Below are 265,388 nucleotides of genomic sequence, written 5' to 3' on the forward strand. Positions count from 1 at the left end.
AATCATTATCTTCTTTCTTAAGTGTTCTGGATGTCTAGATATAGGCTCAGCAGCAACTGGCTTGAGAGCAGCCCTGAAGAAAAGGACCTGGGGGTGCTGGTGCTTGAGAAGCTCAACATGAGCCACAAAGGTGTATTTGCAGCTCAGAAAGCAAATCACATCCTGGGCTGCATCAACAGAAGCATAGCCAGCAGTTTGAAGAAGGTGATTCTCCCCTTCTGCTCCGCTCCGGTGAGACCCCACCTGGAGCACTGCATCCAGCTCTGGAGCCCCTATTACAGGAGAGATCTGGACATACTGGAGCGTGTCCAGAGAAGGGCCACAAGGATGATCAGAGGGCTGGAGCACCTCTCCTATGAGGACAGACTGAGGGAGTTGGGGCTGTTCAGTCTGAAGAAGAGAAGGCTCTGAGGAGATTCAATTGTGGCCTTCCAGTATCTTAAGGGAGTCTACAAGAAAGCTGGGGAGGGACTTTTTAGGGTGTCAGGTAATGATAGGACTAGGGGGGAATGGAAAAAAAGTAGAAATGGGTAGATTCAGATTGGATATTAGGAAGAAGTTCTTCCCCATGAGAGTGGGGAGATGCTGGAACAGGTTGCCCAGGGAGGTGGTAGAAGGCTCATCCCTAGACGTTTTTGAGGCCAGGCTGGATGGGGCTCTGAGCAGCCTGATCTAGTGTCAGGTGTCCCTGCCCATGGCAGGAGGGGTGGAACTAGCTGATCCTTAAGGTCCCTTCCAAGCCTAACAATTCTATGATTCTATAATACAGGAAATAAAGCAAGATCCAGGCATCTTGAAGAAGAGTACACCATAGAAAATTTAGTCTCTGGTACCTAAATACCAGAATATAAGCCAATAAATGTAGTTAAAACCTGGAAATTAATTTTCCCAGGGATTTTTAGCTGCATCCAAGAGGAATTGGAAGTAACAGGAACTAGAAGCAATAATATGAGAGGATTCAACTTAGCTTAACACTGAAATATGAAAAAAGTGCTTCAGCTGCTGAGAGTAGCACTACCCATTGCTCCAGTCCTCTCTCCTTTCCTCTGGCCTTTAGCTACAAGTACTCTGATTTTAAGTCAAATGGTAAATACTGTATCTGTACATGCTTTGTCCCTTTTCTTTCAGCAGGGTAGGGAGGTATAAGGGGAACAGGAGGGAACTGGGAGTATTGTAGTTCAAACATAATGCCGAAATATCATGAAATCAAGCTTCACCAGCACTGGTATTAATATTAAAGGGGAGGCAGATGGATGGGGACAAACCCCTTGCCTGTTGCAGGACATGTCCATGTAGATTCCTGGGGTTTTATTTTTTACCTTGGTTATGCATAGTTTTATTTTTCTTGTAGATCCCCTGGTACAAATCAAGTATACACCTTGCAGTTGCAATGGCAGCTACTCTGTTACATTCCAAGCACCTTATGCACTTAATTCCTTATACACAGTAGAGCCAATTTAAATTTACTTGCTCTAATAAAGAGCTTTGTGACTCTTTCTTTCTCTCTACACTGAGACAACATCACCCTAAATTGACAAATTAGCCACATGAGAGTATTTAGAATGATTTAGGTTGGAAAAGACCTTTAAGATCATTGAGTCCAACTGTAATGCTAACAGTGCTAAGTCCACCACTAAACCGTGTCCCCAAGTACCACATCTACACATACTTTAAGTGCCTCCAGGGATGATGATTCCCACCACACCTCTGGGCAGCCTGTTCCAATGTTTGATCACCCTTTCAGTAAAGAAATCTTTCCTTAATATTCGATCTAAACCTCCCCTACTGCAACCTCAGGCCATTTCCTCTTCTCCTATCATTTGTTATTCAAGAGAAGAGACCAATATCCACCTCACTAAAACCTCCTTTCAGGTAGTTGTAGAGAGCAATAGGGTCTCCCCTCAGCCTCCTTCAAGCTACACAACCAAGTTCCCTCAGCTGCTCCTCATAAGACTTGTTTTCTACGCCCTTCACCAACTTTGTTGCTCTTCTTTGGACATGCCCCAGAACCTCAATGTCTTTCTTGTAGTGAGGGACCCAAAACTGAACACAAGATTCAAAGTGCAGTCTCACCAGTGCCACAGGGGGAAATCACTTCCTGACTCCTGTTGGCCTTGCTATTGCTGATAGAAGTCAGGATGCTGTTTGCCTTCTTGGCTGGCTCATGTTCAGTCAGCTGTCAACCAACTTTCCCAGATTCTTTTCCACTAGGCAGCTTCCCAGCCACATCTCCCCAAGCCTGTAGCATTGCATGAAGTTGTTATGATCCAAATGCAGGACTCAGCATTTGGAGCTCATGAACCTCATAACATTGGCCTTGGCCCATCGATCCAGCCTGTTCAGATACCTCTGTAGAGCCTTCCTACCCTCAGTCAGTTCAACAGCTTGGTGTCATCTGCAAATTTACTGAGTGTACACTGGATCCACTCATCCAGATCATTGGTAAAGATATTAAACAGAGCTAGCTCAAATACCAAGACTGGAAAACACCAGCTGTGACTGATTGCCAACTGTATTTCATTCCATTCACCACCATGCTTTGGGCTCAGCCATGCAGCCAGTTTTTCACCCAGCAAAGGGTAGGCTTGTCCAAGCCATGAGTTTCTCCCACAGAAAGCTTGTGGGAAATAGTACTAAAGGCTTTACCAAAGGTGAACAATATCTATAGACTTTACCTTATTCCCTAAGTAGGACATCTTGTCATAGGACATTCATCTATTAACAGAACAGCCATTTATTATTATTCATCATTTGTTATTGTGCACATTCCACCTACCTGTGAAAGGTGTCATACCAACAGGTGCAGTCCTGCAGCATCATGCAATGCACGACAATTTGCCCCTGCCCACTTTCATGCTCTCTGTATCATCCACGGTGTTGGCAGTTATACTGGGGGGGTAGGGGGTGGAGAAGAAAGGAAAGCACGGAAGGAAAGGAAGGAAGGAAAGGTAGGAAGGAAGGAAGGGAGGAAGGGAGGAAAGGAGGAAGGGAGGAAGGGAGGAAAGGAGGAAGGGAGGAAAGGAGGAAGGGAGGAAAGGAGGAAGGGAGGAAGGGAGAAAGAAAGAGAAAGAAAGAGAGAAAGAAAGAGAGAAAGAAAGAGAGAAAGGAGAAAGAAAGAAAGAGAGAAAGAAAGAGAGAAAGAAAGAGAGAAAGAGAGAAAGAGAGAAAGAGAGAGAGAGAGAGAGAGAAAGAGAGAAAGAGAGAAAGAGAGAAAGAGAGAAAGAGAGAAAGAAAGAAAGAAAGAAAGAAAGAGAGAAAGAAAGAAAGAGAGAAAGAAAGAAAGAAAGAAAGAAAGAAAGAAAGAAAGAAAGAAAGAAAGAAAGAAAGAAAGAAAGAAAGAAAGAAAGAAAGAAAGAAAGAAAGAAAGAAAGAAAGAAAGAAAGAAAGAAAGAAAGAAAGAAAGAAAGAAAGAAAGAAAGAAAGAAAGAAAGAAAGAAAGAAAGCAAGCAAACACATACCTGCATGGACCAGAGTTTTACAGACAAAGTTATGTAGCAATTAAAATGTATTTTGAAATTCCTGAAGTGGTAAAATGCACAAATCTACAGGGAATTCAGGAGTCACTGGAAGGAATAAGGCAGGGAAGAAGAACTCCCTCAGCTAAACATAATCAAAGGCTTTCATATTAAATGTACAGGTGCTATGTTGCACCCACAGAGATTCAGAACGGTGAATATAAGGTTTTACCTCCCTGGGTTCTAAAACAGGAAAAAACCTAAACCCCAAGCTCAACTGTGAAAATAGAGAGTCCATTAAAGAGATTCTCACAGTAGGGCACAATAGGCCTCCTATTTAGCAGCTCACAGCTAAGTGGTTTGCAAACTGTATAGTTATCAAGTAAATGATAGATGAAGGAAATTAAAATAGTAATTTCAGTTCTCTATTCAATTGGCCTTGCTCTATTTTATTTCACAAGAGAAAGTTACCTACAAAATGTTTAGATATCAAGGATGCTGGCCTTGAAACTCCTCTCACCTGCTTTACGCTGGTGTCTCTTGCATTCAGGAGTTCTTTTGAAATATAAATACTTCCACTTCTTCATGTATAGCTTCGCTTATTTGTGTCACCAAATCCTCTGATTTCTAAAGCAGAGAGATATGGTGCTATTGGTCATCCCACATGTACTCTGCGTTATTGTTTCCACCTGTATTCTGTGTCCTTCTTCTTGTCTTCATAAGCATTTCAGTACATGTCAGGACACAACTAAACACAGCATTTCAACTGTAGATGCATTAACATCATGCTAACACTACTGCTTTTTGTTTGCACTGTCTCACAATAGCATCATAGAATCGTAGAATCGTAGAATGGTCCAGGCTGTAGGGGACCCCCAAAGGTCACCCAGTTCAACCTCCCCGCAGTCAGCAGGGACATCTTCAACTAGATCAGGTTGCCCAGAGCCTCACCGAGCCTCACCTTGAATATCTCCAAGGAAGGAGCTTCCACCACCTCCCAGGGCAACCTGATCCAGTGTTCCACCACTCTCATAGTGAAGAACTTCTTTCTGATATACAATCTAAATCTGCACTTCTCTAGTTTGAAGCCATTGTTCCTTGTCCTGTCACTGCAGGTCTTTGTAAACAGTCTCTCTCCATCCTTCCTGTAGGCCCCCTTCAGTTACTGGAAGGCTGCTGTTGGGTCTCCCCAAAACCTCCTCTTCTCCAGGCTGAACAACTCCAGGTCCCTCAGCCTGTCCCCATAGCAGAGGTGCTCTGACCCCCTGATCATTTTCGTGGCCTTCTTCTGGACCTCCTCCAACAGTTCCATGTCATTCATTTCACTATTTTGTTTTGCTAAAACCAGCCCATGCTTCCATCTGCAACTGCACATTTATTTTTGTTGTCATTAAATTCCACTTAGTCCTAAACTTGCTGACTTCTAAAGATCTAATCCCCAGTTTTAGAATTAGAATTAACCAGGTTGGAAAAGACCTTTGAGATCATCAAGTCCAACCTATCACCCAACACCGTCTAATCAACTAAACCATGGCACCAAGTGCCCCATCCAGTCTCTTCCTAAACACCTCCAGTGATGGTGACCTTACCACTACCCTGCTGATTTGATTTCCTGTGCCATATATATGACCTTACTCTTGCTGGTATTTCATGTTACATCAGATGCAATTTTTCACAGTCATACACTTTCTAAGACTTCATATTTTTGCTGGTTTTGTACAGTAAATGTGCTGATCTCCTGCTCATAACTCTGTTTTCTTTGTGGTTAGTTCACTGTCCTAGACTAGTATGTTTTCTCATGTGTGCAGCAGCCTCCACTGTGAAATTGCTTGCCTGTTGCATACTTATACAGGGCTGCCACAGGTCTCAGACCAGTCACTTGCTGAGGGACATAGCATTACAAGAGATAGGGGCCTGAATCATAGCTATCCTCAACTCCTTTGCTCCAACTTTGCCCAGCCCATTTCGACCACTTCCAGGCTTTGCCAGCTGAATGTAAAACACTGTGAAGAGACAGTGGGTGGGCAAACACACTGATGGAAGAAAAGTAGCTTCATATATGATTCTCTATCATGGATATCACAGGTCTAAAGAAGCATTTGAACACATGTATACTGCTAACAATACAATTTCTGAAAGTTATTTCTCTGTCTTCTCTTTCCTCCCTCCTTTAAAGTGTAAATTCTGTACAGTATTTTCTATGGGCATGAGTTGGTAACTAAATACCAACTGAGACAGTGCTTGTTGTCACAGCAGTCAGTGCTCCCCTCTGCCAGCATCCCAGCACCACAGCCCAAGCAGCTGCTCAGCTGGACACAGAGCAGGCCAGCTGGAGGATGCCCGCCTCTGGAATGTGGATCGCCAGCATTGCACAGCTCTCGCTTGGGTTCAGTTGCTTTGCAGCACTGCCCAAGTGCAGCTTAAACCAGGAGAATTCCGTTTAGGACCAAACTAGCTTTGTCAGAGACTAGTAAACTGGTAGTCACCATCTTACCTGAAGTAGGGAAATTCTTATTTTTTATACTACCTTTTCTTTTTCCTTCTTCTTACCAGTGTGGTTTTTTATGCTGTCTGTGAAATGACACAAACTTTCCAGAGTTTTCTTCTTCAAACAGAAGCAAATTTCTGCCACCTTACTCAGCATTTTCCTTGTGTATAGGTTATGGTTCAGATTAAAACTGAACCAAAATACCTTAAAACATGCAAAGCACTGGGTGGCAAAAGGAAAACAAGTTTACCTTAACCCATCCTTTATCACTCTTGGCAGACGGTACCAGTTCAACTGGCATTTTGGATTCACTGACTGATTTCTTTCAGAACAATCACTGACTGTGATTTTTAAACACCTGGGGGTTTTCATTGTTTCTTTGCAAATAGGTATGCCTGCTCCACACTAAAACACATTAGCCTGGTTTTAGAGCTTTTCCCCCATTTTTTTTTCCCACAAACACTGTTCTGTTGAAAATGGAGTCCTAGGGCACTGGCTCTCTGCGTGTCTTTGTAAATTGACTCTGCTTTTTGTTGTTGATGTTGTTGTGTGCCCTTCCTCTTCCCTCTGTCTTCTTCATATTTCTATGGCTAGAAGACAAAACTGAGCTGGTTATTGAGACAGTATCATTTATTTGTGTTCTTTAAGCAGGCTGCAGCAGAGCCAGAAGATAATGGGCACCTCATTTATTCAGGCTTTGAATGATCATATTTAATTCCCAGTGACAGCTGTCTTCACCACATTAGCATTGCAAATCAGCTCTGTTTTGTAATGGCCTTCTATTGAACATGATTCAATTATGTGTGGTCCGTAGCGAGGCAGGATACGGTCTTAGTATCTATAGCAATATTTCTGCAAGCTGCTGCTCTTTACACTGCTCACATTTAAGCTGTCTGTTTACCACAATGCTTTCCTTGAACTGCGCTGAACTCCCTTCATTTTTCGGCTAAATAAAGAAGAATGAACATCATTTGGGAAAAAAACCTGTTATCTGGTCAGACATATTACACACCCCACCTCCCTTTACACATGCCTGGAATCAGGAAACACTTGTTAAAATAAACGTTGTTATACTTAAAACATTTATATTACAAAAGTCATTAAAGTGGATTTAAGTGACTCTACAGCGTTCGGTGGTACTAAGTACTACAGCTCAGTGTTCCCTTGAATTGAAATTGTAACAGCACACCAACCAACTGCATTTTCTCTAAGTGTCGCAGTTTTCCAGGGAAAGGGCAACAAGGTCTAACATTTATAAAGCAAGCTAAAAATCACAAGATTCAAAAAAAATACAGTTTCAAAAGGTTTCAGGAGCCCTATTTAGTGTGAAATGGCTAAATCCTATATACCATGTGTTCCACTTCTTTCTCCATCTTGGGCTGGCACGTGCAGGTGACATTTCAAACTAAGCCAGATTACAAACCGTAGCTTAATAAATGTGTGCATTTGTTACAATGCAAAACCCTTTCCAAATCTGATTCCACATGTAAGGAAAGTTCCCCTAATGTGCCTGGCAGCCTCAAAAAGAAAAGTTTCCTCTGCACAGATCCAGCAAATATATGCTTCGGTCTAGCAAAGGCAAAGCACAAACCTTACTCTTTTCTCCAGGATTTCCACCTCTGTGATAAATACATTAAGCTTTTGCTGCAATCTCATTATATATATACTAATCCTCCGGCCCCAAGGCTTTCTTCACATCCTTCATCTTGGTGACGAAGATTACTTATAGCAGAAACACATTATCTACTCCACAAACTGAAGTGCTGGGCCATCATTCTAAAGCATAGAATCATAGAATGGTTTGGGTTGAAGGGACCTCCAAAGGCCATCTAGTCCAACTCCCCTGCAGTAAGCAGAGACATCCTCCATCAGATCGGGTTGCCCAGAGCCCTTCTGAGCCTGAGTATGTCCATGGATGGGTCCTCAACTACCTTCCAGGGCAACCTGTTGCAGTGTTCCACCACCCTCATGGCAAAGAACTTCCTCAAAACGCCCAACCTAAATCTACTCTTCTCTAATTTCAAACCACTGCCCCTCATTCTATCACTACAGGCCTTTGTAAACAGTCCCTTTCCAGCCTTCTTGTAGGCTCCCTTCAGCTACTAGAAAGCTTCTATTAGGTCTACTCTCAGTCTTATCTTCCCTAGCTGAACAAAGGTTTTTTTAATTGTACACTAACCATGAATTGCTTAAAGACAGTCTCTAGATACTGATAAAAGAGAAGTTGCAGTGTCCCTTCTGCAGGATCCCCAGGCTGAGGCTGGTCCTGGGCTGAAGTCAAAGGCCACTGCAATCTGCCTCAGGTGGACTGCAAGTTCACAGACACTCATGATAGCAACATCTCTTCTTCTGAGGCTGCTGCATTGGATACTGCTGTGCATTATTGGGTTCTTTCTTTTCTTCTCTTTTCATTTTTCTTTTTTTTTTCATTTTTTTAAGCCTTTATTCACACCTCTTCTCTCCACTGTCTCCCCTGACAAGAGTCTGTTGTCATTGAGAATCTTGCACATGTCCAGAGAAGGGCAATGAGGCTGGTGAGAGGCCTTGAGCACAAGCCCTACGAGGAGAGGCTGAGGGAGATGGGGTTGCTTAGCCTGAAGAAAAGGAGGATCAGGGGAAACATTATTGCTCTCTACAACTCCCTGAAGGGAGGTTGTAGACAGGCGGGGGTTGGTCTCTTCTGCCAGGCAACCATGACTAGAACATGAGGACACAGTCTCAAACTGTGCCAGGGAAAGTTTAGACTCAAGGTGAGGAGAAAGCTCTTCACAGAGAGCGTTGTTAGCCATTAGAATGTGTTGCCCAGGGAGGTGGTAGAGTCACCAACCCTGGAGGTGTTCAAAAAGGGATTGGATGTGGCACTTGAAGCCATGGTTTAGTAGTCATGAGGTCTTGGGTGACAGGTTGGACTTGATGATCTTTGAGGTCTTTTCCAACCTTATTGATTCTATGATTCTATGATTCTTCACTTAGTTGATGAGATTTTTACCACATTTTTGAAACAGAGCTTGTGTGAAAATAATGACTGCTCCATCATTTCATTGCATTTTTTAAGGCAAGACTCAATTGTTTTTAATGGATCCATCAAACTGTACATTCACCTACTTTGGTAACAAACTGGAATTTATGGAAGCAGTTTTATGGGTTGTTATCATACAATGATAGAATGGTTTGGGTTGGAAGGGACCTTAAAGATCATCTGTTTCCAACCCTTCTGCCATGGGCAGGGACCACTTCCAATAGACCAGGTTGCTCAAGGCCCCATCCAACCTGGCCCTGAACACATCCAGAGATAAGTCATCCACAACTTCCCTGGGCAACCTGTTTCAGTATCTCACCACCCTCACTGTAAAGAAATTCTTTCTGATATCCAGTCTAAATCCAGTCTTCCAGCTTAAAGCCATTGTTCATCATTCTATCACAACAAGCCCTAGTAAAAGGTCCCTTCGCAGCTTTCCTGTAGAACTCCTTCAGGTACTGGAAGGCCTCCATAAGGTCTCTCCGAGCCATCTCTTCTCTAGACTGAGTAGCCCAAACTCTCACAGCCTGTCCTCACAGGTCAGGTACTCCAGCACTTCGATCATCACAGCCCTCCTCTGACCCCGCTCCAACAGTTTGATGTCCTCCTTTTGTTCGGGCTCCCAGAATTTGATGCAGTATTCCAGGTGGAGTCTCACAAAAGGAGAGAATCACCTCAGCTGACTTGCTGGTCACGCTTCTTTTGATGCAGCCCAGAACATGGTTGGCCTTCTGGGATGCAAGCACACATTGCTGGCTCATGTTACCAGCCAACATCCCCAAGTCTTTCTCATGAATATCATGGAAAAAAAGTACATGTGTGCAAGCAAACACCTGCACATGTTATTCTTGCATATGGTCCTTCATGAAGCTGCTCCATGAGACTGAATCTCAATGCAACGGTCTACTGAGGATCAGTTCATTTAGCAGAATCTCAGTCCAAATAAGTCCTCAGACATATTTGTGGATCTAGTGCTCATCAGTTCAAGTGCTCCATGAAAAAATCAAGCTATGCCTTTTAAAGAAAAGCTGTGCTAATGTTTTAAAAGTCAATGTATCAATCATATCCAAATTCAGTCTGTTCTGCTCAGATAGCCAGAAAAGGAAGGTCTCTCTATTTTTCTCTAAGGTACTTGAATCCTTTGGCTGAATAAAAACAGTCTACAAAGCAAATGGAATAATATGGATAATGGGGAAGAAAACAGTCTCTAAAGTATGTTATTAGAGTCACATTCTCTGAACCTTTCACAGAAAATCAGAAGTTTTGTAGAAGTTTGTTCAAAGGGAGTCGTTCAGTTCTCTTTCATATGATATTCTTACAATTTTTTGGTGATAATGCCTTGAAGGATTTAAATTAAAAGTATCTTTCTTAGGAGAAACCAACCTCAGAGGTCAAAGTTCAAGTATGAATAACAAAACAAGGAAAAAGCAACAGGAAAGCAATGCACCAAAAGCTCTACAGGGAAGAGCAAAGTGAAAGGCTTTAGAAAACAAAGGAGAGAAACAATATCTTATCTATGCCACTTAGCTTCTTTCTTGCATTGAAAAAAAAAAATGAAGAAAAATTCATTTTTGGTAAAATATGAGTTTCTGACATGCTTAGTAAACAATTCAGCTGTGAAAAGCATTAAGTAAAGTAGCACGTATTAGAATATGTCCCTTTTTCATCACAGTCTTTTACACCTCAGGAAAATGGCACTGAGACTGAAAAAGAAAAGCAGGTATGATATCTACACTGCAGCAGCAGCTGGTAGGGCTCTTGGTGGAGCATAATCACAGGATTTTTGAGGCTGGAATAGACCTCTGAGATCATCAAGTCCAGCCTATGGACCTAACACCACACATCAACTAGACCATGTCACTAAACTGCCACTTCCAATCTTTCCTTAAACAACCCCAGGGACCACAACTCTACCACTTCCCTGAGCAGTCCATTCCAGTGACTAATTACCCTTTCCATGAGGAAGTGCTTCCTAACATCCAACCTAAACCTCCCCTGGCATAGCTTCAGACCATGTCCTCTCATTCTGTCACAAGTTGCCTGGGAGAAGAGCTCAACTCCCATCTTACTCCAGCTTCCCTTCAGGTAGTTACAGACTGTGATAAGGTCCCCCTCTTCTCCAGGCTAAACAACTCCAGCTCCCTCAGCCTCTCCTCATGAGGCTTTCCCTCCACTCCCTTCACCAGTCTCCTCGCTCTCCTCTGTCATGCCATGGCAGTCTCTCACTCTGGTCATACTACCTGGCCCTGCTAGATGGCTCTTGGGTCCATGTTTTGCAATGCTGCCCTTCATACAAGAAATTCTTGACTGTTGTTTTACCCCTAGGGAAACAAAGTCTATGTTAAGACAGCATCTCTCACCTGATTTCCCACACAGATCATTATTATTATTAACCCTATGAACAACTCCTATATATAGGTTTCCTGAAGACCAGCAGTCAGCATTAGAAAGGGAAAGACAGGGTAGTCCTTGCTGCTCCAGAGGAGGACAGATGGCCTCTGCAACTACCCTCACAGCTGGCAGAAGTGCACTGGCAGGAGTTTGGCATACATCACTTTAGGCACCCACATTACTGCTTCCTTTTGACCACCCAATGACATGGGGGGGAGGGATTGGAGTGGAAACAGTGCTGCAATAGTGAGCACAGGGAAAACTCTAACCAATAGTAAGCCAGGCTTCATTGATTTTTATCACTCAGGAACAGCCTTTATATTCTGAAACAAGTAATCTCTTTTCATATGAAAACTGCACAAACAAAACTAACATCACCTTCTGAGGATGCATTGCTGTTATGTAAGACTGGTCATGTTTACAGCCAATTATCACAGAAAACCAGGCAATTTCTTTCTATATTGCTGTATGTAATGGATACTAATGACAACTTCCTCCACCTGTCATGCAATTTGGTGTAATTAATGTAATTTGTTCTAGTAATTGTAAGAAGGTCAGAACCAGGGTTCATGAAATATGAATCACTTCCACATCCCATTTCAATATTTATCACCCATTCTGTGCTATCCATAGATACCATTAATATACAAATAATTTGACTGAGGAACAATAAAGATTTCCACAAAATAAGAGAAACCTTTCACAGAAGTAGTGGAATGTAAATCCTGTAACATTTCCTCATTCTTCAGCCAAAGGCACATGTTCTGTAGCATTCACACATTGCAGGCCACCACTTCAAAGTCTCCTAGAGGTGACTGCCTTCCAAAATCATTACTTATCAACTCCTTGCTGTAGCACTTTTAAGTTGTTTATGCTGCTTGCCTCTGCCCCAGATGACTTACATTGCAAGTGCAGAGGAAATTAATGCAGACAGATCAGTGGGGGAAGTAAAACAACCAGCATTGCTCAGCTCGATCTCAGGAGACTGTGCTCATGCTGTCTCATGTATTAGTCATAGTTAAGAACATTAAGCAGGGATTTGGAGGATAATGAAATAGTTTGGGACTGCTTATAAGGACATTCCACTTTCTCAGCCTAGGGGGAGATACAAGAATACCACAGGGTAAAACCCACACATGTCTGCCTAGAACTTCATCAAGTAGATGAGGAAAGCTGGGCTTGTGGGCTAACTGAAGGTTGGTGTTCCCCTTTAGTTTTGCAGATAGGGAGGGCATACCAGAAAGTCGTTCAAACTATTCATTTTGGACAAAATAAGACAAGAGACGGGTTTATGAGGCAACAGCCTAGAAAAGGTCATCAAGCTCATGTTTTCACAGGTAGATATACAGAGACGTGCAGTTAAGAACAAAGTCCACATGGAACCACTATTAAAAATGTTAAGAAAGGTGAATCAGACAAATTCTCCAAGGGAATCCTCCTCAGAGCAGTCAGAAGTAGGAAAGAAGAGTACACAATGGGAGCAAAAAAAAGGATAGGAGGAAATACACATGTCACAGCCAACAAGTCCGAGGGATAAGGATGGAATATTTCTTCAGTAAATTTACCTAAAGAGAGGATGCAGTGACAGAATAAAATAGCAGTCAAGTGTAGATCCTAAAACTGGATGAAGGGGATCAAGGGTAGAACTTGAAGACAGAAATGGAAGCAAATTTCAACCCAGAGAAGGGCCATGAGGATGATCAGAGGGCTGGAGCACCTCTCCTATGAGGACAGACTGAGGGAGTAGGGGCTGTTTAGTCTGGAGAAGAGAAGGCTCTGAGGAGACCTTATTGTGGCCTTTCAGTATCTGAAGGGGGCCTAAAAGAAAGCTGGGGAGGGACTTCTTAGGATGTCAGGTAATGATAGGACTAGGGGGAATGGAACAAAACTAGAAATAGGTAGATTCAGATTGGAAGTTAGGAAGAAATTCTTCACCATGAGGGTGGTGAGACACTGGAACAGGTTGTCCATGGAGGTGGTGGAAGCCTCCTCCCTGGAGGTGTTTAAGGCCAGGCTGGATGTGGCTCTGAGCAACCTGATCTAGCGTGAGGTGTTCCTGCCCATGGCAGGGGCGTCAGAACTAACTGATCCTTGAGGTCCCTTCCAACCTTAACAATTCTATGATTCTATGAGATCAGAAACATGACATTAAAAGGAAGGAAGAAGTAGGTGAGAAGAAAGGTCTCATCATTTTAGAACAGAAATCTAAAACATGTTTTTGTTGTGAGGAGAGAGTGTGAAGCTATGGGCGATGTTTGGGGAGGGTACAAATGTGGTCACCAGGTAGCGCACAAAGTAGGATGTAAGACTCACTAGCATAGGCCAACAACTAGAAAAGGCAGAGAGGAGGAGGAAGAAAAAGTCACATCACATTTTGTAGAAGCCAAATATGGGAAGAATAGGGGATGAATCCACTATGGTGAAATAGCTGGAGCAGTCAGTGTGGGATTCAGGCAGCAGTCAGGGGCAGACTGCAGAGCTGCTTGGCCACAGCTGCATTATATACTGAGGCAGTACATGCCCTCAGGTCTTCCTGGTACAGCATGAGGGACTTGCCCTTGCTGTTGTCTTGCACACTTATTTTCTCTTCATGTGAGTATGGCCTTTCCTGGTCTTCTAGTTCTATATTCTTTATGCTTGAAACCTTTAACAGGGTATTCATAGAATCACAGAATTATTCAAAAAGACTTCTAAGATCATCAAGTTCATCTGTCGACCTGACACCACCATGGCCATTACATTGTTCTCAAAGTGCCGCATCCACACATTTTTTAACACCTCCAGGGTTGGTGATTCACAGAATCACACAGAATCACCAAGGTTGGAAGAGACCTCAAAGATCATCAAGTCCAACCTGTCACCACAGACCTCATGACTAAACCATGGCACCAAGTGCCACGTCCAATCCCTTAAGTAAAGAAGTTTTTCCTAATATCCAATCTAAACCTCCCCTAGCCCTATTTCAGGCCATTTCCTCTTGTCCTACCACCTGATACTAGGGAAAAAAGACCAAGCCGAATCTCACTACAACCTCCTTTTAGGTAGCTGTAGAGAGCAATAAGGTCTCCACCCAGTCCTCTCTTCCCCAGACTAAACAATCCCAGTTCCTCATAAGACTTGCTCTCCAAGCCTTTCACCATCTTTGTTGCCCTTCTCTGGACACACTCTAGCAACTCAATGTCCTTTTTGTAGTGAGGGACCCAAAACTGAACACAGTACTCAAGGTTGGATGTTAGGGAAAAGTTCTATACAGAGAGAGTGATTGCACGTTGGAATGGGCTGCCTGGGGAGGTGGTGGAGTCGCCATCACTGGAGGTTTTCAGGAGAAGACTTGATGGGGTGCTTGGTGCCGTGGGTTAGTTGTTTAGGTGGTGTTGGATTGGTTGATGGGTTGGACGCGATGATCTTGAAGTCCTCTTCCAACCTGGTTTATTCTATGTATTCTATGTATTTTATGTTTGGCCTCACCAGTGCTGAGTACAGGGGCATGATCACTTTGCTACTTGTGCTGGCTATACTATTCCTGGTAGGTCAGTGGGCTGTTGGTCTTCTTGGACACCTGAGCACATTGCTGTGTGTTCAGCTGGGCGTCCACAAACACCCTCAGGTCGTTTTCTGCCAGACAACTTTCCAGTCAGTCTGCACCTAGCCTGCAGCATTGCATGGAGTTGCTGTGACCCAAGTGCAGGACCCAGCACTTGGGATTGTTAAACTTCAGACGGCTGACCTTGTCCCATTTTGTTAATATGCTTAAATATATAAAGGATATTGCAAGGAAGCATCAGCACTTCAAAAGGCTTAGCAATGCTAACTACTGAGAGCAACAGAGGCAGTATGGGTAAGGTGGAATTAAATGGCTAGTTTTTAAACTGACAAAAAAGTGCTTGATTTCTTAGATATACAACTCCTAGAAGTTTTCTTTGCCAAGAGGTGCCACTGTTAAAAATACACTGTTGTAAAATACCAGAGCATGCCACCTCCCTTCCAGACTACAAGTCAATCACATAATCAAACACTGAATTAAAACTTCCAGTAAAACTGTAAAATTCCACTAAACCATGGAATTAATTATTAACCTCCAGAGGATTTCACACCTTGAGTACTGTGTCCAGTTCTGGGCCCCTCAATTAAAGAAGGATATTGAGACACTTGAACATGTCCAGAGAAGGGCAATGAGGATGGTGAGAGGTCTTGAGCACAAGCCCTATGAGGAGAGGCTGAGGGAGCTGGGGTTGTTTAGCCCGGAGAAAGAGAAGGCTCAAGGGAGACCTTATTGCTCTTTACAATTACCTGAAAGGAGGTTGTAGCCAGGTGGGGGCTGGTCTCTTCTGCCAGGCAGCCAGCACCAGAACAAGAGGACACAGTCTCAAGCTGTGCCAGGGGAAGTTTAGGCTCGAGGTGAGGAGAAAGTTCTTCACAGAGAGAGTGATTGGCTATTGGAATGGGCTGCCCAGGGAGGTGGTGGAGTCACCATCCCTGGAGGTGTTCAAAAAAGGATTGGACATGGCACTTGAAGCTATGGCTTAGTTAGTCATGAGTTGGTGGGTGATGGGTTGGACTGGATGATCTCTGAGGTCTTTTCCAACCTTATTGATTCTATGATTCTATGTTAATTCCTAAACTGTAGAGGAGCATACTTTGTAAAATTAGTTTCTAATGGCAAAATGCCAGTAAACCATAGCAGGTCATAGGAGCTAGAAAAATAAGCAGTCAGACCACAATCTTGCTAGGATAAGAGCAGTCAAGTGGTTGTTTATTGTTCACTAAGTTCCTTTTGTTGTTAAATAATTTCATATGGAAAATGTGTTAACATTAAATGACAATATGCACTAATAAGCCCTTTAAAAGCAGCCTGCAACCAGGTATATGTTTAGTTAGAATTTAATTTTTCTTCATCCAAACCTTAAATAGTCATTCTCTGGATAACAACTAGGAGCAAAGCCATGTAAAAGATTATAAAACTCTTGTTTCACAAGATGAGCAGAAAAGCAGACTTCCTGTTTCCCCATTCTGTTCCATAGTACAGTTTTGCTGGAACACAATTTTATTTTCTCTTACATTCTTTTCTCTCCTATAAATCTTCTGTACTTGATGTGTGGTAACTCACAATCACCATTTTTAATAGGCCTTTAAGGGTGCTATAGATAGAACAAAGAGGAGCTATTCTGAGAGCCAATTCCCTGACTTTTCTATGGACAAAGAAGTCAGATTAGCAACTTGCCATTGGAATAGAAGATCTCCAGGATTTTCTCAGTTTGGTTCAAATTAACAGTTGCCAACCACAGCAAGAAGATTGGAGCTGAGAAGTTAAATGGGATAAAACACATATCAAACTACTTGTGAAGAGCAAAAGGCCAATCAAATAGAATCATAGAATGGTCCAGGCTGGAAGAGACCTCCAAAGGTCATCTAGTCTGACCTCCCCACAGTCAGCAGGGACACCCTCAACTAGACCAGATTGCCCAGGGCCTCATTGAGCTTATCTGATTTCAATACAGTTAAATAAACAAAACATGGTATTATTAATACACCAAAGCAGTCCTCTCACTAAGACTTGCTGGTTGTCAGACTCCTAAACACCATGGCCACTTAGGGCTCAGCAGCAATGCTGGGGATAAAAATCAGAGGTGAGTGCTCTGAAACTGAAGCGTGTAGCTCCGCAGCTAAAGGAAACTCCACATCAATTCAGAGCCCAGCAGAACATGTGAAACAAACAGGAACAATTTTTTAATGCACTTAAAGACATTCAAAGAAAGATAACCTATTTTCATTTTTAAATGCCAGGCAATACAGGTTCCAACACCTAACCTTTTCTGCTATAACTGGTCACCTCAAAGTTGCTGGTATTGCTAGAGTGGTTTTTATTCTTCCTACACCTCTTTTTACCACTTCCTCTGATGAGACATCCCAACTCCAAGTGAACACATTAGGACAATGTTTCTTAATTTGAACACATTAGAACAATGTTTCTTAATTTTATCTCCAAAACTATTACAAAAACACTTTGCAGCAGACCACTGCATTTGTGATTTCCAACTGCATACTCATGCACCACCCACAGGCAAGCAAGTAAATAAACCCTAAATAATTAGTTATTCTAATTATTTTTTTTCATTAAAACTATTTTGGTAAAGCCATACACTAAACCACTCTGGAATAAACAAATAACCTTCAAGAGAGTTGTTAGCCATTGGAATGGGCTGCCCAGGGAGGTAGTAGAGTCACCGTCCCTGGAGGTGTTCAAGAGGGGATTGGACATGGCACTTGGTGCCATGGTCTAGTAAGCATGAGGTCTTGGGTGACAGGTTGGACTTGATGATCTTTGAGGTCTTTTCCAACCTTGTTGATTCTATGATTCTATGGTTTGAAAGGCTGACAATACAACTGGGTGGATTGCCACTGAGCTGTTTTAAACTTAATGACAGTCTGCAAGTGTCCAGCTTGGGGCAGTTCTGTGCATCCTAACGTGGTGCTCTACCACCTGAATCCAAGAGTCGATTAAGGAACGCTCCTGATTTTATTTTCAGGGGAAATTTCCTCTTTCTTATAAGACAGTGCCTTAATGCTACATATTTATATTCATTTAACTTGTTAAAACAACTTCCAAATTGTTTTATCAACCTTAAATGCAAAGCCACTTACAAACATGCCGAGGTTTATTAACCTGCAATATAACAGTATGAGCAAATAGAGCAAATAGAGTCTTGGGTGTTTTATTCAAAATTGCAGAATAACAGCAGGAACTAAATCTTGCCCTTTTCACCCTTCATTCTCTCTCCACTAGCCCACAGACATCAAAGCTGCACCTGCACTGGGTCATTTTTTGAGTATTCATACTTTAGCATAAATGGAGATCGCAGTTCTGTTCTTGTTTCATCCAATTGTCATTCCAAGACTTGAAAAAGCGAGTTCAGAACATTTCTGCAAATGACTGTTTGGTTCTACCAGCTTCAAACATACATCAAATGTAATCAGAAAACGGTTGGTAGTGACCATGATACATCAAGCATGTCAGTGGATGAGAACTTACTTGCAAAAGTTCAAGGTAGCAACCCGGATATCTGTATTCAAATTGTATCTCAATTTTTGACCAAAATTCTTTAAATTTGGGCACTGGAGCACATGCAACAAACCTGAGCCCCACTCAGGGACAAAGTGATAAGGGTTCTTTGAGTCTGACCAAGTCCCAAAGGTTGGGATGCTCAAAAAAATGCTCAAAATAGTGCTTCTTTTACACCACAGGCTTACAATGTGACAGGATCGTTCAGCCCATTGCCATTATACAGTATATCCAACACTGCATATATCCACCACCACACAGCACATTCAGCTGGCCCAGCCTGACACGCCAGGCATGCTACTCTTGCAGCTGGAGCCCACCCAGACTCCTCTGAAAGCTGAGCTCAGTGTATACATCATCGCATGAAGCCAGCACTGAGTTTAACGTCACCAGACCCCTTGTGCTGGGAATAACTGGCAGTACAAGCCCCAGCTCCATTAGGAAGCTGCTTGAGTACCTTGGCAGCTGTTCAGACAGGCTCCTGCATTCTTCAGTTCGCAGAAGTGAATATTCCTGGTAATACAATAGTACCTGCCTAAAAATTTTACATAAATAGGAGAACACTTGATTCTGGATAGTTCATCTCAGCATTGCAGTTGCTGATGGCAACATTAATAGTCAGCCTTTCCATTTTCTGTCATTACTCATCTCACAAACTCTAAGGGTTTGACTCTGCCTCAGATATTTAGGGCTTGGTTTGATTTGGTTTGGTTTTTTGCACAGTACTCACAACAAGTAGAGCAAATGTAAAGCATACCTTGCTCAGCTTTGCAATCAGGAGAATCTCCTTTCTTGTCCTCAGAAAAAGGGGGGAGGAAAAGCCCACTAACGTTTCACAGACCTTCCATGTGCTGATCCCAGAGCTGTGGTTTTATTCACATTGGGCCTTGACAGAAAAAGGATCATTGTAACATTACCTTTGCAGACCATGAAGACACTGGCGTTCTCCGACCTGGCTGGTTTCTGTTCCCACAGAAACCACATATTTAGCAGGGGCCGCCCTTGAAATGAATGGAAGACTCTGCATTCACAGAGTAATAAAGGACCACAACCACCTGGATTACTGTTCTTCTGGTACTGTTTTATAAACACAAAGATATTGAAAATACTGAATCATTTCTTCCTTCCCTATTTTTCACTTCACCAAAGCCAGACTGCAGAGAAACTGAATTCACATCCCTGGCTAGATGGTGGAGATGTATCTCTCTCAGTTATCTTTTACCCACATTGTGCTTATTGTTTTGAGCTTCAAGCTTTTAGTCCTTATTCTCAACAACATTGCAAATGTTTGTATAACATTAAACATATGATAAATACCTTAAAATAATCATCTGATGGAAGGTTTGGACTGGATTATTATTGAAAGATTAGCGATTCTGAAGTGCTCAGTTATACGACATTTGATCATGCAACCCCAATGAATCCTGGCTGGCTTTTATCCTGGGAATAGGCCAGGACAAAGGAGAGCAGAAACAGAGCTTAACATATTTAGCATTGAATAAATCATATTTCCCATGCTGTTTTCCATAAAAAAAAGACATACTAGATCAAACTAAAAGATTTTTCTCAGCCAGTGGCCAGCAGCTGATGTTTAGGGAAAAAAAAAAGAACATACAAGAGAGGGAAAGTAGAGTGGCAGTTGCCAGCTACTCCTGTTTAAATTCATCCATCTTGTGTTTAACAGCTCTTCATAGTCTTTCCTTTATAAAATTGTTTAATCATTTTTTGAACTTTTTTTTTTGGTAATTTTGGCATCCCATGAAAATTAATCTCACAATGTAATATTTTTATGCAGGAAAGGGCTTTCTTTTGTTTGTTTTAAACCTCATTCCTAATAGTTTCCTTGGGTACCCTGCAGTGAGTAATCATTCCCTATTCAGTTTCTTCATGTCATTCATAATTTTATATTCCTTTATCACACTTGCCTTTTATTGTTTCTTTGCCAAGCTGAAGAGTACTGCTACAATTTTATCTCTCCCACAGAAGCTCTCCCACACATTTAACCTTTCCCTCTGCTCTTCTCCTTGCCTTTCCGAGGTCTATTTGCTTCCACATTTTCATAAGCCCTTCACTACCTGCCTATCTCATCAATATAAGTGTAAACAAGCTTTCTGTGTGTCATTATTATTATTATTACTATTACTACTACTATTATTATATTATTATTATCATTTCCCCAATACTTCCTAATATTCTGTTTGTCTTTTTATTGCTGCTGAGAACTGGGCTGATGTCTTTAAGGGATTAATCAGAAGAGTTTCAAGACCTTCTTTGCTAATTTAGAGTCCATCAGTCTGAGCTTCATCATTAAAACTGTTGGGTTTTTTCCCCTCAGGAGGATTACTTTGCATTAATTTGGTCTTTGTTCACCCAATTGGTCCACACAGTAAAATTCTTCCATGACTCATTATAGTAAGGTGTGGCTATCCTGAGCAATTTCATTTCAGGCAAAAATTGTCTACTTGTACACTTTCTTTTCTAGATCAGTTAATCTGTCACATATCAGACAGCTCCATTTATTCCCCTACCAAACATCTTGAGAAAGGATTAACTTTTTTCCTGCCCTTCCCCTCCCCCCCCCCCCCCTTTAAATTTATTGTACATTCAGGAAGAAACTTATTCCATATTCCACATCAGTTAATTTTTGTTAGCCATTGGTGAGATGCCTGCTAAATATCCAAGTTGTACTGATTCTTCTCTATTACAACATTAAAGCACTGCAGCACACTAATTCTGATCTTTATTATTATTTCAGCCATACACAGTAATGAACTTCAGTCTCATACCCTACAGGATCTTTAAAACACTTGGCTTCACATCTGTCAGTAGAAATACATCATTTAGGTGATGGGTTTGGTTTGTTTGGGGTTTTCTGCTAAAATCTTATTTTACTCGAAGATTTCTTTCACTTTGTCAGAACTACGGAGTCAAGCTTTCTAATTTTGCATTTTAAATGCTACTATTAGTTGTAATAATGCTTTTAGTGAACTACTTAAGGCTAAAGAACATTTTTTGGCCTGTTTCATAATGGTTTAACGTTACCTTGCCAGAATCACAGAATGTTAGAGGTTAGAAGGGACCTCCAGAGATCATCACGTCCAATGCCCCCTGCCAAAGCAGAATCACCATGGGCAGGTCACACAGGAATGCATCTAAGCAGGTTTTGAAAGTCTCCAGAGAAAGAGACTCCACAAACCTAGCTCTAGGTAGCCTGTTCCAGTGCTCCTCCACCCTCACTGTAAAGAAGTTTCTCTTCATGTTGAGGTGGAACCTCCTGTGTTCTCGCTTGTACCCATTGCTCCTTGTCCTGTCACTGGGCATTGCTGACAGGACAAGGAGCAATGGGTACAAGCGAGAACACAGGAGGTTCCACCTCAACATGAGGAGATTTGCTATTTTCCAATTTGGATAGAAGCTCCACAGAGAAAGCTGTCTCTGGTAGCTTTAGTCTCCTGCAAGGATTTTACTCTTTGAGCTGCCCCTCTTAATGTCTTTTGAGAAAGGTTTTTCATTTGTATGTACTTTCTTGGTTTACTTGACATTATAGTGGGGAGAAAGGCCAGAAGTGGTGTGTTTTCTGCCCCCAGTGAGAGTGAATTGTGGCCAGTATTGCAGAGCAGGTCATTGCTCCATGATTTTGGAAAAGATCTGCAAGGATGAAAATTAATTTTCTTTTCATTATGAATTTCATATAATCTGCTGCTGGATTAAAATAACAGCCTTAAGAATTGTGACCACTGATGGACGCGCATACTGCATGGCATGGAGATTTTGATTGGCGTGGAGATTTTGATTAGCATGTAGATTTTGGCATGGGGATTTTGATTAGCATCAAAATCTATTTCAAATCACTGCCATTAAGCAAAGAAGTGGAACAAAACCTCTGCTGTCTTGGATTGGGTTTGAAATATTATATTACAATCATAATCTATTGTGTTGGGCATACTGCAGGGCATGCAGATTTTGATTAGCATGGAGATTTTGGCATGGAGATTTTGATTAACAGCAAAATCTAATATAATCTAGATTTTTATTAACACCAAATTTTTTATCACCATCAAAATCTAATTTATATCACTGCCATTAAGAGGTGGAATTAAACCTCTGCTGTCTTGGACTGGGTTTGAAATATTATTATATTACAATCATAATCTATTGTGTAGGGCATACTGTGTGGCATGGAGATTTTGATTAGCAGGGAGATTTTGGCATGGAGATTTTGACTAGCATCACAATCTAGCATAATCTAGATTTTTATTAACATCAAAATCTAATTTAAATCACTGCCATTAAGTAAAGAAGTGGAACAAAACCTCTGCTGTCTTGGATGGAGTTTGAAACACGCTGTCTTGGATGGGGTTTGAAGTATTATACCACAATCATCTCAATCTATTGTGTTGAGCATACTGCATGGCATGGAGATTTTGATTAACGTGGAGATTTTGATTGGCATGGAGATTTTGACTAACATCAAAATTCAATATAATCTAGTTTAAATATACTCCAAATCACTAATCTAGTTATAATCTAATTCAGATCACTGTCATTAAGTGAAGAAGTGGAACAAAACCTCTGCTGTCTTGGATTGAGTTTGAAATACTATATTACAATCATCTTAACCTATTGTGTTGGGCATACTGCATGGCATGGAGGTTTTGATTAGCATGGAGATTTTGATTAGCATGTGAATTTTGGCATGGAGATTTTGACTAACATCAAAATTTAATATAATCTAGTTTAACAATAATCTCATTTAAATCAGTAATCTAGTTGTTATATAATATAATTTAGATCACTGCCATTAAGTAAAGAAGGGGAACAAAACTTGGATTGGGTTTGAAATATTACATTAGAATAGAACAGAATAGAATAGAATAGAATAGACCAGACCAGGTTGGAAGAGATCATCATGTCCAACCTATCATCCAACACTACCCAATCAACTAAACCATGCAACCAAGCATCCTGTCAAGCCTCGCCCTGAACACCCCCAGCGACGGCGACCCCACCACCTCCTTTACAATCACCTTAATCTATTATGTTGGGCTTTTTGCTGCCATTGCTTTCAAAAACAATTACTCAGTTTGTGATATGACTAAGCCTGCCTTTTTCAGGAAATAGCAGAACCTTTCACCTGGGCTAAAGATTAGACACTGCATTTTATCACTGAATTTCAATACGTAAAATCTTGCAAAGAACAAGAGATTGTTGCTATGATTTCAGCATTCTCTGTTTTCCAGGCTACTGACATGAAGAGGGGGAAAAAAAAGAGGAAAGAGTTCATTGCTATTTGCATCACCAAAGATGAAAAAGGCAAAAAGGGATAATTGCTGTTTTCTACTGAAGAGCTTAAAAAAAATTCTTCCTAAAAACAAGTAAGATTTCTGCATGTTGCTAACAACATGACTGACCTCACAGAAATTATTTCAATTTGCCAGAAATTTGTTCTCATTCTTTGCATACAGTGTGAAAAATTCAGTGCTCTTCAGTGCCAGCAGGAGCAGGGAGGTCATTCTGCCCCTGTACTGGATAGGCCACACCTTGAGTACATAGAATACATAGAATAAACCAGGTTGGAAGAGACCTTCAAGATCATCGTGTCCAACCCATCAACCAATCCAACCCACCTAAACAACTAAACCATGGCACCAAGCACCCCATCAAGTCTCCTCCTGAACACCTCCAAAGCCCTATGAGGAGAGGCTGAGGGAGCTGGGGTTGCTTAGCCTGGAGAAGAGGAGGCTCAGGGCAGACCTTGTTACTGCCTACAACTACCTGAAGGGAGGTTGCAGCCAGGTGGGAGTTGGTCTCTTCTCCCAGGCAAGCAGCACCAGAACAAGAGGACACAGTCTCAAGCTGCACCAGGGGAGGTTTAGGATGGATGTTAGCAAGAAGTTCTTCACAGAAAGAGTGATTGGCCATTGGAATGGGCTGCCCAGGGAGGTGGTAGAGTCACTATCATTGGAGGTGTTTAAGGAGAGACTGGATGGAGTGCTTGGTGCCATGGTTTAGTTGATTAGATGGTGTTGGGTGATAGGTTGGACTTGATGATCTCGAAGGTCTCTTCCAACCTGGTTAATTCAATTCTATTCTATTCTATTCTATTCTATTCTATTCTATTCTATTCTATTCTATTCTATTCTATTCCATTCTATCCTATTCTATTCTATCCTATTCTATTCAATCCTATTCTATTCAAAGGGCAACACAAACGAAAATGAATTACTGAACCAACGTTTCCTCCTTGTGGCAGTAATTGCCAGGTTATCCTGGTCATAATCATCCTTAATGGAAGAGTATATTTGGTTGATCACACTAAATTTCTATTTACATAAAGTGCTAAACACCACCAATCTTCTCTGGACCTGTTTTACCAATGACTGTGACAGACCCTAAGTTATTTGAAAACACTGCCTCACAAAAGCCATTTATCGGTAGATTTGCAGCAAAGCAAAGACCAGAGAAGAAAACTAATTCAAAATCAGCGTTTTAACAAGAGGGCTAAGAGTTTCCAAAATCTCAGTTTTATATAAACCTTGACAAGTATTTTTCAGACATTTTCAATGACTGGGAGTTGCTGCAACATGAGTGAATGCCAGCAAATGACTCAGGTGGCCAGAACCAGAGTCTTCAAATCACCTACATCACAATCAAATTGGTTCAGGGATACAGACAGTGCTTTACATATTTTTTTTAACTCTACCCCTTTTGTCAACCACAACCTTTGTTCTTTCTCCCCAGCTTAGTGAACTCCCCCAAAATAAGAAGGGAATGAAAATAAGCCTTGTTCACTTTACCCAGATATGAATTCACTAAGGCCACCTCGGCACAGTGAGAAATTGTTAGTGGGTGGGAGAAGAGATGCGTATAAGTAAACATGCATTGAGTGGTCTAAAAAAACCACAACCCTCTGCTGTGAAGCAAATTTTGAACAGAATTCAAGGATGAATAAAGGTGACTAAAGACTATGTTAGGGGTTCTTACTTTCTTAAGTGACTATGAAACTAGCAACAATTTCCAAGACCGCCTGAAATTTAAATGATAGGAACTGAAGAATGGCAGCGCCACTGCCAAGAGGAATTTTCCATCCCGTAATTACAGGGATTGCAACCAAAGCCCCTTTCTGTGCACTTCATGCTGGAAAAGCAATATTTTTCTTTCAAACACACTTAAAATATAATAAAATACTGCACACAACCATCTTAGCCAAGAGCTCTAGAGAAATCAAGTTTTGACAATCTAAATTATAAGCAAGCATCCGCAAATCTATGCACGTGCAGCCCTGGGACCAGTTTTAACCACATGCAAATACCTTTTTGCAACAAACTTTTAATAAATGAAAACAAAAAAATATTTTCTCTTTTTCCCCCCTCTATTCTTCAGAACTGTTTTTTCCCCTCTTTACCCTTTGTCCTGTTAATTTTTTTCCCAATAATTTTTAGCTTACTTTTCATCTGCTTGCATTTCCGTGAGTACTCTTTCGTTCACCTCCCTGACTTGCCTCCTGTTTCTACCCTCCATTGATTTTATTTCTTTCCATTCAAACAACAGTGCTGCCTGGGACATAACCTCTGTCTAAACCAACCCCAACTAGTTTACACCCATTGCTTTCATAAGAGGGTGCTCAGGGTATAAATGCCTTTTTTCCTGGTGCCTCAATGTCCATCGTACCCAAGCACAGTCTAGATCACGGCATGGTCTGAAAACAATAAGAGAAAACTTAACAGCTTAGGGATCTTTATGGCTTTTTACAGTTCCCACAGTAGATAGCTTACTGTGTTACCCTTTTCTAATTCCTGGGTTTTCATACAGGACAGGAGAACAAAATAGAATAGAATAGAATAGAATAGAATAGAATAGAATAGAATAGAATAGAATAGAATAGAACAGAACAGAACAGAACAGAACAGAATTAACCAGGCTGGAAGAGACCTTTGAGATCATCATTTGTTTTGTTCAATAGTATGTTGTGAAAATCATAAAATAAAGCTGGCTGTCTTTTTCCTTCAAGTGATGCTGCTTAGCTCCTCCTCCCATCTCTGCTATGCTGGACTACTCACCTGTAACACAAGTACTTCTCAGGCACAGCAACCAGGAAAATGCGGGGCCAGGAAGGGAGTCAGGAAACTCTATTTATCTTGCAGACTCTATTTTGCAATTTCAGTTTTGAGGAATTTGTTGACATTAATAAAACCATGACCTCTGATGAGCATTAAGCCCTGTTAACATCAGTGAAAAGCTTGAAAACACAATTCTCAGAGCACTTGGCACAAATACAAAGCCAGGTTCCAGTTGAGACAGAAGCCAGATAAGTTCTCCAGGTATCAGCCTGCAGGATTTTTTCATACCAACATCATGAGCTTTTCAAGGACAGCACTCTGCCCTAGCACTCTGGCATGTCTCACAGTATAACAAACAGGATGTGCAGATGAAGAGCCCTGAAGAGATCTTTTCTTGCTACAAAACATTAGAGTGAAAGTTTTTTGTTGCTGAATGTACATCTATTCACAGAAGCTAACAGGTGTTTGCTGCGTCTTCTGCAATTTATGCAATTCAATTATGAAAAAAAAACCCAAAACCTATTCATGAGGAAAGGAGGCTTCACAGAGGCTTAACAGAGTGCTAGCAAGGCATTCATGAAGCCTTCTCAATCATATTCTGCCAATTCTTTACCAAAAGCTTGGGCTGATACAACTCCTGAATCTAAGAAGTAGAGGAGCTTGATGTGGTAGGTTAAGGGAAATCAGGAGTTAATTGGTATAACCAGTCATTCTCCTCAACATGAGGAGAAGCTTCTTTATAGTGACGGTGACTGAGCACTGGAACAGGCTGCCCAGAAAGGTTGTGGAGTCTCCTTCTCTGGAGACTTTCAAAACCCACCTGGATGCATTCCTCTGTGGACTACTCTAAGTGATCCTGCTTTGGCAGGGGGATAGGACTCAATGATCTCTTGAGGTCCCTTCCCACCTTTAATGTACTGTGGCATTGTGAACCACAAAGAAAGTCCTCCAAAGGCTAGAGAGAGTCCCAGGGGGGTGGGCAGTCCATTCCACGACAGAAAAGAATAGAATAAACCAGGTTGGAAGAGACCTTCAAGATCATCATGTCCAACCTATCATCCAACACCGCCTAATCAACTAAACCATGCAACCAAGCATCCTGTCAAGCCTCGTCCTGAACACCCCCAGCAATATTATAATATGTTATTCTATTCCATTTTCTGGTATCTCACTATTTAAGGAGGGTGTGCAGCTGATATCTCTCCTCTCTTCAGCTCTCCGTTTGGGACGTGCATGTCTTATCTCATGTGGGGAAGACGGCTTTGGCGGACAGGGAAATTTGAGCTACATCGCAATGTATTTTGTCTGGTAGGCCCAGGTGAAGGACTGAGCCTAGTTCATGAATGTATTCCTTCTACCTTCTCCTTCAGCTTGGACAAGATGAGACTAAGAGGTGACCTCATGAATGTTTATAAGTACTTAAAGGGAGAGTGCCAAGAGGATGGAGTTAGGCTCTACTTGGTGATGCCCCATGACAGAACAAGAGGCAGTGGGTAGAAGTTGAGGCATAGGAAGTTCCATGAAAACATGAGGAAAAAATTCTTCCCTGTGAAGGTGACAGAACACTGGAACAGGCTGCCCAGGGGGGCTGTGGAGTCTCCATCTCTGGAGATATTTAAGACCCACCTGGATGTGTTCCTGTGTGATCTGCTCTAGGTGCCCCTGCTCTGGCAGGGAGGTTGGACTGGATGATCTCTCAAGGTCCTTTCAAGCCCCTGACATTCTGTGATTCTGTGATGCCTAAATACCTTTTGTATATATTTGTAAATACAATTTCCATTTAAACATCCAATCAGTGCAGAGCATCTTTAATTTTACTCCTTGAAAAAGGGGGTAAAATAACAGAACAAGAGTACATAGTCTCAAGCTGTGCATGGGGAGGTTTAGGCTGGATGTTAGGAAGAAATTCTTCACAAAAAGAGAGATTGGCCATTGGAATGGGCTGCTTGGGGAGGTGGTGGAGTCACCATCACTGGAAGTGTTTAAGAAGAGACTGGATGGGGTGCTTGGTGCCATGGCTTAGTTGGATAATAGGTTGGACTTGATGATCTTGAAGGTCTTTTTCAACCTGGTTAATTCTATTCTATTCTATTCTATTCTGCTCTATTCTGTTCTCTCTCCCTTTGCCCTGGGCATCTCACAACTCAAAACTGGAACACTTGAGAAACTCTGGATTTGCATTTAAGTAAAAGTGTTTCTCTTGGCCAAAAAGGAAGGGGGGGTGGAAATTGCTAGATCAAGAAACACATTAAAATATTGGAGGGTTTGGACTGAAATTAACAGAACAGTACAGTTGTCAGTTTATATAATATTTTAATATTATATAAATTATAATAATATATATTTTAATATTTTTTGTTTTTAAAGAATTAATGAAATTCCTGCAAGGCTGAATGAAATTCCTGAAAGGCTGAATGAAATTCCTGTTAGAACTCTTTAGAAGTGTTTTATCTAATAACAAAAATGACAATGAATTCTGCTGGGAATCTCTTCATTGTTGTCATTTACTGTTAAGTTATCCAAGGCATCCATAAAAATAGGATAACTCATTATTTTTTTACTGGAATTGCAACCTTCATAAACATCAAAGTTGCAGCTAATTCCTTAAACAGCAAATGCCTTAACAAGGTTGGTTGTTAGACATTTGGGGGATAGGTATGGAGAGCCTCCTTGAACAAATTGCTTCCTTTTTTTTCTGACTGTTTCTTGTTTAGATTATTAGATGGACACTGACTCCCTTATTGTGGCCAACTATGTCCTCTCTTCATTCTTCTTCACATTTATCTAGCCTGTTTGGCGTAAAATCACCAATCCTGTACAAGTTAGGGCAACACTGTGCACTGCATGGCCTTCCTTCATTGCATTAAGGGCAACGAGGCTGGTGAGAAGCTTTGAGCACAAGCCCTACAAGGAGAGGCTGAGGGAGCTGGGGCTGTCACATAACAGTGTTGCTGAACACGGTTGGATGGGAGGTACCTGTCCTCATCTACAAAGACAGGTGAAGTCCACCACCTGTGATAAAGACAGTGAGATATTTCTTCTGAAACACACTCTTGTAGAACTTTTATGATAACAGAAAATGTTCTGAGATGCCCAAGCTGAAGCACAATTAGTGGCTGAATATTTCCAAAACTATTAAATACAGGGACACTCTTTTTTCCATTATAGTTTGCCTTACAGCAGGTCTCCTGCACCAAACCAGAATTTTGCAAGGAGATTGAGAAGTGAATTTTGCTCATATCATCTGTTTCTCACAGACACTGAAAAGTGAACCAAAAACCCAATCAGTGACCAGACTCAGCAAATGCCAAAATTGTAGGAAAATGAAGTTAATGAGATTTCAGACAATGTGCCTGTTGCAGAGAAGAGGGCTGTGTAGGGGCAGTTGACTAATGCATGATCTAAGCAGCACCACTCATCGCTCTGATTACATTACTAATCTGTCTGCTGAAGTCGGTAAGGAGAGCCCTGCCTCTCAAGACCTCACCTGAAAAGCTTAACACCATTGCTCATCATTACTAAGCTACAAGTCTTCAACAACTTCAGCCTTCCTGTATCCACAGCTGTGAAAGAGTCACAAATCTTTCCAACAGAAGGCTTTCAGCGCCAACATGTGTAACCTACTGCAGAACTACCAGGTGGAACAGAGGGGTTTGAGCAATGGAAATGACCAGCAGCTGTGCAAAAGTGGACTTAATGTCACCAAAGTAACAAGCTCCCCTCAAAAGCCTTTCTTTTTTTTTGCATTCCAAGGACAGTTCATATCACATTTAAAGGCTATAAAATTGCTCAAAGCATTTCTCAGGATTCTCTGGGATGGGATCTCACCTCCTTGCTGTACCTCAAAGTGCAGGAAACTTCTACAGTCTTTCTTCATACTTGTACAGCTCAGTGGAAACAAAGATGGAATTATAAGTAAAGGGTATCCCCAAAGCAAATAAAACTTAGGATCTGAGTGAGTTTCCCAGTTTGAAGCCAAGATACAGGACTGACAGACCAGGGGTTTTTACTGCCACTACTGATTCCCATTGCCTCCTACATAAAGAAGACACAGTCTCAAGCTGTGCCAGGGGAGGTTTAGGCTGGATATTAGGAAGAAATTCTTCACAGAAAGAGTGATTGGCCACTAGAATGGGCTGCCCAGGGAGGTGGTGGAGTCACCATCACTGGAGGTGTTTAAGAAGAGACTGGATGGGGTGCTTGGTGCCATGGTTTAGTTGATTAGATGGTGTTGGGTGATAGGTTGGACTTGATGATCTCGAAGCTCCTTTCCAACCTGGTTAATTCAATTCTATTCTATTCTATTCTATTCTATTCTATTCTATTCTATTCCATTCCATTCCATTCCATTCCATTCCATTCCATTCCATTTTACCATATTTACATCAACAGATTTGCCAGCACAACCAATACTAATCTACCATGATGTTATCATTTCAAATAGAATAAACCCAAGCGCAGATGTACAGAGCAAATTATTTCAAAGTGCTTTGAGTAATACTCTTTTTTTTTTCCCCTAAAGCAGCGTTATTTTTACCAACTTCTAGTAAACAAGACCACAGCCTGGAAATGGTGTTGTAGTCTTCTCTGGATTTAATCTGAATTCAAATGCAGGAATAAATAAGATGCATCTTTGAAAAGAACCTTTCAAACCATACTGCTGCTCTTACGTCTCACAGTTAATTCATTAATGAAGGCATTGCCACAAAAAAAAAACAACCCACCCAACTAAGGGCCAGAAAGTGGAGTAGGGCACAGAAGAAAATGAGATTGAGCTTTATTTTCATTATAATCTCTATACAGCTAAAAGCAAATAAGAATTTGTTGAGGTTGAGATTCTTTCTTCTTTTTTTTTTCTGAAGGACAATTTCCATCTCAATTAAAAAAAATAACCCCACCAAACATTAAAAATTCAAGGGTAGAGCAGCAAATGGGTGGTGTTTTTCCAACATGCTGTTTTCATTACATTAATCCTCTGTTGTGGTGGTTGGGTTTTTTGGGGTCAGATAGATATTTGACTATTACTGCTATGTAGATACACACATTTTAGGAAATTGCACACTGTTGGCTTCTGCTGCTGATTTCTCTTCCCCTTCTTTAAGCTGATAAATGCAAAAGTGTATATGTGCTTGGTGACACTCCCAATATATAAATGCAGAATTTCACCAAAGGCATGCCCTTTCCCAATACTCCTTTTTTTTTTTTTTTTTTTGTCCCTTTTTGGTTTGCATTTAACAAAATAACTGCAAATGTCAGGTATTAGAAGGGTTGAAACAACCTTTTCTATTTTGTTGTCTTTAGAACCCCCATCTTTTATTCATGACTTCTCTCTTGGTGCTGGAAGGGAGGCTGTGTTGCTATAGCAATGCCCTGCATATCCTTGTGGATAGCTTACAGTTTCACTTTTTTTAAACAACAAAGAGCCATTGATACTACATGTTGCCAAAGGTTACAAAAGTTGAATTCTAAAATGGAAATATTTCTTCTGTAGGACTGCACAGGATGCATGCCATGCAAATTCAAAGCTTCAAGTAAACATATGGCTCTTTGTGAATACAGATGAATCTGGTATCATATTGTTTGGCTTCAATATATTATTCAGAGGAAAAGTATTTAAAATGTACTCATTATCTACTGTTTTCAAGAGATAAATGTTCAAATATGTACAACCTACTCTTACACCTTTCTGACCTGTGGAAGAAATGAAACCTTTCCACACACTTTAACAGTTCTGGATAATAAAATGCAATCTTGTATTCCAATTATGATTTAATGGTAAATACGCTTCCAATGTCAGGGAACAGTCACCTTATAGAAGCTTCCCTGCCCACAATGGATATTAAATATAGTTGAGTGTCCTTCAAGACTTCTCAAGTATGGTTTTTTGTTCCTACCCTAATTGATTTCTCTTCTGTTAGATTTGAGTCCCACGGATAGATGTTTACGTAGTACAGATTCAATAATGGTTCAACAATTTAAATCAAATAAAGAGTTAGAGGGAAAAAAAAATTAGGGTTACAGCCATCAAAAAGAAATTTCTCCTGGTGATTCAGCAGGCAGCACCAAGATCAAACAGATCTCAGAACAGATCAAAGAACATAAGGTGGGCAAAACACCTCCCATCACTACAACAGAACAAGAAACTGGAGAAGAAATTCAGACTTTTCCGCCCTCAAAGTGCAACACAGGTGGGACAAACACCTCTTGTGCTGGGTTCACAGGATCACAGGATGTTAGGGGTTGGAAGGGACCTCTGGAGATCATCTACACCAGCCCCACTGCCAGAGCAGGCCCATAGAATCTAGCACAGGTTGCACAGGAATGCACCCAGATGAGACTTGACAGTCTCCAGAGGTACTCACTACCTCACTCCCACTGCACTGACACGAGGACCAAAGTCATTTCAGGAGGTGTTTCAATAGAGTGAATTCTTTTGGCACTGCTGCCGGGCAGTCATGAGGGCCAGGTTCAAACTCTTGTTCACTAAAACACTTAGAATACATATACATAGAATACATAGAATAAACCAGGTTGGAAGACACCTTCAAGATCATCGCGTCCAACCCATCAACCAATCCAACACCACCTAAACAACTAACCCACAGCACCAAGCACCCCATCAAGTCTTCTCCTGAAAACCTCCAATGGCAGCGACTCCACCACCTCCCCAGGCAGCCCATTCCAATGTGCAATCACTCTTTCTGTATAGAACTTTTTTCCTAACATCCAACCTGAACCTCCCCTGGCTCAGCCGGAGACTGTGTCCTCTTGTTCTGGTGCTGGCTGCCTGGGAGAAGAGACCAACGTCCATCTGTCTACAACCTACCTTCAGGTAGTTGTAGAGAGTAATAAGGTCACCCCTGAGTCTCCTCTTCTCCAGGCTAAGCAACCCCAGCTCCCTCAGCTTCTCCTCGTAGGGCTTATGTTCCAAACCCCTCACCAACTTTGTTGCTCTTCTCTGGACTTGTTCCAGCAAGTCAGCATCCTTCCTAAACTGAGGGGCCCAGAACTGGACACTTAGACCTACCCTGCCTCTCTCCCCTTTCCACAGAAACCTGGCACATGAAGGCCACTGCTCAACAGCAGCAGTGCCACATGAAGCCATTCCTGGACCTTGAAGGCTAACTCCAGCCCACTCCTTCCTAACAGCTGCACTGATTCAAGTCTACTGGGGCCAGGCAGGAGGTGCGCTCAAGAAAATAGCTGTCCTTGTCCTTCTACTCAGAAACTCTTTTTTGTTTTCACTAGATTTACAAACCCACAAGCAAGTTGCTAAAAGGACTACAGGGGCAGAGTGCAACCAGGGAAAGAAGGGAAAATTCATCCTGACCTGGGCCATCTGGGTTCTGGACAGTCAGTCTCTACTATCAAGATGAGAGTAGGACACATGGGCTTAAACAGACCTTGTTTAACTGGAAAAGAAGGGGAGGAGGTAGGGGGAAAGCACCACATACCAACCATTTACAACAGGCAACACCACCACCTTGGCAGAGTAGTTAGCACTTGTCCTGATTCTGTCCTCTTCCAAATGCTCCAGACCTCGTGCTCCTGCTGAGGATGTGGTCTGCTGAGGTTTCTCTGCCACACCACCTTTCCCAGCAGTCCTGAGCAGCAGTGATAGGCAAAATCCATTCAGGGTCTCTGTTCCAAAGGAACTGTGGCACTTTGTTCTTCATCCCCTCAAACCTGCAACCAGAGAATTTGAGCACGTTGGCTCCCTTGTCTCACAAAAGAGTTAGGCTGCTTGAGTGTCTCCCAATTTAATCACAACAGTTTGGTTCTCCACAGTCTTACAGCACTGTTTTACAGCTTGGAAACTCCTTGGAAACTTGAAGAAGCTGTCAAGAGACAAGTTGCATTTCCCTAGACTACCAATCTATTTCAGCCATCACTTTCCAAAAGAGGCCCTCAGAGGAACAGGAGAGAGCTCTGAACTTGGGGCTCCAGAGAATCATTGATCTTTGTCCTTTCCTTTACACCAACAGTTAGGCATGTAGGCAATATTATCACAAACAAAAGACTAGGATGAACATATAGTGCACCACAACATCCCCTCACATTCTCCAAACCACCACAGAGGAGTTTGTGAATAAAATTCATCAGCTCTCTTTTCTTACATGATGAGAGAGCCACAAAACTTGCTAGAAGTTCCTCACTGCAGCCCTGCAAGGGCACTCGTTGTGAACTCATCCTCCCACCAGAAATGGTCTGCACAAAGGGTCTTTACACTGCCTGTAAGAAACCAGGAGAGATGGGAGAACAAGCCCAGTTGCTCTCCCTCAGCTATCTCTGTACCACTGCCTTCACGCCCATGCAACACCAGTGAGCGTGGCAGGGACTGCCAGTATGGGGATAGCAGAACCCAGAATCCATTCTGTCTGTAAATCCCATTTACCTCTGTGGCACTTCTGTCAGCCTGTTTCTGAAGGATTTTGACATCATTATGTGTGTGATACCACCAGCTCAGGAGTGCTGTACACAGTCATGCTGCACACAGGCATCCTGTTGACCTAGGATCAAGGACACCCAAAGCAAACCTCCTTTTGGAAGCCCATCCCAAGTCCATGTTGGAGCCTGGATTTTGGCTGTTTGTTGATTGTGACTGGTGGGTAATTTGGAATTCAGGCATGGACATACCTGGTGCAAAAACACTCTGAACTCTCCACTGAAACATGAAACTCCAGTTCCTTGAAGACTCCTTTGAATAGTTTAGGGCAGTTTTCCCAAGCTCAAAGCTGTGGGCATCCTGGGCTGGCTTACGTTGCACCAGTTTCCTCTATCAATTGTCCCTCACAGGAGTCTGGGTACCAGGGCTTTCAGCAAGGTCTGTCACTTTGGCTTCTCAGTAGGAGACATGGTGGCATGGCATGGAAGGCAACCAAACCTCTGCTTAAAATAAATCTCTCTGTCTGGTATGAGGTGTGAAAAATTAAATACAACTAACAGACCGTGCACAGGCAGCTGCCCCAAACTATCCTGTGTGGCTTTTAATGGCTTACACCTCCCAAACTGGGGCCAAGCTGTGGCTGTGAGCTGGAGCCAAGATGACCCCAAACTAGCCAGGTTAGCAAAGGCTCAGGTTGGAAAAACCTTGCAACTACCATGCTTGCATGCCTCAATATTTATGCTCACTTTCTGGAGCTGTCCTTACTGGCTGCCTGCTTGCCACAACCAGCATTTGTGGGTTACACAAAGCAGCAGTTTGAGGGGATGGGGAAATTAAGCTTTGTGGATTTGTTTGGAAAAGTAGTTGTCTTTGACCACCAATTTCCACTGTGACTGAACCTGGTATCATGAACTTTTTTCAAGGAGAGACACCTACCTACTGCCCACAAACTACCTGCAACACTAGCTGTCACCTGCCCCTCTTCCCAAACTCTCTCCAGCCCTATGTTCATGCTTCTCTCTCTGATAGCCTAGTTTTTGACCCCATACACGTCCCCCTTCTCTGACATGTTCTACAAACATGTTCTTTACCATATATCTGTTTAAAGGGAAAAGATAATCCTATTGAAAATAACAGATTGGAGAATAAGTGTAGGGATTTGAGCACTCCTGAGATATGGTACAGTATCAGAGTATAACTAAGGTTGGAAGAGACCCCAAGGATTATTGAGTCCAACCTGTCTCCACAGACCTCATGACTAGACCATGGCCCCAAGTGTCATGTCCAATCTCCTCTTAAACACCTCCAGGGACGGTGACTCCACCACCTCCCTGGGCAGCACATTCCAATGACGAATGACTCTCTCTGTGAAGAACTTTCTCCTCACTTCGAGTCTAAACCTCCCCTGGCACAGCTTGAGACTGTGTCCCCAGTAGTAGAAGGGCTAAGTGTCATGCAGAAGCTATGTTAACCAGTGTTACTAATAGTCTTTCCTGGTTTACCTGTGAGGGCAACATGAGCTTTGTCTGGTCTCCTAGATTATGCATTTTAAATTAAGCACTTCAGTGTTGATGGCCATGAAAATTAAGGCCATACTCAACCATGTCACACTGTTCACCTAAATTAGATGTTTTCTCTTGAATTCCAAAGGTTTAACAAAATGCTGTGTGAACAATCACTGTCTTCCAGTTGATCACAATGATGGTGTCTTATGTCCCTCTCTCATACTTCTGACAACAGCAATTAATAAGCAGTGTGTCCTTCACTAACTTAAGAAAACCATCTAAGGTTGGACTAGATGATCCTTGAGGTCCCTTCCAACCTGGTATTCTATCACCCAAGACTATCCAACACTCCAGGGAAGTCCACAGCAACACTCCAGGTCTAGAAATGATTAATCAGGTTTCAGCATTTTCATTTCCATTTTCTTTGGACTATTTTATGTATTTATATATATATGTGCATATATATATACATATATATATATACACACACACTTTAGACCACACCACAGTCACTAGTAAGGCAAAGCAAACAGCTCATTCAGAATCAGTTTGGAAAATTAAGCCTCTATTTGTATACCTCTTACCTGATACTCACACACACTTTTAAACTGGTATGTAGGATTTGGGTTAAAGCCAACATTTCAGAGAGTTCCAGAAACCTGAAATAAAAGACTGCAGTAGTGCTTCAGCACTGACAAGAACAGTGGCACTCAGGGTTCAGCCTTTCCCTATGCAATTCTGAGCACAACTTTAAAACTAAGACTTACCTTGCCACAAAAGCAGTCCCTTAAAGAAGTCTCCAAAGAACCCATCTGATGCACAGAGCACCTGATGCTCCGGTCATTCCAGCTGGAGCAGCCTTGCTTCATATTAAGAAATAAACAATCCAATACTCAGGAACAGAGACTGAAAGATAGGTCTCCCAGGAGTGCTAATCTCTCCTAAGCTCTATAAATAGTTAAAATACTTTGTAAAACACACACAAAATGCAACATTTACCAGGGCAAAAATTTCTATTCTAAAATTCACATTTTTGGCTTCCTTGTTAAAAGGTTTTTACTGGGGTGCAAGAGAGCTGGGTTGCAACCTGAATCAAAACCTGAGGAGATCTGAATGCAGGTTTAAGGGCAACAAAGCTGATGAGGGGGGTTGGAACACAAGGAGAAGCCAAGGGAGCTGGGGTTGCTTAGCCTGGAGAAGAGGAGGCTCAGGGCAGACTTTATTGCTCTCTACAACTACCTGAAGGGAGGTTGTAGCCAGGTGGGGGTTGGTCTCTTCTCCCAGGCAACCAGCACCAGAACAAGAGGACACAGTCTCAAGCTGCACCAGGGGAGGTTTAGGCTGGATGCGAGGAAGAAGTTCTTCACAGAAAGAGTGATTGGCCATTGGAATGGGCTGCCCAGGGAGGTGGTGGAGTCACCACCACTGGAGGTGTTTAGGAAGAGACTGGATGGGGTGTTTGGTGCCATGGTTTAGTTGATTAGATGGTTTTGGGTGATAGGTTGGGCTCAATGATCTCAAAGGTCTCTTCCAACCTGGTTAATTCTATTCTATTCTACATTCTTGGTGGGAGTCTTGGTTACCAATTGCAAATAGATTCAGCTTTCTCCTTGCTTGTCCTGTGAATGTTCCCTAGCACCTTAAAATTTGTTTTCTACCAAAACCAATTAATCAAATTCCACTTGAATTTACCACTTTTTTTTTCCCTTTCTTTTAAAACTTTCTCTTGAAAAAGGCATCCTGTTGGGCACATAGATGATCAATGAAATTAAAGAGGGCTTTCACATGTGTTTATTTTCAGCTTTGAGAATCACAGTTAATAACTGAAGAAACATCTGTTAGCTACAAAGAGAGTGCTGTTTACTACTCTATAGCAGGATGTTTTACCAGAGAATCTATTGAAGGATGAAGGGAAATTCTCTTCCTTACTCTGTTGTCATTTCCAGTTATAGTACATGCTTGAAGACAGCTGATAACAAAACAGACAAAAATAATTCTGACTTAAATTAGCCCCTGGATTCTTCCTTATTCCTTGCACAATTCTAGGTTACTGATAACACCACAAGAACAAATGTATGTTGTAAATGCCACAGACCCATTTGATTAAAAGACATGAAGATGACTTGATGGGGTGCTTGGTGCTGTGGGTTAGTTGTTTAGGTGGTGTTGGATTGGTTGATGGGTAGGACGCAATGATCTTGAAGGTCTCTTCCAACCTGGTTTATTCTATGTATTCTATGTGGTTCAGCACCAGATTTGGTAGAGTGAGAAAATGGTTGGACTTGATGATCTTCAAGGTCTTTTCCCACTGAAAGGATTCTATGATTCTAACTAGGTTTATGAAGTGTCAAGCAGATAAGCTGCTCCTCTGAGATTCCAGTAACGTGTGCACAAGAGCTCCCATAACACCCAATACAGAAACCACTTGGCAAGAAAAAGAAGGGGGGAAAAAAAGAGGGCTCTTTCCAAAGGACTGCTTTTCCATGCCAGAATTATTGATGGCAACAAGTGGGAAGGAAGCAGGAGGGAAATTACCCAGAATCATTTTTGATCAATGGAATTTTATCAATTTTTATACCGGAGGGCAACCCCAGGAGAAAAGATCATAACAGAAGAATTAAACTCTCTGAGCACACATAAAGCATAACATAGTCTTATAATCAGGGGACAAAAATAAGTATAAGGTACTTATTGTAGGAAGCCTGATGAAATCAAACCTAAGTTTTCTGAAGACAGTGTTCTAGAAGCAATTATTCTTCTAAGATGATGTGTGAAGTGGCTGTTACATCCAGACACAGGAGGTGGTAGTGTGCTGCCCCCCAGAGACTGCATTTATTGCTTCTCTCAACCCTCTAATACATTAGGCAAAATCTTGTGTCCCAGCTTTACCCTAGGCCTAAGCAGCTCAGATCCAGCTACCTTTGAGCTGTTGTAGGCTTCGGTAGCCATACGAGAGAAACTAATCCTTTCCTTTACTGCCGCAGCTGAAACCTGATTCTAAAGGCACAGATAGTTGCAGTGCCTTCTGTTTTTTGTCCTTGTCTGCCTTAAGCTGCCAATTTACCTGTAGCCATAAAAATAAATTTGGATATTTACTGTTTGGTCATACAGAATCATGTGCCTCTGTACCACTTGCTTATGTTTGTGTTTAAAGAAAATCGTATTAGAGATTTTACTGCATTTTAGCTTAGCAGCCATCAAATTGTACCAAGGTGAGGAAGACTTCCCACAAAGCCTCTCTAGCTTCCTGAGGTCTTTAAAAATACAGTGAAATATCACAATTGCAGTGACACCAAAAGGTATATTCAAAACCATGGAGGATTGTGTGATATAGGAAGTCACACCTTGAGTACTGTGTCCAGTTCTGGGCCACCACAGTTTAGGAAAGATGTTGACTTGATGGAATGTGTCCAGAGAAGGGCAACAAAGCTGAGGAGGGGTTTGGAGCACAAGCCCTATGAGGAGAGGCTGAGGGAGCTGGGGTTGTTTAGCCTGTAGAAGAGGAGGCTCAGGGCAGACCTTATTGCTCTCTACAACTACCTGAATGGAGGTTGTAGTCAGGTGGGGGTTGGTCTCTTCTGCCAGGCAGCCAGCACCAGAACAAGTGGACACAGACTCAAGCTGCACCAGGGGACATTTAGGCTGGATGTTAGGAAGAAATTCTTCATAGAAAGAGTGATTGGCCATTGGAATGGGCTGCCATCGAGGTGGTGGAGTCACCATCACTGGAGGTGTTTAGGAAGAGACTGGATGAGGTGCTTACTGCCATGATTTAGTTGATTAAATAGTTTTGGGTGATAGGTTGGACTCGATCTCGAAGATCTCTTCCAACCTGGTTTATTCTATTCTATTCTATTCTATTCTTGCATTTTAAAAAACAGGCCTAAGAAGTAAGACCTCTGGGCTCCAACACTCACAGCTAACTAGCTGGCTCTCTCTTGCCGGCTCTCTCTTGCCAGCCACTCTACATATATTTGGGGGTTCATTAAATCGCTCCCATCTTCTCTGAACAAATCAGTCTCAAGAATCTTCTCCCTCCTGCTCCTCTGTTTCCCATGATTTTAGTCCCCTTTTTCCCCTCATCTTTTTAACCAACTTGAGCATTCCCAAAGGATTTCTTTCTGCATCATGTGTTTTCTCCATAGAATTCTCTCATAATATTGTCAATTTCAACTGTATGTTTCGGAATCCTGAAGCCACAGTCTTTTCTAAATGAATGTGTGGAGTTGAGATGACCACAGTATTTTTCAACTAATTCTTACCTTTTTAGCACACTCTCTCCATCTTTACATCCACACACCTCCTGTTTTCTCTCTGAGGTCTCCACTTTGTCTTCCTTTTGGTACACAAAACTGAACAGAAGCTTTGGTTGAGAGTATTTGCTGTAAGGTATTTTAATGTCAGGGAAAGGAAATCACTTATTTCTGGTTTGTCTTTCATTTTCTATCAAAATACAAATTTGCTATTTACAAGAGGCTGAGAACTTGTCATATTGTCATCTGCTACTGAAAACTCACATGTTTTTTTGAGGATAGAAGTGATTAGAGAAGGCAGGGTTAGATCTGTGGGAGACAGACCACAAAGCAAATACATATCTCCTGGGTACCAGATAGCTCAGGCCAAAGGCAGCTTCCTGAAGCAAATGGGAAATGAGTTGCAGGAAATATAACATAAAGCTGCATATACATCATTCTCATCCAAAATTTTGAGGGACATTTTCACAATGTTGAAAGCAAAGATCCACAGAGATAAATAAGAGAGGCACATCCCCAGCAAATATGCAAATTTAACAAGAGAGCTCACAACACCAACTTGGCATTCAGGATGTTTCTCACAGCTCTTCTGTCGATCTTCCTGGAAAACCATAACCTCTTGCAAGAACAATTTCAGAGACAGGGCACAAAGGTGGGAGGACAGAGGTAGCCTTGCATACCATCCCTATTCCAAGACAGCCAGTGGCTTTCAAGCCACTGATCCAAATCAAGCCACCTTAGCTGTAGCCTAGTAAAACATTCAGGGATTACAACTACCTCTGGCCTTTTTTTTTTCTCTCCTCAGCTGTGAGAAGAAAAGCTCTCACTACCCAGTGTCTGACTGCCTTAACAGAGTAGTTTTCATGATTGCAAACAGCAGCTGTTAGTTCCAGCAGCTGTAAGTTAGAAATAAAACGAAAAAAATAGAAGCATGTATTTTGTAATCACTGGCAAAATGCAATGAAAATCCCCTTTCAACCAAAGGAGATTTTAATAATGAACATGCTTGTTATTTAGGAGAGTGACAGCAAAATATCTGCCATTTCCCTTCTTGAATTCTCCGGTCTTTGGTCAATGTTGTAACCAGGTTGTTAACTTTATCAAAACAATAGACACAAATAATCAGATGAGAGAAGTTTAATGCTACACTTAGCTGCTGCTGACATTTCATGCACTGTATAGGTGGACAACATACACGAGGGTCATGTGTACGTTTATAAGCAGTCTGCAGTGATACTATACTGACTGCAGGCTTAAAGGGAATGCAAATCCCACTGAGTATAGCAAGAGCTGTGCCGAGTCCTCAGAGTGGCAGTGCCAACGCAGTTCCAGCACCCAGGTGATGGGCGCAGGGTGCAGCCCTGGCGGGAGCAGCGCCCCCGTTGTGGTAGGCATCCCCTTTTCAGTGGAGTAATCAAACAGGTTTGACTGGTCACTGTCTGTCTTTGTCCAGCGCTGACCTACAGGTTGCGCTGAGGGACATCTTTGTCTCACTTTTCTTTGGTCACCGAGTTCATGGAGCTCAATGGGCCGCGGCTGGCAGTCCATTAACTGGGGTTCTCAGCCCAGCCCCAGGCCACCCAGGAGCCCTGCTGCATGTTCTCACTGAATGGCTTCACTGGTGGCCCATTCAAATGCGCTAATGTCAGAAAAAAGAGTTGAATGAAGGAGCCAATGTACACCATTGCTCAGGCAAGTGACTGCAGCCTCCAACAAAGCCTCCCCTGTGGCGATGTTAAGCAGAGTTATCAATAGTGCTAAGGCAGAGCAAGAACTAATGTTCCAATCATGTCATCAACAGGTGGCACAGATGCAGCCACTTCAATACAGAAATCAGGGGGCAACATTTCCTGGTAATTCTATCCTCTTTCCAGCGCTAACCTACAGAAAAAAATGTGCAGATGTCATGTGGCTTTCTTGTAGTGTGTCAGACCCCCTTGAACTGAGCTCCAAAGGACTTTTTTGTCTCCTGTTTCTTTTACTGCTCACACCAACTATAGGCAACGTTAAAGTCTCATTTGGCAAGAAGCAGAAAACTTTGGGTTTTTACTGTACACAAAAAATAATTTCCTTTCATTTTCTGGGCTACATGAATGAACCTTGAAAGCAAGAAAGGAAGCTGGTTTGGTATTCACAAGAGTACAGGACACACTATTACACCGGTTCCTTAATTCTCAGAGAGCACATTAAGGTTATTTTGATTACTTCAACAAATGAAATTAAATTAAAATATGGTTGAACTCATATCCACCATGAACATCTTTTCTCCTCACTGGAGTACAATGTCCCCCCTAATGTTTTGGAGTAAAAAAACCACAAAGCACAATAAAACCAGGGCTCAATTCTGAATGCAGCGTCTATAGAGAGTGAATCTGCAAAGCAGGTCTGAGGCAAAGACCTGCCAGGATTTCTGCTCTAACTACTGTCTCATAACCCTGGCAATGGATTTCCATTGCTGTTCTCACAGGAGGTGGGAAATGTGTGGCAGAAGGGAAGCAACCATCTTCACAAAAATGTGTTACTTCTGAACAAGAACAGGCATCTTCCTCTGTCAAGCCTGGAGATTTGCATTCATTTTCAAATGGTTCATATGATGCAGAAGGGGAGAAAACAAAAGCCACCAAAGAAAATTCCACTGCTGGGGGAAATTCCAGCACTTAAGCAGGCTGAGATAGGACCCCTTCCAAAGGTGGTTCCCGCAATTACAGGCAATTACTCAGGACAGGCCACAGGTCGTGCGCACAGACCACTCACCGGAAAGCTTTCCTCAACTCCATAACTAACCCGAAACCAAACCCCACAACTGCTGAGTGACACAAAGAAATAGAAGAAACCACACCGATGTTCCAGGACTTTATGCTACAGGGAATTTGTTAAATACAATTCCCACATTATTTTAGGAAGAGAATTGAGCACCACACCACATAGGCAAGGGGAAAAATTCCCTAGCAGTCCAACCTGAGGGGAAAAATACCCTCTCAGGCACTTGTTTGAATCCCCTGCTTCGCAGCAGGGAGCACCTTCAGCTTTATATGGACAGGAGAGAAACTGTGGGCTAGAAACATGAATGAAGCAATAGTCAGTCTTGCACAAGCAACAGATTTAACATTCCTCCACTTCAAAATCCACTCTAATGACAGAATTGATACAGAAAGCTAAGATTAATGAATCACAGGTGGAGTGTTTTCCACTGGCACCACCTGGACTGGTACATATTTACTGTCAGAAAGTGGGGGGGTGGGGTTTTTTTTGCCTAGGTGCTGTAACTTGTTGTAAAATCCATTGCTGTAACTATAGAGTTCCTGATGTCAATACAAATCCTGAAGTAAGATTTTAGTTTACCTGTTTGTTTCATGGTCTGCATATGATTTGCATTATTTATTGAAGGGTTCATTACTCATGGATAATTAAACTAAAGCATAAAATATTGGGATATACAGGTTCAAATAGTCATGTAAACTGTGGGACATATGATTACTTATTGAAAGTGATTACTTCTTAAAAGCAACAGGACAGAGCCACTGGGAAAGAAAAAAAAAAAAGAGGGAAAGAAAAGGGAAAAGGAAGAAAAGGGAAAAGGAAGAAAAGGGAAAAGGAAGAAAAGGGAAAAGGAAGAAAAAGAAAAAAAAAAAGAAGAAAAGAAGAAAAGAAAAAAGAAGAAAAGAAAAAAAGAAGAAAAGAAAAAAGAAGAAAAGAAAAAAAGAAGAAAAGAAAAAAAGAAGAAAAGAAAAAAAGAAGAAAAGGGGGAAAAAGAAGAAGAAAAGTAAAAAAAGAAGAAAAGGGGGGGAAAAAAGAAAAGAGAATTAAAAAAAGAAGAAAAGAGAATTAAAAAAGAAGAAAAGAGAATAAAAAAGAAGAAAAGGGGAAAAAAAGACGAAAAGGGGAAAAAAAGAAGAAAAGGGGGAAAAAAGAAGAAAAGGGGGAAAAAAGAAGAAAAGGGGGAAAAAAGAAGAAAAGGGGGAAAAAAGAAGAAAAAGGGGAAAAAAGAAGAAAAGGGGAAAAAAGAAGAAAAGGGGGAAAAAAGAAGAAAAGGGGAAAAAAGAAGAAAAGGGAAAAAAAGAAGAAAAGGGGGAAATAGACGAAAAGGGAAAAAAGAAGAAAAGGGAAAAAAAGAAGAAAAGGGAAAAAAAGAAGAAAAGGGAAAAAAAGAAGAAAAGGGAAAAAAAGAAGAAAAGGGAAAAAAAGAAGAAAAGGGAAAAAAAGAAGAAAAGGGAAAAAAAGAAGAAAAGGGAAAAAAAGAAGAAAAGGGAAAAAAAGAAGAAAAGGGAAAAAAAGAAGAAAAGGGGAAAAAAGAAGAAAAGGGGAAAAAAGAAGAAAAGGGGAAAAAAGAAGAAAAGGGGAAAAAAGAAGAAAAGGGGAAAAAAGAAGAAAAGGGGAAAAAAGAAGAAAAGGGGAAAAAAGAAGAAAAGGGGAAAAAAGAAGAAAAGGGGAAAAAGAAGAAAAGGGAAAAAAAAGGAAAAAAAAGAAGAAAAGAGAATAAAAAAGAAGAAAAGGGGGGAAAAAAGAAGAAAAGGGGGAAAAAAAGAAGAAAAGGGGAAAAAAAGAAGAAAACGGGGAAAAAAAGAAGAAAAGGGGAAAAAAAGAACAAAAGGGGGAAAAAAAGAAGAAAAGGGGGAAAAAAAGAAGAAAAGGGGGAAAAAAGAAAAGGGGGAAAAAAGAAGAAAAGGGGGAAAAAAGAAGAAAAGGAAAAAGAAAAGGGGGGGGAAGGGAAAAAAGAAGAAAAGGAAAAAAGAAGCATTCTGCTTTAAATTCTACAAACATGTAGAGAAATTGCCATACAAGACAAATGAGCTCTTTATAGACACCTACCCATTTTCCATGTCCCTTTCCATGAAACTTCATGTATGTTTTCTTTCTCTAGGCTTTTGAAAGACAGAAGAAAATGCAAAGGATACCCTGATACAAGAAACATTTTCCCTAGTACCTAATTTTCCACATCACATCCAGCAGATGAAAGTGCCAGAAACTTTAACAGACATTTTACTAAGAGCTCTAACCTGCAGACTTCAGGAACCCTTTTAGCTGTGTTCATCTTGATTAAACATGTAATAAGTTTCATTGTGGTTGGAACTTACCAGAGGTGTGTTCTGCAGAATAAAGCAACATGCTTTTTGTTCTTCATGTTTTCACCTTTAAATGCTGCTCTACATTTTCTAAAGGATATCCTAAAACATTCTACCAGAATAACAAGAAGAGAATTATTTTTTTTCCACATTAATTGGCCTCAAGGAAAACTGCTTTTACTTAACATAAAATCACCTGCTTTTCATTATTTCTTCTTTTTACTCTGTATGGCTATGACCATAAAAGCTCAGCAGATCTCTGTGGAACTTTAAATTGCAGCATGGGAAAGAAATTCCTTCTGCTGAAGTTAACAGCTTGAATTTTTGATGCCTTTATAAATGTGCACAAACCCACCATCTGCCAAGATCTCACACATGGCCTTCTCCTTCCATGTCTCCAGTTCTCCACTTCTAAGAGCTGCTCTTTCATGTGGCTGCCCAGCATGGCTGGCAGACATCGGAACACGTGTCCTCCTGTGGGAAGAGGTGGTTTTCTGATAGCGTTGGAAGACTATAGGGAAGATTTGCCTTTGCTTGAATTAGAGAAAGCTATGTTTTGTCTTTGACTTTGAGGGTAATGTAGACACCTTGCAACTGAAGGAGAGAAACTAGGCAGAATTTGGTTGGATGTGTTAAAATAGTGTTTTGTTATTTTGACCTCTGGTAGGCCTTAATTACACACATGCCAGTAGAAAACGACCAATTGAGATGTAACACATGTGCCTTCTGATAGACTGTATGACTTTGCTGTATAACATAATAAATGTCTTTGCCTGCTTATATCTGGTCCTGAAAGCTATGTGTGGTGGGTTAAGGCAAATATAACATCTATATGAAATCCATATTATTACATCTTCTCCCAGAGGAATGAGCCATAGGCTTTGGTACCCACCTGGCACAGCAGCTACTTACAGAACTTTTGGTCTTAAAGTACGTGTGCAAAGTGGCTTCTAGGATAACATTTATATGAAGAATTCCTGCCTGTTTACACTCAGAGGATTAATTAATTTTACTAAAGCAGGCTTTGGCTAAATCATTTTTTCCCCTTCACTTCTTAATATACTTATATGCAAATACTGGTTGGTGTTGTGAAAGAGATGGTGAAAAAAAGACCAAGATTTCTTTCTCTTTGTTGTAATGAAAAAGCAAAGAATATCTGTCTTTAAAATATTACACCTGGCTTAAAAATGGCTCCATTTCAAATGGGAAGTAGCAGCTTCAGTTCTCCGTAGTGGGATGTTTATCACTGTGTAATAAAAGTTCTGTGCCTTACAAATTCTGTAATAGGTAGGTCAACCACTTAATTTCATGTCATTCCTATAATCATACACAGCGCTTAAGCTTCACATAGATCACAGATGTTGTCACTTCAAAGCAGATCAGAACAAAAGCAGTAAGAGAAAAGGTTTCCTTTCTTTAATGCAAGTGGCTTCTTTTTAAAGAGGTGCTTTTTAAAAGCCTTCATATCACATTAAGAAAGTTGCATTATGGCTACCTGAATTAATTGCCTTTACAATTGTCTAATCGTTTAAAAATTAAACTCAAAGAGATTGCTCATACATTCCAAATGACAATGACTCTCTCCACTAAAACAAACACCATTAGAGCATTTGCAGGGAGACCTTCCATGTGGCTGTTTTCGCAGGCAGTCAGCAGCATGCTGTAAGGATTCGCAGGGACCCCACCTGTTATGGGTGCTGATGAGACAGTAACCCGTGCCCCAGAATCTGACAAGGCAATACTCCTGCTTTACTGCAACGTCTGCATTCACTGGGAGGGGGAGGGGAATCTCAACCAACAAACAGAAAAAAAACAGCTGTAAACCATTTGTCTCCAACTTTACAGTGTCTGGAGCACAGAAGGTTTTGGCATTGCGAGAAGTGGGCATGCTGCAGACTGGGAAGGATCTGCAGTTTTGTCATCTGCACAGACCAGGGCAGCTTTCCTGTCAAAACAGGGCTGAGCACATTCTTGACTGTTCTGTAATGCAAAGACATGAACAACAACAAACCAAAAAAGCCAACAAAACCAAACAACAACTACTAACAAAAACAAAACCAAACCAACCCATGGATAACTTGTAGGGAAAATGCATTTGGATTTCTATCATTCACAAACACTGCTCACGCTCAACAATGGGACCTTATTGTGGCTTTCCAGTAACTTAAGGGGGCCTACAAGAAAGCAGGTGAGGGACTTTAGAGGATGTCAGGTAGTGATAGGATTAGGAGGAGTAGAGCAAAACTAGGAGTGGGTAGATTCAGATTAGAGGGTAATGAGATACTGGAACAGGTTGCCTGGGGAGGTGGTAGAAGCCCCATCCTTGGATGTTTTTAAGACCAGGCTGGATGTGATTCTGACCAACCTGATCTAGTGTGAGATGTCCCTGCCCATGACAGGAGGGTTGGAACTGGGTAGTCTTTGAGATCACTTCCACCTCAGACAATTCTGTGATTTTAAATGGCCATAAATCTCAGAATTAGAATTAACCAGGTTGGAAGAGACCTTCGAGATCATCGAGTCCAACCTATCATCCAACACTATCTAATCAACTAGACCGTGGCACCAAGCACCCCATCCAGTCTCTTCCTACAGGAAAGATGACCAGAGTGGGGTTTCCATCTATTTAGATAATTCTGAAACTGTAGCCAGCAAATACTGTTTTCAGTTATTTCATGCCACCTACTCTGTTCTGCAAGAAATCAATCTGGGAGTGAATGTCAGTTCTTCCAGCAGTGCTAGAAGAAAGCAAGCATTGCCAGTTTGCCTTAGTTTGGTAAACCACTGTCCTAGTTTCCAGCCACAGAAGGGGAGAGCTTTCACTGCTGCTGTAATCTACCAACTGTTCACTTAAAACCAGAGACTGGGAGAACCCCACAAGGATGAAAATTCAGACCAACATCTGGTAACAAAGGTCCTTGACTAAACCTGTAGAGAAGCCCTCCCCACCTTCTTTCTTCCACTCCCATGCAATGGTCTATAAAAATATCCTTCACCAAGTGGGCAGGGAAACAACAAGTAAAGGGAAGGAAACACTGTGGCCATGGCATGCTTTTTGCATACAGTATGATGCTCTTTTCTTTTAACTGCCCTTCATCTTAAGGCATTCTTCAACTTCTATGCTATCCTCCCCTCCAGCATGTAAAATTTCTTCCAGCATTTCATCCTCTAGTGCTTGGCAGTGTCAGGTTTGGAGGTGTCATTACCTTTTTTTCCCTTACTTGGTGAGGATCTCCTTTTCTGCCTCTTCACCCTCCAGGACAGGAACACAGACACGCTCTCATCATCTCTCTTCTTGCAAAGTGCAGCAGTAGCCTCTGCTTTTAAGAGCAATGAATTTGAATCAAACCTCCTTTTTGTTGTTGTTGGTTTGGTTTTTCATGGGTTTAGTTGTTGATGTTGTTTTGCCCTAACCACTTGATAGCACAGGATAGAGAAAGGAGAGAAAGCAGGACTTTGAGTACTAGCTAAAATGCTGGGATATTGTCATGGAATCATAAAAATGCTGGGCTGAAATACATTTCAAGAGATCTAGATCAGCAAGGTGCATTAAGGAAGAAATGTCTCTGCTGACAGTACTAACAGTGGGCTGTTAATACTACCATTCCAGCTCTGCAACTTTCTGCTAGGTTATGTATCTGTCATTCACTCCTTTCTCCCCCCCTCCTCCTTTAAATAACACACAGTTTGTGTCTGTCACTCAAGCAGAGAATCAGACTAACTCTTATCTTGAGACAAGGCATTGGCTTCAGTGTCATGTCCCCCCTGTAATGTGTTCTGATGGGATTTGGAGACAACATTTCTCAAGGAATTTCTTCCCATAAGTCACTTGCAGAAGAGAAAAGTCAAGTTAAAAAAAGTAGTTGCTCTTGCTAAGCCCATTGAATTGCAGTTGTGGCTGGGCTGAAAGGAAAGCAGCTGCTTGGCAGCAAACTAGAGTGAAAATTAATAGGAGGCTAAGGCAAAAGAAAGACTTGGGGTTTGCTCACCTCCATCAAATTGTTGAGATTTAGAAGGGCATCCTTTGATCTGTTCCAGGCTAATTACCATTCTGGGTTTGACTGTTTACCACATTAGTTGCCCTTCACAGAAAAAAAAAAAATGCAACTATTGTAATAAAAAAAAAAAATCTGTAATGAAAATTTAAATGAAAATGCAGCATCTGACAAGCAAAACATAACAAAAGTCAGCCAGCAGAATACCTGTGTCACGTACCTGTGTTTTGTAGCTGAGCAACAGCACGGGCACTGGCTGCTAAAATGAAAGCGGTGTAAAAAAGGAAACTCACGTGTCTAAGAATAGCAGGGATCAGTACACACAGAAATTTGTGATGAATATGTTTCTCTGGAATATTACCAAAGTTCTAGGATTGGCTGATTTAAGCATGGTTGTGGTGGTTTGAAAGGAAAAAGCTCTGCTTTCCCTCCCCCACTGAGAAAGAAACCGCGGCTAAAACCCAGTCGGAGAAATGAGAGTATATTTTACAAGGAAACAGATTGTATGTAACACAACAAATACAGGTATTTTACAATATATACAGAAATATACAGCAAATAAACACAGTCAGAAACCAGACCCCCAACAGAGGAGGCTTCCCCCTGTGCCCCCTTCACCCCCTTACCTCCCTTCTTCCCCAAAGAGGTAGAAGAAGAGAAAAGAGGGGGGTTAGCACAGCAGACAGAGGCCTATGCACAGGGAGTTAGTTAGTTAGTGTCTTATCTTAGTTGGCCAGAGGCCCAGAAGCAGTCCAGCTGAAAGGGACAGCGAAGAAAGGAAGACTGAGAGAAAGTTCCAGCAGCGCTGGGACTAACAATCTCACCTCCCACCTTACTTGGCCAATGAAATTCGTTTAGAATACTGTGACCGTTTGAGGCTGTGCCTGTAAGAAAGGGGCACACTGGCTAAATGTTTATAAAATATTTTGGTATTCTAAACGAATTTCATTGGCCAAGTAAGGTGGGAGGTGAGATTGTTAGACTCAGGGGAGCTGGGACTTTCTCTCAGTCTTCCTTTCTTCGCTGTTCCTTTCGGCTGGATCTGCTTCTGGGCTTCTTGCCAAGAGATAAGAACCAACTAACTCTCTATGCATAGGCCTCTGTCTGCTGTGCTAACCCCTCTTTTCTCTTCTTCTACCTCTTTGGGGGAGAAGGGAGGTGGGGGGGGAGGGTGAAGCGGGCACAGGGGGAAGCCCCCTCTGTTGGGGGTGTGGTTTCTGGTTAAATACATAGAATAGAATACATAGAATAAACCAGGTTGGAAGAGACCTTCAAGATCATCGTGTCCAACCCATCAACCAATCCAACACCACCCAAACAACTAACCCACGGCACCAAGCACCCCATCAAGTCTTCTCCTGAACACCTCCAGTGATGGTGACTCCACCACCTCCCCAGGCAGCCCATTCCAATGGGCAATCACTCTTTCTGTATAGAACTTCTTCCTAGCATCTAGCCTGAACCTTCCCTGGCGCAGGTTGAGTTTATTTGCTGTATATTTCTGTATATATTGTAAAATACCTGTATTTGTTGTGTTATATATAATCTATTTCCCTGTAAAATATACTCTCATTTCTCTGACTGAGTTTTAGCTGTGGTCTCTTTCTCAGTGGGGGAGGGAAAGCAGAGCCTTTCCTTTCAAACCACCACAAATACCAAAATATTTTATAGACATTTAGCCAGTGTGCCCCTTCCTTAAAGGCACAGCCTCAAACAGTCACAATGGTCCTTCGATTTTGCTGGATTATAGTAAGCCCATTGTATTGCAAGAACATTGTTAGAACAGTACTGCCTTTCATTTCATAAGCTCATAGCAGCTGAAGATGAGGGACATGTTAACTGTAAATGGATGCATCAGCTCACATAACAATCAAAGACTATTCTTCTGGGAGTACATAATTCTGCTCAGAGCTTGAGATAATATAGCTAGAATCATAGAATCAATACGTTTGGAAAAGACCTCAGAGATCACCAAGTCCGACCTGTCACCCAACACCTCATGGCTAACTAAACCATTGCTCCAAGTGCCACATCCAAACCCTTCTTGAGCCCAACAAAGTATCTTTTTGCAAAGGGAAAGCAAATAGAAAAGTTTCCCTGACACAGGTGGCAAAACCCAACCAACAACAAAACAACCCAACCAAACAAATGAAAAACCTAAACAAACAAAAAACCAACCCAAAACATTCCTTCATGAAAAAGTCTCATTTCCAGTCCAGGCAGATTTCATGGTTTCTTAGCTGGCTCCTAGAGGCAACTGGGTATTTGGGCTCCATATCAAATAGAGTTTCTCAGTACTCAAGCTCTGGCCAAGGGCATAGCCCAAAGATCATTTCCTGCCTGCTGGAAAACAAGGAGAATTTTCAGACACTGTCCACCTTCTTCTTGCATTTTCAAGATGTGATGTTAACAAGGAGGATGAAACAGACATGATATTTATTGCTTAAACAGTTTACTTCAAAAAATATATATACACAGAGGCACATTTGCAACATTTGTCTCCTTTTTTTTTCAGTAAGAAGAATGCCAACAAAAAGGAAACACTGCTGCTCTTCAGTATCTCATTATATCTGCCATCATTCCATCTCTTTGCAGAGCTTCTTTAGGGAAAGAATGCTCTTTTCTAACCACATATCTGTTGATATTATCACAGTTATTACTAAATTAATGAGGTTTTGTGGTTTTTTTTTCACTGTGAGGGTCACAGAGCACTGGAACAGGCTCCCCAGAGAGGCTGTGGAGTCTTCTCTGGAGACTTTCAAGACCCATCTGGATGCATTCCTGTGTGACCTGTGCTAGCTTCTATGATCCTACTCTGGCAGAGGATTTGGACTTGATGATCTTCAGTGGTCCCTTCCAACCCCTAACATCCTGTGATCCTGTGATCTTTTGCTGGAGAGACCAGAGCCAGGCACAGATTGCAACAACCCTGTCTGGGTCAGGGTTACCCCTTTACCCATACTGTGATTTATGAACAGCGTGGTTACTGTGCCACAAGAAGCCTGGGGAAACGATGGCACATTTAGCAGGGATCCAGCTGAAAGCAGCATGGCACCAGCAGGCTCCTGTCACAGGCATTAACCAGGACAGAGCTCTGCTGCCCCACTGGAGCTGGGCACCATGCCATTCCACATCTGTCACAGCATCTACTAGTACATCTGTACCGAATTCAGATGGCAGGGTAAAACTCACTGTTCCCACAGTATCTCAAGGCAGGCTCATGTCTCAGCAGTATGATTGTTTGGGATTAAACTTACAATTAACATATAGAGCATTATAGAAGTTATTAACAAAGACCCCAAAGAAACAAAACCCTTTCCCTGGCTTTGGTTTGCTTGCTCATTATTTTTGATATTGAATACATGTATCTAGCTTAGTTTCCTAAGGATTTAAGACTTACTGAACTGTATCACCTGCTTGTCCACCAGTCCTTGAACTCTAAAAACTTCTGAACTTTATCAGCCTTAATTACACCCAACAAGGCTACCCAGTGTGTGAGAATTGTACTTGGTAGAGAATGGCTTAGATTGCTCTTCCCTGTGATGGGAGGCAGAGGAGATCTGAAGATTGAGGTTTAAGGTGATCCTTGCTTCTCTTCCACCACCTACAACATAGAATAATTTTGGTTGGAAAAGACCTCCAAGATCAAGTCCAACTGTCAAACTAACACCACTATGGCCATTAAATCATGTCCTGAAGTGCCACGTCTATACATTTTTGAACACCTCCAGGGATGGTGACTTCAACACCTTCCTGGGCAGCCTGTTCCAACACCTGACCACTCTTGCAGGAAAGACAGTTTTCTGAATATCCAATTAAACCTCCACTGACACAACTTGAGGCCATTTCCCCCCCTACCTCCATCTCTTCTTGTTGAAGCACCAGGAATGCTTCTGCTACCCAGTCCTGGTTGGGGCATTGTATGCTCAGGGCCAGGAAAAGTGGCTGCTCACCCATGTTGGAATCACTCCTTCCAAGGCAGAGACACCAGATCCCAAAAGCTGGCAATGCTCACAATTTTTCCAAGTTGTTGTCACCAAATGTGATGGCTAACAAAATCTGCTTAGGGATGTTGGCAAGGCTAAAATTTGAGATCATGATATTAGCCTGAGCACAACATCACAGGATGTCAGGGGTTGGAAGGGACCCAAAGAAATCATCAAGTCCAACCCCCTTGCCAGAGCAGGACCATACAATCCAGCTCAGGTCAACAGGAATGCATCCAGATGAGCTTTGAAAGTCCCCAGAGAAGGAGACTCCACAACCTCTCTGGGCAGCCTGTTCCAGTGCTCTGTGACCCATACAGTAAAGAAGTTCCCCCTTGTGTTGAGGTGGAACCTCCTGTGATGCAGCTTGCATCCATTGCTCCTTGTCCTATCACAGGGAGCAAGTGAGAAGTGTCCCCTCCCTCCTGACACCCAGCCCTCAGATAGTTCTAAACATTTATTAAGTCCCCTTTCAGTCTTCTCTTTTTCAGACTAAAAAGCCCCAAGTCCCTCAGCCTGTCCTCACAGGGCAGTACTCCAGTCCCCTAATCATCCTCGTAACCCTCTGCTGGACCCTCTCCCTTGTCCCTCTTAAACTAGGGAGCCCAAAACTGTATGCAGTACTCGAGGTCTCACCAGGGCACAGTAGAGGGGGAGGAGACCCTCCCTTAATCTGCTGGATGCACTCTTCCTAATACACCCCAGGGTCCCATTGGCCTCCTTGGCCACCAGGGCACATTGCTGTCCCATGGATAACTTGTAATCCATCAGGACTCCCAGGTCCCTCTCCACGGGGCTGCTCTCTAGCAAATCACCTCCCAGCCTGTACTGGTGCAGTTTATTATTCCTCCCCAGGCGCAGGACTCTGCACTTGTCCTTTCTGAACCTCATTTGGTTCCTCTGTGCCCAGCTCTCCACACTGTCCAAGTCTCACTGGATATTAGGTATCAGGAGATAATCCTTGCTGTGATGGCCTCCTTCACAAAATAAAATGCAAGAGGGATACGGTTAGTCCTCTGTAACTTGAATGATCAAGTGCAATAATAAAGCAACCCATATCCTGAGTCCTACATGGCCATGAACACATTTTTAATCTATATCATTCCAAACAATACTGGGCTATTTATAACCCAGGAAAGAGGGAGGGAAACCCAACAACAATCAAAACCATACCAAACAACAACAAAACAAAGCAAACAAAAGCCCACAGAGAGGATTACTTCAAATGAGAAACAGCTTTCTCTGAGCTGCACATGAAATTTCAATGATGGAGCCCAATTCAGATGAAGCCAGATTAACAACAGTTCATTTGTAGGCAAGTTGGAATTGGCTGACTACTGCCTAATCATTAGGAACATTTATATGCATCTCAAACTATTTAAAAGAGAGACATTGGAAGAAATAAATTAAAAAAAAAAAAAATAAAACCAACAAAAACCCCCAACAAAACAACAGGAAAAATAAAAGGGGGGGGGGGGGGGAAGAGGGAACCACCATGCAACAACCATCACCAAAATCCCAAACTGCGTTTCAGCCCAAAAAGCTTTCCTTTGCTTTCTATTTAGAGATGTAATGAATATTCCAGTCACACAAGCAGCAAGCTCACACAATCAGGGAATAGAATAAATAGAATAGAATAGAATAGAATAGACCAGACCAGGTTGGAAAAGAGCTTCGAGATCATCAAGTCCAACCTATCACCCAACACCGTCTAATCAACTAAACCATGGCACCAAGCACCCCATCCAGTCTCTTCCTAAACGCCTCCAGTGATGGTGACTCCACCACCTCCCTGGGCAGCCCATTCCAATGGCAAATCACTTTATCTATGAAGAAGGATGTAGCAACCGCTTGCTGGAGGACTGAAAGGCAGGGAGATCTGAAATTCATTCCTGTCCCAGAAAATGTCTGTCTCCTGGTGAGACACTGGAACAGGTTGCCCAGGTAGAAGCCCCATCCCTGGAGGTTTTTAAGATCAGCGACCTGATCTAATGTGAGGCGTCCCTGCCCATGGCAGGGGGGTTGGAACTGAGTGATCTTTGAGGTCCCTTCCAACCCTGACAATTCCAGGATATATTTTTTTTTTAATTCAGTATTTTTCTCTCTCCTTTCCCCCTCTGTTTTCACACATTTTACCTCTGCATCAGATCTGTCTCTGGGTGTCCCCTTCCAACATTTTCTGCTGTTTGCTTCCACCTGGAGGTGCAGAACCCTGGGAATAAGTGTTCTAAATCAAGGCTGGCAATGAGCTCAGCAGGACTGTAGAAAAGGAAAACCACATTCATTCCACAGAGAAGCCTAGCAAGCAAGTGTAGATGTACTGCAGAACGTACATCCAAGGTAAACATTGTCTGCATAGGGCTGATTCTGCTATTTTAGCAATGCTTTGTCATAATCATCTGAACCTGACATCATACGCTTTCCTTCACTCTGGCCAATAAAGATAAGAAACATACCATCATTCTACATATAATCTTGTGTTTGGTGGAGGGGTGTGTATGGGATAAAATACAAAGCCAACCAATGAAGAGATCCTTCCAAGGAAATGTCAGTGTCAGTTTACAAATAGCAGAATCACAGAAACATTCAGGTTGGAAAAGATCCTCCGGATCACCAAGCCCAACCAATAACCCTGCTCTACAAGGTTCACCCCTAAACCATATCCCCAAGCACCACATCCAAACCACCTTTAAACACGTCCAGGGTTGGTGAGTCAACCACCTCCCTGGGCAGCCCGTTCCAACCAGAACGTGGTCATCTTCAGAGGTAAGCTAACAAAGCGAAGTAACAATCACTGCTACATTTAAGTGGTGAAATTTTATGATACAAGAAGGAAAAGGAAAATCAGGAGGACTCGAGTTAAACTTCAAACGGAAATAGCGCTGCAAGAGAAACCTCTAAGTGCCCTCTTCTGGCAGCTCGTACTAAGTGACAGCTCATTTGAAACGCCTCCTAACCCTGCAGCACTTACTCTCCAATTGAAGGAAAGTTCTGTTGACACACATTTTGTGTTATGAAATTGTCTTTAGTAGCTACAGGGCAAGGGCATGAAACTATTAATATACTTACATAGAAAAGAAACATTGATCTCATCTGTTATTTTAAAGCATGTGCAATTAAACAGCTCAGAGTCAGAAAATAATGTGGGTGTTTTCGTCTCAAAAGCATGTACTTAAGACTTATATCCATTTTAATCATATCATTAGTATCCCATTTGTAACAGTATTGATGCAAATCCTCCCTTGCATTACTTACTGCTTATTATTATTGATATTCCTTTTTGTAGATTCACCTCAGGAAACAAAACGTTTTTGCTTTAACTTAACCAAGCACACACACACACACACACAAATGCAGCAGGTGAAAACTGCATTAGAGAAATCAACCTGCAGCCTCTGTTTATTTCCTGGTTTGGAGTTGCAGTATAAAAACATTCATTCGTTGTCTGACCTTTCCCAAGTACTTTCATCAGTGTAAGAGTTGTAATATATTTCATTTTGTTTAATTACATATTTTGTTTCTATAGCAACTGGAAAACATCTAATCCATTTCTGTCCCTTCCTAAGCCTTTACATAGCAATTTTCTTTCACCATACAGTAGCAAAAGATAATCCTTCTTTAGAACTCTGGGCACTATCTGCTCTTTCCAAATATCCCTTAATTATCATGCATTAGGATTAAACTCAGTTGTAGTACTGCTGCAACTAAAAGAAATCGATTGGAAAAAAAAAACCCACACAAAACAAATAACACTACAAAAAAAAACCCTAGTAAGATCTAGAGAGAAAATTCTGTAACTCCGGTTAAGTAACTTCAGCATAAATTTACTGCCACCTGCAGGCTTTCAGCGACATGGGTCTGCGGAGCACAAGACCTGGGTACTCCCACCACATCCCAGATGTCCACGCCAGGAAAGCACTATTCTTACTTGTGCCAACCAATTCAGATTGATTTTGCTTACAGGAATCACAGAATCACAGAGTGTCAGGGGCCAGAAGGGACCTTGAAAGATCATCCCCTGCCAGAGCAGGATCACCTATACCAGATCACACAGGAATGAGTCCAGGTGGGTTTTGAGTATCTCCAGAGAAGATGAATAGAATAGAATAAACCAGGTTGGAAGAGACCTTTGAGATCATCGAGTCCAAGCTATCACCCAACACTATCTAATCAACTAAGCCATGGTACCAAGCACCCCACCCAGTCTCTTCTTAAACACCTCCAGTGGTGGTGACTCCACCACCTCCCTTGGCAGCCCATTCCAATGGTCAGTCCCTCTCTCTATGAAGAACTTCTTCCTAACATCCAGCCTAAACCTCCCCTGGTGCAGCTTGAGACTGTGTCCTCTTGTTCTGGTGCTGGTTGCCTGGGAGAAGAGACCAAGCTCCACCTGGCTACAACCTCCCTTCAGGTAGTTGTAGAGAGCAGTAAGGTCTCCCCTGAGCTTCCTCTTCTCCAGGCTAAGCAACCCCAACTCCCTCAGCCTCTCCTCACAGGGCTGTGCTCCAAACCCCTCCCCAGCTTTGTTGCCCTTCTCTGGACACGTTCCAGCAAGTCAACATCTTTCCTAAACTGAGGGGCCCAGAACTGGACACAGGACTCAAGGTGTGGCTTAACCAGTGCTGAGTACAGGGGCAGAATGACCTCCCTGCTCCTGCTGGCCACACTATTCCTGATACAGGCCAGGATGCCATTGGCCTTCTTGGCCACCTGGGCACACTGCAGGTTCATGTTCAGCCTACTATCAACCAGTACCCCCAGGTCCCTTTCTGCCTGGCCACTCTCCAGCCACTCTGACCCCAGCCTGTAGCACTGCATGGGGTTGCTGTGGCCAATGCGTAGAACCTGGCACTTAGATGTATTGAATCTCATGCCATTGGACTCTGCCCATCAATATTCCACTCTAGGGATCTAGGAAAAGGAGGGTCCACGAATTTTGCCCTGCTCAAAGAAATAATGCAGCCTGGATTGATTTGTGTTGCCCTATCCTAGCTTGCTTCTGTCTATGGAGACAGTGGTGATTTCTGTGCAAACTGACAGGCAAAAAAAACCAACCCATCAAGGATACAAGTTCCACCAATGCTATCCACCTCTTAAACACTGGATGCTTTCTGCATTTTCCTATTGTTCACACCACTATCTTCAAAAACACAACCTAGATCTTTAAGCAATTTAGCAAGTCAGCTCTTGGAGCAAGTCATGCCTGCAGTTAAAACATCTGAAAACACTAGTTTAGAAGAATTTGGTGATTACTTCATTAAAGGGACCTGTGTCCTGTAAGTTTATATTCTTTCATACACACAATCTGTACTGGAAGAGTAATATTGGCACTTTTACAGCTTGGACGTGCCAAACACAGTTTACCTACAAAGCCTTTTTCCAACTCATTGCCACATGAAACAATCCTCGCTTCCAAAGCCATGCAGTATTTTTTTCCTGTCAGAAGCTGCTTCTGCCAATGCCCAGGGTAACTACAGCTAAGTTACCCCTCTTACCATTCTGGATTTTTTCAAATGCTGGTGTTTGGCATATACTTCATCACATAATTTATTCTGTTTACTCCCCTCCAAACTTTATTCTGGAAGTTCTTCAACATAGCATCCAGCACTGCATCTAACTTTGGGACCTCTGCCCACTAGTGAATCTCTCGTCTCAGTTTCAACCTTCAGACTCTTCGTACATCATCAGGGACAACATTTCTAGCACTGAGGCCTACAGGAACCAGCACACTGAAGCAGGCCACAGCTCAGCACATCACTTTCCACCTTTCCAGTCTGGCAGTTGCAGAAAGAAACCACCCAGAAAGAAGTCTTAAACACTGGAAGTCACAATTGTTCCATCACGATGAGACTTTCCATACAGAGAAATAAGAGCATACACAATGCCATGCAAGCACAATTAGGCTGGCATTTGCAGGAAATATCAGGTTACTGAATGCATGCTGTGCTCTTGATTAAATTGTAGACTGCAAATCCCATGGTGATTTACTGCAGATGTACCATGCAGCTGACCTACACATATGCTGCAGGAACACCAAAGTATTTCCAGACAGCAGGCAGTTGCTGTGCTACCTGGAAGAAGACATCACTGAGAGCATCCTGATCACAGGATCTCTGAAGGACCTCAGGTGTCTGAGGGAAGATATTTGCTACTTGGTCTGAATTCCAATTTGTGATAGTTTTAGGCTGTGCCTTTAAGATTTTCCACAGATCTTGAACGGAAAGCAGTAACATGTAAATAAATCTGTTGGGTGTAAAAAGGAAAATAAAGATAAGTCTAAACAACCCCACTGGAGATATAATAGACTTCAACTCTCTCTTTTCAGCTTCCTTGCTCTAGCAGATACTAACTGAGCTTCTGCTGGCTGCTGCTGACCTTGAATGTGTTCTTCTTGTGGCTGAGTGTCTAACAACAACTTCTCTGCTTTTTCTCTTGTCCCTTTTGTGTCCAAAAGAGGTAAGGAGGGGAGCAGGGTGGGGAGGAGCTGTCGCAGCTCCCCTGGCATTTGGCCAGAGAGGGTTTTTGTGCTGTTTATTAATTGTAAATCCCTGTAAATGTTCTATTTTTGCACATATTCATTGCATTTCATTGTAGATTGTAGTTTTAGTTTGTAAATACAGCTTTCATTTGCTTCCAACTGGGCTGGGCTGGCAAATGTAACGTTGGAGGGAATTTTCAACCCACCACACAATTATAACCCTGAACCAAGATGGGCCTTAGGAAAAAACAACCAACCACCAAACAAAATGCCCTTAGATCAGAGCTTACTTGGCCATTTGTAAAAGGGTATTTGGAGAGGGACATCATCTGCAGGAGAAAGTATGTCCCATTTAGCTACCACAAGGAATAATGAAGGCTCCAAACAAACCTGATATGGATTTTGAACATTTTCTCCCTCGTCCTCAAAAGGAGCAGCTCTTCCCACAGCAACAACTGAAGTTCTCCAGGAGACTGCAAGCAGTATCAGTACTTCCCTCTTCTGGTAAAAGCCAAAACCTATTTTTGTTCCCTTGAAATAAAAAAAAAAACCCAAACCAACCCCACCAAAGTAAACCCCCACCCAGAACGAAGTGCCCCTGTTGGTGAAAGACAGCATAGGTTTGCCCAATGAGTAAAAACGTTAGTACTTAAAACTGCCACTTTCCACTTGATGGGGATAGTGAGCTAATTATGCTGCCCTTGGCTTACAAACATCAAGCAGGATGTCCCACGGACTAGGAACAGCCAATGTTTATACTTTTTAAAACAAGCACAGCAGGACAAAGTGTCAAAAATCCAAGCGTTCTTGTCGAGTTTCAGAGCTACTTGTTACAAAATAACCTCAGCTAAACTCTGTATGGCACTTAAACATTAAGTGTTGGGTTGTCAGGCTCAATCAACTGTATTGCAAGGAAATATACCTGATACTTCATTATGGGAAAGATGTGCAGAGCAGTTTGCTCTGTGTGACTGGCAAAAAACCAAACTGCACTCCTCTGAAACGTAACTACAGGCACAGAAGCCTCTTCTATACACGTGTGGAAAGCTGTCTTTTGCCACTCAGTGCCTGCAACTCCTCATTTACTTCCCTTTTCACATATTGTATCTCAAGAAATAAATAGCATGCCAAATACCAGCACTTTACAGATTTTGTAGGTTAAACCAAAGCTACTGAGGCTTAAAAAAGCTTTTTTGCAGCAGCGCAAAAGACAAACCAGATGGACAACAGGCTAACAACATCTGTATTTCAAAGGAATAAAATCTGTTGGAAGACTTGCATTTTATGATGGAGTAAGTAAATCATCAACTGTTCTGAGATCAATTATTATATAGCAAGTACCAGATATGATTTGTTTGGACATTAGCTACTTAACCAATTATAAAAAGAAGAGACCAACCTCATACCTTTCCAATTGCATACACAGAAGTGACCACATGTAAAAAGGAGAACCATAGCTCAGTTTCTTGGAACAGGCAGACCCCTTTTGGTTGATTACTGACCCATAAAGCTCTGCTTACCTGTCACGTTGATATGACTTGTGCTACTCTACAGCAAGCAGCCACTCTCACCAAGTGCTGGAGTATGTCCAGAGAAGGGCCACAAGGATGATTAGAGGGCTGGAGCACCTCTCCTATGAGGACAGACTGAGAATTGGGGCTGTTCAGTCTGGAAAAGAAAAGGCTCTAAGGAGACCTTATTGTGGCCTTCCAGTATCTGAAGGAGGCCTACAAGAAAGCTGGGGAGGGACTTTTTAGGGTGTCAGGTAATGATAGGACTAGGGGAAATGGAGCAAAACTAGCAATGGGTAGATTCAGACTGGATGTTAGGAAGAAGTTCTTCCCCATGAGGGTGGTGAGACACTGGAACAGGTTGCCCAGGGAGGTGGCAGAAGCCTCCTCCCTGGAGGTTTTTAAGGCCAGGCTGGATGTGGCTCTGAGCAACCTGATCTAGTGTGAGGTGTCCCTGCCCATGGCAGAGGGGTTGGAACTAAGATAATCCTTGAGGTCCCTTCCAACCCTAACAATTCCATGACTCTAAGTGTCAGTCCAAATGACTGGACTGTACTAAGCAAATTTGTGCACCCAATGAGGTTGAGTTAGACACAGCTTTAGAAATAATCAGTTCCAGCTAGAGAAGTGCAGAATACTGGAGAGGAAAGGGGTGAACCAGGTACCCAGGGTACCCAGCACACCCTAAATACACATGATATTAACGCACATCAATAATTGAGAATCTTGACAGTGCTTACATTTGATTTATAAACAGCACAGAAAACTGTTCCCATAAAGAAAAACATTAATTGTAAAACCAAGCAAAATTTATACATACAGGCTCTCAAAATTCCAAAGGAAAAATAAAAAAAAGTGGAAGTCAAAGGTCTTTTACAAGATTTAGGCCTTCTGAAAACTTTAAATAGATTTCATAGAATCAACAAGGATGGAAAAGACCTGAGAGATCATCAGGTCCAACCTGTCACCCAAGACCTCATGACTACTAAACCATGGCACCAAATGCCACATCCAGTCCCCTCTAGAACACCTCCAGGGATGGTGACTCCACCACCTCCCTGGGCAGCACATTCCCATGGCTAACAACTCTCTCTGTGAAGAACTTTCTCCTCACCTCCAGCCTAAACCTCCCCTGGTGCAGCTTGAGACTGTGTCCTCTTGTTCTGGTGCTGGTTGCCTGGGAGGAGAGACCAACCCCCTCCTGTCTACAACCTCCCTTCAGGTAGTTGTAGAGAGCAATAAGGTCTCCCCTGAGCCTCCTCTTCTCCAGGCTAAACAACCCCAGCTCCTTCAGGTCTTGTGCTCGAGGTCACTCCCCAGCCTCCTTGCCCTTCTCTGGACACGTTCAAGAGTCTCAATGTCCTTCTTCAATTGAGGGGCCCAGAACTGGACACAGCACTCAATTTCCTTAGTGTATCAGCCTTTCCAACAAGACCAGAAATCCCAAGAGTAAACTCAACATTAAAAAAATGTTTAAAAGAAGAGCTGTCCACTACCACAGATCATTTATTTATAGACTAAGTTTAAAAAATACAATATTTTATTACAAAATGTTTATCAAACAACTGTATACATACAGTTCATATTGTTAAAAGCCAACATGTCAATCGATAGCTTATGTACATTTGCTTAATCCTGTCATACAACTGTAGAAAAGCATCGCTCGGCAGAAACTGATTTGGCATTTGGAAAGCAGTTACTGCCCTGCACTGGAAGAGACAGTTAATACAGGCATAAAACAATTATATGTTACAATAAAAATACTCCTTTGCAAATGGATGCTTTCCTCCTCCAAGAAGAATCATTGTAGAGTGGAGTTTAAAGTGCACATAACCCATCCATTACCAACTCTCCATCGACCCCATCTATCGCTCTCGATGCTCTGAGCACACCACAGCAACGTCAAAAAGATTTAAGACTTTTTCCTCCCTGGCTGAAACGGGTAAGAGAAACTCAAGTTTTCTAAGCTGCATGAAAATAATCCTGGTGGACCGTAAGATGAAATGTGGAAAGCAGTGTTTGGTGAGGAAAAAAAACCCCAAAAAGTCAGTCTCAATTTTCTGTTATATGATTTCAGGGGAAATATTTTCTTCTTTTTTTTTGAAAGACAAACCAGCAAAAGACTCAGAGTGTTCCATACAACTGTGGACCAAACAAGCAGAGCATGCAACAGTATTTACATAACCATCCCCATCATCTTTTGTGAGCTACATTTAACACAGCTTGGAGCAAGACTCTACTTTATGCACACATTTTGCTGGCAATCTGAGGATGTTCACGTAGTAGAGGATCCTAAGCTACAGAAGTGCTCCTCAAAACATGTAGCTCAAAATAGTGGGTTTGCCTCATTACAAGCAGTACAGTAAACCCTACAAAATATAACACAGTCAGTATTAGCAGAGCTGTTGAGGGCAATAATTTTAATACATGGGTTCACTTTGGATAGAAGAATGCTTATGCATGTTACAATCTATTCAAAAGCAACAGCTGAACAGGCTAAATTTACATCCACAAGAGAAACGTGACATGTTCACTGAAAACAAAGTGAGTTGCTGGTAATTATGGTTTTCATTTTTATCACACCAACTGGTCACCAATGGAGAAAAAAATATATATCATTTCCTCCCATTTTATAAATATGAGAAGTTCTGAGCCATTATACTTGAAGAGTATACTTCATATCTTAGGCACTGGACCCAGTCTACAGGTGAAATGCCCGTCAACATGATTTTACATCCTCAGGTTTCTGCAGGCCATCCATATGAAGCTTTACATACAGCACTACAAATACACACCAGATACTGTTGTAAATTTAAAAGGAATACAAAACACTTAAATACAGCTTTCACCCCATGGCACATCAAGCATGGCAATACCACTTGCTTCACATCTGGTTAGCAACGGTCAGTTGTGGTTATGCTTTATTGAATATTTTCCTTTCTGTAGCTGAGAAATATACAGCTTGGACTTGCTTCCATCTGGTCTTTTAAACCAAACTTCATCATGGTTAATTGTTGTAATTATGGCACTACAGAAAACGAGAGAAGGGTCAGGGAAAGAAAAACAAAGAGGAATTTAAAAACCTTATCAGCTCATAAATAACCTCTAAACTGCAGCTGTATTTCCACAAGAGTAAATGAAAACATGTCAAGAGATGCTGGCTCCACTGTAACAGAGTTCATTGCTATCTGCAAGAGCCTTTAGTGAAAGCAGCTCATTTTTTAGCCATCTCTCTATTTTTTTTTCCCCTCCTATGAGGATACCCTCAACTTGTACAAATATATTAGTTGTTTAAAAGAACAGTAGTCCCTCAAAGAAAACTACAATAGACTATCCATGGTGGAAAACACACTCTGAAATTATTCTGAATACAAAGTATCTGAAAAGAAGTTAAACAGATTGAAGCCCAAGATTTAAAAAGCAGGAAAAAAACCCACAATATTCAACTGTCAGTTGTTATAGTGAGACAATAAGAAATAAAGTCAAAGCCTGACTTACTAAATCATTCTCACATGAACCCTGTTTTTATGTTCCTTGTGGTAAATTTGAATACAAATAGTGACTGCAACACCCACCTTATACCCTCTAGGGAAAAAATAAAGTAGAATTGAAGACAGAAAGAAATACTTACAACCAAAGATTACAATTAATGGAAGAAAGATTTCCCACATGCTAAGTGTGACAAAACTCCCTCCAGGAAAAGCTGCTGAAATCTTGAAAGGCTGGGGACCTGCTGCTAAGCATCAGCTTTGGGCTTTTGTCAGACACTAAGATCTTTCTATGGCCCAGTAAAACCACTATGTCTATGTCAGATACTAAGATCTTTCTATGGCCCAGTAAAACCACTATGTCTATGTCAGATACTAAGATCTTTCTATGGCCCAGTAAAACCACTATGTTCGGCTAAACTAATTCAGAACTCTTTACAAGTCAGAAAGAATATAGAGTTTACTAAAATGTCTTCCTATTTCAGCCTTGGATAAACACCAAAAGCATCAAATCTTCTTCCCTTTGTGTGGTGAACATAAGAAACAGCCAGTTTATAGTAAACTACTGCTTTATGAGGGTAAAGTTAATTTTCCTGGGTAGCTGTGCATATTTAATTAACACTGTGCTTAGATTGATTTGCCCCACTCTGTAAAAGGTAAGATATACATTTCATTTTCAGTATTATTTTAAACATACACACCTTTTAAAATTTACAAGTATTCTCCATGCAGACAAAATACATATAGCTATCTGAGACATTCAATCATATTTGCCCTATACTATTTAGGCTGTTCCCAGGTAGAGCCTTTGTTAAGAGAAGGAAATAATGTAAAAAGAGTTCAAGTTCTATTCTTTCAGAGCATTAATCAGCTGAAAACAAAGCTTATCTTTAATGGCATAAAGTATTTTTCCATAATTGTGTATTTTACAGTGGGCCAACAGATCAAATTCTTAAAATAACAAAATCCCAAGTTACTAAAAGAAAAACAACTCATTCAAAAGCTGCTCAGAAACTAGTACGAGCTTAAATTGTTAGTGAGATCCTACCTTGACAAACACCTCATTACTTCATTGAAGTCCAGGCTTTACTGGCCTCTTTCACAAGTCCAGCATTCAACCAGATCTGACAATGGCTGTCTTCCAAAGTGAACTAACACATGTTACTGAGGTGGCAGTACTTCCAAGCAAACCTTATTCTTCAATGCCATCATCCTAACTGCTGCTTAGCATGAACATATAGAGCTTCATGAAATGGATAATCTTTACCTTGTAGGACATTCATCTTTCTTATCAATGCATATTGTCTGTCCACGTCCATACCACTCTCCATCATAATAAAGTCTTCCTTCTTCAGATCTAGCACTGTGTAGATGCTTTTCTAGTTTGACAGGTGCTAAAATGATCAATCACAGTAATTTAATAGTCTTGGCACAAGTCTGTTAGATGCTTAAATACACTTTCATCAAGTTTTTTTTACATTGAATACACTTTTTTCCACTATCTAAAGTAGCCTCTCTTAACAATTACAAGGATTACTGGAAAGCAAGAAAATTTGAAGCAAGATACATTTGCCAGTCATATAAATTAAGTTATATTTCCATTTTCATACAGGAGAGTTACTACTCCTTTCCTATAGCTCTGCTTTTTAGGGTTGCAGCAAATGTGAGCATCCTTTAGATTTACCCTATTTAGGGTAGACCCTAGGAAAGACCCTATAAGGAAAGAGCCTAATTAGGTCCACATGCTCTCAGATTCCTGCCTCATCTTGCATAAACACTATCACAGCTTGCTAGTATTAATTGGTGTAATCCACTTTTGGAATTCTAGATATTTGTTGATCATTTTCTACAGTCTGGGCATCAACACAATCATCAGCAATCGAGTTACAAGTACCAGCACTTGAGAGAGAGAGGAAAACAAAAGCTACAACTCACACCTCACCTCACCCTCCATCACTACAGCAAGGCTAAAATAAATATGATCTGCCTGGAAGCTGTTTGTGCCACTGTGCACAGCAGTCCTGTCTTATGAAACCACATAAAGTTTACTTACGTTCTGGCTTTACTCTGTGTGGCCCCAGCGTAGCCATTGCCTTGAAACACAAAAGAAAATTAAGTTAGTCATTGTCCTGTTTACTTAACTGCCAGCTTTAATTATGAAGTTATGTGCAGTGCAGTCAGGACTTTTAATCTCTGCATGATTTGAGTGGAATCACAAAAAAAAAGCAGCAATAACATAGCTTGAAGCAGCAATAACATAGCTTGTACTGGAATGATTAGCTGACTACTGAACAAAAAAAATCTGATTAGATCAGGTAACAAATACATTTTTAAAGAGACAAAAGGACTGGACAAGAATCCAGGCAAAACCCAGAGCCTCCTTTCATCTTACCTTCCTTATTGTTGTCCAGTCTTCAAGTATATCCAGGTCTTGTAACATATAAACTATATAGGGACGTGGAAAAGTTAGGGAAAGCTCTTTAAACAATAATAGTAACAACACTCTAATGTTTCAGAAATACATTAGCAGCTCTATTCTGCCAATCTTTTGCACAAACAATACCTATGTTTTTCATTTAATTTCACTTCACATACCTACATGAAAAGAAAGCTCAGGAAAAATAAATACATCTTTGAATTATGCAACCTAGAAGCACACTTCATAAACTTCATTAAAGGAGATAATGGTGTGTAGTCACACTGTAGACCAACATGATGTGGTCACACTGTAGTACAACAGGATAAGATAAACACTTGTGAAAAGCATTCCAAAAATCCTTAGTTGCAATACCACAGATTACAATTAAAATCCAATGCAATTTCAATATACCACTGCAAATTAGAATAGAATTAACCAGGTTGGAAAAGGCCTTTGAGACCATCGAGTCCAACCTATCATCCAACATCATCTAATCAACTAAACTGCGGCACCAAGCACCCCATCCAGTCTCTTCCTAAACACCTCCAATGATGGTGACTCCACCACCTCCCTGGGCAGCCCATTCCAATGGCCAATCACTCCTTCTATGAAGATCATCTTCCTAACATCCAGCCTAAACCTCTCCTGGCACAGTTTGAGACTGTGTCCTCTTGTTCTGGTGCTGGTTGCCTGGAAGAAGAGACCAGCCCCCACCAGGTTACAACCTCCCTTCAGGTAGTTGTAGACAGCAATGAGGTCTCCCCTGAGCCTCCTCTTCTCCAGGGTAAGCAATCCCAGCTCCCTCAGCCTCTCCTCACAGGGCTTGTGCTCCAAATCAACACTGACACAAGTACCACATTCTACAAAATAAATATTTTTTAGTATTCTCCATCATATTTCAAGAGGAAAGCCTAGACAGCACCAGATCTTCAAATATCTAAAAAATAGGAAGTCAAAAGGCAAAGCACCTTTCTGGTGAACTAGAAAGTAAAAAAAATTGTGTGTTAGAGGAATGCATGAACTTCAAAACTAAACAGCACAGCCATTCCATTACAATGGCCTTTTGTTCTTATGTTGTTTCTCAGAAAGGAAATGGGGAGAAACAACTCTTTTCCTGAAGTGCTATAAGAAAATGTTTGAAAAACCACATCTCCTAAAAGGGGATCTGAGAGCTTTAACATACATGTATTTGAAATGTTAAGAATCTGTAGCCATTTCCAGGTGTTTTCCTCTAAATAGGAAAGAATTATAAATCAGAAGCTGTGTAAAATTTGTAGGCTTTTGGTGTACACAGAGCTGTACAAACTAACAAGTTCACAAATGTTTTAAAAACAGAAGCAGAAAGAGCAAATTAATTCACTTAACTGAAACGATTTTCAGACTTATGAACTGCCTGAAGTTGCTGGGGTTTTAAACTTAACACTACGTTAGTGGGTTTTGTTTGGGATGTATTCTGAAATGGCAAGGCAGCTCATAATTTACAGGATCTGATGGGATTTATATGGACATCCTGAATGACAGAGCTAAAGAAAATACACTTTCATACAACCTGGCACTGAAATTGCTAAAAGGTCTTAAACTAGTAAGGCCACTTATACCTGCATTACAGAGCCACAGAATAGTAAAGTTGGAAGGGACCTCCAGAAATGATCTAGGCTACAAGAAGGTCTCCTTGGAGCCTTCTCTTCTCCAGACCGAACAGCCCTAACTCTCTCAGTCTGTCCTCATAGGACAGGTGCTCCAGCCCTCTAATCATCCTCATGGCCCTTCTCTGGAGACACTCCAGCAGATGCAGGACCTTGCATGTTACAAAACTTTCTGAAAGTAGCAGGATTTTTTGCAGCAGCTTAGCAATAAAGGTGGCCTTCATACCATACAATGTCAATACTTAGAAGCTGGTCTTTTTCAGGTAGTCTTCATGATTCTGGCAATTTATAAGTCATCACATGTATATCTTATAAAAACATTAGGCTGGAGAGAGGAGTAGAGAGAACACTCAGTTTGAAAAGGCATCTCCTTTCTCTGGGGAAAGGTGATACCATCTCTCAGGTGTTACACCTTAAAAAGTTTCAGCTGCATGCTTGTCCACAGCTATGAAGAAATCATCAATGCAAAATTCTTATCTAATATCCTCACTCTACAGGAAGCCCTAAACCCACAAACACCTCTCCCAGCCAACTCAATTCTTAGAATTTAAAACTTTCAATCAAACAAGGTTATAAAGTTTATGGAATCATTAAGAAGTAATAGGTTGAGGTAAAGATCTGCCAGTAGGAGAAGCAAAGCTATACAGGACAAGTTCCACAAGTCAGGTCACACTTTGCAAACATAACACCAATCCATTTGTTGCTTTTTCTTTGTAGCTCTATTTTTTTAAAGAGTCAGAAAAATACACTTTTAGGAATATTGTCTATATGAAGCTGCTGGTTAGATAACAGAGTCTTAATTTCAATTTTCCTAAGGGTGTGTGCCAATATGATTTCTCTAATCTGAATTAGAGTAACATCTGCCATGCAGAATTCAGTTTTGAGAATGCACTACCACTTCAGGGTTTTATTAATTAAATAGCTAGCTATAAGAAACAGCAGACACTACTGAAAAGGACAATGATTTCAAGAAAAGGATATCTGATACAACAACAGGTTTCTTCTTATCTGGACTGAATGGATCCTTCCTTTTCTTCCTGGACTGTAGCTCATCATTCCATAATTCTGAAAAGGCACAATAAGAACATGCTATGAACCAGAAACATTAATGTGTTTAGCTCCTTTTATAGAAAGAAATCATTGTCTGAAACCGAAAAATAATGCATTTCCTAGTGAAAGGCTGTTTGGATCAGAATTAAGGTGTTACATGATTCTGTAGTTGGATCAATACTCTCAAAACACACAAGGGACGCTAACAACTACTAGACCAAAGTTTGTCTTAAGCGTCAGTTCAATGCCTGCCCAAAGTCTACAGCTGAGCAGCATTCTACTGGATAACCTGTAATTCACCAGATATTCTATGTGCACAATCAACTAATCAGCAGCTACCAGAAAAATTAAAAGCAAGGAAAACAAACCAAAAAAAGGCAACACCAAACAAATTAACAATTAAAATCCCAGCATCTTGGAACTTCCACGCACCTGAGGTAATGTCAATGCTATGCCTGTCTTCTTCAAGTCTTCTGATCTTCTCTTCTAGTTCACTTTGCACAGTGTCATACAACAGAAGCTTTTCACTCTAAAAAAAACCCAAGAAATTAAAACATTTTTACACAACTAAGTTCTATCATCTCAATATACAACAATTGAAAGGCTCACCAGAAGGCAAGTAAGAGCAGCTTTAGGTAAAATTTCTTCAAAGACATAAAGCATATGACACTTCCCTCTACCCTCTCTCACAGCATGAGATCCTAGCTCCTAAAGACAGCATGCTCACTTGACCTAAGTATAAATATAGTTATCAAATATCAGTAGCAAGAAAAAATAAGTATATAAAAGCATGCTGCTAGATCTTCAGAATAACTCTTCGTATTTTCACACACCCACAGAGCTTTCCTGTCAAATAACAAATATTTTATTCCCAATGAGCAACTGTGAAGCAGCGACCACTATGCCATCTTTCATTGCAAAGCAGAAAAGCTTATGTTTTCATGGAAAGCTTTTTATTAAGCTGCCTCCAATATTAGCAAACCTGCAGCCATTCATAGGAAATTATCATGTCACCGTGGTGTTTATAATTGTTTTCCTAGTTCTGAATAATACCCACATAAGAATCTGCTGAGCACATAAAATATTCTAGAGTGTTGTGAAAACAAAACTTTCTACCTTAAAGCAGTGAGAAACACTTTTAAAGCAGTGCTTTAGAAAAGTTCACCCTTTTAAAACACGATTTCTGACCCACATTAACATAATGCTTTCAATGTTAGGTGTATCATTAGCATTTTTGACACAAAAACACACTCCGATGTAAAAATGTCTACATTTTGTGCAGGAGACACTCTCTTCCATCTCTGTTTCAGAATGAGAATATCAACTTTGTAGTAAACTTCTCTGGAGTACAGTCCACACATAGGTCTGATACTACAATCATACAGCAGCTGTATGAATCAGTTACCCTGTTGAAGGCAGCATCAAAATCCACTAAACTCTCTACACCAGTAACCTAGAATTAAGCTAATTTCCAAGCTTCAAGGAATTAAGCTGATTTCCAAGGTTGTGGATATCCTAAACACAAGTAGGAAATACAGCTGATTTTTACACTTGAAAGATCATTGGACAACATCCTTAACAGCTCTGGAAAAGAGGACTTAGACCAACTCACTGACGAAACAACTTAAGCAGCACGAGTCACTGGGTTGAGTTATTTGCTACTATGTCCTCTGCCAGCAGCTGCAGTCCCTAGAGACAAGTCAGCAGATGTCTGCATCTCAATGGTTCCTGCCCACAGCACATAACTCCAACAGAAACTTACTTTCACCACTGTACAAGCCAGTGTGCTGGAGTGAAGCAAAACAGTTGAGGCCACAGATAAAGCACCCTGTTCTACTAAATGGCTGCCATGTTTACCATTCCCTTCAAGTTGCAAAGTATTCAAATTCCAGGTTCTCCATTTTCATATATTTATCAACCCCCCTAATTATAAAAGAAGTTTCTCAGTGGAACTGAAAATGCAGAAGCCTACTACATATATCTGAAATGCCAAATGAGCATTGTCTGTTCTGAGACCATATTTAAATTCCATTTTAAAATAAACTGGTGATTGTGTTTAGACATCTGTTTTACTTCAAGCACTTGGTGACAAATAAGCTGTGAAAAACTGTTACAGGCATCAGAGGCAGTCTTACTGAACGGTTACATTCCATTGCAACAGTGAGTCTACGAGCAGCACTGCTGACTTTAAAGAGCTTTTTCCCCCAAGAGACCCTCACTGGAGGGTGAATATTTGAACTCTGAGGGTGTCACAGTAGATACATAATAGCAAAACACAGAATGAGGACCACCTTAAAGAGCAATAATATATAGACAAAGCAAACCATTCAACCATGGGTGAGAAATCCTGCAAGTTTCACAGGATCCTGTCCAACCTCAGCAGTATTCACAGGAGCAGACAGTCAGTAGCCCTTTGCTACACTTTGATCTTTCTCAAGGCATCAAGAAAATGGAACAATATTTTTTTTTTAATGTACACTTGCATATTCTTGCTTATTGGTGTAGTTGGAGGCACAGACTTCAGGAATGTGGTAACCTGCTCAGAAGAAAACACCTCTGAGCAGCTGTCATGAGGGCGGAGGAGCACTATAATGCAAATCTCAGGACCTAAGCAGCTGTGCTACAGCACTAGACATATATGTACTTAAGTACTTGTACTACAGCATCCAGTGTTTACATGTATAAACCAGAAAGTTTATGTTCAAGGAGAGAAAATTATTTTTCCTGTAACTGCTTTTGAAATGATAACTCTATCACTAATTATCCCAGGCATCTAAAAATTATTGTAATTATTATTATCATTATTATTATACATGATATATAATTGCAGCAACAACAATAGCAATATAATAACAATAATAAATCTTTGGCTAAAACTATGACAGATTTTATTTACTTCTCCTTGTAATCTTTTGATAAGAAAAGTTAAAAAAAATGGTGGGGTAACCTATTAATAAGAACCTGTTAATGAAAAATAAAGAAGCCTCATTTGTCCTTATATGGAAAGCTAAATTAGTATCGATTTTTATATGCTGTGAATAACCTCTTAGGTGGGCTTAAATATCACATGGTAATTGCATTCAAATAGCAACTAACAGCAATAATGAAAACATGCACTGGACTTGGAAAGCATGACAGCCAGTAAAGCTGGAGCTTAGCTATCCATGTGAAAGAGCTGGCACAACCTCACAGTGCTGTCGAGAGGCTTGAATTTCACATTCATACTTGTTCTTCACAGACTCCAGACAGAGCTCTCTGTAGATACCTGAAATCAGACAAATTGCAGCAGCATTACTATCATTATCTAATTTCAGAATTCACTGTTGAGATGGCTTGAAAGTCCCAAAGCATGGACACACTGGAAAATACAGATATATTATACTAGGCATTTACAGTGACTGGCTGCTTTATGGAGTAAAAATGCAAACAAGTAATCCCTCAGTGCTGAAGGTCTGAGGAAAAACAAAAGCTATTTTAACTTTATTCCCTGTCAATCAACAAACTACACAAGTGGACATACTAATTTTACAAAACAGATTTTTGTATTTCTGAGAAAACATCACAAATATCCTCCCAAGTCTTCTGACTAGTAACAATTATTACTGGTTTTGAGTAATTCTGTACGTAAAACACAGCCAGCCTTTAAGTAAAACATAAAATAGCTGTATTTCTATTGTGATGTTATCAGGCAACCTGTGTCAAGAGATAAGCAACTTACTCATTTTAACTTGAAAACTATTTTGCATTTAAAACTATGCCACAGTATATAGACTGGAGTAGACTAGGTTGGAAGAGACCTTTGAGATTATCACCTCCAATCCATCATCCAACACCATCTAATCAACTAAACCTCCTAAACACCTCCAGTGATGGTGACTGCACCACCTCCCTGGGCAGCCCATTCCAGTGGCCAATCACTCTCTCTATGAAGAATTTCTTCCTAACATCCAGCCTAAACCTCCCCTGGCACAGCTTGAGACTGTGTCCTCTTGTTCTGGTGCTGGTTGCCTGGGAGAAGAGACCAGACCCCACCTGTCTATAACCTCCCTTCAGGTAGTTGTAGACAGCAGGTCTCTATTTCTAGCTTTAAAACACCCTCCTTTAGCAATACTAACGAAATAAGTAAGTTTGACCTTTAAATGCATAACAAGTTTACACTGTTGAAACAGCAATCTTCATTTTACCTGCCACCTTGGTTCGGATTTGCATATTTTCTTGTAAAGCTGCCAGCGGCTCTAAATATTCAGGTGCTTTTCCAGCTATGACCTCCTGTAGCTTCGCATCCACTTGGCTTAACCTTTCTTTGTAAAGTCTTAAAATAATACAAATTGACAAAAAAAAAGAATTATTTTAAAGCAAAGACAAGTTAGAAGAAATGTTTTTAAAAGACCCATTCTGCACCTCTTGCTTGATGTCACAGAACACCCACTAAAGCAAAGTTAGGATTTGTTACCATGTTGATGTTTCCAAGACATATTTTTCTTTTGGAACAATATTTCTCATGTCTGCTAAACCTCCTTGCTGGAAAACACATGCAAACAATCAGAATTGTAGAAAGTAAAGACAAAATGAAATGTATCTCCATCTCTAAGGAAAAAGGAAAAAAAGTGTGCATGGTTGATAACAGGATTAAGGCAGAGAAGGAGGCGAGTGAACGTGGAAGAGGGCAGGAGAGGGTGCTAGAATCCGTAAGAGCAATATGGCTTACATCATGGGAGGGAAAAACCTTTTGTGGTTAGAAACACCCATCCACTTTCATGCTCACATATCTGCTCCCACTCTACCACAAACCAAGGAAAAAGAGAGGTAGGCTCCCTCTGAGCACCCCTCATTTCATGCCCTGTGAAAATCCACATATTTCATACTATCACAAATACCACAGGATAATTTCTAACAGGCATCTTCCATTCCTGCCGAAAGGATGTGTAGTTACAGTCTTTTTACTTTTTCTAAAACTACTTGCTTCATAAACATTGAAATATTTGTAATTGATAGTACATTAAATTCTTCAGAATGCAAGCAGACTTCTTGTCTACCAGTAAATGTCAATGTCAATAAACCTCCCTACACATATCAATCACAATAAACCTCCCTACAATCCTCCTTCCATCATTCTAATGCATCTTCCCTAGCATTCCCACCACCACAGTTTTCCCAGCCCCTACAAATACCCCAGTGTCTACATGTCTTCCTCCTCATACACCATAGCCTTTCCACCTTCCAGGCACCATTCACATTTCCATAAACCCTTCAAAATAGGTTTCCCTTCTCCCAAGAACACCCTCCTTCACATTCACTCCTTAAAAGGTTTTTTCCCCCACAAACTGTTTTCAGTCATCCAAGCTGCCCAATAGACAGAAGAGTAGGACTGAACTCTAAAGTTGGTCATCTTCCAAATGCCAAACCAATCATTATTGACAGGCTCCAACACTCATCAGTTGGCTCCACTTCCCAGGTTGCACCATGCTACACACAAGCAACAACAGGATAGTCTTCTCTAGACACTGCAGCAAGTAATTGCTTGTTGGGCAACTCTTTCCAGAGCCTATTAGAGAGGCAGAGCTAGCTGTATGCCTCAGTTCTATAGCAGAAAGGACTATCTCACAACATAGACACACACCTGAAATGTAATGACATCTGATGAGATTTTCAGTTAAAATACATGCCCAAGAATAGGCAAAGTCTCAAAGTTTCATTTGTCAGGGATCTGGTTAAGTTAGTTGCCAAATTACCACCAATTTAAATTAGAACAGATGCAACTAGCTTATCTGGGAACATGTGCAAAAAGCCAACTTAAAATATATACAAAAGACTGGCTCTAGTACAAATGAAATTCATTTTCAAATAGCTGTGGCTACTCATTGTATTTATTCTACCTCAGTAGGTCCTTACTACTGATGCAGATACCATGGCAAACTACAGACAGAGAGACAAAATTCTTTTCCCTTTTTTTAGTATTGGTATCTGGCTTGCAGTAACTCTAAGAAACATTACTTGGTACCAACCTTAAAAACTGCTGTGATAATCTGAAAAAAAAACCAAACAAAAAACCCTAGCTTCTTACTTGGCAAAGACAGTGCTTGGGTCTGTTCCACACACATAAAAGGATGAGGAAGATCTTGGGTAAAAAAATTCCACAAAAGTCACAATCCCTTGGTTCTGCTGATTTTGATGCAGCAGCAGACCCACACTGGCCTTTCACAGCAACATCACATCAAAACCATTCTTAGAGCAAAACTGAAAATAAATACATACATTAAAGTATTCTGGAACAATCATTCTTCTCCAAAAGCAGCATCCAGATATGTGAAAGACAAGAAACACCAGCTGCACACAGTATTCTCATAGAAGGGATCCTCAAATGAAGCACTTACTGATCTTTCAGGTCTGTAAATTGCTTTTCAAGATTGGACATCTCATCTAAACACTCCATTCTTCTTCTTTCACAGTCCTCATCATCCATTTCTAGATGGGGGGGGGGGGGAAGAAAAAAAAGGCTTTGTTAAGCATATTTAGAAGTTAAGACAAGTTCTAAACCTGCTTTATAGAAGGTATTTGTCCAGGAATTAGCTCTCTACAGTCATGGTTCAACTGCCCAATTATCAACCAGCTTCCTCCTACACCAGCTACAGAAAGCAGCATTCAAGTCTTCATCCTTACTGTTTCGCAAAAGAGTAAGGTAATTTGCAAAGGTGAAGTGGTGAAAGGAGTAGCTTCAGGGCCAGCATAGCTACTAGGATCAAATAGGATTTGATCAAGTCAGATCTTCCACTCAGGCCTCTCAATGTGTGAAGTCTTCTGCACACAGCTTCTTCCTGAAACTATCACAAGTTTTTTAGATGAAAAAATGCACTAGACCTCTCTGCCTGGATGTGAAAACCAGCAGGCAGTGCAGCAGTTCTAATCTGCATTACAGTGGTCCCTGTGATCCCAAATCAAAGATATATTACAGTTAGTACAAGCAAAAAAAAACCCAAAACACAGTGTGTATAAAGATTTAAAACATGATATAACCTCAAGTATTGGAAAGTAGAGTGAGAAAATTTAAAGACAAAACCTCAAAACCTTTCTGCTGAATGCTTAGGACACTGGGGAGGGTGGGGGAAGAGAGTATCAGACAGCTAAGAGATACTAATTTATATTAAGTTATTTTTCTCGAAGTAAAACAGATTGTGGATTACAGAAGAAGGCTGAAAATCAGATTAAAGAGCAAAAGTTTTATCTGGCTGTCCGATGCAACACTCCAGTGAAAACTGATTGGGCAACTGTTAACTTGGCCAGATTTAAGGAATGCGGCAGTCATATTAGCCAAAGAGTTGTTTAAAGCATTTATGTGCTATAACAATAAAGCTTCTTTAAAATTTCAAGGTGCCTTCCCAGAAAGCCAGACAGGAACAAGCACTAGGGTACCAACAGTTCTTCCACTTTGTTCTCAAACTCAAATACGTGTTTCAGATGTGTTCAGTTATGCTTTTGGTTAATACTACATTTTAGTAAGGAATTCCCTCAGAAGTTTTTCTTCAAATTAACATGGATTATATTGTTTGTGAAAGTTTTAGAATAGAATAGAATTAACTAGGTTGGAAGAGACCTTTGAGATCGAGTCCAATCTATCATCCAACACTATCTAATCAACTAAACCATGGCACCAAGTGCCCCATTCAGTCTCTTCCTAAACACCTCCAGTGATGGTGACTCTACCACCTCCCTGGACAACCCATTCCAGGGCTTCACCACTCTCATGCTGAAGAACTTCCTCCTCACATCCAGCCTGAATCTCCCCACCTCCATTTTCATTCCTTTCCCCCTAGTCCTGTCACTCCTTGATATCCTAAGAAGTCCCTCCCCAGCCTTCTTGTAGCCCCCTTCAGATACTGGAAGGCCACAATTAGGTCCCCTCGGAGCCTTCTCTTCTCCAGACTGAACAGCCCCAACTCTTTCAGTCTGTCCTCATAGGAGAGGTGCTCCAGCCCTCTGATCATCCTCGTGGCCCTTCTCTGGACATGTTCCAGCATGTCCATATCCCTCTAGTCTTAAACAACATATAGATTAGAGCACTCAAAGTAAGAGGTTTTATGATCAAATCTCATAGCCTTCCATCTGAAAATTTATACCAGTAGAGACAGAAGATTTCTCATGTCATATCAAAACACTTGCTAATAGGCCCATCCTGTCTCAACACTTCAGATTCCTCATAATGTTTCATACTGCACAAAAGTATTAGGGATATTTTTAAACACTTTCATAATCAGTGTCATTCTTTTCCTACTATATTCAAGCAGTCCAACTCAGTAACTAGGGCAGCCTGATTTAAAGACAAAATACCCCATAGTATTTAAGATGTTAACAGCACCTAAAATAACTACTTACTTTTTTTTTAAGTTAGCTGTGGCCTATAAGAAGTGCTCTAAAAATACAGCCAATTTCTCTTTTGGGATGGTAAGCATAACTTGTGGCTTCTTTATTCATTCCTAATTCTATATCCTGGTCAATGAAAAAAAACAACTCTACAGTAAACACACAGCATCAAAAGGAACAGGGTAGAGTGCCAGCTCTCCAGGCCAAGTTATGCTTCTTCTAACTGCACCTTCTGTTTTCTCAGGCATCTACTGGGAAAAACCAACCAACCAATCAACCAAACAACAGAAGGCTGACTCCAAGTAAAGCAAATGACAAATTTAACCAAAACCAAAAAAATCCTTTTCCAAAGTCCCTTTTTCCCCTCATTATTACTAATTTTAATTAAGACATCTCTTGTGGGGCTAATCATCTTATGTCTGTAGGAGCAATATGCTTCCATGGACTATGTTCATATTTGTCAAGACACTGAGACAAGCATATAATTTCCTGTAATCATCACTTTAAGTGCTCCCTTAAAAGCATTTCTCTGTGGAATGCAATAGAAATTATCTGGAGAGGTTCTCATTGTTTTAAAGAAACATTCACAGACTACATTAATTTAAACCACAATTCCTCCTTCCCCTCGCTCCCTAATCTCAGAGGAAACCAAGACATGGGCAAGACAACAGATGTATTTGCCTTCAATAAATATCAACCAAAGCATCTTTGAGGACACATATACTGCAAAGTCTTCTTTAAAAATATCAATTACCAGAACTACAAACATGAGCAAAAAAGAGCAGACTTCAAAGCTGGAACTAACAGAGACAATTCTCTCTTCAACAGAGCCAGTGAGTGGGAGGAGAGAAAGAGTTAAGTTTATATCTGTTACACCAAGCTCCCTTTCTCACACAGAAAATGATTATTATTTTTTTTAGCCATACAGATTAACTAGAATAATAGATGAAGAAAGGGCATTCCCAGATGGCATCTCGCTACAATACTAACTGCAAGGCTAAGTAAGTTGTGGTTACTGTTGCAGTACTGCTCCTGGACCTCATCCAGGAGTCTCACAACCCCATGCTTGGTGCCCACCTGCTGCCCAATAAGCTTCTTTATTGCTCCTTCACTTTCTATGTTCCCCTGATAGATGTAACAAATTTAGTATGTCAGAACTTCTTGAAAAGCCATCTCCATGGATTTCTTATCCAAAATATGGTATTTCCTGTTTAGTCTGTGTACAATTCTGATAACAAAAGAATTGAAGCATGCTTCCATAAGGCACATCTGAAAGGAGCAGCAGAGGTTGCTGTGCAAACAAGGACATAATCAGATAATACATTTCCAACTTAAAACATAATTGCCTCCAGCTGCCTGCCCTGGTACCCTCACTCAAGTTCACCTTTTTTCCAGAATAACCATCAGCATACATGAATGCTGTCAAAACAACCCAAGACAATTTAAGCACATTTTTCTGGTCTTGTTTTTCAATGGAATCACTTTGAGATAACAGAGGCAAGGAAACACTGATGAGCCTTCCTCAGTAGTAGATCTTTAATGGGATCAATAAATTCTCCACTTACAATAATCCAAGTGTTTATAAAAGCTGTATGGACGTTCAAATTTCAGTACAGCACCTCTCCAAAGTCAGCCACATGACTGGTCCAGCTTACCAGGCCCTGGATCAATTAGTACCAGTTTTGGTGAACACAAACCAAATTCCTTTCCTATCAAGTTAAACTCAAAGCTTCATTCCTGGTACTCAACAAATTTGTTCCAACATCTATGAAGAACACAAGGGTTTGAAACAGTCACTTGTCCTTCAGGCAGCTTCCAACCAAGCATATTCAGTTCAGGCCCTGGAATCTGAAAGAATCTGTACCTACTTTGGAGATGTAAGGGCCTCAGCACTGCCTACTCAGAACTACTTACTCTGGTTTTATTTTGCCAAATCAGATGCTTATAGAGACATCAATAAAATCGCTATGTTTACAATGATTTTGCTAACTGTTTCAACTGTGGGTCACAGTTCACTGGTTGGAGACTTCCTGTGCAGCACTGCATGAGACAAGAGAAGCAGTATCTTCCCTCAGATGAGGGAACATTTCAGAACTAAAAAAAAATCCCTGTTTCAGGAGGCCTCTTATCTAAACCCATACAAATCCTGAGTTTCAAATTCACAACATGCAGGTGACCAATTAAGCAATTTAAGTTGGAGGTTTTTACATATTCTTCAAAGGCACAAAGATTGGGGGAGAAGGGGGAAAAGAAATAAAGAAACATTCCAAACCACAGGAAGATCTGTATAAACCTTGGGTAGATTACCTGAGTTTTTGTGTTAACCAAGCCCATCTCCTGTGGGAACCACTCTGCTGCAGAATATTAACTCAGATCAAGGTGTAAGGGAGAGACTCTCTCTCAGTATGGCAGCCCAACTTACCCAGCAGTAGTCTTCACTCAACTTATACAGAGTCAGCTTGTCTGTTTCTGTACCACATCTGTGGGGCTCCAGCACTTTGCTAACTCATACACAGCCCAGACAAGGGCAAATTCCTTGAGTCCCTGGAACTACCACAGCAAGGCCTTCCCTTACCCGCAACAATGTGAACATAAAAGCCATAGGATTTAATATTCAAGATCCCACAGACCTTTTAGCAACAAGGAGTAAACTGTATGCAGAGAATGCTAACACAGAGATAACTCAACCACAAGTCAACATATGTAAAAACATAATTTCACATGTGCCTAATTTGTCCAGTTCATGGCATCCCACTACATCCACTGTGCCAAGGCCAGAACTCATGCCACAAGTCAATATGCTAGTACACGCACAGGGTAGAACCCCAGCAGACGACTCTAAGTCACTCAAGCTGCCAGAAACACCCATTGGGACCACACTAGCAGAGATACTGCTTTTCAGGTATCCCTTCTAGTGACAAAGATGTTACTTAGGGAGCTCAGGTGATTCCAAAGCAGCAGTGTATACATCTGATGACCAGTACGTTTACCAGTAAGTGACCATTTTATAATTTACCCCTGATGACTACAAGGGAAGTTTGAACGGATAATAACTTTCTTCTAACACAGTGGAAACTGAGCACAGAAAAAGAAATGCTTTTCAAACAGCATTTCATCTATGGATTTCATTCAAAATCCATAGTCCAGAGGAAGACGTAGACAAAAGAAAGGGCCCTCAAAAGAGCTGAAGCTGAAATGCTTTGCAAGAGGCCAATAGTATCGACAGAGTTTCCAATGCCCCCTCAAAGACAGGCCTCACGATTTTGCATACAAGGAGATACATACATATATGCATGTACACACATGTCTACCTGAATTTTTTGTGAAGGGATGCACACGTATGTATGCATGCCAAGCCTGTAAGCGCAGACGTTATGAAGCAGACCCCCTGAGGGCCATGTACTCATGCCCAGGAGGGCACAACCCACAGCACCTACAGGGAGCGGCCCGGCCCTCCGAGTCCGGGTGCCAACCGGCTCTGGAGCCGGCGGCCCGGGGAGAAGCGGGACTTCCGTGCCCATGCGCCCCGCCATGTCCCTGCCTCCCGCCCTGGCTGTCGGCCCACAGGGGAGCCGCGGGGCCGAAACAGGGGCTAGGCTGTGCTGGGCCGGGCCGGAACGGCGGGGGGGGGGGGGGGGGGGGGGGGGGGGCGGGGTCACGGAGGGGGTGGGCACCAGCAGCCACGGGAGCCGGGGGGGCGGGACCGCTCTGTCCCCCAGGACAGCACACCGGGCGCTAAGGAAACCGCCGCGGTGACCCCGTCAGAGGCGCTGCCCTGCGAAGGGCCGAGGTACCTGAGCTGTCCCCTTCTTCGGACACAGATGAGCTCTCGGTCTCCTCCTCCTCGGAGCTGCTGCCCTCATTCTCCCCATAGTCGACCTCCATCTCATCGTGATTGTTCTCCTTTTTCTCCCTAGAATGCACCGGCATCGTCGCAGCCGCTGCCGCCGAGCCCTGGGACAGCCCTTCCCGCCGTCGCTCCGCCGCTGCCTCCGGCCCCTCCGCCCCACCCCTCCCCGCTGCGTAGCCTGCCCCGCCCAGCGCCCTACACGCCCTCCCATTGGCGGAGCCCCCCAATCAGGCTACGTGTGCCCGTGCGCGGGGTATGCTGGGAGTTGTCGTCCGCGGGGAGCGGCGCGGGGAAGGTGGTGGCGCCGCTCCGTGGCTGTGGGGCGCCAGGAAGGACCGGGCCGGGAGCAAGGGTTTCTGGCGCCCCCTTCCTCCTCGTCTGCTGTCACTCGCGGCATGACTCGTCACTGAGAGGCTCCATGACGGTCAGGAAGTGTTAAGATCGCTTTATACCTGCCCGTGTCTCCCTCAGGTGGCCCGGGCAAGGGAGTAGGCCTGCGGGGTTCGACTGTTGCCGTTTCCTGCTGGAGCAGCGGAGGGAGGATGCGGGGCCTCACGTCTGCCCGCGCCAGCCGCCTGGCAACCCCACACCCACGCTGCTACCCAGGACCTTTTTCAGCCTGGCAAGGCATCCTTTGCTGGTCGCCACCCCCCTCTTACCTTCCCCCTTAGGCTTCAGAAGGAAAAGGGCCCATGAATAGCGACCCCGGAACCTATTTTGTCCCCAGTTTCACATTCTGTGACATGCTTTAAATTAAACTTGGTCCCCTAAAGCTGTCAGCAACCATGGACTATGACCACGAGAAGGGACTAAATGGACACACTGCAATTTGTGTAGAGTTGGGATAGGTTTATGGCTCTGAGGGCCAGGTAGGTTTAGGCTGGACGTTATGAAGAAGTTCTTCACAGAAAGAGTGACTGGCCATTGAAATGGGCTGCCCAGCGAGGTGGTGGAGTTACTATCACTGGAACTGTTTAAAAAGAGACTGGATAAGGCACTTAGTGCCATGGTTTAATTGATTAGATGATGTTGGGTGATAGGTTGGACTTGATGATCTCAAAGGTCTCTTTTCCAACCTGGTTAATTCTGTATTTTACTATTGGTTTGCCAATTGCCATTGATTGTGCTATGTGAGATGTACTTAATACAAATGATGTTGCTGGACCAAGCTGTCCCAACTGTCCCCTTGCTATGAAAGGTTTGTTTTGGGACATACACACATCCAAGGAAGTCTGTCAGGGATCCCCAAGGATCATGAAATATGCAGTTGATTGTGCCCTGCAGGTACATGTGGGCAATACCTCTGGGGCAAAGATGAGCTTAGTTGTACAGCACAGGCTCACTTTTGAAGTCTGAGCCATGTGAAGAAGCAGTTGAGAACCATTGTGTTACCTCAGTGATGTGATGTGCTCCAGGGAAGTCAAGGTTGTATTTTCCTGCCAGTAGCAGTTCTTCATGTTGATGGAGCCAGATGTAGGCACTCTCTGCAGTCAGGAAGGTTGTCATGCAGGTTGTATTGTGAAGCAGTAGCTTCTAAACTTTACACATGGACTTCTATGGCAATAGCTGCCCACCTCACCCACATTCACTGTCACTGTAAGTCACTTCTAGTCTCCCACATCTCTATATCCAAAGCTGATTTCCATGTATCCTACCCGTAAGAGTAGGTGTGCCACATCTTCTCCAAGAAAGAAAGATTAGACAAAATTAAACCCCTCCTGTCCTTTACTGTGCAAACTGTGTTTCTATTAACTCTTGCTTTGTAGCCAACTGGGGACTCGTCAGAAGCTGGCATGCTTTCTCCACACCTATCACAATTGTTATAATTTTAAGTATATGGTAGGAATGATTCCTAAAAGAACTGTAGAACTATGGTAGGTATGGTTCCTGAAAGAACTGTAGGCAGCTGCAGCTGCTGAAGACATGTTTCTTTATCCCGCCTCCACTTTCCCCTAGCACGCTACCGAACCCCCTCTTCAGGTACCCTCTCACGTTCCCAGCAAAGCACGGAGATACCGGGAAAGGGGGCGACAGACTTTGCGCGACAGGCGGCGCATGCTCCGCGAGTGGCAGCGGCGGCCGGGGGCGGGGGCGTTCAGCCTGCAGCGGGCAGCGGCAGAGGGGAACGTGTAGCTCTGGCGGTGGCATAGGGTTTTACTAAAGTCTCCGGTTATTTAACAGATCAACAACTGAGATGGTCCTCCAGTACTTCCCGGAATAGAAAAAAACTTGCAGGACCTCAAAATCTGTCTACGTGCTGATTCATGTAGTTTTAAAAACTCAGAGAGGTGGTTGCCGAGGAGCCTTTATTCCTGTATTCCTTTGAGCTAGCATGACGAAGGTTACTATTGATGTCCGATACCCAGACGGCTGAAAAGATTTAGGAGAAGGCCTGGGGAAAAAGAGCTGGAGACAGCCCCAAAGAAAACTAGTGAACTTCACAAACTGCCTTGGAAATTTTGCTTACGAGAAAGATGAAAAGAAAGCAAAGAAATAAGATTCATGCATTCCAGTGTTGCATTTTGGACTAGCAAGAGAAAAAGACTCAAATGCTCTGGACTAGAAAAAGCTAGTGAAAACACTTGAAGGGAAAGGAATGGAAGGAAACCAGAAAACCTTTGGCCTGCTTTTAATTTCCTATCTAAACAGTTGGAACTATGTCTAAGTGAGCTAAAAATAAGCCCTAGAAGGAAATCCAAGTTCCTATGCCACAGTGGAAATTAGCAACCAGGATGGGCAATTGAGCCAGAATTTTTTTGGTGGTGGTGATGGTGTTTTGGGGGGGGGGTTGTGTGTGTGTATGGTTTTTTGTTTGTTTGGGTTTTGTTTGTTTGTGGGTTTTTTTAGTAATACACGATTTTGTGTGCTGCTCCTGTCTGTGGCCAGGAGAGGGAAGGATTACCCAGCTAAACCAATACAAACATCTACTGTCTTGAGGAGGAAAAAAAAAAAAAAACAACACAAAACAAACAAACAAAAAAAGGTACTGTTTTAAGTTACCCTAACTCTTCAAATGAAGTGCTAGAAAAGCTAAGAGAAAAGGATATTTCCAGGAGCTATATATGGTGGTACAGTGCTAGTGGCAGTTTATAGTTTGTTTTCTGAAATGTAAAGTTAATTACTCCTATCACCTATAAGCTCTTAACATAAACAGTAGCAACACTTCTCCTACTCAGCTGTTTAGGGCCAGATGTGTACTCGAAGGAGAGGGGAAAGAAGAAATTCTGACTGACTTGTAGAGGACTAGTAAAGATTTGTGTCTTCCTGTGTATACAAAACAGCTAGGAATCCAGTCAAGTACCAGAGGATCAGTTTGTCAATTGACCAATCAAGATAAGTGAAAGGAAGCATTAGGTGCCTAGAAAGCCATAATTTTTTTTCTGGATCATCACGTATGCCCTTTGCCAGAGTAAAACAGACATTAAGTAGGTGATTGTCATTGTCCTCATGGAAGCAGAGCTGTAATTTTACAGCTAATTCATTGAATGGAGACAGTGCATGGAACTTGGATCACTCTAGAATTTGAAAAGTAGTTACAAGATTTCTTATTATCAACCTGATTGCCAGCTGTTGTTGTAGCAAATAACTGTACAGTAACTGAAATTTCTGAACAAGAAGATAGTAAAGAAAGGAGCCAAAGATCTGTAATGTAAGTCAGTAAGATACAGGTATAGATGACACCTTCAAGGAAAAGCAGGAATGAAAGACCTTTTACTGTGTTTGGTCCAATAGAGTGCACTACATCGTAATGAGTTTGAAATACCTTCTCATTATGAGTTTCTCCAGTTTCAAATATGTAGCTGTTTTTTGACTACATCACAAGTTTGACTGTGGGGAGTGAGGTCCCACAAAGGGGACAAGACATCAACATTTTAGCCAGGCCTATCAGGGTGTGTTATTAACAATGAAAGAAGAACCATGAGAGAAATCTATTTATAAGATGCATGCAAGATTTTAGTCAGTTCTCATGCCTCATGTGCAGTATGGGTTTAGAAAGAAGTGGTAGCATTGGAGTGTTGTGAACTCTGGCAAAGAAATTATGTCACTTAAAATAATTTGGATCCAGTATCCAAAGAAATTATATACATTGGATGTTCCATCAAATTAAATTTGATTCTTTACCCTCTGTTTCCTCAGCCTGAGGATTAGAGAAAAGCCTATGTCACTCCAGTCTTCAAAAAGTGACAACAGTGAAGACCCAGGAAACTACAGGCCACCTGGAAAGGTAATGGAACAGCTCATTCTGAATGTCATCTCTAAGCATGTGGAGGAAGAGAAGGTTATCAGGAGTGCTCAGCGTGGGTTCACCAAAGGGAAATCATGCTTGATCAATCTGAGAGCCTATCATGGCATGAGTGGCTGGGTAGATGAAGGGAGATGAGAGTGGATGTTGTCTGCCTCAATGTCAGCAAGGCTTTTAATACTTTTTTTCCATAACAGCCTTGTAGGGAAGCTTAAGAAATGTGGGCTTGATGTGTGGACAGTGGGGTGGATTAAGAAGTGGCTGAACAACATTACTCAGAGGGTTGTGATCAGCTACACAGAGTCTAATTGGAGGCCTGTAGCTAGTGGTGTTCCCCAGGGATCAATACTGGGTCCAGTCTTGTTCAACATCTTCATCAATGACCTGGATGAAGAAAGTGCATCCTCAGCAAGTTTGCTGATGATACAAAACTGGGAGGAGAGGCTGACACAATGGAAGGCTGTGCTGCTATTCAGAGAGACCTAAACAGGCTGGAGAGCTGGGAGGAGAGGAAGCTAATGAAGTTTAACAAGGTCAAGTGTAGAGTCCTGCACCTGGGGAGGAATAACCCTGTGCACCAGTAAAGATTAGGGGTTAATCTGCTGGAAAGAAGCTCTGTGGAAAAGGACTTGAGAGTCCTGGTGAACAATAAGTTAACCATGAGCCAGGAATGTGCCCTTGTGGCCAAGAAGGCAAATGCTATACTGGGGTGTGTTTAGAAGATTGTGGCCAGCAGGTCAAAGGGGCTTCTTCTCCCCCTCTACTCTGCTCTGTCAAAGACACATCTGGAATATTGTGTCCAGTTCTGACATACCCAGTTCAAGAGAGACAAGGAACTACTGGAGAGAATGAAGCAAAAGGCTACAAAGAGGGGACTGGAGCATCTCATAAGAAGAGGCTGAGAGACCTGGGGCTTTTTAGCCTGGAGAAGACCAAGAGGGAATCTTATCAATGCATATAAATGGACTTGTTGATCTTAGTGGTCTCTTCCAACTGAAACAATTCTATGATTCTTTGATAAATATCTAAAAAGTGAGCATTAAGAGGACAGGGACAGACTCTTTTCAGTGGTGTCAGGACAAGGGGCAACAGGCACAAACTGCAACACATGAAGTTCCATCTGAACATGAGGAAAAAAAATTCTTTCCTGTTATAGTGCCAGAGCTCTGGACCAGGCTGCCCAGAGGTGCTGTGGAGTCTCCTGTGGAGATACTAAAAACTTGCTTGGACATGATCTGGTGCAACCTGCTCCAGGTGAAACTGCTTCAGCAGGAGGGTTGGACTGTATGATCCCCAGAGGTCCTTTCCAATCCCTACCATTCTGTGCTTCAGAGTAATTTCAAAGTGCAGTATTAGGAGGTGGTTCACAAAAAACACTGAAAAGACTTGTTTTCTTTTAGGACAAGGTCAGCAGCAAGTTAAAGTAGCAGTTGTGGTATGCAAACTACTAGCTTTGTTTGAAAGCTGTTTGGTCATGTTTCTCCCTCAGCTAGGCAAAATATTCTGGTATATGCTGCAAATGGTGTAAAGCTTAAAACTACTAATTGAAATAAACTCCAAGACATATGACTTATTTCTTAAAGACCCTGCTGGAGATAAGGGGAGAGACTGGGGGCAAAATACTTCTTTTGATAAAAAGAAAATAATCTATGCAAAATTAGTTTTCCTCTAGAGGCTGGTAGGCATGCAGTTTCTGCAGGGCTTTTCTCTTCTGGAAGTTCTTTTGTGGGTTTGTCAATATTGCAAAAGCATTTCATAAGTTGGTGAAGAAAAAGAAACATCTCAATGGCTGAGAGATGTTGTTTGAGAACTTTCAGTTCAAAAAGAAATTGTAACTGCCACTGTATCAGTAAAACCTCTTTCTTATCAGATATGGGAGCTAGTGCTTACATTAGAACTCAAACATTGTGGAGGTGATTCTGTGCAGCAGAAGTCTAAGCCCTCTTGCACCACTGGACAAGAAATTAATAATGGGTACATAACCTGAAAATAACTTTCATGTGTATGAAAGTTTCTCATCACGATAGGTCTTCTGTTTTTTGAGCATGGCTGACACAGTCATACAGTGTTAAGAAAACACAGCTTAGGTAATGATTACTGAGTTGATTTTGTTTTGTTTTCTTTTCTTTTTTTCACTTGTACCCCCTCTGCTACTTTTGAAGCCATTGTCTAATTTAGATCTACTTTTACATGAGAGCACAAATATTAAAAATACCAAGTTTCTATGTGTTTTGTGAAATGCTATCTGGAGCAAAGAACCCCTATTAATGTCCCACAGAGGGAATCACGTAACAACTTTGACCCTTCCAAGGGATAGCAGTCAGCTCACCAAATTGTTTAAAATGCATTGTTAAGATTTAATTGTAGTCAGGCCTCTTGCTCATCTCAAATAGGACTAAGCAAAGGAAGGATTGTGGTTGTAGAAGAAGGTGACTCATGGCATTCAGTGGCTAGAGTGCAAATCAGCTTCGTTAATCCTGTAGCTCATGGAAAAAATTGCTCAAGCTTGAGATCTTTGGTGGTTGGAAAGACTTTGTGTTCTGACTTTGTACCAGATGCTCATGAAAAGGGATTAACACTGATACACTGCTTAAAAAAAGAAAGCAATAAAGCTAGAATTGGTTGGTCAGGAGAGTAGAAGCTTATGAAGAGCTCTTTCCCTTAATTACAGAAGCATGCAGATTCCAGATGTCACCTATGAGATATGGAATTGTGGAAATGAAATGGGAATTTGTACCTTTTTGCACAGGAACAGGATTTTGTCAAAGGAACAGCTAGCTGTTCCATTATTCTCATATTAGAAATATCTTAGAGTGTTCTGAGACTTGACTGCTTAGGTCAAAGTGGCCAACATTTCCAGTAACATTTCCAGTTACATTCGAGTACAGAATCCTGGTTTTGACTACTTAAACTTTAACTGTCTAGGTTTGGGGATCTTTTTCTCAAATTAAACAACTATCAATTAAGTTAACTAAAAATTTGTAACTCAGGATGGTTCCCAAACAGGAATACTGTAGCCCAAGCAAAGCCATATACCCAGAGGATTACAACATGCCATCCTAATGCCCAGGGTGCAATTTAAAGAGGCTTCTTTCTCAAAACGCAAGACAACGCCCTCACCTAGAAACTGTGGATGGTAGTATAGAAAAGTAGAACAAGGAGTACATAAAGAAAAGCCTCAAAGCAAACCAACTGATGAGCTAAATGTGAAGAAGTAGCAGTGGAACACTTAAAAAAAGTCTTTGAAATTTTCTCCTGAAGGACTATGCAGGCAAATAGCTCTTCAGTAGAATATAAGCATGCACCTCTGGGGGTTCAGGTTTAAGACTCATGCTAGCTACCTGAAAGAAGGGAAATGGTGAAATCCTGAGTAATTTTCACTCGCTTTGAAGCATGTACCTTAGTGTGGTGTAAATATTTGTAAAGCAGGAGTTCCAGAAACTTGCATTTCTGGAAGTGAATGCCAGAATCTAGCACGTAGTCTAGCCATTTGAAATATAAACTGTTGAACCAGACTAGAAATGAAGAGCTTGTGCTCACTCTTTAATATATATATATAAAATCTCATATGTTGTTTTTTTAAGTACTAGGCAACAGCTGAATTCTTTGGAAATCATAAATCCTAAGATGAGTTGTGGGAAGTTAATTGATGGTATGAGTGTGACCCAGTTGTCCCCACTACTTTGAGTGCCCTGGATCCCTGTAAGAAGAATTAAAAGAAGTGAAGGTGTGGAGTGTGGTGTGGAAGTTCTGGAGCACTTGTTTACATGACTCCTTTAAAAGTTCAGTTCAACCTGCTAATGGGGGGTCCCCTCATGGCTGGACAAAAATATTCGAACAGTTCTTTCTTTAAACTGGATATGCAAAGAACTGGGTACAGTAATAGCTGCCTGGAATGCAGCAGAACCTAGCCCCTCCCTAGCTAATCCTGCTACTTTCTAACCTTGTCCTCCACGCACAAAGGCATAGAAGTCACATGCCTCAAAGTCAGGCCTTTGCAAGATCAGGGCTCTCCCTGTGCATAGAACATGTCCCTCCTGACTGGTGCGCTCTACACAAGGAGGTTCACCATAGAAGCCATTATTATCTTGGTCAACACCACTTCCTCCTGCCAGTTAATATTTTGGTGATGTCCTAACTCTGTTTGTTATTTCTAAACTGTTTTGAGTCAAAGACCTACAAATTATTAGAAAAGTAAGCAAATTATTGAAAGAAAAGAAAGAACAGATTGTCAATATACAAAAACATGCTTGGGATTAAGGAAATTTAGAAAACAAAGGGAACCAATGTATCATTGTCAGATCTTAGAGAGTTAAAATATACTGCATTATGATAAAGTAAAAGATTGTAATACTAGCTGTTTCCTAACACTGCTATCTTCAGATCTCATTTACAGAGACGGTGGAATATGAGGTGTTCTGGGACAGACCACATAGGTAGGCAGATGACACTGACTCCCTCAGTGATGCCCTGCTAAGTGAATCCCACTGGCCTTATGCTGATAACATTAACTGTTACTGGTCATGCATCTCAATACTCAGATTATGTCATTTATGTTACAGGTATGAAAATGCTGACAACCCTCAAAATTTTGTAACAAGTCTCAAATAGTTAAATATTGCCAATATTACAAACTCTAGCTATTGTAATCAGACTCTTACCTCAGGGGAATGGATTCTCTCAATGCAAAACTGAGCACCAGGGACTATTTAAAACCATCCAAGCAAACAGAAACTGGAAATAATGATCCTTAAATGATACAACAGCAGGTGTTTAATGAAAAGTCCAAGAATTCTCTATGTCTTAACTGTAAAATAATGTCAGACTTTTAGGGGAAACTTTGGGCTTTGTCAGTATTACTAATTCATCCCTCAGCAGCAGAGTTTATATGGCATCTGGTGCATTTCTCCAACTGTGTTCGCAGGCCTCACTAGTGAGGTGCGTGTGACTGGGACAAATACAGGCGCCTGAGCATTTTTCTGGCTTTGCTGTTGGAGCAGTGTGGTCGTGACCATTCCACCGATCACAGAAGAAACAAAGGGGCCCCAGACCGTCACACTGGACCCAGCCACGCCTGATGGTCCAGTCTCGATGCCAGCACTGCTTCCAAAAGCGTGGGCAGTGAAACTGGGAAGAAGTAACTCTGGGTAGGAGCTTGTGGCGAAGAGTTGCAGCACCGGTGTGGAAAGAGGAACTACAAGATGAGACACATCGTTGCCAGTTGCACAACTGAGGGTTGAGTGAAGGCTTGGAGTCACTGCCTTGGTGAATACAGTCCCCGCCTGGATTTTAGTTTTTTATTCCACATGGGATTCCCCCCCTTACCTCACAACACCTCAGTGTTGCTGTATAAGCAGAAGTAGCAGTCTAAGAGGATAACTTTATATTTTACTTATAAAACAGCTGGGAAAAAAGTTTCCTGTACCAGTTGCTGTGACCCAATTGCACGGAGGATCCTGCAGAGAGCTCCTGACTTGCCCAGCTCCGATGCCCGCTCTCTATCCTCAGGCAAGGAGGCCCGTGGAAGGCCGGGCATCCCCGCCGGCGCGCTGCCCCTCCCAGGCATGAGGGAGGAGCCGCGGCCCGTCCGCACGCCGCGCCTCGGAGGTGCGCTCGGGAGGGCCGTCCGTGACGTCACGGCGCGGTTGCCATAGTGACGCCTGGGGTCGCACCTGACGGCTGTCGTGAAGCAGCGGGAGGAGAACGAGGGAAGGAGGAAGGGGGAGTCTAGGCCTGGCCCGGCCAGGCCCCCCCCAGCCCCCCGGGGAGTTAGCTGCGGGCCGCGCCCCTCCACCCGCGCCGAGTCGGAGTCAGGAGGAGGCGGCGGCGGCGCTGCCGCCCCTGGCTATGTAGGGGCCCCGGAGCGGGCGGAGCCGGAGGCCGCTGTCCGCCTCTGGAGCACGGCGCCAGGGCCAGGCCCGGCGGGATGTTCTCCAAGAAGCCGCACGGGGACGTGCGGAAGTCCACGCAGAAGGTGCTGGACACCCGCAAGGACCCGCTCACCCGCCTCAAGCACCTGCGCGTCCTCATCGGTGAGGCGGCCGGGAGGAAGGGAGGGAGGAGATCAGCGGGGGTCCGCGGCCCGGGCGCCGTGGAGCAGCTTGCTCCGAGTTCCCGGCGTAGGGAGCACCGGGTACTTAGAGGGACAGGCTGGGTGCGTGGGCGGGAGGTGGACTCGGGGTACTGCTCCGGCGAGAGACTCATTCGGCCCAGCCTCACCTCAGCACGGCTGCCAGAGGGAGGGCCCCGCGTCCAGCATCGCGGGGCCGGTGGTGGCGAGGTTTCAGCTGTATACGGGGGCCCGCGGGACCTGGCGGACGCAGAGGCAGATGCTTTGCTCCCCGCGATAACACGGTGTCACGTACATTACCACCGCGTTTAAAGGCGGAATTCATTTGACAACTGTGAATGGAGGCGAAAAGGTGGTGTGCGCCCCTGTGAATTGTTCTCTAGAGCTACATAAATGCTGCCAAGTCGGTAGATGTGTTTAGAGGTGGTTGGTGAACGCTAATGATGCCGGCGACTCCCTAGTCAATGTCCCCAAAACGCTTACAGCAGCAACTTCTGTTCGTATGCTTTTTCAAGGTAAAAGCTACAACAAGTGCTTACTGGAGTAGATGCAGATGAGCATTCATACAGCTAGTCTGAAAACACTTTTGGTTTGCCATTTGGTCAAGGAACAAACATAAACACTGAAGTACTGCTGTAGTTCCATGTGACCACTTGTTTAATCTAAACACTAAACTAAGAATTGTGATTATATGGAATAATTGCCTGGTGCAAAACAACATTGGAAAAACTCCAGAGTTAACCATTCAAAAATATCTGTTAGTTCTGTGGGTTTGTAAAAATCTAAGTTGCTGTCATCAAGCTGTCCTTGAAAGAAGGAGTTTGTTTGCTCTGGAGCATCTTTTGGGGCCTCCAGTTTTGTACATGCATGGGTTGCTTTCTAGCAGTTTATCAGCACGTGAGCAGGGCTCACATTGCTCAAGGGCAACTGCATTCCGTATTTAGCACAGAGTACCGAATGGATTATTTTGGGTTGTGCTCACAGTCTGTGGGCATTTAAGTACCTTGTCTTCTAAAGCTGGATTCTTTCTTTTAAAAGCAAAATGGTTATTGCTCCCTTTTTTTTCTTTCATACTGGTGTTTAAAGGCACAGGTGTTGTTCCCACACAGTAACATCTGCTGTTGCATGACTTACTTTCTGCAACATAATTATTTGGGTTTTTGAAATGGGGAATAGTTAAGTGGTTAGCTAGTCAAGACACTTCAGTAGTCAGATACATTCTCTTGCCTCATTCAGAATGTTACCATTCTGCCCTAGTTTTGATGTTTGTTGCTTGTCTTTAATATACAAGAATTTCCTTCAGCTCTGTTAATATTTGGATGCGTTTTGTGAGATGCAAGCCATGACCTCTGTGTCAAGGAGACCTCTAATCTGAGGTTTTTGCTTACTGGCTGCAGGACAGACTAAATCTGCTGGGGCATGCTTTCCTGTGGTGGCTATTCTCGTTTTTCCCCTGCACATGCATATACCTCAGCTGTTGAAGCAGAGGTTCCACATATCCTTTCTCCAAGATTGGGAGAATACAGCGTGTGACTGTGTAAGTTGGGAAAGATGTAATAGTACTTCCAACTTGTCTTGACTTGGATGCATCTACAAGATTTTGTCACTATGTTTAGATACACGAGGTACAAAAGATATTCTTAGAGAAGGTACGAAAAAAGGTCTTTTTTGGGTGGAGTGGGATGTTTTTCTACATGTTCTTGCTGTAGTGCAAGAGAAATATGTGGCAGATTATGTGAAGCCTGTCTTCTGCTGTGATGACCTCCTCGCCTTATTCCTTACACTGCTCCCTAAACTGGCTTTCCAAGCATAAGCTCTATGCCCTTTCTTCTCCAATTGTTTATTTGACTAGCCTGCAGATTTAAAAAATAATGTGCCCACATAAGATAAACTGCTGCCTGAGGTGGTTTCGCATACAGGCACCATCCTGCAGTTTAAGCGGCGTAGTGCTGCATTTTCCTGTTTACCCATTTTCTTCAGTGACGCCTCCCCAGTGTAATAATGGGCGTATTTCCATGTGGTCAGGGGAGTCAGGCTAGCTATTGCTAACAGACCTGAGGGAAGAAGGGAGGAAATCTCAGTTAAGCTCTGTTCAGCATCCTTAGGACTGGAAAGTTGTCATCTTTATTGCTTTTAATCCCTGCATACTGGAGGCTGAAAGACTATCAAGGAGGGAGTTTGTCTGATGTGTCACATCCAGGAGAAGGAAAGAATTTTCTCTTATTCTTAAACTTAAAATCCTTTCAGTAGGCCTGCAAGGTGCATTGGTCCAGAGTTGTTTTGGGTTTTGTTGGTGTGCTTTTTAGTCATTAGTTCAGCAGCTGTAGACTGAAGTGTGGTTAAGAGTTGAGGGGAGGAAAGGAACTACTAGTTCATTTTCTCTCCCTTGTATCAAGGCATTCAAAGCAGCCGTTCTCCAGTAAGCTGAACTAATAGTCATGAAAAGAGGTGAGTGCTTATGAATTACAGGCTGATGGTCATCTATTAACCAAAGAAGAGAAATCTAAAGATGATAGGTGCTTGGATCCTGCAAGGCAGTGGTGCAAGTCAGGCACTATAATGTGGTGCTTAATAAAGACTAGAAGAAACTCAACAATTTCAGGGAATCTAATGTAAAGCTAAGTGAATGAATAGCACAAAGACAACTGGCATCTATTTTTAACAAATTAAAGGTAGGGTGCATTAGATGGAATTATTTCAGTACCTTTTACAAGGTATCTTAGAATGCAGTGTCATGACATTGAGACTCTTGAATGTGCCCAGAGAAGGGCAACGAGGCTGGTGAGAGGCCTCGAGCACAAGCCCTATGAGGACAGGCTGAGGAAGCTGGGATTGTTTAGCCTGGAGAAGAGGAGGCTCGGGGAGACTTTATTGCTGTCTACAATCGCCTGAAGGGAGGTTGTAGCCGGGAGGGGGTTGGTCTCTTCTCTCAGGCAGTCAGCACCAGAACAAGAGGGCACAGTCTCAAGCTGCACCAGGGGAGGTTTAGGCTGGATGTTAGGAAGAAGTTCTTCACAGAAAGACTGATTTGCCTTTAGAATGTGCTGCCCAGGGAGCTGGTGGAGTCACCGTCACTGGAGGTGTTCTAGAGGGAATTGGACATGGCACTTGGTGCCATAGTTTAGTAGTCATGAGTTGTTGGGTGGTAGGTTGGACTTGATGATCTTTGTGGTCTTTTCCAACCTTATTGATTCTATGATTCAAGAGAAAGTATTGTGTCATGGGTGACAGCTTGGTTTAATGGAGTGAAAAATGCTTATTAGTCTGCATAAGGAATATAGAAACTTTTGTGTCTTCATTAAAACAGTGGTATACTTCACACCAAGTGTCGTTGCAGATTTAGTAGTATAGTATTTAGTGCGTAGAGGATATAGAGACGGAAATGACTCAGATGAGAGTAGAACTTCCAAGTGAAAAGATGCAAAAAGCTTTGAAATGCCTTTCAGCAGAGGGGCATAATGAAAAATATGTAAACATATGTGGAAAAAAAACCTAGGAAATAAACTCTGTTAAAGCTGACCAAATTTGAAACCTTACAGTGAAGGATTTTTGGCTTGGAAAGTTGCTTGGTGCTGGCCTATCAGTTAGGGGCATACTGGGGGAAATGTTGGTTTGTGCTTTTTGTGGTTGTGGGGTTTTTTGTGTTGTTTTTGTTGTTTTTTGTTGTTTTGCTGTGGGGTTTGGGGTTTTTTTGTTGGTTGGGTCTTTTGGGGGTTTGCTGGTTTTTGTTTGTTTGTTTTTTCTTTTGTGGCTAACTGCTCTTTGCCACTTCGGTAGTCTTGCCTCTGTCTGATTCTCTGCAGTTCTTCAGTATGCCACTGTTCAGCCTTGTTTGTAATTCAGGAACCAAGGAACATTCAGTGAAATTCTACTGTCTAACTCAGAATGGATTAAATTATTTGTGAAAGTAACTATAATACATGATCAATTTATGCATGTCACAGGCATAAGTTTTTTTTATTAAAGGTTAGAGGCTTTAGGAGAGCTTCAAGTAGTGATAAATATTATTGCTAAGAAATGCTAAAAAAACCCAAAACAAAACATGGGAAGAGACTGAAGTCCATTATCCTGGGACATAGCAATCTGTGACTGAAGGTGACCTCCTTTTTGTTGTTTTCCTGCTGCACAGTTTTTCTTGAAGCAGCTGGAACTATCTGATTCTTTGAGGTACAATAGTTTCTTCCCCTAGGGAAGTATTCATCCTCCATGGGTGGGTTTTTGTTTGTTTTGGTTTTGTTGGGGGTTTTGTTTGTTGGCTTTTGGAGTTTTTTTGTTTGGTTTTTTTTGATTGCTTGTCGTGTTTTTGTTGTTGCTTGGGTTTTTGGTTGGTTTGTTTCTTTTGGGGGAGATGTTGTTTTTCTTTGCTTGCTTGCTTGTTTGTTTTTCTACTTAGTTCTGGGAAGTACAAGGTACTTACACAGTTCCCTTGTGTTATCTTGGTCAGTACATGACTTTTCATCAAACTGTTTCTGTACACTAGAAAGGCTGTACCAGTTTTGTTTACTGTGAGCTATGCTTGTATGCAGTGTTGATGTGTGTATCAACCTTGAGTGGAACTGTAAAATGGGATTACTTTAGGGCCTTTATGGCAGTGGCTTAGCATTGTCAGAAGGGAGGCCCTCCTCTAAGGAGAGCTGCCAGCTGCAGTCAGTGCAGGTGTGATCATTGAGACTTTCCTTGCAGGTGCAAATGGAGGCACACAGTGTACTTTATGAAATTAGGTATTGCCTACAGACTTTACAGAAAATGGGTATTTTTAGTAGCTCCAGTGAATTAGCAGCTAACTGCAAGTTTTAGGATCATTAAGGGGAAATAACATGGAAATAGCATTGCATCATTCTTATAATCAGTGTTGCACTGTTTAATCAGATTTCAATATCAAAATGAAATGCCATGTTTTTAAAATGATGATTCTTTAAAAAAAAATATCTAGTAGTCCTTCAAGTATCAGATCATGCTTGATTTGTCCTTTTGTTAACAGTGTTTTGAGAACTCTGTAATTTAGGCAGCTAGATATATGACCCTTTCATAATGTCACACCTTATTAATATTGACTTTCTGCATTGTTCTGATAGCAGATGTTGCTACCTGTTGAATTTGTAGTTTCAGTTAGAATTTGTAAACATATGTGGGTGTATGTATATAAAAAACTCCTACAGCCCATAAATAACTAATGATTTCTGCATAATATTACTACGTGCAAGCAAGAGGATTGAATATACTTGGGTTAAGATTTACCCCCCCTTATGTTTCTGTAGGGCAGAAGTTATAATGCAGAGTAAAGGAAAAAGGAGTATCTTATTTCTTATTAGTTACTTCATTTGCTTCAGATATCTTAAAAATAAACTTCATGTGTCTCTGGAGAGGATGCCTGTAAAATGTAATGCAAAGAGAACGGAGTATTTGCAGTGTGGTGTGGGGTTTTTTATTATCATTATTTTTGGTGGCTGGTTCGTGCTCAAAAATCTCATGGAGGTGATCTCTGAAAAGGAAAAGTCAAGCTAGACTGGAGAGAATGTAACAGGCTGCATTGGACCTCCATTCTGCTCTATTGTTTAATACTAAACAATATACTTAAACAGAGATTGCATTTGTTTAAAGGGATTTTAATTTAAGAAATCTATTTGACTGGCAGCCAGCCCTAATGCTTCATCTGGATAGCATTCACTGGTGTTGCACCTCATCAACATCACTCATTATGCTATCACTTACATACCATACTATAATAAATGAGAAATGTTTCATGGTCATTGAAGTGAGAGGCAAGTGAGAAGCTGCAGCGTAACAATCTGTCTGGAATTTTCTTTGCAGATAGCTGTTCCAGAATTTTCTATGGATGTGCAGAGCTGTATTGTTTTTGGCAAGAGTTTTAGATTACTTTAACTTTTTTTCTTTTTCTTTCTTTCTTGGTAGCTCTGACTGCAGAGGACATGTCACTGCTGTAATTCATGGATTTCTCTGTGGGTTGGTTGGATGCAGTTTAAGAAAGTCAACTTGACTTAACCTCGAAGCTGTTCTGTTCTATTTTGGCCAGGAGAAAAGGCAGGGGGGGATTGCTTTGCTGTAGGATTTTTGTTAATGTTACACTCGAATTGCAGAGAGCAGCAGTGGCTTGTGCTGCTGGCTTGCACGGGTAAGGGCTGGAGCCGGATCAAAGCCCCAGGCTAGACAAAGGGACGACTTTGACCGCTTGCATGTGAAGAAAAGGTCTATGCGAGTTTAGCGTGTGGCAGTTTCGGCATGAAAATAAGTACTTTACTAGGGAAGTGCTTCAGGTTGCTTAAATAAAAGTGTTAAGTTCTGGAACATGCCTGAGTGGTGGAAGCAGTTCTGGAACATGCCTGAGTGGTGGAAGCATTCCTTTCAAGTTTACTAGTTTTAACTCTTCTGAAGTCTGCAAGCAACCTGAAAGAATTAAGATTGGAGAGCTGCCAGCTGCTTCCTCTCATTCCTATGGAGCACGGGTGTTGAAATTTGTGGTGGTCTATGTAGATGGTATTCATTGGTGCTGTTAACCTGCTTATTAATTTGTGATTTTTTGATTATTTAATTTTTCTTCTATATTTGTATCTAAAAATGATGGTGGTGAGTTCAGACTTTGTCTGATGCAAAAATAGAAGCCATTAAAGGATTTATTGGAAAGTGTTCCTTTTTCAGTACCAAACCCCTCAAAAGTACTCAGACAAAATTACCTTTTTTAAAAGATTTGTTTGTTTATAGCTGTTAGTGTTCTGAAACAGTGAGGACTAATATAAAGCACTTATTGAGTAGATTTACATTTGTAGCTCACTGTTTGAAACATTGTGGCTTGTGATCAGGTCTCTTTCATTTTGACAGTCTGGTAACCATGCCAGAGCCAGCACTTAGTTGCAGAGGTTTTCCACTTAACCTTTCTAAACGACATGCTTGTTTGAGAGACTGTCCATGTGTAACTCAGCCTCTGTACTGCTTTGCTGTAAACCAGCTGTTAATTTTTTCAGCTTGAACAATTAAGAATGGCTAAGTTCTACTGGCCAGCTGCAAATGAGGGCACTCAGAAACTTCTTGCTTTCAAATAGCGCCAGTTTGTTATGAGAATTGATACTGAACACATCAGTCTATAGCAGGCCTCTGCTTTACAGAAATAGAACTGGATGTCTGGCTGAATTCCAGGTCATTGTTTGCTACAGTTGTCATTGTTAATTTATTTTTGGGTAAGGATGAGAGAAAGTGACTTAAAAGCCAGTAAATCTTGGAATCCAACAGGATAATGTTTTCATTATACTATATGCTGGTATAGATAATACCATCCAGTTCTGAAAGGCTTAAAACTGAACAACAACTCAGTCTGCAATGATGTAGACTATTAGAATATAATAGAATTAACCAGGTTGGAAAAGACCTTTGACATCATCAAGTCCAACCTGTTATCTGACATTATCTAATCAACTAAACCATGGCACCAAGCACCCCATCAAGTCCCCTCCTGAACACCTCCAGTGATGGTGACTCCACCACCCCCCTGGGCAGCACATTCCAATGGCAAATCACTCTTTCTGTGAAGAACTTCTTCCTAACATCCAGCCTAAACCTTCCCCGTTGCAGCTTGAGACTGTGTCCTCTTGTTCTGGTGCTGGCTGCCCAGGAGAAGAGACCAACCGCCTCCTGGCTACAACCTCCCTTCAGGTAGTTGTAGACTGCAATAAGGTCTGCCCTGAGCCTCCTGTTCTCCAGGCTAAACAACCCCAGCTCCTTCAGCCTCTCCTCATAGGGCTTGTGCTCCAAACCCCTCCCCAGCTTTGTTGCCCTTCTCTGGACACATTCCATCAAGTCAACATCTTTCTTAAACTATTCTGTTAAATGCTGATGCTGAGTTTCTGCAACAATTTACATGAACCAGCAAATGTTAATGTTCGCTTCAGAAAAGTTAATATATGTCTGAGATCTGTGTGGAGCTTTGTTTTGGGTTTACGTTTTTTGATTGTTTACCTTTAAAGTTCTGTGCTGTACCAAAAGTACAAATTTACTTGTTTTAATCATCTAAATAGTATAGATCTGTTTGCCTTTCTAATTCAACTAATGTCTAAATACATAATAGTTGTTGTGGATTAGTTTATAATAATTTGTAGAGTAATATGTAGAGAAGAAAATAGAACAGAACAAATTTGTGCATAGGTTAAAGCCCAGAGACATCCTCTTCCTGTAGAGGATTGGGACATTGTATGTGTAAACTTGGTAGCTTTGCAGGATCTTTCTCAGATAATCCCTTACAAGTTTAAATATATGGTAAAAAAATTGTGTTGCTTTTTTCTGCTTTGTCTTTTACATCTGCCAAAGTGATTATTTTTTTAAGCTCTCTGAGATGGTACTCTTTTAGTTTTAAGTGTGATATGCTACTCAAATAGTATCCTCTTTATATGCCATGTAATATGAAGGACTTACTCACAAAATATTTAAATAAAAATATGTGAATTATTCCTGGTTAAATAGGAATGTGCTGATAATTAAACCACAATAAAAGCATTGGGGCAAATGAGTTTACTCTCAGAGCTGTGTGGCAGAGCAATTTCTTTCCAAGAAAAGGAGAATCTTCTCTTCCTAAAATGACCTCTGTGGACACTTAACATTTTTTTTATCTTACTGAAAAGAGTGTTAACCTTTCAGAAAATCTTGAACAATTACTTTCAAAAGAGTTGGCCATTTAAAAATACATGAAAATAAGTTCCTAAGGAGAGTTGGCCACTTGAAAGTATAGGAAAGTAGGTTCCTAGAAATCCAGCCACATGTAAGCACAGAATTTGGTAGGTGGAGAGGGATTTTGTTTAATTGTTGGTTGGTGGTTTTGTTTGTGGGCTTTGTTGTGGTGTGGTTTTGGTAGGGTTTTTTTTTGGTTGGGTGGACTGTTTGGATTTTTTTTCCTTTCCTTTGGTGACTTTTTTTGTGTTTTGTTGTTTTGGGTTTTTGTTTGGTTTTGGTGTTTGTGTGTTTTGTTGGTTTTTTTTTTGTTGTTGTGTGTGTGTGCGTGTGTTTGTTTTGGTTGGTTGTGTTTGTTTTTTGAGTTTTGCTTCAGCTCCAGTCTATATATTGGAGAATAGTAGAACTTCCAAATTTCACTGTATTTAATGGAAATATGAATCCCAGTTGATCTGGTACTTTAATGCTTTCATAATGCAGCTCATGCAAATAGATTAGATCACTAGTCTTCCACATCTAGTTCTGTTCTCTACTTTGTGCATTAAAATAGAACAGAAATACATAAGCTGAATACAGTTTTTGAAACTTAAACAACAAAAAAAGATAGCTTACCTGCTTAATGCTGAACCAAGACAAAGCTGAATCTACCTTTAGAAAAGCTCTATCAGAGGAAGAAAATGACAGAACAGCTGTTTGGTGTCACTTTGTGCCTAAATGTAACTTTTTCCTCTAAAAAAATATTCCAGAAAGCACCACTGAACACAATTAATGCAGAGATCAGACTTATACCAATTTTTAAGTTACAGAAAATAAAGCAAAACCTGGCAATCAAAGGCTGGTGTTCCTTGCTTTTGTGAATCATGAAGAGAACTGCATTTTCTTGATAAACAGCTTCCATAAATGATGCTGGACACCTGGATTTTAGTGCACTGGAACTGTGCTATGTAGAGTAGAAGCTTTAGTGTTTACATTGTTGGACTACAGTAATGTCCCATTTCCTCCTCTCCTATGCTGAGGAACTTTTCCAACTATTTTATATGGTGCCAGATCTATTTCTGAGTCCTTCCGTTCTCTCGGTGTGGGCATAAGTACCAGGAGCACAAAGAATACATTAATTTGTATTACATGACTCTGTGGTAAGAGAATACAAAGTTCTTTTGTTTAAGAGTAAATGTACTGTAAGTTAGGGAGGAAAGCCTGTTTCTGTGTAATCCCACTTCATGTAAAAAGAAGGCTGTGTCCCTTCTCTTAAAAAGGCAGAAAACTTTGAGTAGTCAAAGCAAATTCCTTCTAATTCCCAGTTGAAGGCTCTGTGAAAAGGGCATACATATGCTCCTTGCAGAGAAAATGATGTTGACCTCTATGCAGCATTCATGAAACTTTGGGGTGGCACAGAGAAGAGACAGTGTTGGCAAAAAGGGTTTAAGATGAGAGAATTGAATAGCTGTATCTTTAGTTGGTCACAAGGATAAAGGTGAACTGAGTGTTACACACACACATACACAAAATCTTATCCTTAATTAATGAAGAGAGCTATAATAGCAGCTTACAGCTGGAATTTTCAGTGTTAATCAAGGAGGGCAATAGTCTCTCTGTGCCTGTATTAGTCATATGGATTGTGCTCATTATAGATCTAGCTGTGAAAAGGGATGACGTATGCATGTGGTCAAACTACAGGGTTTCCAGATCAGACTCTTCTAAGGTCTACATTATTATGCTCCAGGGTACAAAGGCACTGCAGAGATATCTGGGCTGATTAAAGTCATGGGCTGAGGTCAACATAATGAGGTTTAACAAGACCAAGTGGGTCTTGCACTTTGGTCACAACAACCCCGAGCAGCACTAGAGGCTTTGGGATGTGTGGCTGGAAAGCAGCCTGGTGGAAAAGCATGTGGGGGTGCTGGTGGACAGCTGGCTGAACACAAGCCAGCAGTGTGCCCAGCTGGCCAAGAGTGCCAATGGCATCCTGGCCTGTATCAGAAACAGTGTGGCAAGCAGGAGTAGCAAAGTGATTGTGCCCCTGTACTCAGCACTGGTGAGGTTGCAGCTTGAGTACTGTATCTAGTTCTGGGCATCACAGTGTAGGAGAGACATTGAGGTCCTGGAGCACGTCTAAATAGAATAGAATAGAATAGGCCAGGTTGGAAGAGACCTTCAAGATCATCGCGCCCAACCTATCAACCAATCCAACCCACTTAAACAACTAAACCGTGGCACCAAGCACTCCATCAAGTCTCCTCCTGAACACCTCCAGTGATGGCGACTCCACCACCTCTCTGGGCACCCCATTCCAATGGGCAATCACTCTCTCTGTATAGAACTTCTTCCTAACATCCAGCCTAAACCTCCCCTGGTGCAGCCTGAGACTGTGTTCTCTTGTTCTGGTGCTGGCTGCCTGGGAGAAGAGACCAACGTCCGCCTGTCTACAACCTCCCTTCAGGGAGTTGGAGAGAGTAATAAGGTCACCCCTGAGTCTCCTCTTTTCCAGACTAAGCAACCCCAGCTCCCTCAGCCTTTCCTCATAGGGCTTGTGTTCCAAACCCCTCACCAACTTTGTTGCCCTTCTCTGGACACACTCCAGCAAGTCAACATCCTTCCTAAACTGAGGGGCCCAGAACTGGACACAGTGCAGCATACAGGGGCAGAATGACCTCCCTGTTCCTGCTGGTGACACTGTTCCTGATGCAGGCCAGGATGCCGTTGGCCTTCTTGGCCACCTGGGCACACTGCAGGCTCATGTTCAGCCTACCATCAACCAGCACCCCCAGGTCCCTCTCTGCCTGGCTGCTCTCCAGCCACTCTGACCCCAGCCTGTAGCACTGCATGGGGTTGCTGTGGCCAATGTGCAGAACCCGGCACTTGGATGTATTAAATCTCATGCCGTTGGATTCTTCCCATCTGTCCAGCCTGGCAAAGTCCCTCTGCAAAGCCTCTCTACCCTCCAGCAGATCAACTCCTGCTGCCAGCTTGGTTTCATATGCAAATTTACTGATGATGGACTCAATGCCCTCATTCAGATCATCAATAAAGATGTTAAAGAGCATGGGGCCCAGCACTGATCCTTGGGGCACACCACTAGTGACTGGCTGCCAGCTGGATGTGGCACCATTCACCACCACTCTTGGGGCTCAGCCCTCCAGCCAGTTCCTAACCCAACTCAGTGTGCTCCTGTCCAAGCCACAAGCTGACAGCTTGGCCAGGAGTTTGCTTTGGGGGACGGTGTCAAAAGCCTTTCTGAGGTCCAGGTAGATTACATCCACAAGGCTGTTGAGGGGTTTGCAGAGCACATTCATAGGAGGAGAAGCTGAGGGAGCTGAGGTGGTTTAGACTGGAGAAGAGAAGGCTAAGGGGATATATCACTGCTCTCTGCAACTACCTGAAGGGAGGTTCTAGAGAGGCTGGTGTTGGTCTCTTCTCCCAAGTAACTAGCAATAGCATGAGAGGAAATGGGTTTAAGTTGTGCCAAGGTAGGTTTAGACTGGATATTAGGAAAAACCTCTTTACTGAGAGAACGATGAGGCACTGGAACAGGCTGCCCAGGGAGCTGCCATCCCTGGAGGCACTCAAGAAGCGTGCTCAGGATATGGTTTAGTGGTCATGGTAATTTGGTTATGGTTGGACTAGGTGATCGTAAAGGTCTTTTCCAGCCTTAGTGATTCTAAGATTCCTATGCTCTACCTGCTTCCCCCCCCCAACTTCCCTTGCAATAATTCTTTGTCAGCTTCAGACTTCTTGATTAATGCAGGGTTCCAAATTTCTGAACCACCAGCTTACTGAATGACTACAGGTGTCATTCGATGGATGAGCAGGTGCTTTTTTGCTCTAGGTGGCAAACCTAGCATATACACAAGTGTGTTCTCCCTCCCTTGGAAGGAAAGCTGTTTTTCAGCATTAACAAATAGTTTGTGGTTTGTGGAAAAAATGTTGGTGGTTTTTGTTTTTTGGTTGGTTTTTTTTAGATAATGCAAAGACAAAATTCCATTAAGTAAAAAGTATAAAAGTAAAGTGAAAGGTATGCTTTTAGTGTTAATTGGGTGTTAATGTTAGTAAGTTTGCCTACAGACTGTTGTGTTAAGATTGAGTCTTTTGAGAATACATGTGATTAGTATTTTTTGTCTGCTGCAGAGTTGACCCATGTCTGGGGAAAGAATGAGGGCCTGTTTCAGGAAATGAAACATTTTATGTGCCTGCAAAAATGCAGTATTCCTGTGTGTTGATTGGCAGAGGCTGTTTAACTGCTTCAGATCCCTTTAGGTTTGGAGCTGGTGTTTTCTGCCCCGTTGCATCAAGTAAACCATTGCAGTGCTTTCTATGTGGACTTGCCTTTGAACAGTTAAATATATAGATTAAAAGATTCTCTTCTGCCACCCTCTCTTCTCCCAAAGCTTTCAGTCATTGTTTTATTTTTACTTTTAATTCTCCTGAAACCCTTTAGATTTGCTTTCTACTTCTACTTTCTTGGTCACAGTCTAGAATTCGCGGTTCTGCCCCGTGAGTGGAAGTGGTTGCAATAGTTGTGCCTGTGCTTTAGTCATTACTCTATTTCTTGTGCATTTTACCCTGTCCACCTGATTTTCAAGTGGATTTTTTTCCCCACCCTTTGTCCTTACTGTACTGTTTCAGACTTTTAACATGTAACTGCTGATCTGTGGTATAGCAGTTTCTGCAGATCTGGAGGTTTCCTCATCCTGTAGATGATCAGGCATATGCTCACTGTTCTGGACCGCTCAGTTTATTGCTAGCTAAGCCACCTTGCTGTAAGAGTTGCTCTTAACTGTTAATATAGTTCTGTCTTTTTTTAAGGGCACTCTGGCTCCCCTACAGTGTTTATGTAAGACTTTGGCAGAAAAATTAGACATGTATTGGAAACTTTTATAGCAAGATTTGTAATAAAATTACATTGAGAGTCCTCTAGAGGCACATAATAAAATAGAATTGAAAATATACCATGCTTTCAATTGATTCTTTCTGTCCTTTATACTGTACCGGTTGTCTATCTGGTCATGTGAGATGATAGATATTGATGTCATTTTCAAAAGGGTTTAAAAAAACCCCCACCAATAAAGAATTAGAAGGGCACTTACAAAAGATGCCTCTGTAGTGAGATGATGCCTCTATATGTAGAGCTGATGAACAGTATGAAGTTCTTTGTTTTGTTTTTTTCCCCCCTTACCTTTCTTCATGGTTTTAGGGTTATTTTTTGTTTGTTTGTTTGTTTTGGACTAATATTCTGAAAGGGAGGAGTTTCTCCTTTTAAAATGCTGTCTCTCTTTTCCTCTGCTTCCATAGTGTTGTTCTGTCTGCTTAGTTTCTCGAGTCTCATGTAGTTAAATAAGAGGACAGGGAGTGTTTTTTGGTTCAGTGTGTACTAAGGCTTGAAAGAATTGATTAAAAGAATCTATTTAAAATTAATCTAGATAAATTATACATTTAACTGAGGATTTACACAAAAATAATGGGAAGAGAGTCTAGCAGCCTTCCAGAGTACACAAGAAAGGACATCCATCACAGTGATATTTCCACCTCAAGGTATCCCTGCGATCCCAGTTCCTGATCTCCTGAGACCGCATTGTCAAAAGAGTGTGAGGGACTGGGCCAGACTGGAAAGGAAAATGCATGTTGGATCTTGGAGGGAGTAAGGAAGCAGTAGTGAGAATCCAATTCTGCTGTTTACTTACTCTCAACCTTCTTTCTCTCTGGAGCAGAGGTGATCCTCACCATCCTTCTACCACTTAAGTAAGCTTATTTATGTCTAATGATTACAGTTGGGGACAATGATCTTTCTGTTGTAGACTTCAGGCAGCATCATTAACTTTGTTTCTATTAAATTAACAATTAAAACAACTTTCATCTGTACAATGCCAGTCCTGAAGGAATTCTGGTTCCTGACGGGGGTTTGCAGGCATTCCTATCAGGCAAGCAGTGAGTGTGCAAGACACTGCTTCCTGTTTTAAAATTGATTAGACACTTCTGGCATGCCATATTGAATTTCATAACCTTCACTTCAAAAACAATGAAAACCTCCAGCTATTTTCTTCTCAATATCTTCATTTCTTATTCCTGGATAATGCTATGCTGTGGTTGACATTGAATATTTCAAAGAAAGAAAACCAATGTTCTGTTCTGTTTTTCAGAGAACGCAGAATCAATTGATCTCAAACAGTTTTTCGACCTCCATTTCTCACATATATATTATGTGTTCTTTGAAAACTTTGTGACTATTGAAGTAGGCCTTAAGCAAAAAGGTAAGCATTTAAAATAGAACACCTTCTGCCTTGGTGCTTCTGGCTTTTGTTATGAAGTGAAGCAGGATGTGATAAATAAGCCGTGTGTCTGTGGTCACAAATGGCAACATTGGCTGTGCAGAAATATGCATAAACATTGACTTTGCAAATAAAATCAGAGTAGTTAGAGGTGCATGCAGTGGAGGTAAGCAAGGAATGTTCATTCTCTGATGACTGGTTGTGCTATATTTACCAAGTGAGGATTCTTAAGGTGTTACACTTCTGTGTTCTGCAGAATTATTCTAAGCTTTTTCTTCAGAAAGATCCTGCGTAACTGTTGATGCCATAATAGGAAGTTCTACAAACTGTTACAAACCATAACTATGAAAAGTCTTTTATTTGCAGGAGGAGTGCAAAATTATGGCTGTAGAAATGCATGGCTTTGTTCTGTACATCTAAGGATTTGTCTGTATTTACATTTTGTTTTGATAAAGTGCACCTTCTGTTTATTTGTAATTGCATCTAGGTCACAAGTCTCAGAGAGAAGAATTAGATTCCATTCTTTTTATTTTTGAGGTAAGGTAACTTGACTATTCCTGTATGAGTTTTTTTTTACTTCAACTTAAGTCCTGTTAAATAGTATAGAATAGAATAGAATAGACCAGGTTGGAAGAGACCTTTGAGATCATCGAGTCCAACCTATCATCCAACACCATCTAATCAACTAAACCATGGCACCAAGCACCCCATCCAGTCTCTTCCTAAACACCTCCAGCATCACAACAATACAGCTGTTCTACAGTTGCCTAGAAATACCTGTTACATTAAATGGCATTCCTTTTTCCTGTTGCTTAAGGTTGAACATATGTGCTTTGTGAGAGAGGAAAAATAATTTGCTTGCAGTTTTGCAGGAAGATGTCTTAACTGGAAATCCAAGATTTTTTCCATGGTTTAGTTGATTAGGTGGTGTTGGATGATAGGTTGGACACGATGATCTTGAAGGTCTCTTCCAACCTGGTTTATTCTATTCTATTTTCTGCAACTGCAGATAGTTCATTGTTTTGCCATTATTCATGGCATTTCTTCCCCCACACTTCAAATGTACTATACACTTTGAAATTCTTGGCAAGGTGATCTCTGATTAGTCATGATATTTTTGAGCCTTTGATTGCATGTTATCTCCGTTTTTTCTCATAATAGATGACTGCTGCAGAATTAACTTTCATAGATCCCTTTTATTTGCAAAAAGATTTGTTATGTGAAAATAGCCTTTTACAACAGCACTACCAAAAGCACATCTTGACTTAATTAAGATGGCTTAGAAACTAGTTTAGTGAAATCAGAACATTTCTGAGCAGAGAATGTAGTTTTGAAATAGCTTAGAATGTCAAGCTTGTGTCTTTTGTTTTTCAGTGGAGGCCTCTAAGTATAGAACAAGGATTGTGTTTTTTAAAAATAGGTAAAATTTGAAAGCTGGTGAATGCTTGTCACATGGTTGAGTACAAATTCAGGGGGGCAGGTATTTTTGTTACCTGTTTTTAGTAAGGTACATTGGTGCTTTAAACTATAGGGTTAGTTGTTACAAGTACAGCGAATCTGAAAAGAGCTGATTAATTTGCTCACTAGTTCCTGCATGAAGGGACAGTAGATGTCCTGTTAGTTGGAAGCAGGGCCACAGCCAGGAGCTCATTTGGGAAATGAATGCTAATGCCTCTAGCATAAACATCAAAGTGCAACATAATAGATTTTTGACTGTTTGTGTCACTATCTGTGCTCTGTTCCTTACCCTCCAAAGATGATCGTCCACTAACCTATCTGGACGGGTGTTACACTGTTATTGTTGGAGCTCATGACCCCTCTGAGTAGGCTGAAGCAAATGTTTGCTTTGGCCACACAGGCAAGTTGACAGCTGGGCATCCTACCTGAAATCACTATGAAGGTGGAATAACCTAGTACAACCTGATGTGAACCAGAGCAACTGAGACAGAGGCTCATCCCATTCTGCTCCCTATGCTATGGGCAATATCCATTGGAGAGAGGGTGGAGCCACATAAACTGTGGTAACATCTGAAGTCTCTAGTGAAGGACATGCCAGACAATGTGTTGGAGCCTTTGGGTTTCTTAGTATTAGGAATAGGGTTGTCTTGAAAAGAGCATAGTGCTTCCAAGGAAAGCAGTGTGGAAATCCTCTGTGTTAACTCTTCAGCTTCTGATCTGTTTCTTTTGTGAGAGTACTGTTTGGTCTTCTGAGGGTGCTGTTTGCAACACACATCCCTGGGTTCTGTTTTTTTGTAGAAAATTTTGCAACTCCTTCCAGAAAGGATTCATCAGAGATGGCAATTTCATAGTATTGGTAAGATGATTTTCTTTCTTTTTCTTTCCTTTCCTTTCCCCCTTCTTTTTTTTTTAATCTTATTTTTTATTAGTAGCTATTGGTAGTTTGTGCTACTCATTTCCTTAACCTTTAAATGACATCACAGGGATATGTCTGGAATAACTTATCATAGTATCAGTCAGGGTTGGAAGGGACCACAAGGATCATCGAGTTCCAACCCCCCTGCCATGGGCAGGGACACCCCACACTAGATCAGGCTGGCCAGAGCCTCATCCAGCCTGGTCTTAAACACCTCCAGGGACAGGGCCTCAACCACCTCCCTGGACAACCCCTTCCAGGGCTTCACCACTCTCACTGTGAAGAACTTCCTCCTCACATCTCCCCACCTCCAGCTTCATTCCATTCCCCCTAGACCTATCACTACCTGAGATCCTGAGAAGTCCCTCCCCAGCCTTCTTGTAGGCCCCCTTCAGACACTGGAAAGCCACAGTTAGGTCTCCTTGGAGCCTTCTATTCTCCAGACTGAATAGCCCCACCTCTTTCAGTCTGTCCTCATAGGAGAGGTACTTCAGCCCTCTGATCATCCTCATGGCCCTTCTCTGGACATGTTCCAGCACGTCCATGTCCCTCTTGTAATAGGGGCTCCAGAACTGGATGCAGTACTCCAGGTGGGGTCTCATCAGAGCATAGTAGAGGGGGAGAATCACCTCCCTTGACCTGCTGGCCACACTTCTCTTGATGCAGCCCAGGATATGATTGGCTTTCTGGGCTGCAAGTGCACATTGAGAGCTAATACAAGCTGTTGTGAACCAGAGCAACTGTGGCAGATACTCATTCCATTCTGTTTCCTATTACAAGGACTCTTGAAACTAAGCTAAGGGAAATAAAAAAAACCAGAATGCAAAACCAATAACCCCACCAATGTAATGAATGCTCTTCTAGATTGAATTAAGCCTGAGAATCTGGAAGTAGAACAGTGGCTGAGAAGGAGCAAGGGCAGGTGGAAAGTTGCTTTGTAGTGTTTTTAACTATTTGTTTTTCTCTCAGTAATAAATTTCAAAGCTGAGGTGATACCTGTATTTGTAAATGGGGAAGGCTGATACTATGCACATTATTGACGTGAGAATCCTTTATTTTTCATGTACACATTCCAAAAAGTCCTGGGGGGGAAGATATTATGGGTTATGAGGTAGGTATGAAAGAAAGGTGATCTTTGGTTTCTTTTTTTTCCTTCTGGCATTGAGAGAGTTGCCTGAGGGTACCAAGTTCACCAAGATTAAATTGGAGATTGCCAAGGACTTGTTTAAAAGTTACTATCAAGTCTGACCGAGAACTCTTGACATCTTAATAAAGAACAGAAAAAAACATAGAGCATGTATTTTAATGTATATTATTGTGTATATATTAATGTCTCTGTATTTTTCTCCTTCTTTTTGTAGGATTGATTTTAAAGAAGCTTCTTCACACTGGAAACTCATTAAAGGTATTGGGAAAAGTTGCATATTACTTTATTGTAAAATACTTAAAAATGCAAATAAGGACATAAGGGTGAATTATTGTGGGCTTGGGGTTTAGGCTGTCTTAGAAGTGGAAAGTTATCTATGCCAAGGAGTAACATAGTTTTGATATTGCAGAAGACAACCATGCCACTCATCTGTAAATTATGTGCAGGCTTTACTGGTGCTGAAATTCTCCATCACCTTTCTTGAAGACAGAATTGAAGAAGGTAGAATGAGTCCTGCTGCTGCAAAAAGCTCTCTCTGTTATAATTCATGAACACGTTTAGAAATTTTATTATGGTCTTTGTATTTTGTGAAAATCTCAATGTGGCATCTTGCAGTGTGCTGTAGTGAGGCAAGTGACTAGACATATGTTGGCTTTCTTCCTTTCCTTTTCCAGAAAGCCCTGTGAAAGCGATTCTGTGAGGCAACCAGCAGTGAAGGTGCCAGGGCTGTCCTTGCATTTCAGCGGGAGCTAGCATGGCTCTGCTGGTGGTCATACTGTGCTCATCTTTTGTGCCACTTCCCTTCTCCCTCCAGGACAAGTTCATAGAATCATAGAATCAACAAGGTTGGAAAAGACCTTAGAGATCATCATGTCCAACCTATTACCTAATACCTCATGAGTAGTAAACCACGGCTCCAAGTGCCATGTCCAATCTTTTTTTAACACCTCCAGGGATGGTGACTCCACCACCTCCCTGGGCAGTCCATTCCCATGGACTCTTTCTATGAAGAACTTTCTCCTCACCTCGAGCCTAAACTTCCCCTGGCACAGCTTGAGACTGTGTCCTCTTGTTCTGGTGCTGGTTGCCTGGGAGAAAAGACCAACCCCCTCCTTGCTACAACCTCCTTTCAGGTAGTTGTAGAGAGCAATAAGGTTTCCCTGAACCTCTTCTTCTCCAGGCTAAACAACTCCAGCTCCCTCAGCCTCTCCTCACAGGGTTTGTGCTCGAGACTTGTCTCACTGCCCTTCTCTGGACTTGTTCAAGTATCTCAATGTCCTTAAATTGAGGAGCCCAGAACTGGACACAGTGAGTTAACTGGTTCCATTTTTTTCTCTCTCTTTTGTCCTTCAAGATACGGCGAGAGGGTGTACGTCTCTTTCTTTTGTGGCTGCAAGCACTTCAAAATAACTGTAGTAAAGAACAATTATGGATGTTTTCTTGCTTGATTCCTGGATTTTCATCACCACAGTCTGAATACGGGCCCCGAACACTAGATAATCTCATTAACCCTCCACTTAATGTTCAAGAAAGTAAGTAACTTGGTAATACTCCTCAAATCTCTATATAATTTGATTTGTAGCACAGAAAAGGCAAGTAGAAGTAACAAAGAACTAATACACAGATGTACCCAAGGCCATTATGGAGCCATAATTTGCTTCCTAGCTGTTTATCCGGTCTTCCAGCGACAACTTGATCTTTTCTTTCTTTGTTTCTTTTTCTTTTCAGGGTGGATTGGTTTTGGTTTGCCTTTTTTTATGGTAAAGAAAAGTTCAAGTATGGCTATTGTAGCTTAACACAGAGCAGCTGAAAATAAGCTGCCCAATGTTTTGCAATTCTTAATAATTACAGTCAGAAGCTGCATCTACTGCAAACTGGCACAGGCAGGTTGTACTTGTGTTCAACATTTGCTCTGGCTTTGGCCATGCTTTAGAGAGTAATCTAAGCAAAGCAGTTTCTGGTATAGCCTTCAAGAGAATGAGTGGTTGTTAGGGCAATGTGTGGAGCCAAATAATTGAGCTTTCTGCAGTGTCTGTGTGTGACCTGGCAGTTAAAGCTGTTATATTCTTGTGGCTCAGAATCTTTCAGAAGAATTGGACCTTGAAAATGGCAAAACCTGAGGTCAGAAGGGTTTTTTTCCAGGGGAAAGGTTTGAGCATTCTGGAATCAGCTTTTTATACTTTCTAGTTTTTTATTATTATCTTTTTAATGTGAGGGTTATTATCTTGACCTTCATCAAGAGAGGGAGGATGACTTTTTTCTCTTAAGATTATTCTTATGACAGTTTTTTCCTTTGACTGTTCACTCTAGCAGTAAGTATCAGGTACTGGTTTCTTTGTGGAGGGAGCCTCTTGCCTCCTAACTCAATTTATTCCTGTTAGCAGGATTTTAAGCTCATTAATTCCAGTTGGAAGGGGTCATTCATGTAACAGTGAGTAAGAAGCTAACTGGGTTTTCCTCTGAACATGGAGTGCTGGTGCCTTTTTCCTTTTTTTTCCATCTCCACCCAGTGTTTTAGAGCTGAAACAAGCCCTGCTTGTAGAATTAAGCAGTGTCACCTTGAGTGGTAATGAAAATCTGCTGAAATGTGGCAGAGGGTTTTCGCGGCGGAGTAGCTCTGCAGTTGAAAGTTTGCTGCATACATTAATAATTCCAAAATAAATGTAATGCACCTTCTGGAAAAACTTCTTCTTGGCAGGTAGATTCCCAAGGTGCATAAGGAGAATTTAGTTGTTATCTGCTGTGTTTTTCTGTAGGTAAGGAATCAGTTCCGTGGTAGTTTTTTAGCTAAACTGTACAAATTTTCATTTATCTATGTTAGATTGTTTTGCCTGTAACTGACTCTGCGTACTCCAGTACATCTTTCCTTTCCTAACTTGGTAAGTATTTATTTATACATGAAAAGAAATGGTCTAAATGTTGTTGTGCTTTTTTAAATAGCTCAAGTAACTATAGAGGAAATTACTCCACTTGTGCCTCCACAATCAGGAGATAAAGGACAAGAAGATTTAACAAGCTATTTCTTAGAAGCACTTTTGAAATACATAGTAATTCAGGTATGTTGTATGGTTTTCAGAAAAACAAATATGAAATAACCAATACCTGTGTACCTGTTGCAGGAAGACATTTCCAAGTAGCACTGCAAATGTATATTGAAGTATTTCAAACGTTCCTTGTCCTCACCTCTCCCTCAAGTGTCCTTCATGAAAAGAAAATTCTCCTAGAAAATCTTCACTTTGTGAAGATTCATAGGCCTATTACCACAGGATCTTGCCTCAGATTGTAGCACAGAGGGAAAACAAGACCTGTCAGTCACTTCCAGCAATATTAATTCCAACTCCCTTCCCATTTTCACCTCCCCTTCTGCTCCCTGTTGCTTTCCCTTTCTTTTTCTGATCAACAAGGTAATCCAGATCTTGCAGAGATGCTGCCATGACTCCTATTGCTATTTTAACTGTACTTTCTAGGACTTCAGTTTTGGGAGACTTGTAGGATGAGGCATAATTCAGTACACTATATCATGAAGATTTGAGATTGCTGCTACAGCTGAGCAAGTGAACCTCTTCAAAAGAGAGGAGTAGGAACCAGTACATACTTGGGATACTTCAGATCTGACAAAGCTTTAGAGTTATGTTCTGATTGAAAGTAGCTGCACTGCTGAGTGTACACTGATTTAGTGGTATTGCTCTGTGGATGCTAGGTAATAAGATCTTGCAGATTCCAGACTAGCTAAAATGCAGGTTGTGGAGCTGAACTGCATAGAAAATAAAGACTTGAATGAGCATGTAGTATACAGTGTGCAGCTCTGGCACCTGTTATGTCCTTCACTGGAAATAAATGCCTTGGACAAGGTCTCTGCCAAAAACTGTGGCCTAGCTATTACATTTTATGTAATCTATTTGCTGGCTAGTTAGCACATCCTGCTTCTGAGCCTGCTTTGCTGTCATATGCCTAGCAAACTGCATGGCATGCTGTTGGTGTGCCAGGGTACTACCTTCCAAGTCAGATTTGTCCTGCAGAACCCAGTTCAGTGCGTATCCATAAGGCATTCTTCGCACTTTTAGAGGTGGTTCTGGAGAAGATAGACAGTGCACAAATATGGCCCACCTTAAAATGAAACAATTCCTTCCCTTTAGCTATCTTGCTGTGAACTTGCAGTGCTGGAATAATTTGCAACCTCATTGTGTAGCTTCCAGCATCTCCCAGTTTGGAGAGAGGTGATAATTCTTGTGACTTGTAAAACTAAGCTTAATGATGACTGTTTATTTTGTATAAAAATATCCCCTACCTTCTGGAAGACAACTGCCCTCTCAGTAATAAATTGGTAGCATTATAATTAAATGTAGGTAAGTGATGAAGGCAGCTGTCAGAGCATCCACATAGTGAACAAATTCTAAATTCTTTTGCTGAAGACCTTTAAGAGGCACTGATAACTGCAAGTCAAATAGTTACTTCTTTGATAACAAGTTTTGCTAAAGGACTTTGTGTCACTAATTTCTGCATCTTTGTCACCCATTCTGTTGAGTTATACTGGGGTTGCATATAGATGTGTGTATGTATATTCCATTCTGAAGGCCCATTGTCCTGAAAGTAGATCATAGTAGAACTGTGGATTTTGTGTGAGGAATAGAGAAGGGGAAAAAAATAAACTCCAATAAACAAACGAAAAACCCACCCCCAAACAAAACAACCCCAAAACACACACACAAACAAGCCCCCCAAAAAAACCTGAACCAACAAACAAACAAAATCCCCAAACAAACCCAAAAGCAGAAAACCCCAAAACACCCAAAAAACCCCAAACCAACCCCCCTGCCCCCTGCAAACACAAAAAGCCAAAACAAAACAAACAAAAATGCCCCTAAAACCCCCAGCAAAGCTTCCTTTATTTTATTTATCATAGGCTTGGCAGATTCCTCAGCTCTGCAGGCAGAGGGATTCTCCAGGACTGGAAACTGTGTGTTTGGTTTATTATTAAGGAGTACTTAGCTTGCTATTGTGTGGGAAAAGATTTCATTGTAAGAAAAGCTTAGCACTCATGAGCCACAAAAGAGATTTGTGTACTTTAACACAAAGTTATATCATCTTCTGCTTGTGGTTGACTGACTTGTTTCATATTGTCAGCTGCACAAATTAATCCACGTACCTACCCTGATAAATACAAGGACACTTGTTAGGTGAAGTGTTTTGAAAGAAGCTGTCAGATATTCAGAGTGCCATGAGCAATTGCCCTTTTCTTTTAAAACTTTTTAAAATGCCAAAGGTTTTATTAAAAACAATTCATTTGAGTTTGCTCCTCGACTTGGCAAGGTGGCCATAAAAGCAGATGTATTTCTATTACTTCCAGTATCTGATGTGCTCAAGTTCATTTTGAAGCAGTGTTTTGGAAGAGACCAGACTTTGTTTCACTGACCTTTCCCAGCTAGTTTCTATTCCATCTTTCTGAAAGTGTTTGTTAAACTGCATATGATTTTGTTCCAAAGAAATAGCTTATAACAGAGACATTTCATCAGTTGTCTTTCTCTTCTGCTTCTAGACATTTAATTTACCCAACTTCTTTTTTTTTAAGGTTAAGAGTTTAGAATGGAGGAACAAGGAAAACCAGGAAAAGGGATTTTCATTTTTATTCTCAAATTTTAAGAAATACTACTTACCTTCTATTTTCCCAAACATCTGTAAGGAGACCAGCTTATATAACCCTATACTTGGTAAGTGTTAACACAGCAGATAAAATCATTACCTTTTCTCTAACAGAGAATACAGCAAAGCAGTTTTGCTTACATCTTGTTGCCCATAGAAAAGTATTTCTTAAAAAAAAGAATGTGCTATGGTTCCTGTTCATGGTTTTCAATTCTCTGTTCATGGAGACCCCTGACCCTTTCATTACAGTCAACCTTGCTACCTGCTTCAGGTAAATTAGTTCTTTAATATGACCTCTGTTGTTGATTTAAGTAGTGGTCTGACGAGAAACTACTGCTGCTGAGATAGGAGTTGTTAGTGTGCTGTTCTTTAGACTGTGTTGGCTTTCTCTCTAGAGATCCATAGTGTCTGGATACAGAATACAGAATTAACCAGGTTGGAAAAAGACCTTTGAGATCATTGAATCTGACCTATCATTCAACACCTTCTAATCAACTAAACCATGGCACTAAGTGCTCCATCCAGTCTCTTTTTAAACACTTCCAGTGATGGTGACTCCACCACCTCCCTGGACAGCCCATTCCAATGGCCAGTCACTCTCTCTGTGAAGAATTTCTTCCTCTCATCCAGCCTAAACCTCCCCTGGTGCAGCTTGAGACTGTGTCCTCTTGTTCTGGTGCTGGTTGCCTGGGAGAAGAGACCAGCCCCCACCTGTCTACAATCTCCCTTCAGGTAGTGTAGGGAGCAGTAAAGTTTCCCTTGAGCCTCCTCTTCTCCAGGCTAAGCAACCCCAGCTCCCTTAGCCTCTCCTCATAGGGCTTGTGCTTCAAACCTCTCCCCAGCTTTGTTGCCCTTGTCTGGACACATTCCAGCAACTCAACATCTTTCCTAAACTGAGGGGCTCAGAACTGGACACAGAACTCAAGGTGTGGCCTAACCAGTGCAGTGTACAGGGGCAGAATGACCTCCCTGCCCCTGCTGGCCACACTGTTCCTGATACAGGCCAGGATGCCATTGGCCTTCTTGGCCACCTGGGCACACTGCCCATGTTCAGCCTACTGTCAGCCAGTACCCCCAGCTCTCTTTCTGCCTGGCCACTCTCCAGCCACTCTGACCCCAGCCTGTAGCTCTGCATGGGGTTGTTGTGGCCAATGTGCAGAACCCGGCACTTGGATGTGTTCAATCTTATGCTGTTGGACTCTGCCCATCTGTCCAGCCTGGCAAGGTCCCTCTGCAGAGCTCTCCCACCCTCTAACAGATCAACTCCTGCCCCCAGCTTGGTGTCATCTGCAAATTTACTGATGATGGACTCAATGCCCTCATCTAGATCATCAATAAAGATGCTAAAGAGCATGGGGCCCAGCACTGATCCCTGGGGACACCACTAGTGACTGGCTGCCAGCTGGATGTGGCACCATTCACCACCACTCTCTGGACTTGGTACTCCAGCCAGTTCCTAACCCAGCTCAGAGTGCTCCTGTTCAAGCCATGGGCTGACAGCTTGGCCAGGATTTTGCTATGGGGGACGGTGTCAAAGGCCTCGCTGAAGTCCAGGTACTTCATCCACAGCCTTCCCCACATCCACCAGGCAGGTCACCTGATCATACAGTGCTTGCTACCAGGTCAGACAGGACAAAGTTAGTTGTGTTTTTGTGCCAACTGTATTTTGTCAAAAGCTTGCAGTAGGAAGAGGAAGCCAGGATTTAATACAGTCTTTAAAGCTGGTGGTGCTAGAATATATTTTCCCATAGAGAAAGAAGAATTTGAGATGTTTGCTAAGCAAACCTAACTAGACTTTTGCTCTGAAGTTTTTAGTCCATTCTAAACTAGAAGGTTATTTGCAAATCTTGATTTTTATTTTTTTCCCCCTCTGGCTCAGGTTTGAATGCACTCATGCACATGTTGGTTATAAGCCAACAGAGTTCAAGAATGTTCACAAAGCAATACCACATACAGAGGCTTTAAGCTGCTGTGTCATTACTTGAATAATATAGATTCCTCACTGCTCCTCTTCCTTTTTGATGCAGCATCTCAAAATAATTAGTAGTGGTCTCTAGGCACAATTTCATATTCTGAAACCAAGCTGGCAGAGGAGTTTGTGGAAAAGGTCTTAGTAGCTGCCAGTCCATGCATTTGGATTGTGGCTTTCTTCAGAGATGGGTATTTCACAACCCTGTTCTCCTTGGGAAAGACAAACAGTGGACCTTCTCATCTAGGGCAGAAGAAACAGTATAAACCCATCCATAAACAACAATAGAACCAGAGTTGTTTGAAGATACTGAAGAGGTTCTGTGATAAAATAGATACAAGAAGGATGGCAAGCAATGCTGAGAAAGAAAACCTACTGCTGCTTGACAACCTCAAACAAGAAATGTGGAAACTATTTTCTCTTTCTGTGAAGATCCTGACTGAGTTTTCCACAGAAGTATTGCTGCAGTTCTCTATGAACCATAAACAAGAAACTTTATCAAGAAGAGGACAATGGGGACCAAGAAGAAATGGGCATAGATCTCCAAAGCTGCTGTCAGAGCCTTAAACTGTGCAAAGAATTTTGGGAAGGATGCAGTAATGAAAGCAGCAGAAACACTGGTAAGTAGAATAGTCTTTTCTCTTCAGAGTTGTTCTTCTCTGGCATGCCTCTTCCCACCCAGTTTAAAAACAGTCCTGTGCCTGTTGTGGACAAGATTGACATCATTTAGGCAGAAAACAGGGCAAACTTGGGCACTGAGTCTGCTACTAAAACCAGTCCTTTGCTGATGTAATGTTTTTTACTTCCAGAGAAGTTATGAGTTATGAATCAAACCAGTAGTTTTAGTAAGCAAGCACTTATGCAGGGCTTTACTGGAGATAATATATTGCATTGAGGTATTTTAAAACAGTCTTTACTACTTCTTTCTGTTAAGGCAGAATTTCAGATATTGGTTACAGTAACAAATACCAAGCATTTCACTTACCAGAACCTATTTGAAGTGAGGCATACAAGAACCCATGAGACTGTTGGGGTGTTTTTTGTTTTGTTTTGAATGGGTTTTAACAACTGTTTAGCTTCAGCAATAGTGTCTTTAGAAACTGTTTAGTAAACTACAGATAGGCAGTAAGATTCCAGAAGCATTGTTTCTTCTGTTAGAGTAATGTGCCTTTTGTGTGCCATTTCTGAGCCATTTAGATGAGCTCTTTCATTTGCAAGGAGATAATAAAGTGGGCTGTCCTACAGCTCTCTGCAGCTCTTCATTCCTTCTGAGCCCTTGATTGCCTTAAAAAGTAAGCATGGTCAAAACTACAAGCATCCACCATCACTACCGTGCTTTTGCTAGCCTTTTCACTTTCTACCCTGTGTGTGTCTTCCACCTCTTACAGCTGGCTTCCTGCTGATTTTGGCACCAGCCCATGTAAAATTCCCAGAGGGGAAGGGTGGGGTGTGGGACACGCCCAAAACAAAATAGAAAGGAAAAATGGGACGTTGAGGAAGGGGAATATTTCCACTTGTGCTATTTGAGTAAATCTAATAAGCTTCTGTTTTGCTTTGTTTTTGCATCAGTGTCCTCATCTGGAGCCTTGACTTCTACTTCCAATATGGACAGAAGTGTGAGAATACAAGAAAAGACTGAAGGAGTAGAAGAAAGGCTGAGAAGTAGCTGCAGCACGTAATACAGTTGAGAGGAAGTAGAGAGGATGCTCTGAGATGATATCAAGAAGATACAGAAGGAGACTGTGCTGCAAAGACATGTTTGCTGCACATCTACTGGATGTCTTGTTCTTTTGAGAATAATGCCAACACTTCAGCCTTCATATGCTGATGGATGCTAATAGATACCAGAAAGAACTGGTTTTTGTTTTTTGATTACTGCACTTCCAGCCATTTGCTTCCTTTTTTCACTGCTTGTGCTGTTAGATGCTTCTACTTAGGATATATTAATTTTTACTTCTCATACTAGCCTGCTGCTTTTCACAGAACAAAAAACAGTGTAGTGGTTTTATTTGTAGTAAATAAACTCTCTGTAAGCTTTCAAAAAGTATTCTGTGCTTTTCTTACTTAGGTGAATGGTGTGCAGGAGTCATGTAGCTTTGTTCCACTAGTAATTGTGGATGTAACTTTAATGTCTGTTCTGGAACCATTCTTCAGTTTAGCAGCATCACAATGAGTTTATCACTACTTCTGTGTATAGTTCTTGAAATGACACTGAGAGACAACAGCTTGCATATCCTCAGTTCTGGTGCTGCATGTTGGGTTTTGTATTTGTAATGTTAAAAAGGAAACCTTTACAGCAGCAGGCTGTATTGACTTAAAAGCCATAAGTTATGATACCATGATCTGGCAGAAGTTATGCTGTATCTCTTGCAACAACTCTTGACCTTGCATTAGAAAGATATAATTAGAATAGAATAGAATTAACCAGGTTGGAAAAGACCCTTGAGATCACCACTTTGCATCTTCTTTGACTTCCTCCATTAGTATCTTTGAACTGCCTTCTGGCCTGTAAAACCACACAATTTACCTCTTACCCATGTACTGCAACCTATGGGAGAGGTGAGGCAGTGCGAAATACCATCCAATCTGTCACTCTTCATATCTGGATAGGACCATCACTTTCCATGTCTTCTTCTTTTATTTTATCTTTCTTATTTTCCTTTTTGTTTTGTTTTGCTTTGGGTTTTTTTGGTGGTGATGTGTGTGTGTTGTCACCAGATGAAAATCATGATACTGAAATGCCAGCAGCGACTGTGTCCTGACTGCACATGTCATAATCAGTCCTATTACTTGTATAATCAGAGCAGAGTTCACACTTGTCTTTCTAGAACTAGAAGCAGAGCTGGCATATAGCTCCCAGAGAAATGTCATTCACCCTTGGAAGTTTTGTAGCTGCTTCAGATTGCTTAGGATTGCAGAACTGTTCAGCGCCCTGTCCTGGGTTGTGAAATGACATTTTGCAGCATTGGAGTTGAACTGGCCTGTTGATATTTGTCCCTGTAGGAATGTGCATAATGCACAATTTACAAACTGTCTCTGTATGTGTCCTGACCCCTATCTTTGTAATGTTTTTACCATGGGTGTCAATGTCATTGCTATGAAGCATATTCAGGAATGCTGATGAGACTGTCAGCATCTTTTGTTGCTAACACAGTAGGGAAACAAGAGCTAAACAGTTCTGAACTGTCATGTAGAACATGGGATGGAGAAAGTGGAGTTGTAGGTCATAGACTACAAATAACCACAGTTCTGCCAGCTGGCATGCTGCTGGGCATTTATTACATTCCCTGCAAGCCAGTAGAGAATCATCTTTCAGCTAAGTTACAGAAAGATGCATGTGCCCTGGCTCTGGCAGCCAACTCCAGCAAAATTTGCTAGTGCAGATGAGGTTGTGAAACTCAGATGGCTTTGGAGCAGTATTTCTCCCTGATCTATTCATCTTTCACCTGTTTTCAGGGCCAGGAGGGGCTGTGTTTATTGCATCTACTGTTAAAATGCTGTTAGGAATCCAAGCTCTCCCATTGTAGCCATGATGAGGTGTTGGGATCTGTATCTGTAAAGAACTCTGCAGCCGTATCACTAAATTACACTGCTGTATTGTGGATTGCTGCAGACCAACACAGAGATACTTCTAGGGATGCATTAGGAGATATGATGATCCCAAACATCTGAACTGCATCTGCTTTTCCCAGTAGGTTTGGTAGTAGGGGAAAAGTGACACGTAGGACTCCCAAAAGGCTGCAAAATGATTTAAGTTACATAAATTATTGCTTAGTAACTTAAACAACTATAAACACTTTGTCAAATTTCTTATTTTTCAAAATATCTTAATTCTGTATGAAAATACTTTTCTTGTATGGGCCATGTCCTAATCCAGTAAAGTTATTTTGCCACTTGGAACTTCTTTGTAGTTTTCAATGGAAGTGCGAAGTAGTGAGTTTCCTGGAGTTTTTCTTTAGATATTAACTACAGCACATAGCTTTAAAAAGAGTGAGAAAGCCTGAAAAATGTGTTTACTTGTTTAAGGAAACCAAAAGTCAAACAAGGATGTAAGGGTAGAGAAGCCACTTTCAGGTTTAAAAAATAAAGAAGATTTTACATAGCCAAACCAAGCTGCTGTCTGTTGCACCAAAAATACCACCTACTTCTAGGAGAAAATGACAGCCTTTTGATGTCTTATTCTCTAGTCTAGGATTTCTTTCTTATAGAGAGGTTTCTCTCTGCACATACTTTCAAGATGTTGTGTTTCCTTACAGATATACCACAAATGAGACCAAAGCCACACTATGTAATAGTTAAGAAAGATGCTGAAACCAATGAGGCAATGTATTGCACAAAAGAACCTTTTATCAAGGCTCGTGTTATTGTCATTCGGTGGTTGGTGTCTTTCTGGCTTGAGCCAAAACCTCATACAGGACCTCATATTCCTGGGATGGAAGGTGAAAATGTGCCAAAGAATATTCAGGTAAAATCAAATATGTATATAAAAAAAAGGAGTTTGTCTTCATTTTTTTCTCTTAATTGGTATGTCCATAGTGTGTAGTCCTCCAATAACTACAGCTCATGAAGAATTAAATGATTTATAAACAAATTTTCTGCCTGTGAGTTCATTTTAGAAGGACTCACTCTGATGCTGCTTTGGGTTTGGGGTGGTTTGGATTTTGCTTTTTTAATTCTACTATTTTGGTTTTAATCAAATAGACTTAGACGTGAGGAGGAAATTCTTCACCATGAGAGTGGTGAAGCCCTGGAATGGGTTGTCCAGGGAGGTGGTTGAGGCCCCATCCCTGGAGGTGTTTAAGACCAGGCTGGATGAGGCTCTGGCCAGCCTGATCTAGTGTGGGGTGTCCCTGCCCATGGCAAGGGGGTTGGAACTAGATGATCCCTGTAGTCCCTTCCAACCCTGACTGATACTATGATACCATGATAAGAAGCCTTGAAATGTGGTGATTTCCCCCATCACACACTCCTGAAATCTTTGTACTGCTTTGAATTCTAGCATTGTGTAACTTAGACTGTACTGTTTGGTGGTTGTGCTAAAGATGAGCTATGAATTCTTCCTCAATTGTTGTTTCAGAGAGCAGCTGCTAGCATGGCTTCGAGGGAGGACAGCAAAAACGACAGTACTGATAAGCAGGATAAAAATGCAGAGCCAGAACAATCTCATTCTAACACAAGTACTCTAACAGAGAGAGAGCCGAGTTCTTCCAGTCTCTGCAGTATTGATGAAGAGCATCTGACTGATATTGAAATTGTCCGAAAAGTGTTTTCTTCTAAAAGGAGCAATGTTAATTTTCTGACCGAGATCTTTCGACAGGTAAAGAACCCTCTTTAAAAAGCAGGAATAATGCATATTCTGTCATAAGTGGTCATTATGTCATGGGGTTTTTTTCAAGAGCATTTGGTAAGTAAAACATTATACAAACAGAAATGTTTTGTCTATTCTTGGAGGTGTTTAGGAGGAGACTGGTTGGGGTGCTTGGTTGCATGGGTTAGTTGATTAGGTGGTGTTGGATGATAGGTTGGATGTGATGATCTTGAAGGTCTCTTCCAACCTGGTCTCATCCTCTCCGAACCTTCCCTTCCCTTCCCTTCCCTTCCCTTCCCTTCCCTTCCCTTCCCTTCCCTTCCCTTCCCTTCCCTTCCCTTCCCTTCCCTTCCCTTCCCTTCCCTTCCCTTCCCTTCCCTTCCCTTCCCTTCCCTTCCCTTCCCTTCCCTTCCCTTCCCTTCCCTTCCCTTCCCTTCCCTTCCCTTCCCTTCCCTTCCCTTCCCTTCCCTTCCCTTCCCTTCCCTTCCCTTCCCTTCCCTTCCCTTCCCTTCCCTTCCCTTCCCTTCCCTTCCCTTCCCTTCCCTTCCCTTCCCTTCCCTTCCCTTCCCTTCCCTTCCCTTCCCTTCCCTTCCCTTCCCTTCCCTTCCCTTCCCTTCCCTTCCCTTCCCTTCCCTTCCCTTCCCTTCCCTTCCCTTCCCTTCCCTTCCCTTCCCTTCCCTTCCCTTCCCTTCCCTTCCCTTCCCTTCCCTTCCCCTTCCCTCCCCTTCCCTTCCCCTTCCCTCCCCTTCCCTCCCCTCCCCTCCCCTCCCCTCCCCTCCCCTCCCCTCCCCTCCCCTCCCCTCCCCTCCCCTCCCCTCCCCTCCCCTCCCCTTCCCCTCCCCTTCCCCTCCCCTTCCCCCCCCTTCCCCTCCCCTTCCCCTTCCCCCCCCTCCCCTCCCCCTCCCCGTTAAAATCCTGAAACATTTTCTGTGTGTAATACCCTCAGTCCTTGATTTTTCTGGTTTTATTTCTTTAATAACCAGTTCAACAACATCTAATTTGGATTTTGCAGTTCCTTATAGGTAGGACTCTCTCATCTTTTCATACATCAGCCCTATAGCTATTAGAGCTCACAAGCAAACAAATGAAAATAGGCCTCCTGTGGGAGTCTGCAGCTGTTGAAGAGTAGTTTATTTAAAGAGATGGTGTTCATGAGAGTGGGACAGATAGCTATAGAAGGTGACACAATGTGAAAAGATAGACTTTCTTTATGCCCTATGCTGTAGATCAATAGATGCAGGGACTTTTCTGAATAATAAGAAAAGTTATACTTAGTTTAAATGTGAGACATTAATTGCTTTCAGCCACTGAAAAGTAAGCATTTAAAAACCTCTGGTATATTTGGATGAAGTGGATGGTTTTGAATGAGGCAAACATGTCAGAAGCTTTTTGATGTCCAATGTGTTGAAGAGCTTGGTCACGTGAAGGAGAAGACAGTTTCAAGGTCCAGCTTGATAGGGTACTGGGTCAGCTCATTTAAACTATGTTCTTACCCTGAAAGGTTGGACTAGATGATCCTTAAGGTCCTTTCCAACCTGGTGTTGTATGAATCATATGAATCTGTGAAGGAGATAAAGATGTTGCCTGAGTTCAGCTGCTGCTCAAGGGTTTACAGAGTCTGAGGCACTGAATGTAGAGTCTAAATTATTGATGGTCTGTTTAGAAACTTCTTCATTCTTTTCACAAGGGACTCTGTGAGTCATTTATTTAGCTTTCATCTGCATTTAGGAGATCTTTTTGTAAGTCATCATTTAGGCAGAAGCTTTCAGTGTAAATTCATTTCTAATATGCCAGATATTTGTCATGTTCCTAAGACACTGCAGCCAAGTTACTCCAATCAGGAGAAGGTTTCAGTTACAGTGAATGATGGGAAGATTGTAGGAAAAAAGTTTTGTGTATCACACTACAGGGTGCAAAAAAAGTTTCTGGGCTTGCAGAAGACTGTTAGACATGCTAAGTGATAGTGTGTGAATTATAAACTTGTCAGCTGAATTCTGTAATACACACCACAGCTCTTTTTAGTGTGATACTGGTATGAAATGTCTATTTCCAGAGAGAGAACATACTTCTTGTGTCAGCTGGGCACTCCTTAAAAACATGGACAATGAGTTTTTGACATTCACACCACAGACTCCATAAAACCATGTGTTTGCCTCTTCTTTTTGTGATGCAATTAGGGCATTGTGATCTCTGGTAAAGGTATTTATAGCTTGTTAAAACCTAACAGGTTAAAAGTTTTTTGGGTATCTGACTAGTTTTGAGTGTAGCAGACACAGACAACCTCCTGAAGAGGGCAGTGATCAGCCATCACACACACTGAAATGCAGGATTTTAAAAAACAATCATTCTGTAGACTTTTAAAGACCTTTTTAAGGATACTTTTTAATGAAATTTCATTTATGTAAAAGTAAGATGCATGCCTACCCAGTAATGTGTCACTTGCCTTTTTCTTAGTCACTTAGGACTGATTTAACTCTACTGTTACCAGGTCCTCTGAATGGAAGATGTAATAGAAACTTCTGCTCATTTGTTTTGCCAACGTTTGAGAAGTGTTTGAGTCATGATTTCAGTAGGCTAAACGTTGAGTTAGGTGTGTCCATATGGATTCATAGAGTCAGGGATTGGTTTGGGTTTTAAGAGACCTCTAAAGGTCACCTAGTCCAACCCCCTCAGCAGTAAGCAAGGACATCCTCAACTAGATCAGGTTGCCCAGAACCTTGTCAAGCCTCACTTTGGGTATCTCCAGGGATGGGGCTTCAGCCACCTCCCTGGACAACCCTTTCCAAATTTCCACTGCCCTCATGGTAAAGAGCTTGTTGCTAAATCTAATTCCAGTATCTTTCTTTGGCAGTGAAGTTTTCAAAGTGCTTTCTTGACAAGTTTTCTTGGTTTTTCATGTTTTTAGTTTACAGATGAAAGCGAGCAAGGTTAGAAGGAGTTCATTTGTTAAGGTCCTACAGTGGCTGTCTTTTTCCCCCCCTTAACCCTTAGAATGTGTACATTATAGAACCCAACTTGATTTCAAGTATTGCAGCTGGTTTGATTTTAGTTTTTTGTTTCTTTTTCTACTCATAGGCATTCCTGTTGCCAATATGTGAAGCAGCTGCCATGAGGAAAGTGGTAAAGGTGTATCAGGAATGGATTCAGCAAGAAGACAAGCCTTTATTTATGAAAGAACCCGAAGAAGTAATGCAGTGCACAACTATAGATTGTGATGAAAACGTTGTTGACCACAATTCATCAGACAAAGCAAAAGAAAGAGAGGAGGTAAAATATCATTGGCTAATATTTGTACATCTTTTTGATGTGCTAGTAGACAGATGAGTGTGCTCCTCAACAGATTGTGTGTGGTTTAATTTGATGTCAAGAGTATCTGCTGGTGAAATACAGTGGTAATTAAGCAATGCATGAATGAGCTACCAATTTGATCCATTATCAGTAGATTTTTAGTATGGTTAGTTACAGTTAAATAAATACTCAATATAGTTTTATGAACTATATTTTCAAGATATGGATTATAAATAATGCCAGACTTTAGCTGTGTAAAGATTATATTCACATGAAAGGATGAGGAAAATAGTAATTTCATCCAGCTGCTTTAAAATAATTCCTCCAAACATCTTAAAATGTATTTATCAATATAAAATATAGTTGTGTCAAGATGCATCTTAAACATTCTGTGTTTTTTTAATATCCTTTTTCCCCTTAAATATAAACCCAAACTCTCTGGGTTTTACAACTAAATAAAAATTTCCAGGAGAAAGGGATGAACTCCAGTCACGTTAGAAATTCAAAATGGGCAAGAAATGGCTGTTACGAAGACACTATGTATAAAATGTCCAAAGCTGATACTGAAGAGCAAAATGTACGAGCTGGAGTGCAGTCAGTATTGCAGGTATGAAGTAGACTTGATATTTCATTTTGATGCTAACAATAAAGCTCTTGTTGCCAGTACATGAAGCTCTCTTCCCCCAGCTGCACGTGGGTGGTTTTCTCTGCTTTGTGGGGGACATTTTTCATTCATTATATTAATTGTAATGAGTAATTGAGTGTACTGTGTAAATATGAGAGCAAAAAGATGCAAATATGCTTTGTAGGAAAAAAAAAGGTGGTGGTGGTGGGGGAATCAGCCTTATTGTTGCTCTATCACAGAATGATGGGGGTTGGAAGGGACTTCAAAAGATCATTTAGCCCAACCTCCCTGCCAGAGCAAGAGCGCCTAGAGTAGGTCACAGAGGAATGCATCCAAGCAGGTTTTGAATGCCTCAGGAGGAGATTCCACAACCTCTCTGGGCAGCCTGTTCCAGTGCTCTGTCACCCTCGCAGTGAAAAAGTTTCCCTTATGTTTGTCATCACATTGAGCTACCTTATGTTTAAATGTGCAGCCTTTTCTGGTGGTGACATTTTCTGTTTCTGGTTACTGACAATTGAACCTTATTGCTGTCTACAACTGCCTGAAGGGTGGTTGTAGCCAGGAGGGGGCTGGTCTCTTCTCCCAGGCAATCAGCACCAGAACAAGAGAACACAGTCTCAAACTGCACCAGGGGAAGTTTAGGCTTGAGGTGAGGAGAAAGTTCGTCACAGAGAGAGTTGTTAGCTGTTGGAATGTGCTGCCCAGAGAGGTGGTGGAGTCACCATCCCTGGAGGTGTTCAAGAGGGAACTGGACATGGCACTTGGTGCCATGGTTTAGTAGTCATGAGGTGTTGGGTGATAGGTTGGACTTGATGATCTTTGCGGTCTTTTCCAACCTTATTGATTCTATGATTCAAGAGAATTCCTGAAAACACCAAAGTGCTTCTAGCCCCTAACATCCACTCTTTTCTACTTGCAGGTTTTTATAATAAATTCATCAAATATATTCTTTCTTGAACCTGCAAATGAAATCAAAGCTCTGCTGGACGAACACACTGATATGTGTAAACGCATTCTTAATATCTACCGGCACATGGTAGTCCAAGTGACTATGGACAAGAAGACATGGTAAACTGCTAATGCTTTTCTCTTAGATTACTTGCTCTAAAGAGAAGTGTGAAAATTTACTTGGGTAGTAAACACAGTGGGGTGGTATTGACTGTGTGAACCAGTTTATCTAAACCAGTCGATACAGGCAACTTAGCGCAGGGAAAGAGGTTGTCTGCTCTGTTAAAGCTGGTAGTAGGCACCTAGCTAGTTTCAGCCAGCTTAGCCCATAGTGAAAAAAATGAATGTCCTAGGCTGTACAGCCTATTGTTAAGGAGCTCCTAATTACTTTTTTTTCTAGGGCATTTTCCTCATCTGTTGAAGTGCTAAAATACAAAAACACATAGGAAGCTTCACGGCCTCATTTAAAAATAAACAATCCTCAGACAAGCATGGGGAACTGTGACAATCAGATGTGGGTTGCTCTTTAGCTGGAATTGTGTACAGGAGTCTGTGTACTGTTTAACTCTTTTGTTCCTTTCCTTTGCTTAAGGTGCCTAGCCAGGTACAAGGGACTGCGCTTCCATATTAATTCCTATTATTTCCCCCTTTCCTTTAAAAAGCTGTCTCTAATGAGTTAGTGTATTGTAAGGAAGCAGTGGTAAGGGAATTTCAAATGGCTGTTTTACTCCATTTTGACTTGACTTTCATTCTCTCAGAATGAGAGTACCTTGAGTACTGTGTCCAGTTCTGGGCCCCTCAGTTTAGGAAAGATGTTGATTTGCTGGAACATCTCCAGAGAAGGGCAACAAAGCTGGGGAGGGGTTTGGAGCACAAGCCCTATGAGGAGAGCCTGAAGGAGCTGGGGTTGCTTAGCCTGGAGAAGAGGAGGCTCAAGGGAAACCTTATTGCTCTCTACACTACCTGAAGGGAGGTTGTAGCCAGGTGGGGGCTGGTCTCTTCTCCCAGGCAACCAGCACCAGAACAAGAGGACACAGTCTCAAGCTGTGCCAGGAGAGGTTTGGGCTGGATGTTAGGAAGAAGTTCTTCATAGAAAGAGTGGCCATTGGAATGTGCTGCCCAGGGAGGCTGTATAGTCACCATCACTGGAGGTGTTTAGGAGGAGACTGGATGGGGTGCTTGGTGCCATGGTTTAGTTGATTAGATAGTGTTGGATGATAGGTTGGACTCTTATGATCTCAAAGGTCTCTTTCAACCTGTTCTGTTCTGTTCTGTCACTTGCATTCCCTGAACCTCTGGATAAGTAGAGCTGACATTTCATGTGAATGTGAAGCTTGTCTCCTCTTGTGAGAAAAGTAGGAGTCAGCTGAAGGCTAGCCATTGGGAAGTTTGGGAGTAATAATGGAAAACAAATTCCACTGAAGTAATATTTTCTTCCCTGGTTTCACATCACTGTAAAGAAGTGATTGTAGACTGTGATGGCAAATACTGTGCCATGCTAAATAACTGAAGTGTGTTAGTGTAACATTGCCCAAACCTACCAAAAGGGAAAAAAAATAAAAGAAAATTAAAATTCAGATTGGCAAAATGAAACTTTGCCTGTAGTTTCGAGTTTTTGGAGGTGATAGCACTTGAATGACCTGGTGGAAGATGTTAGAGGGCAGCAGGGATTTCTCACTCTCAGGTGCGAAAAGAAGATTGGAGTAAATTCTTTTGCAACAACCAAGATAAACAGTTTCATAATCACTTTGTCTTGTTTGGAGTGTGCTTGAGCAAGTCAAGCTCTGTTATTACCTTTAAAAGTATATACAGAAGTATAACAAAATAGTGACTCTGAGTTTAATATTTTGCAGGGAACAGATGCTACTTGTGCTACTCAGGGTTACTGAATCTGTGCTGAAAATACCACCCCAAACTTTCTTGCAGTATCAAGGAAGGAAAAACTCCACGTTAGCTGGAAGACTTGCAGGACCTCTTTTCCAGGCAATTAAACATAAATTCACTTTAATTCAGCTTAATTTTTAGATTAGATGCAGCAACTGCTGTTGGCTGTATTGTCATCTTAAAACGTTGATCATATTACCCAGATAATGTGAATGGTATGGTTTAAAGAACTGGCTACATTTATTACTTTGTCTGATATTTAATGACACCATGACAATGGCTTTTGGGGTACTGTGAAATTAAAGATTAACTATCCTTTAGTTGATTTGGAGTAACTGTCAGTCTGTGCAGTCTTAGCCTGCTTCCATTGCTAAATTAGCTCAAGTCAGCACAAAATCTGTGCTGTCCATGCCTAACCAACTGAATTTTCACTCCTTACAGTAAGCTGTAGCAGATCCTTTCAAAGTTTCAGAGTGCTGTTGTGGTGGCTTATCTGTGAATAGGATCTGTAAGCTCTCTTTAGCAGAGCAAAGAAAAGGATACACAGGATATAAATGTGATGAGAACTAATTGAGAAACAGTATTACAAAACAGTCAAAACTTGTGGGATAACTGAAAGGTCTTTCATGAGTCAAACCTGATGCTTCTGTCTCTTCAGGCAGAAGCCCAGGTTAACATAACATTTGATAATTCATGAGAAGTCTGTGTGTGCTGGTGACAAAAAGAGTGTGAGGACTGCACAGAAAGTTCAGTGGTAGTTAGAAGTTTCCTCTTAAGAAGCAACATTTAAATGTTATCTTATGTTCAGAACCCAACTTTTCTCACTTTATTCTTTTAGACTCTTATAGTAGCTTGGATCAAGGCAAATCTAAATGTGTACATCTCTCGAGAACTTTGGGATGACTTGCTGTCTGTCATGTCATCACTGACATACTGGGAAGAGCTGGCCACTGAGTGGTCCCTGACAATGGAGACACTAACTAAAGTATTAGCTAGAAACTTGTATAGCCTGGACCTCAGCGACCTGCCCTTGGATAAACTAAGTGAGCAGAAGCAGAAAAAACACAAAGGCAAAGGTAAGTCAACACTGTGCATGCATCAGTTGAATCTTAATTAGGTAATGAGGTGTTGAGCATGGCATAATTTTGGTCTAGCCTTTTTAGTGTGTATATATGTATTTGGTATATATAGCTAGCTAGCAAGTGCCTTTTGCAAGCACAGTTGGAATATTGATCCTGAAATCCAATGAATGTTGTTTAAAGATGGAAAAATCAGAGAATCACAGAATGTTAGGGGCTGGAAGGGACCTTGAAAGATCATCTAGACCAACCCCACTGCCAGAGCAGGATCACCTATAGCAGGTCACGCAGGAATGCATCCAGGTGGGTTTTGAACATCTCCGGAGAGGGAGACTCCACCACCCCCCTGGGCAGCCTCTTTCAGTGTTATGTCACCCTCACCGTCATGTTGCCATGGAACTTCCTATGCCTCAACTTCCGCCCATTGCCCCTCATCCTGTCATTGGGCATCACCAAGAAGATCCTGACTCCATCCTCTTGGTACTCACCCTTCACATATTTATAAACATTAATGAGATCACCCCTCAGCCTCTTCCAAGCTGGAGAGCCCCAGCTCCCTCAGTGTCTCCTCCTTAGGGAAATGTTCCTCTCCATTAAACATCTTTGTGGCTCTGTGCTGGACTCTTTCAAGCAGTTCCCTGAGGTCCTTCCTCAACTGAGTGACCCAGAACTGGACACAATACTCCAGATGCAGCCTCACCAGGGCAGAGTAGAGTGGGAGGAGAACCTCTCTCAACCTACTAGCCACACCCCTTCTAATACAACCCAGAATGGCATTGGCCTTCTTGGCCCAAAGAGCACACTGCCAGCTCATGGTCAACCTCCCATCCACTAGGACCTCCAGGTTCTTTTCCCCTTCACTGCTCTCCAAGATAAACATAGTTTTGTTAGGGTACTAATTCATCACTAAGCCATGGTGAAGGCAGGTTATCTTGAAGTGACCTTGAGGCTATTTAAGAGGATGGTGCTGTTCATACTGTTAAAAGTATCCTGCTTTTAAACTGGTTCCTAAACAATGCAAGAAATACTCTGTAGGACATAATATGGAGAGAAGTGCGTGCTTGCTTATAATGATACAGTTCTGAAATTGATAAGGACCAAGAAGTTTGTCCTTCTGGACAGAGGTCTGGATTGAGAGTTGCAAAGCCTGGATTCTCTTCCCAGATCAGAGACTTTCTTCATGTGACAATAAGCAATCGTGTGAGTGGCAATACTGTTCTTGTTGGAAAAAGTACTTTGAGATCTGACAGTAAGAGGCAGGATTATACTTAGAATGAGTAATAAAAATGGCAGAAAAAGTTCTTGCCAGTGAGAAGTAATCTGTGTGGATTTCCTCTCTTAGCAGATATTCCTGTCATATGTTTTTGCTTGTTTCTTATGCTTTCAAATCTCTCATCTTGGGAAGAGCCATTACTAACATTTCCATTTTGTTCTTCTGGTGTGTGACAACTGGACAAAAGTACTGTAGCTGATCATGAGAGGTTGTTAAAGACCATGCATTTTTGTCTTCCTATACTATACAGTTTTTTTCTTGCAAAAGACACTGTTTAAAAAAGACAAAAAAGAACTTTTATGTGGAACAAAATCTTATCTAGTTTTTGAAACACAGGCTTGAAAAGCTTTGAATCATCTCTATTACACGTACTGAGCCACATGAAAAAAGCTTAGATTAGCCTTCATAATGGAGTTCCAGAGAAAGCCTCCATTATTAGATGTGCATTGCAGAGTTAGTAAAGTAATAAATATAATTCAAGTTATGCCAGATTTCTTTGGTTTTGACCATTTGCTAATACTAATGAACATGTGGCAGGACTCGCCTCCTCACACGGTGCCCTTTTAGTGATTGTAATAATTTATCAAGTATAATTTTGGATTATATGAATCATAGAATCAATAAGCTTGGAAAAGACCTCAGAGATCATCAAATCCTACCTGTCACCCAAGACCTCATGACTACTAAACCATGGCACCAAGTGCCACATCCAATTCCCTCTTGAACATCTCCAGGGACGGTGACTCCACCACCTCCCTGGGCAGCACATTCCAATGGCTAACAACTCTCTGTGAAGAATTTTCTCCTCACCTCAAGCCTAAACCTCCCCTGGTGCAGTTTGAGACTGTGTCCTCTTGTTCTGGTGCTGGTTGCCTGGGAAAAGAGACCAAGCATCTCCTGGCTACAACCTCCCTTCAGGTAGTTGTAGACAGCAATAAAGTCTCCCCTGAGCTTCCTCTTCTCCAGGATATGAATTTAGTGTGGATAAGAAAATACATTGCAAATATTCTTTAGCTCACTTTGGGTTTGCATACAGTTATTTTGATAGTTCCAGAGGTGGTGGAGTCACTGAATGAGGCACTTGGTGCCATGGTTTGTTTGATTAGATGATGCTGGATGATAGGTTGGACTTGATGATCTCGATGGTCTTTTCCAACCTGGCCTATCCTATCCTATCCTATCCTATCCTATCCTATCCTATCCTATCCTATCCTATCCTATCCTATCCTATCCTATCCTATCGTATCCCATCCTATCCTATCCCATCCCATCCCATCCCATCCCATCCCATCCCATCCCATCCCATCCCATCCCATCCCATCCCATCCCTCATGTGAGCTTTACCTACTTCAATATAAATGTCAAATCTGAATTTGTTCTGTCTTTCATCTTAGTGTAGTATTTCTTTGTCAATGTCCACTCAGCCCATCATCCCTTTCTTTTTCTTTTTGCTTTTGCATTTTATGTTAAAATATTATACCATCTTTATTTCCTGGTCCTCAAATGTCACAAAATTATTTGGGAAAAACCCAGCAATATTAATGATTTGTAATGTATGATTTTGTCTGCCTTGTCTAATAGGAACAGGAAACAAAAGCTTTTCTCTAGTTACACATTTTATTAAGCTACAACTCCTTTAAACCCCATTTTCTTGTGATTTTGCACTTGATTGGTCAGAAAAGAAAGTCACAGTAGCTTAATAGCATAAAATTTCTGAAGAAGTTGAGTATCCTGCAGTGTTAATGCTGGTTGACTAGTTTCATATTCTCAAATCCCAGTACTGAGCTGTTCAGCTTTGATAACTTACTCTGTCCAGCTTCAAAACCCTTTGAGAGAACACAACTACAAATACATGGTGATGATACCAGGATAGAGGTGAACAGATTTGCAATTCTGGTTTTGCAGGAGTTGGGCATGAATTCCCCAAATCTTCTGTTGATAAGTCCTTTTCTAGAGGCTGGAGTCGTGATCAGCCTGGGCAGGCACCAATGAGACAACGCAGTGCTACCACCACCGGCTCTCCAGGAACAGAGAAAGCGAGAAGCATAGTCCGGCAGAAAACAGTTGGTACGTATCTGTAACAGCTGATGCAGCTGACATTTGGGAGAGGAAAGGGAATGCCTGACTGACTTCTGTAGCAGCTTGGATAGCTTCTTTCCACAACAGAATGCTGTCTATAATGATTAGTTAAATGTGTAAATGATGAAGCTTTAATAGCTTATGGTTACTAGAATTATAATTGCTGCAAATGAAAGTAATGCAGTCGAGCACTAATGAGTTTGATTACATGCTGAAGCTGGATGGCAGAAGTAATACTGCTGCATGTACACAGAAAATAATAAAGCAATGGCGTGGATGGATGGGTAACAGAAGTCTTTTTAAGTGTGTGTTTTTCTAAAGTTTCTATCAGCTAGGTTGAGTATTTTCCAGCTGTGCAGAGAGAAGTGTGAGCAATATGCGTAGTTTATAAAATGTGTTCTTCTACTGTGCCCTGAACCTTGCTTTAATGAAGGATTGACACTGAGTGTGCAGTTCTCCGCTTCTGAAGCTGTCTATATTTCAACCAACTTACTTGGAGATACTGCAGATTCTAACACAGATTTCCTGTGTTAGAAATGAGTGATGCTGAGCAGTGGTTTAGCTGGATTGCTCAAAAGAAGACTCGTGCTTGTATGATTTGCTCAGAATATCATAACATAAACTGGACTACAAATTTCTCTACTCTTTTGTCTCTTCTTGATGATCTTGGCTGTCCCTTATGTGAAGGAAAATTAAGCTGATTTCACTTTTTATTTGAAAGAAGAATCTTTTAAGGAATACTCTCTCTGTAGTAGTAGTGATGGCTTCAGTCATTGTGCGTGTCATTGCTTCGCTGATACTTCTTGGAAGCAAGTATATTCTGACATAGTTTTATAAACTAGTCGTGCATATTGGCAGCTGAATATATAACTGTGTTAGCTTTTCAGAAATTGACATTTTCTTTCTTCTCCCAAAACTATTTGCAGGGTTTTTTTAAGTCACAGTTTAGCCAAATGATTTTATATGAATAGTCTTCAAAATTCTCCATTAAAAAAAAAAGTTTTCTCATAAGGCTTCTGTTAATGTGGGAGAGTTAATTGTTCTATTAGCAGTACAGACATGTGAGAAAATGAAGTCACTACTCTAAAATGAATTTTTTTAATGCATTCAGATGCTGCATGAGTTTTCCCTGTATTTCTTGCTGACAGCACCTAGTTTGACTAAAGTTTTCCTTAGGGATCACAGATAGTTTAAATGTAATTTCTGCTTCACTGTAGGTAGTCTGTGATTAGCCATTGCATTGGTTTTGTTTTAAATCTTAATTGTCTTAACAAGGTAAAGCTCATGTTAAAATTTCTCCTTCCCAGATTGTTAACATGTCAGATATTCTGTCAGAGGGTTATGTTGTTTGCTCAGTTTATTAATGGTTTTGTTTTGCTGCTGTTTGAAAGATGACTATTTATATGTTGTTAGCCCTAAACTGATTGAAATTTATCCTAATCAAGCTACACATTGACCTGGTTAGCAGCAAACTAATCTGATTTTAGTTTTGCTGTACTTTAGCTTCCATGGTTTTGTTCCTTTCCTCTAATTGCCTTATGTATTTGATTATTAATAAGCCGTTTGTATTACTGAACCAGTTAAAATTTCAGCATTGTTCGTATCGTAGAATACCATCTGTGGACAAGCATCACAGCATTAGTAGGGTAATGTTAAAAGATAAAAAGCCTAAAAAGAGTTGCCAAAGCCAGAATTCTAAACTATTCAGTTTTGTTAATGAAGAATATGTTGGAAAAGCATATGTTTTAACTGTCTGCAAACAGTTGCTTGTTTTTGTCTGTCAGGTCTGCTAAGAGAGCTATTTGGATGCTTCTTTATTTGTTTCAGTTAACACAGGGTAACATAATTAAGAAAAAATGGTTTATAGTGACAACAATTAAAGTTTTCTGTAGGCTATTTCACTGGTCAGGTCTTCTCCTTTAGTTTAACTGTAGTTCCACAAGCTAAGTCTGGAACTAAGACTTCAGATAAGCTGCATGGTATCTGAAATGTGGTATATTTTGTGATTGCAAGTGATATGCTCTGTATCCAAGTTAGGGGGGGATGTGCATGTTGGATATTGTATAGTAAGAAAAAGCTGGGGTTTCTTTTTCATCCCTTTTGTGTTGTACACATTTTGTGTACCGCTGTGCACCACTATTTTTTGAGCCATCCTCATGCCAGCACATATTTATGGCTGCACCAAATTTGTGTGTATGTGTGTTACTCAGATAAAAATCACAGCTTTTCCTATATGCAGTGTGAACATTTTTAGCCTGAACTTATGTAAAGTATTTTTTTGGAAAGGGCCTTTAAATATGATATGCATATGGGTTGAAAAATCTTCTGTAGGGCTAGATAAAAAGAATTTATGGCTTAGGCAGCAGATTCTAGTCCTATTAAAATAACAGATTGGAAAGGATTTACTAATCTGTTGTTCTACTTTTGTCTATAGACAACAGTGGAAGGTTATAAACTGTTAAATATCTAGTCCACATTGTTTGTACTTAGCTGCTTAATCAAATGTGACACATCTTACCAAAAAGATAAATAATTCACTGACACCATACTTTCCTTGTACCACATCTCATTGCTTTCCATACACTGCACATGTCTTTCAAAAGTTGTTCTTGCATTTCCACCTTCCAAACTTTAAGTATCAGTGCTAGCAGTGGTCTGTTATGGTGGAAAAGGTCCAGTGGAATTACAAGGGACGCTTCATGTCAAGATTTGTAATCAACACATAAACCAGTCTCAAAAACTCGGTTCACTTAGAATCATTTAGGTTAGAAAAGACCTGTAAGATTTATTCTCTGGCTTGCTTTTTTATTTTTTTTCTCTTGCCTACATTCATTTTAAGATGCACAATGATGAATGTAATGCATCTGTCACTGTATCCTGAATTTTGTTACTCTTAAACAAAGAGATGTTATGAACCTTTCAAATAACAGCCTTTAAAAACAATTGATTTCTGTCTTATAAACTCAATTTAATAGAGAATGGCACCAGTCTTAAAATGTCTGTCTTTTAAATTGGTCTTTTTTGTTTGTGGTTTTTTTTTTCAAACTGATGTTGACTCCACTTAAGTTGTGCTGCATTTGTCAAATGTGTTTTCTGCTCTGTGTACATTGACCTACCCAAGTTACCTGCATGCTGCTGTTAGGGACAATTCTTTAAGCTGATTTAGAAGCGTGATGTGCGCAGCCTTCACTGCACCCCATTCGTGTCCTTCTGATTCCCATGCAGATCAGGAGCAGGAAGATTCTAAGCTATATTCCATATTGTTTTGAAAACATACAGAGAAAAGTTCAGAGAGTGGTTAAATATTGTGCTGACAATATTTCAGTTAAGACACACTGAAGTTTCCTTAAAATAAGTTTATCAGGAGCTATTTTAAAAGAAGTTGTCAAATTTGCAACAGTTTGGAAAGGAAGCTGCTCAGTACAGTAGATACTACTTGTTGAAGAAATTCATGTGTACTTTGAGATTGAGTGCAGTGTGAATTCTTGCTGTGTCTTGATGTGACAAAGGAAAAAAGCATCATGAAAACTCACTTCAAGTCTGTTTAAAAAGCTGCAGATACAACCTTGATCCTGATGCCACAATTCTTATGTAAGTTTACCATTCTCTAGGACTGTTGGCAGGATGTGAGAGAGGGTGAATTAGGGTCAGTTTAGCAAGATTTATCCAGTATTTATTAAAAGCTAGACCCTATGAATAAGAAACAATTTAATGCTTACTGTTGTCAAACCATTTCACTTCAGTCTCTTCGTTTCTAATGTGGAATTATAACAAGTTGTGTCACAAATTTTTCCGCACAGAACTGGTCATTTTCTCCACATGCATTTGAATCTCTTTTGGAGAGTCATGAATTCAAGAGTATGGGTATGTGTAAAATTCAGAGATGCTTTTTCAGGAGTAAACCAAAGGAAACTAGCAAAATGCACATGTAGTGTAAGTTGCTTTTTATGTTAAAGACTTTTGAGTTCCGAGTGCCTGCGGAGTAACTTGAACTTTTGATTTTTCAACCCTGATGCAGTGGGAGCAAAAGTGTTAATTAGTTTCCTGATTTTTGAATGCAAAAATCTTGGTAATCATCATAATAAAGGCATGGTTGGTGCTTTACATAAAAGTTAAAAACTCAGAATGTCTTATGTGTCCACTGATTTTTGTTTTTTTCTTTCTTACAGCTCTGCCAATATCTGCCGTGCTGAAATGTTTTAATTTTTGAATTTTCTTCCTTTTTATCTTTGTTTTCTCTGTTGCTGCTTTCTCTGTGACACAAGCCTTTCATTATAGTCACTCTTCTTTTTTCCTTCCCCACTTCTTTCTTTTCCTTTTTAAAGCCATGAGAAGCCGATCCATTGGTGAATGTGCTCTGCCATCGGCCTATATACGCAGTGCTAAAAGTGCTCCTGTTCTGATCCATACTTCCAAACCCTTCTTGCCTGATATTGTTCTCACTCCCCTTTCTGATGAGCTTTCAGGTAGTGCCACCTCTGCTAATTTCTGCACCCCCTTTATCACTTTTTAAAACCTTCTGCTTTCAAATTCTGCTAAACCATTAAACTTTTCAAAGTAAAAATAAATACTTGGGGGATGGGGGGAGAGGGGAAGAGATTAAGAATGGATATTTTGAGTTATATAAAATACCATGCTATTTTGCAATTCACTCTGGAACTGTTAGAAGTTAGTGCTGTGCCAATGTTTACTACCATAAAAGTGAAAATTAGAGAATTTTATTATTTTTTTTTTCCCCAATTTACTGGTAAGCAGTAATATGGCATCTGTCTACCAGAGAGTACAACTAATCTAAAGGGTTTTATTTGTGATGAGGGAGGGAGGGAAAGAAAGAGCATTTGTCATTTGCATCTTTATGTACCTTTAATTCGGTGTCACAGGTGTTGTGTGGACAACCACGATAATTGACATGCTTTAGCTCCCACGAAAAAAAGGATGTCTCAAGTATGTGATATCATAGTAAACACTTTACAGCCTGCCTGGCTTGGCATAATATATAGAAGCATTATGCAGTTTGGAATTCTGAAGTGCTGTATTCTGGTGGTGTTTCCTAAATGGTCTGTTGTTTTTTTACAGAGTTGTAGTTTTCCTCAATATTATTTGGTCCAGCAAGAGTGGTTGGCTGTAAGTTAGACAGCAGGTTGCTTTGGATCATTTTCTTTGAACAAAGAGGTTCAACAGTTAGATTAGCACATATTTTAAGGCTGCATGCATATGGCTTTGTAGGTAATGTTTTTTGGGGTTTGTTTGTTGGAGTTTGGGGTTGGTTGGTTCGTTTTTTCCCCTCCACTTATTACTCAGGTGTAAATTAGTAGTGTATGGAATTAAAAGTCCGACAGTTACGTTATGCCTTTGTTTCAATGAGTGCAAAAAAGATGACTCTATATAGAGTCAAACCTGTGTACAAATTTAAGGATTTAGTGGCAGTAATTATTTATTAGCAGTTTTTTTTCCTCTCTGTCTCTCCAGCCTGGCTTTGTTACCCAGGAAATATCAAGAACTGTGTTTTCATAATGGTTTTTTATATGTTCAAAAATTAAGTCGTCTTTTGTGAAACAGAAGCTTGGTACCTTAGTATTCATAAATGGAGAATTAGGGAAGTTCAGGGAACCACTCTGAAGAGACCAGACTTTCACAATAAAAAAAAATCATAAAATACATGAATGCAAAAAAAAATCTTTACACCACAAAGAATAATCAAATGCAAATTGTATGTAACAAATTAATGAATGTATGACTGCAAAGGATATCTCCTCTGAAATATAAATGATTAGAACTTAGATAAGATTTTTTGGAGAAGAATGATACATGAACAACCTATTAGTAAAAAGATCTTACCAGCCCATGACGCTGTTGGAAATAGTTCTTAATGAAGATCTTAAGATCTTAAGCTGCAGAAGGAAGTGAGCTTTCACAGGGAACTATTATTTGGTCATATAGTCACTGTTACTTAATTATCCTGTCTTAATGAAGGCAAAAGTGCTTTTAAAGTCTATTTTATCATCTGTGATTCTGAAGAGTCCTGACTTGTATCTTCTGCTGTGTCCTAAACCTGGTGGCTTTCTTGCTGTTATCCTTTCTGTTGATGCTCATCCAATACCAAAGCTGTATGACCAGTGGAATTCTTAAAAGTGAAATGATTTTCCCGACCCTTGCACTTCTAATGTCCAAATATGGTCCTAGATGCTCTCTCCTCAAACAAATAGGTGTCCAAACAGCTTCGTGATGTGTCCAAGGGTCTTGAATATTGCCAGACTAAAAAGCTGTAGTGAGGAAAAGTAAGCCATTAGGATGTGGATGGGAAGGTAGCACAGTAAAGGAGAAACTTTCCACCGGATCGGAGTGTGCTTTGCTCCCTTAATTTTCTGTGGGTTTTTGATTGCACTCTCTCTCTTTCTTTTCTTTTTTATTTTTTAACCACAAAGCTTTGTCATTTTCCCTGGCTTTTCTTCTTACAGTAAACATATTCTTCTCCTAAAACCTTCTGTGTCCAGAAGCACATGTAATTTGAGAAATAATAGTGTGTCATAAGTGCACTTTTAAGCAATTAATCGTGTTTAAGTAGCTGTCAAAGCCCTTCCTCTTATTTCGTGACTATATGAATATCCCTCTTATCCAAACTGACTTTCAGATCCATGTTAGTAAAAATAAATAAATATAGGATGCCCTGATCTCCTATAGTGTAGTATTAGCTCCTTTTTAGCTGTGAAACTCCTGGTTGAACACTGAACACTCTTGAATCTTGACAGATAGTCCGAAAGAAAGCATTTATGCCAAAATCTTTGCCTTATGTACATGACAGTATAATAGTTTTCAAGAGTAAAGCAGAACACTCCACTGTAATTTGCTGCTTCCCTAATGTTTCTGCCTGAAGATCAGGGAGACAGTTAAAATTTATTGCAAGAGCTGAGGCTTGTAGCATCTTACAGGATCCTTTTCCTAGGACTGCAATTCCTTCATATAGTTTCTTAGTTACACCATATTTCCACGTGCAGAATATTTGCAACTTTTTAAATAGAATCCAAGAAGTGGACCTCTATGCTTTTTGTGTTTTGTTAAAATGATTTGGTACAGTGCAATTGTTGCAAATGTGCTGTATACCTGAAAGGCACTTTTAACCTGCCAGAATCATAGCAAATGCAGTCTCACACATTTCCTAGAATCGTGGAATGGTTTGGGTTGGAAGGAGCTTCTATGGCTCATCCAGTCCAACCCCATCCTGCAGTCAGCAGGAGCATCCTCAACTAAGTCAGGTTGCCCAGAGCCCTGTCAAGCCTTCCCTTGAGTATCTCCAGGGATGGTGCCTCGACTGCCTCCCTGGCAACCTCTTTCAGTGCTCCACCACCCATTTACAGGATATCTATCAATCCAACCCTTCATTCCTGTAACTGTTGAGGATTTTCAGGTACAAGACTGCCTATAAATAAAAGTTTCAGTAAGATGTAGGCAAGATTGCTGGAAGCAGTGGGCCACAACAGCAGACTAATTAATTGCAGGTGAAAGATCTTTCCTTATTCACTGGGACTAAAAGAATCAAAGGAAGTATTAACATGAAAGGGAGATCTCTATTAGGCCTTTATAACCTTGCTCCCTAATCAGTAAGTAATTGTTAAAATTAAATATAGTGTCAGTATGGTTGTAATTATTCTTTAATCCCAGAAACTCACAGAATGGTTGCTTTCTTCTAAAATTCAAATTAAAAGTTGAGAAGCAAAATAGGTTCTTTTTTCTCTGCTTTCTTAACTGACTTCCTATCACTGAGTACAGTCCTGTCCCAGTGCTGTATGATGACCTTGCCAGAATGTCTGTCTGTCAGTTTGTATTTTAGCATGTTTGTCTCCCACTTGATGCTGAGAAACTACCTTTTCTTTCTGCCTTCCCACAGAAAAAAAGAGAAGTGAGGGTGATTTAAGTGAAGTTGAGATTGAAATTGGTAGTTCCAGCCAGTCTCACCCAATCTCTTCCTCACTGTAGCATATGAGGAACCAGGCCAGAGTTTCTCTTAAGTGTGTGCTGTGTGTCAGGCACACAGCCTTTGGGAGCACAGTTGCAATGTAGTTAGGGAAAATTCCTGTAGAGTTAGCTGATGGTGTCCCAGTTTGACTGTATACCTGTGTGCAAGGGTGAGCCCTGGTTGTGAAGGAACTGTTCTGTGGGTTTAGACATTGCATTTTCAGTGCTGATACTGCAATAACAGTATTATTTTACTTTCCTTAATTTCTTCCTCTGGTCTAGAAAAGAGAAATCCCTATTGGCAGAAGCACTACACATTGTTGGAAAATGTTTTTTCTGTACTTGTATGTGCTAGTCATGTTTATCTGAGCACCTAAAATTGATTCTGGATCAACATTGAAAGAAATCTAGCTGAATTTGTTTCAATGTGTGGAGCTGCTTGGCGTGCTTTTGGGAGTTGTACATCCAGTGATGTTTAATGTCCTGTAAAGTCATAACAACTGCATGCATGCACAGTATGCAATCCTCAGGCTGCTGCTTTAGATAAGCTTGAGTTTATAAAAGCTATGAAAGATGCATATTGAGGGCTCAAGATGAGATCGACGTATTGTAGTTACATGTCTTATTCTCATATATGATATTACCATACATGTTTCCTATGCTTCTTTCTTTGTGGCTGTAAGGAATACCTTTGAGACTGTGTATGCATAACCTGTGTTAGTCTCTGCCTAATTCAATAGGATGTTTCATAGAATGGCTTAGGTTGGAAGGGACCTTAGAGATCATCTACTCCAACCTCCCTGCTGTGGGCAAGGATGCCTCTCAACTAGATTTGGCTTCTCAAGGCCTCATCCAGCCTGGTCTTGAACACCCCCAGGGAGGAGGCACCCACAGCTTCTCTGAGCAGCCTATTCCAGAGTCCTACCACCCTTGTATTGAAGAACTTCTTCCTAAAATCCAGTCTAAACCTACTCTCCCTCAGCTTAAAACCATTCCCCCTTGTCCTATTGCTGTACACCCTGATGAAAAGTCCCTCTCCAGCCTTCCTGAAGGATCCCTTCAGTTATTGCAAGGCAGCTATAAGTGGAGTCTTCTCGAGGCTGAACAACCCCAGCTCCCTCAACCTGTCCTTATAGCAGAGGGGATCCAGCCCTTGGATCGCTTTTGTGGCTCCACCAGCTCTGTGTCCTTGTGCTGGGTACACTAGAACTGCAGTATTTGAGGTGGGGCCTCACAAGTAAAAGGGCACAATCCCCTCTGTTGATCTGCTGGTCACACTCAAGAAAGGCACCATTCAATTCACAGGGTGTTAATTCATAGAGTTAACTTGAGCAAGAGCAATAATGAGAATTTAGTTGCTGATTAAAGCTGAAGAGAGAAGAAAGTGATAGTGATTTGGGTTGTATCTGATGATTTTCAGCTCATCTGTATTTTCTGAAATAGCTTGGCTGTCTACTCTCTTTTTCCAGTACAAACCTCTTTGTTTCCTCTCTAATAGCTTTACAGCTCAGTAAATTTTGTGTCAGGACAAGCTTTCTCTTTTTTAATTCTAACTTCTGAAAAATCAAGCCTGCAGATACCACTGCTCATCCTCTTCTGACATACATATTTAATTAAGTATAGCTGCATCTCATTCCTCCAGTTTATATGATTTGCTCGGGAGGAAAATAGGAAGAAAATCAGCTCAAACTCTAATGTTCTAGAAAAATTTTACAGACTTCTATGGTGACTGCAGATTATTAAATATTACTGAAATAGGTATAGAGATCCATGAAGTAATGATTTTAAATGCTTTTAAATTAATTCAAGGTAGTTTCTTTATTTTGTCAGTAGCACATCTGATTTCAGGGAGGGAGAGGGGCTGATCTGGATTCAGTTCACTATTGCAGTCCTGAGGATAAACTCTCTAGAAAATACAGTAAGGTGAGTCTGTTTATTGTGGCAAGGAGCACTTGCTGGTGTTCAGCTAAGCTCTTTGTTGTTATTCCTGACTTTAAAAACACATCTACAACTTCCTAAGTGGTAAGTAGTTAAAAATAAATCTGGGGAATAAAGATTATATCAAAAAGAAAATTGAGAAAGCTCTTTCTACCTTACCGTTTAAGTGCCTATCCCATAAAAAGACTGCAAAGGATAGCAAAAATTCTTGCAGTTAGTGGAGCTGTCTGTAAGAGGTAGTTAGTCTTGCCTGCAATGATGGTTTGACAGTGTAAAGTCTTCAGATTTGCTGTTCTGTTTTAGGAAGAGAGTCATGAAAATTCTTTGTTTTGGTGGATGATGTGGACTGAAGATACTTCTGTACCATTCCTAAATGATCCGTGTTGGAACTGCAGCTTTCATTGCAGTTCACTGTGTTGTGTACTAATGTGAACGTAGCAGCAGTCTCAGCAGAGACAAGGAAGCACTGGCTGTAACGGTCATAACAGATGTTCTGATCTTTCAGAACAAAAGTGGGCTTACTCTAACTGTTGTGAAGCTCTTTCAGGATGTTTTTCAGTAGCAGAGTCCTTTAATGTGGTGATTCTCATAAATGTCACATTTGCTTGAGGAAATCTGGAAGAAGTGGGGGTGGTAAGCCTCCATTAAGTATGTAGCTTTGCATTTTGAAGATGAGAGACAAAACATCTTTCTAGGGTAAAAGGCTTTCTCTCTATCCATGATGTATAGTCATCTTTTCTGTATAGGGCCTGTTCTTCCCTGTCATTTAGGCACACACTCTCTTCCTTATGCCATAATATCCATAACCGTATGATAATGTTCTTTCTGATATTTCAGTAGTTTATATATATTCATACAAATAATAGTTTGCCAATTCAATAAGTGATTCCAACTTCCCAGAAAACCTGTTCTTTGTGGAGTTGTGCATTTCTCTGAAGATGAAAATTTCATGAAGGGTGTTACTGTTAAGCTAATTTGTATTCCAGGTAACCATTTGCTGAACAGGCTAGCTGGAATAATACTGAATTATTGAATTTATTGGCACAGCCCTAGCTTTAACTGTATTTCCAAATGTTCCATGGTCTCACTGTTTGTTCTCATGCATGTTAACATTTAAAACCGTGTTCTGATGGTCTAACTCATTTATACTACATTCTGTACTGGATATTATGTGCGTGTGTTTTTAACATTCTAGTACTGGAAAAAGTGTTTTTTTGTTGTACTTAAGAAAATAAGGCTCTGGACCTTCCTGGCTTTTAAAGTCGTGTAATTAGGATATGACAGTAAATAAATACTGTTTCTGTATAAATTCTAGTGCATGTTACATATACTTTTTTCCTACAGACATTGACGATGCTCAAATTCTTCCACGTCCACCTCGAGTCAGACATTTTTCACAGAGTGAGGATGCTCCAAGTGAAGTTTTTGGTGCATTAAATGAGGAACAACCACTGCCAAGAAGCAGCAGCACCTCTGACATCCTGGAACCGTTCGCAGTTGAACGAGCCAAAGGTGCAGTTCCTGTCATTGACAGTTCATCCCATCACGCTCCAAGCTTACAGAGTTCCACTGAGACCTCTTCAATGCATAGATCCACTGAAAGCCATATCACTGATACAAATAGCAGAGAATCCTCCTTGGAAGTTGGGGATAGTATTTATGACCATCTTTGTCATTTAATAGGGCCGGTAGAATTTGCAAACACAGCCTTTGAACAAAGCCAATATGTTGACCTTGAAGGTGAAGATGATCTCCTTTCCTCTCTGAGAGAATATCTTAAAGAAAAAGAAGAACTTTGCGGTAACTTTGAGATAGATAAATGTGAGGCTTCTGCTCACGAAGTCGATACGTCAGTAAATAGGAATGATAGATTTCCACTGGATGGATTAGAAAATAGAGATCAGACTGGTCAATGCACAAATAGCACCACTGTTACAGAAAGAGCTGATAACGCAGAGCTGTACCTAGAACAAAACCAAAGCGGCTTTATAACTAACATTGCACCTACTCAAGTAGACGTTTTTACAAGAAATGAAGTGCTTGATAAAGCCAGACACTTAAATATTGATAAACAGTATGAAAGCCTGCCTAATCATGGGTCAAGTAGTCCTAGCAGCAAAGAAGGGAAGAGACACCTGTACAGGCAAGCAGCTACTGAAGCTGATGTAGATGTAGTTGTGGAAGCAGCAGTAGCTGAACAGCATAAAAGTGCCCAGTTTAACGAAAAAGTCACCAACTCACGTGTTACACAGGCAAAGAAAATTCTTCCTAAAGCGCAAACTAATCCTCAGATGCCTCACATCACAGGCATAAGCAAACTGTCACCAACTAAAAGGAGTATATCTGAAACTGTAACTCATAGGGCTAAAATCATGAAAATAACAACTAAAAAAAGAAATAGTGTTCATGTTACTTTTAGGCCATCTACAGAATCGGTCCAATTTTACAATCCTCTTGAGAGCAAAGAGGCCGCTTGGAAAGCAAGACTTCGTAAACTTGGTGGCTTCAGTAGTAGTGGGAGTGGTGGCAGCAACAGCAGTACCAGTGCAAGCACCAACCCACCACCTGTCGCAGAGCTGGTTAGACCTGGAATGTATAGACCTCTAGAGGCAATCAGTGCTGCTTCAGCTGGCAGCAAGCAAATTAAGGAATCTACAGAAACTCCAGCAGCCATGTTGCAGAAAGACGGTATCGCAGTTAATCAGTTGCATAACCGTAGTGCCTTTAGAGCGTCAGGTCAGGAGTCAGCACAACAGCAGGGCTCCCTGGGTGGTGTTTATAAAACTGTTGTACATGCTCTTTCGAAGCCGAAGGCAAATGTTTCCCCACAGAGGCAGAACAGAATGCCAGCAGAGGCTCCACTGAGGGATCTGTACAGTCATGTAATGGGCTATTTTGGAAGGAAAGCTGCAGGTGAGCACTAACAGTGTGCAGAGCGCAAAAGGAGAAAAGCAGCACCAGTTTGGCTTAATGCAACTGAAGCAAGCTCTGATAAGCAATCAAAAGGCTTTGGGATGATCACTGCTTTCCCTATTCGGTTATGCATGCGCCTCCAGCCAGCTGATTTTTCTCCCAGCATAAGTTACTTTTTACATACTTTAAATTACTAATTTCCCTTTTCAAGTTATTTAGTTGAACCTCTTTGCTGCTGAAGACCATCAGGTTTGGGAAGAGGAAGAGACAATAAATGACCTAATAAAGGATTAAGCCTTGAGAGTTTTGAATTTTTGTCTGTCATGCAAAGCCTTAAAATTCATCTCACTGAACGATTGGCATCTGCATATTTTATCAGAATGTGCTATTTCCCTTTGACTTTAATTTGTCAAAAGGACCTGGCTCTTGACCACCTGTGTTGAACTAATTTTAGTTCTGGTTCATTTAGTGTGTTTTCTTCTTCCTCCTCTTCCTCCTTCTCCAAAACAAAAAAAGCCCTTAAATTTACCTTTGGAGGTCAGTTTAGATGACTTTAAAAAGACAGTCTGAAACAAAAACTGTTGCTGGAGTTACAGCAACAGTACTGTTACAGCAGTTCTCCGTGAGTCTAATCGTAAGGTTTTGTTTGAGTCTTTTTCAAAACATGCTGTAGAGGTCGTTCTGTATTCATTCATTGATGTGGATGCAGTTACATCTTGGCAACATCTTTCATTGCTTTCTTTTTTTTCCTGGACTCACGGATGTTCACAAAGGTCTCATGATAGTCTTTCTCCTGCTACCTATGAGACCTCTGTGGACTGATCCAAAAAGAAGACTGTCTCATTCTGATGTCTATTGTCTTAGTTCACGTCACCTTAAAAGAACAATAAATTAACTTTCAGCAGTAATGTAGGTTTTCTTTTTCCCCATTGTTATGCTGGCATGATTAACAGAGGATTCTGTACTGCATCCTGCATCAAGATGTTAATGCCACCTGAGGGCACTCTTTGTAAGCATAGTACCACAAAAGCGTGACTGTCATGGGTCTCAAAAGCAATTTGCATCCCTGCAGACTCTAGACCTCTGATAAAGAGATCTCTAGAAAGCACTGATTTTAAAAGTACCATTTATTTTAAATCCGTGACACTTAACAGAGCCTCATTATTAGAATAAGCAACATTGTGGAAAAACCATTGTAGAGAACTGAAATAACTTGGAAGATTTTAAAGGTGAAGATTATGAAGTGAGGTCTAACAGCGACAGTTAAATATAACACTGATAAATGAGCGAACTTAATTAATTGTTCATAACCGTTGACCATCCAGACTTTGAATTTTCATTCCATGTACTAGCATGTAATTTAATTACATAACATTCTCCTTGCACTATTTATACTAACTGTATACAGTGCCACATTGACATTTGTCATCAGTACAATTTACAGCCTGGTTTCCTTTTTCCACTACATTGCTTCTCATTAGGAATGCAATGAAGAAGGAGCCTGTAGGAACTGTATAAAACTTGTAGGATTTATGACTTATTTGTCATGAAGTTGGAAGAATATATGCTTTATTCTTAAAAGCAAGCATTAACAACTTTGAGTAGTGCTTACCTATAAGCTTCTTGCTCTGAAAGGTGGTACTGGAAATCAACTAACCCCTGCTTAGTGGGAGGAAGAAGCCGTACTAATTCTTAAAGTAGAGTCTGCTTTAAAGGAGGGAAAATCTTAAAATGCATGTTTAGCAATTTTGACCTTTTTGTTCAGATTTGTGTTGATTAGCAGGTTTTTTCATTTGTTACTTTTTGTTTTGAGAATGTCTCGATGTGTTCTTTACTATATGCAGTTGTTCATTTGCTTTTAGCTAATAGAGAGGACATGAGTCAAAAGCTGCACCCTATTGATAGTGATATTGGCAGTAGCAATACAAATGTCCCTGACCTCATGGACGAATTTATAGCTGAGAGACTCCGCAGTGGTAGTGCACTGGTAAGCCTCAAACTTCCTACTTTTCAATATATAAGTCTCTGTTATAAATCAGTTCACTAAAATGTATCCATCTGGATTTTATGAAGCAGAAAGAATTGGCAATACCACTCAATTTTGCTTTGCCTTTGCTATTTCATGCCGTTTGTATTTTCTTACCTATTAAACCTTTACTGAGAAAGCAATGCAGAAGTTACTGTCAGTTGAATATCTCCTGGAATTTAAAGAGCCTTAATTGCACCTGTAAAGATCTTTGTACACAGACACTTTCAGAATAATGGTTTATATGTAAATTTGCAGTCCTCAGTGTGGTGTGCAGTTGGGTACCATGCTGTGATATGGTACTACTCTCTGCAGGTACAGTCAGCACAGCAGGCTACAAAACCACACCAATACACATTTTCCCTTCCTTTCTTCATTTCACTTGCAAGTGTTTGAATAAGTTTTTGTAAATAGTTCTTTGCTAATTGAGTCAACATTTCATATACTTTTGTTTTTCTTACACATTTCCAGAAGTGTCATGTTGTTTGGAATGTGGTTCATGGTGAGGCATTTTAATCAGTTTTAAATCAAGACTTTCTGGTTGCTGTTGAATGCGTACAGAACAGGATGAGTGATTTGAAGATATACGTGGTTTATTAACTAGCAACAAAAGGAGAGAGACCAAAAAAAAATAACCCAACAGTTGCAAATGAAGAACAAAATGTAGTGTTTCAAAATTGTTATTTATTTTGCTTAGAATTTTGTAGGATTTTAAAGAAGCTCATCTGAAGACGTGCTCCTGCAGAAGGGTTCCCAGCAAGCAGTTTAGTTGTTGCTAATGAGGGGGAGAAGAAGATTCTTTAAAGCAGTTGGAAACATTTGTTTCTTTATCATCATCTTTTATAAATGGCAAGAGAGGACCTATAGAGTTTGTCCAAATGTATGCTTTTTTTGGTTTTAGTATTGAACTCATGTCTGTGAAACTGGATTGTTGCTGCAAAGTGTTCTTTTTAGTAAGTCCCAAGTTAGAAGACAAAAATGCTTCATTGAAGACTAGAAAAAAAGTTAACTTAGCCTGCAAATTAATAAACCAGCAAACCTCACAGCTGGCCACAGAAGAAGAGAGAAAGAGGTCAAATACTATTTGTTTTCACATAGCTGGGCAAGAATATTGATTATTAGTAGTTCAGACAAGAGAATGGATCTTTTCCTTAGGTAACAATAAAACAGCCAGAGTAAGTTTGGATATTTGGAAATTGCCATTGGTTTTGTAGCCTAGCACATGACATTAGATAGGCCTCCTTAAAACAGAGTGTCAATCTACTGATTTTAGGTTGTTAAATTTATTGAATGCTAAAACCTTGGATCAATGCAAGCTCGTCAGTCCAAGTGAATCTCAGACCTTACCTGATGCCTGTGTGGCACATGCTAGCCTGAATCCTTGCCCTTTAAGGTATATGCCCAGAAATTAATCATGCGACTAAAATGTGTATTTACAAATTCTGTGACTCCGTGGGTTTTTCACTTGCTGCTACCTGTCCAGGGGTTTGGAAAGTCTTGGCTCCATGCAGAGTATGATGACAATTTCTGGTTTAGGTACCTAAGAGTTATTTTTTATATTCTGACATTTGCAAATGCGAGGTTGCTTCTTCTCTTTTACGCAAACAAGCCATTCAAGATTGTAAGATAACTTAAGTCTCTTCAATATTTAGAATGTGACAAGAAGAGGAAGCAGCCCTGGCAGCCTGGAAGTTCCTAAAGACCTTCCTGATATCTTGAACAAACAGAACCAAATGCGTCCCATAGATGACCCAGGGGTGCCTTCTGAGTGGACGTCACCTGCCAGCGCAGGCAGCAGCGACCTCATCAGCTCCGACAGCCACTCCGACTCGTTCAGCGCCTTCCAGTACGACAGCCGCAAATTTGAAAGCAAGTACATTTTTCCACAAGTGAAAACATTTCTCCTTGCTTGCTTGCAAATTGCCTTTTTTAATGTTTTTATCCTTGGTAAACTTCTGTGCCAGCAGTTTTCTGTAAAGAGCCCTTATATCAGTTTGCCAATGAAGTCATTACCACGTTAGGAGCAAGCAGAATTCTTGAGAGAAGCTGTTGTGTTTATAGTGTACTAAACAAAGCAGCACCACAGTATTACTGTACAAAAAGCAGAACAACAGAGAACAGGAGTTAGAAAGCAGTATTTGGCTTCTGCCTGGAGAGTGTCCATCTGTATTGCACAAAATAGGAAAAGGAGGGGTTACTTATTTTGGAAGTTACATTCATTCTTTTGAAAACACTTAGGTAAAACTTAACGAAGGGCTTCTGATATTTTTACAGCTATAGATTAATCAAGATGCTTACTGTCATGTGGTAAAATTATTTGCTTTGTGAACATCACTGTGCTTTCTCTAATAACATAATTAATGCTTTTCATTCATTCTATTTATCCATTTCCATTCTGGCTCAATAGAAGGGGTCATTGTGGTTATTAGGGATTATGACTTCATGTATTATGTAAGAGAGAGATAATGTTTATATGGTAGAATTAATTGAATAACTTACAATTTTTTTCAAAGATATGTGGATGTTGTGCAACTAAATGATGATTTTCAAACCTACAGTTCAGCATGACATTTATTCTGTAGCTCTGAATAAGCCATTTGTTAGAATGCCATGTAATAAAGCTTATAAACTTTACAAACAAATTTCTTAATGTCTGTTTCCATTGTTTTTACTGTACTGTCATGCAGGTGCACTTACAGCAAATAAGCAGAAGGCAGGACATGCAATAGGAATATCTTCTCCAGCAGTAGTGACAGTTTTGTGACAGAAATGAGAATATTTGTTATAGTGAATTGCTTCCTGTACATGTATTTTTTAAGCATGTTAGTACCATGGGAGACGTGCATGCAAATGTTCCGTAAAGGATTTTGGAGCTCCTTGGCTTTTGTTTCTGATACTAGTGGTATTTTTAGGTTGTATGTTAATACAGTGCTTTCCTTGTACAGATTTCAGCTTTGGCACTGAGGCAGGAACCCCAGCTTCTACTGACGTTGATGCAATTTCAGCACAGCAACAGAGTGCTGAGGAGCAAGAAGTGGCCAGTCTCACTACTCTCCACATAGATTCCGAAACAAGTAGTCTCAATCAGCAACCATTGTCTGCTGAAGCTGCAACTATTACTGGTAAAGTAGTTTTTAAAAGCCCCCAAAAAACCAAAAACCAAGCCTAAAAAAACCCAACATATATTTCAGAAGAATGCAAGTTCCAGTTTCTGCAATGAATCTATAATCTATGTAAGATGGTTCTTGGATTTCAGTGGGGTTTTTTGATTGCTATTGAAAAGTAATGCGTGAAATAGCAGAAGTGGAAAACCTTTGTCTGATTTAGTTACCCATATGATCGTGGGCTTGCTGCTAAATGTGTTTTAAAGCCTTCATGATACAATCTGTATGATTACCAGGGAGAAAATTCTTACAACATAATGTATACTAGATCTCTTACAATTGTCTATCTGTCATCAAATGGGTAGTTTTCAGGAAGAGGGTTTTTTTCTTGGAAGGCCTTGACAGTGCTCTGTCAAACCAGTGTATCATGGGATGCTTTTATGTGCATCACCCTAATCCCTCTTTGTGTTGTCTGTTGTGTAACTGGGAACTTGTAATATGCAAAATGTTCATTATTGTGCCATGTAAGATCAGTTTCTGTTTCTGTAACTTAGGAATTCTTTTTTTTCTTACAACTTTGCCTGTTGTTTCCATTAAAAAGTAAGCCTGTTAGGAAACAGTGTTTGATAGCCTCAATTGATGAGCTGGAGGCTTCACTAGTTTACTTTGTAACTGTTCCTTCAGGGGACAGCAGTTAGGTTAGCAACCACCGAGTGATGCAGTTAACTGAAACTGAATGGTCTCCTTTCTGAAAGAGAGAATCTTCCTCTGTGAGGAATATTTGGAAGAAGTCTTCTGCCAGATTTTGTAAAAGAAGTAAAGATGTCCATAGTCATTTTCATACTTCTTGTTCCATCATTGTTACCTGCTACCATTTCTGTTGCAGCCTTTGGAACAAGTACCTATCTGTGAAACGTTGTACCTACATACAGCGTCTTATTTTCTGTGAGAAATCAGAGTCTGCATTTTCTGAGATACTGAAAGACATCTTTACTTCCCCTGCCTCAGTGTTCATTCTCTAAAAGAGCCTTTCTGCTGAAGGAAGCATGGTATTAGCTTTCTTGGACATTGTTGTTCAGCTTGTTCAACAATGTTCAGCTTGACCTTCATTTTCTTAATTTTTTTCTTTGCTGTGTGCTTGTTTAAAGCCCATGCAGTGAATCTGTTCCTTTTATGTTTGCTTTTATATGTTAACAATTTCATTACTGTTTGGTCTTTTCATCCGAGTTTGCCCTGTAATTGAATTGATAAGACTGCAATTAATGACTGAGTTGTCCATTGTGAGATTCTGTGGCTGTCTCTTCTTGTTGTTTGGACCACTGTTTTAGAGAGGCAGCTTTTGTGCATCACCTGCATTTGGCTGTGTTTCCTGAGGAAGCAGGACTTTGTGCAATTACACCACCTCTGTTCCACACCGCAGCAATGTCTGGAGCTCAGTGTCTAATTTCTGCTCAATTGGCATATCAGAAAACAGGAGGAAAATCTTTTCTTCAGAGTTTTAGGAAACGTAGGCAGCTATCTAGTGAAAATTGTACGTATGCAGAATCTTACAACAAGGAGGCTGCACTGGGAATTCACTATGTTAGGTATCAGCAAAGCCATACAGAAACTCAACCTCAGAATGCACTCTCAAAAAAGGAGTTCTGATAGAATGGCTTAGGTCAGAAGGAATCCTGGAGTCCATCTACTCCGACCTCCCCACCACAGGCAGGGATGCTTTTCAACTAGACTTGGCTTCTCAAGGCCTCATGCAACCTGTCCTTGAATACCCAACCTCCAGGAGTTTTCAGTGGTTCTGCCACTTAGAAAGCTACTTCTTCCTAAATAGTTCTGCTTTGAAGGTATTTTGAAGGAAGATTTTTACTTTTTGTGTCATATAGGCATGATTTCATATTCTAAGCAAATGGTTGAGTTTACTGATTGCTGTTTACTAGTCCTAGAACAAGTTGAAGCCATAGTAGTATCAGTCACATTTGGCTTCACATATGTGAAGGCATCTTTCAGTGTTTCTTAGAAGACTCCTGAAGTTCAGCAAATTTTCCATATTATTTCTGTCCATTCTCTTCTATCACATGAAGGCTGCCTGTTTATTTTCTGGGTTTAGAGGAAATATTACTCTAACACTACAGAACTTTCCTCAGCCCAGTTGATAGGATAAATACCAAATGCTGTCAGTTACTGGTTTGAAGTTTTATTTACCAATTAACTTGTGTGTTCCCATGAACCTGGAAAAGCCATTGTTCCAAGAAAATGTCTACTTGAATGCTTTGCTGAAGAGAAATTTTGGTAAGGGACTGTGAAGAGAAATTTGACTAGTTTCAGAACACTGAATGTGTTGCAGAACAAACACATTTAAAATCACTTGGACCTAAAATAAAGCTCCATGTACCTATCTGATTTCGATGTTCATCTCAGCTTTCCTGCATGTAATTTGTTTTCTTTCAGAGCACCATTCAGAGGCAGATCTTCTTACAGTTCTTAAATCCCTTCTTGCCCTGATCTGATATGTAGAAGTAGTTCAGTTTTGGGGGTTTGTTAATGCTGTGTTTAGACAACGTTTCAGTAGCTCAAGAAAACAGAAAAGGCTTTTAAGGTAACTGTTAAAAATTGCATTTACAGGCTCTGAAAGTGCTTCTCCAATCCAATCTGCTCTTGGATCCCGATCACAGACACCCTCTCCTGCTACTCTTCATGCAGATCATATTGAGCAGAAGGATCTGCAGCTGGATGAGAAGCTCCACCACTCTGTTTTACAGACGCCAGATGACCTAGGCAATATCTGGAATAGAAAATACAAACCTGTTCTTTCTTTCTTTCCAGTGCCATGTAGTGAAGTAGCTAGTGTCACAGTAGCTGTAGAGAATCCTGTACAGGGCTATTGCATCTGCACTTTAAAAAGCATTTTGTTGCGGTGATTTAAAAGCAAGCAGAAAACGTTGGCATTTTATCTTGCATTTCACTGGAACTGTTAGCAATGGGTTAATAGTTCACACATTTATAACTGTTCTTTTTAATGCTTAGAGTCATGGCAGCTTAATCTAGTCTGTTTTATCATTGATGTACAAGTAGTAAGACATAATTTTAAAGTAATGTTCTAGTTTCTCCTTGGGGGTTTGTTTCATTTCCCTTGCATATTTGAACAAATCTCTAATTACTTCAACTGCCTTAGCTATTGGTGTGTTTACCTAGTAAATACCAAGTTCTCATTTCTCCCACATTTGGTCTTATGGAAACAGAAGTTCCTGATGTATATTTGAAGCCCTCTAAGTAGCATACCAATGGTCAGAAATGTAATTGTTTTGCTGTGTAGTTTGAAATCTGCAGCCTAGAAACCGTTAGTGTCTCTACCACAGTGGTCCAGATCTTCAAAACAAGAGGCAATGTAGTTAGGCTGAATTCAGATTTAATTTGATTTTGTATGCCTGTGGGAGCTGCAAGATTTTCAGATCTCAGCAAATTCCCATGCTGAGGTGTTTTGAAAATCTGTCTGAGAGGGACAGAAAAGAGATTCTGAATGCCTGCTGCTTTAAAGCTTATTAGCTGGTTTAGTGTGTCTGTTGAGATTTAGTGTGCCTGCTTAGCTAGGTAAGGGTTAACTGAGTGGACTTTAGCCATTATAATCTATTGAAGTTTTCTTTATATGGAGAAACAAGATTAATCATCTTCCACCTAAAAAAATCCAGTTCATTTATACAGCACTGATGTATAGAGAAAACTAGTTGAGAGTCTGTGGTGTTGGCTACTGAATGTTGCCTCATCACTTGTGCAGATTTACTCCTGAAAGAGCAGTAGGCAGATACAAGTTTTCTCTCCCCTCTCCTCAGTTTGTAAAATCATCTTTTGGTTTTATTGGGAAAATAATGTAAAGCAGAAATGTCATTTTACTTGCAAGCAGGCAAGTGGAGCTCTGGAGATTCATTGCCTCCAAAGAATATTAGACAGCAAAAGCAGTGACCTCACTAGGTCAAACCAGATCTTTATTTGGGCTTCAGTAGTGGCCTTAAATGTTATTTAGAGAAAGAATATGAGAAATGGGACAATTCTTCCTCTACAGAGTTTGTTAATAGGCACACAGTTAGCTATATCCAGTGCTGAGGTGGCTCAGTGAGTAAGAAGTATCTTGCTCTGAAAGCCTGATCTTTTTTTTCCTTTTGGTTTTAAGAAAACTGTGTATGTAATAGTTATATCACAACTTTATTTTCTTGGAGAGGTAGGTCTCACTGTACTATTTCCTTTCATTACAGAAACTGCTGAATTCCCCTCAGAATGTTGCAGTGTGATGGCTGGGGGAACACTGACAGGATGGCATGCAGATGTTGCTACTGTGATGTGGAGGCGAATGCTGGGAATCTTGGGAGATGTGAACAGCATCATGGATCCAGAGATTCATGCACAGGTTTTTGATTACCTGTGTGAACTGTGGCAGAATCTGGCCAAGGTAAAAGAACAGGACCTCTTCACCAACCTGACCTGATAGGGCAGGATTTTCAAAAGGAAAAAACCAACCAACCACCACCATGTATATTTACACCACCCTTAAATATTTATCTTTTTGTTTTTAATAATTGCAGATAAGAGATAATCTTGGTATTTCAACAGATAACCTAACTTCACCATCTCCACCAGTTTTAATTCCACCACTGAGAATTCTGACACCATGGCTGTTCAAGGTAAATTTGAGCACTCAGCAGTGAAACAGTAATGAAGTGCATGTGGGTCGGGGCAATCCCAAGCACCGATATAGGCTGGGCACTGACTGGCTTGACAGCAGCCCTGAAGAAATGAGTTGGGGGTGCTGGTGAATGAGAAGCTCCAGTGTGCACCTGCAGGCCCAGAAGGCAAATCACATCCTGGCCTGCATCAAGAGCAGCAGGTCGAGGGAGGTGATTCTCCCCCTCTACTCTGGTGAGACCCCACCTGGAGTATGGTGTCCAGTTCCAGAGCCCCTGTTACAGGAAGGATCTGGACATGCTGAAACGTGTCCAGAGAAGGACCACAAGGATGATTAGAGGGTTGGAGCTCCTCTCCTATGAGGGCAAACTGAGGGAGATGGGGCTGTTCAGTCTGGAGAAGAGAAGGCTCCGAGGAGACCTAATTGTGGCCTTCCAGTATCTGAAAGGGGCCTACAAGAAAGCTGGGGAGGGACTTTTTAGGATGTCAGGTAATGGGTAGAAATGGGTAGATTCAGATTGGATGTTAGGAAGAAGCTCTTCATCATGAGGGTTTTGAGACACTGAAACAGGTTGCCCAGGGTTGTCTGGAGGTTTTTAGGGCCAACCTGATCTAGTGTGAGGTGTCCCTGCCCATGGCAGGGGGTTGGAACTAGATGATCTTGAGGTCCCTTCCAACCTTAACAATTCCATGATTCTGTGTAGCTGCAGGATTGTTTTAATGTGACTTTTTGATTTATTAACAATAAATATTGTTCTAAAACTATAGGCAACAATGCTGACTGATAAATACAAACAAGGAAAGCTGCATGCCTATAAGCTCATTTGTAAGACAATGAAGCGAAGACAAGATGTTTCTCCAAACAGGGATTTTTTAACTCATTTCTACAATATAATGCACTGTGGACTTCTTCATGTTGATCAAGTAAGTTTAATTATGACATTCAGGTTAATATAAATAGAGTAAGTAACAATGAAATTGTTTCCTCAAAAATACTGACTGGGTTTTCAGCTTTGAACTTTGTCTTTGAAAATACCTGACTGATCTTATTCCTAAACTTTGATAAATATCCCTCATGGTCTTGGTTGTAATCAGAAATGCCTTTTTTTAATCTGTGGACATCTCCACTTTTTGTCAACTAAGAACCAGATTGCACTGCTTTTCGTGCTGTATTGTAAATCTTCCTGGAACATGCTGTGTGTGGCCAGCAGGACTAGGGAAGTGATTGTGCTCCTGGACTAGGCACTGGTGAGGCTGCGTGTTGAATGCTGTTGTTCAGTTTGGGTCCCTCACTGTAAGGACATTGAGGTGCTGCAGCGTGTCCAAAGGAAGGGCAGTGAAGCTGGCGAAGGGTCTAGAGAGCAAGTCTTCTGAGGAGCAGCTGAAGGATCTGGGGCTGTTTAGACTGGAGAAAAGGAGGCTGAGGGGAGAACTTCCTGCTCCCTACAGCTACCTGAAAGGAGGTTGTAGCAAGGTGAGGATTGGTCTCTTCTTCCTAGTAACAAATCACAGAATGGTAGGGGTTGGAAGGGATCTCTAGAGATCATCTAGTCCAACCTCGGTGCCAAAGCAGAATCACCACCCAGGAACACATCCAGGCTTTCTCCAGAGAAGGAGACTCGTTTACAGAACTCTTAAAAGCTAAATTGAATGAGTATAAGATGTGACCTGGTATCGATCACATACAATAACATTCGAGGTGATGCTGATCTATAAAGTATACCACAGTTTATTTATACTCATAGGAGTATACTTAACAAATTTATCTTCTTGTGCTACTCTTTGTTCAGTTATTGTTCAGTTATTGAGGAATTTGCTTTCTTGCTTTTTCCTTTCTACCTTTGATAAATACTTGGCTCTTTTTTCATGTCCTTGTTCATCTTGTTGATATTCTTAACTTCCCCCCCCCCTTTTCTTCCTGCAAGGATATCGTCAATACAATCATCAAACACTGCTCTCCTCAGTTCTTTTCACTTGGTTTACCTGGTGCCACCATGCTTATTATGGATTTCATTGTGGCAGCAGGAAGAGTGGCTGCTTCTTCTTTCCTCAATGTAAGTATTCATCAGTTCATTCATGTTTATGTGTGCGTGGAAAGGGTTTGAGAGAAAAGTGAGCAGTATTTTGTCTTGATTAGGGTGCTAACTTGTCCCCAGAAGCCAGCGTAATGGTTGGCAAATACAGTGTCTCAGTGGTTTGTTCTGGAACACTACACATACCAGTCCTCTATAGAAAAGTGAAGAATACAAAAGTGACTGTTGAAGCAGAGACTCTTGTTTTACTTCAGAGCTCTTGGAATTGTGGCTGTCATTTATCTGTGACTGAAAATGTTTTAAAATAGATGTCCACTTTGACAGTACCTTCATTTTAAAAGTACACTTATTCCTTCATATCTCTGCTGTGCAATGACTTGATTCAGGCTTGAGAACTCAAATCTGCTAGTGTTTGCACTATTTGGATGTATTTCTCATATTGTTACCCAGGCAACTTCAGCCTTATATAGTAATACTGATATGATTACCTAGGTGCTGTTGGCCTTGCATGACTGTACTCTCTCAAAGTTTCCCAATACTCCCTTCCAATTGTCTGCGAGTTTTGACTGTTTCTCACATCATTCCCCCTCTAACCAACTATGAAATCCAGCCTCCCTCAAGGTACTCTTTGAAGCCTCTGTCAGCTTCTTACACTGTTACCTGTCATGTCCAGCAATGCCTCATGTCATGTCCAGTAGTTTTCCACATCCTGTTCAATTAGCTGATCCTAAGACCCAAGCCTAGTTAGCAGCTCAGTCATTTGTCTGTAATCCTAACAATTCCTCTGCTTACTTTTGACCATCTTGGAAAATGGGAGCATGGGGTGTGCATGAGTAGCAATCCATGGGGTTGTGGTCTCAGTTTGTTCAGCTCTGCAGAGTTTGCAGGAGAAAGGAAATGACTGTGTAGAGTTTCAACCATTGTTCTCTCTTAAGGCAGCTATAAATGTCAGCTTCCTGACTGCTGTGAGAATATATATTTCCCCCCACCTTTTTTTTTTTTTCTCATTTTAGGCACCAAGAGTTGAAGCACAAGTTCTTTTAGGATCTCTAGTTTGTTTTCCCAATTTATATCATGAACTGCCAGCTCTTCACCCAAACATTCCTGACATTGCTGTGTCTCAGTTTACGGATGTTAAGGTAGACATTTGTAAGAATATTTGGGTGGTATTCAGCAACCAAATATATGTTTAATATGATGTTGTTTGCAGGATATACTAACTAGAAGTTAAAGATTCTAATTTTCAGAAATCACTTCAAATAGATTATCAGGCTCAAGATCAAACTTTATACTTCTACTTGTCAAACTTTAGACTACTAAATAGATTTTATAATTGCTATTAATAATAAAGTGGGTTTGTATGTTTGTGAAAGGAAATGATGTAGGGCTTTTGAAACCTGCTCTCTTTAGAGCTGATTGCAGGGCTTACATATTTAATGAGCTGAGACAAGGAGATTCAAGACACAACACAGAATCACAGAATGGTAGGGGTTGGAAAGGATCTCCAGAAACCAACCATCTCTAGTCCAACTCCCCTGCTAAGCAGGTTTGGCTTAGATCAGGTTGCACAGGAACATGTCCAGACATATTACTGAATTTACAGGGAATTCACAAGTGGTGAAATCTACCTGTGTTTCTAGAGGTTTTAGAAAACCTCTCTACATAAGTATGTTCTTTTAGACAAAAAGCAAAGATGAATGGAGACCTTACCCTCTCTACCATAACACGGAGTTGGGTAGTGTGCCAGCACTCTGAAAACAGGCAGGGCTCATTTTGTGTGTTTAATTGCTGTATATGTGTCAGGTATGATTACTATGCCTAAGAAAGGCTCCCTGTAACTTGCCAAACTGTTTCAATTTAGAAAGAGATGGTGGCTTCGAAGCTACTTCATGCTTTACTCCCTTTCAGGGACTGATTTTGAATTTCTTCTTTTGTATTTCTACTGTATAATGGCTGTTTACCTGAATTTTATTGAGAGGAATCTACATCAGTTGAGTCAAAATTCTTCCTGAGATCATGCTTAAGGCTCTCTAGTGACTTGTTCTGTAGCTACTTGCAAAGACTTCTAATCAGTGTAATTGTGAAAAAAATCTTTTTTAAACCTCGAAGTAATAGATTCTTTCTCTAATACCCTTTGCACCATTCACAGAAGCTGTCTTCAGAGAGTATTCTGTTGTGTTTCTTTTGGCAAGAATTAGATAAATGGCTAATGAGCAGAAATTAGGATAGTAACCTGTAGAATGTTCTTGGCTTAGCACAAGAACAAGCATCTGGGGCAGACTAGAAGCTCAGAGTAGTAGTAAGCTGACGATTCATCTGACCACAAACACAGAGACTCAACAAAGCAACATGCCTGTGTGTGCTGTTATAAGATTCCATTTTTCTGGATGCTTTATGTGATGGAGTTACTGGTAAACCAGTGAATATTTTCTTCCTTTTTGTTTTTTTTTTAGGAACTCATAATTAAAACTGTGTTAAGTTCAGCAAGGGAGGAGCCATCTGGTCCTGCACGGTAGGTCATCAGAAAAAGAGCTAAATGAATAGATACTTTTGTTGTACTGTTCTGAGGTGGAAATATTGGAGACCTTAGAGCAAAAGCTCATGTGTATATTTTCCATGGTTTTCTTCAACACTGTCACAACAGGTGAATTTGAAATTGTGTCTAAATAGACATGTTGAAAGAACAGACAACTTCTCTTAGATCAAATGCTGATCTAGTCCAGTATCCTTTCTCTGATAGTGGATGATAGGAAAAGGGGGGGTGTGTGTGTGTATATAAATGCATGGGTAAGAGTATAAGCTGTATGCTTTTCCAGCCTACCCTGGTGTTCAGCTCAGGGATTTTCTGTACTAGAGAGGCTTGCTTTTTTGTTTGTTTTTTTTTGGCTTTGGTTAAAGACAAGATTAATTATGAGGAAGGTGTGGTTATTTTTTATTAGGCCACAGAAATAATGCAAGGTACATGAGCCCTTTGTTACGGTGTGGAAAGGAAGCAGAAAATACTGAGCTAAGCATTAAACAAGGAATGACTGCTCTGATGCTTAAACCTAGGAATCCTCATCAAGTGGAGAACTTCAGAGAGAACATTTAACCAGTTTTCTGTTTCTTAATTAGCTTAGGATTTTGTTCCTCCTTATCTATCCCCAGAGGCTTTCAGTTAGAGAGTCCTGCATGTGGTATTGGAACTGGAACCTGTAATGTATGCCAAGGAAGAGCACACTTGTATGCTTTATGTATTTGGATGAAGTGTTTATATATGCTATAATAATACACTGTCAATTAACAAATACAAAATATTAGGACTACAGACCTGGAAAATGCTGCTGCCCAGGGAGGTGGTGGAGTCACCATCCCTGGAGGTGTTCAAGAGGAGATTGGACGTGGCACTTGGTGCCCTGGTCTAGTCATGAGGTCTGTCGAGACAGGTTGGACTTGATGATCCTTGGGGTCTCTTCCAACTTTAGTTATACTGTGATACTGTGAAAGATCATCTCATTGAAACTTAAAACCTGCTGGAAAATCAAGAACAGTTTTCATCCATCCCATTTCCCTGATCTTTCTTTGAGCTGGTAATATCTTTCAACACAGGGGAAGGAAGGAATATTGAGAGTTTTTAATTTCATTTTTCATATTCTTTAGCAAAACAGAATTCTAAAAAGCATAATGTAAATCCATTTGGTTCATAGCACTATTACTGATCCTGTGACACTGAAGCACAAAGTATATTTTAATCCTCAGTTCTGGCAGTGTGGCTGGGAGAGAGAAGGGGAACATCCTGCATGTCCCCATAGCCTGTCTGGCTGTGAGGAAGTGTGTGTATAGGAGCAGAGGCATATGTGCATGCCTAGCCTTTCAGAAGGCAGACTTAGGGTGCCCCCAAAATGCAAAGTTTGATCCTATGTGTAGTAATGTTAAATGAAGATTTAAAAGGAATAGATTCCCATTGTCTCTTTGGGTTACCTATGCCTTTTTTCTTCTGGGGTCAGAAGGATGTATCTTCATTGTGGAGATGATTATGTCCCCACAGCTCCTGAAGCTTGACTGCCTTGTTCCTCAGTGTCAGTTTTTCCACAGTCTTTTGGTAGTAACCTTCTCTGATGCCTCTTGCTTGACAGCAATATAGAGTTCTCCTGGATTAGTATCAGAGGTCATATTTAGGATCAGCATTATGGTTTTGCACAATTGACTCAGCCACTAGTAGAGGCTTAATTGCCTGCAATTTCCTGGGAGAGAACTGAGATTTCTTGGAACTCAGGTACACAGCTTTGTGTATCTCTAGCAAGTCTGAGTGCTGCAGTTGTTACCCAAGCTATAAATCTCTATTCCTTATCTCTTCCACAAAAGTTCAATGTTTTGTGTGAGCTTCAGGGAAGTCAATTATCTGAAATGTGTTCTACTCTCAGATCTCCATCTGTAAAGCTTAATAACTGTATTAATAAAATACATTTTCTGCCACTGACAGTCTGAAAAGGGAAGTGATAGGGTGATATACTCAGGGTTCACCTCTTCTTCTGCTTATGCTGTTACAGCGGTGATTTTTCAATAACAATATATGGCCACATAACTATGCTGGGATTCTGGGATTCTTAGGAGAAACCTCATAGACTCCTGGATAATTAGCATGTCAGTGTGTCATCAGATGTGGAGTGGTTCTCTTGAGGACAGACTGAAGGAGGTGGGGCTGTTCAGTCTGGAGAAAAGAAGGCTCCAAGGTGATCTTATTGTGGCCTTCCAGTATCTGAAGGGGGCCTACAGGAAGGCTGGGGAGGGACTTCGTAGGATATCAGTGATAGGATTAGGGGGAATGGAATGAAGCTGGAGGTGGGGAGATTCAGGGTGGATGTGAGGAAGAAGTTCTTCACTGTGAGAGTGGTGAAGCCCTGGAATGGGTTGTCCAGGGAGGTGGTTAAGGCCCCATCCCTGGAGGTGTTTAAGACCAGGCTGGATGAGGCTCTGGCCAGCCTGCTCTAGTGTGAGGTGTCCCTGCCCATGGCAGGAGGGTTGGAACTAGATGATCCTTGTGGTCCCTTCCAAACCTGACTGATTCTATGATTCTGTAGCAGGAAGAAAATTTCTGTAGTAACACAGAGATAGAGTTGCCTACTCTTCTGTGCACTAAAGATTTATTTTCAGAGTCAGATTACACAAATAGTCTACATTTGTTAGTAAATCCATGCTATATACTGACTTAATTTTGTTCAAAAGAATTGAGAGTCATACTATGGGAATACCAGCAGTGTAGATTGCTATTCCTCCTCCAAGAGTGGAGTGCATTTAAAACATTCCTGGCAGTAGCTTGCCTGAATGATCCTGAAATTTTCTCAAAGAAGAAATTTTAGTTAGACTGTTTCAATACTTATCTTAATTTTTACAGCCAGGTTGGTTTTATGACTAGTTCTATATAGGACAAATCTCTTCTACTGGAAAACAAACTCTTCAGTGCCTTACAACATGTCAGAGGATTTCTTCTAATTTACTTCCTTTATTGTGATCTGGACTTAGAATCCTTTCAACTTTTACTCCATATGCAGTATTTGCCAAAGCTGTATATTATTTTTGTCACTTTTTTTGTTAGACTTCGTCAAGCTTATCTTTATTCTTTAAATTGTATTAAGCAAAGTATTTTGGAGGCAGTCTTGCAATTGAGATTTCAGTGCCAAAGGTGGTTTGACATCTTATTTACACTACCACACAGAATTAAATCCAAGATGTCTTTTTGCTACTTGTTAGCAGTTTCCCAATTCTGTGTACCCTTGAAATCCTTTTTCTGCAGCACAGGGTTCATACCCTCTGCTTTTTCTGTTTCTACTCTAGCACACGTTTTCCCCTTCCCAGATATAATGCTTTGTGGTTCCCATGGCCAGTTTTCATCTTCTCACTTTTGGATTACTCTCCAATTTTATCCAGAGGACTTTGAATTCTAAAGTTGTTTCCAGAGTATTTGTTGCCCATGTTCTTGAAGATAATTACTACTGATTCAGAGAGTTCTTAGGCTAGCTCCTTAAAATTTCTGAACAAATTTCATCCATCTATGCTGATTTGGATACTTATATCTAAATACTCTTTTACCTTTACATTTCTTTTCTATTTCCTGATTTAAAATGAAGAAACAACAGAAGCTGAAGTATCTAATCACAATATGTATACTGTTTGAAGCAGTCATTTACCCCTCCTCTATTCATTCTTGTTTATTGTCAAGCTAAAAAACAATGTGTAAATATCAACGAACAAATAGCATTCCCCTCTCTTCTTTTCGTGACCCAGAAGCACTCAACAAATATGAACAAACTCTCATGTTGGGAAGGAGGAGCTTTCCACCACAGTTTTTACTTTGTCTGAAGAAAATGCATATGAATTTCCTATATGGGATGCCCAAGTCTGCCTTCACCAGGGTACTTGGGATTTCTTCCTTATGTTTAAATATCACAGCATTACACAGTTTTTGTGTCGTTCTTTTCAAACTATTAAAGCCACATTGTTGGACTTCAGCAGGACATGCCATGAATCATAAAAATTGCACATTCTTATAGCAGGTTTTCCAACAACTTGTCCTCCCTTGTTGTTTTGCAGATGTGTTGCTCTTTGCAGCCTTGGTATTTGGATCTGTGAGGAGCTAGTTCATGAATCACATCATCCTCAGATCAAGGAAGCACTGAATGTGATTTGCGTTTCTTTAAAGGTGAGAGTCTAATGCTTTTAAAACGCACGTTGCCTTTATGTGTAGCGATACCTTCCTTTGCAAAGTCATGGTCACCTTTTAGCATCCTTACTTCACAGTCTCATTTTCAATTTTAGTGGTAGCATATTAACAGTATGGGGCATAGCCAGCAGGTCGAGGGAGGTGATTCCCCGCTTGTATTCTGCTCTGCTGAGACCCCACCTGGAGTACTGTGTTCCATTCTGGAGCCCCTATTACAGGAAGGATCTGGATGTGCTGGAACGTGTCCAGAGAAGGGCCACAAGGATGATTACAGGGCTGGAGCTCCTCTCCTATGAGGACAGACTGAGGGAGATAGGGCTGTTCAGTCTGCAGAAGAGAAGGCTCAGAGGACACCTAATTGTGGCCTTCCAGAATCTGAAGGGGGCCTACAAGAAAGCTGGGTCAGGTAAAGAAAGAGGGTCAGGTAATGATAGGACTAGGAGGAATGGAACAAAACTACAAGTGGGTAGATTTTGACTGGATGTTAGGAAGAAGTTCTTCCCCATGAGGATGGTAAGAACAGGTTGGAACAGGTTTCCCAGGGAGGTGGTAGAAGCCCCATTCCTGGAGGATTTTAAGGCCAGGCTGGATGTGGCTCTGAGCAACCTGTTCTAGTGTGAGGGATTCCTGCCCATGGCAGGGGGTTTGGAACTAGCTGATCCTTGAGTTGCCTTCCAACTCTATAACAATTCTATGATTTCTGTTCATTTAATAATCTCTGCTAAAAAGTTGCACTTTCTGCCTCCCCTTGATGAGTGTTTTTGTTTCCTACTTTTTTACAAATCTTGCTCATATTTTCATAAGTAGAATATTAAGAGTACCTCATTTACCATCATTTTGCAGACCTGCATGCTTGTGAAAAGTCTGGGGTTTTAATATTTCCCAATTTATTTTCAGAACCTTTCCATATTTCTATAGAATAGTCTAGTCTTTCTGTATGGAAGAAAATTGGGCTGTACACCTGCTGTACACAGCTTGCCTCAGATGTTGGGGACTAACTCCTTTTCAGCAATGGGAATCTGAAATGTATCTCAGCAGATCAGTTGATCACATCCTTTGAAGAAGGACTTGAGTCTGTGTCTAAAATGGGTAGCTGCAGGGCTTTTAGTATTAGACTCTAAAGTGTAATTTCCTGCTTTGCAAAATCACATTCATCCTCTGCAGCCTCATTAATACTCTCTTCCAGGGTTTTCCCCTTGCCTTGTGATATTCCCTAACTAGTACATTTTATCAAGTTCCTGTGCAAGTTTGGTGTTGAGCAAATGATGCTGATGTTATTTTGCTTCTGCAATTTGTCAAAGTTTGAACTATTTTTAATCCTGACATTGACTATGATTTCTCATATTTTCCTTTGACATATTGATTAAACAAATCATGTGTATCTCATTTACATTAAGCATAAATTACTTCTTGAATGAGAAGACAAATACCTTTTTATTTCTAATTTGTTTTGCTTTGTGTTGGCAAAAGCATCCAGAGCACATTGGCTTTTCTCCTCTTCCTAGCAGTGGTATACATTCACAATCAAGTTTAATCATGAAATGAAAAGCTCATAAATACATCATGAGAGGAAGAGATGAGCCTTGATTTGTTTGCCTAAGCAATCTCCTGGTTTCCTAGTAGTCAGAGATTTGTACTCTCTTGTTTTCAGGAGAAATGAATGGATAGGGAGTTATTGTTCTAGTCCAACTTACTGATAAGTGCAATTGAGCAAACAGCATTGAGGAGAAATGTTACCAACAACTGTATGCCCATTTCTGAATTACAGAAGCATATTCAGAACTATAGCCCAGCAGCTCACTCTGAATATAGCTAGCAATTCTCCCAGCAGTGTGGTGATAGTGCTGTATCTGTGTTAACCTCTGCTGAAGTCTGACACAAAGGATCTTAACCAGGAGTCCACTCTTAGACCTCATGATTATACTCCTCTCAACAATGCTGCAGATAGTCACCAAATTATATTATACAGGCTTAGTTGAATGTGTGCTAAACAGGTTATTTGCAAGCAGGGAAAGATTAAACTACTGTGGTAACATACAGAAAGTGATGGATCCTTGCAAGAATGAAAGTATGGCAAGGCTACCCTTTTGAGAAGAACTCCAGAGTTAGGTACCAGGCAAAATGTCAGTTCATTGACAGGTTGTTTCTTCTCAGTTGAGTAACTTGTGAAAAAATTATATCCACAGTTATACTGCTAAATACAAAGAAAAGTCCATATAAAAGTAGTGAGTTATTTTTAGAATAGAATAGAATAGAATAGAATAGAATAGAATAGAATAGAATAGAATAGAATAGAATAGAATAGAATAAACCAGGTTGGAAGAGACCTTCGAGATCATCGTGTCCAACCTATCATCCAACACTACCCAATCAACTAAACCATGGAACCAAGCATCCTGTCAAGCCTCGCCCTGAACACCCCCAGCAACAGCGACTCCACCACCTCCTCAGGCAGCCCATTCCAGTGGGCAATCACTCTCTCTGTGTAAAACTTCCTCCTAAACCTTCCAGCCTAAACCTTCCCTGACACAGCCTGAGACTGTGTCCTCTTGTTCTGGTACTGGTTGCCTGGGAGAAGAGACCAACCTCCGCCTCACTACAACCCCCCTTCAGGTAGTTGTAGAGAGTAATAAGGTCACCCCTGAGTCTCTTCCTCTCCAGACTAAGCAACCCCAGCTCCCTCAATCTCTCCTCATAGGGCTTGTGCTCCAATCCCCTCACCAACCTTGTTGCCCTTTTCTGGACACGCTCCAGCAAGTCAACATCCTTCCTAAACTGAGGGGCCCAGAACTGGACACAGTTTTGCTTATTAACAGAGTGTATTTTGCAGAGATAAGGAGTGGTGAGTGAAATGTTTGTAGGATCACTCAGCTGCCTTCACACCACCTCTGAAGACTTTGGGAAATTAGATCAGGGCAAAATAGCTGACTTGGAAAAGGTGAAGTTGTTTTCTGTCCAGCATAAACTCAGTGTTGCTGCCTGAGTTCTTCGAAGAAAGAGTGATTTGCCGTTGGAATGGGCTGCCTGGGGAGGTGGTGGAGTCACCATCACTGGGGGTGTTTAGGAGGAGACTGGATGGGGTGCTTGGTGCCATGGTTTAGTTGATTAGATGGTGTTCGATGATCATAGAATAGAATCATAGAATCAGTAAGGTTAGAAAAGACCTCAAAGATCATCAAGTCCAACCTGTCACCCAAGACCTCATGACTACTAAACCATGGCACCAAGTGCCACATCCAATCCCCTCTTGAACACCTCCAGGGAAATGATAGGTTGGACTCGATGGTCTCAAAGGTCTCTTCCAACCTGGTCTATTCTATTCTATTCTCTGAATTAAGGCTTGAAAATTTGAGTGTACAAGATTTGAACTTACTTTGTATTCATTACTGTGTACCCTTCAGCCTTTCTGTTAAATTTATGTCTCCACTGATTACTGTACCCTTTTTTAAATTTAAAAAAATCTTCAAGGAGAGAACAGTTAAATCATTTGCATAAATCATTTTAGAGCCTCATGATCTTCTTTTGTGTCTGCTTTTTGGTTTGTTTTTTTGTGGGTGTGGTGGGTTTTTTTTCATTGGTTGGTTGTGGGGGTTTTTTAATTAGAAAAAGAAAAAAGTATGCTCCCTGTATTTTTAGGTAGTGAACAGCTGATTATTCAAAGACTCTGAAAAGTCCCCAGGCTTTTTTCTCAGGTATTTTTTCCTTAAGGGATCTCTAGATTACTGAATTTCTTAAACTGCTCTTGTTTTTCCACTCCTTTTGTCCTCTCCAGTGACTTTGGGGTTTTCCTTCAAGCTTGTGAGGATGTTTCTAGCAATCTGGATTTGATCTCAAGTTCCATAATCATGCTGCTAAGCTTTCAATTTTGCTTAATTTTATTTTTTTTATTGTCAGTCAACCTTGAACATTAGAATTTATACCCTGCCTACTTAATAGAATTGGATTAAGAAAACAATCTAAGAAGCCAAGAAATTAAATCTAAGTATTTGTGAAACATAGTTAACCTATTCTGAGTTCAGAGGTAGATGCTCACCTTGCATCACACGTCTGTGACAGCTTCACTGCTCAGTAAAATGAGGTTAAAACAGGTTAAATGTTTTGGTTTATTCTTTTAACAATGCAGGAATTCTGATGTCCCATCATCTTTCCTGAACAAATAGAATAGGTTTTTCATGATTAAACTCCCTGGTTATTTTCTGAGCGATTTGAGATTCCTCAGTACTATGTTTTGGAACACTTGCTTTTAGTGAAGACAGAGTGTTTTCTTAAATAAGAATGTATTTGAAGTCCTTCCCTTGGGCCCATTGCATGCTATTTTTAATTCTGTGTGATTTATGCTGTCTTCTGAAGTCTGTAGTTTTGCTGTCCTAATAACCATTCTGCTCTGATTCGTCTTTAGCTCAGCTTTGCAGGACTTTCATGTCCTAGACGAATAAAATGCACTTGTAAAATCCACTTTGTGCTTGTTGCTTGGTACACAACTTAATGTTTTCAGGCAAGTGCAATGAGGGAAGAATCCTCAATTACAGGTCCTGTGAATTAATAATTTATGGAAATGTCTCCATGTCTCTTCATTTCTTTGTTTTTCCACTTCAGAGCATAGGGCAGCATGTGCATCCAGTCCCAAGCCTGGGGACTAAATGTGCAAATGCATTCACTTTTGCCTTGGCTAGCCCAGTGACTTTAACATTTCAGTAACTGTTAAAGGCAGGCTCCATTGCAGCAGTGTTTTCCTGCCTTTAAATGAAAACAGAGAAGAGAAGAATTAGGTACAGAAGCTGAAGTGCATTAATTTCCATTCACACAAGTGCTGTAGACAGCAGTCACTAACAACTACGGACAGCTCGTCTCACTATTAGCACTGTGGCTCCCATTTTGGGAACACAGCTGTTCACCTGCCCTGGTTCTCAAGGAAGACCTTGTGGTTTTTTTGCAGTGAGGCAGCAACATTAATAAACATTAAGGCAGAAATCAATTTCCTCTTTTCAGCTTCATGATACTGTACTAAGTGACCTGGAATGAGTTAGGAAACTCCTTTCTCCTTTCCCTCTTCGTGTGCAACTGCCTAATTGTCTATCCCAAACCTTTGATGTTAGCTACTAACATTTGGTTATGACTATCATTTGGTTATGACCACCAACTAGGCTGGATGTTTGGAAGAAGTTCTTCATAGAAAGAATGATTGGCCATTGGAATGGGCTACCCAGGGAGGTGGTAGAGTCACCATCATTGGAAGTGTTTAGGAAGAGACTGGGTGGGGTGCTTGGGGCCATGGTTTAGTTGATTAGATAGTGCTGGATGATAGGTTGAACTCGACGATTCCTATCCTATCCTATCCTATCCTATCCTATCCTATCCTATCCTATCCTATCCTATCCTATCCTATCCTATCCTATCCTATTTCCTTTTAAATTTTGTAAAATTTAACTCTGTTCCTCCAATAAATAGGTACACAAGGGACTGCATGTGTAGAACTGCCACCAAAATTTCAGACCAGCTTACCATCTAACATACTGCTATATGAACTGTCATCATCATTGTGCTGTGTTCTCTTTTCTAGTTTCCAAACAAAACAGTAGCCCAAGTTGCCTGCAGTATGCTGAGCATGCTGATACATTATGTACATAGACTTCAAGTGTATCAAGCTGATTCACCTTTAAGAATTATTCAAGTGAGTAATTGTTTTTATGTGAAAAATTAATGTATTTTTTAACTATAACAGTAAAATGTCTTTCAATGTAGTTAAAATACTAGATTATTGACAGGTATGTTTCACTAAATGTTCAGTTAGTAGAAACATCATCTTACTGATAATTAGCTGGACTCGATGATCCTAGAGGTCTTTTCCAACCTTAATAATTTTGTTTCATGGGTTCACATTGCATTTACTTGCCAAGTGCAAAGTTTAGACTGGATGTTAGGAAGAAGTTCTTCATAGAAAGAGTGATTGGCCATTGGAATGGGCTGCCCAGGGAGGTGGTGGAGTCACCATCACTGGAAGTGTTTAGGAAGAGAGTGGATGGGGTGCTCGGTGCCATGGTTTAGTTGATTAGATAGTGCTGGGTGATAGGTTGGACTTGATCTCAAAGGTCTCTTCCAATCTGGTTAATTCTATAATTCTAAGTTGTAAAATGGCTATATCATGCTTATTTTTTTTTCACAAATACTACTATGCACGTGAGAATATTATCAACAAAATGCACTTAAAAATATTGGATGCCTTCAAATGTGTGTATTTAAGTTTAGTGTAAAAATGATCACTTGAAATGTGGATCTACAATTGTATTTTCCATATTTGTGTGCAGAAGTTTGCATTAAAGTGTTTCAGTATACAGCGAAATATTTCCTTTGAATACACTTTAAATAACAAGGAAATAGAAACACAGAACGGCTTAGGTTGGAAGGAACCTCAGAGATCATCTACTCCAACCTCTTCACCATGGGCAGGGGCACCTTTCAAGTAGACTCAAGGCCTCCACCAACCTAGCCTTGTAAATCTGAAGCACAGAGAAAAGATAAGAGGTCTCCCAGATAACCGTAAAGAGAAATCATATGGAAGCTTCATAAGAGTTTTAGCAAGGATTTTTCTGCTCCTCTGCAGTCATATTGCTCATGAAGTAGAGGCAGGGTGTTTACAAATGTGGTAATTCTAAGAAAAAATGGAGCTTAGATAACCCCATACACAAATGCATGTCAGGCCCCTTTCTGCACCCTGCATCTTTCTGCCTGAATATGTGGAGTAGCAGTGTAATTTCCTTGTCCATAATGCACCTACATCATCAAGCAGAACATAGTCTTTTGAGATCTTCTGCAAAGTTAATTTAAAAGGATTTTGTTTGAATAAATAAATAATAAATAAAGGGTAAGGAATAATGTAATTTGTCTCAAAATAACTTCAGTAGAATTTCACCAAGAATCTAGTATTGTCACATTTACCTACTTAAAAACTTAAGTGTTTAAATGGTCTCTTAAAAAGAAACTATGATGTCTTTACTTCAGATTCTGATAGCAACTATTACCCATCTGCTACCCAGTACAGAAGCTTCTTCTTATGAACAGGACAAGAGGGTAAGCATTTTTTTGTTTGTTTGTTTAAATTTTGTTATCTGATGTGCCAATTTAACTCCAAAGGCTTGTGACCTACCATTGTTGCAAAATTGAAGCTGTGCCTTGAAGTAGGGATTCGGCTCTTCCAAGGGTAATACAGTATAGTCTCAGAATTCCAGCCATGAAAGTGGATTTTGGAAGTTTTTGTAGGAAAATATGTGTTTACAGTTAATTGAGATTGTTTTCAGTAATTAGAACATCTTCTTTTCCTTATCTTCAGTAAGCTCAAAAGCAAATAATGCAGACCTTTCTGACTTGTCTTGTAGTGAAAAATATATTCTCAACTTGTAAAGAACACCTTTCACAATCTTTATAAGATAATAATTTTTCTTCCCCCACTTTTAAGTACATTCTTGAACAAAACAGGCTGTAGTCTCTAGATTCATTTGATTGTTGTCTTCCTTCAAAACAATTACTATCTCTTCATGTTTTCAGTGGGCCTGAGTCTCCTAGCTCAAACGGGCTCCTTTTTCACCTATGCACAGACTTTCTGCCCTCTGAAAGCTGTCTCTCATCTGAATTATTTGGCTTAGCTCTAGGACAGTGGGGTTCAATGGTCATCCAAACTTTGGCACTTTGGTGTAGTTTATCACTGGCAGCTCTGTTGTTCTGAGCCACCTGTTCCCACAGGAGCTGGCAGTCATATGTTACTTATTTTGGCCTCTATTATTTTGCCTCTCCTCTCTGCTTGCAAGTAGGAAAGGGCTGCTGTAGACTACCACAGTGTGCTGAGCTAGCCTCCTTTCCACTTGAGATGCTTCCCATACATCAACAAGTTTCCTCATGCACTAATGCAGTCAGTCTACAGCAGTGTGCTGAGCTAGCCTCCTTTCCACTTGAGATGCTTCCCATACATCAAGAACTTTCCCCATGCACTAATGCAATCATTCTATGTCAAGTATCATCGGTTACCTAGTTTGACAAACAAACCTAATGGATTTCTGAAAAATTAGTTTAATATACAAATACTTAGAGCTCTTCATCATCAGATTTATTATAGCAGTGCCTCTGAGAGACAAAGGTGTAATGTGTGATGTGAAATAACTATGATATTTTTGTTGCTGCTTAGTAAATCAGTTAAGTGGATTATCTTTGAAAGACTTATTTTGCTTGGGAAATATTTTAGAGAAACTTTGCAGCTATTTCTCTGAATTGTTCTCTCTTCCACAGCTAAGTTTTTGAAATAAATTAGAAAAAAAACTCAAACAAACATTTGAAGCCAGTAAGTTATTAATAATTTGGTGTGTATGTGTGTCTGAATCTAATATCATTCTACAGTCTTTCAAAACGTCCCCTAGAGGGAGTCAGTTCTTTAGCTGACTGAGAGGCCTAGAATGCAGAAAGCTGGTGGATTTGTTTCAGATGATAACCTGATGCTGCACAGCATTATTGACAAGGGATGAAGGAAATGCTTTCTTATTTCTAAAGCACTAAATGCAGCTGAAATTGTTCACTTTTGTGTGACCTTTGATTCCCTTTGCAGTGAGATTTATGTGCAAAATGGCGTATCAGCCTTAATTCGTACCTCTGTAACCTGACAATAACAGCACTCTACAAATCAATTTGGAAAATCATGGATATACTCTTAAGGACAGTATCTGCTCAAGACCTGCCATGATGATGAACTAGTGTTATTATTAAAGATCTCACTAGCCAAAGCTTTTACTAAAATGCCATAGACTTTTGAGATACAGTGGCTTTTAAACCTGCTATTACTGTAGAAGGTTGACTCTCCTGAGCTGAAAAAATAAAGTAAACCAGGGAAGTAAAATACAGTGATAAATGGGAAGTAACAAGTGCTAGTTTAATTGATTTGTAATTCAAAATGTTTGTTCCAGTTGGTGGTTTCTTTACTTCTGTGCTTGTTGGACTGGATAATGGCCATGCCGTTAAAGACCTTGCTGCAGCCTCTTCACACTACAGGAGCAGAAAATGATAAGACTGAAAGATCGGTTCTTAATTGTATATATAAGGTACATGTTTCTTTACTTGGTAAATAAAAATTTCTGTGCATGGAGGAAGTTCTTCACTGTGAGAGTGGTGAAGCCATGGAATGGGTTGTCCAGGGAGGTGGTTAAGGCCCCATCCCTGGAGGTGTTTTAAGACAAGGCTGGATGAGGCTCTGGCCAGCCTGATCTAGTGTGGGGTGTCCCTGCCCTGCCCATGGCAAGGGGGTTGGAACTAGATGATCCTTGTGGTCCCTTCCAACCCTGACTGATACTATGATACTGTTTTCTGTAAGCTGACCTCCCTACTGTTGAAATGTAGAGTGCTGGCTTAGTTCTTCTACATTTTACTGTACCTGCTATATATTTGGAGTTGTTTGGTTTTGGTTCTCATTTTGTCACGTTTAACCAAGTTCCTTTTTGTGTGTCATATCAGTAGTGGATGCTTGTGTTGTGGAAGACCAACTATATATTTAAGAAAGGAGGATGTAGTTTTTATGTACCAAGCAATTTCACTTAGCAATAAGTCAGCTCAAAAGTGCTAAGTTATAATTACTGTCTTTAGGGACACAGAACAAAGATGGGATTTTTTTTTTTTGCAAAGGAAGGGGATTAAAACCTCCAGGAGCTTAGACCTTGTATATGTAATTAAAGAAGACAGGATATCTAAAAATAAAGGCAGATTAGTGATTTGGCAAAAAATGCCCAAGGAAGTTAAAGAGAACAAGAAGGGCTTCTTCAAATAAATCAGTAGGAAAAGGAAGAATAGGGAAAGTGTGGGCCCACTGCTGAATGAGGAGGCAGCCCTCAGAACTGAGGATGCAGAGATGGCAGAATTGCTGAATGCCTTCTTTTCTCCAGTTTTTACTCCTAAGACTGAACTTCCCTATGAAGTCCAGACCTTGGATGAAGAAGTCTGGGGGAGGGAAGACTCTCCACCAGTCAGTGAAGACTGGGTTAGGCATCAGTTACATAAAGTGAATATTCACAAGTCTATGGGCCCTGTAGAGATGTACCCAAGAGAGCTGGCTGATGATGTTGCTCTGTCACTGTCCATCGTTTTTGCAAAATTGTGGCAGACAGGAGAGGTGCCTGAGAACTGGAGGAAAGCCAGCATCACTCCAGTCTTCAAGTAGGGCAAGAAGGAGTTTCCAGGAAACTACAGACCAGTGAGCCTCACCTCCATCCCTGGAAAAATGGAGTAGCTCATTCTGGAGGTCATCTCTAGGCCCTTGGAAGAGATGATGATCAGGAGTAGTCAGCAGGGATTTACCAAGGGGAAACCATGCTCCACTGATCTGATAGCCTTCTGTGATGTAACAGAATGGGTAGATGCAGGGAGACCAGTGGATGTAGTCTACATTGACCTTAGTAAGGCTTTTGACACTGTCTCCCATAACATCCTTATGAGCAAGTTCAGGAAGTGTGAGATAGAAGAGCAGACAGTGAGATGGATTAGGAACTGGTTACGAAATAGAATCCAAAGTGTGGTGGGGAATGGTGCCAAGTCCAGCTGGAGAGCTGTAACTAGTGGACTCCCCCAGGGATCAGTGCTGAGTCTGGCTCTGTTCAATATCTTCATCAATGATGCTGATGAGGGGACAGTGTCTGCTCAGCAAGTTTGCTGATGATACCAAACTGGGAGGCTTGGCTGATACGCCTGAAGGCTGTGCAGCCATTCAGTGAGACTTGAACAGACTGGAGAGGAACCTAATGAGGTTCAATAAGGATAAGTGCAGAGTCCTGCATCTGGGGAGGAATAATAAACTGCACCAGTACAGGTTAGGAGGCAATCTGCTAGAGAGCAGACATGTGGAGAAGGACCTGGGAGTCCTTGTGGATAACAAGTTACCATGGGCCAGCAATGTGCCCTTGTGGTCAAGAGGGCAATTGATATCCTGGGGTGCATTAAGACGAGTGTGTCCAGCAGACACAGGTTCTCCTCCCCCTCTACTCTGCCGTGGTGAGACCCCACCTGGAATATTGTGTCCAGTTTTGGGCTCCCCAGTTCAAGTGGGACAGAGATCTACTGGAGAAAGTCCAACGGAGAGCTACCAGGATGATTAAGGGACTGGAGCACTGCCTTGTGAGGAGAGGCTGAGAGCCCTGGGGCTTTTTAGTCTGGAGAAGAGAAGACTGAGAGGGGATTTAATAAATGTTTATAAATATCTGAGGGCCGAGTGTCAAGAGAGGAGGGGCCAGGCTCTTCTCACTTGCACCTTGTGAGAGGACAAGGGGTAATGGATATAAACTACAGCACAGAAGGTTCCACCTCAACATGATGAGGAACTTCTTCACTGTGAGGCTCACAGAGCACTGCAACAGGCTGCCCAGAGAGATTGTGGATCCATCTGGATGCCTTCCTGTGCAATCTGTGCTAACTTCTATGGCCCTGTTCTGGCAGGGGCTTGGACTCAGAGGTCCCTTCCAACCCCTAACATCCTGTGATCCTGTCATGTGCTGGAAATTTTGTTAAATTCCACTTCAGCATAGATAGTATTTTAATAATTTCTTTGCAGACCAGGTTTTGTTTCTGTCAACATTAAGCATCTAAAGTTTTCCAACATTTTGTCCTGCCTACCTGGTTCTAACAAATCAATGGAAAAATGTAAATGAAAGTAAACTTTGTTTCTTACAGAGCTATCAAGTTGAAACTTGTTAATGTCATGAAATTCTGGTTTTGTTCTAGGTTCTGCATGGATGTGTCTATGGTTCTCAGTGTTTTAGCAACCCTAAATATTTCCCTCTAAGCCTTTCTGATTTGGCGTGTGTGGATTATGATCCTTTTATGCATTTAGAAAGCTTGAAGGAACCAGAACCACTGCATTCACCAGACTCTGAGAGATCTTCTAAACTTCAGCCAGTCACTGAAGGTTTGTCAAATTGCCTAAACACATGCTCTTTCGAAAGGTTTTATCTTGGTTTCCAGAATTGAAGTGCTGGTCTCAAGCAGAAGGTTTAAGTCATACCTAGACACTGGACAGGAACTATCAGTATGGAGTGAGCAATTACTGTTCGATTAACTGAAATAACTATCTTATGAACAACATGAAGATCAATTTGATATGGATTCCTCTGTTCTCTTTGTAGCAGGAGGAACTGTTAAGTACTGCAGCATGAATAAATGTTGCTTTTCATTTTCCTTTCAGTAAATTACTTCATTTTTTCCTTAATTTTCCTTCTTTTTCTAAGAATGTCTTTCCTATCTGAGCTGGAAATACTGAAAGATTCCTGTGAATTTTTGGAGCCTCTAATAATTTGTTGTCCATCTGTTTACACTGTTTAAAACCAGAGCTACCTAAAAAAAAAAGGATAAATTTCTTCTCACCTGCTTAGAACCTTAAGATACCCAGGAATTACAATTTTTTTTTCAGAACCTGAAGATTAAAAACTAAGTATCAAGAAACTAAGCTACAGAGGAGTAGCATATATTACACAGTGTATCTAGTAAATACCAAAGAGCTGCATTGGGAAGGAAATTGAAAAAGATGAGATTAATACTGATACCAGAAACTCTGTGTAGTGCTATTCTCCCTCCATATTAAGTTGTTCCATTTAGGCTTCCTTAAAGGTACTAAGAACCAGATAAATGCAGCAGCTCTTTGTAGCAGCTGTGTGCTAACAGCAGGTGATTTTGTGGTCTGTAGTGTCTACGTGCTGTTTTTTATGTAGAGAAAATGGCTAATCATTGTGCCCTTGTCTAAGGCATGCTTCATCATCCTCAAGTACTTTTTTGGCCAAAGAATTCTTAACATAGAGCTGTTCCCTAATAAGCTCAGTATTGGATTGAACAAGTCTGATTTGAGAACTGTTGGCAGGAGGAGCTGTAATTATTAAATTTACTGAAGAATGAAGCAAGGTACTATAGTTGGCTTTTTGTCAAATGGCTGTGGTCTTATTAGTAAAAAGTAATCATCTGCTGGGTCAGAATGAAAGAGGCTTCGAAGGATTCATTCTGTCCTAATTACAGTCTCACCTATACATATTATGTAAAGCTAATATTTAAAGCATTTGCCAAAATTAACTTTCACTGCATGTTCTATTACAGTGTAGTGAATTGTAGCAGCTTTTTCATGCCTGGCATCTTTTGTGTTCTGTAATAATCTGTAATTATGGTTTAGCAGCAAATGCCGTGCAGCTTGTTTAATCTGACGATCTGAAAAGGCAACCCTGAATAGATTTATCTTTAAATGAGTGTAGTTGCACAAAGCCTCAGCATCGATATCTTGGGTTTGCATTTCCTTACCTGATCTCTTCTGTTCTAATTTCTTGTTAAATTTCTTTGAAAAAAGTCACTTCAGCTGTTCCTTAATTAAGGAAGCTGCTTATTAAAGTTTCAGGGCTCTGGAATTGTCAGTCAGATGGTGAAATTTAATTGGCAAACTACAGCATTATATTACAACCCCTGTCTTGCAACCTTGGCACTTCCAGTCCACGTTGCCAAGCAGAGAATAAAATTGGCAGTGCTTAGCTGACTGCACGGCATCTGTTCTCCCTGGCATTGTTGGAGGAGGGAGAGGAGTAAAGTTGGTGGATAAGAACCAGTCTGGGACTTGATTAAGAGAGGGTCAATTAGTGCAGGCTAGCAGCAGAGCTAAATGCCAGTGGCCAGTGTCGTTTTTAAAGGAGTAAAAGTGATGTCATAGGTTCTTTTGGTTTTTTGGTTTTGAAGGAATGGAAATGGACAAGATGGCAGTTGTAGGGAAATCAGGAAGGTTCTGCAACAACCAGGGTGGGGACAGCTGGACTCTCTTCCCTTACACCACAATCAAAGCTTAAAGTGCTGATGTCAGATTTCTTGAGGGGATGCTTTTGATGAGTTCAATGGATGTGACTGACATACTCTGTTACAGCTCACATTGTTCAAGGTCAGATCCATCACAAGTTTTACAGACACTTAGCCACAGTATGATGGGTATGAGGCTTTTCAGTGATACAGCTTTGTATCAGTGTGTAGTGGGGACAGGATCTATTGAGAGGCTGGAGCAAGCCCTGCAGTAAATGGCAAAGCAAAGATTTAGTAAATCCTTTCAAAACAGGCAATGTGGGGGGAGAAGAGGACTATTCCCCTCTCTGTTTCAGTAGCTTTCCAGGTCATAAGGAATTGGTTATACCTAGGATTACAAGGGAAATTGTCCTCCTTTCTGTACATTTCAGGTAGAGTGATAGATTGCAGTATAAGATAAGCATAGAATAATGTTGACATTAACTCTTAAGTATATTACAAGTTATATTTAAACCTGAATCAACTTTCAGCAGCTGACAATAAAGAGATCAGCAGAAAGCTTTTCTTGCATCATCAGGACTTGCAGACAACATTTCATACACTTAGGGAATCACAAGGCTTGTCTACATGAAGGCTTCTGAACTCCAGCTAGTATTGACAACTTCCCCTGGCTGCAGTACTATAGGACAGACATACAAGTGCTGTCTGTGCAGTTAACTGCACCTAATTAGTCTGGATTCAGTGTCACACTGACGGGGGGGTGATTTCTCCAAGGATGGTATAGCATTATACCCATTCACTGTACAGTTTAGATGTGCAAAAGCTAGCTTGGACTCCCTTGTGCCATGATCTGCTTACCTGCTTCTGCTTTTCTACATGTCATTACAGAACCATAAATATATATATATATGAGGAACAATTAAAATGGGACCTCTCCTTCAGAGCTTTTTTGTTGTTTGTATTAAGTGGGAAAAGCGAAATTGAGGGGATTTGGTGACCCTTGTATTAAGAAGAAGAAAATACATAGCATTAAACAAAGTCACATACACTTTCTAATGCTAATAGGTAATAGAATCAGACTATTTGATAGAGTCTAGTTGCAAGCAAATAATATTCTAGAAGGTTTTTTGCAATTACAGGCAAAACATATTGAAACTTGTTCTTCACAGATCATAAATCTGTTAGAGTTGTGATTGGAAAGCTGTATTTACTTTGCACACAGTGATCTGTCATTTATTGATGTAACTGAATTTTTTATATATATATATATATATTCAGTATATTACATATAAATATATTTATTTCTCCAAATACATTTCAAACGCTTCTGCATAGATCAATAACTTTTTCCCTAGCATAGTACAATTTATGCAGAAAAAATAAAATTCCCCATCTGATACGTAGTCTTTACTGTTTATTTACAAAGTACTTTTAAGGATTTACTGTTTGCCTTTTACTGAAAGGAGACAAAAAGTACACATTAAAAAAAACCTACCTTGTACATGGTGCATCCAGGATAGTACAGATTGTGTTTTGTGAGAGTTATTTTGAAGATGGGTTTCTCTATACCTGAAGCCTGAAGCTGGAAAAGGGTGAGACTTCCTTCAGCTAATGTAAAATACAAGTAGTTAAGCTAAACTGAGCTGTCTTAAGCTCCCTCTTAATGTGATGGAGAAAGAGAAGAGTTTCTAGAAAGTGATTCATCCCATTTCTCCAATTCAGGCTTCTAACTGAGATGAATCGATCTGTACAGCTGCATCACCCTTTGGATAGCTAAAAGGGTGAAGAGAGTTAAATCCAGCCCTTGGTGTTTACTTTTTCCTTGTGCTACGGAACTATAGTTATTTAGAAACTGTTCAAAGTTGAATTACAGAGTTAACAACACATATTAAGGAAATTCAGGTATCTTCCATGTGTGCCACTGATACAAATTGGTGGTGACAGACCCTCAGCCTTTTCACAGAAGAGGTAATTTTAGGGGCTGATAAGAATAGCCACCGTAACGTGCCGCTAGTAAATCACTAAGTGATCATGTAGACACATAAATTATACTACCCAAGCATTGTAAAGAAAGCAGAGGTGTTTTGACTCAAGAAGACAGGCTTGCAAAGCAGCCAGCTAGACTGCTCTAAAGTGTAATGAATTTGAACTAGAGAAGGGTAGATTTAGATTGGGCATTAGAAGGAAGCTCTTTACTATGAGCGTGATGAAACACTGGAACAGGTTGCCCAGGGAGGTTGTGGAGGCCCCATCCCTGGAGATGTTCAAGGTCAGACTTGATGGGGCTTTGAGCAACCTAATGTAGTTGGGGATGTCCCTGCTTCCTGACTAGATGATCTCTAGGGGTCCATTCCAATGCAGTACATTCTGTCATTCTATATGACTCAGTTTGTAGAATTTGTGTCACATTTGAGGTGGCTTGCATTGGTGCATATTTTGATCTGCCCTCCAGAAGCCAAGAGCATGGTTTAGATACTCATTTGAAGAGTTTCAATGTCCAGTTGTTCCTCATTAAGGAGATGCACTTCTACAAAGAATTTATTAGCATGTATCCTTTAAGTTGAAAATTTAATTATAAATCCTCGTATTTTTTCAAAAACATTACTGGATTTGGGGTTTTTTTTAGCCAAGGGAAACCATCACCAAAAACTGATTTGCAGTGTGGCAAAGAAAGTTGCAAGATTGCTTTATTTTCTTTCAGCATAACAGTTTACATTTCAACAGGCTTCTCTTAGGATAGGCTAGGCTAGGCTAGGCTAGGCTAGGCTAGGCTAGGATAGGATGGAATGGAATGGAATGGAATGGAATGGAATGGAATAGAATAGAATAGAATAGAATAGAATAGAATAGAATAGAATAGAATAGAATAGAATAGAATAGAATAGAATAGACCAGGTTGGAAGAGACCTTCAAGATCATCGTGTCCAACCTATCACCCAACACCACCCAACCAACTAAACCATGCAACCAAGCACCCTATCAAGTCTCCTCCTGAACACTTCCAGTGATGGTGACACCACCACCTCCTCGGGCAGCCCATTCCAATGGGCAATCACTCTCTCTGTGTAGAATTTCTTCCTAACATCCAGTCTGAACCTCCCCTGGTGCAGCTTGAGACTGTGTCCTCTTGTTCTGGTGCTGGTTGCCTGGGAGAAGAGACAAACCTCTGCCTGTCTACAGCCTCCCTTAAGGTAGTTGTAGAGAGCCAAGTGCTAAATACTTGGTATAAACCTTCCTGACAAAGATGGCCCAGCCTCTGCCCATTAGCAACCAGGTGCTGGTTAGTACTGCACTGATAAATTATTCTCCAAGCATCCAACTTATTTTGCCTTTGTTTTGTATAAACTTGGTTACAGTTCCTTCTTATATTTCAGCAGATGGCACTGTAACTTAATTTCCATGTATGCTATCAGTATCTGAACATTTAATTCAACTTCACTGAATGTTTTTGTGTTTTGTCAATCTTAAACCTCAAGCAGGTTATTGATAGTAAAAATACAGTATCAAATTTGTTTATATTGGTTTTCAAGGCCTCGATCCATTAAAATACTTGAGTTTATCTGAGGTTTGAAATAGTGTAAAAATTATCTTGATGTTGCCACCTATTAACAGGACTAAATATTTCCCTTTTTTGCAGTTCAGATACAGTGCTCTCTAAAGATGGAGAAGAGCTAGAATCCCAAACATCTCTTACATGCTTTAGCCAAACCTTGTGCAGGGAGGTGGGGAAGAAAATGAAAAATCATATATTTACTAATAGTTTACTTCTACAGATGCAGAAGGCATCCAGTGCTTCAGAAACTAAAGTTTTGTCATGACAGTCAGTCTGCTTTACAAAGGTGCCTTTCTTTTTCCAGTTAAGCCACTTAGGACACCTTAAACTGCAAAAAGACATTTGTTTATTAAACATTCATTTCTCTTGTGTATAAATGCACAATGGAGAGGGAGGTGAGTTCATTTATACCATACTCACACATCCAAGAGGTTGCATTTTATCAGTAAATGCTAAATGGAAAAATAAATAACCTGGTTCAGAACATCCTGGTTTGTGGATATTTGATGATAAAAAAGATGGGAAGGGCTTGTAGTAGTTTTCAATATTCAGTTTTCAATATTTCATGTGTTTAAAAATATATGGTGTAATCCTGAGGAATGGTCTTGATTTATCTTCCCCTTATAAATCTCAAATTCAGGGCAGCCAGGTCCTGTTTTGAGAGGCTGTCTGCAGAAATACATCCTTTGCCATATTGAGCTGATTTTGTCTTCTACAGAGCAATAGTTCCTCAGTAGGGTTACCCTGAGCCACTTGAATCTTGTCTGCCTGACAGAGTCACTTTGAGCAGCTAGCTCTGTACTTCTTAGGTAACAGAGTGGATTTGATAGAAGAATCCAGTGACAATAAAGTATTGGGCTAGCAAGGTGGGGCTATAAACAATAAGAAGCTCCTTTTGTGTATTTAGATAACATGGTCTGCAAGTGTATACAACAAAGGAGGAGGAGGTGTCAAAACTATATTGAAATACCAGTGCATCTCACAAGACAGATGTAATTTAAGATAGACACTTCTCTTCTTCCCTCTTAAGTTTTTCCAGCCTGAAACTTCCTAAAATGCAGCTGGAGCATGGGATTTGCTTGTTTTTCAAGTTTTGCTGCTGTTAGGTTGTGTTCAGCACAGATAGCCTTGTCTTTGGTTTAATACTTTAAAATGATCCAGTATTATTCTCAGCCTAATTTACAGCTATATGCTCCCCTGGGAAATTAAGATGGATTAGAGGTTTTGTGCATCTATGTTCCTTTGTTTTTCACAATGTAATGAAGTGGGGAAATAGAAAAATCCATTTCGGTTGGAAATGGACTTCTTACAACGCGATTATGAGCTCTACCTCACGAGCAATTTAAGGTTTATTTTCATTAAATTGAGACATTTTGCATTTTAGAAGACCTATGCTGATTACAAAGGTATGGTAAAGGAGGTCTGGTAATCTGTAAAATGAAGATTCTTCTTTGACTGTCTTATGATTTTTCAGGCTATATATCTATGAGACCAGCATTCAGCAAAATGCGTATTTTTCCTAGCCTTGCAGTGCTCATAATCTGTTCAAAACTTAGAAAGAAGAGACCAAAAGAAATGCATAAACCTCAGTGTTGTTTTCTGAACTCTTATTTTAAAGCCTGTGTTCTTTCTCTTGCAGTGAAAACTCACATGCAACAAGGATTAATTTCTGTTGCTGCTCGGACTGTGATAACACACCTAGTCAACCACTTAGGTCACTATCCTATGAGTGGGGGTCCTGCTATGCTAACCAGTCAAGTGTGTGAAAACAATGACAATCCATACAGTGAAAGTCCTGAACTTTCTCCTGAACTGTTTGAGAACCCAAACCTTCAGTTCTTTGTGTTAAACAATACTTCCCTGGTGTCTTGCATACAAATCCAGGCAGAAGATGATATGCCTGGGGGAGGACTGTCTGCTGGACTTGCATCTGCCAATTCAAATGTAAGAATCATAGTGCGTGATCTGTCTGGCAAATACTCATGGGACTCAGCCATTTTGTATGGACCATCATCTTTATGTGGATCTTCACAACAAACCTCTTTTGCACTTTCATTACCTCAGCAAGATAAACCAGAAGATACTCTTTCTTCTTTTGAGCATGTGTCTGAGGATGTATCTGCAAGGGATGGAATTACACTCCAAGTAAAAAGGAAATTTAGAGACACTGTACCGACGTGGGATACGATCAGGGATGAAGAAGATGCCCTTGACGAGCTCCTGCAGTATTTAGGTGTTACAAGCCCTGAATGCTTACAGAGAACTGGTGTCTCCCTCAACATTCCTGCTCCTCAGCCAGTCTGCATTTCTGAGAAGCAGGAGAACGATGTCATCAATGCAATTCTGAAACAGCACACAGAAGAGAGGGAGTTCGTTGAGAAGCATTTCAATGATTTAAATATGAGGGCTATGGAACAGGATGAGCCAACCTCACAAAAGCCCCAGTCAGCATTTTACTACTGCAGATTACTTCTCAGTATACTGGGAATGAATTCTTGGGATAAAAGGTAAAAAGAAAAGACTCACAATTTAAGAGCTTACTTTTAAAGAATCGCGCTGGTCATAGAGTGAGTTATGCCAAAAATAATCCAGGCTGGCCAGCAAAGGATGAGAGAAAACATGCAGCTAGGGAGAAATGTCAGTTTTCTTCTGCATTTCAACCTTCCATTTAGAGAGACAGAAAGGAGGGATCCTGCCACCTTTATTGCTGCTTATATTCATTCTTTAGAAAAGTGTTGAAGAAGGCAAATTTTCTCGTAATCCTTTCAACAACTGTACTAAGGGCTACTACCATGGGTAAAGAAGGCATCTTTTCTGCTTTCTTTGCTTCTTATGTATGTTCCTGCAAAAATCATTACTGCTCTGTGCCAGAATAAGACTCTGAAAGTGTCGTACTCTCAACTATTGTGTTGCTGAACAGCATCCTGCTGCTTTGCTGGCTAAGAGCATGCTTGCATGCAGCCTCAAAGCATTGCATCTGTGTTAGCTAATGAGAAAGATATGTCCCCTACTATATATTTCTACATTGGCAGTGTTTGGTTATTGTTTAGAACAGGAGACAAGCCGTGTTCAGTTACAAAAGTAATGTCTCTGTTTCCATTATCATTTTTGTGGGGGTATAGTTAGGTGTCTGTCTGCATATACATGTGGGTATGTACAAGTATTAGCATTCTAGAATTGAAGGATCTTGCTGAAGTCATCTTTTGCCATAGCTGTCAAATTCCATACTGGAGACATTGAAATATTTTCTCAACTCTGAAGAGAAATGGATATTCTGCAAAACAAAAATAATCTGTCACTAAGATATCACTGGAGGCAGACAAAATGTTGGTGTTATAACCCTTCCTATTTTGGTCTTTAATTCCTCAAGGCAGTGTAACTTTGAGCAGCACTGTTCTTAAATTTCCACAGTGTTTTGTGGGAAACATCTTAAGACCAGTTTAAAAGGAATGAAAAGTGACTTTCTTGCTCTAACATATTGTTTTGTTTTTTCCTTTAAGTTGTTACAGCTGGCTGGGTGACTAGTGGGTGATGTTCTGCTCTCATCTCCGATTCATAATAGCAAAAGCTCTGTGTTTAATGCACACACTCCCTAGGACAGCAGTTTATGGGCATATATTTTGTCACTAAGCATATATATTGTGGCCTAGTCAAGTGTGCAGCTCATACATGTGTCAAAGTTCTGTCTGTTCTTCCATGGAGGAAAGATTTATTGCAGTTGGATCCCAGTAGGCTGACAAAAAGCAGTGGAAAGAAGTAAAAGTTGTACACCTCAGGGCTATGAAGGATACAGAAGATTTCCTGGAGTAAAAAAAAAAAGTGGTTACATTTTAGAAAGGTATCTTAATATTTTAGATAAGAAAGGACTATAGAAAAGATGAAAACATTTGTTGACTGTTCATGCACGGACCTGAAAATGTTCTTGTACCATTCTTGGACTGTTTTGTATCCATCAGTGAAGAGGTGATAAAAAGCTGCAAATTTCTTTTGTAGAAGGAGCTTTCATCTCCTGAAGAAAAATGAGAAGTTACTTCGAGAACTCAGAAATTTGGACTCAAGACAATGGTAAATTCTTTTAATGGCTGCCTGCTCCCTTGTTTTAAGTGTGCTTGTGCTTAAATGGCTCTAATTGCATAGACGTGGGAGGCAAACTAATTTTTGCAATAGTTTTGTAAATTATTCATGTATTTTGCACTGTACAGTAATTATTGGTGTTATTGAAGTTACATTGGTGTTATTTGCAGAGTGAAACACTACAAGTGGAATACAAGGGGATGGAACAAACCTCGAAATAAGTTAGAATTTTGGACATCTGGGTGCATAATATGGAATAGTTTTTAAACTTGGATGTATTAAAGAGTTCTCCTTTTAAGCTTCAGCTAATTGTTTGGCTGTTTTCCACTGCTGTTCATATTTGAAGACATGGAATTCTAGTTGGAGTTACAGCACAGAGGAGGTTTTAGAAGTGTGAGAAACCATCTTCAGTTGTTCCGGTGTCTAGCAGCAAGCCGTGAACAGAAGATGTTGCTGTAATATTTAGATTCGTGATACAGTTGCAGAAGCTACGTTTGCCACAGCAGTGACAAGGCACTGTTGGTAATGGGCAGTGCAGTGTTGATAATGCCTGTTTTACAGGTTTTGCTCATTTCAGCTGCTCCATTAGCAACTGGTGCTGTCAGTACCATCCCGCATCTCAGAAGTGCTGAAAGGGGTAAATGCTGTTCCTGTGTAATAAAACTTTAGAGAAGACCAGACTAGAAAAGAACAGAATGGGAATGTGGAAGCATAAAAGGTATTCCAGAAGCAGTCATATAGTTGTTCTTTGCTTCCACTGTCTTTTTTGATGTTTTAAAGCTGTGGTCTGCAGGTACTGCTTGCATAGTTTTGTTTGGTTTTAGTGAAGACCCTGTCATGCAGTGACTGTCCTCTGTTTTACAGCCGAGAGACACACAAGATCGCAGTGTTTTATGTTGCTGAAGGGCAGGAAGATAAACACTCCATCCTTACAAATACTGGAGGAAGTCAAGCCTATGAGGATTTTGTAGCTGGTCTTGGCTGGGAGGTATTTATTAAAACAGTTTTGTCTGAAGTTCCTTTACAAAGAGAATTGCAGATTGCTTTCGGTACTATGAGTAGTTGGCTCTTTAGCATTACTCAAAAGCACTGAAGTACAGTGCTTTCGAAAGTAGGGTGTAGAACATCTCCCTTATGAGGAAAGGCTGAGATGTTTTCAAATATCTTTCTTTAGTTAGCTTCCTAACTTTTTATTTCATATTCACAGAATGAAAATTACTCAAGAAGGTAATATGACAATTTGAAATTGAAATTGTCTGCCTTTCACTCAGGGGTTCTTCAGAGCTCAGGTCAAGGCTGATGTAGCGTCAGAGAATTTATAAACATTTTAAAAGGTCCATGTAAGTGGCTCAGTCAACTGATCAGGAAATAATGCAGTCAATAACTCATTTACATAACCTTTCCTTTTCTCTAACCTTGTCTTCCCAGCAGCATCTGTGCTGGCCGTGGAATATAGAATGCCACTGCAGCTGATTTTTCAGTCTTGTCAGTGAGTCTGAGCTCTTAAAAGAGCTGAAAAGGGCCTTGACTTTTAAAAATTCAATAGCAAGTGTACTGCAAAATGTAAAGAATGTATTTATCCTCTGAATTCTTACCTGTTTTTTTACTTCTAGGTAAATCTTACAAACCATTGTGGCTTTATGGGAGGACTGCAAAAAAACAAAAGCACTGGGCTAACCACTCCGTATTTTGCTACCTCGACAGTAGAAGTCATGTTCCATGTGTCAACAAGAATGCCTTCTGATTCAGATGACTCTCTAACAAAAAAGGTTTGTGTTTTCTGAATACCTTTTTCCTAAGAAAACCCTAATATTTTAACACCTTTGCCTACTAATAGTTGGAATTTTCCTGAAGTAGGTAAAGCCACAGAAATTACTCTCCACCAATTCCTTATTTTGCCATACTGGTGATTTTTGCTGTCATTGCAAATGTACAGAGAGGTCAGAGTTTGTGTAGGAGAAAAGTGTTTTGAGTGATGTTTTAGTACTTTGAGACTTTAAATGGCAATTAATAAATGTGTTGAGTAGTTATCTAAGATGACTTTTTATTCACTTTTTTATTCACTTTTTATTAACTTAATTTTCCCTTTAAAAAGATTTCAACAATGTTTATTATATGTAGGGTTTTTTGTCTTTCTGCAGGCCCAAATAGTCAACAGTGTTATGACCAAAGCCACGTGAAAAAAAAAAGCCAGAATAAAAGTTTTTCTGTATTGGTATTTTTTCCTTGCAATTTAATAAATTCCATATTAGTGATAACAAGTTAGGGTCTCAAACATGTGTCCTATTATGAATGAGCAATTGGCTATCATTAGGCTGTCCCCTGTCCTGCCTACATACATCTTCAGATCTGCTAATCCATTCAGCAGACACGTTAATGAGACGTGGTTGAAGTGTAATATTGGAGGAACTGAAGCTGGTTGACCTCAGCATGGAGTTTAATACTTGTAATTAAATTAGATGGTAGACAGTTAGTAAAGAGAGAAATAGCCATGCCTCTGGCGAGCTTCAATTATTAATGACTTTTTTGTTCTTTGTGTTCAACTTGAAGAAAAAAATGTTATTGTTATTGTTATACACTGGCTATGACTCCTCACTGCTCCCTGTTGCATCTTACATTGGTTTATTTGAGGGTTTTGTATATGAAAAAGCCAAGTTTTTTCCTGTATGTCAACGATGCTGGGTCCTTTCTGTTCTTTATTTCCTGAAATAGAGCCAGGGCATTACTTAAGGTGTTAAATGATTTCTAAAAGTAGCTTAATAGCAAACAACAACTAATTTTAAAATCAGGTTGCTGTTGCTGTTCTAGTGTAGAACAGTGTTTGTACAGATCTTTTTCTAAGCTGACTGGCTTCTGTGTTTTTAAAACAGAAGCTTGGGTTTTTAAAACCACAGCTTGTCATTACCTTTACAACGTGAGTTTGTAGTGTTCGAATTAGAGCATTAAAAAGTGTTGACAAGGGGGAAGAGGTGTTACAGTGAGAATTAATTAAATAATAAATAATAGAATAGCATAAACCAGGTTGGAAGAGACCTTCGAGATCATTGCGTCCAACCTATCATCCAACACCATCTAATCAACTAAACCATGCAACCAAGCACCCTATCAAGTCTCCTCCTGAACACCTCCAATGATGGGGACTCCACCACCTCCCTGGGCAGCCCATTCCAATGGGCAATCACTCTCTCTGTGTAGAATTTCTTCCTAACATCCAGTCTGAACCTCCCCTGGCACAGCTTGAGACTGTGTCCTCTTGTTCTGGTGCTGGTTGCCTGGGAGAAGAGACCAACCTCCACCTGGCTACAGCCTCCCTTCAGGTAGTTGTAGAGAGCAATAAGGTCTGCCCTGAGTCTCCTCCTCTCCACGCTAAGCAACCCCAGCTCCCTCAGGCTCTCCTCATAAGGCTTGTGCTCCAGACCCCTCCCCGGCTTTGTTGCCCTTCTCTGGACACATTCCAGCAAGGCAACATCCTTCCTAAACTGAGGGGCCCAGAACTGGACACAGTACTCAAGGTGTGGCCTAATTTCCAAATGCTGTGGACTTAAGCAGAACCAAGAGGCAAGATCTCATGTCCCTTTCCAGGGTCACCCTCAACCCATGTATAGGAGTTGTTGCCGGGCAAGGTTCAGTGCTGGTCCCAGCCTCCTGTGATTTAGTTTGTGACAATGGTGTCAGATGGACTTTTAAAAAACTGCAGCTTGTCCCAGGCCTGTTTCTCACCTCCTTTATCAACAATCTCACTCTTCAGTAATTTAGAATACTTGAAGTCTGTATGGATATGTAGAATGTATCAAAAGATTTGGATTATAATTGTAGTTTAGCTACTGGTGGGCTGTTTAATCAGGCAACTTTATTTTATGTGACTTTCTTTCCTGTTCTTCCTTGGTGTATAGTTTTTGTTCTTCCTTTCAAGACCAGTTTTCCCATGAATAGAGACTTGTGAGCCTCCCTTTGTCTCTTCTCCCTTTCCTAACACCTTTTGGCCTATTTCAATCAAATTTAACAGAGATATGTTTCAAAGATGTTCATTTCATGGATGTTTTGTGAAGACAAATTAAAGGAGACAGAGTGAGAGAGACTCGTAGTGCTCCTACCCAGAAGGTAAAGACTGCATAGGAAGAAGCATTAGACATCAAAGAACCAGCACCAGATGTGTGCTGTGAAAGTCATCTCAAACTTGAGAAGACCATCAAGTGAAGTTTGCATCTTGGGGAGAGACCAGCTACTGGTATCAGGGGACATAAGTAGGAAAACAGGCTTAATTCTTTTGCTAGTTCTGCAGCTGCAAGTGAACAGATCAGCAAAAGGAGCATGTCTTATGAGATGCCATCCAGCTCATACACTATAGGGGACCTTGAAATCATTTGAGAGCCCTGCCTGTGCTAACAATTGTAATTGTTCTGAGTGCATGTACAGTTCATGACCTCCAGAGAAACCTGGATTTTTCTCTCTCTTTAGCTTCTCTTTCACACGGTTTCTTTGTCTGTCTCATTCAATGGGATTAAAAAAAAACCCAAGCAAACTTGGAGCAGTTGGTGTAGAACTGCTGCTGCTTTTTATATTGTAGATATGCCTAGAGGTGCATGATAGGTCCATCTTATAAATGGAATTTAAATTAAATCAAAACAAAACTTCTTCCTGCCAGTCGAGCCACTGTAAAACCAAGATTCTGCTGTTTCAGAGGCTAAGCCAATTTTAAACTTATTTTCCATCAGCCTTAAAGAGTAGTAAATAAGACTTTCAAGTGTCCTGGATACCTCTGAAGCATTTGTTTCTGAAGGCTTGAACAAGATCAAGAAAATACATGCATTCAAGAAAACCAGATTGAAATCTTCTGAATGTGTAAAGGAACTTAACATTGAAATGAGTGTGCAAAATAGGCATTTAATTTGCAAAGAGCAATTTAAAGATTTCTCACTGATATGGCAATCCATTTTGTTTTGCTTAGGAGTTAGAGCAGAAAGTATTTACACTGCCCTTACAAGAACAGTCTTGCAAAGAAAAGTGTCAGTCAGCATTAAATGAAACTGTGAAGACTCTCAGTTCAGAGTGAGGAAGCTTATCACCTGTCTAGCTCCTCCTTCCTCAGCCTGATAAAGGAGTGAAAGCACTATAGGTGAGAATATTATGCACAAGATATATAAATCCAAAGTAGTAATTTTGTTAATGGTTGGAACAGTAATTCATCTTGGGCTTTGGGTGTATTACATGATTTGAGGTTATGTGTGGCATCATCCTAACCGCATAAAAAGATTTATAGCTCCCAGTATTTATAGCTAGGGTATTTTTATGGTGATGCTAACATCAGTTGAGAACTTGAAGGTAGACAGATGTAAATTTCCTGTACTCTGTGCTGATGTTACCACACCTCAAGTATCGTGTCCAGTTTGGGGCACCTCAACACAAGAGAGATGTGGAGCTGCTGGAGCCAGTGCAGAGGAGGGCAATTAAAGCTGTGAAGGGCCTGGAGAATAAATCTGATGAAAAGCAACTGAAGGAGCTGGGGCTGTTTAGTTTGAAGGAGAACAGGCTAGGAGACCTCCTGACTCCCTACAACTACCTGAAAGGATGTTGTAGAGAGTTTGGTGCTGGTCTCTTCTCACAGGTAATTAGTGATAGAACAAGAGGGAACGACCTCAAACTGCAGCAGGGTAGGTTTGGACTGCACATTAGGAATTTTTTTTTTCACAGAAAAAGTGGTTAGGTATTGGAATGGGCTGCTCAGGGAGCTGGTTGAGTCACCAACCCTGGATGTGTTTAAAGGTTGTTTAGATGTGGTGCTTGGGGACATGGTTTAGGGGTGAACTTTGTAGAGTGGGGTCAGCGGTTGGACTTGATGATCCTGAGGTATAACCTGAATGGTTGTATGATTATTAGTACAATGTTTTCTTTTTGAGTTACAATTAAATAGACACTTTTTAAGAAAACCACTGAAGACACCTTAGTTGTTGAAACAAAGTTTTGTGAAAAATCCAGCTAGAGGGTGCATATGCTGTAGAAAGCAGCGCTGCTTACACTTAATGGGCAGAAGTAGCTGCAGTAAGCCATTACATCAGATGTTTCTGCTCCTTCTGTTCTTTTATAATGAACACTTTCATTTTTGAAGAAGGAGAAAGTTGGGGCTAGCCTTTATAAAAAAATATAATGGCCTTTCTCTCCCCCCCTCCCCACCCCCTTAGGTAAGTGAGTATTAGAAATTACAGTAATTTTGGCAAGAGTTCAAGGGTTAATGCAACAGATAAATAAAAGGAATTTTCTGTAAATTGAGCCCTGCATTATTTCACTTGTCTTGCCTTTCCAAACCTAACTCATTTAATTTTAAAAAGTAAATACTTAAATTCTTCCTGACAGTGTGCTTTGCTTTTACTATCGTTTATTACTTCAATTATACTTGGTATCACTTAGAACAATCTGCCATTTGGAAATTTCACTATAGCCTGCAGCTTAGTATTAAGTCTGGCTGCTATTGTAACATGTACAGCATATGACACTAATGTATCAAAATTAGATTTGATTGTCCCTCCTGGTTATATTTGTTTCACGTTTCTTTTGTATTCAGTTAACATAAATGTATTAGGAGAGCTGACACATGGTGATGGCTATAGACTAAGAATATTTTAAAGTATTTTGAGTTAAATTTGAAATTTCAGGTAACCTAACGGTCAGTCATTTTTATATATTTGTTTTAATGGAGTAGAGTTTCAAAGCAAGCCTTAAAAAAAGAAAAAAAAAAAAAAATCTGTTTGTCTCTGACATCTCCTCAGGGCTGTCATCCCAACAGCTAAGGCTTAAAATGGCTAAAACAGAGCTCTTAATCTCTTTCCCGTTGCCACCTTTCTGGAGCACCACGGATAACGTGACCGTTGTGCTTGTCGCGTAGGCCCACAGCCTGAAATCGTCTTTAATTTGGTCTGCTTTCAGGATTCTTACATTCATTCTGTGAATTGTAAATTTAGGATGGCAAGGTCAGGAAATTAGTGTGAATATGTAGTAGCTTACACAGCTGGTGGTGAGTTTTGAGTCACCGCTGACACAGATTTCAGTCTTGGCACCTCTACGTTCCGTGAGGTGGTGGGGTCGCCGTCGCTGGGGGTGTTCAGGGCAAGGCTTGACAGGATGCTTGGTTGCATGGTTTAGTTGATTGGGTGGTGTTGGATGGTAGGTTGGACATGATGATCTCGAAGGTCTCTTCCAACCTGGTTTATTCTATTCTATTCTATTCTATTCTATTCTATTCTATTCTATTCTATTCAATCTGATTCTGTTAGATAACATTGGGACCACACCTCCTTCTTGGGAACCCATTCTGTTGTCTGTCCTTTAGATTTCAATGAGCACAGTTGGTTCAGAATCTCTGTCCCATTTGTGTCCAGGACACTCAATTCTGTGATGCTTCCAATTCCAAGGACATAAAGAATCCAGATTAAAGTTGAAAGAGGTCATAATCTGGCTCTCTTGGGGTGTAATAATTACAGTGAGTGATGGGTTCTCCAAATGTCTGCTGTGCTTGCAGGAGGGCTTTGATGTGAAGCACTACTCAATTTCAGGGTCCCTTAGTAGGGAACTGGAAAGTGAAGATAACCTTCAATTCTTTCTAAAAGGTTTACTCAAGACCTAGCAGACCTTGGAAAGCTTTTCAAGGCAGTTTTGGGTATTGGATCTCTTCCATGATTCACGTGTTATTGATGAGCCAAGTTACCACCATTCAAGCTTTCTTGTAAACTTTACTTGCTGACCAAAGTGAGGGCATCCAAAAGATGCAATGAGGAATGCTTTTGTTAGTGTCAGAGCTTCTTCTGATCAACTGTTGAAAAGGGAAGAGAATGATTTATTCTCCAAACATAAAGATGAAATCAGCAACATCCAGTCTTGGTTTACTTGTCTGTTATCTTTGTCAGTCTTCTACTTTCTATAATGGAAGCAAGGCATTGATCACAGTTATCATCTTGAGTACTTTACGTCTTTTCATAAACCACCATTGGTGATTTATACCATCATCCACCTACTTGCATCACCTGATTTTGACTGTCAGTCCATTATATGCCACAGAGATGTTATTCTACACTTTACTCATTCTTGGTAGTAATCACGAGGTGAAATACACCTGACAGGACGTGGAACTCCTTGGAATATTCAGATTCTTTTTCCTTTTCCTCTGAAGAAGTTGGTGCTTTTAGCCTGGATTATATCCTCACACATCTAAGAGAGTATAAAACAAACTTTAAAATTGAGGAGAAAATCCCTGGTGGCTTCAGTTCACTTGGCATCTGAAAATATATGTACTTTATCAGTAGTCTTCCTCCTGAAATAACCACTATACACTTGTACCACACCAAGATCTATGTCAGTCTGATGTGAAAGCATGTGTCAGTGGTGATGCTTCATCTGGGTAGCTTTTACAGAAGTGAAAGACCTGATGTCCTGTCTGATTAGCTGCAGTAACAGGTACACAGGAGTGACCTTTGATAAATGAAATTCAGAGGGAGTGACACCCTCAAGAAGCTGAACTGTCTTAAGTTCTTGTGTGCCTTGGATTTTAAAGCCATTTATTTGGCATGTGCACTGTCACTGTCCCTTGTTTCTAACTGTGTAGGAGTTATCTTTGTACACAAACCCAAGTAAAGGAAGGGTAATTCTCCTAGAAGATAGTTCAATATTGGTGAACTAGCAGTTGTGCAGTGTGATGATGGGTGCAATGGTCCTAGTTTTGGGTTTGGGGCAGTCAGTTCACAGAATCACAGAATTGTTGAGGCTGGAAAGCACCTCTGAGATCATGAAGTCCAGCCTATGACCTAACACCACAACATCAGCTAAACCATGCCTCCAAGTGCCACATCCAATCTTTTCTTAAAGACCTCCAGGGATGGTGACTCCACCACCTCGCCGGGCAGTCCATTCCGGTGCCTAATCAGCCTTTCTGTGAGGAATTGCTTCCTAATATCCAACGTAAACCTCCCCTGGCACAGCTTCATGCCATGCCCTCTTGTCCTGTCACAAGTTGCCTGGGACAAGAGCGTGACCCCCACCTGATTACGACTTTCTTTTAGGTAGTTGTAGAGAGTGATAAGGTCCCCTCTAAATAGTCTCTAGGGTAAACAACCCCAGCTCCCTCAGTGTCTCCTCATAAGACTTTCCCTCCATCCCCCTCACCAGTCTCATCGCTCTCCTCTGGACCTGCTCCAGTACCTCAATATCCTTCCTGAACTGAGTTCAATGAGGTTAGTTCAGTCAGTGCACCAAATTACCATCCTTCAATCTAGGATCATGTTGTTTTGTCATGTTTCACAAAATTTCATGTCTCAACTGATTTGCCTCTTGCTTTCTCTTTAGTTAGGCAGCCTGATCCTTCCTGAGCACTTACATGCAAGTGCAGGCACAGCAGTCCCTCATACTCTCCTGTCATTGTCATAGTTCAACAGCATAGCACTTCACTGAGGAAGGTAGGAGAGGTTCAGGCCTTCAGAGCAATCCCACAGTTACCTGTCTTCTATGACATTCATCACTAAGTGTCATCCAAGGTTTCTGCAGCTGGTGGAGGCTGCTACCTGATTTTGTTCTTACCTAGTCAAACAGAACTCAGTACAGTGAATATTGTTAGAAGCAATTCTTGTGCTGAGCTGGGTTTACTGTTGGCACAAGAGCACCCCTGACACAGTGTTGTTCAAAATAATTCAGCCGTCGACAGAAGAGGCAAGAACAGCTCACTTCAAAGGAGCTGCAGTCGTCGTTAGATTAGATGTTTATCTGAGCCATGCAAAACAAATGGCTGTGTGGAACATCAGACAAGATGTAGGGTTTGGATGCCATCTGCTCTCTGCCCAGTCCAACACTGAAGAAAATCCTTTTCTTCTTGAAATGCAGCCCTGTTTTTCAGACTGATACAATTTAAAGCTAGCAGAGCAAAGCAGAGGCAGCTTCTTTTTTTTGTTTGGGTGGTTTTGTTTTGTTTTGAAGTCTGCTGCTGACAACCAGTAGAAATCTTCAGATAAAACAAAGACAATTCCAGGAGGTTTTGCAGTATAAACAAGTGAGTATTTGCAAGGAAATCTCTCTGATGACTGTGTACATGTTCTGCTTTAATTTAAAGTGCAGTTATGGTCTGCAAATGAGTACAGAAAATGATACAGTAACTTCTTGGAAGCGCTCAGCTTAGTATCTGCATATGACCTGTTAACAGCAGTTCACAATGCTGTCCTTTGAATAACATCAAGGTGATTCTATCTACTTAAAAATGTGCAAGCAAACTGAAAACTGGGGGTGAAGACAATTGGTGATGCACGAGGAGGAAAAAAAATGACATTCCAGAATCTTGAATTTTCAGAAATAGCCCTGACTGGAAAGAAACTCACATTTAATAATCTGAATGTATTTGGTTGATACATGTAAAGCCTTTCTCCATGATGTTAACATTGGGTTTTTAGATGGTAATGTTTAGCAGAAGGAACATTTTTTGGCTTTGGTGCAGGGAATTTCAAAGAATTTATGATATTCCTTAATCTGATTACACTGTTACAACTGAGTATATATACAGCATGGGCTTTTGAGAAACCTCCTTGGCCATCCTGAGCCAAACCAGGAGTCATTTTGTGGCTTTGAAGGGCAGGGTATTCTTATTACAAAGGTATACAGGTTCCTTGGGAAACCAACATGTAATTAATCTAGGAGCTACAGAAAATTCTCCTTTTAAAGCTTTTTGTTTGAAATTTGAAAGCCAGTTTGAAATTTGGCCAGAATGATGAGGTTAAAGACTGCTCAAACACATAACTTTGAAACAGACATTCATTCATATACTGTAAAAGTTCATTTAGAATTGAGGTGTTTAGGAGGAGACTTGATAGGATGCTTGGTGCCATGGTTTAGTTGATTAGGTAGTGTTGGATGATAGGTTGGACACGATGATCTCGGAGGTCTCTTCCAACCTGGTCTATTCTATTCTATTCTATTCTATTCTATTCTATTCTATTCTATTCTATTCTATTCTATTCTGTTCTGTTCTGTTCTGTTCTAATTTGCTGCCTGTGTCAACATGTTATGAAATCAAAGCATTTTAGTAAAGCAGATTGAATCACACTGCATTCTTGAGAGAATAAAATTTGAGCTTTCAGTAGAAAACAGATATTTACATAGCTTTTAAATATTTACATAGCTTTTAATTCAGATAGCCATTGGCACCAATGTATAAAAATCTCTAGCACAAACCAATGCTGTGAACTAATACTGTCACTGAAGAACTGTGGTGTAATTTGGTTCTTTTATTAATTTATCTTAATTTCTTTTGTCCTTTTGAAGTATGAGCATTTAGTATAACTATGTGGCTGCAGAATATATTTAAACTGAGTTTTAATCCCTGCTTTTCCAGCTAAGACATTTAGGAAACGATGAAGTACACATTGTCTGGTCAGAGCATACTCGAGATTATAGAAGAGGAATAATTCCAACAGAATTTGGTGATGTTCTTATAGTTATCTATCCTATGAAAAACCATATGTTCAGTATCCAGATCATGAAAAAGCCTGAGGTAAGGTTGGTTTTGTTTGTTTGTTTCTTTCTTGTGTTTCCTTCATATGTTTAATATGAACTGAATTTTGTTTGTAATCTGAGGTTTTGGTATGCTAGATCCATCCAACAAGGTGATGTGTCTTTTAACATTGACAGTTGCGTTGTTGGTGGGAGGAATTGCTCAGTCAGTGCAGTGCACAGTAAAATCAGAAACTTGAATTTGCAAGTATATCTGCTAGCATCATAAAATGGAAACCAAGCTAAAATATTCTGTGTAATCAGTTAAATATTAAGATGAATTAGGCAAAGTTTTTTTTAATCTAATTTGATACGTGACTGTGAGTTGAACAATAAACCGGCTCCAACTTTCTCCACCCATGTCATATTCCTCTTTCTTCTTCTCCTCAAAGATAGTTTTCACTTTCTCCTTGACTTGATTTGGCAATCAATTCAGCAAAGCAAGACCTTTTAGTTCTTGGGCATACAAACACACATTCTTTCTAGCGACTATTCCTCAAACGTCTGTGCTGGCCCTGTACTTAAAACGGCAGTTTAGGGTAGCAAATACTGAATGAGTAAAAGTAGTCATGAATGTTTGTACTTCATAACTTCTGTGTGATGTCACTCTCCATGCATTTCCATACCTCATTATTTAAAGTTCTTTCTAGAAACACTCATATTAATATACCAGGTATGACAGAAATAGGATTCCTTCTGTATGACTGCCTCTGTCTGATCATGGGCATTAAATGACAACCCAATACACATTCTTTTTAGTACTGAGTCACTTTAGGTTGAATTTCTTTTACTTTTTTTATTCAGGTTCCATTTTTTGGTCCAGTCTTGGATGTTTTTAATTAATAAGTGTATATTTTTTTTCTTTCAATACTTCAAATACAATGAGTTGTGTTATTTGGAGCGTGTGGGAAGAAAAAAGAGAACAGCTGGGAGTGGGGATTGTTGTTAGACCAACAAGAGGTCCTTGTATGTGAAAAAAGGAAGTGCCTTCCATCAGATTTCAGTGTTCTCAGAACTACATTAAATGTCTGATGACAAAAATAATACAGAGATCCAAAATCCTCTTGCAGCTGTGGTTTCATCCTGGCAGGACGAATATTTAGTGTACGCTTTGCTCTTCACATGCTTTATGCTAGCAGCTTCAGAACTTTATTCACACCTACAGGAAATGAAGACACTTAGCAGATTTTTAATGTGTTTGGTTTATTGGGTTTGGGGTGTTTTTTTTAAATGCAAAATGATGATAAATTAGGTTTTATGCTTTGGCCTGATATTTTTCTCTATCTGTTGTGTAGACCTTTTGAGTACTACCTATACTAAACATCAAAGCTTTCTATTGATCTCACAAATAAGGCTTTGCACAAAAAGGTCAAACTATTACCACAGATTTCTCCTATAAAAGGCTTACAATCCACTTGTATAGATACCATAAAAAGGCAGAAAGAAAGGAAGAAGAAAAAAAAAAATGGAAGGTGAGGGTTGGTGCACCAGCAATTTTGTGAGAGTTGTGCACTGAGTTGGTCCTTATGGACATGAAAAATAATGTTTTAAAAATTGAATAATTATTCCTTTTGCTTACTGCCACCTACAATATTGTCACCTAGCCTTTCGACCTCGTAAACATCATCTGCATGGCTGTTGCCAGGACTTTGGCAGCAAATGCTGGAAATAAGCTTTGATTAGACATAATATTCAAATAGTTTCTTAATTTTCTTCAAATGCTGTGTTATCTGTTGCCAAGGATATCAAGCAGTTATATGGCTGTATATTTCCACAAGAGAAAAGATCCATCATGGAGCACAATAACTGGCCTGATTATCTAGCAATGAGGAGGGGGTTGGGGGGAGAGAAATATTTGAGTGCTCTATTGTTAATGTTGATTGCTAATTGTTGCAGCTAACATCTTACTTCATGTTGAATTTCTTTAACTTTTTGTTCAGGTTCCATTTTTTGGTCCACTCTTTGATGGTGCTATTGTGAATGGAAAAATTCTTCCTATTATGGTTCGTGCAACAGCTATAAATGCAAGCCGTGCACTGAAATCATTAATCCCATTGTACCAAAACTTGTATCCTTTCATTCAAAAGGTCTCCATGGCATATACATTCCCTTGCAGTTCTATAGATATGCTCTTCATGTTTTCTGTCATAGGATATTTTTGTTGGATTAATGTAGGGAAAACACATTTTCTTTTGTTCCCCCCCCCCCCTTTTTTTTGTTGTGGTGATGATGCCTTTAGGAACCTTAAACCCACAGAAGAGTACTCAGGTAAAGATCAGCTTCATTTAGTGAAGTAAAGAATAGATTCAGTGCTGCAAAAATTGCCTTTCTGATGTTTTGTAATAGGTACTTAGCACTTTTTGCTACCAAAATTATTTTAATGACCATTTTGTAAGTAGACTTTCTAAAATAGTGATGTCATGGTGTTAATAATCTTTCTTTCCTTAAAGATACTAAGTATTTATCCAGTATTCATGTGACCTAGTTTTGTTTTCTAGTTCTAAGAAGGATATGAATGCTACTGTCCTTGAAGGTGAGAAATCTGTTACATTTTTGTCATACACATTTTGTTACTCAGAGTACAAAGTTGTCGTCTAAATGATGTTAGCACCTTTGTGAAGATGTCAGAAAAGGCTGTCTCTTTGTTGTTGTTGGAACTGAAATTGTGGATTTTTGAATGGACTGTTCTTGGAAGAACAGGTTTACCACCCAGAAATCAAAAAGCATAAGGTAAGTCAGTCACTTATAAGTCTCCCTTTCTTAAGTTTGAATTCTGTGGCATACCTGCTAGCTAAACCTACAAGAACAGTATTTTTTTCCTTTTTATTTCCTAAGTTGAAAGATAAGTTTAAATTTTGATCCTAAAGGAAATCTTTGCTTAATTTCCACCCAAGATACAGTTACTTGTATTTGTCCAGTGATAAGGCTGTAAAAACATACAGGGCTTTGGATTATATTTGATGAAGCTGGTTTACAGATAAGGGTGTTTACAGTGAGGGTTGTGAAACACTGGCCCAAGGCTGCCCAGAGAGGTGGAAGAAGCTCCATCCTTGGAAACATTTCTGATCAGATTGGACAGGGCTCTGAGCAGCCTTATTTAATGGAGTGTGTTCCTGCACACTGTCAGGGTGTTTGCACTGGATGACCCTTAGAGGTCCCTTCCAACCCAAACTATTCCATGATTCTGTGAATGATGGATGATGTTTGATGTGATCACGCGAGTGACGTTTGTGCCATTTCTGTAGATGACTGATGTTGATTCATTGCATTTTTATGTTTGAAAAGGTCCAATCTTCTTGTCATTACTCAAGTGGATTAATCGAAGGATTCAAAATGTATTAGCATCATTATACCATGAAAAGTGATGGCTGTACAGCATTATATTGATGTATAGTGGGGTGAGCAATTGGAAAACAATTTACTTTGAAATAGCAAACTTCCAGTACCAAAAAAAAGCCTCACAAACTTGTGTGTTGAGACTTTTTAACAGAATATGGAAGTTGTAATAAATTGCCTAGGCACAGCTTGCCAGCTCAATGTCTAGGAATTGGCAGTGGGGGGTTGGTCTCTTCTCCCCTGCAACCAGTGGCAGAACAAGAGGACACAGTCTCAAGCTGCACCAGGGGAAGTTTAGGCTCAAGGTGAGGGGAAAGTTTTTCACAGAAAGAGTAATTGGCCAGTGGAATGTGCTGCCCAGGGAGGTGGTGGAGTCACTGTCCCTGAAGGTGTTCAAAAAAGGATTGGATGTGGCACTTGGAGCCGTGGTTTAGTTGTCATGAGGTGTTAGGTGGTAATAGGTTGGACTTGATGATCTCTGAGGTCTTTTCCAACCTGGTTGATTCTATGATTCTGTTATTGCACATTCACTTTGAACTCAGTTCTTCAAACTGTACTTTTTACATGCATCAACGCACTGCCTGTCACTTATGACATAATGTGACCACCATTAGAATCTTGATATTTGTCTCCTAATATGGTTAACATGGTAAGTGGAAAGCATTGCATATATTTAATATTAAGTAGTGTGGCTTGGTGTGTTTAGTCTTGTTACATGATAAGATTATGAAGCACCAGTTGATTGGGCAGTGATGTTAATGGGCAGCTTTGTTAAGTAGGTGAAATTAATTTTCCACCTGGCTTTAGTGTATCTTATCTGTAGTGTTTTATATGATACTTTAAAAACTAAAATGATGAGGCACTTGGTGCCATGGTTTAGTTGATTAGATGGTGTTGGGTGATAGGTTGGACTTGATGATCTCGAAGGTATCTTCCAACCTGGTCTGGTCTATTCTATTCTATTCTATTCTATTCTATTCTATTCTATTCTATTCTATTCTATTCTTTCTATATATACTATATATAGTTTATATATAAAGTTATATATATATAAAGTATATAGTTATATAAACTATACTATAGTTCTTTAACTAGATTTTGATGGGCATGTTGACTAGAGTGGGTGATGATGAGATGATCTCAAAGGTCTTTTCCAACCTGGTTGATTCTGTATTCTCTGTGTAAGTCAGTGAACATTACTTTTAAAATGGGGATATGAGCAGTTATTTAGAAGCTGTTTGCTTGGCATGAAATGAGAAAAACTGTACAAACTTCCCTGGCTTGAATTAGGCTATGGTCAAGCCAGTTGTGTCAGTGGAGAACAGCAAAAAAATGTTGAACTTCAAAGTTTGGCCTGGCTGTCAGTGGTTTAAAAACGTCATGGACATGCTCTTGGTGTTCAACCTCTGGCCAAATTTGAGGTCAAGCAGGAATTTCTCTCATAGAACAATGCTAGACTGTTGGATGTTTCCTGTAACATGGACATGGTCTGTTAACTAGGATTTTGAAAATTGAATCTAATTGTGTTCCTGCAATAGCAGGGGATTGAAGACATCAAGGATTGGTTTTAGTGTCTCCTGATTTCTTTTTACTTTTTTTTTTTCCCTGCAGCTTATTTTAGCTATGGCTGTAGCAGTTCTCCACAGGCTTTTAAGATTGTTGTGGACTGCAGGGCATGCAGGCAAGGGTATTTTATGGTCTGCGGTTAAATAGCTTTTCTGGAGACCCTGCCTGACTTAATCTCCTTTGCAGAAGACAGGACTCATTGATCAAAGTGGTCTTTCGTTGTGTTGGGGTGTTGCTGGAGCAAAGAAAAACAGGGCTTAGAGTAGTGAAAACAATATGCTTGAAGTGGGAGGGGGAAAAGGAGCAGAAAAGCTATATTTTGGAAGGTACAGCAAAGCAGAGACCCAGCTAGAAAAGTGAAGCTGATTATCAAGGTGTTTCATGTGTGCTCTAACAGGGTCAGTGAAAGAGAATTCTGAAGTGATCTGCTCAAAGTTAATTTTTCTTTGCTTAGGAGTGTCTTATACACTGGATCACTGTTAGTTTATTTGGAACTTTGATGATGGATAGTAGAAGGTAAGTTAAATGTGGATCTCAAGGGAACAGAAATACTTGAGACTTCTGTCAAACAGAAGACATTTCAAACTCGACACTTTTGTCTTCACTCTCCTTTTACCATAGTAGACAGTAGAAATAGTTCATTTCAAAGCCAGCATCAGTGTGTGGATATCTCCACGCCTGCAGTGGTTTCAAATTAGAGAAGAGTAGACTTAGATTGGATGTTGGGAACAAGTTCTTAACCATGAGGATGGTGGAACAGTGGAACAGGTTGCCCAGGGAGATGGTTGGGGCCCCATCCCTGGAGATAATTCAGTGAGGCTTGACAGGGCTGTGGGCAACCTGATCTAGTTGAGGGTGCCATTGCTTACTGCGGAGGGGATTGGACTAGATGACCTTTAGAGGTTCCTTCCAACCCAAACCATTCTGTGATTCCATGATTAAGCATGTGGTTTCTTTCACTGTGCTGTGCAACTCTTGGTGGGCACACCAAGAGTGGAATTGATCTTAATCTATGCTTCCCTATTTTTGAGGAGTGTGACATGTAGATCTTTGCGGTGGTGAATAACAATGAACTCTTAGTTAAGCTGGGACTGTATTGATTTACTCACATATGGGTTGTGAAGGAAGTGGCAGTGAGTTTGGCCCTTCTGTTTCCAAGGAGGACTTATCCATCCTCCAAGTTTCCAAGTACAGATGCACCTGAAAAAGAATCAGCTGTCATTTGCAATCAGCAGGGACATTCAGGCCTCTTCATGCAACCTGATTGCAACTTTTTTCTTTATTGCACTAGCCTGTTAATCGTGATGTGGCAATGGGTAGTACCTGTGAACAGTATAATAATGGTTGCATGGATACAGGAAATTCTGCTCATCTCCCTTTTACAGTCTGTCCTGTCTTTGGGCACGTATTGTACAAGCTGAAGTAACTTTCTGAGGCTGACGTATTCTGACATAGTCCTCTTTCTGATGCTATTTTGATGCTTCTATTAGCAAACTTAGATAATAAAATGCTTTGAAGGTTTGATTTTGTTAATGATTTTTAAAGGTTTCATCTGCTCTGTTTTCTTTCTTTGCTTAAAATACCATTATGATATGTTTCCATATTGTAGTATATTGAATTAATAATCCACTAAATGTATCAGCAAACATCAGTTGTGTACAGCAAATGGCCTGCTCTAACTTGATGCTTGTCATATTCGTTGCTGCAGCTGTGTGAAGAAAATATTGCCAGGTTGCTTGGAGTTTCTCTGTTGATTTGTGGAATTTGCTTTAATTTCCCCTGTGAGGATTGTGCTGCCCCTCACTATCTTTTGGTGGTCTGGCTTTCTTGTCACAGTACCTCCTCACCAACAGGTAGCATGCACACAGTAGCAAGGGACACACATGAAATACTTGTATTGTCATGCTAATGAAGCAGCAGTACCCCTTTCTCCACATCATAGCTGATGTGTTTCTTCTTACTGCATTTGTTGATGGCTTAAGAAGTACATGCCTATCTCCTGAACGTGCTCCAGCTGCACATTTACTAGGAGGACTTCTGAAACTCATAACTAATAATGGAATAGTCATATCACAGGATGTTAGGGATTGGAAGGGACCTCTGAAGATCATCGAGTCCAACCCCCCCTGCCAGAGCAGGACCACAGAATCTAGCACAGGTCACACAGGAACACATCCAGATGGGTCTTGAAAGTCTCTAGAGAAGGGGACTCCACAACCTCTCCGGGCAGCCTGTTCCAGGGCTCTGTGACCCTCATACTGAAGAAGTCCCTTCTCATGTTGCAGTGGGACCTTCTGTGCTGTAGTTTGTATCCATTACCCCTTGTCCTATTGCAGGGTGCAAGTGAGCAGAGCCTGTCCCCTCCCTCTTGACACCCAGCCCTCAGATATTTATAAACATTTATTAAATTCCCTCTCAGCCTTCTCTTCTCCAGTCTAAAAAGCCCCAGGTCTCTCAGTCTCTCCTTATAGAAACAGATTAATTTAGATAGCAGATTAATTTAGATAGCAGAAATATAATGCTGTTTTAACTATTCAGTTTACAAAATACTGTAGAATAAATCCTAATCTAAATTATGGGATAAATCAATTTATTTTTAATCAAAACTGGGAAATTTACATCCCTTTATCTTCTTTTGGTGTCATATTCCTAAGCAGTTGATTCTTGCTGTATTGTAGCTGACCTTTTTAGGCAGTTGTATTCCAGAGCAAGAGAAGATATTAACCCTGTATGATATGTGACAAGACAGAAACTCCTTGAGGTATAAAATAATGTGCTTGTTGAAAGTTTCTTCTGTATTAAAAAGTCATAGCTCAGGAAAAAAATAGAGGTCAAAGTTGGAAAGCACATATTCTGGCAATGTCAGTTTTCCTTCCTCAAAGTCAAATGGTTTTCTAGAAGTCTCATGGGTGCATGAGCATCTATAGGCACAAGAATTGAGGATGGCAACTGGATGATAACTGTGTATCAAATGGAAAAGGCATAAGGGGTGCTCTGTCTCCTGATATATGTATCATTAATGCATTTTGCACAGTGCCACTAATTAATTTTGGTGTAGTGAAAGGAATAATGAATGCCACTATAATTGCTCTTCTAACATGCTCTGGTATAGAAGTCTATTTAAATAAACATATGCCAAGATTCTCAGCAAACTTTGCAGTGTTTCTGGCAGTACAATTTTTATACAGGGCAGCATCATCATCTCATTTATTTATCAAGGTTCTAATGTAGCCTGCTACTGATATTTGGAGGTTTTCAGGAGAAGACTTGATGGGGTGCTTGGTGCCATGGGTTAGTTGTTTGGGCGGTGTTGGATTGGTTGATGGGTTGGACGTGCTGATCTCGAAGGTCTCTTCCAACCTGGTTTATTCTATGTATTCTATGTATCACAGGTGAGAATAGCCATTATTACTTTAAATACTTGACACACTTTTTTTTAATAGGTATTACTCTGTGTGCTTTACAACAAATAACTGAAAATTTCAATATTTCTGTGAATGTTTATCCTTTCCCTGACTCATCCCGTCACAACTTCATCTGATAACAAGTTCAATTAAGAGCCATAGATGAGTTAATCGTAGGAGCCCTGCTGAGGTTTTTTCTGGAAGAAAGCAATCATTTCTACAATGTATTTTGCTGTTTTAACAGTGAAAATTGTTTTCCAACTTCAAGCAAGAATTACAATGTAGAGAATATGAGAGTGGTGAAGCCCTGGAATGGGTTGTCCAGGGAGGTGGTTGAGGCCCCATCCCTGGAGGTGTTTAAGACCAGGCTGGATGAGGCTCTGGCCAGCCTGATCTAGTGTGAGGTGTCCCTGCCCATGGCAGGAGGGTTGGAACTAGATGATCCTTGTGGTCCCTTCCAAACCTGACTGATTCTATGATATGATGTTCAGTCTTTCCTGTACTTTGACTTGCTCAGATCTACTCTTCTCCCAGGTCTTGGTTCTCCTGACAACTCACTTGATCTTCTAATAATTCAAAATGTGATTAGGTAAATGCCTGCATGCAGTGGTATAACATGAAGAACTGAAGATTTCCAAGGCATTTGTAAGTAGATGATTGTTTTAATGGACTGTTCAGATACCTCAGTTTCAAGGAGTCTTATCTAACAGTTTCTCTGTGCATTATAATAAGATTTAACTAGAAGAAAGTTTTCTGTCTCTATTTTAGTCATACACGTGCGAGAGCACACATTTGTACATGCATCTACTTGTAGGCTTGCAATGAAAGTAATAGCTATTTATATAGAAATTTTCCCCTGAGCAAATACAGCCAATTAATGTGCTTTCTTTTGATGTCACAAGTATATTTGAACAATAAGAGGCAGTTGTAAGGAAAATTCCAGAGGAAATATGAGGAAAATTTAGTTTCTTGTAAACCACAGATAGCTTAAGTGCTTAGAATAGCACACCAGTAATGTAAAAAACCAACATAAGCTCTACCTAAATAACTGCTCCACCACCTCCCTGGACAGCCCATTCCAATGGCCAATCACTCTTTCTGGGAAGAATTTCTTCCTAACATCCAGCCTACACTGCAAAATGTTTTTAGAATCATAGAATTGTTGGGGTTGGAGGGGACCTCAGAGATCATCCAGTTACAACCCCTCTGCCATGGGCAGGGACACCTCACACTAGATCAGGTTGCATAAAGCCACATCTAGCCTGGCTTGAAAAACCTCCAGGGATGAGGCTTCTACCTCCTCCCTAGGCAATCTGTTCTGGTGTCTCACCATCCTCATGGTGAAGAACTTCTTCCTAACATCCAATCCGAATCTACCCATTTCTATTTTTTTCCATTCCCCCTAGTCCTATCATTACCTGACACTCTAAAAAGTCTCTCACCTGCCCCATTTCCCCTCCCCACTTTTCCCATTCAAATCCCAGAGCACCTGGGCTCTGTTGGAGTCTCCTCCCACCCCAGGTGTGACCACTTGGTCCTCTCCTACCTCCCCACCCACTCCCCTTTTTAATCCCCCCCTGGAAAGGTAGAAGCTTCAAGCTGAGCCCATCTGGGCTGAGGGATCCTCCTCTCATCGCTGGTGAGTGCCCATGGTGCACACTGGGTGATGGTGGTGGTGACAACAAAGGCCGGGGGGCCTGCTGGCCCCCCGGTTAGGTAGGAAGAGTGTTGATGGCTGCTCCAATATCATCCATGGGTGCTGGCTGGGCCTTCTTACTGGGTCTGAGCTCCTCTGTTAGGTACCTTGGCTGGTGAGTGTCTTGCTTCAGGCTCTGGGATGGGTGCAAAAATGGTGGTGATAGAGCAGGAGCTGTTTAGTCATATGATATTATACTAATTACACTACTTTTACCTGGAGGCCCCTTGAGTCTGCTCTCATCATTCAATAAATCTCTGCTTTTGTGCCTCATTTACAGACCATTTCTTCCCCCTCACTGCTTCTTTTCAGAAATAAGGAAGGAAAGGAAGGAAAAAAAACAGTAAAACATATCTGGAAAATGCATTCACTTATCAATCAACTCTGAACAGGAAGAGGGGCAGGTTGGAAAGTGAGAATCACTTCTTATGAATCACAAGACAAATTTCATAAAGAACAGACAGAAAAAGACTGCATCCTCTCCATTGTGGTTATATTTCATGGTGGTAAATGCAGAGGAAAGAAAATGTTCAAGCTGGCTTGGAAATCTCAGTCACACTTCTTTACAGAAAGAATCATTGAGAAAGGGACATTGTGACAAGTGAATACCCATCCTTCATACAGAAATACATAATCAACCAGGTTGAAAAAGACCTTTGAAATCAAGTCCAACCTATTGCCCAACACCATCTAATCAACTAAACCGTAGCACCATGTGCCTCACCATCACCGGAAGTGTTTAAGAAGAGACTGGATAACTCCACCACCTCCCTGGGCAGCCCATTCCAATGGCCAGTCACTCTTTCTGTGAACAATTTCTTCCTAACATCTAGCCTAATCCTCCCCTGGCACAGCTTGAGACTGTGTCCTCTTGTTCTGTCACAGGTTGCCAGGGAGAAGAGACCAACCCCCCACCTGGCTACAACCACCCTTCAGGTAGTTGTAGATATCAATAACATCTCCCCTGAACCTCCTCTTCTCTAGGCTAAACAGCCCCAGCTCCCTCAGCCTCTCCTCATAGGGCTTGTGCTCCAAACCTTTCACCAGCTTTGTTGCCCATCTCTGGACACATTCCAACAACTCAACATCTTTCTTAAACTGAGGCACCCAATGGATAACATCACACTAAAGTTTACCCAGTAAAGAAGGGGGGAGGCCAAAATTAAACCCAACTAAGATTCCAAAGCATAAATTGTGCTATTTATGTTTATTAAGTACAGTTTGAAGTCTTGTCTGAGGGACATCTTACCTAACAGCTCAGTAAATGAGGAGAGTATTGATTGGCATATGCTGCTTAAATCGATCACCTTGACAGCCAGAATTACAGTAATCTGTCAGTATTAATGACTGTCTTTCAAGCCTTGATACCTCTCCTTCGCTTGTCTCGTCTTGCCTCACTTCTGTTTGAAGTGCATTTTCTTGCAACCTCTGTTTTTGTCAGGCTAGGTACTTTTGTAGTGGGTTTTTGTCCCCCGAGTCCAATTTACTGGCTTGATCATGCAATTAGAGTTAAAATGCAACACCAGGGAGCAAAAGTAGGCAGTGTTCTGAGTAACAATTGGACCTCAGAGGTAGAGCAAGCCTGTGCTCAGCCATCGTTTATTAGTTACCTGTCGAAAGAATAGGATTGCTTTGCAATGAGTAATTCCAAAGCATCACTTTAAATGCCTTTGATTTTAGCCACTAGAGACAAGTGATTGAGCCAACACTTGTGATAGGTTTTTAAACTCTTGCCTTACTGTTTATCATATAGACACTTCAAACAGCTGCTGGAGAAATACTTGCAGATGTATGTACCAAGGTGCTGCTGTTACTGCGTTTTCATGTAGGCACACACATCATTTCGAGTGGACTGCGTGCGTTTTTAATGTGAGGGGGAAACTGAAGTGTGAAGCTTGAAAGCTGTGTTTTAAAGTAGTGTAATTTCATGTTTATAGTCTGTGAGGTTTTTGGCAAAACACACATAATGTAACTGCAGTTCTGGATTTGTACATGTTCACGTAACCATATTTTCTTCAGTAACTGCCCTGCTTCTAATCCCACAGAACCTGCCTTCCCTATCCCAATTAGCTCTTCTCTCTATACCTCTTCTTGCACTGTCTGCAGATAGAAACTGGGGTGCTGGAGGCACCTGTTAAAGAGGTATAGTGTAAGCACATGAGCTTAAGTGCAATAATATGACTGCAAGATATCTATCTTGTTTGTATCTGTCCAACTTGGGGTTTAATTAGTAGTATAGCTTTATTCATTAGTTGCTATTCCCTAATGAAATGCATGAGATTCTCTTGAAAGTGGTAAAAAAGGATTGTCTCTAGTAATACAATTTTCTGCTAAGAGCTGAGTGCTCTGTTAATGTTCAATGCAGTTATGGGGGAGACTCAAATCTAGGTTCTTCAGTATGCTTTCATGAATTTACTCATCTGGAGGGGAAGTATTCATTCCACTGATTTGTCTAAAATGTGTAGGATTTTGCCAATGGCATTCTGGTTTAGAATAAAAGGATGTCAGTTGGCTACCTTAAAAAAAGCAGTGAGGTGCTTTATCAGTTTCCTAGAACTTCTGAATTTGGATCTCTTAATACAAATAGCTTGAAGGAGGACAGTTCTTTTTTACTGCATCTCTTTAAGGTAGGAAATCTTTGGGTTTGTATATTGTAAGCGTGAAGTTAGCAGAGCAATCACTCTTTCATTATAAAATGTGTTTTAAATACCCTTAAGAGTCCTTAAACTGGAATGGAAAAAAAATAAACTAGTTCAGTCTTATGCAGAGTTGATTGCCTTGTACATAACACAAAATGACAGGGGTTTTGTTAATACCTACTTAACCTTATTAATTAACTAAACATTTTGGGTAACAAAAGCCCTTTGTTAAAATGTTAAGACTCTTGCCCCCTAGAGGTGTTAAAATTCATGTGGATTTCTTTGATAGCTCTCAGATGTCTGCAAATAAAAGCAGGGAAGAGCATACAATTTTTCCTGGTGCTTCTGAGATTTGAATAAAGAAATGTTTTTAAACCATTTAATCCTTACCCTTAAATCAATGGAAAAAATGCTGTGTTTTGCGACGCTGATACTTTCCCTAGTCATAAATTCAGCCCTAATCGCACGTCTTGCAAACAAGTCAAAAGCTGTGTATATGTAAAGAATAAATACATACCATTGTGTATGGTTGGCTCTGATATTTAAATTGGTGAGAAATGTGGGAGATTATTGTAACAAGCCAAACTGACAAACAGAATGGCTGTGAGACAGAGTAGTGTTTCTGAGGGAGCCGAGTAAGATATTGGCAAACTGTATCTGCGGCATTCTGCTTATGGTAATCAAGACAATTGGGGGTTGTTTGCCACTGCCAACAGAGGGATTAGAAGATGATAGGTACCAGAAAAAAAAAAAAAGGAGATTAATAGAAACTAGCACATTGGTTGTCTTTGTTCTCTTAAAGGTCCCTATTTCAGTTACTGAAGAAGGGGGTTATTTACAGTACCCCTCAGTATATAGAAATACTTAGCTGGAGATGGACGGTACTTTGTCTAACAACATTCACCAATTGAACAGGTCAAAATTAGAACAGAACAGGCTGGATGTATATGGTTTTATGCTGTATGTGCCACATACTTCAGAGAAAAAAAATAATGAGCAAACTAACATAAAGCAAGGATTAAAAGTTAGCATTACATTTGGTAATTCTGGTTACCATATGGTAGTCCAAAGGACATGAGTCTCCTCACAGCCCAGCCAATCAAATTAATCTCTGTGTACTTTTGAGACATTGAGAAAATAATTTAATTACTGATTAACTGCACCTGAATAGATCTGTGGGTCACAAATATATCTATCTCCTTCTGAATGCTTCTCCTCCCAAACAGAAGAATGCAGGCTATTAGAAAATCTTTTGATTTGTGCTTGCCAAACTGTAGTTACCCTCCATCTGTTCTTGCCAATTGTGGAAAAAGGTCAGTTTTCAGCAAAGCCATGCATTTCACAGAAGGTATGTGAAGTGAAATTTCACAGGGGACATGATGGATCCTGATTCTTAGTGATAAACCTTTGGGGCCAGCAGGGTTGGCATATGGTTCAGCATGATATGAAGGCTTGGGTTCCCTGGCTTCACTTCTTTGGCGTGGAACTGATAAAACCTGTCTCTTAAGTATTGTTTTGCTGGACACCAATCATGGGCAGCAGGAACTGCCCATTTAACTCTCTGTGGGAAGGAAGCCCAGGCTGTGTTCACAATAGTGCCATTGTAGTGCTGCAAACTGCTCTCAACAGCTTGACCGCTCTAGGGAGGAGGGTGAAGGGGCTGCTTTACTAATTGCCCTTCAAAATAAAGAGAGGGGGAAGTAACTGAAAATTAATCTTTGTTTTCTTCATATAAATAGAAAAGGACTGTCTTTGAGGTTTTTTAAAATCAACTTCACTGCCCTCTGAAGAGACTTCTCAGTAGATTATTTCATGCAGGTATTGCAGCAACCCAGAGAATTTTTTTTTCCAACTATAAAAGGGGGGGAAAAATAGTTCTAACTACATTGGTATAGATTGGAATTAATGACAAAATTTCTCATGTGAGAAGTTTTCTTTGTTGCTCTGTAGTGAGGAATTGCAAATTAATACATGTCTTTATGTGCAGTCTTTTAGGTGACCAATATTACTGTTAGTATAATTTCATATTTGTGTAATTGTGCAGTTAGTGGTGGTGGCTTTATGAAAAGCATTTTCCTTAATATTTCAATTAGTATGCCTGTATGTGCAGAGAAAATATTTAAGGCAGAAATTTAAATATTTGAATGTATGAACAGTGGCCTTAAGTATTCATGCTAGTAGCAGAGAGCAAAGAGCCAGTCTTGATTCTGTAATTTTACACTTGTCAATTTTAATGACTGGAGTTAAAACTGATGTAATGCTGAGTGCTGGAGTGGGGGAAAAAATCCCTCTCCCAAAACCTGGGGTTGGTATGTGGGGCTGCAGTTCCTCCTGGCCTGTAACTGTTCCACATTATTCACTGGCTGAAGGCATGATTGCAACACCTCAGCATCCTTAATAAGCCATAGTCCCTTGGCCTGTTGGCCCTGTGCCTCCTCTGCTGCCTTCTACAAACCTGCTGCTAAAGAGGGGCCCGAAGCAGTGGCATCTGTAATGGGCATCAGTTAGCACAACACACACCGTATAGGTTCCTCCATTCCTGTCTTGGATACATTAGTAAGACAAATCCTCCCTGGAAGTTGGAGTAGGAATTCTATCTGTATAAGGGTTTTAGCACTCTGCTTCACTGTTTTGTTTTCACCTCCATACCCTGTTACCAAAACATGGGCAGGCATGGTATTTATAAATACTGTCATTAGTCTTCTAGCCACACAGCCAGTAAAGTTAATGAGTAATCTGCTAGTGCTGAGGTGTTCATCCTTCTGATGCTGCTAGCCATCTGATCTTACCATCTTTCTAGTTTCATGCTAAAATGCAGTTTAGGATTTGTAAAACCAACATTACACAATAAATAGTACCAAACCGGAGGCTTCCTACTATATGTTTGTGTTCATCTGCTCCTGCTATATTTCAAGCAGATAATTCATTGGATGCCCATTCTTCCTCTTACTGCAGAGTAGATTATATTTAAGTCAAGATTAATGGATAGATTCTGATGTTAAAACCCAGTCTCTGAGCCTGTCATTCCCTAGAGGCATATAGTGCATTAGTTTAAGCCAATATGCTGCTTATCGTAGATACTATGACACTGTCTTAAATGACAGTTTACTGTACTTTGTTACTGCTTACTCTGCTAATAAAATCACTATATTGTGTTCTTGATAATTACAATATTAAATAGAAACTTAATTGGATTACTGCACATTTAGATACAGATAGTTCCTAAGTAATTGTCCACTGTAAAATTTCTGATACTCATTTTTTTTTCTCTCATGAGGTGTGTTGTGTCAGTGTCTGAACTTAATACTTAGTTCAGACGCCTTAGCTGAAGGAGTGCTGAAAAGTGATCTGCAGTGGGATTTTTTTTTCAGTGTGAAGCAGTACCTTGTAGTCTTATCATGTAGTTTTTCACTTGATTCTTGTTGGGTTCAAAATCCTTCCATAAGATGCTTTCATTTGCCAAAGTCCTCGAAATAAAATAACTTCTGGGTTCTACAGAGAATTCAGTAAGTATTGTTAACCTGGATATTTTTTTGTCCTTAACTTGGAAATTGTTAGAAGGCTTGAGCATCAGTTTGTCATTTTTGCTGCATAAGCAGATGATCAGAATTACATTTCATTTAATTGAGTGAGTACATGTAATTTTACATGGTTCTCTTTTAAGAAAACCCAACTTTATCCCTCAGAATTAAACTACATGAAAATCACAGCAAGATTAACACTTGTTTAACCCCTTACACTTGCACTTTAATTCCATATATCTTTGTAAGTGCCTTTTGTAGAGGAGTTTGGTGCCGAGTGGTTACATTTTTCATTCCATAATTGAGTGTTTTAAGTGGTTAAGCATAGTCCAAATTTTATCCAATTCCAGCTTGTGTTAATGGTGCTACACTCACACTGCCTTAGCACCTGTTATGGATTTTGAGTCATCTGGCAGCCCGTGGGACTTAGATAAAGAAGTACCAGGTGTCCTGCCTGTCTCTTAATTGAGACGCAATGTAAACAATATAGACTTGGCAATATGGTTATAGGAATGGATTAAAGCCCAGCTTTGTCTGTGCTGATGAATCACAGCTTTTTTTTCCTTCCTAGATGATGTTATAAACCACCGAAGAATTTAGGTAGCTGTAAGATGTGATGGAACAACATAAAAATAAACAATATATCAAGGATTTTCCTAGAAGGACAATGTTGCAGAATGTTAAATGTCTTGAGGTTTCTCGTGGAAAAAGTAAGCATCACTGACAATTTCTTGCAGAAATGTGGCCATTTTTAGAATGCTCCCACTGGAAAAATGAAGATTCTTACACAAATGCAGATAAAGTCAATGCCTTTCACTACAGAATGTGTTAGTAAACTAGGCAGAAAGCAATAGGATTGATTTGGAAACACTCAGTGGCTGCATGTTTATGTAGCTTATCCTTACCTTGCAGGACTTTTAACCATTTAACCAAAGGGTAGATATACTGGAAGTAATCTCCTTTAGCTGTGAGATTAGTGCTTTTAAGGAAAAGAAAAAACCAAAACACCTCTAAATGGCAAAAGTACACATTGCTATAATTTGCCCAATAACTTTTAATTTATCACAGACTTGTTAAACTGAAAAATGAAAAGTCATTTTCATTATATTAATCTAAAGAATGATGCAACTATGTGCATTGGAAATAAATTGCAAGATCTGGAAGGATGTGATTAATTTGTGTTAGTTGATCTATTATGTATTCCCTTATTTTCTCCATGAAGAAATATACCTCAGAGATTGCCTCAGCCCTTTTGCAGTTACAACTTGTGTTGAAAAGGGGTTTTATTAGAGGTGATTAGGTACTACATTGTATATTTGCTTCAATTCTACAGTCTTAATATGTTCTTTGTTTTGTACATTTGTTTTCATTTTTTGAATGAGAGATCTACATGAGTTGGTAGATTGGTGTCTGTATATTTCTTAAAATCAGTGATTTTGGACAATTAACACCGAGTACCTTACACAGTTTTAAAATGTTTTCATGAAATGCAAAATAGAACTTTACTTCTAACATGTGATTTTGATTCCTTTGAGCTTTATGTTCCATTTTTATGAGTATTGAAATACATTGTTACATTTTATTGCTTTCACTGGTATTGAAAATATTTTCATTAGAGGGAAAAAAAATCTCACCTGTTTAGTAGTGTCAAGCACAGTACATTTTTCTTTCCTTCTCTTTTACCTAAATCAATTGCATCATGAGGAGAATGGACTGGGTTCTGCCTTATGAGTCATCAGTGTTGTGGCTAAGTTCCAATTGTATATGCAGAAAGTGCTTTCATTTACAGCATAGCTGTGTAAACAGATGCACAGAGCTAAATATCTATATGCCATTTGCTATTTTGTCAGTGTTTGAGAAACAAGAAAGAACCCAGGCTGACTTTAGAATATCAAGTTGACTTAAGTAAACAGAAAATGTAACTGGGGGGGGGGGAGAAAAAAAATCTATTTGTATACTGTTCAAACTAGATGTGGAAATCACTGAAATACAATAAATAGGGAACACCATGATGCCACTTCTACAGAGTCACTTTTCAGAATATAAGAGAACTTTAACTGTTCCTCTCAGTGTGGCCAGTTGATACTGATCACCCACCTACATACAAACCACTGCTAGTTGCAGGGCTTCTAGCACTGGATCAATAGCAGCCCAACTCACATCCTTCATTCTAAGAGCCAACAAAGACTACAAATTGCTGTGACTCAGTATGAGTTCAGCTGGTTTGACAGCCACTGCACAATCTCTTCTTTTGGAGCGAGATTTCCCAGAAAAAACTTCAATTTCTCTGATGTGTGGGTTTTGTCCTGTCTTCCTTTACACACTGGATTTTGCTATGGCTAACTTTTCCTTTCAGCTGCAATAAAAACTTGGTCCTAACCTGTACTTGTTATCTTTTTAAGGGAGGCAATCCTCCTTTCACATTTTGATGTCAGGAATTTTGTGTTTTGCTGGGAAAAATCTACCCATTAGAGTGGATGTTTTCATCATTTTGAGTAGCTCAAACTGTAGCAATTAATTACATGGGGTTTGCACACATTTTCAGACCAGGGAGAGAGAAACTTAAAATCTCTTAGCAGCATATGCCATTTACTGTGCCTCACTGTTTCTTTGTTTCCTTTGGCCTTTAAAATCCTTGGAGCACTTTTGTATGCTGACAATACTACAGATTTGGTGTTGGTTTTTTCCTAGAACAGAAGAGGTATACTTCTGAATTTGCTGTGGGGGCAAAGGTAGTAAACAAGAGGGTGTCATTTTATGTAGCTTTTCTTAAAGTACTATTAATCTCTTTTCTATAAATAGTGTCTACATGCCATTAAAAAAACCCTCTTGCAACTGTCCATTGATCCTACAAGCAAGGATCTCTGGGTGGAGGATTTTCATTTTCCATTAAGGATAGAGTGGTGCTTCGGTTTCTGCTTGTCTAAATTACTTTCCAAACGTCTGGCTCACAAAGTCATACTTTCTACAATCATATCAATATGTATTGACTTCTTAGATGACTTTGCTAACAGTGGGACGTGCCAGGGATGCAGCTGTACATGTATTTCTGACAGTCATTTGTAATTAGACATGAAAAACTCCATCTTGCTATTGAGAAATTCATTCTCTGGCTTTTTTTTTTTTTGTTCTCAGAGATATTTTTAGGCAAACATCAAAACCTCTTTTTTCCTAGCACTAGAATCAAAGGTTCTCGCTACATACTGTCTGTATTGGGATCCTATATCCCAATATACAGTTATGTTGTAACATACTGCACCAGTGTGCCAATCTATATAAATACAGAGCACCAGGAGAGAAAATTTATGAATAAAACTTCCACAGAGTGTCTGATTTTGCTTTTTCCTTTTTCTGAATGAGAGACCCAGTGCTGGGAAAATAAATTACTGAAGAGCCCACATTTTTACTCCCTTTCACAAAGGGAGTCCTTTTGTTCATAATCCTGTTTCTTTTTTCTGGGTTTGTTGTTTGTTGGTTTTTTGTTGTTTTGGTTTGGTTGGGGTTTTTTTAAGGAAAGAAAAATAATAACCATAAGCAACTTATATGATAAATACTGGACTTCACCAGCCCCTCACTGTGGGTGTAGGAATGCTTGCAGCATTGTTGAGCTTGCAACTTGGAGCTTCATCGTTCTGGGGTGTTGCCTGAGCTATAATGATCTTGATGGGTGACCTTATTGCTCTCTACAGCTACCTGAAGGGTGGTTGTAGACAGGTGGAAGTTGGTCTCTTCTCCCAGGCAGCCAGTACCAGAACAAGAGGACGCAGTCTCAGGCTGCACCAGGGGAGGTTTAGGCTGGAGGTTAGGAAGAAGTTCTATACAGAGAGAGTGCTTGCCCATTGGAATGGGCTGCCTGGGGAGGTGTTCAGGAGGAGACTTGATGGGGTGTTTGGTGCCATGGTTTAGTTGTTTAAGTGGGTTGGATTGGTTGATGGGTTGGACGCAATGATCTTGAAGGTCTCTTCCAACCTGGTTTATTCTATTCTATTCTAACTCATCCAGATATCATCTTCAAGTTGTCTACTAAAATGGAAGCTGAGGCATAACTTTGTGTTATGGTATCTGAAGTGCTAAATACTTTCTTTTGGCTTTTTGAAAAATACAGAGTCTCTGCCCTTGGCATCTGTAGTGACTTCACAAAAGCATTGCCTTCAAATTCTGTTGAACAAAAGAAACATTGATCTGACGTTGTAAGTATTACACCATTTTAGTGTATTAATGAGCTGTGCATCACTTCATCCCTTTTTTAAGTTTCTTCATTGTGTAGGGTCCTCGTCATTCATCCTTCCCTCCAGAAGCTGATGGGGAAGTCTCCTGATAAAACATTTTGTTTATCTTCTTATTCCATAAGTCTTGAGACTTTAGACAGAGCTGTTCTGTTGATCTGACCCATGTTCCTCATGAGTCTAAAATACAAGTCAGAAAAGTCTCTGCACGGCAAACACCTTGTTCTTGGATGCCAGTGAAGTTCACAGGTGTCTAAAGCTTTCACTGCTCTGCTTCTCTAGAGATCTGCTCACTTGAGCACACACTAGAGCTGCCTAAGGCATTGCTATATCTGAGTAGACAAATGCCCAGTTCGTGCCTCTCTTTATCCAATGAGTAGATAAATATTTGCTCATTTGACCTGCAAGGCACCAATGCTCTAAGAGTTTTGAAGGTATACTCGCTGGATTAGAGCCCACTCAGGTGCAACAGGAGGTAACTCCCTGGTTACATCAGGCAGCCAGGAAACAAGAGCAGTTTCCAATTTTGAGGCCACATCCCCTGCCTCTTACAAAACTGTTCTAACCATTGGGACTGAGGACGTTTTGTAATCAGGCACACTCTGTTCAGCGCTGAAATTGCTCCTCCTTTCATAAAGATCTCCCCTGAATCACAGGGAAAGTACATGCTGATCTCTATAGCCTAATGGTTATGGTACTTCCCTGGGAGAGGAGAGTCCCTGGATTCCAGTTATCATGAATTGTTTGTTACCAGATGGTCTTTGGAGTGGACACCAGGATTTTTTTTCTCCAGCCCTTTTCCAAACCTAGCACTTAGGTGCCCTGGTAACAGCTAGATCACAGAATTGTGAAGTGCCATATCCTTGAAGTCTTGGAAATGTTACTTCATATTAAAACTGCTTTTTCTGTGTTTTTCTTCAGCCTCAGGTTGATGAAATTGAGTATTGGTATTCCCTGCGTTATTGTAACGTAGTAATCATGCATCCACTCTTCTGCAAAAGACTAGATAGATTTATTGTAATTTTATTCAGTTCTAAAACTGAGAAGTGTGAATAAGAAGAAGGGAAAGAAAACATGTAGTCACAATGGCAATAAATCTGTGGAAATGATTAAGAGGAGATTAATTCAACAGAAGGACTTGAAAGACGGAGGCAGTAGAAGAGGCTGAACAATGGGAAGTATGTATGTTGGGGAGATTGCATGGTTAAAATTTCAAGGGAGGAAAAATACCAAAGAATTTGAGATGTGGGGAAATGTAGCAAAAGCATTTCCTTACCAAATTGAAGGATGACAATGCTGTGGATAAAAGAATTGGCAGTGTGAGGGAATTGTTTGGGATATAAAGGGAGAAGGTTCAGATGGTGGATGAAGATGCAAGGAGGAGAGCTGTTTTTTTCTCTCTTGTGAAACATCTCTGTCCTTGGCATCAGGCCTCGCTGTACTGAGTTAGATTACAGCACAAGGCAGGTGTTGTTTGTCCTCCAGAAATAAAAAAAAGCCAAGTATAAAACTGAAGACACAAACGAAGGCAGATGCAAAATTCTGGGAAATGGGAAATAATAGTAGACAGCATATGAATAGTTATGTGATCTACACAGCAACAGACTTCCAAGGCGTTTTCCTTTCTTTTTGTGATAAACATCACAACAAAGTGGAGTGTTTGAGAGGGGATTGTATTGTGGACACTTACAGAGAGGTAGTGCTAGGCATAAGAAGCCACATGGAGGAAAAAAAGAATACTTGTCAAAAAAATGTCAAGGTGAGTGAGAGCTGCTGCCTGCATTAACTGACTGGAGGCAAGCGTGGGTTGGATAAAATTATCAAATAGCTGTGGACTGTAAAGTTAAAATAAGTAGCCTGCATTCACTCTAGGGAGTGGTAGAGTGATGGCAATATCTGAAGATGCCCCATCTAGGCAGTGTGTTCACAAAGTGGTCTTGCAGTGCTCAGGTTAGATGTAAGGAGGAAGAAAAATTTGTGGAGGCCAGAAAAAAAGAGTATGGCAATAACTGAGATTTTAAGTAAGAGCTAATGGCTGGGAAAAGTTGTGTCTTGGATTATACAAAAGGAACATGCAAGATGTGGATGTATGCTGCCACAGGAATCTAAACAGAGCTTCAATTAATGAAGTGATGCAGTCAACAGTGATGGAGAGGTGAAAACATAAGATGTTCATTTGCAGAGAGAGTAGGCATAAGTAGGTGATTGAGCAGCCAGACTTTCAGTGCTTGTTCCCCAGTGCAAATCAAGAGGTCTCAGAGAATGTTTACAGTAATAATAGACAGTGCAGTATTTCCAGCATTAATAGAAATAACTGGAGATGTAGAGAACAAGTAAAATGGATTGTAATGCAAATGAAATTTTAGCTGGAGTGAGTACAACCAGAGTGACCTATAAAGGTATGGTTTCCAGACTTATTTATTTTTCACTTGCACTGATTGCATTTTTCAGAGCAATATCTTCTGAAAAAGTACAATGAAGTAATTGCAGGTTTTGTTACACTCTTTGCAGATGATATATCTGCGAGCTTTTAGCTGACAGGTTTGGCTGAGTGCCTGTATAATTAATGTATCTCTTTCTATCTCTTACCTTTTTTGTCCTTTCTCATTTGTTCCAGTTAGCACCTTCTTCGGAAGCAGAAAACTCACTCTCTGTGCCAGAGTCTTTCTCCATTGGTTTGTCCGCACATCCTTCCCATTCCATCTTAATTGCTAATGCCAGTGGCAACATCCACTGGCAGTAAGAATACAGCTTGCATTGCCCTGTTATTAGTAGCCATTGACTTTGTGTGCACCACTCAATTTCTAGGTGCTAATAACTCTTCCCTAGAGAACAGCATTTTAAAGAAATAAATGTCTAGCCTATTAGAAGTAATGTAGAAATTAACTACCATGGGTTTATGGTTACTCTTGCAGATAGTTACATTGAAATACAGAATAGAATTAGGTTGTCTCAGCCACAAAAAAACATACAAATTTGGTGTGTTAAAATACTAGAATGTTCTGAAAGTGTCTGTGAATAGAAGATCAAAGTACCTCAGTCTCAGTTGCTCAATTTCTTATATGTAAGAGGAGCTTTTCTGAGGAGAGTGTGTAATTTTTCAGTGCAGAGTGCAGCAAGCTTTGGACTGAGCATTTGCATCAGATTTTTTGTTTTGTTGTTAAGTGTTCCATTTTTAATAGATGGTGTTGTGGACTCCCATGATGAGCAGTGACCTGACTATCTGAATTACTTTTCTCTGGGTATACTAAGTGTGCATTTGAATTAGACTTCTAGAACGGATATAAGCGTGTCCTTTCCACTGTGTAATGAAAACATCCTCTCAGTCAGCATCTGTGTTGAGACTTCTTTATTGGGTTAGGAGATAGAGAATGGGAATGTCCTTGTCACATTCAAAGCAGTAACTTTCCTTCATTTTTGTCTTATTTGTGTATAAGCTTTGGATATAATAGGATAAACTAAAAGGTTTCCTTTAGAGACCTCTGAAAGTAGAGCATTTTGAAAGCAGGTAGGTGTCTCCACCCTACTTTTTCATGAAACATTTTACCCATTCAAGCAGACTTTTAAAAACAGCTTGTTTTGATAGGAGCCTTTTCTCCTGTGGGCCTTCAGCCTTTGCTTCCTGGCAGCACCTTCAGTGCGAAAAGAGAGTGATCAATTGGGAGACTATCAGTGCCAGCATGCATAGAGTGATAAGTTAACACACCACTGGGAATTTCTAGGGCCCACCAAGATACTTCACTTCTAATGTGCTAACAAGCTCATTTTTCTACCTCTTGCCTCTTCAGTTATTTTTTTTTCTCAGAAGAGCTTAGAAGTTGAGTGCATCAGGCATAATGAAAAGCTCTGTAGGAGGCAGAAGCAATAACCCCATTTTTCCCTTTTCAGCCAAATAGAAAATTAGTTTCTGGTAATACACAAAGGCCAGTATTTTTTGTGCAAGGGGCACTGCTGTGAATCAAAGGACTCTATTAACTGCAGAAAATTCAGCAGCTGTGAATCTCCCCCAATGAAAAAAGTGCTTTTCAACAAGTTGAGATACGTAGTATTATTTAGACTTCAACCATCAGCTTCATCCTCTACCGCTTATACATAGCCTCCTAAAAACTGCTGTATTACTTTCCTCTGTTAAGGCTCAACACTGTGTTTATCCCCTAACCTAAGAACCATTACAATGGGAGACTTTCATATTTTCTCTTGTCACAGTGCTGCTGATATAACTTCTCCAGGCAGATTTCTGCTGAGGTTCAGGTGTCTCAGGATCCAGAAAGAATTCAGTGTGTGGATTTTGAAGGAAAAATTATTTCCCAGTCTCACTATGTAGCCAAGGTGTGGTCTAAGGAAATACAGTGGAGACAATTTTATTCACTGGAAGTTGTTTTCAGTCATTATACTCTCTATATTTATTTGTTTTCATATTTAGAGATATTGCAAAAATCTACTGTAAATCTGCTGTACAGAACACTGCAAAAAGGTCTGATGGGGGAAAGTTCTGTAATTAGAATAGAATAAACCAGGTTGGAAGAGACCAATTGTTGAAATATAATTTTCTAAAGCAAAGATGAAGGGTATTGTGTCCAGCTTTAATTTGGGGCTGGGAATTTTATTGCTTATCTTAACTGAAAATAGTGTTGTTACGTATTTTAAATGTGAGCACTTGTTACTAGAAACACTGACCCCTTGTAATGCAGTTTTCATGTTTGGATTGCTAAAAGGTTTGTGCCAAGTCCACATTACCCCTGTTTCACAAGTGGTGACGTTGAGTCAGAAAGGTTGTTTGCTCACTGTCCCCCACAAAAGAGCTGTGAACCTGAAATCGGAACCCTGAGCTTTAAAGGAACTGATTCTTAGTGCATTCCTCCACAGCATGAAGATTTGTTTGGGGCCTTTTATTTTAGGAAGATGGAGCTGTGTAAGGAGAAAATCATCTCACTATCTACTAACAGAATGTGAAGAACAAAGGGAGAAGTGTGCACAAGTGTAGATGCCAGTGAAAATTTCTGATGGGTTTCTGGTTCTGTGAGATAACTGGAGAAGGGCTCCTTCATTCAATGTATTGAGTCCAGCTGGAAGACTTCAAAAGTTGTGAGAGAAAAGGTTAACTGATTTCCCAGTTCAGGAACTATACAACGTGAAGTCAGCATGGTATTTTTTCTTGATAATTGTATGTTGCTGCCTGCTGCTCTACATTTTGACAGCCATTTCCATAGTTGCTTTCACGAACAGCAGAAATAGTCTCTCTTTTTCTCGCTCTCTCTGTGCTAACAGCACAATCAGGCCTGCTGGAACAAGAAGCCTGGAGAGGGTTCTTCAAAAGCAACAACACTTCAAGATACCAGTCTCTTGTCAATAATATCAGAGAGGGAGAGCACAGGGGAAAAGGAAGAAGTACAGTATTTTGCTGTCAGTGCCCTGCCGACACCCTGTTAGCCAGCACTTAAGGGTCCTGCAGATTCCTTACAAATATTCTTGCTTGTTCTAACAGCACAGTTCATGAGGGTTTTTTTCCCAATACTCAAATTTCGCCCTGTATGTATCTTAAACTATGTGTGAGTGGGTTGGTGACTTGGTTTTTTGGGGGGATTATGGAAGCGGTTTGTTACGGAAAAGTGCAGAATCATTTACTTTGTTAATGCTAAAGTTATCTTTCAGGCTACAATAATGTTTTTCTATTTGATTGTGACCACAGTTCAGGCAAATCAGTTGCTTCAAAGAGTATTAGTGGCTGCTGTTAGATGGGGGGGAAAATTGCAGAGAATTTTGCATCAGACATGAAGAAAAGAGTTGAATGAGGTTTACGGTAAGCATGTTTCATCTTTGTTACTATTACTTCTATGCATCAGCTATCAGAGTTATGTAAAGAATTAATACTAAATGTGCACAGTCACTGAAATACATGAGATATATGTTTAATAAAAACAAGAGTTCTGAATACCTGGGCACTGGTATTTAGCAGTTACAGTATGTGTTACAAATTCATCCTTAATTCTTGGCTAAACCAGTTACGAGGAGAGAGCACGATACCTGCAAACGATTGTTCAACATCATCTAGAGCCTACAACATTTGAGGATTTTGCTGCTCAGGTTTTCTGTCCAGCACCTTACCATCATTTGCCCTCGGAGACAGGTAAGAAGTACAGTAAAGAACTGATTTTATCCAATCTTACTCGAAATGCAGTATCCTTACTTATAAAGACTAAAAGTTCAGACCTTTGCACATCATTAAGAGTTAATTGGAAAGAAAAGAAAAAAATACTTATATACATACATATATTTGAGAATCTGGGTAAAGTTGCCTTTAAATCTTTATTCTGTTGCCTGGCATCATGAGCCAATGCCTGACATTAAGATTTGGCAAATTGCTTTAATGCAGCAACCAGACCCTGTATTTTTACCGTGAATTTTATCACATTCTCATGTGTAAAATCTCCATGGAAGCACTGGTACTCCTTCATCTGGGCTTGTTCAGGGAAATACATTATTTAATCTAAACACATCTTCCTCATAAGAATGTTTTAAGGCTCACTAGAGAGCCTTGAAATCTGTGAGCCTTGCAATCATCCATTTATTTCCGGGTTGTTAGCTGCAAAGTTGGTGTAAGGTCAGTTTTGCTTTTCAGTATATTTTACCTGTTTTATAAGAGGATACTGCATTTTCAGTTACTAATGAGAAAATCAGTAAAAGAAAATTAGTAACTCAAGGCCTTCCTGTTCTGACATTTCTTGAACTCCTTATGATTATTTCATTATTTTATTTCCCCTCTTTTTAGATCATTAAATATCAGTTCTGTTTATCTGAAGGTAAGACAAAGTGTCCAAAAAACCCCTTTGTTCCTCTTACTTTTACTAGAGCACTAAGCTTGTAACCAAATTGTATGCAAACTTTCCTTGTTTCCCTTGTTCACACTAAAAAGAATTTCACACTGATTGAGAAATGACCACTACATCTTCTTAAAGTTTTAGTCTTTTACTAACCTCAGGTCTGCATGAAGCACTAACACTGGTTCTGGGATTAAGGTAACTAATGATAGAGACAGTTGTTGAATGAGTAACACTTTATTGTGTTGACCTTTGTTTCCCAGCATGAGCAAGTAGTACTGGATGGCAGTGGTGTGTTTTGTACCCTTGTACTGTCTTTCATTGATGTTGTAAGACATTCTGCAGTGATAACATAGGAGAGAAGGAGAAGACGACAGTGTAACACTTGAAATTCCTTGTTTGGGAAACTTTATTTCATGACAAATCAAAATGCTTCTGTGGAAAAGCTGTAAATCTAACTAAAATTAATTTTGTGAGAGTAATTTGGCAAGCTACCTTAAAATTAGTTTCTCAACTGCAAAGCTGTGAAGAAAGTAAGTCAAAAACAACAGAAGTGTTGTCATAGGATTACAGAAAGTATGACTGAGAGATATTAAAACATTGATTGAGACTTGTTTGCTTGAAGGTATAAACCCTAAGTAGAAAGGAAGTGTGGTTTCAAAATATGTTGAGTGGTGTAGTTATGCTGCCTCAAATAGTCAAGACCAAAGGGAAACAAAATTTAAAGTAATTTAAAATTAATCAGTATAAAAATCAATACATGCATAATTTAATGTATAAAAACATATTATTAGGAAGAAATATGTAACTAGAAGCACTTAAAACAAGAGCCGGGGATACCAGTCCTTGCCACATTTCCTACCTAATACACTCAATAAATATTCAACAGCAGACACTTCTTATGGCTAGTATATGTTTTAGGGCATTTATATCAGTGCTGCCTAGTCACTTTTCCTCTAGTTGACTCTATCAGAGTGAAAGAAAGATATTTTTCTGTACTAGTTTGGTGTGTTGGGAGAACACTGCTCTACAGTGGCAATTCCTGCATTCTGTTAAAAATTGTCCTGCTCATACTTGGTTCTCTTACATGATTTGGAAAAAGATTAGGATTTTTAGAAGCCTGATTTTAGACTTGGCCTTTGTATCAAACATAAGAATTTTTGGCAGGAATCTCATTAGTAGGAGCTTGTGATGTGTTTCACATCTGTGTGGTTTTATGTACAACAAAACACGACGTCCTGTCCTGAAGCCCATATTCTTCTAGGCCTTGTGCAGCACAGTAGAACTGACCAGTGCATCAGTGTCAGGAGCTGCCAGGAGCTTCCCAGGGCAGACAATGAAGCACAGTGTTGACCTAGTGTCAGTATCAAATGATGTGTCCCCAGATATGCCTGCCTCTGAGATTCCATTTCAGCCCAGGGAAACTGGAAATCTTTTGACAGTCCTGCTTGCAGCCTGAGGGCTGACCCATCTTCCATCTGGAGCTCCTCAGGCTCTGTTACTCAGCTGTAGGACAGAGTGTCTGGAGTAGCACCACATCATCTGCCGCCATGCTGACTCTGACGGGTGCAAATTCTAAGGCCTAAGGCAGGTGTAAATTAGCACTGCAGTCATCTGCCAAAAGGGTTACCCCAGGTCGAGGGCTTAGCCTGAAATTCACTAGCTTCCAGTTCTAGTGAGGGCAGACCTGTAAGTGAGGTGTCTGCAAATCACTCAGACCTATGATGGGCCACAATCCCAAGAAAGAGTCCAACAGATGTGCTATTAAAGAAACAGATACTCCTAAGTTTCCAGGATCCCTAGAACAGAAGGATTTCTTAAAACATATGTATAGAGCTCTGAGCTGTGCCAGGGTTACATGTAGGATTGGCACTGGAGTCCTACCTGGAAATAAATCCACACACATTCATTACCCCCTAGATGACTCTGACAAAATGTCATCTTGAAAATTTCTGACCAGGTGCTAAAGATATATCCCAACTCATTTTTTTTTAATACAATTTCATTTATGTCTGGGTTTTGTTTGTTTTGGGTTTTTTTTTCCTTCTGGTTTGGTTTGGTTTTCAAAATGAAAAATAATTGACCAGAGACTATAAAAATTTTCCCCATTTTAGGTATTACAGACTTGATTTTTAATCATAGACTTGTAGAGTGGCTTAGGTTCAAAGAGGCCTTAGATATCATCTACTCCAACCTCCCTGCCATGGGCAGGGACTCCTCTCAACTAGATTTGGCTGCTCAAGGCCTCATCCAACCTGGCCTTGAACACTCCCAGGGAGGAGGCATGCACAGCCTCCCTGGGCAGCCTATTCCATCTCCAAGATTACAGTTGGTGAAAGTTTAATGTTAATAAAATATTATATACACTTCCTTTTTCTAAGAAAACCTTTCTTCACAACCTGTGAAGCTGCTGCAGCCCATCACCAAGTGTTGCAATGTTGTTGTGATCCCTTTGGCCAATTTCAGCATGCCTTTTTTTTTTCATTTGAGCTGTGAGAATTGGAGCAAATAGAGAACATTGCCTTCAGTAACAAACTCTCAGATTTTTTTCTCAGCCTGACATCTTTTATCCGAGGCTCAGCCTTCAGCAAAAGTGGCTTTCCTCCTTACAGTGGTTGCTCTTCCATACATGGGACTGTGGCTGCTATTGTTTCGTCTATAGATACTTTGTTTGCCCTGTCAAAATAGCTCGTCTGTCAACCTTCCTGTAGTTAGTAACATGACTACAGTAGTCTGTGTGTGCATTAAAAAAAAATAGAGATTTACCTGCACTTAGTCACAGAATATAATTCAGTTGCCTCTGTATTTTTCACCTTGTCTCTGTTAAATTGAGTAACTGCAAATACTCTGTTAAACAGACCAGCCCCTCCCATGCAGCTATTGAGTAAACCAGATTTCTGTGACACCAGAGTAGGCTGAGGGCACTGTCAATGGTAAACTCATTGATATTGAAGGGTTTATTGACCCTATGATGCTAAGATTCTGAGCTTTAAAACCTACAGATGTCTTGGGTTTGTTTTTTTCCTCTATCTTCTTCTGTTTTCTCTTTCCCCTCTCTTCCTACTGAAAATAGTACCTGATTACATCAAATCTGATACAGAAGGGCCCTCTCTACATTAGTCACAGTATTTTCCTTGTGATAAAAGCATCAGACTTTTCGGTCCCAACAATCATTCCTATATTTTCAAGCCTGTGTTTGGAACAATTCTACTGCCCCACTCTCAGAGTAAGTGGGGATGCCATCACACAGGCAGGGAAGCAGGGAATGTAGAGATTCAACAGCCTGTATCTTAATCTCTTACCCTGCTTGCTTGCTGTGTAGCTTTGACCTGAGAATCTCTTTGGCCCTGTAGTACCTCTTCCCAAATGAAAATGATGGTGCTTTTCTCATCACAGAAAGGTACAAGCAGCACTGAAAAGATTGGGAACTTTGCCAGAAGGTTTCACAGATACTGGCTGACAGAGAGGAATAGTTTTTACCCAGCATTTAAATTTCCAGGCAGGTTCTGAAGAGCATTCTTCAATGAACTTGGGCTCTGCCTCTCTTTTGCCATAAACTCACTCTTTTTTGCTGTGTTGTATCTCATGTCTGGCTCTTAGTTCTTTCATTCATACCTACTTCCAGTCCTCCCAGGTTTTTAGACCCTCTCTTCCTCACCTTCTCATCTTGCTTTGCAGCACCTTTTGCAGTCCTTCTGCATCTGTTTCTCGCTTCCTTTCCTCATTTCCCAGAATTAGTGAGACGCTTAATTGACTTGACTGTAGCAAGGCTCCACTGAGCATGACGGACAAGCTGGCCAGATTTGGACTGGAATGTTAAGAGCAACAAGGGAAATAAGCTGTACAAAAAATATTTCCCTCGTCCCTGGAGGTCAGTTGAGGTGTGCTGAAGTAGCAGCATGCACAAATTACATTTTCCTCTGTGGCCATTCTCAGAAATGACACTCAGGAAAATGTTGATCCAGACAAGAAGATATGATAAAGCCACAAGCACTGAGAGTAATCTTACCCTGCAGCACCCTGTCTTAATGTGAGCACCCTGTCAGGCTTCTGCTCAGTGAATTTTTCACCTCTTTCAAAGTCAGAACTAATGAATGAGGTGAGTCATGGCAGTGTGGATGTTATGATACCTCCCAGATTCCTCCTCTTCACCCCACTTCTGTGTAGGTAGGATTCCATCATACATTTAAATAGCTAATTTCTGACCCACTTACTGTTATTAGAAGAGCCTAAGATTTTCAAGTCAAGTGTGAAAATGTTTCAACTTTGCTGGTCCACGTCCTCATTGAGAAACAATTGAAATGGCTTTACATTATGGCCCCAAAATATCATAGCTCCTCAGGCTATGACATTTGCTGCTTCTCAAGCCTAAAAGCTGAAAAATGTGGATTACCTCCTGACATGTCTCAACATCTTGAGAATCCTAACACCTCTATTTGGGTTATTTTATAGAGCTTTATAGTTGTAGGTCAGTTATCAATGAACCTTTCTTATTTAACCCTATTTTTCTGTCTTTGGGGTAACTAAATATTACATTATGTAGAGAGACAAAGATGATAACTTTTCACACTGAAGATTTTTAAACTGTGAAGGGGAAAGAAACTCTGCAAAATTTCTGTGTACCACATCTAATACCCACATCTGTGTATGTGCCTGTGTATGTATAGATAGATGCATATGGCTTACCCAAAACCCAAAGGCATTTTCAGTTGTTAATCAGTTAGCTGATTCCTGTCAGACTTTAAATATATTTTAAGTGCCATTATTCTTCACTCTTTTGGTGTGATATGTTCAGATGTGAAAATCACTCTACATGACTTCTGTTCTTCAATAGCTCTGTTAGTTCCTTTTTTAGGGGGGGGGGAGGATTCCATGTGAATCTGCAAGAATTGGAAACAGAATCTTAAGATATGACCAGAGTAATACCTGGGGAAATAATGGGGAGTTCTTAACATTTTCTTTATCCAAGCCATGATGAAATTTCACACAAGGGTTTGACCCTTTGGTGCAGACTAACTTGCTGAAATGCTCTGGGGTTTCTTCTTTACGTGATTTCAGGAGTCCCACGTTGAGCCTGGCCATAATTTTAGCATGCTTAACGCTGTGAAACAGCTGGGGAGCAGAAGCCATATATCAAGCTGCCATTTGGTTTTTCTTCTCAGTTGCGTGTATGTGTGTATTTTAACTGTTTTCACAGACAAGCATTTCAGACAATGTTTAAGATGTATCTCAGTTGCTATGAATAAGGTTGCTGGATCTGGATAATGTTATAGAATTCTTTTCTTTCTCTCTCTCTTCCTCTTTTTTTTTTTTTGGTTGTTGTTTTTATTTTTTTCTTGTAATGCTTAGTTGGTAAGTATGACACCTGATTTCAGAGCTGTTGCTTCATTGCACATAACTAACTCATCACTCTCTTTAACCTATAGCATGAGCAACAATTGCATAATGAAATTCGAGACTCCGTTTTCTGTGCTCATCTGTTAATGCCCTTCAATCCCTGCGGTTCGTGTCTCATGTCTCACGCCTGTTATCTTTTATCTTTTCTCCTCCCCCTTCCTCACTTCTTTCCACTCCTCCTTCCTCATCACTTCTTCATTCTCAACAAAGAAAGAAATGCTGTGATATTTCTTCTTCTTCCAAAACCTCCACTAGAAAGCATTGGCCACATCAAGGTAAAGGGCAAAGGCTTGAAACGGAAGGTCTTTCACGCTAGCTGTGAATGGTATGCTGTGCAAAACAACAATGGTTATTTTCTGTTCTCTCTAACTTCCACCATTTGAAATGCTTTAATTCCTTGTAAAATTAGAACAAGATAGAATTTCAGAAAATGAGAGTGCATGTTTCCCTGCCTGCCTTTTTTCTGTAAGGCACAGTGAGTCAGGCATTATCATGCTTTTCCAGATTGTTTGGCAATGAAGTACCTAGTTCATGAACAGAATTACTGTCACCAGCTGGGGAATAAATAACAGCCCTTTCTCCTCCCTGTCACTTCCATGGGTCATGTCAGTTTGAAAAAGGAAGTACTGTGCTGTCCCCCTGGAGCAGGCAGGTGATGGACCAGGTGAGGAGGACAGACAGGTCATTCAATCAGAGGTTTATGACAGTATAGTTTAAATGTCCTTTTAGACTTCTTCCCTGATGACCTCATTTGATTTTAGAGAAGTCTTTCTAGATAAAAAATCGATTTTGAGTAGGTTTTGTACCCCTTATAGATGAAATGGATACAGAGGGAGAGAGATCTTTGGTTCTGATTATTGCATTATTATTATTTTAAAGAATTACCAGTAATAGCATGATCTGGAAGAAATAGCAAGTGATTTCTGGCTTACTGAAGTCAGCAGGGGTTTCCCCATTGACTTCTGCAGGACTAAGCTTCTGCCCATAATTTGTACAGGTCAGAGGCGATCAGTGGCAACTGAGGTAGCAGAGTTCAATCAGGCTGTCAGTCTCTGTAAACAGCTAATTAAAATGCAGTTTGGTTTTGTGGGTCTGAATTCATACTGCTGGTTTTCTGTACATAGGAAGGAGATTTTGATTTCATATTCTCTCCTTTTCCTTACATATCTCTATGGAAGAAGATTTGGAGATGGGCTGTTAGTAAGGAAGAGCCTCATCCTCTTGCAGTGAGGACTCAGGGCCCAATGGAGGATAGTTCTGGGGGCTGGGCTAATGAACTACAAACCATTAGCTCAAATTCATCTTGTTCCTTTTACAAAGAAATGTTAACATATAATGCATCATTAGTATGATCTGTTCAAGCTTCTGCCTTGTGGGCCCTGTAGGAGTTTGCATTTTGAAGCACCGACTTAAGTCGGGATGGGAGGAGATGTTTTCTCTCCCATTTGGCCCCTTACTCACTCCACCTCTTCAGCTGCATTCCTAGAGCTCCCTTCATGTGCAACGAGCTGTTAACCTTCATCTTTTCATTAAAGACTGACTTGTTCTGGGTTGTGGTTCAAATAACAACTCCCCATCCCTGCAAGGGACTTGGAGGTGTGTGTGCTCCCAGTTAGAGAATATGGCCCACTTCAGTGCTGCCTCAGGTGCTGAGAGCATGGAGGTACTGCAGTCCCATAGCTCAGTTGTTTCTGCCATCCTCTTTTCTCTAGAGGTGAATCTGTGACAGTGGCTAGCTCCACATTGCACTACTATCACCCACAGCTGGTAAAGGGCTAGGAGATGCTGTGGGAGTAAGAGCAGCACTGAAATTTCTCCCTGCCCCTTGTGAGTAGATCCCACACTGCGAATGGGGAAGGGGGCACTGACCCATCTGGTTCTTGCTGTCCTCTGCAGGCTTCTGCCCAGAGACTCAGCCGGGAGAAACTCCAGCAGCAGCAACAGCACAGGGGGATGGAACAGACTTAGCCTCTCCAATGTCTCCTCGGACTAGCAAGAGCCGCATGTCCATGAAACTGCGCCGCTCCTCTGGCTCTGCCAACAAGTCCTAAGAGGCAAGATGCCTGCAGCTTTCTAGTGCACAGCGATCAGCAGCCACCCTTCCCGTAGCCACTCGACGCTTTCTGTTACAGGATAATGTCTCTAATGTGTGTGTGCCCATCCCCTGCATACCCCCTTTCTGTATGTTTATTTTAAACAGTGACACTGGAATTTTACTTTAATATTTTAGCTGTTGGATTTTTATCAATCTCCAAGTGGCCATTTTCTTTTTTTTTTTTTTTTTCCCTTCCTTTTTTTATTATTTTATTTTATTTTATTTTTTCCCAGTGCAGTTTGTCCCTCTGCACCTTTTACCTTCCTGGATGATTACAGTATCTGAACAGTAATAAGTTTTAAGTCCGGTTGATCTCGAGTCGCGAATGGAATGGGGAGACCGCGGTTTGATTACACTCTATTTATTGTGCCCCACCGCAATTTTCTCTGTAACAAAGGAAGAAGTATGTACAATTTGAAAATGAATGTACAATTTTTAGATTGAAATTGCATTTGTAAAGTCTTTTGTCGGATGTCACACTGTTAATGCACAGGATGTGTACAGATTATTTATGTGAAGAATAAAATAGTTCAACGGCCTTTCAAGCATTGTGGAGTCCAAACGAAGTAACTTAACTCATAGCACCAATTCGTTCCTTCCCCCCCCCCAAAGCAACCTATCACTTCATAACTGTGCAAGTGATGCCATAATCTATGCCAGTTAAAAAAGAAAAGAGGAGGAAAAAAAAAAGTCACCCTGCAGAAACACTACTTATGCTTGGCTTCCAAATGTTTATACGACGTTTGCTTTTCCAAGTGGTAGCAATAGCAAGCGCCACCGCATTTCATCGTTTTTAGCCCCCGTCACCGGGCTGCTGGGTCTAGCTGTATGTTCTTATTTCTCACACTAAAAACCAAACACAACAAAAATTTAAAAAAAAATAAATAAAAAATAGTTGGGTTTTTTGTTGTTTTTTTTTTTTTAAAAAAAAAAAAGCCACACCAAACTTTAAGAAGCAAACAGCCAAAAAATAAAACCACCACCCCGCTTTCCCGATAGGCAAATTCATTGCTCCGATAGGGAAGAAAAGGGAACGTGCTCCGGGAGCCTGGCCTGAAACGCTGACACTTCCAACCCTGTGAGTGCAGATCAGTGCACCCATTTCCACCCACCCAGAGATATTTTCCTACTGGAGATGAAATGCTCACATTTTGCGTCCGACGAACAACAGGAACGTGCTGTCAACAAAATGGAGCATGGCATCGGTACTAACTGCATGTGTAAATATACGGGCAACAATAACAAGATAAATTATGTATTGTCATTCATGTAGTATCTACAAATTTGTAATGGTTGAAGAGAAGACATGATATTTAATAATACAATAAAATTATTCTTATCACCTTTCGTATATTAGTCATTCACCTCAGTGATTAGCTTCTGGCTCCATTTCATAGGACAGTACATGACACACAGAGCAGTTCAGTGCACTGTGCAGCTTCATTTAGTAGTAAAAAGTACACATGAGTCCTCGGGAGCCCTTTCCCAACCCATGGCAAGAACACTGTACTGAGAACTTTTCCTCAGCCATCATAAATACAGCACCCAGAGCTCTGCAGTTAGCACAAAGCGCAGGACTTTCCCTCCTGCAGGCTGGGTGTTCAAGTGCTAATGGTAGGAGCAGTTAATACCAGGTTTCTGTGGTCCGGAGCCCTTCATCTTTGACTCCCAAGTGGAGAAAGCAGCGACCTTCTCCAGAGGAGAAGAGAACTTCTTGAATTGCCTCAGCTGGCATTTTTACCACAGCCTCCCTTACCGACACACGATGGGGAAATGCACAACTTAAAACTCTGGCATTTGAAAAGAGCAAGCTGCGAGTTTAGCCTCCTTCACCAGACAGCAAATTTGGCTGCTTTAGGTTATATTAATTCATTTGTCCAGGTCCTGGAACTAAAACGAGAGAGCCTGTGAAGCGCATTTAGAATAAAGCAGTCATTGCTTGCTTTCAGCCTTTTGGTGCGACACACCTGAATCATTTGTTGCACGCAACGAAACTGCAGAAATAATTGCTTTGCCAGGATCAAATTGAAATGTATCAGATTGAAACATTTTGCATGCTCATTTCAGAGAGAGCGTTGGAACAAAGACTGCGGCTGAGATCAGTTTTGCTCTTCGGAAATCATCGGCTGACCCACTTTGTCCTGCTTGAATTCAAGAAAGGCATGAGCTTGGTGTTAAATCCTTTATTGAATTTACTTGCCCTTATTTTTGGCCTCACCTGCTATCACATGTAGAAACAAAAACTGGTGTGGAAAAATTAGATAGGTAGGTAGATAGATTAAATAAATGAAGTAGTGGCTGAAATGAGAGTGGCTGGTAAATTTAACAGTATGTCAAAACATTTGGCCAGACCACAGTTAAAGGCAGGGAATACAGACTGTGGCTGGCTCTGCTAAGGTAGCTCTTGTTAAGGAGAAGGAAAGCAGCAACGTATCAAGGCTGTTTCATGTTCCAATTTCAGCTGTTCACAAGACTTGGATGAGCTCATATCAACAGCGCAGCTCACAAGGCAGAGGGGTCAGAGGCTGCCTAAAAAGGCCAGGTGCGGACAGGGACCTCCCGCTTGCCCACAGCATGGAGGCTGGCAGAGCTGTATGCTGCCTGTCCTGGCGAGGCCAAACTGCCCTTCCTGCTATTGTCCATGTCACATGAACGAGTGCTAACGAACAGGCTTTAAACCAGGCAGCTGCCAGAGGCATGCGTTGTGCCTAATACACAGTCGCTGAAGTACAGAAACACAGAGCGAGCAGGGGAGGCGTCCTTAGCTACAGAAGATAAACACCTCCTATCTTAATTTAGCAGACAGCACAATTAATTTTACATACACTGCTAGCTATTATGTGACTTGACACTTAATTTGAACATTTACTTTCTCGACTATCTTAAGTACAGAGTACGGCAAACAAAACACAATAACTTAAATGTTGAAGCTCGGGGGCTAAGGCTGTTAAAACAAGGTCACTAGAGCTGGATCTTTTTCTAACGAAAAATAATTCCTCTCTTTAAATATCGTATATACAGCTCTATTTCTATCCGAGAGTCGCTATGGAAGATGTACTTCCAGTGGGATGGCACCCGCCTCCCCGACATCACCCGCATCCCAGCGGATGCCAGCCAGGACCCAGCTCCTTTTCTGCTGCCGCCAGCTAGAGCCGTATCCCTTCTTCCAGCCGCTCACCGGCTCCCGCTGCTCCCACGACGCCTCCCGCCCTTGCAGGGCTCGGCACGAACGCTGCCAGCCGGGACCGGCAGAGGCGGCGGCGGCACCGGCACCGTCCGTCGGCTAAACCTGCTGCTGTGCTGGTACAGGGCAGTCTCGCTACCCACCGGCAGGAGAGGCGGGGGCCCAGGAGTCCGCCTCTGTAGCCGTGAGTACCAGTACCGCGAGTTTCCGTAGGGTTATAGCATGGACAGGACTCGCTCGGCTCGCCCGGGCTCCCGAAGTAGTTCTATCGGGGGCGGCCGCGGCCCTAGCAGCCCGGCCGGACGGGCACCTGGAGCAGCAGGACCTGCCTACTCTCCGGCGGGTGGCACTTGCTGGCGTGCCGCGCCAGCCCGGGCGCGCTGAAGAAGGTGGCGGGGCAGTGCTTGCAGGGGAAGCCCTGCCGCTCGCCGCCCGCCGCGCCGCCCTCGGGGGGCCCGGCCGGAGGCGGCAGTAGCAGCTCCTCCCGCACAGAGTGCCACAGCCGATGCTTGTCCCTGATGTCCGCCGAGGGGAAGCGAGCGCCGCAGAGATGGCAAGCGAAGGCGAGGTGCCCGCGCTCCGGCGGGCCGTAGGCGGCAGGCCGAGTCGGCCCGTGGGTGCCCAGGTGCTTGCGGAGGTAAGCCTGCCGCCGGAACCGCTTCTGGCAGCAGGGGCACGCGAACGCCTCCCCGCCGGGGCTGGCAGCTGGGGCGCCTCCGGGAACCGGACCGGAGGCAGGAGGCGCCGGCACGCTGCTGGCGCTGTCCGCGCTGTCCCGGTGCTGACGGGGCGGCGGGGGCGGCTGGGTTTGGGGCGCGATGGGGCCGCGAGGCCTCCGCTCGGGGCTGTTCTCTTTGCCCGGGGGAGCGGCGGCGGTGCCGTCGGCGCTGGGGACAGGCCGCGGCTTGTGCCAGCGGCGGTGCGAGGCCAGGTTGGCGGGGCAGCTGAAGATCTTGTGGCACTCGGGGCAGCGATACTCGACGCGCACGATGCGGGAGCAGCGGTGCTGAGCCAGCGCCAACGGGTCCGCGTACTGCTCCTTGCACAGCTGGCAGATGAACTCGCCCAGCGGCGTGCGACCCGTCGGCGGCCCCGACCGGCCCTCGGGCCCTTCCTCCTTGATGCGCAGCCCCAGCACGGGCGAAGTGGTCACTTCGTCGGCGAAGCTCAGCTTCCGCGTGGCCTTGGCCTTCTTGGCAGTCGCCTTGGACCGCGACGGCCGCTTCAGCGCGGGCGGCGGCGGCGGCGGGCCTGGCAGTGGCGTGTGGGGCTGCAGCAGCAGCTTCTCGGCGGGCGGGAAGGAGGCGGCCAGGGGGAAGGACTCGGCGGAGGCGGGGGAACTCAGGCACCGCTCGAAAAGAGCCGCTCGCGGCCCCGCGACGCTGCAGGGCCCCGCGGCCCCCCAGACGGCTGGTCCCTCTAGCGGGGCAAGACCAGGGCCGCCGCAGCCGCCGCCGGGGGGCCACGTCGCGGGGCAAGCGGCGGCGGCACCCTCCTCCTCCTCGCCCTCCTCTTCCTCCTCCACCCCCAGCCTGGCGACAGGGCTGTCCCCAGCAGCGGGCGGCGAGGGCGGCGGCGGGGCGCGTGGTAGGTCCCGCTCCGGGTCCCGCGGGCGCGCCCGGTAGGAGCCGCCGAGGCGCCGGCTGCGCTTGACGAGGAAACCGCGCGGCATGACAGGCGGTGGTAGCACAGCGGAACCGGCCCGCCCGGCCTTTATACCCCCGGCGCCCGCTCCGGCCCGGGCGTCATCCTCCCTCCGGCAGCGGCGGCCAATGAGAAGTTGGGGCTGGCGCTGGCGGCGGCGGGGGGCGGTGGCGGCGGCCGGGCGAGGGCTCCCCACTGCCCGGGCGGGAGCGCTGGGGCTGCGAGGACGGGCAGGGTGGCAGCGGGAGCGCAGCCCGCAGCGCAGAGACAGGGAAAACGGCGCCGGGAGAGACTGAGTGAGGTGTGGGACCCGGAGCGTGTGTCCCAGACGAGAGGCACCACGGGCGGGAGAACGGCCGCAGCCCTCGGCCGAGGGTTTCCGACAGGAGCATCTGTCGTGGGTGTTTCTGTTTGGAGTGTTCATCCCTCGCTGGGTCTGCGCCGGGCCGCCCTGCGTGTCTTCCCTCTGAAGGGAGAGAGCTGAGAGCCAGTTCCGTCCTTCAGCATCGCTACATCAAGGGGTTTTCCGCAGGTAGCCAGAAAGATCTTGCACTGAGGTGAGGTCCCAAGGCAAGAGCAGAACTGCCACGGCTGCTCAGAATGTTAAATCCTTGGTCTGGGCAGTGACTGTGGCTGCGTTCCGTTGGCAGCTTCACCCACGGGCAGCCTCCCGAGCCCCGGGGGCCAAGGCTGAGTTGCAGTGCAACAAGCTGCGAAAGCTCTGAAACCTACCCCCTACAGCGCCCCGACGTAAGCCCGGGCCTGCCCGTGGGTGCCGTGAGCTCTTCGACCGGGGGTGCATCCCGAAAAGAGGCAGTGGCTGCGCCTACGAAGCGCTCACCGCCCTTTCGGGAGTGTCTGCGTTTCGGTGGGAAACGAAGCGCACTCGCGGCGGGTTACCGGCAGCTTTTCTGGTCCCGCCGCGCGTTACCCGCAATCCCTGTTTGGTCACTTGTTTATCCGAGACCAGTTCTGGAGGCAGGACAGTGCGGTCCCGCCCGGAGACCTGCTGCTGGCGGTATACACAAGATGGCGTGCCATGGAAATTGAACACTCTAAAGCCTTTCTCCATCCTTTGCTCAGGGACAGACATCCCCTTGCCACGGTAGGACGGTCGGACTCACCGTCTCGGGAGCATCCCCTAGCAGGAGACATTAGAGAGCACCAGGAGAAAGAGAGATCGGGGTGGGGGCTTTCCAGAAGTGGCAAGAAAGATGTGAAGCCTTCATGCAAGAACAGGACTCGCCCCACCTGCTCCAAATGCCCAGCCACTTGTCTGTGTAAGTGCTCTGATTCTATTTGCTTAGCAAAGTCGTAATCATGTTTTACATTACTCTCCTCTCCCATTTTCCTCCATTTTCATGGTCTCACTGAATTTTAGATTAGATTAGAGACTCTGCAAGCTAGAGATCACTCTTTGTTAGTGCAAACCACTGTAATTGGGACTGATAAGCCACGCTGCAGCGCAGTTAGGTCGCTCCACTGACAGGCTGCATGATTTTTGCCTAATATTTGGGTTGGCCTTTGTAATTAGGATACCCCAGCTACACTCCTCGCTGAATAACTGGATGTGTGGTTCAGAGGTGTTTTATGCTGTTCCTCCAAGCCATACCTAAATAGTTCTTCCCATTTCTCCTTGTAAACAATGTTCCCATTAATGTTTCACTTGCTTTGTCAGGTTGCAAAAGCAGTCAGTGACAGAAAAGTCCAGCTCAGCTTCTGGCCCAAGGAGTGAGGAACACAACAATGCCTTTTCCTGCACAGGAGTAGCAGGAGGTGAAGTGCTAGTTTGAAGCAGGTACCCTGACTGCATTTACTGAGACTTCAGACGTTTTTTCTGGTAAAAGCTGTAGGCTGGAGGTGCATCAGGGAGTTTCCCCGAGCCCTCAGTGTTGTGGTCTGAGATGGCCCACAGGTCATGGGAGGCCTGAGGGGTCTAGCTTATTGTCTTCCCTCTCAAACTCACACAGGTGAGATCTCTGCTCCACTTCCCACTTGCTGCTCCTGCTGCTCATCTCAGCTCTCCCCTGTGGTTTGGTGAGAGTCTGTCTGCCCCACACTCCACAGCACACCTGTGCTGCACAACCTTCCTGTAGCCTTCTCTGTCTGCCTGCATTTTATTCTCAGTTTCTGAGGTGGGCCCCAAAACTGCAGATCCCATCATCCCACTAGTGGCCTTGCTGCAGCTCATGCCAGTGCCCATGGATCTTTAACAAAAACACGGGCAAAATTATCTTGGGATTGAAACTGTTGCAATCACCTTGTGGTTCGTTTGTCTCAATAACCATATTATCTTCTCTAGGCTACCCCTGCTAGTTCTGGCTCCCAGTGCTCTGGCTCACACTTGCAGGGTTATTGTGGATTATTTCCCCTCCCTACCCATGTTCACAAACAAAGTCAGCCCTGGTGACTGTCATTACACCTGACTCTCACAGCTTCTGAGCTTTCTGAACTGTTACATGGGTGGGTTTGTTTTCTTGCTCTCAGCTTTTATTCCTTGCTCCAATTTTGTAACTGGAAAATTCAGGTGCCTTGTGAGCATATTTAACAATTTTGTGCACACACACTCCCAAATCCTGTGGAAATCTGCTGGATTTTTTCCCATGGACTTACTAAATTCCATTAGTTCCATCGTGTAGTTGAGGGCACATCACTTAACCCATCTGCACGTCATACAACAGGGCAACTTTATTTAAGGTCAGAGCTTTCCTAAGCATGAAACTGATGTCATTGCTCCAGACCATACACCAGGTTCCCTACAGTTTGATAAAATCAGGTTAGACTTGATCAAACATGTTGGCCACTTGTGTATGAGAGTCATCCTTAGATGACCTTAGATTAACCAAAGAGTTAATCCCACATTAAATAGGAAATACATTCTAATGGAAAAAATGCAGTGGCTGATGAGCAGAAAGGACATGGGCACCACTGGGGAACTGGCAGGAGTGAGAACAAGAGGACACTGTTCCTCTCCTTGTGCCTTCAGAACATTCCTTCCTTTCTGTTTGGAGTTGATTGTTAATGTGTGTAGGGAATGGAAACAAGAGCAGTGTGATGCTTCTTGATTGCAAACGCGTGTAGGAAATGGGAACAAGAGCGGTGTGATGGTTCTCTGCCTCCCTTTTGGCAGAAGCTTCCTGCTTTGTGTGAAGGGACATTTTTACCCTTGTCCCTATCTCTGCTGCTAAAATAAACCTGTGAGACCCATTCAAGCCTTGTCAAGATTTAGCAATCAGACTCCATGATGGCTGGATCAACCAAAGTGAAGACAGGCTTCAAGTTCCACTAGGTAACTTCTCCTCTAGGTAACTTCTCCTCTAGGTAACTTCTCTATTGGAGCAGAGAGCTCCTGGTACCTTCTGGAGGATGCTCCATCTGATTGCCTGGGGGCTCTGGAGCATGGCACCAGCAGCTTGTCATCCAGGTCCTTCTCTGTCCCAGTGCCCACACATCACCCAGCGACCATGATCTCTGGTTGTGAGTTAGGAATCCCATATCTTCCAGACCCAGCTGTGTATCCAGTACACCCTGGATGCTGACTCCTTGCCTGAAACCTGGGAGTCTGCATGGCTCCTGGAGAAGAGGTGTAAGATGGTCCCCAAACAAAATGGTTTTAAGCAAGCGGGTGGCTGCATTTGATGTTTTGAACAGTCTTGGGGCATAAACAGTTAGAGGAATGTATGAGAGCAATCCTGGCTGGAGGCAGAAGGTCTTGGGTGAGGTCTAGTTCTCAGAGAAAAGCCTAAAAACTCTTCTGGGGGCTGAGGGGACAGGGGAAAAAAAAAAAAAAAAACAAAAGAAGAAGATAAATGTTTTTGGCTACTTAATAAAAGAGGGGGGAAAAAAATGACCACAACTTTAAAAAAAGAAATAAGAGTTAAAAATAAATCAGAGAAGAACTATAAGAAAAGGATTAAAGAACATTTCTCTCCTTCATGTTTCCCTTTCCTACCACAAACAAAAACAACAAAACAAAAAAAGGTTGTGGTTGAGGGTTTTTCTTTTTTGTATTTCAGAATTTCAAATAAAAAAGTTGACTGCTAAATCTTCCCCTGACATCTGGTTTGTAATTAAAGGAGCAGTAAATAGGAGGGAGACAGAAGCCGCCTCAGAAGCCTGCCCTTGATACATGACTCCCCGGCAATATAGCTAGATGAGCGATACCACCCCCAGGCTCCAGCACTTACACAAACAAAATCCAGGCTGGTTTTGGTGGCAGCAGAAGCTATTTTGTCTTCCCCCTAGAAGGAGGCTGCCAATTATCTTGCTGCGGTTGGGGATTTGATGGTGGTGACAGACGTGGAAGGAAATATCTGCATTATGAGGATATGGATCGTCTAATATTACTGACCTTGCTGGTACCTTAATTGTGATTTGTTTTACCTGAGGACAGTCTGCCTTAAGGGGAAAACAGTGTTAACAGCTGCTGTTTTCTTCATTGCTCAAACATTAACCAAGAGCTCTCCATAGGATAAGGTAGGGAAACACTGTTCTCTGAAGGTACTCAGGCTAGAAGGATTTAAAGGGAGTTTAAGACACCACAAAAGGATTCAGCCTTCCTCTTTTTCAGAAATGAGGTGGTACTGTTGGTGTTGCCACACTGCCATCGCCAAGCTGATAGGATGGCAGTGACACTGTGTCTCCCATTCCTACTCCATGAGTGAACATCGGGCCAAAGCAGCACTCCTGGGAGTCCTGGTAGATAACAAGTTGTCCATGGGTCAGCAATGTGCCCTTGTGGCCAAGAAGGCCAATGGGAGCCTGGGGTGCATTAAGAGGAGTGTGTCCAGCAGATTGAGGGAGGTTTTCCTCCCCTTCTGCTCTGCCCTGGTGAGACCTCACTTGGAATATTGTGTCCAGTTTTGGGCTCCCCAGTTCAAGAGGGACAAGGATCTGCTGGAGAGAGTCCAACAGAGAGCTGCCAGGATGATTGAGAGACTGGAGCAGTGCTCTATGAGGAGGCTGAGAGACCCAGGGCTTTGTAGTCTGGAGAAGAGAAGACTGAGATGGTATTTAATAAATGTTTATAAATATCTGAGGGCTGGGTGTCAAGAGGGAGGGGACAGCTCTTCTCTGTTGCACCCTGTGATAGGACAAGGGGCAATGGATATAAACTACAGCACAGGAGGTTCCATCTCAACATGAGGAGGAGCTTCTTCACTGTAGGGCCACAGAGCCCTGGAACAGCCTGCCCAGAGAGGTTGTGGAGTCTCCTCTGGAAACTTCCAAGACTAATCTGCATTCCTGTGTGACCTGTGCTAGGTTCTATGGTCCTGCTCTGGCAGGGGGGTTGGACTCAATGATCTTCAGAGGTCCCTTCCAACCCCTAACATCCTGTGACCCTGTGATCCTATGATCCTGCATGATGCCTCTACCTCACCTCCATCTGCATTAGCCCTTCGTGGGAACACCAGGTCCTCTCTAGGGGATATTCCTGATATTCCCAAACTTATACAAGTCATCTAAGAGCCTTGATGAGACCATTATGACTTTTGTGATTTCATTATGGATTTCAGCTTTTACCTCACAGGCTGAAGCCATTTGCCATGACAAATTTGCCTGTGATGGAGCTAATTATTGATCTTGCCATGTCATAAATAGGAAGCTTTGGCTTCCTTTGGCATGAGCTACTCAACAATCTGTTCCCTGCAAACATAGTTATATGTTGCAATTCACTGGAAAAGGTACTCCTGATACAGAGAGGTTGTGGGTTTTAGTTATATGACCAGCAATAGTGGCTTCCAGCAAGGCCAAGTCCCAGCTGCACTGCATGCAGATGTACAGGCAGGTAGGTGGATGAGAAAGCAAGAGGATGGGAGAAGTAAAGCTCCTAAGTGGTGCCTGTGCTGCACGCTGGGCTGGGAAGCTCCATGTCTGCATCCAGTGAGGTCCAAGCAGGACCTGAAATTTCCCAAAAGGGCTCAGTACAGGAGGTTTTTGAGAGCAGAGAGCAAGACCAGGTGAATCACAGTCCCAAATGCTTTGTCCTGCTTTTGTGCTGGAGCAGATCCCATCCCGCAGGGATGTGTTCCAGGGAGCTGAGCTCTCAGGAAAACATTTACCTTTTTCTTATTTTTATCCTTTCCAATAACTTTTTAATGCCCCTTTGCCAAGGCCCAAGGCCAGCTTCCTCCATAAAATTCCTCTGGCTCAGATGAGCAACAGGCAAATCCCCAGGGCTGTTGCCTACAACCTTTCTCACATCCCCACTCCCGGGTATGCTATCTACTTCTCGCTCCTTTTTCTTCAGTTCCCCATGAATTCCTGGCTCCTGTCTGAGCTCTCTCCAGAAGGATGTAATTGCAGTTTTGCTTGTCTATGCAATGGAATGTCAGTAGTTGCTGAGGAATGAGATACAGCTATGTCCTGGCCACTGAAAAGCACTCCTACACTGCTCTGTAGGAGCCACCATTGCCAACACAATTGCAAGGGGGCAGATGGAGCAGGGGAGACAGTGCTAAGGAAAAACAGTGGCAAGGAATGGGAGGAGGAGAGCGAACCAACACACAAATATGGCTAAAAACAAGTGGGCAGAGCAGCACCTTAAAGAAACAAGCAGGAAAACTCTATTACAAGGAAATAAAGCAGATCTGAGCTGGGTGTCTGCATCTCACAAAAGCAGCGAGAAGGGTGACAGCTCCCAAAAGGACATGGTGATTCACCTCTTCACTGCTGTGCAGGCAATGTGAAGGAGAAGGGCAAAGGAAGAGCAGCCCTGAGCCAGAGACTTGCTGCTCTTTTCCAAAGTTCACCTCCAGCTTCTGAGGTTGGTCACCCTTCCCATCCTCAAACGAGACCTGACAAGTGCCCATCATGCACAAAGCTTCAGAGGGATGAGGCTGCGTCACTGCATCTTGGCAGGTGTGTCAGGCTGGAAGCCCTACCTGTCCTTGGTGGGTCAACACCCATGGGCAACCCAGGGGGGCAAACACAAAACACTATGCTGGCTGATGAGGTCAGAAAGGGAAAATGCAGCAGTGCCTAAGGATGATCAACAGCCAAAGATTCTCTTTGGATGCACAGCACCGGGGAAGGCAGTGGTGGCAGAGCCTGAGGGGAAGAGCAGAGCCAAGCCGCAGTCCTTTTACAGACAACAACAAAAATTATCAAGCCCGAATCTCATTGTTTAGAAAACATTTTTCTTTTTTTCTTTTTCTTTTTCTGGTTAGGACTTAGCTCTGTTTACTCCAAAGTCTGACAAAACACAGGGGAATCAAACCCGGCATCAGGCTCTAAGCAGTGCAAACATAAGTGATCCCCAGCAGTCACCACAGAGGATTCTCCAAATACATCTGATTTGCTGCTTCCGTGACATTTGATTCAAGCCTCTCTATCCTGACTATTCATTAAAGTGCTTGGAGGCAAGGTCCAAATTTCACTTCCCCTCCCAAGTTCACCCAGCTCCATCCTCCTCCTCCTCCTCCTCCTCCTCCTCCAAATATGCTATGCTATAAATTACTGGCGCCGTTCCTGTTGATAGTCAACATAATCAAACATTTGTAAGCACGCTGCCTCTTCAATCTGTTCAGTTGATGCACTTTACCTGATCTTTCATTAAAGTAATCAAAACACTTGCTGTGCCGCGTCTAATGAATGTTGCATGTATGATTAAGTACTTTCATTCATCCTGCAAGTTTGATTTAATGTAATCTGCCTTTCAGACAGCCATTAGCCTCGCTCCTGCGCGAGTTCGATTAATTGGCTGAATTCTTCCAGATGTCCATTAAGTATTACAGGAATTTCTATGTAAAAAACAGCAGGGACTATCTAGCAGAGGAGCAAACAATGATACGTTAGATTGCTGCCATGACTTACAAAAAGCTGGATTCATTTTCATTAATAAAACATCTGTACTCCTGCACAGCTATGCATCAAGATGCATTTATTTCATATGTTTATTTCTCTTCTGGCTATAAATAGGCAGTTAAACAGAAGCACAGTATGTTCAGTTGGAAGATAACACGAGCAGAGCTGTATCAGAGATGGAAGCGGCAATAAAGAGCAGTGGGGTTTTGGGCTTTAAGCGTTGGGCATTGGAGCAGACAAAGTGGTGGCTTCTATGGCTGCTATTTCTTGGCATGAAAGCGTTTTGCTTTAGCATTATGAACCCACAAAAGAGTTGCCTCTTGGGCTGGAGAGGAAAGATGACCCTGCTCTAGCAGAGAGGATTGGCCTGGCTGATCCGAGCACTGGAACAGGCTGCCTAGGGAGGTTGTGGAGTCTCCTTCTGTGGAGACTTTCAAAACCGACCTGGATGCATTCCTGTGCAGACTACCTTAAGTGATCCTGCTTTGGCAAGGGGGGTTGGACCCAGTGATCTCTAGAGATTCCTTCCAACCTCGGATATACTGTGATACTGTGATCTTCAGAGGTGCCTTCCAACCCCTTCTGTGATTCTGTGTGAAAAGTACTGTGCCTAGTTTATGTCTGCAAGGCTCATCACAGCTTTAAGTGGGAGCAAAAATGCAGTTTGGTGTCTTTCAGCTGTAAGGGGTGAAGAGAAAAATTGCCATTACAATAAACAAGTCTGTCAAAGTTTCTTCTTAATCCTGAAAAAGGGGATTTTCTTCTCTTTTTCTTTCCATGAAGTTGCACTTGTGAAAGGAATCACTTCTGCCTAAAAAGCAAAGTACCCAGAAGCCAGTTTGCATTTCAGTGCCTGCTGCACCCAGCCTGTGCAGGGGATGGTGGTGTTGCAGGGGATGGGGAGGATACCTACTCACACAGATGTAGATCCCTTAATTTTCCACTGACCTTCTGAGATCTGAGAACAGCTGTCAAAGGACCACTGAGATCTCAGGGCCTCCTTGCTCCTTTCAACCCCTCTCCCCTCACCAGCACCTCAAATACCCTTCTCATCCCTGGGCAATGAGCATGGGGCTAAGAACCCCAGTGAGCAAGACAGTAGAAGCCTGGCAGGAGTTTGATGCTGACCCTGTGGCCCTGAATTCAACACAGCTTCATTTTCCTGAACACACTGCACACCTCCAAGCCAGCAAGCTGTAGGGCTGTAGCTGACACTCCATCCACAGCACTGTGCTGTGCTGAGTCAGAGGCTGAGGAAGGGAGCTTGCCGCAGCAGTTCCACGGTACTGCAGCTCTTCCTGGTGATGCTCTTGGGGCAGTCTGCTCTGGCTCCCCAGGGCGCTGCTCTCCCAGGGGAACTGCCAAATCAAGCTCTTCCTTCTCCTCCCCAGCTAGTTCGCTACTGCTGTTTAGCCTTAGAAGTGTGTCTGGACCTTGATGTGCCAATCCCACGCTGGGGAAATTATTGCCACTTGCCAGCACACCGAGATTTTACCGACCACCTTGTCCAAATTAGAAGCTGGTACACACTGGTTCATCTTTCAAAGGCTATTTCATAGAGGCTTAACTTATAGGAGACATCTAGAAGAATATTGTTCAGCAAAGCCGGGGCTGTACAACAAAAGGAATCAGGGTTTGCTAAACCTCAACTCCTGTTTCCTTCCAGCATCTCACACAGTCACAACACTGGGTAGCAGCTTGATTGTTTATTTACACCCTCTGTTTTGGTTTCACTCCTTTAGCTGTTTCTTGCTTTTGTTGCTGTGTTCTCCATTACCCACTCTAGTAAACATGCCCATCAAAATCTAGTTAAATAACTATAGTATAGTGTATATAACTATATATATACTTTATATATATGTATATAACTATATATAGTATATATAGAATAGAATAGAATAGAATAGAATAGAATAGAATAGAATAGACCAGGTTGGAAGAGACCTTTGAGATCATCAAGTCCAACCTGTCATCCAACACTATGTAATCAACTAAACCATGGCACCAAACACCCCTAGCACCCAAGCATAACTGTAGCACAGTAGTAATATAGTATTGTGTTATCAATATTATCTCTATTAATTTTTTTTGGTGAAAAACTCTTTAAGAAACGTTTTCTAACATAGTTGTGCTGTGAGACCTTGCTCCAGTACCCACATAACCTCCTGAACCGAACGTCAATCTTCACACTAACACATTGCAATGGCATTGTGCCATTGTTCAAGAGGGGATTGGATGTGGCACTTGGTGCCATGGTCTAGTCATGAGGTCTGTGGTGACGGGCTGGACTTGATCTTTGAGGTCTCTTCCAACCTTGGTGATACTGTGATACCAATGACAGGGGAAAGCAAAACACAAACAGCTTATTGACTATCTTGTTCTCTATTACAGAGGAATTCTCTTAGCAGGGAGAGCAGTGGGTGGACTGGAGAAGGGGAGCAGATGCAGGACTGGGGAGCAAGCAGTAGGTAAGAGGGGCTTTGCTCACAGCAGCTTCAGCAGCAGCAGCAAGGAAAGAAGCAACACTTCTCCCCTTTCAAACAAATCAGAATTCCAACTCCCAATGCAACCAAGAGAGTTCCTATATTGTAGCACAGAAGAGAATGTTGCAAGTACACATTGGCCACAGCAACCCCATGCAGAGCTACAGGCTGGGGTCAGAGTGGCTGGAGAGCAGTCAGGCAGAGAGGAACCTGGGGGTGCTGGTCAATGGTAGGCTGAACATGAGCCTGCAGTGTGCCCAGGCAGCCAGGAGGGCCAATGGCATCCTGGCCTGCATCAGGAACAGTGTGGCCAGTAGGAGCAAGGAGGTCATTCTGCCCCTGTACACTGCACTGGTTAGGTCACACCTTGAGTACTGTGTCCAGCTCTGGGCCCCTCAGTTTAGGAAGGATGTTGACTTGCTGGAACGAGTCCAGAGAAGAGCAACAAAGTTGGTGAGGGGTTTGGAACATAAGCCCTACAAGGAGAGGCTGAGGGAGCTGGGGTTGCTTAGCCTGGAGAAGTGGAGACTCAGGGGTGACCTTATTACTCTCTACAACTACCTGAAGGGAGGTTGTAGACAGACGGATGTTGGTCTCTACTCCCAGGCAGCCAGCACCAGAACAAGAGGACACAGTCTCAGGCTGCGCCAGGGGAGGTTCAGGTTGGATGTTAGGAAGAAGTTCTATACAGAGAGAGTGATTGCCCATTGGAATGGGCTGCCTGGGGAGGTGATGGAGTCGCCATCATTGGAGGTGTTCAGGAGAAGACTTGATGGGGTGCTGGGTGCCATGGGTTAGTTGTTTGGGTGGTGTTGGATTGGTTGATGGGTTGGACGCGATGATCTTGAAGGTCTCTTCCAACCTGGTTTATTCTATGTATTCTATGTATTTTAAGTACCACGTAGAGGTGAGCAATCTAAAAAGGAAATGCAGCAAAGCAAATTGAGCCTTTGCTTTTTGGTTTTGTTTTGGGTTGTGGGGTTTTTCCTCCCCCCCCTCCCCCCGGTGTTGTGTGTTTTTCAAGGCAAATGTGGAAAAGTCACATCTTCTTTTGAAGCCCCAGAGACTGGGAAAAAAAAAAGAAAAATCAAGAGGCTTTGTTATTGATGTTTTTCTAATACAAATGTTTTGAAATCCCTGCCTTTCATGTGTCTCTTAGAAATAAGCAGAAGTGTGTGATGAATCATTTTCGCTTTTAATTCCTTTAATAGATTCTTATCTCACCCACTAGCGCCTAAACAATTTTTGTTTCTGTAACAATCTCTTCCTCAGTGGTAAATATTGCTCTCAGACAACATCTCTCTTCTTCTTCTATTTTTTTTCCACCACCCCCCTCCCCCTTTTTGGAGGTTCATTATGTTCATTCTGTGGCTGAGACTCATTATGCTCTGTTACTTATTTAAAATAACAAAATGACAGCCAGTGCCTGCATTTATCATGTCTGCTTTTACACATTTAGAGAATACACTTCAGCAAGAAGGCCCAGCCACTCTCAGAGTTTGGAGGGGAGGAAAAAAAAAACCCACACAAACCAACCAAACCAAAGCAAACAGCCAGCTGCCTTTCCTTCCCAGCCATCAGTCCCTGAGAAAGGAATATTTAAAGGTGATGGCGGAGCCTAACCTCGCTCGCTAAATGAGACTCCACCGATGCTAATGGGAGATTTGGCAAAGGCAGGCAAATAATTTATGAACAGTTTAGGAAAGATGTTGAGTTGCTGGAAGGCGTCCAGAGATGGGCAGCAAAGCTGGGGAGGGGTTTGGGAGCACAAGCCCTATGAGGAAAGGCTGAGGGAGCTGGAGTTGTTTAGCCTGGAGAAGAGGAGGCTCAGGGGAGACCTTATTGCTCTCTACAACTACCTGAAGGGAGGTTGTAGCTAGGTGGGGGTTGATCTCTTCTCCCAGGCATCCAGCACCAGAACAAGAGGACACAGTCTCAAGCTGCACCAGGGGAGGTTTAGGCTGGATGTCAGGAAGAAATTCTTCACAGAAAGAGTGATTGGCCATTGGAATGGGCTGCCCCAGGAGGTGGTGGAGTCACCATCACTGGAGGTGTTTAGGAAGAGACTTGATAGGGTGCTTGGTGCCATGGTTTAGTTGATTAGGTGGTGTTGGATGATAGGTTGGATGGGATGATCTTGAAGGTCTCTTCCAACCTGGTCTATTCTATTCTATTCTATTCTATTCTAATAATTTTTTTTTTTCAATTCAATTGCAAAATTAAAACCAAACCCAAACCAAACCCAACCCCAAAACCAACTCTGGGAATAATTATGAAGGACGATGCAAATGAAAATGCCACATTAAGGCATGGTAAGATGATACCCGTGGGACAAGCCCAAGAAATAATTTGGATGTGTAAGGCACAGGTTTTGGATCTTCCTGGATTACCAAGGTGTCACCCACCTGCTGCTGAAGAACTTGTACCAAAAAAGTCACAGTTTTTCCCCAGGGAAAAAAAAACTAAAATCCCCATCTCTTTAAACTAACATTTTACCCATCCAAGGCTTGTGGAGTGGCTCCTGTTCATGGTATACCCATTTGTGGGGGGTGTGGTGTGGAACTTTGTAGAGTAGGATTATCATTTGGACTTGGTGATCCTGAGTTTCTTTTCCAACCTGAATGTTTCTGTGATTCTGTGATTTCCTAAACCAAACCCCAAGTCTTAACAGTCTGTTCGCACCCAACTGCATCAGGCCCTCAGCAAAGAGGTGCTAACTGGCCCTGCAGTCACAGCAAAAGGTCATTGAGATACCAATATAGATTATAATCAGCATAATTATTGGAGAGCAGCTTGTCCTCAAAGAGCTGCAAAATACATTTTTAAGTAGGCCATTGATATAATAGAGACGAGATGCAAAACAAGAGAGGGGGGCAAAGGTTCGGCTGTGTGGCCATTCTGGGAACTGACTGAAAAAGAAGAACAAAGCTATTAAGAGCAGGTCGTTAAAGAAGGGGAGGGGAGGGGGGATGGGGGGCGGGGGGAGGAATTCTAAACCGAATCTAAAAGACAGGAAATAGAAATATGGCACAGTAGCTTACAAAGCAGAGGTCAAAAAGACATTGGTAATTAATGATGAAAAGATAAAGAACCAAGCACTTAATTTCAAAGAAATAGTCAGGGAAGGCATAATGGCACTGTGAGCAGGGGAAAAAGACTTTTGTAGAAGTAAATGAAAATGAGTAAGATCTCAATAGAGCAAAAATGAGTAATTGGAAGAGGGTGAAAAAAAAAAGTAGAGCTGCTGTAAATCGCTGTAGAAATTCACCTGGAACATAAATCAGTTATTTAGGACTGAGGGTGGAGTACAGTTTTGAATGGATCTGTTTTTCAAAGGGGCTTCTAGGTGCACACTGCCAACTTTGCTCTGCTATTGTTCCACACCCAGTTTTTTGTGCATGGAGAATGCAGGTGAAAATGTCTACTGTGTTTGGGAGTTTAAATGCTACCTTCTGAAATGCAGACCAATGGGGTTTACTTCTCTTTCATCCAGAGGTGCATACTGGAAGGAAAGGGGTAAGGAAGCACAAGCCCAGAGAAACAGAGAGTAGCAGATGCTGTGGAATAGAATAGAATTGAGTGGAATAGAGTGGAATAGAATAGAATAGAATGGAATGGAATGGAATGGAATGGAATGGAATGGAATGGAATGGAATAGAATAGAATAGAATGGAATAAACCAGGTTGGAAGAGACCTTAGAGATCACCGTGTCCAACCTATTATCCAACACCACCTAATCAACTAAACCATGGCACCAAGCACCCCATCAAGTCTCCTCCTGAACACCTCCAATGATGGTGACTCCACCACCTCCCTGGGCAGCCCATTCCAATGGGCAATCACTTTCTCTGTGTAGAATTTCTTCCTAACCTCCAGCCTAAACCTCCCCTGGTGCAGCTTGAGACTGTGTCCTCTACTTGGTTGGTTTGGTTTGGATTTGGTTTTTGTTTTTGTTGGGGGTTTTGCTTGTTTTGGTTTGGGTTTTTTTGTTTGTTTTCTGAGCTTTGACTTCATGCAAGCAAAGCTAGATCATGCAGAGTGTAAAACAGCAGTGGACAGTCTGAGGCTGTACAGCCTCAGTTATTCTCCAGAGTTGTAACAAAAAGAGTACATCTCAAGGAAGGAAAGGAAAAATTAAAAGGAAAAGACAAAGTGAAGGTTTAGCTTTCCAACAGCTGCTGGTGTAGGAGTCTGTCCCATCACCTCCCCCAGAAAAAAAAAAAAGAGGAGCAAGAGTGAATAATTGCTATTACAGAATTGTTTCAGTTTATTTCTCAGTTAAGCCTCGTCTACTTCTTTTCCAAGTAGTGTGTGAGAAGACTGCTGTGCAAAACCCCACAGTTGTGGGGGGTTGTGTTCAAGATGGCATAGATGTGCCATCATAAGAAGGTCACATTTTTTCAGCATAATCAAGCTTGGTGAGGGGCTTGGAGCACAAGCCCTATGAGGAGAGATTGAGGGAGCTGGGGTTGCTTAGTCTGGAGAGGAGGAGACTCAGGGGTGACCTTATTGCTCTCTACAACTACCTGAAGGGAGGTTGTAGTGAGGCGAAGGTTGGTCTCTTCTCCCAGGCAACCAGCACCAGAACAAGAGGACACAGTCTCAGGCTGTGTCAGGGGAGGTTTAGGCTGGAGGTTAGGAGGAAGTTTTACACAGAGAGAGTGATTGCCCACTGGAATGGGCTGCCTGAGGAGGTGGTGGGGTCGCCGTTGCTGGGGGTGTTCAGGCCGAGGCTTGACAGGATGCTTGGTTGTATGGTTTAGTTGATTGGGTGGTTGGATGATAGGCTGGACACGATGATCTTGAAGGTCTCTTCCAACCTGGTTTATTCTATTCTATTCTATTCTTAACCTCTCTTGGTTGAGTCCCCTGTTGCTGCTAAGCAGACCCATGACACACAGGATGGCAGAAGCACCCAGTATGTGGAAAATTTTATCTACCCTTTAGAAGATGCCACACTGGAGGGTTGATGTATTATGTAAGTAATGCACAAGCCCTTCCACCAGACAGTGACTGATCCAGCCCTATCTGAAGGATTAATAACCACATCACCCTGGTACTGCAGAGCCAGCTCAGACACTGTAATTCCCAGGGGCTGGACCGCAGCACTGAACTTTCACATGAAGAAGTAATCCGAAGTGTCGTGGACTGTGAAATATATTGAGGCTCTTCTGGGAGAAGGCTGGTGGCAGACCCACCTGGTGTAGCTTTGGGTCTTAGGCAGCAAAGGAGGGCATACATGGTAGCTGCTCTGTGTGAAGGTAGCCTGCCTTAGCAGAAAAGACACCCCTTTTCAGTAGCACATCTCTGTGTGGATCCAGCAAAAGAAACGGGGCCATGACATTCTGGTTTTCAGCGAGACCTGGCAAAAGGAAGAGTGTACGTCCTTGTCATCTCCAGAAACCAAGCAAAAGAAATCTTAACAGCTGTAGGTGTTGAGTGAAGGCACAAAGCCCTTAAACACCTTAAATCACTACAGTTATATCCCCCTGTATGGACACTGAGCCATAATCCCTGAGCACCCACTGCTCACAGGGGCTTAATCCCTTTCAACAACAGGATGAGCCAGGAGCTGTATCCTTTCAGGATTTCCATAACACCCCAGTGCACTTGTCTTTCAGGAGGCTAAGAGCTGCTCAGTATGTCCTGAGTTCATTTGATTTGTATTCATGTCTCCCTCTCCAGTGGCAAAACCCAAGTTGCCAACGTTGCCCTCAGCCCACCAGCATACCAGGTTGAGAGTTTCACACCTGGCTCAGCTCAGCAGAAAGCACTTCTGCACCCCATGTCCTGAATATGACCCTTGCCCTGACACACACTGCATCTCCTCATGGCCACCTCCCTGTGACCCCCACCAAGCATGTGGATTTTGTGTCCTCTAAAGGTACCACAGAAGGAACATGTGAAAGGATGCTTCAGTTGGAGGCAGTTGTGTAGGGCAGGGCAATGGCTAACTGGTATCTCTTGTGAAAAGTGAGCCAAGGGATACTGATGGGAGCAAAGGACACAACCTTGTTTAAGCTTACCTCATCCTTCAGTGGGCTTTTTATGTGCAATTCTTCTGTTGTACCCTTACCATAAGGGTTATCTCCACCACAGCACTCCACAGGTGTGCTCCGTTGTGTCGGTATGGATGCTGCATCCACTGGAATGAAGTTTGCTTTGAAACAAAAGGGATTTAATTCTTAGTTCCTTTGAAAGGGAGAAGGAAGCCTGACATCATCTTTCCTCACTTTAATTACTGTAAGTGTTTTCTTCATGCCAGCAATCTCCCATGGATGCAACAATCAATTTTACAGACAAGAAGAGGTGAACAACTAACACATCTGAACTGCAGAGAGACAAGAGGTAGGAAATAGAGGTGGGGGGGGGAAGAGAGAGAGAAAAAACTCTACAATGAAAATTAGCCCAACCTTTTGTTGTCAGTTAATATCCTTTTCCCATCAACTCTGTTTCCTCATTCTCTTCTTACAAGCCCAATGGCTGCTTCATCTGCAAGCTGGCAGATTCACAGAGCTCCCTTGGCTCTTCTTCAGCAGCACAAGGCACTTGTCCCTCGATGCAAAGTCTTCCTTACATTTTGCCAGGGACACGTTCCAGCATCACTAGCTGTGGGGTTTCCAGCATCAGTTTTAAACTGGTGACACTTTTCCAGATCTATGACAGCAACACTGAAAAGTCCACACACATGCAGATCATCCCCCAACTCCCTGCTTGGGAGAGCCGAGCTCTAACAAGAAAGTAAGCAAGAAACTTGGAAATGCAACAGCATACAAGCCAGATTGGACATTATTAAAGGCTGTCCCAAGAATTTGACTATTCTGCCTTGCCCATTTGGTTTCACAGTGTGCATTATAATCCTGTTCCTAGCATCACAGCATACAAGAACCAATTCAACTAGCAGAGGAAGGGGCCTGGGTACATCCTTAGAAGCTAGACCTGGACACTTCCTGATTTGATGCAAACATGGTAAGTGAGGTAGAGTCAAACTCAGCATTGTTGTAATCTTACATGAAAACATAAAATGTCCTCATCTCAGCTGAGCTGCAGTCTGTGCTTTGGGATGTGCCTGTGCTAGAAATGTGGGGTTGACTCTCCAGCCCCTGTCTAGTTCCAAGTTTCACCACAGAGTCCTGCAAACAGCTGGAGTACTGAAACCATGCACTGGCCAAGTATCTGCTGCTGGACAGCACTTCAGAATGAGCAACACCTGACAAAGTTAAAAGGCCCAGGATCTTAAAGTCCTTCTTCTGACCACAGAGTGGGTATGAGCTCAATCAGACAGAGAACAAGTGCCTTCCAACCCTCTTCCACCTTCAGTCTCACTGTTCAAAGTCAATGGGCCCAAGGGAGCATTTACCTCAGCAGCTCAAATACCTGTCGAGTTCTACACCCAAGGACTTTGGTGCACTTGAACAGGAGTGGAAATCCTCTGTGCATATTTTTGTGGAGGAAAACAGGGCAGAGAATTAGCTTGCTCAAGACAACCAGAGCAAGAGCCAGAGCCAGACTACAGGTTTATTCAGCACCAGAACTGCACAGCACCCTTGGTGTCACAGGTGGCAGCCTGTGCATGGTGCCCAAGGAGGTATTGCTGGCCTCCAGCTCAGCTCCCTGGCTCTTCAGGACAACCAGCCACCCATGAAGCAGAGAGGGAAATAAAAAGGGAAAAAATTAATCAGTATTCATATCTTAGCTTCAGGAGGGTTGAGGGTGTGTTTAGACCCCACAAAAATACTGTGGCTAGAACCTGCTTAGAGTATATAGACACTGGGGCACATCCAGGAGGACAGAGATATGCAGATCTCAGGGCAGAAACACAGGCAGTAAATTAAAACAAAGATGAGCATGCCATGAGTCTGCTTATCATTTCAAAGCACTGTCATAGGCAAAGCAAGCCAAAAGAGGATGGATATTATTTGTTCCCACCAGCCCCTCCTCAAACAAAAAACCCCCAACCAAACATGTAAATGTTGTCTGTCACTCAAGTACCTTTCAGATTTATATGTTTTTGGAGCAGAGGGGTTAGCAAACCAAAACACAAACAAATAACAAATTTTCATTTGGTTGGCAGTCCAGTTTTATGTCCCACAATACTTCAAAGCCAAAGATTCCCAATAAAATAAGAGCTGCTGGGACTGCTAGGAAGAATTTTTTGACAGGTGGCTTCAGGCTAACAGCCCCTAACACACAATGTTGTAGAAAAGAAAGAGGTGAGGAAAAGACTGCTATAAGCACTATATGGCTGTTTAATCCTTAACATGGGAATGTATTTCTGCTCTTTTTCCCTCCCTAGATTCATTTTATGTTCCCATCAGAAGGTTAATTGTGTTAACAGGAGTTACGGCCACAGGGGAAAGATGTGATTGAATGCTGAGTGCAGTTTTAGCTGATAACCTCCGAGTGAGTGAAAGGGCACCAACAGGGGCTGATCTCCTCTAAAGGGGTTGTCAGTCATTCAGGGAAAAATGCAGCTGAGGGAGAAGCAACCTCATCTCCCAGGACACGAAGAAGAGAAGCTATCAAGATAATCTTGAAGCTACACTCATCCCAGGCTCTGTGTCTGTGCCTGTGGCTCTGACAGCAGAGTTAAATTGGATGACTGGCTTGTTTTGTGTGCATGAACAAGCAGGCCTTGACTTGATGCACATTCTTGGAAGACCAATTAGATTGCATGAAAATGTGCAATTAACAACAATAGCCCCCCAAACACTGATATCTCTACAGAGCCAGCGTGAAATCTTGACATCTTTTAGCTTGGCAGCACAGCTTGTTTGCTGAACTGGGGACGTGATTGCATGCCAAGGTTTTTGAGCTAAGACTAGCAGTGAAACCCTTCCCATATACTTAAACTTAATCAAAAATGCCTGTGGAGCATCTGCATGTAAAACAAGGGCTTCCCTCTCCACTGATCATTTGGGCCCACAGCCAAACTCATCCTGCAAAATTACATAGGATTTATGGCAAGTAACTTGGAGGGGGAAAAAGGTTGGATTTTTTTAAAGATTAAACATTTCCTCAAGCTGCAGTTGATGAGAGTGGGTGTTTGTGGAAATGTTTGTACCCACAGAGCCAGGACAAAGGAGCAAGGTATATTTCAGGGCTAGAATATGAGCAGCAAAGTTTGCATCTGATTTGTCTCAAGGGTGGCATGGCAAACTCCCGAAACAGAAAGCCTTCTCCTCCCTCGCACTGCAGGTCTACCTTAGAAATGCCTTGGGAGAGGCCCAGAAATGGCTTTAGGTGTTGCTACCTGCTGCATCACAGTTATTGTTCTTTCTCTTGCCAATAGAAGGGATGCTAAACCTCCAGAAACTGGCAGATTCTTCCCTTTCAGACTCTGGTTCTGCTACCTTTACAATGAATATCCTTTTCTCACATGCAGAGAACGCATATCCTTGTCACAAAAATGCACATTCTTGTCTAGTTACAGCCATAAGCCAAACATGTAGTCCTGCAAGAGAAAAACTAGTAGAGGCAAAATCAAATGTTTAGGCTCCTGCTTAAAAATGCCCAGGTATAAACCTGGATATCTTTTCCCCGAAGCTTGTAAGTGCAACAAAGTTCTGTGATATTAACACCAACAGCACAACTCGAACAAAACAACTAAAATGCTTATTGACTCAGTAGCAGGGAAAGCCAGTTTGAAGTATTTGATCCTAACACCAGCTAAGCAAGTATGTGTAAAGTGTAAAGCCTGCACTTGTTGATTTCTGAGATGAAAATCAATAAAACCGTCCATAACCTATAACTCTTTGGTTTACCTCTCCATAGAGATCAAAAGAGAGTAATTAGATTTCTGCCTGACTAGCGGGGGTAAAAAACTGTTTCATTTTGGATCAAAACCTTCCCAGTGGATTACACCTTCCATCCACTGCCTATCAACACTTAACAATTGCTTCTCTATTTGACTTTGACAGAACTACCAGAATGTTACTATCTAATTTTCGGTGTAGTTGATGCAGGATTTTGAAGCTTTATTTCTAGTGTGAGATTTCAGAATTAATTCTTCCCATTTTGTGTTTCACATTTTTTACTCTGCCTGGTGGTTTGTAACAGCCAGCCTTGCTAACACCATAAATAATTAAAACCCAAAACAACAATACCCATCCAACCTCTAATTTACAACAAGCAAAAAAAAAGAAACAAAACCCCCAACAAAACCCAAACCCTTAATCTATTATTGATGATCCAGCCTTTGAATTCAGATATCACTCTAAACAAGCAGGTTTCTGCTTTGGATTGTCTTTGCATTTCATATTCAAATGAGGCTGAGGCTGTTGCATACATTTTCATCTGATGACATTTTAATATCACCAGATGCAATTGCCAGCCTAGGAGATAACTGCTTCAAACACACCCTTCCTCCGCTCTCGAAGCACAGCAATATTAAGGGACAGACAGAAAGCAGGTCATGTTTTAAACCAACATTTTCATGACACTCACTACTATCGCTCTGTTCTCACATCTTAGCAATCCCAGAGTCTTTCTGTCACAATGGCTTTCTAAGGAGAAATGTCACTCTGCGTTTTGATCTCCCTTAAGTCAGCAGCTTTTGGAATAGGCTGAGAGCATGAAATATCAAATAACAAACAGCACTCACAGCAACTTCACATGCTGGATAGAGATTAATCTATTGGAAAATATGTGACAGCTTAAGTTCAAGTTCCATGTAATGAGCTGTGTTGATGGACAGATGCAATAAATTCACGTCCTGATGCAGAGGACTTTGTCAGATGAAGTCCAGATCACAGGCAGCCACCCGCAGCCTCCCAGCACCTCCTGCTCTACTCGGAAAGAGCATTTGGGGGCATTTTGCTTGCAGGGTTAATAAACCTTACCATTCTCACAGCTCTGAGCCTTTTAAAACTGAAAACTAACCCTGCTTTTTAAAAAAAAGAGTTCAAACTTGCAGTATGTGAACCTGGTAATTTTGTGTATTTCTGCAAAAGTATTGCAGAAGAGCTTACCCCAAGTGTGTACATTTAGTCTGAGACCCCCTGTGAGTGGAAGTACCCTAGCCTCTAAAAAGGGAGTATGACTATTTGGTATTGGTTTGGCTACCCTTGATTCCCCTGCTCTTGCATAATGCCTGCATAGAGACAGATGTGTGCAGCTAAAGCTCTCCGGTGCTGCATCCTGACACCACAAACACCTTCAAATGGTGGCAGAAGGCTGGAGTTAAGGGCAGTGTGTTCAGCCCCTCTTCTCCCAGTGACCACAACAGGGAAATCTATGAAAACCTCTGTGTAAACAGCCTGGTTAATTACAGTCAACCCAGGCTGCAGGACCTCTCTCTTCTCAAGGGAAATTGAAGAAGGTGGTGGAGCCAGCCAGATGGTCCACAGGATACCCTGCAATTTTCCAAGGCTGCCATTCCCTGGTCCTGGGCATGCCCCAAGATTTTCTAGTTTCAGATAATGAAATCCTCCTTTGTTTGATCACACAGTAGTACAGAAGAACAAGTGTCCCCATTAGAGTTTGTCAGACCAGAGCAGAAGCTTCTGATCACAAATCTACATTACACGACAGCCTGGCACTCTCTGCAGAAGCAAGATGGACATTTTCCTCTCTCTGAAAGCCATGCAGAGTGACATAACAACATTTATGTCCTACTACAATTCAACTCATTCATATGGCCCCAACACAGGCACAGTTTTTGGTACTGCACTCCCTCAGCGTGGAAGCAGTAGATCTAGGACAGCTCCAGCATCTTGACTTAGGGAGCTCTTTCCACTGGGAAAGTTTTGGGTGTTTCCACAGGAACAGTTTGGATGTGTTCTCTCTGCCATGCTTGAAATGGGGACAGATGTCAGTACTTCACCCCAAAGGCAAAGAAAAAAGGGCTACACTGTGCTTGGCAGTAATTGTGTTCAGTGTGCCCACAAGTAAGATCCCCAAGCAGCAGGGAAATGCTTTGGCTTTGCAAATTCCTATACAAGATGGTCACTTCACCCCACTTTCCCACTTGCTTTGTCCCTGCCCAGACTCACACCTGCCTTCCAAATCCTCTCAGTGTTTTCACTGCAGAGTCCAACCATCTCAGTAGCTGCTGTACATGCTGAAGCACTGGCTCATACAGCTGAGCAAGGCATTCTGGAGGCTTTGAATAGGGATGTGATTGTGAATTGCAGCAGTAAATGCTGTAAACTTCAAGTGCACGCTGCTGGAAGCCATTTCTCAAACCTGAGGACTGTCAAGTCCTTTCCCTACACTCTTCTCCAGTTTTACATCAGGTTCAGGTCCGTCTGTGGTTTTATTCTTCCTCTAGTGCAGCATCTCTTTATCTTTCATCATTTTCCATTAAATCAGCCTCACATGCATTAGCATTAAAACAGAGGCACTGAAGATTTTCTGTGTTATATCCACTGAAGAGTTATATAGGTAGAGACAACTTTATGCTCAGGTCCACAGCACAGTTTCCAAGTGGTAAAGTGCCTTCTTTGAGGCATTCGACTGGTCCCACCTATTGGATTAATAAAACTACTTAGACAAATGTGCCCTGTGTTGCAGCAGTTAAAAAGAAAAAAAACAAAAACCCTGACATAGATCCTAAAATAAAATAAAATCTATCTTTTCAGAGAGTTACTGCATTGCCTTAAGTAGCTGCACGGTCAGACTGGCTTAGGTGATTAAAATGAACGAGGAACTTTGCAGCTACATTCACCTCTCAAGAAATCATTAAATGAAACAAGCCTGCATATTGCTGAGATGTAGTTGTGCCAGGAATGAGATCCGTTCCTCAGCTGCACCCAAAAAGCAAGTCTTGCTTTTGACATTTTGGAGGACATATGACAGACACCCAGGGGTGGGGGAAAGGCAAAGCACTTGTCCTCGCACCTAGCTTTAAGCGGCAGCTTGCATGCTTTGTTGAATTTGGACCAGGGACTCAACTGTAAAAGTATTTATGTTTTGTCCTTTGGGAGAGACAATCATTTTATTAGGTAACCTTAGCACCTAAAGAGGAGAGTTAAATTAGAAGTGGCACCACCTCAGTACAGGGCCATTGTTCACCTGACATCTCTGGAAAAGCGTTTGGGCACTTTATGTTCCCTCCATTGATTTTGATTCTCTCAGGAAGAGGACAGTTCCGGTCTCCATCACCATCCTCGTTCCTCTCTTGCCTCATTCTTCTCTCTGCTCTGGGAAGGAGGAGGCTCTCTGTCTTTAATAAAGTCACACCAGTCAAGAAGTACTCCCTTGACATGTAACAGGCTGAAACATAACAGACTGTGAAGAGTTAGCACCTTGTTCTGTGGGGCACCTTGCTCCCCAGCCTCCCTTTGGACAGGCAATTGGGTGATAGATACAGGCAGGCCTTTTTCCACGGGCACCCCAGGGTTGTGCAACTGTCTGCCTGCCTCAGCCTCACAGCCATAGGAATTGCACACAAGCTACTGCCAGGCAGGCAGTGTGCTTAGACCTTTCTCTATAGATGCCAATTAGAAGATTAGCGTCTTTGCTCTCCCCCTCTTTGCTATTAAATAGTCACACAAAAGCTGAGCTGACAAATTGCTCTCTCTATGGTGTGGGACAAAGACAGACAATAGATCAACATCATTTACTATACTCAAATCCTATTAATCACTGATTAATGAGAACATGTCTGGGGGGGGAGGAAGGGGGGGAGAAATTACCAGAATGTGGGCATATTGGCTTGTTACTCATGTAACATCTGCTGTAGCTTTACCTTTAGTGTCATGTCATCTTTTATCACATTGAAATAATGTTTGCTCCAGAAATATAATTAAGATAATGGGTTCTTCCTTTAACAATTACTGAGGTACAGTAGGATTATATTTCTTAGCCGTTTGGGTTTAGAAAAATCTCTCTTAACTGCTCTCTGAATGTTTCTATTAGTCATTATGTGATTAATGAAGATGCTTTTATAGGCATTAATGGAAACTTATTATTATGTTTGTTATTACCAATTATATTTTTATTCATTAGCTCTCCTCTCTGACAAATTACATGAGCAGAACGAAACCCAGAGTTCAGCTTTTAAGCTTAAAGAATTATTTCTCTTTGGGGAGTAACTATCACCAATTTTTCATCAGTTCACGTTACGACAGCGTTAGAACACGGTGCTTGGTTTTGATGAACGGTTTCAAACTGTCTCTTTACAGCAATCCCATAGCTTAACTGCTTATGGGTTTGTTCCCCCGTTTGTGCTTGTCTGGATGAACGTTTTCAAACTGTCTGTTTACAACAGCTCCAGAGCTTAACTGCTTGTGAGTTTGTTCCCCCATTTGCTGTTCTGCCAGTGCCATCGGTAAGGAATACTGCCCAGGTCAGCAGCCCAGCACGTGTATTGTCACAGTGCATTTAACCACCTACCCTGGCTCAAATCTCCTGTTTTAATTAATTCCTCCATTTGCCTTTAAAACCTGAAATTTAAAGTTGCAGGTTTAAGTGATTAGTATTCTTCGTGAAGCCTCCCGACGCCGTTATCCTCAATATGTGGGAAGCTGCTCCACGGATAAATAACGAAGCAATTACAGCTATAATCAGCAGACAAATAGAGAGGGGCTGCAGGCTGCGTGTGGGACCGTCTATTTAAAAAGGGAAAAAAAATAAAAAAGAAGTAAAAAAAAAAATTAATTGGCCCTTGCTCCTCACGTCCCGGGTACTTAACTCGTCTCTGCTGGAGAGCAGCAGTGATTAGTGCGGGGGCCGGGCCGGGATTAGCCTCCCCTGCGGCGCCGGCATTATGAAGCGTTTCAGCACCACGGGGAAGGAGAGCTCCGCCGCGGCCGGCCGCGCCGGGAAGCGGCAGGGGCAAGGGAAGGGGCAGGGGCCAGGACAGGGGCCGGGGAAGGGACAGGACCAGGACCAGGGACAGACTCCTGAGGGAGACCACTTGTCACCTGTCTCATTTTGGACATTGAGCCAACACAGAATCACAGAAACATTCAGGCTGGAAAAGACCCTCAGCATCACCAAGTCCAACCGAGACCCCTGCTCTACAAAGTTCACCCCTAAACCCAAGGACCACATCCAAACGACCTTTAAACACATCCAGGGTTGGTGAGTCAACCACCTCCCTGGGCAGCCCATTCCAATGCCTGACCACTCTTGCTGGGAAATTCTTTTTCCTAAAATCCAGCCTAAACCTACCCAGTCGCAGCTTGAGGACATTCCCTCTTGTTCTATCACTAATTACCTAATTACCTATTACTAATTACTAAGAGACCATGGACCACTAGCCTCTGGATGTGACCATCCAGCCAATTCCTTGTCCACCAAACAGTCCACGCATCAAATCCGTATCTCTTCAATTTAGAGAGAAGGATGTTGTGAGGGACCATGTCAAAAGCCTTGCAGGAGTCCCAATAGATCTAGCTATCTGTTCCAGTCCCTGAACCAGGAATGGCTCAGTTCTTTACCTAGCAATTGTTCTATATAGTACCTTAGGGCAGGGCTGCCTACTGGGATATTTTGCCTAAATCACAAGGAATCTAGCACAAAATTTTACACTTCCTACACATCTCTGAAGAAACAAGTTCAGCACAGTGGCCTGTTTCCACCTGAGATGATGACATGCAGAGATGGAGCACTGCAGCTTCTTCACCAGGCCTCAGTGGGATTAGTAAATTAGGAATTCTGACTTTTTAGGCTTCAACAGTTAACTGGAAGCATGCATAGACAGATCTGAATCCTCCCAAAGAGAGACTTGGCTGCTATCTCACCACCTCCCATATGACTGATCTATTCATTCAGCTACTGGGTATAAGATCAGTGATAAGGCTGCCAGAGCTCTTTGTGTCTGAGAAAAGGAATTAGAAGAAAAGAAAATAATAGAAAAAAAGAAAATTTTAGAAGAGAAGAGAAGAGAAGAGAGGAGAAGAGAGGAGAAAGAAGAGAAGAGAAGAGAAGAGAAGAGAAGAGAAGAGAAGAGAAGAGAAGAGAAGAGAAGAGAAGAGAAGAGAAGAGAAGAGAAGAGAAGAGAAGAGAAGAGAAGAGAAGAGAAGAGAAGAGAAGAGAAGA

At 41.5% G+C, this 265,388-nt stretch overlaps 3 protein-coding genes across 11 annotated transcripts; 1 reads left to right on the forward strand and 2 right to left on the reverse strand.

The window, feature by feature from the left end:
* Window positions 1-63,682: 63,682 nt before the first annotated feature.
* BRMS1L (BRMS1 like transcriptional repressor) lies at window positions 63,683-82,615 on the reverse strand. Its single transcript, XM_009901438.2, has 10 exons — window positions 82,406-82,615; window positions 76,628-76,718; window positions 74,438-74,565; window positions 73,439-73,518; window positions 70,686-70,782; window positions 70,185-70,268; window positions 67,531-67,595; window positions 67,192-67,231; window positions 66,406-66,532; window positions 63,683-64,678 (listed from the first exon to the last, which is right to left on the reverse strand). Exons 1-10 carry the CDS (start codon window positions 82,539-82,541, stop codon window positions 64,555-64,557), a joined length of 972 nt encoding a protein of 323 aa, XP_009899740.2. The 5' UTR covers window positions 82,542-82,615; the 3' UTR covers window positions 63,683-64,554.
* A 9,778-nt stretch (window positions 82,616-92,393) lies between these two features.
* Window positions 92,394-234,479, forward strand: RALGAPA1 (Ral GTPase activating protein catalytic subunit alpha 1). 9 transcript variants are annotated; one of them, XM_054162060.1, is made up of 42 exons: window positions 92,394-92,736; window positions 107,582-107,692; window positions 108,198-108,247; window positions 109,967-110,024; window positions 111,446-111,489; window positions 112,586-112,763; window positions 114,172-114,287; window positions 116,801-116,939; window positions 123,097-123,305; window positions 123,918-124,157; window positions 127,224-127,415; window positions 127,906-128,043; window positions 128,981-129,129; window positions 130,863-130,992; window positions 131,732-131,969; window positions 135,151-135,312; window positions 139,650-139,790; window positions 146,560-148,128; window positions 149,991-150,115; window positions 151,807-152,023; window positions 153,100-153,276; window positions 155,878-156,030; window positions 157,503-157,696; window positions 157,830-157,928; window positions 158,698-158,853; window positions 159,855-159,983; window positions 160,976-161,101; window positions 162,416-162,474; window positions 166,533-166,641; window positions 172,223-172,333; window positions 173,662-173,730; window positions 175,608-175,742; window positions 178,405-178,588; window positions 185,634-186,501; window positions 187,988-188,059; window positions 188,933-189,056; window positions 189,682-189,837; window positions 199,428-199,586; window positions 201,526-201,653; window positions 225,976-226,100; window positions 232,399-232,513; window positions 234,085-234,479. In XM_054162060.1, exons 1-42 carry the CDS (start codon window positions 92,631-92,633, stop codon window positions 234,179-234,181), a joined length of 7,857 nt encoding a protein of 2,618 aa, XP_054018035.1. In that variant the 5' UTR covers window positions 92,394-92,630; the 3' UTR covers window positions 234,182-234,479. The 9 variants fall into 9 exon arrangements, with proteins under 9 accessions (XP_054018035.1, XP_054018037.1, XP_054018040.1 ...); XM_054162062.1 differs by having other exon boundaries at window positions 232,399-232,463; XM_054162065.1 differs by having other exon boundaries at window positions 146,560-146,727.
* A 3,274-nt stretch (window positions 234,480-237,753) lies between these two features.
* INSM2 (INSM transcriptional repressor 2) lies at window positions 237,754-239,139 on the reverse strand. The gene has a single exon (XM_054162073.1). The coding sequence runs from the start codon at window positions 239,137-239,139 to the stop codon at window positions 237,754-237,756; it is 1,386 nt and encodes a 461-aa protein (XP_054018048.1).
* Between the last annotated feature and the right edge of the window lie 26,249 nt (window positions 239,140-265,388).

This window comes from Dryobates pubescens, chromosome 5 (assembly GCF_014839835.1).
Source record: "Dryobates pubescens isolate bDryPub1 chromosome 5, bDryPub1.pri, whole genome shotgun sequence".
Taxonomy (NCBI): Eukaryota; Metazoa; Chordata; class Aves; order Piciformes; family Picidae; genus Dryobates; species Dryobates pubescens.

Coding starts and splice junctions, on each gene's coding strand:
- INSM2 (XM_054162073.1), bottom strand. CDS start 239,139: ATGCCGCGCGGTTTCCTCGTCAAGCGCAGCCGGCGCCTCGGCGGCTCC.
- RALGAPA1 (XM_054162060.1), top strand. CDS start 92,631: ATGTTCTCCAAGAAGCCGCACGGGGACGTGCGGAAGTCCACGCAGAAG. Junction 116,940..123,096: donor CTTATATAACCCTATACTTG/GTAAGTGTTAAC, acceptor GTTTCCTTACAG/ATATACCACAAATGAGACCA. Junction 123,306..123,917: donor ATGTGCCAAAGAATATTCAG/GTAAAATCAAAT, acceptor TTGTTGTTTCAG/AGAGCAGCTGCTAGCATGGC.
- BRMS1L (XM_009901438.2), bottom strand. CDS start 82,541: ATGCCGGTGCATTCTAGGGAGAAAAAGGAGAACAATCACGATGAGATG. Junction 74,566..76,627: donor TTTACAGACCTGAAAGATCA/GTAAGTGCTTCA, acceptor TATTATTTTAAG/ACTTTACAAAGAAAGGTTAA. Junction 67,596..70,184: donor GAAACCTGTTGTTGTATCAG/ATATCCTTTTCT, acceptor TAACTTTTCCAC/GTCCCTATATAGTTTATATG.